This window comes from Heloderma suspectum, chromosome 10 (genome assembly GCF_057233095.1).
Source record: "Heloderma suspectum isolate Gila_16-S chromosome 10, 16-S_ref, whole genome shotgun sequence".
NCBI lineage: Eukaryota > Metazoa > Chordata > Lepidosauria > Squamata > Helodermatidae > Heloderma > Heloderma suspectum.
In genome coordinates, this window is record NC_139467.1 from 32,156,724 (window position 1) to 32,404,085 (window position 247,362).

Sequence of the window (247,362 nt, forward strand, 5' to 3'; positions counted from 1 at the left end):
AAAAGCTTGGGTATCAGTATAGAGGACAAATATTTTAAGGTTTCCACAAGTTTGGAGGCTGCAGAAAGATAAAAAAAATTGTGTCCTTGCTGTAAGTGCAAGGTAAATCTGTGCCTCTCTGCTTTCCTCTTCATGCTTTAATCATTTTGACACCAGGCTGTACAGAAGTAATTTAAAATTAATGTGATTGGCACTCTGTGGATAGCAAGCCTCAACACAGAGCTCCGCCTCCTACACAGGATGGCTCAAGTTGAGCTTTCAATTGGCTACCATGCTTAAGACAGCTGACACAACACCTAGCAAAAACGCAGCAAACAATTAATTTTCTAATTTCGTTTTCTCTTTAATTTGAAAGCAGAAAATTGTCAGCCATCAGGTCAGAAGTGTAGCCATCTAGCATCATGCTTCTGTATGGAATGAGCACTTGCCATATTGGTTAAAGCAGGAGAGTGAAAGCCACAAAAGTCGATAGGGCAATACATTTTTATGAACCAGGTTTTGCTCCTTCAGTATTAAGTATTGAAGCATTGCAAGCAATGGAGAAGAGGGGCCAAAGGTAGTTGAAGACAGAGCATTAGGGATGGAGAGACAAGGGATTTTAACAAGTGAAAGAAAGAGGCAGTACTGCAATAAAGTGGGCCTGATGGAATAGGATGAGATAATGCTCTCATGTTTTACTTTTATCCCACAGCAAAGTATCAGCAATGTGTTTTATTGCAGTGACAAAATCCTTTTACTTTTGGGTGGTGGATAAGGAATGTTCTTAACCTTGGGGGCAATATTGTTCACTGGTGACTTGTCAGGTGATATCCCATAGTGCACTTCCCATTCCCTCTAAAACCAGAGAGAGGAGATATTCTGGTAAGTCTATCCTGCTCTCTGCTAGACTTAGAGGCACTTTAACCACCACATCACACTGACTACACACACAAGTAGACTGCATTGAGATTACTGTACATCTAAGTAGGCTTCATCATCTACAATTACTTCAGAAGAAACTAAGAAGCTGCCTTTTACCAAGTCTGATTTTTGGTCCATCTTGCTCAGTATTTTCTGCACTGACTGGCAGTGGCTCTCCAGGGTTTCAGGCAGAGGTCTTTCCCAGCCTTACCTGGAAATGCCAGAAATTGAACCTAGAACCTTCTGCAGACAAAGCATGTGCTCTACCACTGAGCTATGGCCATTCCAGGTTTGTTGAGGCTAAAGATATGCCATTATAGAGATGGTGTTTAATTTATCTTTTAGATTGTAAAGGATGCTCTCATTTCTTGTCCTTGTGAATGCAGGATAGTTAAGGATAAATCTTGACACACAGTTGATTAGAAATCTACAGGTACTAACTAATCTTGCTTACATTGCTCTATCCTCTCGCTGTTTGAACAGCTAATATTTTCTTTGGGTCTACTGAGGTCCCATCATTAGCAACACATCTACAGAATTCTAGAGAACTTTGATTGAATTTACATTTTCTGTCATTGAGTAATATTTCTCTCAGTTGCTGAAATACTGCTTTTAATCTGCTGTGCACACTGATGTCATCACTAAGATTTTTCACTCCTGGGATTGTTGACAATGATTCACAAATGACTTTTCGAAATACCTCTGCTGCTGATACCCCATAATTGAGTTACTTGTATCTCCTTAGGCCAACATGGGTGGAACATGTAGTAATGAATCTGGAATAGGATTCAGCTCCAGTTGATGGTATCCTGCATTCAGATGATGCTTGAAGAATAATTATCTGGTGTTCTGAACACTTGAGGTCTAGTACTGTGTCATTTATTGTTTGTGTTATAATATCTCTCTCTCATTTATTGGCCATATGCATATCTACACAGAGGTGTATCTTGTTCAAGAAGTACAATGACAAGTAACATCCATGGTTTTGATCCATCAGCCCACTCAGTGAGGTCCAGTGCTTTTTAATCTTCATAGCTCTGCTCCTATTTTTTCACCCTAACACAAAGTATAATATGCATCTATAGGGCTGTATGGCCAGCCATTCTTCACCAATGTAAAAATTAAAGACCACAGCTTTTGCCTTCTCCAGTTCATTGAAATCTGTCTGCACATTCTTTGCATAATTCTTCTGCTGTTTGTTGTTTACTTTGTTGATAGCCTTTGAATAATATAATTAATGGCTGTTTCAAAGCCTAGCAGCAAGTCTGAATAGTTAGAACATTGGTGAACATGTGTTGACTGATGAGGTGAGGTGGAGTGGGGAGGGAGCAGGCTCACATGTAAAAATAGATATAAAATATAGATATAAAAATTCAAGACACACAAGAATACTCACTGAAAAAAGACTGGTGCTTAGATGCATGGTAAGACAATCTAGAAAAAGCTGGAGAAGAGGGGGAAAGGGTTACTACAACAAACACATCAATAGTTACATAGGAAAGGTACTAGTGTACCTGGAATTGAAAATCTCAATAGACTTTGAATATTAAAACAAATGCTTGTTACTTTTCAGTCAGCATAATCTTCCCATGAAAACTATAATTTTCTAATCTGCAAACCAACATAAAACTGATAACATCAGCAGTTTGGATTCCAGTTCTATCAAGGGAGGAGAAAAACCATCCTTGTTCAATAAGGCAGCACTGAATCTCTAATTGACATAATTGAGACAGACCAGTCACTGGATTGATGGGGCAGAGAAAAGGGAGCAGGTGTCCTGATTGAGAAAGAAATGGAAATCCAGTCTCCTGCTTCATTCAATAGCTTTGTAACAATTGTAAATACTGGAAATGTTTGATTTACAATGTATCTTAAAGTGGAGGTAAAACTGGTGAGAGTTTCTGATGCAAGTGTGGTTCAACCCATACCGCTTCCAATGCCTAAAGTGGTCAGAATGTAGTTGAATCATTGGAATAAAACAGCATGCTGGACTGGTGCTGTGTACAAACAATGCTGGGAATTCATCCTGTCATGTCCAAAACACCAGGCGATATCCTGACTATGGTTCATTTGCAACTAAGACAGTGTTTCTTCATTATTAGTTTATATAGCACTTAGCATACAAGGTGCTTTGTATTTGTTCTCTCATTTGTAGCTCCCTAACCACTCTGCAGTATAGACTGGTGAGTGGCCTTTCATTTTTTCAGAACAAGAATCCACCTTTTAACTCTGCCTTACAAGGAAATTCACCAAGTTAACACTAGCCTAGTCTATGTTAAGTCATACGTGGCCTCAAAAAAGTGGCAGGGTGCGGAAGGGAAAAAGAGTATTTCCCCCCCCCCTAAAGCTGCCTTGGTTAGTCACCTCAAAGTGAGAGTTGTTCACCAATGGCAACCGGGTGGCCTATTGCAAAGCTCTGAGTACAAACAATGTGGATGTTTTTAAGATTAAAAAATGATTTTGATCTTTTTTGAATTAATAATACCAGTCAATTAGTGTGTCCAGCCTCCTCACCTGTCTAACTGCCCTGAGCTCAGGGTGTAAGGGAGAACAATTCAAATACTTGTTTAATGTGCAGTGCTATTTACCAGAAAATTCTAGCCATTTTACGTAGAAGTAAGCTCACTTCAGGGTTCAGCCTCACATAGATACAGAGAGACATGGTAGACAGATCCAGGTAGGAGGCCGCTGGAGAAGAGGAAGAGGGCCCCAAATCATGCCCCCTGAAGGCCATTAAAATGCTACCAAAGGGAGACCAGCACCCTCGTGCAATTCAAGCACTGGGGGGATGGGACATTCTCTAAAGTCTACATATGAGGACTCGGAAAAATAAGAACATTGGTCCTCTGTGTCACCTTTGTTTCCAATGACCTCTACCCACAACTTTTCCCATGCACTCCGCCGACACACCCCACTCCCTCCCAGGAAGTGCAGGCAGCCAGGTCCCAGCAAATGTCAGAATGTACCTGACAATCAGAGATTACAAACCACACACTTACTGCTCATCCCCTTTCCTGGCTGAAAGTTTGGCACTTGATCAGACCAATCACAACAGGCCACAGGTTTACAGCACCCTTTGAGGGGCTATTAAAATGGCACCTCCCACCTGCACCAAAAGCATCCAGAGCCTAGATATAGCTGGAGTTTGTCAGGATTGTGGGTACTGGCATCAGCACAATGCCTATACTGCTGCGTGGCTTGACAGAGTTGTAGATCAGACCCTTTATCTGCATTTATGTTGGTGTATTGCCAAGTTCTCATAGAACCATAAGGTTGGGAGTAGGATGTTTGGACTTTGTAAAATCTGCTCTGTCTGCATTTCATGTCTATTCATGAGTAGAACTGGGGGTTTTCTGATTTCCCAAATTTGTGCAAATTCGCACTTGTACAAATGTGCAAATCATCCCTCCAAATGCACATTTACATGCTTTAGCCGATGGGGGAAATGCATATTTTCAGCCGGTATTTTTTATTTTACATATTTTTCAATGACTAAATTTGAGTAAAATTCTGGAAAGTAAAAAAAAAACCCAGACCACAAATCCAAAGGTGACACAGAGGACCAATGTTCTTATTTTGTTGAGTCCTCACTCTGTGCTACTCGGGGAAAGCTGGTCTGCTGCGGAATCCACAGGTCAGATTCACAGAAATCTGAACTCATTTGAATCCTTGGCAGATTTCCCCCAACATCCCTAGTTGGGAGAAATCTCAGAGGTCATCTAGTCCAACCCTGTTCCATGCAGGAAACTTGCAACTACTATAGTATCTGTATGAGATGGCTCTCCATCCTCTTCTTAAATACCTCCAGTGAAGGACAGCCCAACATCTCCTAAGGCAGACAAACAGTTCTTACCATTAGGAAGTTTCTATTAGCATTTAGCCAAATTATACTTCCCTGCAATTTCCACTCATTAGTTCTAATCCTGTTCTTGTATTAACAGAGAACAAGTCTGCTCCATCTTCTGCGTGACAGCCATTCAGATATTTGAAGACTGCTATCATGTCTCCTCTTAATCTCTCCTCCAGGCTAAACATACTCCACTCTTTCAACTCTTCCTCATATGTTTGAAATATCACAGATATTCCAGTAGTAAAACATCCACTACCTTTTCTTCAACATTTTCCCAGTTTGGGGCACCTGGCTTGGTGCTTCTCATCATTCTTTGTATACATACTGGGAACTGCCCCCATAAAGACTTGGATTCCTGCATTGAGCAGGGGGTTGGACTCGATGGCCTTGTAGGCCCCTTCCAACCCTACTATTCTATGATTCTACTATTCTATGAAAGACATCTCCCCCTTGCTATAGATCAATGAATGCATGGCACCTTCAACTAGTAAGGGCTAAATATGATTTAAGTTGTATCCCTTTCTCCCCACCTCCCCAGAAAAAAGCCATTTTGGCTATTCTGTAATATATGCTGAAGACAAGTGTGGAACGATAGGATAGGAGGATAAACTAGCCCAAGAATACCTACATGTATCCAAAAAATTGGCGTTATCAGATAACAGAAACTCAAATATACCAATGATATGAACCCACTGACATTACTGTAGTAAAATAAAAAAGAGGGTTTAAAAAAAGAAATCATGGTGGGTGGGTGGGAATAAGTGGTACTCTGGCCTCCATTTAGCCAAACTTTCCATTAATTGAGAGCCAGTGTGGTATAGTGGCTAGAGTGTTGGATTGGGAGTTAGGAGATCCAGGTTCTAGTCCCCACTCAGCCATGGAAGCTCACTGGGCAACTTTGGCCAGTCACAGACTCTCAGCCTAACCTACCTCACAGGGTTGTTGTTGTGAGAATAAAATGGAGAGGAGGATTATATACGCTGCCTTGGGTTCCTTACAGAGGAAAAAAGGTGGGATATAAATGTAATAAACAAACAAATAATTGTATGTTGGGCAGGACCGTCCTAACATGGTGAAGAGGAGCCTGGGTTTGTTAACTGCTGTTGCTTCAGAACCACTGTATATAAATTAGTCTGACTGCTAGCACTGTTCTGTACCACAACAGGCGGCGATAGGGCTTGGAACTAGTTATAAAACGAGGTGCAGTATTCTGGTATCGTATATTGCACAAGTGGGACCAGAGACAAAACATTACAGTGTATCATAGAATAGTAGGGTTGGAAGGGGCCTACAAGACCATCAAGCCCACCCCCCTGCTCAATGCAGGAATTCACGTCAGAGCATCCCTGACAGATGGCTGTCCAGCCTCATCTTGAATGCCTCCAGTGTGGGAGAGCCCACTACCAAGCAGGCCATTCCACTCTTTCATGCTCCTCTGCTGTTTTTCTTTTCTGACCAATACTCAACATTATATAGTCGCTGAGCATACTCAGTCCTGGGATTTTGATTTGCTTTGGGTGTGTATGCGCTGCATTAGTTTGTTTGTAAATATGTTCTTGTAGTTTTGCAGAACTGTTAATTCTCCTGTGCAGACCAATGCTGCCCTCCTGTTTCTCAGTGGCCCCCTTCTGGCTGCAGTGCTGTTGGCACTCACCATCTGAGTTCACTATTAGAGGGAATTATATATGTGTATAATCCAAGTGCTTGGGAATATAGGAAGATACCTTACCAAAGCAGACAATTGGTCCAACTCCCATAATCTCTGTCCATTGGCTATGCTAGCTGGACAGGCCTACAGCTTTTTCACCCCCAACAACATAGTGAGATTCCCCCACCCCAAGTCCCCCTGGATTTCTACTCAGGTGCAGATGTATGGGGCGTTTATCATCATTAGGAAGCTGCCCTATCCTAAGTCAGACAATATGTCAATCTAGCTCAGTATTATTTACTCTGTCTGGAGGTGGTTTCTCACGCAGGTATCCTTTCCATTACTTGCTACCCGATTCTTTTAACTGGATACACCAGAGATCGAACCTGGGACCTTCTGCATACAAAGCATGTACTCTACCACAGAGCTCCTAATTTAACTGACAACTCAAAAACTTGCCAGTGTCCAGCAACACTTTGGTAACCCAGATTTGAATTTGGCTCACCAAATACTTGCTGACACTGCAGTGCTGGCTCCAGGATTTTGAGGGCCCTTGGGCAAGACACCTTCAATGGGGTCCCTCCCTCGGTGAGTCTACCTTCTAACTGCCATTGCCACCAGCTGCTATTGCTTCTCCTCCACTTTCTCAACATTGCTATCACTTGCTCACTTGACTGGCAGAGAGCCAATAAGCAACTAGGCCGTGGCATCTACTGCTCCTTGTTCTTCTCACCAGCCCCATCGTCTGGGCCAGAATGAGAGGCAGGTGAACAAGCAGGTTGCAGTGGTGAAGAGGAGCAGCAACTCCAGGGGGCTCTTGTCACTGGGCCCCTGCTAGAATGTGGGCCCTCAGCAGGTGCCTGACCATGCGTACCCTTGATGCTAGCCTGGGGTAAGTTATCGCTTAATAAAATGGCTCTCTGTATTCAGCCAAGATAGCAAACTCAGCACTGAACAATTCAGCACGTTGTAGAGACTCTTAAAAGCAGGAACTAAGGTTAGAGATTCCTAGTTGCTGAACTGTTTTATTGTTTAGATTAGCTCTAAGCAGGAACAAGAGAGAGATCCTCCCAGTACTTTCATTTAGAAGGAAGCATCTTGGTTGCCAAGGAAATACTCTGGTCATAGCAGCTGCAGGTTATATGTCAGCATCAGAAGTGAAGGGAAAGCAACAAGTGGGAGCACATGACACCTATTTGACAACAGCTGCACTGGTTTCCAAGTTGATTCTGGGCACAAATCAAGGTGTTTATTGTTTCCCTTAAAGCCCTAAATGGCTCAACCCCCTGCTACCTAAATCACTGTTTTCTCCCATAGGAAAATGCCTGCTCTTTAAGATATGCAGGGGAAGCTCTGCGTTTCATTCCACTGGTTGTGGAGGCACAACTGGTTGGGTCATGGGAAAGGATCTTCTCTGTGATTGCACCTAGGTTTTGGAACTTATCCCCCCGCCCTCCCCCAGCTTTCTACTGCCTAGCCAAAATGTTTATGGTCTGGCAGGTATTTGACCTGCTGGGTTGCAGCATTCTTAAATGGACTAGATCTCTTGTTCTCAAGCTGTTTTTATCTGATGTGCCCATCTCCTGTTTTTATTGTATTGTTAACTTTTAAAATTATTTTATAATTGTTTTTAATTTGCTGGGAGCTGCCCTGAGCATTGTGATCACAACGGAATGGCAGGGTATCTATTTTCTTAAATAACTTTATTAAAAATCCAGTGTTCTTACCCTGTGAAGATAGAATATGAACCTGTATAGTGTCTCTTCCAAACTCTGGTCCATGGTAGTTATTGTGATTCCCCCTACCCCCAAATTAATTAGTTCATAATTTAAAAACCTTAAGATTTATAGAAAGAAATTGAAAATATTCCTAGAAACATGTATCAAAAGTGTTGGAAATTCACTATATGTTAATATATTAAAGACCAACATCCACATTTTGAGAACATGCCCCAAAATGTCACTGAGAAATGAGTTCAATAGTGATAGTGGGAAACCCAGGAAGGAGCCCAGATTACTGAACCCAGAATGAAAATATTGCAGGGAGGAACAGATGCATGGAGAAAGAAAGGTGGGAGGAGGAGAAGTGTATAATAACAGTACAAAGCTATACAGGATCTCTATTTGACTACCAGTTGGGGAAAATGTTTCTTTATCTTGGGGACAAACTGGATGCAATGGGGTCAGCTATATTTGTTACTCATGTATTACCATCCCTGTCCACCTATAAAGTGAGGGGTGGGTTCTAATTTTTATATTAAAATAGTGCACACCAGTGGGGGGGGAACTAACGCACACTCCACTGCAGCAGGCAGTTATACTAGTCCAACTCTGATACTAGAAGTGAGATAGGCTGAAAGAAGTTGGACTAAGCATGGGGAGGTAAGGAAAGACAAACAAGGATTCAGCTCCCCTCTGCTGTGCATTCCTTTTGATGTAACAGATTCCCACTTATGCGTTCTAAATGAATCAGGCAGCCACATGATTTAAAAAAAACACAGCTGCCTCCATGTCTAGTTTGAACTATATTGGGAGGGATCTCTGAGACATGTTCAGCTTTCTATAGAAGAAATTCTAGCATTCAGTAGGTTCTTATACACACGCACACACGCACAGTAATGCATTCTCTAACACATTAAGATTACTGTGATTTGCAAACTACACAGAGGGACAATAAATTGAGATTACAATACTTGTATTTAGGAGTGAGTCAGGTAAACCTATTATCTTCAGATCAAGTGCAACACAGAAGGAGCCCTACAATACAACAACGATGGACAGGGAAGTACAAGGTCAATCGTAAAATAACTTAAACTGCATGATATGTTTTATTTGAAAATTCAGACAGAAACCCTGAGTTACCAGCCACAGAATCAGTTAAATTTAAAAAAAGAAAACGAAAGCAAAGCTGATTTTTTGCACTTTGCATCATGAGGCTCTGGATTGTGCTATTTGACAGAGAGAGTTTTTAAAAACAAAAAAGACAATCCTCACCTAGAAAACCTGACATCATCCCTGTGGGAAAACAGCTTTCTTAGAAGGCCATTGCACATTCAAAAGCTAGATATAATCTCGCAGAGGTCTAAGAGGCAGCTGGATTGAAGAATATAGAAAAAGAGTAGTAATTCCAGCCCTGCAGGTTGGGGTGTCTGATAGCGTGATGTCCAAAGGGGGATTGGGGGGGGGAAGAGAAGAGAGAGTGGTTCAAAATCCTCTTGGATGTCAGCACAGGGCTTGGAAGATGGGGGGGCCATGACACTGAAGAAGCTTGTGCACACAAGAACTCATAGTCTGTACAGAGGGGATCCTAAAAAGAATCCCCTCCATTGGAGTGATCTTGATGAGAGGGAAAGAGAGAATGTTGTTCCAGCTGTACCAGGTTTCGCTTACAGAGGCATCCACTTGTCCAAGGCTTGGCTGCTTGCAGCTGGAGAGACTGGCTGTGTCACAGGCAGCAAGCCATGAACAAGCATGTTCAACTTCTCAGATACACCTAGATAGATCCCTTTACAAATAGTATCTCTGTACACTTAAAACAAAAACAAAACAAAAATAGGAGAACAAGAGCTAGTCTTTCTGAAGGCACTTGGCCCTGATGTGCATTTGAGGAAGTGCCTCAAAATCAACTTCTTGCTGGGATGACATTTACTTGCTCCCCTGGAAGTTCAGGAAAGCTTGTGCAGAGTCAAGGGAAGCAGCACGGGTGGTGGGTGGGGGGCACCCAGCTTTCCCAAGTCACAGTGTGGTAGATGGGAGCTTCTTGACTCGCCTCTGTGCCAGGAAGGAGGACTCGATGGGCTTCAGCTGAGGGCCTGGCTTGGAGTTGTTCAACGCAGAGTACGTGGCAGCCATGGCACCCTAGGAGAGAGAAAAGCCACAGGTGTTTGCCTGGGAGACATACACACATACAGGAGGCAACCCCACCCAAGACCAAACCAAGAACCCGAAAGAAAGCCAAGTCAAGCAAGCAAGAGTCACACCACAAATTGCTTTGCTCCTCTGAAAAAAGCAACATACGAACATAGTCAATATATGTTTGTAGACACATGCATCATATCAGGTATGCTTTTTAGGGAGTCAGAATTGGCTGCAGTTTCCCTGTTTAATGTACTTTTGACAGCAAGCCCATGTAATGTGTGAAACTGCCCTAAAACCCAGGCAATTATCCCATAGGTAATGAGTCCTGCAGCAGTTATCCCATAGGGCCAATTCTTGTGGGCAACATCCTTACAGTGGTCCTCCTTCTGCCTAGATGGCTGTTTCCTGGTAGGAGTGATTGCCAAGAGTATATTAGCCCTGTTGTACAATAGTTGTGCTAGTGTTTCCAGGCCCAGTTCTTAGGTGATGGTTTTAACCTATAAAGCCTTAACTGGTCTGAGTCCAAAGTCTCTCTCTCTCTCTCTCTCTCTCTCTCTCTCTCTCTCTCTCTCTCTCACACACACACACACACACACACACACACAGTTTTGAGATAGTTCCTGCTCAGAGTTCCACCTTTTACAGGCACAAGACAGCATCCACTAGGAGCAGAACCTTCTCACAGTTGCCCCAGTAATATGAAATGCCTTCCCAAGGCATTATTTCTTACAGAATTTGGAGAGAACGAAGGGCTGCCTAACAGAAAGAATAGTGACAGCTGCTGTTTCGGTTGCTGCTGCTTTTAATGTAGTTATGTGTTCAATGGTTTTCATGTTCTTTGCTTTTTATTGTAATTTTGTTAGCCACTGATATGCTTTGAAAAACCCGAAAAAGCCGGAGTGCCAGGTCAGCCCACTTGTCCATCTAGCCCAGTGTGGTGTACTCTGGCATTAGCTGTCCAGGGACTCAGGCAGAGAAGGGTCTTTCAACTGCTACCCAAGATCCTTTTTGAACTGGACATGCCAGGGACTGTACCTAGGGCTTTCTACAAGTAGAGCATGTGCTCTATCACGGAGCTATGGTCCCAAGTATTTTTCTGACTCTCTTCTCACTGATCAAGGGAGATGGAGATTGGGAAAAGGTTAGGGCAGTTAGATGTGGCAAAGAAGAAACACTTTGCTATTGTGTAGGATGCTTTGGGGGTAGGGAAAGAAGAGTCTTAATGGACAAGATCCTCCCTGAACACCTTAGCTATTGCTGGGTTTCTGGAGGGGCAGAGGATGGGGGAAGAGAGCAGATATTTCCATAGCCCATATATTATCTATAATGGGACAGCACTGGAAGCATGCAAACCCCTCCACCCCAATCACAGTTTTGTACCTTTACAAGCTGTACATCCTGGTGACTCAACTGGCTCTGTGGCAACCTGTCCTTCTGGGTTATCCATGGGTGTTGGAGCACTTGTTTGGCAGTCAGGCGCTGATGAGGGTCAACATGGAGCATCTTTGATACTAGGTCCTGCAATAAGCATTCAGAGACTATAGTTGCAGTATGCCTTCTTTTCACATGTGGGTGACTGGGAAAGTCACAGGTTGGACTAAAGACCATGCAGCTTTTTTGAAAGGTCTTGGCTATATTTATTTGAGGCTTGCTCTCAGAATCACTTTGGTTGTTTGGGAGCAATTGTACCTTGATAGCCAAATGTAGATGTAAAGCTTTCCTCTCCAGAGAGTAATTTTTGGTCCTCTCTTAAGATATCACTGTCAATTTTATCATTTGGGGAACCCACTACGGGTGCTTCCAGATGAGGCTTTTACTGTGCAATTCAACCGCCTCATCTACTTAATTTTACAGGAGGTCTAGATGTCATAGTCTTCCATTTGCAGCCCTTCTGTGTTTTCCCACCATTTCTTCTGTCTGTCTTCTTACCAAAAAAAAAAAAAAATGTTAAGGAAAAAAAGACAAAATGGCTACAAAGTGCTTTTGAATGTTAGCACTTGGACTCCTCCGTCTGGAAGCACAGTCCCCCCCCCCGCCCGCAATTCTCTCTTTCCTCCTACCCCTTTCCTTGTAAAAAGTGATCCGTTGGTAGGACGGCTACATAAATCACTGTCACTCCATGGGGGGAATGTTCTGTATTCCAAAAAGACTGAGAGCAACTTCCCAGTCCACTACAGCAGGAGGTGAGGCTGGACTTCCTGGGTTGTATGCTTGCTTTGCCTCCTCTTTCCCAATTGGAGCCCCGGGGTAGCATCAGCACACAGCACCCTTGGGCATATGTTAGGGCTACAGCATTTGTGGGGAGAGTGTTAGTGGGACAAGGCTAGTGCATGCCCTAGAGCCTCTTTTAAATTAAAAAAAAACCTTATTTCTCCTTGCAGTTCAGTATCAAGCAGCTTCCAGTAACCATTTTAGTCCCCCCACCCAACTCCCCCTTTCCTGGAGGTTGAGTCAATCCAGGGTGCTGTGGGAGAAAAAAATACCTGCCACCACAAAAAACCCCCCACATGACCGCTGTCAAAAAACATGGTGATCCCCAGGCCCAATATTTCAAAGAATGTTAGTAGTCTAAACTTCACTTGTGTCCACCCAGTGGGTAAAGGAAAATTCATGCCATTGCCATGGATGGGGCTGGGCGACTGTTCATGCTCTGATCCAAATTAATTAGTTTACGCTGCATGCCAAATTACAATTCACATTTTTTGCAAAGGGCTTGCGAAGTTCTGCAAGCAAGAGTCAACATTAAAAGCCATTTATGTAAGTCTGCCTGTTCTACAAAAGGTGCTCAGTCACATGACACCCTTTTCTGGGACCTGCATGTTGCATTTTTGCAGTTTGGATTTTAGGGCCAGAGGGGAGAGAAGGTGCAGAAACAGAAATGAGGGCAAAAGGGATGACAGCATTGGGGCAACACAAAGGGAAGCCACAGAGGCCACTCAGGGAACAGACTACACAGCCTTGCAAATCCTGCCTGAAAATCTTTCTGTCCACAAGATTTGAAATGAGAAAGAACAAGTAGATACACTAAGGAATCTCAAATTCTGCTCTAGATGGCCCTCCAGATGCTGTTGGACTACAGCTCCCATCATCCCTGACCATTGTCCATGCTGGCTGAGACTGATGGGAGTTGGAGTCCAACAACATCTGCAAGGTTATGAGTTCCCCATCTTTGTTCTAGAGAAGTTCTTTTGCTAATGGCAAAAATGAAGGGTCATCTTTCAGGGAACTGGGGTTCTTTCCTTTGGAAAACACTGTTGGAGCCCAGGAATATACTGAGCCCTGCTCTTTGTCAAATCCTAGCAGAATGACGGTGGAAGAAGGCAGAGTCAACCCCTGGCCTCTGCTTTGAACTGAAAGCCAGTGTGGTGTAGTGGTTACTGTGTTGAACTGGGAGTCGGGAGATCCGGGCTCTAGTCCCCACTGACCATGAAGCTCACTGGGTGACTTTTGGCCAGTCACTGACTCTCAGCCTACCCTACCACACAGGGTTGTTGTGAGGATAAAATGGACAGGAGGAGGGCCATGTAAGTCCCCTTGGGTTCCCTGAAAGAGGAAAAACAGGAAGTTTGTAAATGTAATAATAAATAAACAATAAATAAAATCCTAAACCTTACCTTGGCCGCATCAGAAACTGTGTCCCAGTTTCCCCCTCTGAGGGAAAATTTCCCCCCACCTATCCGAGTAAGGATCTCCTCGGGGGTGTCGTTGGGCCCATTTGCAAATGGAGTGTACCTGCAAGAGGAAATTGGTTTTGGTTTGTTTTTTAAAAATTGCAGTGCTAGATTATTAGATGGAAATGAGGGATGGGAAGCACGGAGCGGTCGGAGGAATGAGGTGAAGGGCATGGAGAGGGTGGGACTGCACCCCACCCCAGGGAAAGAAGAAATTAATCTTTCAGCCCCTACCTCCACCCCACCCCCAGCCAGCAGGGAATCCATGTAATTCCTACCCAGAGACTTCAGCAAACACTACTTTCACTTTCAAGTCTTACTGCACAAGCTATTCTTTAAAAAAACAAAAAGAAACCTTCTACCAATACTGGGATTCTCAGGAGACAGACAGACAGAGACACACACACATGCTCTGCACTAGCAGATTTCATAATTCATTATAATTATGAGCATGCAATAAGTCAGTGCACCCAATTATAAAGCTGAATCATAGGGTCTAGTCTGTTAATGATTGGTTAGGAATTGGAGACTTTGCTGCAGGGCAAAGAGTTGGCCCGAATGACCTTCAGGCTCACTACAGTTTTAGTTATTAATAATAATATGTCTGTTGCAATTTTTACATTTACAAGTGTTTCTTAATCCTTTAAGAAACAGATGATCCTTGGTGGCCCATATCAGTAGTGACCACATGGAAAATCCCTGCTTAGATGGTCTGAAAAGGAGCCAATGGCTCCCAACTCCCCTTTAAAATGGTTTTAAACAGTACTCATCAGCTGAGAACAGAGAGCTGTGTTTTAATGGGGGTGCCTCAAGAAACAGTTGCTGACCTACTCTTTGTCCAGTGCATGAGAGGAGTGGGGCCACGACTCGGTAGAATATGTGCTTTGCTGGTTCAATCCCTGGCGTCTCCAGTTAGCAGGTGATGGAAAAGACCTGTACCAGCCTGATAGCACTCTTGAGGTCATCAGCAGAGGGCGTTTAGGCTGGTAAGTACAAGGGAGAGGGCCTTCTCAGTGGTGACCCCACCCCTCTGGAATCCACTCCCATGTGGGTTCATCAGGCCCCTTCCTTCCAGGTGTTCAGGAAAGCTTGGAAGACCATCTGTTTTCACTGGCTTTTCTGTAGTTCTTGAGCTGGTGGTTTTATGGGAAATTTCTGGTTTCGTTGATTTTTTTATTTGTAATCTGTTTTTATAGAACTTTCACTGAATATGTGTTTATTGAATTTTTATTGTATCTATTTTGTATGGTTTTTATCTTGTATGTGGCCTTGAGAAGGTTCTACCCTTGAAAGCCACCTAAAAATAAATTACAAAATAATAAGATCTCTCTCTGCCTGAGATACTGTAGTGCACCTGCCGGTTAGAGTAGACAATACTAGAATAGATGGAGCAGTGGTATAAGGCAGCTTTCTATGATCCTATGCAATTCAAGATATTAAGTCACCAGACCACCTCTTCCTTCCTCACAAATCACTGCTAAAATTGACAGAAGGCATGTTATGACAATAAGTGCAAAACAACCAATGTAAAAATATACAATCCATATAATAATCATAATAAAAGTACAGCTAAATGATAAATAAGTACCATACCAAATTCAAAGAGACATCAACTAGTATAAAACAGCATTTCAACAACATAATATTTAACAAAATATCTTATATCCTCCCAGCAAAATCATTCTCCATGTTTGCCAAAAGAGCACCACCTACACCACACAAGAGGGTCGTATCAGCCGTTTTGGGGAACCCCAAGGTTTGCAGAAGTACACAAAATATTTAGGGGAAAAACCCTAAAAGCGGGGAGAATACCCAGTCAGCCAATAAGGACTGAGCATGCTCAGTGAGCACGGAATGTTGATTGACTATTTGGGGTGGGGTGGGGATGGAAAACCAGGAAGGGGAGTGGAAGGGAGTATCCTGGAAGGAGGCATGGCTGGCTAACTGGCTGGCACCCTGAACAGAAGCGCTCCACGTGGCAACATTTTGTTCATGCCCCACTTGTCACAGCTCCTTTATGACAAAAGGTTACAATGTCTGGGGCTGTTTAACTTAGAGAAAAGGTGAGTAAGGAGAGACACGATAGAGGTGTACAGAATTATGCATGGTGTGGAGAATGTGGCTAGGGAGACATTTTTCTCCCTCTCTCATAATCTTAGAACCCTAGAACCCAGGGTCATCTGTCAGGACATTTTATCTGTCAGGACAGATAAAAGGAAGTTCTTCACACAGTGCGTATTCCATAGCAAACTATGGAATTCGCTACCACAGGATGTAGTGATGGTCACCAAATTGGATGGCTTTAAAAAACTGCCCCTGGACACAATTAGGAGAGGTGCAGAGAAGGGTCTGAAGGAGGCACCTGATGCAGTGAAGCTACGCGGGCCTAGCCTAGAAAACTACTGCACAGAAGATCGTCTGGGAGCCACACGCAAGCTGCTCAAGCTCTTCTGAGGAAGAACGACCTATAAGTGCCATTAGTAAACATTTAAGCATATTAATTTTTTGTCTGTGGCACCAGAAAGTATCACTTGCCACTGTGACTCTATAGCTCCTTGGCTATATTGCCTCATTTCCCCCAGGCCATAACTGGCCCACTGGAGTCTCCACTGTGCAAGCAGTGCCCGATATTCATAGCTGTGTCCACTTGTGTGTTACACCACCACAGTGCCAGTTGGAGTGGGATGGTTAAGGCATTATCTGGCTGTCCAAGCAGCCTTCCTGGGACTCTGCCTCAGTGGGCGGCCATAATCACAGCATAGGAGTCAGTTGGAGGAAGATGCCCAGATGTAAAAAACATATGGATTTTGGGTGCTAGAGAAAATCATTGAGAGGTGCCCATTTTGTGGTTGCTCCCATGGTGGATCAGAGTGAACTGGCTTGGAGACTGTTAAGCCGCTGCCATGGAGCCCAGCTGTGCTACACCCCTATGCTGCATGCTCAGGTTTTTGTGAGAGATGCCCATTACTGTAAGGAAAACTTGTATTGTGATGTGTGGCCTGAAGACAGACCTTTGATGGTGCAGTTCCATGCCTATGTTCCAGAAGTGTTTGTCTAGGATGCTTTGTTGGCTCAGGACTACTTGCAATGCTACTGACCTGAATTTGAGGTGTTCTCAAATGATTGCAAAGAGAGGTCACTACAGAGTATTCCTGCAGGAGGAGTGGGACCTTTTTCAGAGAATGATCGTGTTGACTAATGAGAAGGTTTCTGTTCCTATCACCGGCAAAATCTGTGTTTTCCAAGCAATTGGCAAGACTGTGAAATATGCCCAGTTGCTGAAGGAGGCTGGTTGTCAGCTCCTGACTATCCATGGTTGCACTGAAGACAAGAAGGGGCCTCTTGCTGATGTGGCCTCCTGGGAGCACATACAGGCTGTGAGAAAGGCTGTAAAATCCCTGGCTTTGCCACTGGAAACATTCAGTACCTCACTGATGTGGAACAATGTATTCAGAAGACAGGAGTTCAAGGTGGCATGAGTGCAGAGGCCAATCTTCATAATCCAGCTTTGTTTGAGGGGGAAAACCTTGTCATCTGGGAGACGGCTGAGAAATACCTGGAAATAGTTCAGCAGTATCCTTGCTCACTGTCCTCTGTCCAGGCTATCTCTTCAAGCTTTGGCTGCAAGTTCACCAATACCTGCATGATGACTTTGGCTAAAGACACAGGAGGGACTTGTGGAAATTATATTGCCAGGAAGAAATAGGCCATTTGAAGGAAGAAGAGAAGGCAAAAGGTGAACTGCCTTTCTTCCATCAGATTTGTCAACCATATCTCAGGCCAGGGCCAAGGAGACATGAAAGGAAAATGGAGCTCGTCGGATGGAAAGAAATACATGGGGGAAATGAGTTCTGGGGGATGAGGAAGATGGGAATGCAGATTCTCTTTCGAAGAACAAACAAAAGAAGAAATTAAGAAATCCTAATAAAAACTTTGATCCATCTATAAAACCCAAATATGCGAAGTGTGAAAACCCAAACGGCAACAAATGTGTGTTTAACCTGTGCCACAGATGCTGTTAGAAAAGGGCTTTTACAGAGACAGAGGACTGTCCAGGATATGGTCTGTTATTGAAAGTCAAATATGAAAAGTCCCTTCTGTGGAAAAGGTGCCAATTCAGTACGGAAAATATGGAAGTGACAGCTCAACAAGGCGAAGTAGAGGAGACTATATTGCTCAAAGAAACTATTGATAGTGTAGCATGAGGCTGGAAAACCTCCACCTGGATCTGTTCAGTGGTCTCTGTCCACTGAACAAAGAAATCTCTGCCTTCAAAACACAGCAGTTGACTCCACAGACCTGTTCTTAAATGATTGGCAAGTCTTATTTAAGGAAAAGTTTCTTTCTCAGGGAAATGTCCTGTAACAGAAACAAAAAGGATGCAATGAAAGCTTTTGATGCCATGTTTGAAAGACTTCACAGGACAGAGCCGGAAGTGCTGCCCTTAACACGCTGCACTGGAGACACCTCTAAAGTTATGGCCTGCCTGTTTTAAACTTTGTGTGTGGTTTTAAAATTGGCAAATAAATATTTTTTAATAAGTGTCCACCTGCTACTATTGGGGGATCCTGCTCTCTCCTTTTAGCGAGCCCTGGCTAAAAGGGTCTTCAAGATTTGCTATTGCTTACCCACTCCCCTCATGTGGTACATCTCCAATCCCACTGCTCTTTGCCTCTTCCTAACTCCAGTAGGACCCCCTTCTGGCCCCATATGGCCCTACATTCTTCCATCTAACAACTGATGCTCCCAAGAAAAATGAGGAGGAATCTCTTCTGCCGATTTAAGGAAAATACTGCCACCTAGTGGTAAGACCAGTTCCGGGCCACCCTGCCTAAGGGTGTGCATGGCATGTGTGGCATCACTTTTACACAGGAGAGGATATACTTCAGTTAGGATATTCTTGGGAATTGCTGGGCTAGAGTCTGAAGGCAGACGATACAGAAACCTTTGTGAAGCTAAGCAGGTCAGAGTAAGGTCAGTGCCCAAAAAGGAGACCACCTGGGAACCCCATGGCTGGTCCAAAATAGGGAAGTAACATGGTTAAACCTGGACAGGCTGATAATATCATATTAAGTCAGTGCTTTGCCATCAGGCACTAGGTTCCAGTCTGTTTCCAGGCCCAATTCAATGTGCTGGTTTTATTTTTTAAGGCCCTAACTGGCCTGGGGCCACATTACCAGCATGAGCATCTCCTCCCACATATACCTGCCCAGACCCTAACGGTTTTTCTACATGAGACTTTTAACCTGCACCTTTCTGCTTCTGGATTCTTTACAGGATTAAGATTAGCTCCTTTACATATGTTTTTTCCCAGGGGTTTTTCTTTTTCTGCCTTTTTCTGTGTTCTGTTTACACAACCACTAGGTGGCACTGTGATATAGCAGAATCGTGCAATTACGGGAGGGTTCTATACCGCCTTTGAGAAAAAATACTAAACTTTCTCTGTTAGGACCCCCCCCCCCCCCGATAATGGTTGGAAAGCACAGGACAGACTCTGGAGGATGACAATGTCACGTAAAGGACCTGCAAACTACCGTGAGTGAGGAAGCACAAATGCACAATTAAAGCCTTGTGTAGAAAGGCTCTTTGATCATCTTCAGAGGCCTTTCTCCAGGTGCCCCTGTCAAATGAGGCGAGGTGGGTGGCTACCAGAGAAAGGGCCTTTTTGGTGATGGCATCCCGATTGTGGAATGCCCTCCCAAGAGGCTCACCTGTCATTTACACTGTGGTCTTTTCACTGCCAGGTGAAGACCTTTTTGTTTTCCCAGCCCTTTCTGTCTTAAAAAACTGTTTAGGTATTTTGCACTATCGTTATGCTCTGTTGCTGGTTTTATTTATACTGCTGCTAGGTTTTTTTCTTATTCTATTTACATGTTGTGTTTGTTTTATTTGTATACTTTATGGCTTTAACTTTTACTCTAAAATCTCCCAGAGACTTTGTTGCTGAGCAGTATACAAATATTGTAAGTAAATAAATACTGAAGAACAGCAGGGTACAAGATGTTAGAAATATATTTATTTTAACATCTGTGCTATTTGTAGCAGACTAGGTCAGTTCAGCAGGCATCCATCTATAGCCAACAAGCAACCATTAACTAGGACAACAACATTTAATGATGAATCAGTTAATTTAACAGCTTAAAAAATTTAACGTTGCATTCCTATGGTCCCTAGAAGGGTATCCTAGGAGCCATAGGATTATTCAGATCTCCCTCTCTGAGAACAGAGAGGGAAAAAAAGGTTCACCCTCACAGAGGGAGGTCTGACCTCATAAGCCTCCTCTGTGAGGCTGCAGAAAGGTCTGCAGCTGGTGCTCCTACAACATCGGGGGGGGGGATTCTGGGGGCATGTTAGGAGACACTGTGGATCCACAGGGTCCAAAGCCCTCCCATTCCCCCGTCACACCACTGGAACAGGGGAAATGTGATACCAGCCCCAGATCTAGCACAGTTTATTTCCCTTCCATTGGAATGAATGGGAAGGGAACAGGTATTTTTTTTAATCCTCCAGAAAAAGGAAAAAAGAAACTAAAAACTCATCCCCCACACCGTTTGCCCTGCCACCACAAGCCTAGCAGGGCACAGGAAAAGGTGGTTCCTCTGCTTTGGATTCTCCTGGCCCACAGACTAGCCCTGCCCATTGTCTAAGTCCCACTGATTAAATTAGGCAGAGCAGTTTTTAAAAAATTATTATTAATACAAGTGCTTATAAAAACTGCAGAGTGCGATAGCCATCTTAAAAAGAGGCATTCTCCTTTTCTCACACACAGGAGGGAATGCCTCTTACTAAGATAAAAATGGCTGCTATGACATATATGCATCATCTAAAACACAATGAAAGTATGCTCTTGCTTGAAAAATATTGTTTTTATTCAGATACAAATTTAAAATCAATAGATCAATCAATCAAATCCAACTAAAACCCATTTGATGGGATGAAAATGTAATAAATAAACAGGACTGAAACTGTTCACCAAACAAAAGGATGATGGCACCTACCCAGCCAACATTGTGTAGAGGAGAATCCCTAAGCTCCAGATATCACAGGCCTCGTCATAGCCTTGACGTTTCAAAACCTAAATGAGAACCAAGATGAGAATCAAGAAAAATAAAAGTGATGGAAGATTAGTATCATCCCCAAGACGAATGGGATAAAATTTGACATGAAATGGAGAAATGCTAAGCTGGTGGTAGCTCTCCTTGCCTCTAAAAAAAGGAAAGCAGTGAAAGTAAGTACATGAGTTTATCTGCTCTTAGAAATTTAACACCACGTACCAAAACAAGATGCTTCAAAACACACAAGAACCCTAATTCAGAGACATTTAGGGATGCGTGTGCTTCACAGTTTAGCCTCAGACAACAATTCACCATTCTATGTAGTTGGATAGAAGGAACAGTTATGCTCCCGCCAGTTTTGGCTGCCAATGGTTCAGTAGAAGGTGTGGCAAAGCCAACACATGGCCACTATAACTGATGCATATGGACTCCACAAGTCCAGACACAGCACACCTGCTGCATTTGCCAAGTAGAGCATACAACCGTCAGGGAGCCTATGAATCAACTGATAATAATTCTGCCCATACTATATATCTTAAACACATGATACAATATAATGTTTTCTAGGCTTAAGATGATTTGGTGAAATTGGCTGTTTACTGGAAAAGCGACTCTGGTTCATTTCCAGGAATCAAACTGTGCGGGAATCTCTTTAGCAAATGACTCAAGCTTTTGACCTTAATTTATTATTTAAGTATGCCATGCTCTGATCATCATTGTATTCCTCTTGGACCTTGCATTTTAGGTTTGGAGTCTTTGACTGCGTTTGGACAATCGTGTCAGGAGAAGAAGCCATTGTGGCTTCTCCCCCAGCCCCTGCGTGTGCTGTGCTCATGCCCACCATTTGCCTAATTCTCTGTGATGCAGCGTGGGTTGGCATGTCAGTGCAGCAGGGCTGGATTCGTACCCACCTTATAACCCATGACTTGCAGTAGGGGTTGTAGGGTGGGTATGAAGCCCGCGCCGGGTTTAGATGACACGCCAACCCGTGCTTCATCGTGGGGACTTATGCAAATAGCAGTCATGCATGCAGCATGCATGATGGCTTCTTTTACCAATGTGATTGTCTGAACACCCCTATAGTCTCTATTAGCTGTTTCCATGAGGCTTGCAGAGAGGGAGGCTGTATAGGCCAAGAGAAGACAGAAGGTAGATCAGGATCTACTGGTACATTTATGGGTGATTTGCAGTAATTCAGAAACGGGTTCTGATTCCCAGTAGTTTCGCAATAGTAAAAAAACCTGAAACTTAAAAAAAAATATCTGCCATGTTGAATTTCTGCTGTTCAGTTATCTGTTAGCCTCAGTGTTCCTCTCCTGTAAAATATGAGTATTAATTGGTTGCCTTTACCCAGGTATTTGTGAACCTCTACTAGCCACCTTGAAAGTTTTGTGTTAGAATTCAGATCTATAGTAACTCAGATGTAGGTTTGTCTTTATATACACCAGGGGTGCAAAACCACTTTGGAAAAGCTGTCAAGGGCTGCATTCTAGGGGGGTAAGGCTGAAGGCCAAAGGGGACAGGGCCCAAAATACCAGCTTCTTTTAGCTTAAAGCTCTCACTGTCTGTAGCTAAGCCTTGGGAGAGGCATTTCAACCTTTTAGAATGGGAGGAAAACTGTACAAAAGCTGGGAAGCCACCAAATGATTGGTGGTTGGGGGAAAGGACGTGGGGCCAGCGGAAGGGGTGTGGCCTTCTGGGGACCCTCCCAGAGGGCTGGATTTGGCCCCTGGGCCTCAGGTTCTGCACCCCTGCCATAGCTCAGTGCTGCATGGGCCTCCTCGCTCCTCATTTTTCAAGGCACACTTCAACCCCACAAAGAATACAGTTTGGGAATCACTGCTTTTAACAACTAGTAGCGGCTTTTCTATCTCATATGGAGACCACTGTGAAAGTGCTAAGGAAGGAGGCCAAACAGAGCACATGAAAGATGACCACAGCTGCTAAAAATCTGCTTGTCCATCACACCCATATGCCAAAATGGGTAAAAGCAAGTAGAATGAGGTTGTTGTATGGACTAATCTGACCACAACGGATTCTTCTAAGCTCACGAGCTACTCACCTCTGGAGCCACAAAGTTGGCAGTATAGCAAGGGGTCATGAGGAGCCCATTGTCCGCCCTGAGTTGCTTGGCAAAGCCAAAGTCGCAAATACGAATAGACTCTGGGTTGACAGACTCATCTACATAGAGGATGTTGCTAGGTTTCAAGTCTCTGTGGACCACCTGTGAAGGCAACAGTGCAAATCACAGGTCATCCCTTTGGTCATAGCCACCTTCCAACTTCTTATTTTGGTTTTACGCCATAGATTTACACTTTTAAAGTGTTATATTATTTTTTATCATACTTTATTTAATGGTTTGACTTGTTGTGATCCGCACAGAGAGCTTCAGCTATTGGACCACATAGAAATGCAATAAATAAATAAATACTTACAGACAATAGTTAACTGCCCTTAGAAGGAAGCCTCTGATCTGAGCTTCTGTGTATCCAATACCCTGCTGGGCTGCTACTGACAGGAAGGGAGGAACGACGGAGGCAATTTTTGCCCCTCAGTCCTCCTTTTAAATGTTTTCCCTATAGACAGTCCCCTGAGCCCACCTAGCAAAGACATGCTGCCAGGGACTGGGCCAGGGCTGGAGAGGCCATAGGATATCTCATATCCCAGCCTTTCTGCTCCCTCCCTGTCCACCAGAACACGCCCCCTTTTCCTCCCCTCTGAGGCCACATTTGCGACCTTGGGAAATGTCCAGGGAGTTCTTTCCATGGCAGCTACAAGGAGGCAGGGGAGAGGGATCAGAACTCAGAGACCCCCTCCCAAGGTTGTAGCAGTGACTAGGGCCTTGGGAGGGGGACTCTAAACTATCATATGGTCCCTGGGATGCTCTCCAGGGACCCTAGGATTGCTCTCTAAACTTCTTTCAGACATTATTGCTATTTATTCATTCATTTTTACCCACTTTTTATTTCAAAACACCCGAAGAAGCTTACAAAAATAAAAGACAAAACTGAAAAACAGTAAAAATTGAAACAGAGCAATCTTTAAAAGCACATATTGTTAAAGATTGAAAAGCTCGTTGACAAAAAGCCTTCGGTGGTCACCTAAAAGCAGAAAGAGATGGAGTTCAGCAGATCTCCACACAGAGGACACTCCAGAGTGTTTTTTGGTGCTGCCACCGAGAAGGCCCTATCTCTTGTTCCTATTTGTCTAATCTCACATGATGATGGGACAGGAGCAAAGTTTCTGACGCTGACCTTAAAATTTGGACAGTAAAACCTAGGTAAACAGTAAGTTGACTCTGGCAAAGTTGGAGCCCACCACCCCATGGCAGGCCTGCATAACTTGTGACCTGCCACAATGCTTACAGCCCCCATTAGCCATGTATTGTGGTCTGAAAATGCTTGAACCCCGCCCTTCTTAGTTGGAGGGTTTCCTTCAGGTACCCCTGCTGAAGGAGGTACAGTGGCTGGCAACTGGGGTGAACCCCTTCTTGGTGGTGGTAACCTTGTCTGTGGAATACTCCCCCCCCCCCGCGAGGGGCTAGCCTGGTACCTAGACAATCCTTCTACGTGGTCAGGTGTTGACCTTTTTATTCCCCCAGGACTTTTAAGAGGATTAGGGTATATGCTGCTTTTACGTAGCTGTTTCAAACTTTCTTCTTATTACATTGTTCTCAAGTGACGTATTTTATTGTATTTATTGTATGTAATCTGCCCTGGTAAATTTTATTTGAAGGGTGGGATAAAAATCCATTAAAACTTGAAACGTGGTCTTAACAGCTTCCAAGGAAGCAGACTAATGTATCTGTACATGCCACATGATGCGATTTTGCTACAGGTAAGTATATTGCACAGGAGCACCTATACCAAGCACAGATAGTGCTGCAGCTAGGTAATTTTATAGCCCAGGCTTAATGGGGAGAAGGGGACGTTTTAGATGTCCAGTTGTGAAGCATACAATTAACATTTCTCTTCTTCCTGTTCTGCTAGAGCAACAACAACAAAACTGTTTGCCAACCCTGATTAAAAAATCAGGGCCTGTGAAATTTCACGTTTCAAACTCACTTAAATCACAGCACTATCATGACTTTCAGGAATAAAATGGAGTTTGCTTCTGCTGCCCTGATGCTCTCATCACTTGCCACTCCTCAGATGGTCATTTGCCTTAGCTGCACCCCTGAGTGCAGAAATGTCACATCCCCTCCCCCCCCCCCGCCAAAAATATGAGTATTGATAGGTTGCCTTTGCCCAGGTATTTGTGCAGCTGTACTAGCCACCTTGAAAGTTTTGTGTTAGAATTCAGATTTATAGTAACTCAGATGTGGGTTTGTCTTTATATACACCAGGGGTGCAGAACCATTTCGGAGAAGCTGTTGGGGGCTCCATTCCAGGGGGGTAAGGCTAAAGGCCAAAGGGGGCAGGGCCAAAATACCAGCATCTTTTAACTTAAAGCTCTCACTGCCAGTAACTAAGCCTTGGGAGAGGCATTTCGACCTCTTAGAACAGGGGAAAATAGTACCAAAGCTGGGAAGCCACCAAATGATTGGTGGTTGGGGGAAAGGAGGTGGGGCCAGTGGAATGGGGTGTGGCCTTCTGGGGACCCTCCCAGAGGGATGGATTTGGCCCCTGGGACTCAGGTTCTGCACCCCTGCCATAGATCAATGCTTCCCCAAGAGTCACACCCACCTCCTTGTAGCCAGAAAAAGGAGGAAAAAGAACCTCCAAGCTCAACACGTTTCTCAGCATCTCCTACTCACCCCTTGGGAGTGAAGGTATTCCGCAGTCTTGCAGATCGTGTGTAGGACAGAGCTGGCTTCCCTTTCAGAGAAACACTTCTGCTTGAGGATCCTATCCAGCAGCTCTCCTCCTCTCATTAACTCAGTCACCAGGTAAACATGCTTGCCATCATCATACACCTGACAAATGGATGTTTGTGAACAGGTTTGAAAGAAGCTACTTAGCTACACTCCTGAGACCACTTACAAGCATATACATTGGCATTTACATCCAAGATACCATCCTCACAGGCAGCCTGCTCAAGGGTAGCAAACTGGGCAAAGTGTGTTCCACAGCATTTTTACACAGCACACTCATACAAAATCTAGTGTTGGGCTCGGCATGTGAAATGGCCAGTTCATGAAACTAACAAGACTGTTGCATTTCTCTCCGGCAACGCTCTGTTGGATCAAAGCTGACAGAGCACTGTAAACAAATCCAGCGCACCGTAGCTAAAGTGCAAACCCTTTTGCAGAAGATGGCTGCTTCCTTACTTCCATACCTTCAGCAACACTCTTCCATTGCAAGGAGAAGCTCTCTACTGATGGAATAAAGGAGGAATTCACAGATGTATCGGAGTGCAATGTCAGAGCGTGCTTGTGTGTGGGTGTGTAAATTCTGTGGATCTTGCAAGGACCTCACTATGCAAAAAGTCAGTAGCAGGGAAGTGGATCTAACTAGGCACTGACAAAGGGAGAGAAGGGAAACTTGTCTACATATTTGTATAGATGAACTACAAATATAGTTCCTGACCTTCCTCCTCCCCATTCAGTGAACAAAGCCCTATGTTTCCACTTCTTTCCCCCACAAACATGGGAGCTGATTAATCCTCTTCTACTATTACACTCACATCCTTCAGTGTGATGATATTTGGGTGCTGTCCGTACCGTAGGAGTATCTCAATCTCCTCCGAGGGATCTCGCTTACTCTTGTCTATGACCTGCAAAAAGTATTATCACTTATTATTATAAAGCAATACCAATTTAGCATTTACATCATGTTTGTTCAAAATGCTGCCTATGAATTCGTCTGGTAATCTTTCTAGCAATCCCAACAAGGTTAGGGCAGTATTATCTTCTTACTGCAGATGGGGACTGAGGTGTGTGAGAGAGAGAGAGAGAGACAGAGAGAGAGACAGAGAGATTGTCAGAGGCTACCTAACAAATGCATGATAGTGGTGAGAACTGAAACGATCAGGTTAAGTCTTTCCTCTATTCCCAGGCATGTGATGGGCTCTTTAATGCATCAGTTGACTTGTTTAGGGTTGTCACCGATGTTTTAGTTATTTTATGGGGTAGTGGCGTTTGAGTGGATAATTGTTTTTCGTTCTTTTAGATTTTTTATGTTTTAATTTCCTATAAGTCGCCTTGAGTGTTTTTTGAGAAAGACATCTAAAGAATATAACTGCCGCCATCGTCGTCATCATTTCTGAGCTTGCTCCACTACAGTGTTGTAGTAGCTCAGGCCCAGGATCCTGTTGTGCAAATGGAAGGCTAGCAAATGCCACTGAGCCTCAGAGGTTCAATGTCACAAGGCTGAGGCATTCCTAAGTGCTGAATGCCAACCTTATCCCCACCCTCTATGAATTGCATCTTCAAATTACAATTCCCTTTAACTAATCAAGTTTGTTTTTTTTAAAGGCACCACTGTGCATGGGTACAGCAAAGGAGAAAGGCTCTGACCTTGACAGCGTATTCCGTGCTTGTTGCCTTGTGAACGCAGCGCTTGCACACCGAGTAGGATCCCACACCAATGGCTTCCTTTACCACATAACCGTCGTTAAACTGGAGATTCTTGCCGTGCAGTTGCTACAAGTTGGGTGAATACAAGCGGAACAGAACAAGGAGAATTTAACCTGCCACAGTGGCCCATGCTATCTATGCATGACGACAGGGGTCCGTGAAGCCATTTCCGTCTCTTTTCAAAGAGCGGCGGCCCCTGTGTATGCACATTTTTCCTGCCAGGACAAACAGCAGCTTTGAGGTGGGGGGTGGGGGGTGGCGGGCTACAGATGACTTCGCTGGATACAAACAGGCATCTTAAAATTTGCAGGAGTCTACATGGAGGATATACAATCAGCTTGGATGGTGTCAGGGTGGACACTGAGCCCACAGAACCTCAGAGCAGTTCTGATTCTGAGGAGGAACAGCCGTCTGTGGGAGAGGAGCGCGCTCATCCCTCCCAGGCCCTGCAGCTGGCAGAGATTCCTCCTGCCAGCATTCCAGATATAGATAGCGGTCCTGGGAGTGAAAGAGCGCAGGAGGAGGGCTGGCTGGATGCTCGACGCAGACGCAAAGAGCGTCGAGCTATGGAGGGCGCGGAAAGGAGGCATAGCGCCCGTTTGGCGCGCAAGCAATGGTCGCGTCCAGAGGACCCAAGAGAAAAGGGGAGGGACTCTCCCTAGCCCATAAGTTCACGGTCTGCAAGTGATTCTCGTTCAAACGGGGACCAACTGTTTCCAACCCGGGGCATAGGTCACTCTGCTGTTCATAGCTTAGTCGCTGGTGATAGAGTTATTAAGTTGTAAAAGGAATAAAGCCTTGAAAAGAATCCTTTGTCTGTGTCTGGAGTTGGCTACTAGAGTAGACTGAAAGAGGCCGGCTAGGGCCCCCTGACAGATGGATTCATACATGGATCGGGACATGCACACCTAGCAACTTAAAGAGACCGCTTGCATCTGCTGAAGCTGCCTCTAGCCCATGAAAAGCTTGTATCTCCTTCAAACCATAAACTACCATTTGATGGCTGTTGCTTGGTTTGGGAATGAGTAAAAATGGGTGGGGGGTGGAGGAGAAGCCAGTTTTAAAGTCTGGGAGACAGCCTCAGTTCAGCCCAGATCTAGCACAAACTGCAGGGGAGGACTGCAGCTTTTGCAATGCTTCTCAGACACTCCGCACTCCTCTTCTTACCTGAACCACGGAATGCAAAGGCATGGGCGTGGATTTGGCCTCCTCGTCCTCTGTCAGCCCAGTGGCCACAAAACTGAATCCTCGGAAGAGCTGATGGGCCCCTGTGCTAGGCGGAATTCCGGGGGAGTCTGGAACGAGAGAGGCAGAAAAGGTGAGAACGAATCCTACGGAAGCAGCAGCTTGTGAGCACTTGACCATCTGCCGTTCCCTTCCCCAAATCAAGGCAGCTCTGTAAAGTGCAAGACAGAGCCAAGGTAAGAACCACCAAGTGAGTACAATTCAGGGGCAGTTGGGCAGGGTTGCGGAAACCGCGGCCCTCCAGACTTTGCTGGACGACAACACCCATCACCTCAGACTGTTGGCCATGCCGGCTGATGGGGATGGGTGTTGAGAGTCCAACAATATCTGGAGGGCCACAGGCCCGCGACCCTTGCAGTAAGGTTTCCTTCAATTCCCCTGACACAAGGCCTTGGAGCAAAAACAAATGATCACAGCACTCACATGGTACAGCTTTTGCTGGGCTGTAACATTTTCAGGCTGTGGAGGGGGGGAAGGGGAAAAAATTGATTGAATGAATGAATGAATGAATGAATGGCTGCCTTCATATAAAGCCTCCCTATACAGACACATTGGGGCAGTTCCTGAAAACAGCCCATGGGTTCTGGGTGGTTTGTTAACCAGGGCAGCAACGCACCCTCGCTAGGTTCAGATGACACGGTAAGCCGTGCCAGCGAGAGTAATTAAGCAAATCGGGCTGGCACGTGACTAGCATGCACAGTGTGGTTAACGAGCCACCGTGGTTGTTAACTGCACTGAAGATCATGCGAACCGGGTCACTGTGTGAGAAGGCTAGGCTAGAACCTTCTTCCTGACATACAGGAAAGCTTTTCATATTGGGAGGGCATACGGGGAACTCCAAATCTGGCAGCTGGGCAAGAAGCACAAAACAAAACTTGTCCATCAAGCCTCCAAGAGAAAATGTGCTCAAGGATCAAGAATGTGTTCACTGCAGGAAACAGTTCCAATTTGACTGGGTATAAATATAATGGTTTTAAAACCAAGGGTCACTGTACGTCCAATAACAGACATGGGCAGATGTCATGGCTGCAGAATCTACTTTGTTTTTTACTAGAAGCCTGAGGCTTCTTGGAGGATGAAGCCAAGTATCTAAAGTATCTCATGAGCCATACACTGGGATAACATGTACTTACACATTTAAATTTACTTCTAAGTTACTGCAGATCAGAGATTCTAAAATCCTAATTTAGGGATTTGGGGAAAGGCTATTGTTGTTAACTGGGAGATCTGCTCTTTACTGCTAGAGAACAGCTAGTACAGGGGTGGGAATCTCTTTCAGCACAAAGGCCTAATTTGATCTGGGGAAGCTCTTGGGGGGCATATTCCAGTGGTGGGCAGGGCCAATGGCAAAGTGGGAGAGGGGTGCGGAGCCAAAAAAAACAAAACAAAAGTACCAGCAAGTTTTAGTAAGAGCTTTCTCTTACTGCCAGTAGCTAAGCCTTAGGAGAGGCATTTCAAGAATGCCCTTTTAGAATGGCGGAAAAACTGCACAAAACCCAGAAAACTGCTCAAAGATCGGTGGTTGGGGGAAAGGGGGTGAGGCCAGGGGGAGTGGCTGTTTGGAGAACCCCCAAAGGTCTGGATTTGGCCCCTGGCCTGGAGGTTCCCCACACCAGTACTAATAGAGGCAGATCTACCTTCTGCCTATCTCTGTCCCATGAACAAGGTGTCCAGACATCAAGGCTAAGCTCAATCACATCAGCAGGGCACTCTAAGGCACTCTTTTATTTATTTCTTTTGCAAAACTCCAAAATCACAAACCTTTAGGTGTGCGGGAGGTAAACTCTTTGTCAAAGTAAAAAGTATCGTCTGGCCGGCCCACAGCGGGCTTGAAAGGTGGCTTGATTTCTCTTCGAAAGAGCTTCTGCAAAGCAAAACAATGATATAGAAGAAAGGGGCAGCTGAGCCCATTTTAACAAATAAGGGAAAACACGCAGAAATATGGAGAAACAGATGCACTAAGAAGGGGAAAGAGCAGAGCAAAATCACAGCCACCGGCCTAGTTCTCCCTGAGGAGGCAAACCTGCGTTTGGACTGTACCACTATGAGTTTCAGGTGGAGGCTCACAGGGTGGGATGTTCCCTCATGCAAAAGCATTTTTAAAAAGTAATTGTCAAGGAGAAATTTTTGAACTCTAGTCTTCTCCCCAATATGCTAGGGCTTTTTTTTCCAATGTGGAGGGATTGTTTATGCACAAGGGAGCATTTCATTTTGTGAGCCCCACCCGCAGTCCAAAGCGTTACAGTCCAGACAAAGGTTTGCCATCTCACGAAGAACTAGGCTAGAGGTTTAATTGGGTCCTACTAACTGGCAGACTTTGCACATTCTGAGATTCTGGTTTGCTGAACCTAAAATTGGCTGGTATGTATTTAGACCACAGCTACGATAGTCATTGGCTGGGTTCAAAAAAAGATCAGATAAAGACCCCGGCTCACACCTCTTCTCCACCCATTTGCAGAACTCTGGGGACTGGTGGTTCCCTCTCCCACAAACAACAACATGCACAGACCTGCTTCCATCACAAGCAAATCAGAAGCTGTGCCTGTACTGTTGCCAGTTATTGATGTAAATTTTAAGATCTTACAGGACTGAAGTGTTAAACAAGGGACAGAGGTTAGCACTCACATTCCAGTCAATGGTGGAATAGAAAGGGTGACGCTTTATTTCTTCAGCACCATCTGGGCCAGACCCTGCAAGACCAGATACACCATTTTGGATCACTTCTACATACAACACAGGATCAAGCCAGTGTGCTCATGGTTACATGTGCTCCACAACTACACACAGGGGAAGAAAACACACACACACGCACACAAATGCAGAATTGTACTAACTGGAGTGCTTGGATTCTCCCTCTTGAGAATCTCAGCTTCATTTTAGAAAATAACAAATACGGAGGTGCATGTACTCTTTCCTAGCCCATATGGTTGCAAGCATAGGCTTTTGAAATCTCTAAAGCAAGGAGAAGGGCTCATTCTCCATAAAAGCAGTTCTGCTGGATCTGAGCAGTCCTGGGTCACATGATACTGCACTGCTAATGTTACGGCACGAGTTATGTGTTGAAGCAGGAACTAGGAAGAGGGAAGCTTCCTTTGTGGATGGGCCCCTTCGACTGCTGTCGTGTTGCTGATGTCACCCTCACCCTCACCCCAAATTCTAAAACAGTTTAACTGCATGTAGGGTTTTAAAACATTTGTCAAACTTTAGCAATGCTATGCTATACAGCAATCCTTACTGAAAACCCAACATGCATCTGAGCACACATCCATGGTGGTGTTTGTGCTGCAGATGTGCCGAGATGCAAAGCAAGCAAGGATATCTTACCTAACCTGTTGGCTGGGTTCCTCTTGAAAAGGGCTCGCAAGAGACTCTGTGCTTCATTGCTCAGAAACTGGGGCATGCCCAGCTTTGCTCTAAACAAAAGGCAAATAAATAAAATAAAACTGTGCAACCAGCCATGAGTCACTGAGAAAGAAGCAAAGGAACTGTAGCATCTCTGGCTCTCCAGTATGTTGTCACCCTCTGTTACTTCGCCTTGCATAGTGCAGTTTCAAGGAAAGAGAGTGCTCCCATGGCACAAAGATGGCAAAGGGACTTAGAACTATGCCTCCACTGGCATGCACACTTCCAAGGAGTGCAGAGTGGACATCAGCGAGTGGCAGGCCCTGGACCAAATTCATACCCCTCGCCTTCAAGTGATCCTATCTGCTCCACTCATTGTCCAGTCCAGCAAAGAAGGTTTATGGAGGCGAAGGCATATTTTATTTATTTATTTATGGTTATACAAACACTGAAATGTCACTCTTCAGCTAACAGTGAGTCAAACCAAACATAAAGTACAATAAAAGTCCAAAGGAAAAAAATTCAATTTAATAAAACCAGACAGATGCAGCAGATAGAACAGAAGCATCTTATAAAAATGTATCTATCCCTGCTCCCTTTCTGAAAACTAGCTGCTGCCCAGAGGTTTAGCACAATGCAAACCCTCTTCAGATCAGTATGTCGATAAGCCCCATGGTCTTACTTAAGAATGAGTGTCATAGTCTCCTTCCGGTCCTTCCCCTGGAATGGCAGGGCCCCTGTCAGCATCTCAAACTGCAAAGAAGAGCAAGCAAGAATATCATATGTATGAATCAGGGAGCAACTCTCAATGAACATATTTTATTCTATCTGCTTTACTTGGTGATTAGGTTGTAAGGCTTTTTTTTGTTTTTGTTTTATAGTGCTAGTACTTTCCTATATTTTATTGTGAACCTCCTTGAGGGCCCTGTTAGATCAAAAGGCAACATATAAGATCTAGAAGTCGCAGTGATGGGAGACCTGGGCTCATAATAATTTGTAATTTGCTCATGGAGCTATGAATCTGAAGTTATAAACTCGGATGAAAATTTTCTCTTATTCTGAGATTTTGAAGTATCTTCGAAGCATGTGTATCAAGTGGATCTTGGGTAGGGATGGACAAACAAGTGATGCTCCAGCTTGCCACGATTCTCTGAATATCAGCACGTCTCTTGCATTTGCACTCACTGTTCATTTTGCGCAAACAGGAAAATTGTGCAAAACAAACAGCTATCGAACAAGAAAGTTGCACAAACAATTCCCAAATTTGTGCTATTTTCCCCTATAGATTAAAGTGTGAATTTCATTCTACTTAATCTGCTTAATCATGCCAACCATACTGACCACACAAACACAGAAAATATGAACTAATTCATAACCCATCTCGGTTTGAATTACAAAAATATTAAAGTTGGTTAGATCAAAGTTGCACATTTGAGAATCACAAAGGTGCTAACTAGGTTCAACTTAAGAACAGACCATTTTCATGTTTCAGCAATGTCAAATACTTAATAGTATTACCCAGAGAGAGAGAGAGAGGGAGAAAGAGAGAAACACATGCATGGCTCCAGCACAGTGGCTCAGTTCATACAGCCTGCCAAACCATATTTAAAGGAAGCTTAACTTTTGGTTTGGAGGAATATCTGAATTAGCAAACTACGGATTGTGATCAGCCAGCAAGCCAAACACCAGAAATTGTGGTTTGAAGTTATTTTGGAAACCATAGCTGTGCCAACGATGATTTGGCACAATATCTGAACTGACAAACTTGTCACTCCTGTAGCTCTACCTCAGAAACCCCTTTACTACCAACAGGGAAGTGTGAAACAGATGCAACACAAAAGCAGACAAGCAGCTCTAACGCACCATCTATATTCGGAAGCTCAGACCATAGTTTCATATGATGTCTGAACTGTGCCAGGATCTGGCACCCTTTTCTAGAATAGGGATTCCCACTGCTGTCCCTCTTTTTAAGTCTGTGTGTGTGTGTGTGTGTGTGTGTGTGTAAGAAATATGCACACTGAAATAGCCTTGCAGTGTTTGACCATTGGTCCATTAGCTCAGTATAGTCCACTGGGACTGGTAGTGATGCTTCAAGGTTTCCGGCGGCGGCTTCTTGCAGCATGTCAAGATCCTTTACTTGATGATACTGGGGAGTAAATCTGGGACCTGATAAGAGAATGTCCTCTAACACTGAGTGGTGTGCTCTCCTCCTACAATAGTGTTGCTGATTCAGAGGCAGCTGCATTTGAACCAGGGTCCACTAGTTTTGTGGTCAAGTGCTCCATTGTTGAGCTATACCCCTCAAGCAAACTTGACAATATTGTCTAGAGAGCCAGTGTGAAACTCGTTGAGTGGATCTTGGGCCAGTTGCTATCTCTCAGCCTAACCAACTTCATAGGGTTGCTGTGAGTAGGGATACAGGAGTCTTCTCGACTTGAAAAAGAACACCCCCCCCCGGCACTCAATGTGCTATTCAAAGAGGCGGATTCTGTTCATTCTGCCTGGCAAGGAAGGGTCTCATTCAGGGGCAAAATCGGAGGGTGGGGGCTGAAAGAGAGCATCTGCCAGGCATAAAATATAGCTTGTAACGTCAACAGTGAAATAACGCAGCATCTTATAAATCTTATAAAACAAAGCTTTATCTACTTTGTGTTTTATCTACACAATGTAGATAAAACGAGCCAACACAAAAAGCAAATCTGGGAGACATCTGATAGGCACAAAAAGTATATCAGCTTCAACAGGGCCTGGCATTACTGGGCAGTTGCTGGGGTCCCAGTTAACCAGAGGGCCCACCAGAACCCAGCCCTGACCCACTGCAAAGGAGCAACAGTGGCAGTCATGACTGCCTGAACATGGGTGGCAGTGAGGATGTGCCTCCTCCTCCCACAGCTACACAGAGAAAGGGGGTGGACGGCAGCACACCAAGGCCAATCGTTTGCCTGCCCAAGTGGGTTAGGGGGCAGTGAAGGTGGCTGCAAGGAACTGCCAGTAGCCACCCAGAGGGCAGGCAGCCATTTCTTGCTGCTATCACCACTTGCCTGAGCAAGCAACCACAAGGAGCAGCTGTAGCTCACCTGCCCTTTTCTTCTGGGTGGTTCGGAGAACTGGGCTTTCTGGGGCATCTCCACTGCTACTCGGAGCAATAGGCAGCTGCTACTTATCATCACTCTCCTGCCTGGGCAGTGATGGCACCAAGGAGCACCAGCCATTGCTGCCTGCCCTCTCACCCTGCCAACTGCAGATAACACAGTGTGCATCTGATAAAGCGGCCTCTCCTCCAGGACAGCTTATGCCAAACAAATCTGTGCCACCAGTCCTTGCCTTGTTGTTTTCAGCCCATGTTGTCCACAGCAAGGCCAGATGGGATTTAAATGTAATTGCCACAAGATGGCGGCACTGATTCACCTAACAACACCTATCGTCACTTCTGTGACAGGTAGCTTTCACCCAGCCAGAGCTGAGTTTCAAAGCACTGCCCAACAGCCTGAGTTGACAGAAGTGGTCCTGGACACGGTGTTGAGGACCCTGAGGAGGATTGTCCTGGGGATTTCAACATCCACACTGAAGCTGCCTAGTTGGGGGCATGTCAGGACTTTATGACCGCCACAGGGCTGTCCCAATATGTCCCTTGCCCAACACACACTGGAGGTCACACTCTGGATCTGGCATTCTCATCAGGGCAGAAGGATGGTGATCTGGTTGTGGGGCATTTCTTTCTGATTCTTTTGTCATGGTCAGACCTACCACCTGCTTGTTCAAGCCTCACCCCTCCTGGCTCATATCATCAAGCAGCAGTGGGTTGACCGGCTAAGTCCAGGGACCTACAGATGCCGCTTTATGGCAGGCAGGTGTCCTGACCACCTTGGAGGAGGAAGTAGTGTGACCACGCCTGTAAAAAACCTCTCTAGACCCCGATGATTTCCCCAACTCTTGGCTAGTCACAGATAGGTGCTATTTGGACCAGGTGCTTGAGCAGGTGCTGCCCATGCAATGACACCGATTATCTGGATCCGTTTCAATCTGGTTTCCAGCCTTGGTTTGCCACCAAAATAGCTTGGTCACCCTGATGGATGCCCTTTCTTGTATGCCACCGCCTTTGGGAATGAGGTGGGTGGGGTTCCAAGCCAGTGGTGACACCCCATCTCTGCAATTCTATCTAAATGGAGGATTGCATGGTGCTGAACATAATATCTACTTGGCAAAAGTAAAAACCTTTTGATTTGCCCAGGCCTTTTTAGATTTGTGGTTTTAACCTGGTGTGACACTGGCTATTTCTATTTCCAGACGGGAAGCCGTGTTAAGTTCGTTGCAGCAAAAACAACACGGAATCTTGTGTCACCTTAAAGACTAACAAATGTATTATGGCATAAGCTGTTTTGGATTACATACCATGCAGTGGGTTGTAGTACACAAAAACGTATGCTGGGGGTCCCCAACCTTTTTGGACCTGTGAGCGCATTTGGGAATTTGAGAAACTGCTGTGGCTGCCATCACAAAATGGCTCACATAGTGGATATGGCTGGTCACATAATGGCTGCTGTGGGGGCTTGACTAGTCAAATGTGAGCTAAAGAAGTGGGGGGGACAGAAATAGTGAAGCTGGAGGCTGGGAGGGAGGGGGAAATAGCAAGGCAAAGGGGAAGAGGGGAGAGAAAGCGCAAGGCAAGAGGCTAGAAAGGGAGAGAAAGAGCAAGGATAGAGGCTAGAAAGGGGGAGAAAGAGCAAGGATAGAGGCTAGAAAGGGAGAGAAAGAGCAAGGATAGAGGCTAGAAAAGGGGAGAAAGGGCAAGGATAGAGGCTAGAAAGGGAGAGAAAGAGCAAGGACAGAGGCTAGAAAAGGGGAGAAAGAGCAAGGATAGAGGCTAGAAAAGGGGAGAAAGGGCAAGGATAGAGGCTAGAAAGGGAGAGAAAGAGCAAGGATAGAGGCTAGAAAAGGGGAGAAAGAGCAAGGATAGAGGAGAAAGAGGACGGCCCTATCATTTTCCAGGGTTTTTTAAACAATTTTTTTGAAAGGGGGCAGGGAGGGGAGAGAGTCATGGACATCTTTGGAGGTCCCTCCAGGCACCATGGTGCCAGCAGGCACAGCACTGGGGACCCCTGGCGTATACAATAATAGAATGGGGCCATGGCTCAGTGGTAGAGCTCTGCATGCAGAAGGTCCCAGGTTCAATGCCCGGCATCTCCAGTTAGAGCTTGAAAAAAATCCTGCCGGAAACTCTGAAGAGTTGCTGCCAGTCAGTGTCAACAATTCGCGTCTAGATGGATCAATGGTCTGAGTCAGTCTAAGGCAGCTTCCCATGTTCCCAACAACTTTGTTGTTTTGGCTATTTCTATTTTATCTTAGAGCTTCCAAACTGGAGAGCAGCATAAACAAACCAACAAAAATTAACTGTACCATTAATACCCCATACGACCACCAGTCAGCACTCTGAGTGTGGCCTTGGCGATTCACCACTTCTGGTGCCATGTACTCCACGGTCCCACAGAAAGAATATGCCTTCTTCTCATGGTCAATGGCTTCTTTGCTCAAACCAAAGTCTACAAAAGGGGCAAGGAGACAGGGAATGAAGAGAACAACAAAAAAGAGAGTATACAATCCATTATCTGCTTAACAAGGACAAGGCAAAGAGACAGGCTTTTGCCAAGTAGTATAGGAAACAACCAACACACCAGCAACTACAACAAACAACCGTCAATAGAGGCCATACCTGTGAGTTTGATATGTCCTTCGTCATCCAGGAGAATGCTGTGAGGAAAAGGGACAGAGAACATAAGGTGCAGAAACTGCTAGAATGAAATAGCTAGAATACCAGCAGAATACACATCAATTAAGGGAGGCTGAACTCTGGCTTGCAAGACAGAATGCAACTGCATTCCTAGAGACAGATCAAGATAGGTAACTTCCCTTGGCCTGATTTTAATTCCATGTCAAAGCCTCATAGGGAAGGGGGCATAACTCAGCAAGAGAGCACGTGGTTTGTAGACCCCAAGTTTGATCACTGGCATCTCCAGTTAAAAGGATCTGGTAGCAAGTGATGCGAAAGACCGTTACCTGAAACCCTGGATTGTTGCTGACAGTCAGCGTAAACAACACTGGACTAGATGGACTAACGATCTTCCTCAGTATAAGGAAGCTTGAGATACGATCAGTATCAGAGGCCTTCCTCTGAATGCCTCCTCCGAGGGAGGTTTGGAAGGTGGCAACAGGAGGGCCTTCTCAGTGGTGGGCCCCTGATTATGGAATGCGCTCTGCGCTCCCCACCAAGGTCTGCCTGGCACCAACACTGTCATCTTTTTGGTACCAGGTTAAGACTGTCCTCTACTCCCAGGCATTTGATGGCATATGAAGGGACATTTATATCAGTTGTTTCTATCAGGTCCAGTATCTTAGTGGAAATGTTTTAGCAGTTTAAAGTATTTTAAATTTTGTAGGTTAGAGATTTTATATTATGTTTTTATTACCTTGCATTGTAGTGTGTATTTTTTGTGAATTGGCAAAAGAGCTTCGGCTATTGGGCGTTACGGAAATGAGATAATAAAAAAATAAAAATGTTGACAGAGTTCTCAGGAAAAGGGAGCTCTGGCAAAACCTTAACCAGCAGGGTACCAAGCAAGAGGGCTTGCCAGTTATTGTGATCTGGTCAGGGATCTTTACAGGGGACAGTGGGGCACAACAGCACGTGAGGTTATGGGCCACCTCAGCGTCCCATATTGTGCATTAGCTAGTATTGTTTCTCCAAACATGCAGGAGGACAGCTAGCGCTTTAAGGCATTTGCAGCAGAACGGAGCATCAATTCACTTCTATCTTCACCTGGCCGGTCCTGTGGCCCAGGAATGCATTTCAGCTGCCTCTTGGCCATACAGGAGACAGAGCACCATGGCAGGCTGCAGCAGGGAGCAAGGCCAAAGAAAGATGTGGCAACGTAGTACATGATTTTGCACCCTATTGTCCCTTCACCCTCCAAGTGTCCCAGGCAGCACTCTGTTAATTTGGAACAGTTAGTGGCCCCTGCAGCCTAATGGGGGGGGGGGGGGCTCACCCCGATCCACGTTACTGGCTCAATTGGCAATTTGCATGTCAGCCCCCTCAGACACCCATAAAGGAGACTGGAACTTTTGGGCTCTGCATACTTCTCTGGTTTAAGGTCCCGGTATACGATTCCCAGACGATGCAAGTGACCAAGACCCAGTGCCAGCTCTGCCAGGTAGAACTTTACATCTTCCTCAGTGAACATTACCTGGGAAGAACAGAGAGTAAGCCAGCTGGGGTCACACTATGCAGAAAGCAATGGCAAGGACTAAACTGTGCATCTGTGAGACTCTTGAGCAAGCAACCTGTTACTCCAGGCCAAATTCTGCAACTTGAAAATCACCTTTTGCCTTTTTTAAAAAGCAAGTTTCTAGACTTTCTCACCGCCCATGCAAAGAAAGGGCTAGAAAATGCATAGATATGCAGAATCTGGGTTACATGGCATTTCTGCAGAACTCTGTCTTATGCCCCAGGAGCCAGTCTCAGCGTGAATGTTTTGAGCACATGCAGATCTCAGATTTTTCCCTATCTTTGTTCCACTTTATTAAACAGAACTAGCCTACTTGCTTGCCTCAGTTCTACAAGCACATTCTAGTAATTGCATCCATTTCAATACAGAGAAGTTGCTAAGCAGCTGGAGGGGTGTGGGGGAGAACCGATTTTGAATCTTCTTTATTAGAAGATTTTCCAGTTGTTGTCCTCCTGATGTCACGTGCTTCCTTGTTCTCATAGCAGTTTCCTGTTACCCCATCAAGGCCTCCCCACACTTCCTGCCAGCCTCTCCCATCACCACACCAGGGTAGCCAATCACTTTGCTCAAGCAGCTATGGTGCAACAGGAGAGAGAGAGAGAGCGCGCGTGAGAGAGAGAGAGCATACTACTGTTTTGCAATCGTTTTGCTCTGTTTGGCAGAGAAAGATAGCTGGTCACAGATAGAACTCTGGGGAGAAAAAAGTAGGCTTCTTATCTCATTCCAAAAGTCCTTTTCCTCGAATGCCGTAACTTTGAATTAAGTCTCAGAATCCAAGAAATGGGATTTTTGAGAAGAATGGATGCGGAAGAAATGGCAAAAAAAAGTTACCACCAAATCAGGTCTTGAACACACAGAATAAATCAAGCTGGAACAATATTGTCAGATCCATGATTACACACCCACCCTCCTGCATTGCTGCAGTTTTTGTGACAAAAGGTCCTGCCACCATCCTCCTATCGGTCTTAAAACATGACAGTCTGTATACAGAAGTGACCTAACCTGCCTGGAAACAGGATTATCTTCACCTCTCCTTTCCCCCTGTAATCTCTCCACTCTGAGTTTAGATTGTAACCTCCTTGGGACAAAGGTCTGCCATTTTTGCTCTGCTGTTCTGTGCATTTTGATGACAACAGATGAATAATAAAGCCCCGCATTTTCAAATATATTTGTTTATAGGATAGTTCTAAAATCTAGAGGCAGCCCTGAAGTTGGCAATCATCACCTCCCGTTCTGTATTTTAGATAGGCGGGCTTTTTTGCCCACCTATCTAAAATGCAGAACAGGAGGTGATGATTGCCACTGCCACACCTCTTGCTCTACATTTGGATGATCTCAAACCTCCAAGTTTGGAGGCTTACAATAATCAAGGGCGGAACTTAGAGGACTGTGCTCTTAATTATCCACTCAGCAAATTAGTCTCCTTATAACAAATTGTTCTCAGCGCGGCTTACATGATGATCTTTGATCGTGTAGAGCTGCCTCAGGGCAGCAAAATGTCTTCTGCCAGTCCTGCATCTTTCAACCTCATCTTTGACACTTTGAGGACTATAAACTTGGGAGCTTTTCCTTATTTAAAAATGAGTGGTGAGATGCGACTTGTCAAATTTTGTGCAGTGTAACAGAGTCTGTGTGTTGCAACTGCAGAGTTGAGGAATTCACGCGGCATCATTGATAGGTCTTAAGCATTTTACAGTGCCAAGGGCACCAGAAGATCTGACGCACCCAATTAGATGACTATTATCCCCCTTATATGGATGGACAGTGCATATAAATGATAGCGGTGGAGACTCTGACGGTCTGCTGAGATAGAATTTTAATCCAGTTCCAAACCTTGTACACTACTAGACAGTGTCTGCTTACTACCAAGACTTCCAGTCCTTCCAGTGCTTCCTGCCTTTCCTCCAAGGAGCATACATGGTTCCTCTACCCCCATTTTAGTCCCACAACAGCCCTTTGATGTAGGCTAGGCTCAGAGGTAGTAACTGGCTGTAGAGGGATTAGAATGAGGATTTCCCCCAGTCAAATCTGTTGCTCTAACCATGACCCCAGGCTGGCTCTCTTCAGAAAGTCAGCGGTACGGGCTGCTGACAACGTTGCACAATAACTGCACTGCACAGTTTAATTCCCTCTGCCAGCATCCAACCTGATGCAACCAGACAGCTTGTGAGCCACATGGCACACATGTGCTCACCTCTTTGGAAAGGCGCATGAAGAGGTCTCCCCCTCTGAGGAAGTCGAGGATGAGGTACAGTTTCCCCTCAGTTTGGAAAGCTGAAATGCAAGACACAAAACAGGAATCAGGAGACCCCTAGCGTGCCAGGGGCAAGGACAGGAACTGGCCAGCCAAACCTGAGCGACATTTAGATGTTCAAGGGAGTCCAAGACACGAAGACACGAAGACAGGCAGCCTAGGGCAGAACTCAAGTCCTATGCCGTCACTAAACCAGTGTTCTGTGTCAGCCTTCCCCAACCTGGTGCCCTCCAGATGTTTTGGACTACAACTCCCAGTATTTCTTATCATTGGCCATGCTAGCTGGGGCTGATGGGAGTTGACGTCCAACACATCTGGGGGGGCTCCAGGTTGGGGAAGGTCGCACTGTGATATTCTCTTGTCCTACCCCTGAAGAGTAAGTGTTCTACTTAAATGCATTTAACAATGCTTCAAAACAGGGGTCTGAAGTGGGGTTCAGATCCTGAGTTAAGGGGAATCCCACCTACTGTCAGTGTCAACTAACAATTTATTTGTTATTTGCTAACAATAAATAACTGAAGGATCGCCTCCTCCCGTATGTGCCTGCCCGGACCTTAAGATCATCATCAGCGGCCCTCCTCCGTGAGCCCCTGCCAAAGGAAGTGAGGCGAGTGGCTATTAGGAGGAGGGCTTTTTCTGCTGTGGCACCCTGGCTCTGGAATGAGCTTCCTAGCGAGGTTCACCTGGCACCTACATTGTATTCCTTTCGGCGCCAGGTGAAGACCTTTTTATTCTCCCAGGCATTTTAGCACTTTAGCATTTTAGCTTTCTGAACTTTTAGCTTTGCTGTTTAAATCTGTATTTTAAACTCCTGCTCTGCTGCTAGGGTTTATTGTGGTTGCATTGTTATATTGTGGCTTTAATGTTCTATATATTTTAAATTGTTTTATTGTGTGCTGTTTGGTTTTAATTTTTGTGAACCGCCCAGAGAGCTTCGGCTATTGGGTGGTATAGAAATGAAATGAAATGAAACAAACAAACAAACAAACAATTTATTTAAAATATTTCTAGGCCACCTTTAAGGCTAGGAACACAGGAAGCTGCTTTACACCAAGTCAGGCCTTTGGTCCATCTAGTCCAGTATTGTCAACAATGAGTGGCAGCAACGGCTCTCCAGGGTTTCAGGCAGGAATTTCCCCAGCCCTACCTGGAGAAGCCGGGGATCGAACCTGGGACCTTCCACATGTGAAGCAGGTGCTCTACCACTGAGCCAAGGCCACCTTTAAGCCCCTCAAAATATTTCTAGGCCACCTTTAACATCCTCCCAAGTAAGCTTACACAATAAAATCCCATATAATGAAATCCTGTAACTATGATAAAACAGCCAACATTAGTAAAATCAACGAGGCCAGTGCAAATTGCTTCACACAGGGAAGGAGAGACTTGCTCCAAATCCCTGAGGCTGGCTCTTGAATTTGTTAACCACATTTAACAAGGCACCACCATTATGTCTGCACTGGCCCTGTAAAGGTACAGAGCTTCTTAGCCATAAATTCTTGGGACTTATTACATTTATATCTCACCTTTCTTCCAAGTAGCTCAAGGTGGTGTACATGGATCTTTCCCCCATTTTATTCTGAAAACAACCCTGGGAGGTAGGCCAGGCCAAGGGATAGTTACTGTCCCAAGGTCACCTAGGGAGCTTCCTCACTGGGTGGGGATTTGAACCTGGGTCTCCCCAACCCTAGACCAATAGTCTAACCACTGCAGCACACTGGCTGGCTGTACTTCAGGATGGAGCTAGGCATTACTATAAATAAGTGGCTGTTGCCAAAAATAGCAGCCTCGTGTCAAGATCTCCCTCTCTGTGATGTGCAGTAGAACTTACACATGTCCTGATATCATGATGATGTCCATTTCCCTCCCTATTCTCTACTTCATTGGCTGCTGCTGGCATGATGTGGCAAGGCTGTCACATGGGTAAGTTTAACTGAGCATCACAAAGAGAGAGGGGGAAGAATTTGACATACGACTACCATTTTCAGCAGCAACCCTGTGTTTATTGTAATGTGCAGCTCTTCCTTCAGTTTCAAGCACACGCTGTTAAATCATGTTTGAAAGTTTGTTGCTTTGCATTGAAGACTTCCTAGCATATAGCCTTCTCATGCCTACATCCGGGAGGCATGACTGTGTATATGTGTAAAATATTGAGACAATTCTTTGGGGAGATGGGCTTCTATGCAAGCAATTATTTCTCAAATATCTAGACCACTTCACAGGAAAAGCTCTCAAAGCAGCTTAGAAGTGGTTGTCTAGCTGAGATCTTGACCTTTCCCCACAAGACTCACAAAAATACATTTTCACACTCACCATAGTGCAGTTTCACAATGAATGGGTGGTTTACTTCCACTAGAATGTCCCTTTCCATTTTTGTCCTTACACGATCACGCACTGTTAACACAGAAGATCCAATTCAGATGGAACACTTCTAAAAAAACAGCCCCAGCTACAGAAATCAACATTCACTCCAAAGCTAATCAATACCTCCCCCAGGGCTTAGATGCCACATCTATCCACCATTCAGGTGGGTGACTAGGCAAGAGGAGACTTGTGTCAAGGATGGGGCATCACTGAACTGTATCCCCCATGCCACAACTTCCCAATTCCTTCAGGTCTCTAGCACCCAGAGCCTTCTCACCTTTCAGGGTTGCTTTCTTCAGGACTTTCATAGCGTAGAGGTGGCCGTTGTCTGGTGGGGTGACTTTTCTTACGAGGAAGACCTGTGCAGAGAAGGGCCAGACCAGGAAAAAAAGACAGTCACGCTTAGCAGAATTTCAATTAAAGGAGAAGCCAAAGTTGGGCCGGGAGATGGAAGGCATGTTCAAGTGTGCCTTATTTTGATCATGACTATCACCTCCAACACTAGAGGAGGCCATGGCATCTTATACAGCTCGGGACCGCAATACCTGACAGAGCTGTGAAGGGCAGCGCTCTTTTCAAAGTTGAACTGTATAAAGAACTGACTCAGGTCACCCATGGGACAGAAGCAACTATCTTCACTTGTACTCCTCTCAATTGAGAATGAGCTTTTGCAAAAAAAAAAAAAATTTGAAGAATTAGTTTGTGATTTTGCTAACAGAAAGTGCTGGAAAGTTAATGTTTAATTTGGAACCTTTCCTTTCCTAAGACATATTATACCTGTATGGGTAAACTGCTTAATCAAACAATAATTTGCTTTAATGGAATCAAATCTTTTTTGTAGGCCGCAAACATTTTCGTTAGGCCCTTGGGAATTTCATAGGCCCTACGCGCTGTGTTTATTGTGCCTAAGGGATAATCCAGTCCTGAGCTAAGTTACATGGTTAAGGGCTGCAATTCTACACACACACACACACATACCCCTGGGAATAATTCCCACTGAATTGAAGAGAACTTACTTCTGAGTAGACATACCTAGAAATGTGCTGAAGACCTTGTGAAGTGAGGCGCTCCCTATAGCAAAGCCAGTTTCAGCGTCATCCTTGTGGCAAATGTTAAGTTGCAGGCCAACTCTGAGACCCCTACTAGTCCCAGTCACTATATTTATTCCAATGTTATACGAAGACCTGACTGTGCTCTGCATATTCATAGGATCTGGATTTGGACGAGGCTAGAAATTAGGGCTGTGCAGGGACCCTCCAGCCCACTCTGGAGGCTGATTCGGAGCTTCCGAATCGGCCCTGACTCCCCTTGGGCCAATCCGGAGTCAGGCCCCCCCACTTCAGCCTCCGGATCCAACACATGAGCTGGACAGACAAAAGTGCCCTGCCCTTCCCTGCCCGCCCCCACTGTACGAGCCCCTGCTCCTCCTTACCTGGACCTGTGGGGAGTGCCCGCAGCCACTGCTGCCTTGGAGGGAGTCAACATTTTCTTTCAAAATGGCTACTTTTCCTCTTCCGGTAAGTAAATGGTGCATAGATTGTGGCCATAAAGGGGCCATCCACACAATATTGGAGGCATAAATGGCTCATTTACGCCAGTAATATTGCATAGATGGCCCCTTTACAACCGCGATCTACGCACCATTTACTTACCAGAAGAAAAGTTGCCATGGCGATTCCCTCCAAGATGGGCACTCCCTATGGGTCTTGGTAAGGAGCAGGGGGCTCACACAGCTGGGCGGGTGGCTGCCTGGATTTGGCTGAAGGGGCCTGAAGCAATTTAGGAGCACTCCAACCTGCTTTGGGCCATTCTCAACTCGCTCCCGAACCGGACTGCTTTGGCCTGAATCATGTTGATTTGCTTTGGGATTTGGGCAGAAGCGGTGCACAGCCCTACTAGAAATCCTAAGCTTCTGGTCCTCATAAAGGCAAAAGATTTGAAGATGGGTGGACAGTATCTACTGACCACATGGAAAGGGGAAAGGGGCCTTAGCCAGGGTTTTCAGTAGATTAAAAAAAAGGGGGCAGGATGTGCATATAAATATGTTCTTGTGATTACCTACACCCAAGTCATTTCTACAGCAAAAACGGCAAACGTTATTCCATTTACACTGCATCATCCACATTAGCAATACTGCAGAGGGCACATCTTTCTGTACACTGAGTTGTGTACTTTTGATGAGAGCTGGCAGTATCGGACAGACCCCTGTTGCACTCTTCCTTGGCTCAGCGAGGGACAAACCTAATCAACATCAAACGGTGAACTCACTTTTCCAAAAGAGCCCTGTCCTAGGACTTTCAGAAGCTCAAACTGCGACGGATCAGCCTTCTCCGACCCCTCTTTCACAAGGTACGTGATGGCATATTCTTGGACAGAGCCTTCATTCTGAATTAAGGGAGAAAAACAGCAATGGGGTGAGCAGGACTTACAGACTTAAAGCAGGATGATAAACCATGACTCCAACTACAACAGAACACCCAGAGACACTGCATTGGCTTCCAGCCCGCGGAAGGCAGGCTCCTGTCAACTTAAGAAGCCACTGAGGTGCTGGTGGCCACACACAAAACTCACCGTTACATGCTTCTGGTGAATTGCCCATGCTGAACAAACCAGTGCATATGGAGTGCTTTGAGCACTTGGGAAAAACACAACGTGAATATGCGATTATAATCAAGGGACGTGCCAAGGCCACATTACAGTTAGAAGATATAGAAGACAGTCAGAAGCAGGAGGTGGCATCTGCAGTGGCAGCAACACACACTCAGCCCTGGTGAGCAGTCATACAACGATGGTTTTTGAAAGAGCGCTGTTTAGCATTTCTCTCGTTCTCCTTCCCTGCAGTTCAGGGACCGGCTGCACATGACTCATGCAAGGTAGGTAACGATAAGGTGCAATTTGACAGCACACAGGTCTGAACAGAGAAATCCGGAGTTTTAAAACAGGCTCAGGGGCCCCTACAGGTCTGTCAGCTCCTGCATTATGTGGGCCCCCCAAAAGGTGCCCATGACAATGAAGGGGAATTAAGGATGCTGCTTCAGGCAGAAGACTGGGCACAAGCTCAAAAATGGTAATGTTAGGACAGCTTTACCATGAAGGATGGTTTAAGGCAGGGATGGGGAACATATGGCTCACTGGATGTTGCTGGACCACAGCTCCCCTCAGCATTGGCTATGCTAGCTAGGACTGATGGGAGTTGCAATCCAACAGCATCTAGAGGGCCACACGTCCCCCATCCCTATTGTAGTATGAAATGAAACAGTTTTGTCTTCTAAATTTGCCTGGAGAACCTGGGCCACCTCTGAGCAGCACTGCATTTGAAATGGTACAGGCATTTTAAGAGGAGCCCTGCCGGATCAGACCCAAGGCCCATCTAGTCTAGCGTCCTGTTTCCCCACAGTGGCCGGCCACATGCCTATGGGAAGCCCACAAGCAGGACGTGAGAGCAATGGGCCTCTCCTGCTGCTGTTCCTGAGAAGCTAGCATTGAGAAGCAATGTTGGTGGTATTACATCTGCAAGATCCACTTTGTGCAAGGGATCGCTTTATGTTGCAGTCATCACATGATATGCATGCAGGTCTGTGAACCACCCAGAGAGCTTTGGCTATCGGGCAGTACAGAAATGTAGTACGTAAATAAAAATAAATTCTCAGCAGAACAGGGGTTTTTTTAGAAGAAGGATCCCTTTTCCATTTGTGCTCCGAATAAAAATGTGGCACATCTACCGCTCACACTGATGGATCTTCTGGCCTCTCTGTTAATAATCCTCCCCATCCCCTCTGCACATGCACGTCTATGTTTTCACATGTATATATATGCCAAACGCGGATATCATTTCATGCATCTGACACAGCAGGGCTCTGGCCCACAAAACTTATGCCACAAGAAATATGTTAGACTAAGGAAGGGCACAAGATTCTCATCTTTGCCCCGGTGACTTGCTCCTGACAGCAGGAAAGCTTTCAAGTCAGCAGCTTGGTGGTTTGCAAACATTTGCTGTTTTCAGCCAATACCATATGTGTGCTCCCCCCGCTCCTCCCCACAATCCTCTTCCTTCACTATCAAGAGCATTTTGTCATCTACTTCCCTTCCTTTTGGGCGGGTGGCAAGGAGTGTGAATGTCTGCGCTGCCAAAATTACCCACCATACCAAGACAAACACCCTGGTTTGTTGCAAAACACAGTTGGTGTGGCTGGCGCATCAAGCAGCAAAGACAACCCCCCCAGCGCCCCCAACCATCTGTTCAGCTTCATGAGCAGTTCTGCAGAAATGGAGTCTCTGTGCCTCCTGGCAGCCTCTGCCCCGCTCCCTCAACCTCTCCTCCTCCCTTCAGGGACAGATTGAGGACCTTTGCATGTGGCCCTGTCTGAAATCGTCTTTATTTAACCAGAGGGAGAAAAAATCAGAATCAAGAAGTCTGAATAAGTACACTCAGAAGTCATATTCACGGATGGGTGCCACCGTTCTGCCTGTGAACAAGACATAGTAGATGCCTTGCTAGTTTCACTTACAAAAAGGAAAAGAAACACATCAAGTGAACCTGAGAAGAGCTTTGCTAGATTGGACCAACGGTGCATCTACATCCACGATCTTGGCTCCCACAGAGACCAACCAGATGTCTCGGGGAAGCCCACAAGTAGGACATGAAAGCAATAGCCCTCTCCCACTGTGGTGTACCAGCAACTGGTATTCAGAAATATACTGGCCCAGATCACAGAGGTTCTGGTTCAGGCCTCAGGATTGGCAGGCACAGACAAGACTTACCCTCCATGAATTTGTCTAATCTCCTTATAAAACCATCTAAAGTGGTGTATAAAGGGTGTCAAACTCTTGGCCCATCTAGACAAATATCGAGCAGTCAGATTGGAAGCGGGTCTCTGAGGTCTCCAACAGAGAACTCTTTCCCAGTCCTGTTCTGAGGTGGTAAAAGTATCAGCATCATTTCAGACTGTAGGTGGTGGTGGTGATGGTGGTGGTAGAAAAGCACATTTTTGAATGCACTCCTAATAGAAAAATCACCCTGGAAGTAGAAAATGGACACCATAGAGAGCAGGCTGGGACAGTGCCTCTCTCCCTGATGTGCTATTTTATTTTGCAGGGGGTATTGCATTAAAACAAAAGTTAGCATCTGTTTTGATCCAAGGCAAAGGTCAAAGTGAAAGAGATGTTCCTGCCACCTGATGTATACATCTCTCTACACAATAGCTAACACAGGCTGAAAGCTCCACTCCAAATCTTTGGGGCATGCTCATGTTAACAGGCCAGCTACCCCAATCAAAACCTTAACCATCCCATTTAGGCACACAACCACTGCAGTCAAGTTGAGAGGCCCAATTTTGTTAAAAATAAGGTAACTAAGGTTGCAGTTCTATATAATAAAATGTTTTGACTTTGGTTATACACAGGTATATGAGAGTAACTACCACCACTTAAATCACCAGAAATTTCTTCCAAGTAAACACGCACAGGAAGAGGCTGCAAGTCAGCTAGGATCCTGTCTATCTGAGCTGGTTCACACATCATTTGCTTCATCTGGGCTTGATGACTCGCAGCTGAACTAACTTTGAGCCAACTTCGAATATGATAAAGTATTGCATGCGAGTCAAGAAGATGCAGAAATTTTACTTGAGACAACCCAGCAATACATCACTTGACATCCAGATGAATGTAACACCTACTTGTTAAAGGGTCTCTTCTGCCCTATTTGAGATTCCTACATTGAAAAAGATTCCAAACCCAGCAGCCAAGAAGCCTGTAGTTGCTTTATATCAAGCAAAACCAGTGGTTCAACTAGCTTGGTATTGTCTATACCAGGGGTAGGCAACTTTTCTGGGGTGGGGGTATGTTTGGCAATTTGAGAAACTGTCCTGGGCACCATCACAAAATGGCTGCCAGGGGAGGCATGGCAAAAGACAAATAACCTACCCCAAAGAGTATAAGGCAGAGGTGGGAACTGAGTCCCAACACACCAAATACCTTTGAACCTACAGTTTTCTATATAAACAGAAAAGTAATTCACAGCAATCCCAGCTGCTGGTGAGAAAATGTGTTAATTAGAAGGAGGAGAAGAAGGACCCAGAATCAAGGATAAGGAACCTTAGTGGGCACCAAGAAAGGTGTTCAGGGGTGCATTGGTGGCCTAAGTCACCACATTGCCTACCGCTGGGTCTTCACCAACTGGCAACACATCTCCAGGATTTCAGAGACATAGGTCTTTTCCAGTTCTACCTGGAGATGCTGGGAGCTAGACATGGGTCCTTTGCGTGCAAAGCATATTCTCAACCATTGCATCCCTTCCCTCAGCCAAACGGTCACATCCTGGTGCCTGGAAGTGACCAAAAGCAGATCCAGTGCTCTTGGGTTTACTCTCCTGGTGGCCTCCCAAAGCTTCCTCTGTACAAGTGGTCCAAACCACCATACTGCTCACCAGCACCCCAGAGGTAATGAAAACAAAACGAGAAGATCCTAGCTTCCAGGAAACCAAGCCAGATTTTCTCACTGTTCCACAGTGTTCTGGCCAGAGGTTTCTGTTTGCGACTTTTGAAATGTTTCATGAATAATTTCCAGGCAGTCTGGCTTAATGTGGTATTTCAGGTACTGAATCTCCACACTCATTTGCAAAAACAACAAAAAGCTTGCCAGTGCAAACTCTAGTAATTTCGCCAAACTGATGCTTAGTTTGCTGATCCATTGTATTTGCACCTCTCCTTTCTCCCACGACACTTGAGGTGGTATACTTTGGCTTCCTGGCAGCCTCTCATCCAGGCCCTGACCAGACAGAGACCGGCTCAGCTCCAGCAAAGTGGCTGCATGATGTGCCTTCAGGTCAGGAGGCCTTTGGACCAACCAAATTATGAGACCACAGGACATTTCCTAGAGATCTGCAATGCAGCTGTGAGTTACTCTGGAGACCTGCCCAAAGAGGGGAAGAACACACCGTTCAGCCATGAAGCTACTTCACTGCTTACAGCAAAGCTACACGAGTGGATGAGCAGAGTGAGAACAGACTGCCTTCCCAGGCTGAAGTACTGACCGGGTTGCTGATGTCGCTGGCAGAAAGCATCGGCAGCCTGCACGGTTCAGTACGGCGTTTCCCATGTAGCCATAGTGCGAGAAAGGCGAAGAGGCGAGGAAGCCGGGGTTCCTTAGCCACATCCATCGTCCCATTCCGGCCAGAGCGGCACATCTCCCACCACCAGATCCCCCTGGGCTCCCTAAGGGAGCATGGCCAGTGGCTGCAGACGTGCTATCAGCCGGAGCAGCCTCTGTTTCACGGAGGACTAGCCACTGGTACAGGTGGCAGAAGCCAAGCCAAATGAAGCGTAGAGGCAGTGCAGCCTTCAGAGCAAAGCAGGTTAAAAACAGAGCTTCCTGCCCTCCTTTGAAGCACAACATTTGCGGTAAGCTAACTTCAAGCACCTCACAGCTTTCACGTCCCAGTTTCACTTTTTCCATTCAAAGGCAAGCTTCTCCCCTAAACTTTACAGGGCCTGGTTTACTGCACTTTTTTTTTTTTTTTTTAAAGAGCAGCTCTATAGGACACACAGCTTATTCTCTTCCACTGGAGTGATATAGAGAAGTTCAGCGTCACAGCAGAGGAGGGCTTCAGTTGTTACAAAAAGCATCATGAAGTGGAAGCTGTGGGCTCTTGCACATGCCATTGCCAAAGGGTTAACATGTGCAAACATCCAGAAGAGCGTTAAGCAGGGGAACAGAAAAAGCAGAAGTGCTTCTTGCAATATCGAAGGTGCTCCTTGAATTTGCTGATCACGTGGCCGATTCCCATTGACTGGGGAAATATGAAATATACCTCACAGGTTTATGCATGTGCACACACGGAGCATTGGGTTTTAAAAGAGCCAGTGTGGTGTAGTGCTGAGTGTGAAACTCAGCTGAGGAGAAGCAGGTTCAAATCCTCATTTCACCATGATGCTCACATATCATGATGCTTTTTGTAACGACTGAAGCCCTCCTCTGCTGTGATGCTGAATGTCTCTGTATCACGTTGGGACACTAACTGGGCCAGTTCGCATGACACGCCGAGTTCACTGTGGGTTATTTAACCCGCAATGAGCTGCAGTGCACGTGGCCGCCATTATGAATATGCAACCCCCAGTGGGGTTGTGATGTGTCATCCGAACCTGGCCACTGTGGGCTATTTGAGGGTTAAACACCCTTGCATAACCCTACTACAAACCAATGTCTCCCTGTTGGTCCTCACTTACTTTATAGTCTCCTGTGCGGGCAACCTGCTGGGGACATCAGCAACCAGAGGGAGGTACATTTACTCTAACCAGGGCAACTAACCTTCCCCCTGCACTCCACCCCTCTGACAATATTTATATTAGTACTTATGCCTATAGGTTGGTCTATTCTCAGGGCTCAGAAAAAGAAAAAGAGTTCCACAAATGCATGTTTTGTCTCATAATGTAAGGTCTATGTCAGTCTTCCACAATCTGATGGACTTCTCCAAAGTGGGATTTGCTCTTGGGCTGAAAGGGACTCTCTGCACCACAGTCATAATACATACCAGGTCAGCTGCTTTAAAAAAAATGAATCAAATCATGGACAATTAATGTCATTTTAAATGACTGATTTAGCATTAGAATGGTGCAGACATAGGTGATCTGCCTCCCTTGGAACTGGGAAGGACTCCTTCACACAGCACATAGTTAAACTATGGAATTCACTACCACAGGAAATAGTGATGGCCACCAATTTGGATGGCTTTAAAAGGGGGTTGGACAAATTCCTGGAGGAGAAGACTATCAAGGGCTACTAGTCCTGATGGCTATGTGCTCACCTCCAGAGGCAGTGAGCCTATGTACACCAGTTGCTGGGGAACATGGGCTGGAAAATGCTGTTGCGCTCATGCCCTGCTTGTGGGTTCCTGGTGGACAGCTCGTTGGCCACTGTGTGAACAGAATGCTGGACTAGATGGACCCTGGGTCTGATCCAGCATGGCTCTTCTTATGTTAGGTGTGGAGAGAGGGGACTGGAAGGAGATAGAGAACTTACATGTCTCTGTCTCTTTCCCCAGTAAAGGCCAGTCAAACCTTTCCCAATATCCTCTCAAGCATTTAAAAAAAATGTTAGCATGCTCTCCTCCTCAACAGACTGAAACCTATTTCATTTCTTTGCCTTAAAGCACTGTTCTCTTCTCTCCAGCAAAGAAAAACCATACTGAGAAAGAGCTGCAATCTGCTAGTTTCCTCCTTGAACTGTGGCACCAAGAGAGCAGCCAGTGCAAGAGCGGAAAGCCACAATTAATACGTCAACGAGCCCAAAGGTAGACTGTCGTGACACACTGAAAGCCAACACAGCTGTTCATCGGGGGATTTAAAAATTATCATGTAGAAGTCGCCTTCAGATCACACACTTGCTCATAATTTTACACATAGCTTAAAAGAAGAAGAAGATAACCACTTTTATCCACTCATGATCAGCCATGATAGCACAGAACACACCAAAACAGCCCATCTTTTTCTGAACCTTAGCGGCTTCCCGGTTTTGTTTCTTACTTTTTGGATCAGAGTGGCCCCTCTTTGGGGGGCACGCGAAATGGGACAAAGTCCTACTAGTTCTGAGCAGTATAGTACTATGATCTTGATGGAAATTATGCACCTACGCTATCTTCCTTAGGTAGGTACCAAAGGCGATTTATGGGGTGGGACATGACAGGGGATTATAGAATGATGCATGTAAGAGAACATGGACAGCAAGAAGTTTTTCTCCCTCTCATATCAGACTAGAACTTGAAAGTCATCCAATGAAACTGATTGACAGGAGATTCAGGACAGGCAAAGAAGGTACTTCTTCACAGTACATATAATTAATTTGTGGGATTTGTTGCCAGAAGATGTGGTTAAAAGCTATCTAAGCTAGTGAATATTTAAAAAAAGTAAGCGGGGTGTTCCACAGCTTCATGGAGAATGACAGCACAATCTTATACATGTCTACTCAGATGCAAGTCCTCCTGAGCTCAATGGGGCTTACTTCTGAGTAGACAGGTATAGGACTGCCATGTGAATCTATCAATGGCTGTTAGTCTTGATGGCTACACGCAGTCTACAGATTTCAGCTGGGATGTACAGATTGTACAACATCCATTCCGTCTGTGATTCATGGATTGTCAGGCGCCGTTCTTTCCATTTTTCGCCCATGGACAGAATCAGATTTTTGTTGTTGCCGACTTCGCACAAATTTGTATTTGTACAAATGTGCATTTGTGCAGATTCACATGTGCAAAAATGCGAAAATTCCCCCAAGATGCGCATTTTCATGCTTTAGCCTATGGGAGAAATGTGCATTTTTGGCCAGGTTTTTTAATTTTGTGTATTTTCCTACCACAAAATTAACACAAGATTCAGCAAAATTAGAAAACCGGTCCGCAAGTCTGCGGAATCTGCCTGACAGCAGAAAAACCAGTCCGCTGCAGAATCCATGGGTTGGACTGATGAAAATCCAAACTCATTCTGTTGTGGATTTCTCCAATATCCCTAGATTTCAGAGCCAGTATTCTAGCCTTCCCCAATCTGGTGCCCCCCAGATGTTTTGGACTACAACTCTTAGCATTCATGACCACTGGCCATGCTAGATAGGGCGGATGGGAGTTGGTCCAAAAGATCTGGAGGGCACCAGGTTGAGGAAGGCTGCAGTATACCAGCTGAATACCAGTCACTGGGGAACAACAGCAAGAGAGGGGTATTTCCCTCATGTCCTTCTTGTGGTCTTCCCAGAGACATCTGGTTAGTCACTGGGGGAAACAGAATGCTGCACCGGATGGACCACTGGCCTGATGCAGCGGGGCCCTTCTTAGGCATGCATCGTAATTCAGATCAATACGTAGCCCAGTTTCATCCTCTCACTCACTGTTCCCAGTGCAGATGTATGTGAGGTTCCGGTAGACACTGGGATGCCAACGCTCCCTGACTATTGGGAGTGTGGCCAGTAGACCTGCTGTTGATCAGCTTCAGGATTTCAAAGAGGGATCACTGTGGCAAGAGAATCAGGAGAAGTATCCTGTTATTCATAAAAGATCATTGCTGCATATAGAGAGCCAGCGTGGTGTAGTGGTTCGAGTGTTGGACTGGGAGCTGGGAGATCCGGGTTCTAGTCCCCACTCAGCCATGGAAGCTCACTGGGCGACTTTGGGCCAGTCACAGACTCTCAGCCCAACCCACCTCACAGGGTTGTTGTTGTGAGGATAAAACGGAAAGGAGGATTATGTACGCTGCCTTGGGTCCTCAGAGGAAAAAAGGCGGGATAGAAATGCAATAAATAAATAAAGCAAGCAGTTTACAGACTAACAAACAGGAGCGAGGTCTGGCCCCAAGGAAAGAGCAGGCAAAGCCAGGGTATGAAGACCTGCTGTTCTCCTAGGGCAGAGATGGGGAACCCGCAACCCTCTGGGATGGTCTTTGACTACAACTCCCATCATGTTTGACCCTGGCCATGTTCGCTGAGGCTGATGGGAGTTGGGTCCAACCGATGCACCACTGCTCTCCTAGGAGTATGTTAAGGGAGACTATACTATGGAAATCCATGTACAGAAGTGTGCAGCAAGGAATGAAGGTGAGTAAGAAGAGAAGATCCATAGCAGCATGTTGGTCAAATTAAAAATCAACACTGAGGCAGAAGAACATCCCCCTTTTAAAAGCAGGAACCTTTAGGCTAATTAGATCAAGTCATTAACCCATAATTCTGGAGCGGATATAATCCCGAGAATCCCAGCTGCTGCTGCTGCTGCTGCTTCAAATGCTTTTCTTTTAAGGTTGCAAAAACGTTTGGAAAATGGATAATTTCTAAATGTACCAAAAGAAGTTAAAAGAACACAAAAACAAATCCCGAGATGAATAGTTTCCTAAAGTCTCAATTCTGGTCCACATTGAGATTTTTCAAGGGCTAAAATCACATCTGAAGGAATTTCAAGACAAAGCTGTAGAAGAGGCACCAGCTGTTGTTTTGAGACTTGCTTCATTTATGAAAACAGAACTGCGAATGGTCAATAACACGCTGCTGAATAATGGATGTTAGCTGCAGTCCTCTAGTCCGCTTGATGCTTAAACAGGCATGTCTTCTACCTTTGCTTTTGTTGTTGTTCAGTCGTTCAGTCATGTTCGACTCTTCGTGACCCCATGGACCATAGCACGCCAGGCCTTCCTGTCCTGCGCTCTCTCCCGGAGTGTGCTCAAGTCCATATTCATTGCATCGGTGATGCTATCTAGCCTCTGCTGTCCCCTTCTCTTTTTGCCTTCAACCTTTCCCAGCATCAGGGTCTTTTCCAGGGAGTTTTCTATTCGCATTAGGTGGCCAAAATATTTGAGCTTCAGCTTCAGTATCTGTCCTTCCAATGAGCACTCAGGGTTGATTTCCTTTAGGATGGACTGATCTGACCTCCTTGCAGTCCAGGGGACTCGTAAAAGTCTTCTCCAGCACCACAGTTGAAAAGCATCAATTCTTCGGCGCTCAGCCTTCCTTATAGTCCAGCTCTCACAGCCATACATTGCTACTGGGAAAACCATAGCTTTGATTATATGAATCTTTGCTGGCAAGGTGATGTCTCTGCTTCTTACTGTGCTGTCTAGGTTTGCCATAGCTTTCCTCCCAAGGAGCAAGTGTCTTTTAATTTCATGGCTACAGTCATCGTCTGCGGTGATCTTGGAGCCCAAGAAAATAAAGTCTGTCACTGCTTCCATTTCTTCCCCTTCTATATGCCAGGAAGTGATGGGGCAGATGCCCCGATCTTAGTTTTTTTAATGTTGAGTTTCAAACCAGCTTTTGCACTCTCCACTTTCACCCTCAACAAGAGGCTCTTTAGATCCCCTTTGCTTTCTGCCATTAGGGTGGTATCGTCTGCGTATCGGAGGTTGTTGATAATTCTCCTGGCAATCTTAATTCCGACCTGTGATTCATCCAACCCGGCGTTTCTCATGATGTACTCTGCATATAAATTAAATAAGCAGGGCGACAATATACAGCCTTGTCATACTCCTTTCCCAATTTTGAACCAATCGGTTGTTCCATGTCCGGTTCTTACTGTTGCTTCTTGACCCTCGTACAGGGTTCTCAGGAGACAGGTAAGGTGGTCTGGTAGTCCCGTCTCTTGAAGAATTTGCCACAGTTTGTTGTGATCCACACAATCAAAGGCTTTAGCGTAGTCAATGAAGCAGAAATAGACATTTTTCTGGAATTCTCTTGCTTTCTCCATAACCCAGCGAATGTTGGCGATTTGATCTCTAGTTCCTCTGCCTCTTCGAAACGCAGCTTGTACTTCTGGTAGTTCTCGGTTCACATACTGCTGAAGCCTAGCTTGTAGGATTTTGAGCATAACCTTGCTGGCATGTGAAATGAGCGCAATTGTACGGGAGTTTGAACACTCTTTGGCATTGCCCTTCTTTGGAATTGGAATGTAAACTGACCTTTTCCAGTCTCGTGGCCACTGTTGAGTGTTCCACATTTGTTGGCATACTGAGTGCAGCACTTTAACAGCATCATCTTTTAGGATCTTAAATAGCTCAGCTGGAATACTGTCATCTCCGCTAGCTTTGTTGTTAGTAATGCTTCCTAAGGCCCACTTGACTTCACTCTCGAGGATGTCTGGCTCAAGTTCATTGACCGCACTATCATGACTATCAGGGACATTAAGATCTTTCCTGTATAGTTCTTCTGTGTATTCTTGCCACCTCTTCTTAATCTCATCTGCTTCTGTTAGGTCCCTGCCTTCTTTGTCCTTTATCATGCCCGTCTTTGCACAAAATGTTCCCTTGAGATCTCCAATTTTCTTGAAGAGATCTCTAGTCTTTCCCATTCTGTTGTTTTCCTCGATTTCTTTGCATTGTTCATTTAAGAAGGCCTTCTTGTCTCTCCTTGCTATTCTCTGGAACTCTGCATTCAGTTGGATATATCTTCCCCTTTCTCCCTTGCTTTTTGCTTCCCTTCTTTCCTCAGCTACCTGTAAAGCCTCCTCAGACAGCCATTTTGCTTTCTCACATTTCTTTTTCTTTGGGATGGATTGAGTTGCTGCCTCCTGAACAATGTTACGGACCTCCGTCCATAGTTCCTCAGGCACTCTGACTATCAGGTCTAATCCCTGAAATCTATTCCTCACCTCCACTGTATATTCATCAGGGATATGATTACCTGAATGGTTTAGTGGTTTTCCCTACGTTCTTCAATTTAAGCCAAAATTTTGCAAGAAGCAGCTCATGATCTGAGCCACAGTCAGCTCCAGGTCTTGTTTTTACTGACTGTATAGAGCTTCTCCATCTTTGGCTGCAAAGGACATAATCAATCTGATTTCGATATTGACCATCTGGTGATGTCCATGTGTAGAGTCGCATCTTGTGCTGTTGGAAAAGAGTGTTTGCTATGATCAGCATGTTCTCTTGGCAAAACTCTGTTAGCCTTTGTCCTGCTTCATTTTGTACACCAAGGCCATGCTTGCCTGTTATCCCAGTGACTTCTTGACTTCCTACTTTAGCATTCCAATCCCCTATGATGAAGAGGACATCTTTTTTTGGTGTTAGCTCTAGAAGGTGTTGTAGGTCTTCATAGAACCAATCAACCTCTGCATCTTCAGCCTCAGTGGTTGGGGCATAGAATTACTGTGATGTTGAATGGCTTGCCTTGGATTCGTACTGAGATCATTCTATCGTTTTTGAGATTGTACCCCAGTACTGCTTTTCCCACCCTTTTGTTGACTATGACTGCTACTCCATTTCTTCTAAGGGATTCTTGCCCACAGTAGTAGATATAATGGTCACCTGAATTAAATTCACCCATGCTTGTCCATTTTAGTTCGCTGATTCCCAAGATGTCGATGTTCAATCTTGCCATCTCATGTTTGACCACCTCCAGCTTACCTTGATTCACAGATCTGACATTCCAGGTTCCTAAACAATATTGTTCTTTACAGCATCGGATTTTCTTTTCACCACCAGACACATCCACAGCTGAGTGTCCTTTCGGCTTTGGCCCAGCCGCTTCACTCTTTCTGGCGCTACTTGGAAATTCCCTCTGCTCTTCCCCAGTAGTATATTGGACACCTTCCGACCTGAGGGGCTCATCTTCCGGCGTCATCTCTTTTAGCCTTGTGATACGTTCCATGGGGTTTTCTTGGCAAGAATACTGGAGTGGGTTGCCATTTCCTTCTCCAGTGGACCACATTTTGTCAGAACTCTCCACCATGACCTGTCCGTCTTGGGTGGCCCTGCACGGCATAGCTTATGGCTTCACTGAATTGAGCAAGCCCCTTCACCACAACAAGGCAGTCATCCATGAAGGGGACCTTTGCTTTTAGGGATAGGCATATTGATGAACTTGTTGGAAAGCAACTAATGCCTCCTTCCAAACTAACCAGCTAATGCAACAGATGTCTGTACTTCTGAGCCTGGGTTCAGACAAAGTTAAGAGCAAGAAGACTGTGTATGACCCCAGAGGGAAAGAATGATATACAGCCTACATTAACTCAACTCAAATCCTGCACAGAAATAAATCACCCCATCCCTCAGCATCCGCTCAAGATATAAAAGGTGAGAATGTGAAAGAAGAAATCTCCCCCAAGCAGGAGTTTTGCAAGTGTGACTCTTACCTTATCTGCAGTGTTCACAGCGTCTCTCTCTATCCAAGCGGGCTCCCGTTTTGCCTGCAGAACAAACAAAAATTAGCGCCTGAGCAGGTGATCTATGGATGCCAAAACAAAACACTCCTGAAACGTTAACCTGAAGCAAGAAGATCATTTGCAGGCAGCACCAAACTGTCAGTGTCAGAAGTACAGCACAGAGTTGTGAATTCCATGTTCTTCAGAATCGGCTGTTTGGCACGGAATGCAATTATCTATTGTGTCTTACTTTTCCATTTTTGGAAATGCAATTTCTAGTTCATATTGATGTAGCCAAGAAGGGGGAAGTGAAGAGGAAGTGAGTTTCTCTCCGCCATTCTTTTCCTTGGAAGAAATGCAGTTTGAATCTGGGAAGCAGAAGGGGTTGAGCAACAGTGGTTAAATATATGCTACAAGCAAGACTGCAGAATTTGGATGCGTTTTGGCACCAGTACCCACAGCCCTGGGAAAGAGGTGCCAGCTAGACATGGCTCCATTTGGATATTCCCTTTTCCCACTAAGCTACTTCTTTCCCACTGCATTTCTACACACACACCCCGCCCATTTCAACATCTGCCCAGGGCTTGCAACAGCCAGGAACTCTTAAGCACCTTTTCAAGAATCCCTGTAGGTTGCAACCAACACTGACTGTTATAAACCTATAAACTGTAAAACTGGGTTAACACAACACAGTAACCCACACTCAAGGTTGAGTATGGGTTGAGTGTAGGTTGTTGTGTTTCTGAACCCAGCTGTGCTAACAAACCATGGTTTGTTAACCACGAACAACCCATGAAGAGAACACATGGTTTGTTGTTGTATTGTGAACTATAGTTTGTTATCGCAGCTGGGTTCAGACAATACAACAACCCATGTTGCAACAACAAACCACGGTTCAACGACAACCCACTCAACCCATAGCCAACCTTGAGTGTGCATTATCATGTTGTGTGAACTCCATCTAAAACTTCTAATAGTTATGAAACAATTAGTTCTCCCCTTGCTGCTGCTCCACCTCGTCAAGGTAGAGTACTATCCAGTTTGAGATTGGTTTAGGGGCTCTAAGCTTTGTGAAGAGACAAATCTCTACATGTGTTTTGAGAGACACTTATATTCAAAAGCACAGGACCGATGCATGATATACATCAACCCAGACAAGACATATTTGGCAGGCCTATTCACTATCCCTGAAAAAAGAGACATTTGCGTTATTCCCACAGTTCCAATTCCATCCGCCCACAACTTACAATAGATGTGTGAATATGCAATATAGAGGTTGTGCAAACTGCTCCTTAAAAAAAAAGTCTAGTCCTCATGACTGCGGGCAGAAGCTTGAAAGTTCAACTACAATACGTGTCACAAGGACCTGCCTGCACAGAATCCCATTCCAGAGATTGAGCCAGAATGGTTATACTCAAGCCTAACAGAAGTTCTGTTTGGCACTCTTCCCACTCCCCCTCAAAATGCTGCTCCAAAATAATCATGAGCACTGGGTCACTTAAGACATGGTGGCAAGTGTGTTTCCTCTGAGTCGATCACACTTTCATGTATCTGCCCTGAATTTCTCACCATTCCGTTTCATTAGATCATCCTGTGTTCTAGTATTAGGACAGCGGGAGAAAAATGTCTCCCACTCCACCACACGATGCATAATCTGATGCACCTCTATCATGTCCCCCTCTTACTAACTCTTTTTCTAAGCAAAAAAAGCCTCTGAATATTGTAACCTTTTTTCATAGGGGAATTGCTCCAGCTAGAAAGCTAATCACAGTTTCCCTTTGCTTGTACTGACTCAATATTCCCCCTCCAAAACGTGAAGTAGGAGGAATACAGATGGTTCAGCCTTTTACCCTACAGAAGAAGCCAGGGGCTAAAGCGGAGAAAGAGTCTTCCATACTGGGGGTTCCTTGGCAAGAGAGTTCATCAAAGGAGAGGCAGGCGTGTGCCAAATTCTTACAAGATCTTGAACTTGGGTTCTCATTTGGCCCTGCCTTGCTAAGGTTTGGGCTTGTTGTGCACACATGACACCTAGGAAATTGTGAGTGGCATTTGTGCTGAAGCTTGCTTATACTACAATATATCCCTGCAACCAATTACCTAGGGAGGTGGTGGGCTCTCCCACACTGGAGGCATTCAAGATGAAGCTGAACAGCCATCTGTCCAGGATGCTCTGACTTGGACTCCTGCACTGAGCAGGGGGTTGGACTCGATGGTCTTGTAGGCTCCTTCCAACCCTACTATTCTATGATTCTATGTGCTGGATGGCATTCCTTCTGAAGCGGATGTAGGTTTATATTAGTCCCACCTTATCCCTCTGCTTTTATCCCAGTGCACCCCTTCCCGTGACCTTCATTCCTCAAGCTCCACCACGCTCCATCATCCAAAGATTTCCTGCTCATCTTTGGCCCCTTATAGCTGGAACTGCCTCCAAAGCATGTCTGTGTGATACCAGCTCATTTCCTTCAAATCCTGCTCAAAACCCACCTTCTCCATAAAACCTTTGGCACAATGCCCTCACTCCCATGGCCCAAGCACATGTAGGGGGGAACAACTGCACATTGCTTCCTCGTTAACTCTGCCTCCCCTTCCCCTGACGTTTCCCCTGTGTTGAATTTTAGATTGTAAGCACCTCGGGGCAGGGATCTGAATTGTTGTACTCTGTGAAGCAGCATGATGGAGCTGTAGAAATGAATGAATGAAGATTATAAGGATAAAAGCTCCATCTCAAAGGCAAGGAGACACTGCACATACATTGCGCAGAGAGCACCGTGCTTACAGAAAGTGGTAGGTTAACATGCTCATGCCTTTAGCCATTGGGAAAATTCAAACTCTGTGTGCATTTAAAGTTACCATATGAAAATGGTGGATGGTCTACTTCCTGGCCCCCGCCCGCCCCGCACCAAGAGAAGAACAAGCCACCAGGAGTGTAGGGGAAATGTAAGTTATGAGCTGTTAATGTATGTGCTATGCCAGCAGAGGTGGGGGGTGGGTTGGGGGGTGGGGAAGAGGTCAGATCTCAATCAATATGACCAACTTCTTTTCTGAGGAAGCAGAGGTAGATAAGCAATCGATGGCATAAACTCCAGCTGTGTCAAATTTCTCAGTATTGGACCTATTTTTAAGCCTCTGAAGCAGCTCTTTTGACAGTGTGGATACGTGCAAAAAATTTCCCCACGGCCTGCAGTTGACCAAATGGAAACATACCACTTGGTCTACCAGCTTCTTGAGAATGTGGGGGACTGGAGCAGAGAAGAGGAGAAAGGATAATCAATACAACTCTGCTTGTAATCTCTAGTGATCCATCTAACTCTTTTGGTATACAAGTTAGGAATTTGTCCCAGGATCCTGTACGAGGAAACGCTAAAATCCACGTCGGAACCCCTTCTCCAAACCCACCTGTTTCTCTCAAGCTCTTTCGGTTGCCCCTTCCTTAGCATGTCCCCTGAACTGAAATTCATCCCCCCAGTATGCTAACTGCATTTGCTCTCATCTCGATCCTTGAATGAGGGGCCATAGCACAGCGGCAGGGCCTTCTGCATGCAAAACAGGTGCTCTAAAATGCAGTCCCTGACATCTCCAGTTAAATGGATCAGGTAGCAGTAACACGAAGAGATTGCTTTCTGCTTGAGACCCTGGAGGACGGAGGGCCAATGCCAGACCAGGGGTGCTCAACCTGCGGCTCTCAGCCTAATTTCAAAAATCCTCTGCACACGATCAGTTCAGCCTCCTGGCAAGAGTGAACTCTCCTGACCCTGGCAACCTGCTGCACGGGAAAGAGAGAAAAGTAGATAGCAGAGAGAGAGAGAGAGAAGGGGTGACCCACCCATGTTTGGCTCAGGCCCTGCTTTACACTGGCTTTGGCCATACTCACTGCCAACATGCAGCCCCGACAGATTACCCATGAGGGACAGGAAAAAATGGAAAAATGGTAGCCCAGCCCTGTAGGAGGTGATACTAACCGGACTAGAAGGGCAAATAGTCTGACCTGGTATAAAGCAGCTTCTTGTGTTGTTGGTGTCGTTTTATTTATTTATTTACTTACTTACTTACTTACTTACAATACCACCCAATAACCCAAACTTTATTTTAAAGTTTACAGAAGATTTACAGAAATGGGCAGTTTACAGAAGATTAAAACCTTAAAAATACAATATAAACCACAATATAAAAACCATTACTGATAAAACAATTAAAAACAATCAACAATTGAGCACTTAGGACCATTTAAAATCTTATCACATACTGTTAAATGCCTGGGAGTAAAGGAAAGTCTTAACCTGGCGCCAAAAAGATGACAATGTTGGTGCCAGGCAGACCTAATTGGGGAGAGCATTCCACAATCAGGGGGCAACCACCAAAAAGGCCCTCCTCCTTGTTATCTATTTCTTTCTCCCCTGCCCCCACCCCTGCCCAATCTGTTGTCTTCAACATTTGAACTGTCATCTTCTTGGGTTGGGGCATCATCTTTTTTTCTGCATTATTACTTACATTTTTATCCCACTCTTTCTCCAAAGAGTCAGGGCAACATTCCACCGCCCCCCCCCCCTCTATTTTACCCTCACAAGAACCCAATCAGGTAAGCTAACAAGGCTGGCCCAAGACGATTTACTGCCTGGGGTAGAGCAGCAAATAATGAGCACCCCCCACCCAAGTCAACGTGCATAGCACCCAAGGCCAGTCAAGTTATTTTGGCACCTGAGGCAGAAAATCCCACAATGCCTCTCCATCATCATCAACCACAACAGCAAACTAAGAATTCGCTGCCTCTTTCGTCACACCCAAAACCAGCTGCTTGAGGCAGGGCTGGTCCTACTCTGGAACAGGCCCAACATCCCTGAGGCACAGCAGAGGATTTGAAACCTGTCTCATCAATCCAGTGTCCCAACCACTGCATCACACTGTCTCAACGTTAGTCTAAAGCACCATACTGGTAGAAGGTATAATATAGTAAAAATAATAATGGTGACTGGATGGTTTATTAATATGTTCAATATTTAAAATCACCGTTGTACTCGCTTGTGGGTTTCCCATAAGTAGCTGGCTGGCCACTGTGTAAACAGAATGCTGGACTAGAAGACCCTTGGTAAGATCCAGCATGGCTCTCCTTATGTGCTTTTGGAGGGGCAGGTAAAGGGCTTTTGCTCCTTGGCATTTACAGTTCCATCTGCACAAATGCTGGAGGATATGCAACTGGCTTTATTTTATTTTAAAGTTAGCTCTTTTCCTGGACACCTGTCCCTCTTCTACAGCCACAACCTATTTATGCACAGAGAGGATCACATCAGAAGGGTAGGTCTTCTGACAAAGGAAAAGAAGACAGGAACCCAAAGCCTATTTTAAAATGTTCAGAGAAAAGGGACACGAGCCAGCTGAAGTTTAAATACACTTAAAAAAAAAAATCCCTTGGTTTTTGGAAATGAATCAAATATATGCTCAAACCGCAAACCTCCTGCAAGGGCTCTTTAAATGCTGGCAGGAGCAGCAGCAGCGAAGGGACCACCTCCTGGGCGAGTTGGCTTCCCCAAATGCAGGCCAAAAAGAGAAGCCAGCAACCTATAGACAAGAAGCATCTGAAAATTTAAAATTAGGACTTTGAAGGGGGGGGAAATGGGTAACACAGAGAAAGTCATCTCGTCTCCTCAAAAATGCATTAGGGAGACTTGAACCCAAATGTTCTTCTTGGCCAGATGTTTTCTTTAGCACAACAGAGCTTGATGCCCTCTCTCTAGGGCAGGGCTAGGCAACCTGGTACTCTCCAAATGTTTTGACATTCAACTCCCATAACCCCTTACCATTGGCCATATTGGCTGGGGCTGATGGGAGCTGTAGTCCAAAACATCTGGAGGGCACCAGGTCGCCTACCCCTGCCATAAATGATAGACTCTGTGTGTGTGTGTGTGTGTGTGTGTGTGTGTGTGTAGCTGTTGGGGGAAGGAGCAGTTGATGCTTGCACTGGTGCTCACACACACCTTTTTTGGCATGGCTATCTCCAGAGGGCAGCCCGGTAGGACTTTTGCCAGGGCCCCATGAGTGGCAAAAGGGGGGTCCACTGCCCCAACAGCAATACTGCCACCCCACCAAGAAGGTTGGCAGCAGCGAAGAGGGAATCCCCAGTCTGCATGCCCTGCCCCTTGCAGCTTAAGGCAGTGGAGGCTGGTGGCTCCGATGTCCGTGGGGCAGTGAATCTGCTCTGGGTTTCAGTCAGAACTCTGAAGGAGCTATCCAAGGTGCAGAGACTTGGATTGAGTTCTGACTGCTTTGCACCTTGGATGGCTCCTTTAGAGTTCTGACTGAAACCTGGAGTGGATTCACAGCCCCACAGACATCGGAGCCACCAGCCCCCACTGCCTTAAGAAGATGCATTGGCCAATGCCCCTCCTCCAAATATTAGAACCAGGATAACAGTAGATGCACGAGAGCCAGTGTGGTGTTATTACTACTGTAGCAGACAGAGCACCGGACTTGGACTGAGGAGGTGCAAATCCCTGCACGGTTATGAAGCTTGCTGGGAAACAGCTGCCACAGGGCTGTAGGGAGAATAAAATGGAGATGGGCTTACAAACCACACCATCATGTATGCCACAGTGAGCTCCTTGGACTACGGGCTGGGATAAAAATGTAATAATTGAAGCATTTGACTTTAAACTGGAAGGGAAGAGCACATTCATTTTCCTTGTCCACCTCTCAAGCTCCTTATCACAAGAATATAGGGATATGAAAGTTGCCGAATGTAAAGCTTTTCCTTAACTGCTAAGACAGCCAGGGGCATGCACTCTTTGTCACTTCTCGGGCATGCTAGTGAACTATTTATTTATTTATTTATTGCATTTATACCCCGCCTTTCTCCCTCTCGCAAGGAACTCAAGGTGGCTTACATTATCCTCCTCCTCACCGTTGTATCCTCACAACAACAACCCTGTGAGGTAGGTTGGGCTGAGAGTCTGTGACTGGCCCAAAGTCACCCAGTGAGCTTCCATGGCCAAGTGGGGACTAGAACTATGGGGATTTTAGTTTGAGAGAGAGAGAGAGAGAGAGAGGCCGCAAGAACAGCCCACTTGTGTCTTAGACAAGACAGAAATGAATGCTATAACCAAAGCTAGACCCACGCATGGCCAGGCAAAGCAAGCAAGTACTGCAAAAATCCAAATTCTGCTGGCCGTCTCCCACACAAAACACACAAATATTTTAACAAGAACTAAGACTGAAAGCAGAAGAGGGAAACAGCTGACTTGTACTCTCAGGGGAAGGCAGGCCACAACAGACTGTTGTAATCAGTTTACTGTGTCAGGCCACAATCCTGTTTTCACAGTGCCGTCCAATGGGTTCAAACTAGAGCTTCCCAGAGATATTGCCTACACATGCCTTCCCTTGCAAAGAAAAAAACCCACCCCTTTTCCCCTGCAGCTTTGATATTTCTGTGTATTTCTATTTCAGGTGGTTTTGGAAACAGGATGTACATCTGTACTGAAGATGAAGAGGAACTAGTTTCTTTTGTGTTTGACTGAATGGCACAGAAACTTGGGAGGGGCATTAAGATGCTTCTTAAAAAGAGCTTGCTGCAGAGCTCCAACCTCCTCCTTTATTGAACAAAAGAGAAAAGGTATAATGTACACTGTATAAAGAAAACTGGGCTGGGGGGAGAGAACGGTTATATACATGTGAGAGCAACACTCCCCAACCTGATGCCCTCTGCAAATCCCAACCTTTCCAGCCAGCATGGCCAATGGCCAGTTGCAGCCCAACCCATGTTCTGGACTTCAACTCCCAGAAGCCCCTGCCAGAATGGCGAATGGTCAGGAATGCTGGGAGTTGAAGTCCAAAACATCTGGAGATCTCCTTTCTGCCCACTCCTGCTTTATGGAGCTCAAACAGTGGGCGAGGACACATGGAGACATCCCAAATAATTTTCACAACTCTCTTCTAAAGGTAGGCCAGGCAGAGGGATTGCAACCTGTTCAATGTTGCCTGTCAAGTTTCCCGGCTGAGCAGGAATTTCGACCCAGGCTTCCCCGAACCCACCACTCTCAACCACTATGATCAACACTAGCTTACATCTGTATCAGCAACCAGGCATGGCATCAACATGTGGCACTGTTCAGTAGCTGCTTGGCTCCAGTGACCTGGCAAGTGACGGGCAAGCCACTAGGCACCTCCCTAGCCCCCCTCCCTTAAAAATAAATCCTCTCAACTCTCTGAATCACCACTGGGGGCGGTGAACGTGAAGCTGCCTTTTTGTTCTCCCACAATGCCCCCAACATAGCCTTGCTCTGGGGAATTGTGTGAAATTAAAATGGCGACCTCCACTAGACTCCAGGCTGCCCAGAGCAAATTCAGAACAATGATGCTGCCACCGCCACCCGTTGATGTTAGGAGGAGTCCTGCCAGAGGTCATTTTGCCAAGTGCCCCCTCAAACCTGGAGCTAATCCTCAGGCTGGAAACCCTGCCAAGAGGCGTTTGTGAACTTGGGAGCACGATACCAAGGATCGCAATGGTTCTCATCACAGAGGTATTTGGGGGAGCTCAGCAATGTTCATAGAGTTCCTGCAGAGCCCCAACAAACACGCTTAGAGCAGCCTTCCCCAACCTTGCACCCAATGGATGTGCTGGGACTACAACTCCCATTGTCCCAGCCAGCTGGGCATTGGCCCTTTTGGCTAGGGATGTTGGGAGTTGTAATCCAACACATCCGGAGGCTGCCAGGCTGTGGAAGGCTGGATTACACAGTGTTATTTGCAGAATTACCCCAGGAGAGGAGGCCGTTTGGCCCAGTGTTGTATTGGCAGCACCTCTGCAAGCTTACTTCCCGTGCATGAACATGCTTGCACCAGTTTCTCTCTCCAAAATAGTATTTGCTAGACTATCTCACGAGCTGTTGGTGCAGTTGGCATCTCATTCCGATTCAGACCTGCACCAATGTATATTTTCCCCTTTTCTTTCTTCAGAGAAACAACCAGCTTCAATAAGCTGCCATCTAGCCAAGTTCAGTCTATAACTGGCAACAGCTCTCTGGGAGGTCCTTCCCAGCCTAGTTCTTTGAGAACCCATTGGCTAGAGATGCCAGGAGTTGAGCCTGGGACCCCCCACATACAAAGCATGAAGCCCCCTTCACGAGTGACTCGTGTGAAGGGGCACTGCATGTTGAAAGGGGCTGCAGGGTTGGGCTTTTAGCCTTGCCCCACACCATCATGCAGCTGCTCCTAGCCTGCCCTTCACCAGCCACACGTTCGCATGGACATCTGCAGTGGAAAACCCACTGCATGTACACCCTCATCTGTGTCCTGGAACCTTAATTGCACAGGGTTATAGGACACAGGGAAGCCTTCATCTGTAGGGGTCTGGTCTATACACAAAGGCTTCCCTGCCTCAGATGTCCATGCCAACACGTGGATGGTGGAGAGAGCTGTGTGACATCAGCGGCAGGGCCACAGGTGTGACCCCACAGCCCCTTTCAACAAATGGCCCCTTAAATGGTCCGAGACCCTGACAGCAGAGGTCACAGATTTGCTACATGGCCCTGTCTTGCAGGAGCTAAGAAACACAATTTTAGCAGGTAATCTGGAGGCCATGGAGGATCACCCAAAAATTGTAGATCAATTGAAACCCCACTTAGTGCACTCAGGCCATTCACAGGCCCCCAGGATGCATAATGCAAGTTGGTACAATGGGGATTGTAGGACTATGAAAAGAAGAATTATCTAGGCTCATTCACAGTGCTAAGGGCTGAATTAGAGGATATAATTAAGACCTGATTGAGAAGCGATCATTATATAAGGCCTTGCTGAAAAGGAAAAAGGATGCATGTATTAGACAAAGGTGGATGGACTTGGGTTTGGCTGTGAGGCAAAAGGATGATGTTCAGTTTTGGAAGACAGTCCATTCAGGTTGACACACTTCCATGCTTCATCTAGAAGCTCAACTCTCCACCCTTAAAGGGCAGCAACATTTCAAGAATATCATCCAAGGCCGCGTGCCTCCTGGGAAGGATTCATCTGGTAAGGACCTTCCTGATTGGATGCCTGTCTCTTCACAAGAGATTAACTGTTTACTTAAATTGGCCCCTTTTGACAGGTTTCACTCTTTCACTCAAGTCACGCATGAAGGGGGCTAGGGTCAATTCTTCTCCAAGTTGTCCTGCAGTATCCGGGCAGACTTTGCAAGGGGTCGTGGAAGCAGTGCTATGCTTTTCTGCACATAACTGTGGTGTCCCGTTTCAACCTCTACTGCCCAGGGAAGACGTTTGACTGCCCAGAGCAGATCCCAGGTCTCGCTGCACCATTCAGACACCAATTCTTGCCTCCCTCTCTCCCCTCTCCCATAGTGCTGCCTGAAGCAGGTCACTTCGCCCTGCTCCTCACTAAGGTCAGCCTTCTGGACCAAACACCTGCATTTTAGCACAGTTTACTTTCAGAAAGAAATGAGAGTGGACCAGCGAACTGAACACCTTCAAAGTAGGCATAGCATTGGCATAGCACAACCTGCCAAGCCAAGGCATGGGTACGTTTTAGGCCAGCACTCCCCGACCTGTTCCTCCCCAGATGTTTTGGGACTGCAACTCCCACCATCCCTGACCATCAGCCATGGTGGCTAAGGCTGATGGGAGCTGTAGTCCAAAACACCATGTTGGGGAAAGCAGGGTTAGACTCATCAGCACCACCCTGCCCTTTAACTCTTCTTACGCTGTCTGTGCAAATATTCAAAACTAGGTTTCAAGGTTTTTAAAAAACATGTTTTAAACCAATCTTGACCTTAGCCATTGTGTGCATGTACAGGAAATGCAAAAAAAACCCAGTAATAATTCAGGAACCAAGCAGAGATTTTAAAAAATTATGCAGCTAACAAGGCACAGCCAACCTTTTGCCTCTAAGCTAGTGCTGGTGTTACTTGGAACTTCCTAGAGGTAAACACAGTGAAATTATGATCACTTTCCAATTACCATCAGGAAAACATAGTGGGCACATATTTACCTCTTTAATAAGACATTTCTATTCTGCCTTTCAAAATACCATCCTCAAGGCAGCTATTTAAATTTACGTGCTAAAAATACACAGCAATACATTAAAACGGCATTTATTTAAGTGAGCACTACTAAAAATAGCAGCAGATAAGCCAGATCTAAAAGCCATTAAAAGCCTGGGGAACAGCAGAAAATGCTTTGGAGAAATAAAGTTTGGCATTAGGTGAACAGGTAGGTGGAGGGAGTTTCAAAGTCAAGGTGCCACCCCTGGAAAGGTCTTCAGTTATAAAGAGGAAACAGGCAACAACCTCTTACTCTGGGTACAAAATCTGTCAACACTTATACATACCCCCAATTCCTCTCTTACATGCACCCCACTAGTACCTCTGTTCTACCAGTGTCTGTCGTCAAGCTGCTACTTCCCCCCCACCTCAAAAAAAATATATTCCCGTTTCTATGGCAAGAAAAACATGCAATTCGTATTGTACTGGACCAGTAAGTCAGCCTGCATAACATATTTTTGTATCCCCCACTCCAAAACTGGCTTTCCCTGGTTCGCGGGGAGGACTATAGCTTGGTAACCAGGTTCAACCCCTGGAATCTCCTGTCAAAAAGGATCCCATAGCAGCCGATGGGAAAATACTCTCCTTGCCCAACAGCCTGGGTAATCACCGCAGCCAGAGTAAGGCAGTACTGATCTGGACAGACAAATAGTTGGAGCTTGTATAAGGCAACTTCCTACAATCCTATGTTTTTACAGGGCCTCACCAAAAAAGCTGTGCCACCAGGTGAGCTTGAGGTATGTCTCTCACTCCCAGTAACTTTCCTTCTCAGCCACCCTGCATAGCTTGGCAACGCTCCTGACTGAAGACTCCCCCTGATTCTCAGCCTACAGGCCCTCCTCACTTCACAGAGAAACTCCAGATGCCCCCCAAAGTTATATTTGTAGGCCCAGCATGTTTCAGAAAACATAACGTGTTGTATACGATGCCTCTGAGGAAAGATTTTCCAAAACACATTGGGCCTACAAAGAATCTTCTTTCAGCACCTGGAGTTTCGCCCTCCTTTCCCCCCGTTTGTGATGCCATCCTCGTTTTTGTCGTCGCTCCTCACTTCACAGCCCACGGCCCCAGTGATCTTTCACGGGCCATACGCTAGGGGGCCAGCCATGTTGTGAACGCCAGCGCCAAGCTAAGCCGAACACAAAGGATCGTTGCACTTGCCTTGGTGCGGAAGAGAAGCCTCATCATCATCTCCACAGCTGCCGGGGAACTGGTCTCCCATCGCCCGCCCACCAGCCACCTTCTACCAAGCATGGACACTGGCGGCCAGATTGCCCTGAGCAGCAGTTCTATGTCATTTGGGCATATTTTGGAACTTTCAGCATAGAGGAAACTGTGTAATTTCCCCACAGATAAACCACAAAGAGTGTTTCCAGCACACAGCCCAGCTGATGAATCAGATAGGTAGTAAAAAAAAGAAAGAAAAGAGGGACACATGGTCTCTGGTGGGATCCTAACACGCCCCATTCAGAGGACACCTGCACAATCTCCCCTGTGTCTTGCCTACAAAGCAAAATGCTCTTCTTGGCCTTGCCTACGAAGCAAGGCGTAAGTCTGCATTTAGGCATGAAAAAGGAAGTGGGATTTGCTGCGAGGTGTTGCGGGGTAATCTGTCCTCCTAGCAGCAATGGTCTTGTTCAGGGTTCTAACCAGCCATTCCCTCCAGACAAGGGATGCTACTCCCTTCCCCAACCCTCCTGGACCTTTCTTCCAACTACATGAAATATTCCACAGCTACTGAGCATGCTCTGTCCTCAGACCTGGGGGGGGGGGATGTCCCCTCTTAGGGTTCTTTAAAAAAAAAAAAAAAGTTCCCCTGAATGTTTTCATTTGTTGTTGTTGTTGTTCAGTCGTGTCCGACTCTTCGTGACCCCATGGACCATAGCACGCCAGGCCTTCCTGTCCTGCGCTCTCTCCCGGAGCGTGCTCAAGTCCATATTCATTGCATCAGTGATGCCTCCCCTTTATTTCTCAGTGAGCCCATTTTGTTTCCATTTCTATCAGCACTCACCACCTAAGTTTGGCTATTACACAAGTGAGCTTCCCCCAAAAGTCCAATTTTCTCCCCTGAGGCAGTGCACAAGATGTGGTGATTCACTGTTTGTGTTTTTTAAAGGACATAAGCTAGTGGGCTAGAATTTTTTTTGTGTGTGCAAAGGATAGGCCCATCAACAGCAACCAGCCATGACTGCTAAATGGAACTGATAAGACAGTATACCCAACTGAGCACAGGATGCTGGAAGAAACCCCCCCCCCCGGGGGGGGTAAGGTGGGATACTACCATCTTGCCCTAGGTCACAGGATACCTTTATGTCAATATGTTATCTTTCTCTTGATATCTAGTATCTTTTGTTAAATGTTTGTTTTGTGATGGTCTGACGACTGTATATTTATTTATTGAAAGTATTTCTTGGCCGCCTTTCAGGGCAGAAGCCCTCCCAAAGCAGCTTGCAACAATAAAATACATAAAAACAGTTAAAATATTAAAAGTGATAAAAACATAAAAACAACCATTAAAACAACAATTAAAACCAACAATAAAACCAACAATGATGTTAACAGCAGCTATAGCAACAGTAGCAGTCATACCAATAGAAGGCCAAGGTAAACTGATACGTTTTCAAGTCCTTCTTAAAAGTCTGCAATGATGGAGCATGGCGGACCTCCAATGGCAGCTTGTTCCAGAGATGTGGGGCCACTGCAGAGAAGGCCCTCTCATGTGTGTTCGCCCACCTGACTGCTCTCATGGGTGGGCAAATGAGAAGGGCCTCTCTTTCTGATCTTAAGGTATGGGCAGGCTGATATGGGTGTATGCGATCCTTCAAGTAATTTGGTCCCAAACCGTTTAAGGCTTTAAAGGTCAAAACCAGCACTTTGAATTGGGCTCGGAAACACACCAGTAACCAGTGCAGCTGGTGCAGTATAGGTATTATATGATCAAATCGCCTCACCCCCACCAATATTCAGGTGGCCGCATTCTGCACAAACTGGAGTTTCTGAACCGTCTCCAAAGGCAGCCCCATGTATAGCGCATTACAGTAGTCCAGCCTGGACATAACTAGTGCATGAATTTATGTACACAAATACATAAATCTGATCTGATCAGTGACTTGAGGTTGAGGGGGGGTAGCTTGTAGAATGTGAGTTTCCCTCATCAAGGGGAGGATTAGTGGGTCGTTTTTAGGCCTTGAGCTCCATATCTTTCTCTTGAGCTCCACACCTCTGTTGAACTCCATACCTTTCTCTAGTAATGGAGAACAGCTTCTCTAGACTTGAAGTAATTTAGTGGGCCTGACTTATCCAGGATAATTACTTCTGGATTCAAGATGGCTGGCTGCCAGTCACCTAGAAATATCCCTTTGGTCAATTATTTTGGTTGATTAACCGCAACAACCTAGCTTGCAGCCCTATGGCAAGCAACTCTGCAACTCCGGGTATCTTACATTTAGAGATGGAGAATAAGCAAGCAAGGGTTGTAGAGAACTCTTTAGGCAATTCAAGATATGATTATATCTGGAGAACAACCCATGAACCTGGCTGGTGTAGCGCTGTGGGTTTCAGACTGCATTCTGGAGAACTCGGCAGTTCCTCAAAAGCTTGTCCGGGGTTCTGTACTTGAGAAGATCATTAGTAAAGGAGCGTCCCTGAAAAAGATGGCTTGCACACCACTACCAATTTCCACATGCAATGTGAGGCCATAGAGAAGGATTTACTGTTGCAGTGTTTAAAATTGTTATATTTTTGTACGTTGGCTTTATATTAGGTTTTTATATTGTATTTTTAGGCTTTGGGTACTGAGCAATACAGAAATGTAATAAATGAAATGAATGAATGATAGACTGTTAACCCCAGGTAAGTTGGGGAATGCTCTGGCTCTCCCAGCAGGATCCTGGAACTGCAGGGAGAAGACAGAGAGAGACAGAGACAGAGAGAAGCAAGTCTGCCGCTCTCCCATATCAAGATCAAATACATCCTGTAGATTAGGTGACTAAAGTAGTATTGCTTACAACCGGAGTGGAGGCACGAATAGGCATTTCATAAACAGGAAGCTGCTGGTGTGATACTGCTAACTCCAAAACGACAGCTGTCGTTACGCTATGGGCTAGAAGCTTCTGGCCTCACTCCGGAGATTGTGTGTGTGTGTGTGTGTGTGTGTGTGTTAAAGAGCCTGCATGTGCTCATCTTGTATATCCATGCACCATTTGGGTCTCACTGTGGTGTTAACCTGAAGGAGCGCCTTCTCCCATGCCAGTCTGCCCACACTCTGAGGTCATCTGCCTTTTTCACCAAGGAATGGAATACTTTTCCCGTTTATGGAATACTCTTCCCCAAGGAGGCTCATCTGGTGCCAACATTACTTTCTTTCTGGAACTAGGCAAAAACATTTCTATCCTCACAGGCATTTTTAATACCGGAAGCAGCCTAATAACAAGCCAGACTCTGTACTAGCTCAGTCAGTGGAGGCTGGTGGCTCCAATGTCCATGGGGTGGTGGATCCATGCAGGGTTTCAGTCAGAACCAGTCAGAACTCTAAAGGGGCTTTGCACCTTAGATAGCTCCTTCAGAGTTCTGACTAGCTCTGAATGAAACCCAGAGTGGATTCACCACCCCACGGACATCAAAGGTGCAGCCTCCACAGGGCTCAGTACTGCCATTACTGACTGGCAGCAGCTCTCCAAGGCTTCAGCAGGAGTCTATACCAGCCCTACCAGGAGAAGGTGGGGACTGAACCTGGCCTTCTGCATTCAAAGCAGGTGCTCTGTCACTGAGCCACAGCCCTTCCACATAAAACACCTGCAAAACCTCTACACATCTACAGGTGAAGAGGTCTTATACCGAGCCAGAACACTGGTCTATTTAGCTCAGTATTATCTACAGCAGGGATGTTGAACCTCTTTCAGTCCAAGGGTCGAATTCAATTTCAGGGAAGCTCTTGGGGGCTGCATTCCAGTGGTGGGAGGGGCCAAATGCAAAAGGGGAGGGCCAAAATACCAGAATATGTTAGCTTCAAGCTCGTACTGCCAGTAAGTAAACCTTAGGAGAGGCATTTCAACCTTTTAGAATGGGGGGAAAACTGCACAAAAGCCAAGGAGCCACCAAAATAACTGGTGTTTGGAGGGAAGGGGTGGAGCCTGGTGAAGGGGGTGTGGCCTTCTGGGGAACCCCGGAGGGTCAGATTCAGCCCCTGATCTATACTGACTGGCAGCGGCTCCATGGGGATTCGGACAAGAGCCTTTCCCAGGCATACCTGGGGATACATGGGGGTTAAACCTGGCGTCTTCTCCGTGCAAAACAGGTGCTTTACTACTGAGATATGGTCCTTCACTGTTTTACAAGTAGTTCAAGGTAGGGATGTGCAAACCCACCCCTGCCTGGGTTCTCTGGGTGCCTCTAGCCCATCCTGAGCTCAGCGAGCAGCCTGCACTCACCCAGGTGGCCTCGTCAAGCTCCACGGTCGCCATTTCCTGAAAAATAAAATGGCGACTGCAAAAATGTACATATTTACGTATGCGCAAAATGCACATTTTTGTGCACATGCAAATATGCACATTCACAAAAATGCACATCTCCACATACGCAAAAATGGGCATTCACAAAAATGCGCATTTTCACGATCACCATTTTATTTTTCAAAAAATGGTGACCGCGGAGCTCAATGAGGCTGCTGGGGTGAGTGGGGGCTGCTCAGTGAGTGCAGGCAGGTGCTCGGCGAGAAGGGTTTTGGGGTGCAGGCAGGGGGGGTTCCACTGAATTCCCGGATGGAACCGGGAGCCTGCACATTTTAGATCTGTTTCTGGATATTTTATCTGCTGGTTTTATTACACAGTTATTGTGATTGCTTACTGTAATTAACTGCTTTTTAAAAACGTAAGTACTCTAAACTACCCTGGAATTATTCTGAATGAAAGGCGGTGTAAAAATATTTCAAAGAGTCAAATCAATCAAATAACACCGCAGTATCACCAGCCATTATGGCAAAGCACCACACACACACTTTGTTGAATCTGCAAGTCTAGTTCCAACAACACAACATGAGGCAAAAAGGTTTAAGTTCAGCACATCCACAAAATATATTCCAAGGTGTCTCCTATAGGAGTAGCCTCCAATCTTTTCAGACCTGGGACCCACTCTTAGCCTAAGCATGTATCTAGTGAGCCACTTACTTGTCATGGTAATTGTAGAGATGCTCTTGTGACCCCCTTTTGGTCTTCAGCTGGTGGACTGGGACCCAATACTGCAGGAGTAGGGAACCTCTTTCAGCCCAAGGGCCAAATTCAAATTCGGAAATGCTCTCGGGGGGGCGGGTATGATTCTAGTGGTGGGCTGGGCCAAAGGAAAAGGTGGTGGGGCCAAAAATGCCAGCATGTCGTAGCTTAACGCTCTTACTGCCAGCAGCAAAGTCTTAGGAGAGGCATTTCAACCTTTTAGAATGGGGAAAAACCTGCATAAGCACTGGGAAACCACCAGATGATTGGGGGAGGGGGTGCGGCTATCTGTGGAACTCTGGGCTGCCAGACTGGGACCCCAGGGAGGCTGGATTAGACCCCTGAGATGAAGTTCCCAATCCCTTCACTGCTGGGTCACAGCCTGACCTCCAAACATACTGGCACTCCCAGAATGGAGCATGCAGGCCTTGCTATGGTATAGTCAGGACTGCATTTCTGCCCGTCTCTACATGCTTTGTTGCTACCACCCCAGGGAATAGGTTGGCAGCTACTGCTACAAAATGTGGCTTTGTCAAACATGCGTGTGTGTGCGTGTGCGTGTGCGCGCGCACAGACATCTGTGCATGAACACACATGTACAGAAACCACAGGGGCCTGTCAAACTTGCTCCGTTACTCTGGCCACACCATGCTGTTCCCTTTTTGTGGCTTGCTGTATGCAAAGTCCACATTCTCCGCTTAGCAGACTGACGTTCTGCAGTTCTTCATGTATACACAAGTTGAATCTAGAGTTCTGGCCATTAGTACATGGGGAGTCAGGAGTTATAAACAAAGGTTTTAACTGTAAACAAACTTACTTTTTAAATATATCATGTTAATTTGTGGGAGGTTGCTAAACCATGAACCCCCTTTTCCATATAACAAAGGCCAATTCACAATTCACACTTTGGGGTAGATGCTGTGTTATGTGTTTTGTAGTGAAGATTGAAAAGCATAAAGGGGAAACCCGCAAACGCAGCACACACACACACACACACCTGGCTCCCTTCTGTGCTTTGACATGTCTCCCTTTCACAGTTTATCATGTACAAATAAGTAGAGTGTGAGTGTGTATACACACCACGTGCCAACACCCTATTTTCTTTTGGCAACTGATGAAGTGTGTTTATGCACAATCAGCGTATTTGGCAGTGTGGTTTTCAAACTTTCAATCTCGGGTGAAGCCTCTTCATATTGCAACACACAGACACTCCTTGGCAGACGAATCAGAAGATGCTAGGAGCATCTAATACTAATTAGACCACCTGCCATTCATTGGCCATGTTGGTCAGGCCTTACTATCCTCAACTGCACATCACTGAGCACATCATAAGAAGAGCCCTGCTGGATCAGACCAAGGGTCCATCTAGTCCAGCATGATGTTCACACAGTGGCCAACCAGCTGCCCACAGGAAACCCACAAGCGGGACATGAATGCAACAGCGCCCTCCCGCCCATGTTCTCCAGCAACTGGTGTACATAGGCATACTGCCTCTGATACTGGAGGTAGCACATAGCCATCAGGACTAGTAGCCATTGATAGCCTTCTTCTCCAGGAATCTGTCCAGTCCGCTTTTAAAGCCACTACGTCTTGTGGTAGCAAATTCCATAGTTTAACTCTGCACTGTGTGAAGAAATGCTTCCTTTTATCTGTCCTGAATCTCCCATCAATCAGCTTCATGGGATGGCCCCATTGGGTTTGAGTATTATGAGAGAGGGAGAAAAATGTCTCCCTATCCACTTTCTCCAGATCATGCAGAATTCTGTACACCTCTATCAAGTCTCCCCTTACTCGCCTCTTTTCTAAGCTAAACAGTCCCAGATGTTGTAACCTTTCCTCATAAGAGAGTTGCTCCACCCCTCCAAAGAAATCTCTGGCATATTCACATTGCATGAGAAGCTCATTAGAGATAAACAAGTTATGATCAAGGGAATTTGCCCACGGTTAATTAACATTTTCATTGAGGAACTGTTGCTAAGCCTCTGAGAAGCCTCAGAATTACGCAGAAAACATTTTCTAAATTATTAGTTTAAAGAAATAATGCTGGGAATGGGTGGGGTGGAGGGGCAGCAGCAGAAGGGAGATGAATACAGTTGGGTAACATATCTTATGGTAAATATGTAGCCAGTGGGGCTCTTTTTCGTTACTAGTGAGCATGAAGGAGCACAAGCTTTTCATCAGAATCTTAGTGCAAAGGGAAGAGGGAGGGAAGGTTTAACTCTTCCCTCCCCAATCATAATCTCCGCAAAAATCAATCACCACCATCCCTGTGCAGCAATTACCCTTGTGGAGGGTGGAGAATATGGTCATTGGCAAGCTTCATTTGTTGAAGGGTCTGAATTTTAAAATTTACCTTATGCACTGGCATTGCGTGCATGTTTCAAAACATTTTATTTGTAGAAGTGAAAGTGTTAGAAGTTGTTGTTGTTGTTCAGTCGTTCAGTCATGTCCGACTCTTCGTGACCCCATGGACCATAGCACGCCAGGCCTTCCTGTCCTGCGCTCTCTCCCGGAGCGTGCTCAAGTTCATATTCATTGCATCGGTGATGCTATCTAGCCATCTCATCCTCTGCCATCCCCTTCTCCTTTTGCCTTCAGTCTTTCCCAGCATCAGGGTCTTTTCCAGGGAGTTTTCTCTTCGCATTAGGTGGCCAAAATATTGGAGCTTCAGCTTCATTATCTGTCCTTCCAATGAGCAGTCAGGGTTGATTTCCTTTAGGATGGACTGATTTGACCTCCTTGCAGTCCAGGGGACTTGTAAGAGTCTTCTCCAGCACCACAGTTCAAAAGCATCAATTCTTCGGCGCTCAGCCTTCCTTATAGTCCAGCTCTCACAGCCATACATTACTACTGGGAAAACCATAGCTTTGATTAGACGGACCTTTGTCGGCAAGGTGATGTCTCTGCTTCTTACTATGCTGTCTAGGTTGGCCATAGCTTTCCTCCCAAGGAGCAAGCGTCTTTTAATTTCATGGCTACAGTCACCGTCTGCGGTGATCTTGGAGCCCAAGAAAGTAAAATCTGTCACTGCTTCCATTTCTTCCCCTTCTATATGCCAGGAAGTGATAGGGCCAGATGACATGATCTTAGTTTTTTTAATGTTGAGTTTCAAACCAGCTTTTGCACTCTCCTCTTTCACCCTCAACAAGAGGCTCTTGAGATCCTCTTCGCTTTCTGCCATTAGGGTGGTATCGTCTGCATATCGGAGGTTGTTGATAATTCTCCCGGCAATCTTAATTCCGACCTCTGATTCATCCAACCCAGCATTTCTCATGATGTACTCTGCATATAAGTTAAAGAAGCAGGGTGACAATATGCAGCCTTGTCGTACTCCTTTCCCAATTTTGAACCAATCGGTTGTTCCATGTCTGGTTCTTACTGTTGCTTCTTGACCCTCATACAGGTTTCTCAGGAGACAGGTAGGGTGATCTGGTACTCCCATCACTTTCAGAATTTGCCACAGTTTGTTGTGATCCACACAATCAAAGGCTTTAGCGTAGTCAATGAAGCAGAAATAGACGTTTTTCTGGAATTCTCTTGCTTTCTCCATGATGCAGCGAATGTTGGCGATTTGATCTCTAGTTCCTCTGCCTCTTTGAAACCCAGCTTGTACTTCCGGTAGTTCTCGGTTCGCATACTGCTGAAGCCTAGCTTGTAGGATTTTGAGCATCACCTTGCTGGCATGTGAAATGAGCGCAATTGTGCGGTAGTTTGAGCACTCTTTGGCGTTGCCCTTCTTTGGAATTGGAATGTAAACTGACCTTTTCCAGTCTTGTGGCCACTGTTGAGTGTTCCAGATTTGCTGGCATATTGAATGCAGCACTTTAACAGCATCATCTTTTAGGATTTTAAATAGCTCGGCTGGAATACTGTCATCTCCGCTAGCTTTGTTGTTACTAATGCTTCCTAAGGCCCACTTGACTTCACTCTCTAGGATGTCCGGCTCAAGTTCAGTGACCGCACTATCATGGCTATCAGGGACATTCAGATCTTTCCTGTATAGTTCTTCTGTGTATTCTTGCCACCTCTTCTTAATCTCATCTGCTTCTGTTAGGTCCCTGCCTTCTTTGTCCTTTATCATGCCCATCTTTGCACAAAACGTTCCCTTGAGATCTCCAATTTTCTTGAAGAGATCTCTAGTCTTTCCCATTCTGTTGTTTTCCTCGATTTCTTTGCATTGTTCATTTAAGAAGGCCTTCTTGTCTCTCCTTGCTATTCTCTGGAACTCTGCATTCAGTTGGGTATATCTTCCCCTTTCTCCTTTGCTTTTCGCTTCCCTTCTTTCGTGAGCTACTTGTAAAGCCTCATCAGACAGCCACTTGGCTTTCTTGCATTTCTTTTTCTTTGGGACGGATTTTGTTGCTGCCTCCTGAACAATGTTACGGACCTCCGTCCATAGTTCCTCAGGCACTCTGTCTATCAGGTCTAATCCCTGAAATCTATTCCTCACCTCCACTGTATATTCATCAGGGATATGATTTAGGTCATACCTGAAAGGTTTAGTGGTTTTCCCTACATTCTTCAATTTAAGCCGAAATTTTGCAAGAAGCAGCTCATGATCTGAGCCACAGTCAGCTCCAGGTCTTGTTTTGACTGACTGTATGGAGCTTCTCCATCTTTGGCTGCAAAGGACATAATCAATCTGATTTCGATATTGACCATCTGGTGACGTCCATGTGTAGAGTCGCCTCTTGTGCTGTTGGAAAAGAGTGTTTGCTATGATCAGCATGTTCTCTTGGCAAAACTCTATTAGCTTTTGTCCTGCTTCTTTTTGTACACCAAGGCCATGCCTGCCTGTTATCCCGGTGATTTCTTGACTTCCTACTTTAGCCTTCCAATCCCCTATGATGAAGAGGACATCTTTTTTTGGTGTTAGTTCTAGAAGGTGTTGTAGGTCTTCATAGAACCGATCAACCTCAGCTTCTTCGGCCTCAGTGGTTGGGGCATAGACTTGAATTACTGTGATGTTGAATGGTTTGCCTTGGATTCGTACTGAGATCATTCTATCATTTTTAAGATTGTACCCCAGTACTGCTTTTCCCACCCTTTTGTTGACTATGAGTGCTACTCCATTTCTTCTAAGGGATTCTTGCCCACAATAGTAGATATGATGGTCACCTGAATTAAATTCGCCCATGCCTGTCCATTTTAGTTCGCTGATTCCCAAGATGTCGATGTTCAATCTTGCCATCTCATGTTTGACCACCTCCAGCTTACCTTGATTGTTAGAAGTACCCCAATTTATTTCTTGTAAAAAAAAGTGAAGGCATGGAAGCAACACTGCTTATTGGGTGGTTTTGCAAGTATATTATTTTGCACTCACACAAACTGAATATAGCAATTGCAGGAGTTCCTGGTAAAACCTCTTTAGCTAACAGCAACAACGGGGGAGAAAAGGTGAAAACCTATTCAGTTTTTTTAAAAAAGGTGAAGTTGAGTCATATTAACATGCTCTCTTCATTCGGGATAAATCTCCCAGGCCAGTTTTGTACTTTGTCCCTGGTTGACCCGCTTTCAAAAACGTTGCCTCCTAAACAGAACTGTCAGCTCCCTCTCCGGAGGATAACCGCCTTGGGTTCCTTGGAGGAAAAAAGGTGGGATATACAAGATCATCCAGATGGGCTTCATGGATCTACCTCACAGAGTTGCTCTGAGGATAAAAAGGAGGAGTATCACGTAAGTTGCCTTGGGTTCCTTGGAGGAAAAAAGGTGGGATATAAATGTAATAACAATTTTTTAATTTTTTTTTTAAAAGAGCTTAAAGCATTCATTATGAATCCAGCAGCCACGGGTGTATATTTTTCTGCAGGTTAGTAGTGAAAACCTGAGCCACATCCCCGCACTAGGTTTGTAAAATACACTCTGCAGTTCAATGAGGTCTGAGTTATACAAATACTTGGGTGGCACGAGTAGATTCAGTGCAGCTCTTTTCCTCATTCTACTCAGGCAATGTGTATACCGAGTGATAAAAAGGAGTGTTGGGTGTGAATCTGTTGGTGTGCAAGTAACTGTGTCAGTTAGCCCTCCTGCAATGGTTCCTCCCCCCCACCCCACCCCTCTCTCTCTCTCACACACACACACACACACACACACACCTGAAGTGTGGGGATCAGGGCTGGCATCAAGGGTAGGTATGGCTGGGCACCTGCCAAGGTCCCACGCCCTAACAGGGGCCCACTGACAAGAGCCCCCTGCAGCTGCTGGTCCTCTACAACACTACAACTTGCTTGTTCACTTTCCTCTCACTCTGGCCACATCAGTGGCAGTAAGGAGGAGGAGCTGGAGATGCCATGGCCTCCTTGCTCCCTGGCTCTCTGCCTGCCAAGCAGGCAAGTGGTAGGAATGATGAGAAAGATAAGGAGCAAGAGCTGGTGACAATGGCAGTGAGAAGACAGACTCACTGAGGGCGTCTTGCCCAATGGCCCGCAAAAAGCTGGAGCCAGCATGGTGAGGATGATGACACTGAAGCAACTCCTAGACCTAGAGCTGATATTAACCTGTCTGGTTAATAATGACGTCTCCATTTTTTCTCTCTCTCCAGCTAATGTGCCTGCTGCAGAGCAGTGTCTAAGCTAATCACTTGCATACTCGTACACCAATCCAGGTTGGCCAACAAGAGAAACAAAATGGGCAAAGGGATCTCTTAAAACCCCAAATCCTTGTTCACATCCTGATCACCCCCCCCCCCCGAGACCACATGTGAGGCCTAAACTCTGGCCCACAGGGAACAGGAAGGTCTGAATGATTCTGCACAGGGTAGCTATTCTGCACGTGTCAGGTCCTCAAGTGAACAAAAGCGGTTATTTATGTTCCAGTCTCTCATTACAAGAAAGATAAAGTTGTCACAGGAAGGAAATCCTCTTCCAGAAGGTGTGAAGTCCAGACCACAAATAGACTATGGCTAAAGAGGATACTGGCAGTGGGGAATTCTCATAAAAACGAGAAACCAGCTCAGCAGTGAAAGTGGCTGATCTGAGGTTAGTATTACCAGGGCTGGACAAAACCAGAGCATTTTCCAAGGAAGTGTACTGGTTCTTTTCCCCCTACCCCCGCCCCCCGGTTAACTGCAAAAGACAGAATTTTAATGCAGACACATTCTAATTATCTGCTTCACCCTCAGTGCTGTGGGGGTGGGGCTTACAAACAAAAATGATGTGGGACGTTGGGGGGGGGAAAACGAGATTTAACACAATGGACCCCCTGAGAGCCAGCGTGGTATATTGCAGGAGTGGTCAGAAGGTTGATTGGGTATTGGTAGATCTCTGGTTGATTTGCAGCAAGGGTTTCTGACTCCCAACCCTTTACTAATTGCAACATCAAAAAGGCTTCCCCAACCCCTCAAAATTGGGCTGCTAGAATCTATGGTCTGCAGCAACCTTCCTCAGCCTGACACCCTCCCGATGTGCCGGAGTGCAACTTCCATCCAGCAGGGGAGGGGCTGTGGCCCAGCGGTAGAGCGCCTGCTTTGCATGCCGAAGGTCCCTGGTTCATTCCCCGGCATCTCCAGGTAGGGCGGGAAAAATTTGTCCCTGAAAGCCGGAGAGCCGCTGCCTGCCAGTGTCGACATTACAAGGCTAGATGGAGCAATGGTCTGGCTCAGTATAAGGCAGCTTCCTATGTTCCTATGAGTTGCACATCCCTCCTACACATCTGGAGGGTACCAGGTTGAGGAAGTTTGATTTGTAGTAACTCAGACACAGATGTGCACTTGTATATACAGGCTGCACCAGTGTAAGGCTCACAGGGCACAGTAAATAATTGGTTCCACCTACTGAGCCACTATTTTGCACCTGGGTGGTGGGCCTCAGAGTTCTAGTAAAAAACAACCACCCATAATTGGATCATGCAAGCCTGAAGTCTGCTTATGCTTGGTGTAGTAGACAGGGTGTTTGACTCTGTGTCAGGGTGGACACTGAGCCCATAGAATCCCAGAGTAGTTCTGATTCTGAGGAAGAGCAGTCGCTCCTGGGAGAGGAGCGCGCTCCTTTTTCCCAGGGCCAACAGCTGACAGAGATTCCTCCCACCAGCATTCCTAGCTTAGATAGCAGTCCTGGGAGTGACAGAGCGTGAGAAGCAGACTTGATGGACGCGCGATGCCGACGCAGAGAGCGGCGCCAAATGGAGGGCGCAGAAAGGAGGCATAGTGCCCGGTTGGCGCGCAAACAACGGCTGCGCCCAGAGGATCCAAGGGAAAAGGGGAGGGACTCTCCCTAGACCTTAAGTTCAGGGGTCTGCCAGTAATTCCCTTTCAAACGGGGACCAACTGTTCCAACTTAGGGCATAGGTACTCTGCTGCTCATATCTAGTTGCTAACGGTAGAGTTGTGAAGTTGTAAAAGAGGAATAAAGCTTTGAAAAGAATCCCTTTGTCTGTGTCTGGACTTGGCTACTGGATTAGATTGAGAGAGGCCTCCAAGGAGCCCTTGACACTCTGACCGGAGGGGCTGGGTTCAATTCCCTACTCGTACAAAGCTCACTTGGTAACCTCTGGATAGTCACTATCTCTCCGCCTAACCTACCTCATAGGGTTGTCGTGAGGATAAAAGGAGGAGAGGGGAAGCCACATCTGCCATTCTGAGCTCCTTGGCGTAAGAGACACAATATTCTTAATTTTCAGTTATTATTTATTGTAGTAGATTACTGAAGTGGTTCGGGATAAAGTACAATGTAACATGTGAGGTGGGATATACATCTGCACAATTTTTCTCTTTTTAAAAAGGCAGGGAGGATTGAATGAATCATGCGTGTAAAGCCAGTGTGAGAGGTGACATTGCAGGTGCAATAAAGGGGACAGTCCCTGTCCCCAATTATACATTTTCTGCCTGATATTAGAAGATTTTCTATTTTTTGTGTGCTATCCACTAGTATACCAGTGATTAAGAGAAAGACTTAAATTGATCAAGAGCAGAGAAGGAGTGCAATGAAGTCACCATCCTTTTAGAACTGCCTCATGGTGAGGTTACAACAGGGTTGATGGGTTCCTCCCTTAGCAGACTAATCCTGTGGAGGAAGGGAAGGTTGCAGCATTTAAAGCCCCAAGGCAGAGTTTCAGGCTAGCACATAACTGTAGCAGGAAATGAGACCGCCATCTACTGAAACCTCACTCTCGCTCTTCTGCTTCATTTTAAGGATTTTAGTAGTTTCACATTCCAGACACCCAACATATTGTAGTGTGCGCAAAAATTCTGCCCAGGTCTACACACGTTGCAGAATAAAGTGGGAGAATGGACTGTACCACTTCAGATTGCAAGGGTGGGGTGATCACATCTTCAAATGCTTCCCTGTAAACTGAAATTCAGCACAGCCACTGGGTTCTGTCTCAGCCCTTTCCCTCCTTGATGTGCTAGTTCTCGATCTGCAGGGAATCTCTCTCTTTTTTTTAAGAAGAGCATGCACAACTCAGGCACACACACCTCAGCTACAGTCTGAAGTGGCGCAGTCCATCCTAACTCCTCAGTCCCACCTCGTTCTCCTGCAGGTACCAACCAGTGCAGCATCTGAACTTGCTTGTGGGATTAAGCAATGTGCTTTGGGGCTTTCCTGTGGAATGTGTTCTCTGTCAAAGTTGTAAAATTCCATGTGCTTCTGAACTGAAAGCTATACAAATAATGCCTTTGTGCTTCCATTTCCTGGGGCTGCTTCTTCCACTAAAAGTTACGAACTCAGAGCACCGGTAGCTCTTCTAAAGGCTTGTGGGAAAAAGGCAGAGTTGACAGGAAGCAGTAACCTGCACAAAGGGCAAAGAGGCTGTGGCCCCTGTGATGCCCTACTTAATCACAGGGGCCATAGCTCAGTGGCAGAGCACTTGCTTTGCATGCAGAAAGTCCTAGGTTCAATCCCTGGCATCTCCAGTTAGAAGGCTCATGTAGCAAGAGATGGGAAATCCCACCCCCCTCTCTGAGACCCTGGAGAGCTGCTACCAGTCAGGGTAGATAATGCTGGGTTAGATGAACAAAATGGTCTGGTATAAGACATTTCTCCTATGTTCCTAAACAATTGTAAGAACATAAGAAAAGCCCCGTTTGACCAGACCAAAGGCCCATCTAGTCCAAATTCTGTTCACACAATGGCCAACCAGATGCCTATAGGAAGCCCACAAGCAGGACATGAGTGCATTAGCAGTCTTCTGCTAGTAGCCATTGATAGCCTTCTCCTCCATGCTCAACCTTGTTAAATGCAGACATGTTCTTATGAGCTACAAGCATGATTTTAAATTTAGATAACCTCCCTTCTAGATGGTTATCTGCAGAGTTTCCCTCCAAGTAATGGAGTTGCTGACTCTGAAAGCAAAGCATGAAAGCAGGTACGCTGTTAAAGCCAGATGACCACATCTCCCACATACTGTGGCATACACAAATCCAGTACACGGAGTAAAGAAGAGATATGATAATTATTGAACAGGTATAAACTGGGGAGAATTTACACCCTCGGACTAATGTATGAAAGGCAGAACCATAAACTATGCACAGGTTTGAATGCCATAGCATGTAGTTTATTTCTATAAACAGGGCCACAACCACAAATATTGTATTGTGAATGAATAGAGCCATATGCAGAACCTACCAGCTTCAGAAACCTGAGACACAGAGAACCTTTGAAGCAGTATTCCCACCCCCAAGTGTGCTGTGTGAAGAAGCAACATCCTACTGCTTTTCCTCAACCCCCACCATTCAACTTCATTGGATGGCCCCGAGTCCTAGTATTATGAGGGCTGTTGCCTCCAGGTCCAGCTTCCCAGATGCTTCTGGTCGGCCACTGTAGGAAACAGCATACTGGATTAGACAATTCCTTTGTCTGATCCCACAGAGCTGTTCTCATGTGCAAGCTTATCTGGTCTCAGTCTCCACACATTGTTATTATTATTTATTCATTTCTATATCACCCCATAGCCAAAGCTCTCTGGGCAGTTTACAAAGATTAAAAACCATTAAAAATACAGTATACAAAGTTTAAAAACCATTTACATAAGAACACACATAGACAGAGCACACAGAGACAACATATATCTAAAAACAACTTTAAGCAATCAACCATAACCATAAGACAAATCCAGGACCTGATAAAAACTCCTAATGGCTGAGAGAAGAGAAAGGTCTTAACCTGGCACTGAAAAGATAACCATGTTAGCCCCAGGAATGCCTCATCAGGGAGATCATTCCATAATTGGGGGGCCACCGCCAAGAAGGCCCTCTCCCTTGTTGCTGTCTTCCGAGCCTTTCTTGGAGAAGGTTCCCAGAGGAGGACCTTAGGTGACGAGCACTGTTCTGCACTAGGTCCCTCAGGCCCTTGCTAGAGGTGGAGATGCAGGAAAAATAACCTGCATTTTGCAAGCAGGATGATATGATCAAAAAAATAAGCAGCAATCAAAATTTAAAATTTCACATTAGGGTTTGTTGGCCGAGATAACACCTCGATCTTACACACACACAGATAGAAAAAAAATCCTTGGAGAGGGCTCTCTCAACTTGGTGTCCTCCAGATGTCTTGGACTACAACTCCAGCAGACCCAGCCAGCATGGCCAATGGCCAGGAATGCTGGGAGCTATAGTCTAAAACATCTGGAGAGCACCAAGTTGGGGAAAGCAACATCACAGTAAGGGACACCTAAGTTCCATTTCCCAGTGTCTCTTCCATACAACGTGTACTAACTGCACTATCCTCAAGGGGGCATGAAAACTCTGTACACCGAAGGAAGATTATTTAGAACATTTCCCCCCAAGGTCAAAATCCCAACAGTCTTCCACTATTCACTGTTTCAAGCAGCCATCAGTCCTTGATGCTGAGAGAACAGAAGTGAGAATCATGCAGGTGAGAAAAAAAGGAATAATCAGAAATGACAGGACACAGAAGAGAAGGAGCAAATTAAGCCAGCTTCAGCAGTTCTGGAAGGCAATGAGGGTGGCAGAGAAAGAGATAGGTCTGATCCATCATGAGCAAAATCCTGCAGAAAATGCTCTGATATAACCAGAGAACTGTTTAGCACTGTCAAGCCACTGGTCTTCTACATACAATATAGTGCTTTATTCTGTATTACAGCCCTACCATGCACATCCTCGGAGCAAAGGAAAAAAGTAAGTGGCACATTAATGCTCCAGCCATACTAACCCCAAGCAAAGGATTTTAAATGCTTCTTGTTGTCAGGGTGGACACTGAGCCCACAGAATCCCAGAGTAGTTCTGATTCTGAGGAAGAGCAGTCGCTCCTGGGAGAGGAGCGCGCTCCTCTTTCCCAGGGCCCACAGCTGACGGAGATTCCTCCCACCAGCATTCCTAGCTTAGATAGCAGTCCAGGGAGTGACAGAGCGCGGGAAGCAGACTTGATGGACGCGCGACGCCGACGCAGAGAGCGGCGCCAAATGGAGGGCACGGAAAGGAGGCGTAGTGCCCGGTTGGCGCGCAAACAACAGCTGCGCCCAGAGGATCCAAGGGAAAAGGGGAGGGACTCTCCCTAGTCCTTAAGTTCAGGGGTCGGCCAGTAATTCCCTTTCAAACAGGGACCAACTGTTCCAACTTAGGGCATAGGTATTCTGCTGCTCATATCTAGTTGCTAACGGTAGAGTTGTTAAGTTGTAAAAGAGGAATAAAGCTTTGAAGAGAATCCATTTGTCTGTGTCTGGACTTGGCTACTGGATCAGACTGAGAGAGGCCTCCAAGGAGCCCTTGACACTTGTTTTACATTTAAAAGACAAATAAATGATTTGCACACTTGCACTTTAGTGCAAGAACTCAGCGTTCATTCAAAAAAAGGCAGAAGGTGGCGGTTGAAAAGTTAGGGTGGGGAGGAGCAGTGTTGTGGGACTTACAATGGCAGAGGTGCACGAAACAGGGGTGATTCTTCTCCCAAACAACTGATCTACTGAATTTTACCCTTTGTGAAAGAGCTCCATGGGTGCTGGACAGGCAAACGGCAGCAGTGCAACCAGGCAGCAAAAAGAGGCGGCTTCAACCACATCACCAACTGCAGCTTGGGCTACCCCTCCATTCCAGGTCAGTCAAGTCCAACCCACATGTAAGAAGGTGGCACTGGGATTGCATTTGAACAAGCATTCTAACAAACCAGGTCAGATGAGATGGGAGGAAAACACACAGGGAACACGGAGGGTACTTTCCAGATGAGCCTCCACACACACACCCCGCAACTGCCCTGCCTCAAACATAGAACATAACGGGGGGTCCAGGTGACGACACCTTCTATTTGTAATCCTCCCATGCTTTCCCACTGCTTCTTCCCTCTTTTTCTTAACAGATATCTTTTTTTCTGGTAAGGAGGAAAAGACGGAATAGGTGCACAACGCCTTTTGACTGGTAGCACTAGGAGCAGTTGGTCCGGAAGCAACAGCGGGGCGGCAATGTTGTCTAGATGTTGTCTGGATTCCCCAGAATTCCAAGTAACCACAGAATGTACATTAGAGAACAGCTAGTGTAGAACACCCAAAGATGTCCCAAGACATGTTGATCCCTGAGGCAGGAAGTCCAAACATTGGTTAAGAAAAAGCAGCTAAATAATTGACCATTTACAGGCCTAATGATACCTCCAAAGCTGTTGCCCGAGGTTGGCTATGTGTGTCAACCCCAATAAAATGAAAGCTACACTCCCCCACCCCCCTGCCCCAAGGGTGTTGCATTTACTCTCTATTCCGGTGAGGTCACTGAAACTGCCATGGTACAATACCCGTTTTAAACAAAGCCCTACCTGCTTTGCCATCAGACAGCAAAAGATTCCTCAACCCAGAGCCAAAACAGCGGCTGGGTTCACACATCACGCTAGCCCATGGTGGGCGGCAAGCTACGCTGGGCAGGTGGCTATGCAAACAACGTACTATCAGACAATCAGGCAAACAAGCTACACAGAGTAGTTTATTTCACCCCCCCCTCACCCTCCTGTAGTCCTCCCACCTAGCCAGACAGGCATCCTAGCTTCCTTTGCAGCAGGAATAGGGATTGCCTGGGAGGGGCAGCGCAGTGGCAGTTTCTGGCCACTCTTGCCAAACAGCTCTGTTGGGGATCTCTGTAACCAACGCTGGTGCGACACACAAAATGTTAACCCACCACAGGTAAAATAACCCTTACTTACGTGGGTTCTCAGGGTGGCTTATTTGAGGAAAATAACCCACTGTGGAGGGGAAAACATCCCACAAACAACACACTAACCCATCACGGGTTGTTCCGGAAAATAGATGCAAGACTAACCCGAAAACTGAAGTTTGCTGTTAGCTGAAGGTATGGCCGAAGGGATGTTTCTAGTTGACAGGCAGCCCTCTTGAATCCAGAAATAATTCTCCTGGATTACTCGGGTCTACTGGATTACTTCAAGTCTAGAGAAACTGTTCTCCATTATTAGAAAAAGGTGTGCAGTTCAAGCAGTGCCAGCTCCAGGTTTTTGAGGGCCCTTGGGCAAAACACCCTCAAAGCCTCCCCCTCCCCAGAAGTCTGCCTTCGCACTGTCACTGGGCCTCTCTGCATGTTACAACAGCCCACCATGGCTTAATTTACCCACAGGGGCTGTCATATGACACTAGGTGCCCGGTTTGCCATGGCTTATCGTGTTGTGTGAACCCAGGCAGCAGGGATTGTTTGAGGGTTAGCCATTGCTCAAATAACCCTAAAACCAGCCATGGGCTATTTGAGAGTTGTCCAACCCTCAAACAACCCCACCTGGGTTTGCATGACATGACAAGCCACGACAAGCTGGGCACCTGCAAGCACCCAGCATGAAACGACAGGCCTCGCAGGTAAGCAAAACCATAGCGGGCTGTCATGTCATACGAACCAGGTCATTGTCAGACACAGAGCCAGTGACAAAGCCGGCAGTGGCATTTACCAGGGCAAGAGGCAGGTGAACAAGCAGGCTGCAATGGTGAAGAGGAGCAGCACCTGCACGGGGCTCTTGTCAGTGGGCCCCTGTTGGGGTGTGAGTCCTTGGCAGGTGCCCAACCATACCAATCCTTGACACCAGCCCTGAGCTCAAGAGAAAAGTGTGGAACTCAGATCCTAAAAAACGACCCACTAATTCTAGATGTATGGGGCAGGCTGCTGCCTCAATGAGGGAAAACTCAGATTCCACAAGCTACTCCCACCCCCACTCAAATCACTGATCAGATCAGATTTGTTTATTAGTAAATAGTTGTCAGACCATCACAAAACAAGCATTTAACAAAAGAGACTGGATATATCAGTACAAAGATATAACGTATTTAAATAAAAGTAAAACAAACCCAGATCATATAGAACAAATGTTAAATTCTGACTCTCTAGCTAAAATAAATTTTACACAAACCTATATAAAATCACTAATCAACATAAAATTCTGGATCTACGTGGCAAGTCACAACATGCTCTTATAGCAATTTTTCCCTAATACCCATGACTGTAGATAGGAAACATGCAGCCTTTGCAGTTCGATATCTTGCCCACAAAGCAGATAGATTACCGTATCATGGACAGACCTCTCCACATGTCTCATCAAATTACTGAAAACCAGATTGTTAGAGCTTAACCCTGGCTTTAAATGAAACACTGGAAAGCAGCATTTGGGTCAGTGGCCTTCATGGCCCAATAGCAGTTTTAGATGAGAACAAAGGCTACCCACAGTCAGCTCCACAAACTGCAGAATAGATCAGCCCCCGCAACAACTTAAGCAAGTTGCTAGCCTTATCGCAGAGGGATGGCCTGAAGGTGAATGTATCATCAGGTTTGCTAAGTAGTTACTTCCAGCCAACAGAAGGCTGGTATTTAGTCTCTTGCTTTGTCTCTACAAAAGATTTGCCCTTAAAGGATGGTACTTCAGTGGTAGAGTACATGCTTTGAATGCAGAAGGTTCCAGGTTCAATCGCTGGCATCTTCATGTAGGCCTGGGAATGACCTTGGGGGGGCCGCTGCTGGTGTGTGTAGACCAGACTTCCCCAATCTGTTGCCCTCGAGATGTTTTGGACTTCACCTTCCATCAGCCCAGCCTCCAGCCATCATGGAAAATGGTCGGGAACCCTAGTGATGCTTCTTCTAACATATGTTTTGGCAATGCCCAGTCGTTGCCTCTTTTGGGGAGGAGGTTACTAAATGGATAAACCTTGTATTGGAACACTCTTTAATATTTATTGATGTGCATATTCCCTTAAATTATCTACCTGCTTCCTTGAAGTTAATGCACAGTCAGTGCAAACGTGTTCTCTGGGCCCTTTTGACAGCTAAAAGACTGATATTTCAACCCTGGAAGGATAAAAACTCACCTCCTATAATGCAATGGATTGAGGACTTTACAACACTTTCAACATTTGAACAGGTATTATATAGACGCTACTTGTGAATGGACAGTTATATAGGTATTTGGTCTGCTTTTGTTGAAGTTTATGTATAACTCTTAGAAAGCTGTATTTTCATAGGGGGGGCATGAAGCGGGACAACAGCAAAGCAATAAGCTCTGGATCCACTATGGAAGCAGTCAGTCTTAAGGTAAAATATATAAAATAGAAAGATTAACGACAAATGAGGCCCACCTGGCAGCCGTATTGCTATCTTTTCGGCGCAAGGTCAAGACTTTTGTCTTTTCGCAGGCATTTGGCAACATGTGACGAGTTTCAATTGATCCTGGATTTGTTTTATGGTTTGACTGATTACTCAAAGTTGTTTTTAGATATATGTTGTCTTTGTGTAGCTGATCTGTTCATGTGTTTTTTATATTTTAAATTTTGCATATTGTACTTTTAATATCTTTACCTTATAAACTGCCCAGAGAGCTTCAGCTATAGAGCGGTATAGAAATGTAATAAACAGAGTATTTTTAAAAATATATTTTGAGCTAAATGTGATACACACACACACTTCATATGCATGCATTGAAACTGATATATTCCAATCTATATACCTACTATTTTTTCTTTTCCTCTTTGTTTTGTTGAATTTTTTTTTATTATATAAAAAAAGAAATCCTGGTAGTTGAAGTCCAAAATATCCAGAGGGCACCAGGTTGGAGAAGACTGGTACAGATGGTGCTGAGCTTGATAAACTAATAGCCTGGCTCGGCATAAGCCAGCTTTCTATGTTCAAATATTCCATCAAGCAAGCTTGTGTGTGTGTGTTTGAAAGAACTTGACATGTTTTGTTTCAGATTGCGACCGCACCAAGGAATAGATCCAATCTAAAAAAAAACATGTCAAGCTCTTCTACAACACATACACACAAGCTGCACATCCCAAATAAAGTGTACAGAGCAATGCTGTGCAAAAGCAGCCAAGGATTCTAGCAGCAAAACTGGGATGTGCAGAAAACTTAAGCGACTGCTGCTGCAGAATTCGAGTGCCATATATAACCATTGGTTAAAGAAGGGCCAGCCTCCTCAATTTATGCTGTCTGTATCGAAAATTTCAAATCAAGAGATCAGGTATCTCTTTCACTTTCTCCACTTTGGGAGTTCCACTGAGGAACTGAGAAGCAGAAATAACAATGATTGTTCCTTTATTTCATTGAAATCCCACCTTTCTTCCCTCATGGAACTCAAGGTGGCTACATGCTGTTCCCAGGTGGTCTCCCCTCCAAGCACTGGCCAGACCCAGACCTGCTTAGCTTCAGCAAGGTAGCTGCCTCGTGTGCCTTCAGGTCATGCCTTGGGACCAATAACAACAAGAATTACCCAGAGTGCCTGTTCATGCACTAGACAAAGAGTGGGTCAACTCTGAGCTTGTGTGTTCTACTTTGTTTTTTAAAGCTACAATCCTTATGGTCCACTGGAATGTTTGCAAAGTTACAAAGCATGAGCTGATACTCAGGATCTTTTAGGAGTAAAGGCATAACCTGTCTGTGTTCAGTGACCCCAAGTATGCACTCTTGCTTAAGGGCATAGTGCTTTGCTAGACCAGACCAGCAAAGCTCCAGTTAGTCCAGAAACCCGCAGCTGCTTGGTGTCTACCTTGCCTACTCAGTCTGCCTTCTGCTCACTCTTGTACTACAGCGGTGATTCTCAAACTGACACGTAGCTGTGCCCGCAAATAGGACTAGAGAACATGTGTGGTGGCTGCAGGAGAATCATATCCCAACTCACAGAAATACAAAAGCACAATCTGGTGCCTTGATGGCTGCCACAAAAGTCCCACATGCATCCCCAAAATGAGAAAATGTGTGCTGAAAGGTTTTTGCATGGTACTTTCAAGGCATGAGTGGGGGACTATGGTCTTCCAGGTATTTTTTAATTAAATTTTTTTTATTAGTTTTCCAAAATAAAATCAACCAAAGCAACAAGAAGAGAAAAAAAGGAAGTAAACAGATAAAGAAATACATTAAGTTTAAATCTAATTATTGACAGAGGGAGTACCTTTAACATTTATTCATATTTTTCCACTTTACTTTACAAACCAAGATACAAGTGGAATCTATAGGCTGCATAAAAGTTTTTGTTATATTTTTTCAATATATCAAGTTATAGTCCCATAATCTGAGGAAAGGCTTTGACAAATATTGCTGTAAATGTCCCTGTTGTTGTTGTTGTTGAGTCGTTAAGTCGTGTCCGACTCTTCGTGACCCCATGGACCATAGCATGCCAGGCCTTCCTGTCCTCTGCTCTCTCCCGGAGTGTGCTGAAGTTCATAAATGTCCCTGACCAGTATATAAAATAAAATCCTGCCATTTTTATAAAAGTCAGATATTCTGACTTTGCCTTCAGTTGGTATGTCATTTTTTCTGCCATGGCTATTTGCCATAATTCTACATACCATGATTTCAATGTTAAAAGTTCTGTGGTTTTCCAACTTTTAGCAATGACTCTTCGGGCTGCCATCAGCATGAACTCAGTTACATCCTTAGATGTTACTTTAGCATTTTGTTCTTTCCATATTGTTAATAAGGCCAATGCTGGTGTCAGATGTATGGTTTGATGAAAATTATGGTGTTCCAAAACTGTGACACAACCACATATGAATATATAAACCTTGCTAACTGCAGTTTCTCCAACATTTTGCATTATTTGTGTTGGCTATTCTTGCCAGACACACTGACATAATATACCATCTGCGTAGCAATTTCAACATATTCTCCCTGACAGTTATTGAAACAGTTTTCTTTGTGTCACCCATACTTTCTCCCATACCTTTTCCTCTATTGGTATCCAGGTATTGCTGAAGTTCAATTCCCATAATCCCTGACCAGTTGCCAATACTGGCTAGGGCTGAGGTGGGAGTTGAACGCCAACAAAACCTAGTGGCCCACAGATTCCCCAGCCCTGTCCTAAGATCTGAACCTACAAGCTCCTATCTCAGCAACTCCATGCAGTTGCACATGTCCAGGAAGGCATATAGTGAGCCCAGTGAATGGAAAGCTTTACACATGAAGGAAAAACTAGGACCAACAGCAGCTTCTCCCCAAGGACCGCATCCTATTCTTCTTTATAGTAGCTAGAATGAAGGTAACTAGACCATGGGAAAACACCTCTGGATATTCCATCCAGAACTGGGTCAAGAAGCAACAGTAAGAACCAGACATGGAACAACCGATTGGTTCAAAATTGGGAAAGGAGTACGACAAGGCTGTATATTGTCGCCCTGCTTATTTAATTTATACGCAGAGTACATCATGAGAAATGCCGGGTTGGATGAATCACAGGTCAGAATTCAGATTGCCAGGAGTATTATCAACAACCTCAGATACGCAGACGATACCACCCTAATGGCAGAAAGTGAAGAGGATCTAAAGAGCCTCTTGTTGAGGGTGAAAGTGGAGAGTGCAAAAGCTGGTTTGAAACTCAACATTAAAAAAACTAAGATCATGGCATCTGGCCCCATCACTTCCTGGCATATAGAAGGGGAAGAAATGGAAACAGTGACAGATTTTACTTTCTTGGGCTCCAAGATCACTGCAGACGGTGACTGTAGCCATGAAATTAAAAGATGCTTGCTCCTTGGGAGGAAAGCTATGGCACACCTAGACAGCATAGTAAGAAGCAGAGACATCACCTTGCTGACAAAGGTTCATATAATCAAAGCTATGGTTTTCCCAGTAGCAGTGTATGGCTGTGAGAGCTGGACTACAAGGAAGGCTGAGCGCTGAAGAATCGATGCTTTCGAACTGTGGTGCTGGAGAAGACTCTTATGAGTCCCCTGGTCTGCAAGGAGGTCAAATCAGTCAATCCTAAAGGAAATCAACCCTGAGTGCTCCTTAGAAGGACAGATACTGAAGCTGAAGCGCAAATATTTTGGCCACCTAATGCGAATAGAAAACTCCCTGGAAAAGACCCTGATGCTGGGAAAGATTGAAGGCAAAAGGAGAAGGGGACAGCAGAGGATGAGATGGCTAGATAGCATCACCGATGCAATGAACATGAACTTGAGCACACTCCGGGAGAGAGCAGAGGACAGGAAGGCCTGGCGTGCTATGGTCCATGGGGTCACGAAGAGTTGGACATGACTGAACGACTGAACAACAACAACAATAAAGTAGAGACTGGCAAGAGGTGCAGCTAAATAAATGTACTTCCTTGAAACATGGTTCCCCTTCATCTCCTACATCAGAGGTGGGCTGAAGGTAGATTGGAATTTCCTGGTTGATCTGCAATAGATCAGCAAAGATTTCTGACTTTCAACTGTCTAACAATAGCAACGACAAAAAGACTCCCCACCACTGAGGACCTAAATTAGGCTGCTGAGAGAGAAATGCATTGACTTCATTGAACCATGCAGGAAGGAGTCACCTTTCCAAGCAAGAATATCCTTTCAGCAGATGTAAAGAACCTTTAACACACAATACAGGCAGGCACATAAAAATGCAGTGCAAAAAAGCAAAACAAACAAAGGTCAAGTCTGTTGTCCAACCACCACCCTGTTTACCCAGCCAGAGTGGCTCAGGATAAAGCAATTCCTCCAAGGCAGCCGCATTTGCTTCTGTCAAGATCTATCAATATTATCACCTTTGACAGATGACTAAACCCTGGGGCAGGCGCCGGGGGGGATTTACAGCTTATTCCGGGATAGAAGTACATTTCCCTTTTACATAAAGTTAGAAAAAAAGATTCAAGGTGCAATCCTAGGCCTGTCTACTTGGAAGTAAATTCTTGTGTTTTCAGTGGGGCTTACTCTCTAGTAAGTGTGTTTAGGGCTGCAGCCTTACCAAGAAGGGAGCCAGAAAGGTGACAGTGGTTGCTCACCAAAAAACACATGACAATTATACTAACCTACATTATGTGTAAAACACACAAATAAGAAAGCCACAATCCAGTGCAATTGGGTGGGGTGGGGTGGGATGGATTTCCCCAGCAGCAATATATTGTTGTGAGCTATTCCTGTTGAAATCGAAGTATTTTGGGATGGCTTGGTCTTGAAATTTAGATTTCATCAAAGTCTGCAGGCTGCAGCATGTCCACCGATGCCAATTTGTGGCCAGAATCTTTTGCACAGCACAGTTATAATCTGTGGAACTTACAGCCACAAGATCCATGGTTGTGGTTAACACTACAACTGTAAAACTTAAAACCCTATAATTAGAAACAGATTTTCTGAAAACAAGAAGTATCAGCTGCTCCTAAGCCAGGGTACATATTTTTCTCATGCTCAGGATATTCCTGAATTTGAAAAGGCCGAGAATACATGACAGGAAACAGTGTGTTTCCAATATTACCCTGCAATACGGCAAGGGTATATCCATTGGTCAACATGCACCGTGATGTGATAACTGCTAAAACGTTTGGGTGGGAGTGTGCCAACCTCAGGCAGGCGATGTAGCCTGCCTCCAATATCAGCTATTCTCAGGCAAATAGCGAAGCATGTATTAACCAGCCACGAAGCATCCATGAAGCACTAAGCAACTGTGGGAGACCAGGTTCTTCACTGGATGGACCATCAGCCAGAATCAGTATGGATGTTGCATCATTAAACAGAGGCACTTAAAAAAAAAATGAGCGCAGTGCCGGCTCCAGGTTTTTGAGGGCCAGGTTTATGAGGATCCAGCCTCAATGGGCCCCTCCTTCAGCGAGGCTCCCTTCTCACTGCCATTGTCACCAGCTGCTCTCGCTCCTCCTCCTCTCTCTCATCATTTCTGCCGCTTGCTTGCTTGACAGGCAAAGAGGCAGTGGGCAAGGAGGCCGCGGCATCTGCTGCTGCTCCTCCTCACCACCTCCGTCGTCTGGGCCAGAGCGAGAGGCAGGTGAACAAGCGGGATGCAGTGGCGAAGAGGGGGAGCAAGTCCAGGGGGCTCCTTGGCAGGTGCCCAGCCGTGCCCGCCCCGGATGCCGGCCTTGAATGAGCATATAGGAGGGCAAAGCTAAACTACATATTTACAGAGCAGCATCCACTGTGGCACTTTAGAGAAGCAATTCTGAAAAAAAAAAAAAAAAAAACACTCACGCCACCACTTCGCCATATTCTTTATAAAAACACTCGTTCAGCCTCAAGTAGGTAACTGAACAATGTCTTGCATATCAGGATCCTTGTCCCAGATGCAGTTAAACTTTTGCTGAAGTCCAACTAAAATCAATGGGGCATAAGTTAATCATGATTAGCTTGTCCCGTTAACACTTTTCAGACAACAGGAAGGGTAGAATGAATGTGTGTGCTGTGCAGGGGTTGCCCGAGGGGCGGGGAGGGGAGGAGTAGAGAAGTAGGATCGTTGTGTCGGCCTTGTATCTGACCAACACATGTTCATTTGAAGGTCTGCATAGACTAGAGCAGCCTCGCCCAACCTGGCTGGCTGGGGGATGGTGGGAGTTGTAGTCTAACACATCTGGGGGGTGCCAGGTTGGGCGAGGCTGGCCTAGAGCCTATGCACATACAACAGAATGCATCTATGGGTCCCTCTGCTCAAACACAGAACCCAGGACTGTACACGTTTCTATTCTATGCAGATCTGTGAATGAATCCATGCAAGTTTGCTGGGTGGGCAGCTGCTACTACTGCAATTTGCTTTCTCTCTCTCTCTCTCTCCCCACCCCCCACACACTCGTTCATTCTATCCTCCATCATCATCTGAAAATTGTTACTGATTTCATTGGGGCTTAATTCAGGAGGAATGTCAGCCAGATCAGGGCCAAGATTCTTTTTTATTTTCACATAGCATCTCTCTCAAATCCAAATTAGATCATACAATTGGAAATTGGAAATGCTGTCTCAGAGCATCAAGATCTTATCTGTAAGCATTCAAACCAAGGTAGTTCCTATTTCCCCATTTCGTGCATGATCTTTTAATATGGAGATATCAGATTGCTCTGCAATCGATATTTATATGGGCATTGCTAGTTCTCTGCAATATAAATGTATCTGAGTCTCTATGTTGGTTCAAATCCAAGTCATATTATTGCTGCTAGAGGAAATTTGGATGGGCTTAGGCCCTTCACTTATTCCATATTCTTAACCAATTACTAATTATAAGATTGTTTTATTTCAATTGTAAATTACCTTCGATCCAAGAGCAGGAATTGTAACTTGGGAATACTATCTTTGTTCTATAAATATTAAGTTTTCCCCGCAATTAAAGCCAGAATTTAGAGACCTGGTTTTAGCCATGGTTGCAAATTCTGGTTGCAGCTAACCATGGCTAGAGCTCTGAAAACAGAAGGGGGGATCCTTCATGGCCAATGTAACACCAAATTTCAAAAAGGGATCCGGGGGGGGGGGGAATCTGGGAAATTACAGACCGGTTAGCTTAACATCTCTTCTGGGTAAGTTGGTTGAAGGCATTATTAAAGATAGGACAAGCCCTGCTGAAAAAGAATCAACACTGCTTCCACAAAGGTAAGTCCCATCTCACTAACCTTTTAGAGTACTTTGAGAGTGTCAGTAAACATGTAGACAGGGCTGTACACATTGTCAAAAGCCTTTTGGAAGTCCAAGTAAACAAAGTCCCTCACCAAAGACTCCTGAGCAAACTTAGCCATCATGGAATACAAGGACAAGTCCTCTTATGGATCAGTAACTAGTTAAAGAACAGAAAGCAGAGAGTAGGAACAAATGGTAAATTCTCCCAGTGGAGGAAACTAAATAGTGGAGCCCCACAGGGATCTGTACTAGAACCAATGCTTTACAACCTGTCATAAATGATCTGAAATTAGGAGTGAGCAGTGAAGTGGTCAAATTTGCCAATGACACCAAATTATTTAGAGTAGTTAAAACAAAAAGGGATTGTGAAGAGCTCCAAAATAATCTCTCCAAACTGGGAAAATGGGCATCCAAATGGCAAATGCGGTTCAGTGTAAGCAAGTGTAAAGTAATGCAAGTTGGGGCAAATAATCCCAACTTCAAGTATAGCTAGCAGTAACCAACCAAGAAAGAGATCTTGGGGTTGTGGTGGACAGCTCAATGAAGATGTCAACCCAGCATGTGGCTGCTGTGAAAAAAAAAAAAAAAGGCAATCCCCATGTTAGGCATAATTAGAAAAGAAATTGAGAATAAAACTGCCAATATCATACTGCCCCTATACAAATCTATGGTGTGACCGCAGTTCGAATACCAAATACAGTTCTGGTCACCACACCTAAAAAAAGATATTGTAGAGCTGGAAAAAGTGCAGAAAAGGGCAACTCAAATGATCAAGGGGCTGGAGCATCTCCCCTATGAGAGAAATAAATTTATTTATTTATTTATTTATTCATTTATTCATTCATTCATTCATTCATTCCATTTCTATACCGCCCAATAGCCAAAGCTCTCTGGGTGGTTCACAAAAGGAAGGTGACCAGAGCTGGGATTGTTTAGCTTGGAAAAAAGGAGGGTAAGGGGAGACATGATAGAGGTGCACAAAATTATGTGTGGTGTGGAGAATGTGGATGGTGTGGAGAATGTGGATAGGGAGACATTTTTCTCCCTCACTCAAAATACTAGAACCCAGAGGGGTCATTCCATGAAGCTGATTGGTGGGAGATTCAGGACAGATAAAAGGAAGGACTTCTTCACACAGCGCAGAGTTAAACTATGGAATTTGCTACCACAGGATGTAGTGATGGCCACGAATTTGGATGGCTTTAAAGGGGGGTTGGACAAATTCCTGGAGAAAAAGGCTATCAGTGGCTACTAGTCCTGATGGCTATGTGCTCCAGTACCAGAGGCAATGAGCCTATGTACACCAATTGCTGGGGAACATGGGTGGGAGGGTGCTGTTGCGCTCATGCCCTGCTTCTGGGGTCCTGGTCGACAGCTGGGTGGCCACTGTGTGAACAGAATGCTGGACTAGATGAACCCTTGATCTGATCCAGCTCTTCTTATACTCATATGATGGGGGGGAAAGGAGTGGGCAGGAGCTCACAGGGTAATCCTGACCTTATCCTCTAACCACGGTTAGGAGACTAGTAGTGCTACATATGTCCTGGGCCTCTGAAAACAGATCATTTGCTTGCAGTCTAAAATAATCTTTTTTCCTATATTTCACCCAAACATTTCTGACCTCTCTCTCCAAAAGATCTTTAGATGTTGTCACGGATGAGACCAATCATCAACTGAGGAAATATATCTCAGCTTTGTTCCTAAATTTTACAGGCAGTGTTTCAGAGTTTTGGGGACACAAGAACCTGGGAAAGTTTTTTATCAGAATGCGTAATTACAAAAAGCGAGGCAAGAGGTTTGGGGTACTTACAAAACAGCCATAAGCTATGCCAGTTGTGCAACTAAGCAATTTCTGCAGGGCTAGAAAAAAAAGCTAGCTGGTTATGAGGAATGCAGCGCTGTGAAAGCAGATCCTTATTCAATTATTAATTAGAGCCTACCGCTCAAAGAGAGCAGGATTGAGATATCTGTTTAATGGCACAAAGGAGTTTGCCATTATCAGGGGCCCATTCTTGGCATGGGACGGTAAAGAGTTCTGGGAGGAACAGATGCATGTGTCTAAGAGCACAGCAACGTTAAAAGGAAGCAGCTACTTTAGTACATGCACACTGCTGAAGCAAAGGCCAGATTTTAAATGTTTTGACTCTTCTGTAGCACTTTTAACCTGAATGATCCTTCGTAGTCTCATTTCTGCCCCACTGCCATCCCGCAAGACAGGCTGGGGGTGAATGATGGTGTGCTATGAAGTTTCCAAGGGTGTTGTGTACTCAAGATAACAAGATGACTCTTAACTCTCTGTAACCTTATTTAGCCTTATTTAGTTGGAGAAATCATGTGACTCTGGGTCAACCACAGCTCAATGGGGAAGCACATGCTTTACACAGAAAGGTCCAAAGTTCAAGCCCCGGTATCTCAAGTTAAAAAGAAACTTGGGGTGGCAGGGCTTGGAACAACCTCTGCCAGAGACCTTGGAGAGGGGCTTCTGGTCGAAATAGAACAGCAGATTTCCAAATGGTGTGCTGCCAGAGGGGCTGAATCGTGCCTTGAAACATAAAGGCAGAATTAAGGCAGAAATGATCAAGGGGCTGCAGCAACTCCCCTATGAGGAAAGTTTACAACAGCTGGGATTGATTGTTCAGTTTAGAAAAAGGGCGAGTCGGGGAGACTCTATAGAGGGGTTCAAAGTTATGCATGGTGTGGAGAAAGTAGATAGGGAGGCATTTTTCTCCCTCTTTCATAATCCTGGAACCTGGGGTCATCCCGTGAAGCTGATTGGTGAAAGAGTCTGGATAGATAAAAGGAAGGACACAGTGCATCATCAAAGTATGGAATTTGCTACCACGAGACATAATGATGGCCACCAGTTTGGATGGCTTTAAAAGGGGATTGGACAAATTCCTGGAGGAGAAGGCTGTTAATAGTCCTGATGACTATGTCCTGATGACTATGTGCTACCTTCAGTATTGGAGGCAGTATGGGTGGGAGGGAGCTGTTGCACTCATGTCCTCTTGTGGGTTTCCCCAAGGGCAGCTAGTTGGCCAGTGTGTGAACAGAACGCTGGACTAGATGGACCTCTGGCTTGATCCAGAACGGCTCTTCTTATGTTCTTAATGTTGGATGTATCCACTGTTCTATGGAGTGTGATGGCTCCACGCAGCATGAATTTCTCCCCCATCCCCATGCCAGCATATTGGATATATACACTGGATGAGATATGACATCACGCTCAACAACTAGTCCCTGACACAGCCTATATCGGGGGTGGGCCACTTGTGTCCCTTCAGAGGTTTTGGCCTACAACTCTCATGATCTCTCACCATTGGCCATGCTGGCTAGGGTTGAGGGGAGTTGCAGGCCAAAACATCTGGAGGGCCACAAGCTGCCCACCCCCGGCCCATATGCTGTGCATGGGAACTTGCACCAGCATCAGCACTGCCTTGATATCATGGCCTCGTCTCCAAGCCCCAACTGGCAAGCTGGAGGCACGATGCAGGTGGACAGACAATGCTCAGCCGCCCATTAATAGAGCCAGTCATCAGGACATACTGGGGGTACTTCCCAAACAAACATGCCAGAGACTTTCAAGCATTGGTTTTTGAGCTGTGCTCCAGGGAACCCTGACGCTCCCAAAAAGCTTAACAGAAGTTCCTCAGTACCAAGGTCAGAAATAAGCAGACAGTTATTGCCCAGTAGGGTAGCTTACCCACCACCACTCAACTTTTTTCTGTACGATGTGCAGGTCAGTGTATTCTAGGGTGCACTCATGCAGGGCAGTCATGATGCCCTATGGGCTTGATCAACACCCCAGCTGTATGTACACATCCATGCACACACCCCGGAACACTTCCCAGCATCTTCAGCAATATCCACACAGTAGTCCGAGCACACATGTCAATGCAGAAAGGGTTCCCTGAAAGTTGAACGCTGGAAACCACAGCATTAAATATATATATGACATTTTCTCCCCCCACCCTTCCCCTAAGGAGCTCAAGGGAACATACATGGTTGTCCCAGTGCCAGTTTTTTAGCTTCACAACACCTCTGTAAGGTAGGTGAGGTAGGCTGAGAGATGGTTATTAGCTCCAGGCATATCCAGTGAGCTTCACCAAGGTCCCTCCCCTTTGCCCACTGGGGCTTGGAGACGGGGCCATGCTACCTAAGTAACGCTGATGTCCAACATTAAATCTGGCCACTGCATCCTAACAACTCTCTAGGACTGAATACTGTCACATATGGAGTAACCCAGGGAGAGCAACCGCTTTTGGTCCAGGGGGCAGATTACACCCCTGGACCAAGCCAATAGGCCAGAGGACATCAAGGGGGCAGAGGCCCACCTTGAAGCCCCTCCCGTGACATCATCCACCCCACCCACTTCCCCTCCTTCAAGATGTGCCGTTCCTTCCCATGCTACTCGTATTCCAAGCGGCAGGGGAAGGGACTGGGGCTTCGGTAGTGTGGGGGAATCCCCAGCTTATCTTTCTGATTGGAGATCAGGGATTCCCCTTTGCGTCACTCGCCCTCTGATGCAGATTTCTCTCCCCACCCAAGGGGTGGGGCCCACAGAGGGTGCTTAGCCCTCCGCCGGCTTGACTCGGCTGCTTGAAGCTCCCCTACCCCGGAGTAGGTATGCCAATGCCAAACAGACCAGCGCCCCCTACAGGTGTAGGGATAGAGCAGCTCCCTTCATCCACACTGGGCTCCTGCTTTGCAAATGCAAATGGCAGCTCTCCACTGGGAACCAAAGGTCCAGGGCTCTGCATAACTGGTGTTTTCTTCACTCTATGGGAAGAACAAAGAGGAGTGCTTAGCAGCAGTGCAGCTTAGCCTAGAAATCCCATCCTTCTAGGGAAGCCACTTTCTAGCAGCGATGCAAGACTGGGGAATAGGCTTGGATAAGATCAGGCCTACATATGTTAGTGCTGCTGTTTTAAAGCGGTTTGTTATCTACCCTGAACCTGAGGAACAGGGTGGGCTGGGCTTTTTTTTTTTTTTTTAAGGGGAAGCAAAAGGGGAAGAGCTGGAGTGAGGGTCACAAGAGAGAACAACAGAAGCCTCAACAGCAAGCCACTCATATTTGGCTATCAATAGCACTGATGACTAATCACACTGCTACCACAAAGCCCAAAGTTCCAATCGGGATGTGAGGAAACCAGGTTACCTAGAACACAACCCCTCTCTTCCATTTCATGGAGGACATTGCAGGAGCAAGATCTAACCAGCTGTTTTGAGGAGGTAACTTTCTGACCAACTTTATAAACCTTTTATTTTTAAGCAGCCAAGATTAGAGCATCCATCAAGATTAGCACAAGGGATCAGGCTGCTGGGAGCCCCTTGTCCTTCTGCCAGCAGGATTTACACTTTGGCTGCAATTACAGAGAGGCACAAGCACCTTTTCCCAGTGAAAAGCAAGTCTGGATGTAAATGGCCCTATCTGGTCTGACTAGCGGACACAGGAAGCTGCTTTGGACCACACTGACCAGCTCAGTACTGTGTCCTCCGACTAGCGGCAGCTCTCCAAAGTCTCAGGAAAATGGCTTTCCTGTCACCTGCTTCCTGATCCTTTTTAAATGCCAGAGATGCTGGGAAACGCCAGAGATGCTGGGGACTGAACCTGGGATCTTCTACATGCCAAACCTGTGGTCTCCACCACTGAGCCACTATCCCTGAGCCCAGCACCATAAAGCACAAGACCTGCAGAGGCAGCCCTGCCCTAAGGCAAGAGAGGTGAGCTGTCTGTGCTGGTAGATCCGGGAAATCATTCAGGACAGCTGAGCGGGAGGCAAACAGACCTCACCCATGGAGCCCAATTCAATGGGAAGCTCTGTGGGGTATGTCCTGTCGAAATTAGCAGCAGTATTTAGTTCTTGCTCATTTTATTGGCAGTTGCACAGGAAGATAACCTCCCAGGATATTGCACCCCTTTTTAATTAGCAGGAGAAGGCTTGGATTTTGAAAGGAGATGCTTTTTCCATATTAAAGCAACACCAGGCAGCACCTGGGCAGAGCTCACTGGCACCAATGCCTGCCCTGCATCCCCTGCATTGCACAGCTGGCTTGCAAGCTGCCATTTAAAATTTCCCACAATGCTCCTGATACAGCATCACTCCAGGATATAGTGGGAGATTTTCTTTAGAAAAGAGATTGGGAACTGAGTTGCTAAAACTCTCAGTTTTCCAGTAGTGTTTGAACCACAACTCCCATCATCCCCAGACAGCATGGCCTTATGGGCTGAGGTGATAGGAGTTGTAGTCCAAACACATCTGGAAGGCAGCAGGTTGGGGGGAGCCTGAGCTACTGAATCACTGGCTTACCCTAGAGAACCAGGTCTCTGCTAATAGAGAGATACATGAAAAGAATTCTCGGAAAACTGGACTAACAGAGATTCTGCTTTTTCATGTGTTACGGCAGTCTTCTCCACCCTCGCATCATCAGGACTAAATCCTGCTAAATCAGGATTAGCAGGACTAAAACTCCCATCAGCCCCAGCCAGCATGTTGAATGGTCAGAGATTATGGGAGTTGTAGTAATTTTTTTTTAATTATTTCTATTTATTTATTACATTTATATCTCACCTTTCCTCCATCATGGAACTCAAGGTGGTTCCCAGGTGGTCTCCCCTCCAAGCACTGGCCAGACTCAGACCTGCTTAGCTTCAGCAAGGTGGCTGCCTCATGTGCCTTCAGGCTATGCCCTGGGACCAGATTGGGGAAAGCTGCTATAGGGTTTTTGTAGTCCATCCCCCGCATTAATGCTTTTCCAAAAGATCATGTTTCAGTACATGATTAAGGGCGTCATAAATAATACTAGGCAGTTGGGGGTGGGGTTGTAGCCCTGGAGTAATTTTCTAGAGATCTTTTGGTACTGCAAACTATGAGGTTATCCCAAGCCTGCTGCTACTTTTCTCTTGTGCCATGGCTGGTGCCATTTTGGCGACTTAAGAACCCATAGTTAGTGTATGTGTTTGTGATAGGATTGCTTCCCTACACCGCAACTTAATCTTGAATAAATGCAAGAGTGAACTTTTAAACCATGCTGTGAATCTTGACCAATCTCCCACATCAAAACTGAAATGTCTTTACAGCTTCCTGGCCGCCACCCCATAAGCCCCCCGGTGGGTGCGGTTGTTTCCCACTTGCAGCACACAGTCCAGAAACCTCCCCCAGAAGGTTGTGTTTCTCTTGCAAGGACAGGGGCTTATCCCCAGTGGCAGCTGTCTTAGGAAGCCCACCAGCCTCTGTGGAGTGAAGTCACCTTATATTGAAAAGGTCAAGGCTACTTGATCGAAAGGGTTTGTTCTCATCCTTAGCGTGGGCCAGGTAAGTGAGGGGAATGGGGATGGAGAAGACCACCAGGCGGTTTTAAAAAAAAACCCTGCTGCGAAAGAAGGCCAGGGAATACCACCTCTGACAACACACTTTTTTAGGAGGGGGTGGGAGAAACAGGGTGTGCAAGACATCAGCACAATTGATTGTTCAATGCTCCTCCCACAAAAAATAAAGTCGCACAGCCTTCCTGGTGCCTTCCAGATGTTTTAGACTACAATTCCCATCATTCCTGACCACCAACCATGCTGGCTGGAGGCTGATGGGAGTTTTAGTCCTGCCAGAAAAACAAATTAGAAGCACAGAGCAATTATATACAATAGGAAAAATGGTGTAATTAAGATCAGGAAAAAAAATACACATTTGGAGTCTTACTTTTGACAGAGTTTCTTTTCTTTCTTCTGGAGCAGCTTGTCCATTCTGCAAAGCAAAAGAGCCAAACATCCCATTAGCAATATGTCCAGCATTGCCATCTCTCATGAAAAAAAATGGCAATGACTTAAGCATTGCTTGATGTATAAAATTTCATTGGCCCCAAAGCTATTAAAAGCGTCAACAGCCTTTTGTCAGAAGCAAGGTGCTCCTTCGCTAAGGTGTACACCGGCTGCGTTCACACATAAGGTTAAGCTAAAGGTTCTGTCTTATTAAATTACAATGTGAACGAGAATCGCACTGGTGCATGCAGCCCATTCACTCCCACTTTGCGCCTCTCTTCGTGTCAGCAGCTAAACAAACCAGGCAGGGATAGCTTAGTGTGACCTCCAAACACATTACTACCGTTTATTGCACTCATATAATCAAACAATCAAACAAGCCAGGATTCGTAAGCAGACAACAGATCATGGTTTAAAGTTGTCTTATGAATCCTGTCTTGTTTGGGAATAAACTATAATCCCAGCTTTGGACATCATGCTAGGCTATCCCTGCTTGGTTTGTTTATCCACTCATATGAGGTGGGACCAAACAGGGCCATATGTACCACTGTAAATCTGGCCACTGTGTTTGAAAAGGCAGATCCCTCACATGCAGATATTCTAAAACATAATGCCATTGCACACTGGTGTGCCATGAGAACTTAGGTAAGAGAGATAATTAGGTGGCTGCTCTGGGCTCACAGAGTATCTTGCCCACTAGACCTCTGTGTGAGTCACTGCTCTGGGCATGCCCTGACTCACACAGCAGGATGGGGCCTAGGGATGCCGGAGAAATTCGAGATGGACTAAAATGAGCTTGGATTTCTAAGAATCCAACCTGTGGAATCTGCTACGGAGCAATCCTGTCAGGTCGCGCGGAGTCTGTGGACTTTCAGATCTTTTTTTACACTTCCCTGAAATTTACACATATTTATTCATAGGAAAATATGCAAGTTTCTGCTGAGACTGGCAAATACACGTGGGGAAAGTTGAATGGAATGGGCACAATATGCTGAATGTCACGTACTAAGGTAAATTACGTAAATTGTTGCAAGCCCTCTTATGGAATTATTTGCATATTTTCCACATAACAAATTTTTTTTCTGAATCCATCTGTGAACAGGCAATGGAGCAAAAGATGCTTGACAATCCGTGAAACACAGACGGAGTGGATTTCATACCTATACATGAACCTGTACATCCCTAGATGGGCCCATCTGAAAGCAAGTGATCTTATTTTTATCCTATAGAGTAATAGCAAACTTATTCTCCAATGCAGTTCCTTATGGAGCCAAAATGGCACCATCCACACATAAGAGGGAAGTATCAGAAAGCTTAGGAGAACCTCAAGGTTTGAGGAAGTATGAAGAGGCTTTGGAAATGAAAAAATAAAATCCTAGTGGAGGCTGGGGAACAAACACAGACGAAGGAGGAGTGTGCAAGCTCAACGGGCATGAAATGCCAACGGGCACTTGGGAGAACCTGCCCCCCCCCAAATGGGGGGAACGGGAGATGAATGGAATGGAATCAGACTATCTGACATTTGAGGAAGACCCTGATCTTGTGATGCAAAGATGCACTGAGCCCTTTTCCTAACGCTGAACTTGCCTTTTTCACCAATAGTGTGGAGTGGTGGGGGGAGAAGCATAATGGGCCTCCCTAAGCCAGGGGACAGGACTGCCCCCCCCTCTCAGAACAAATCCAGGGGGCCAGATGACATCAGGAGGCAGGCCCTACTACTGAAGCCCTTCCTCCACCCCTAAGCGCCACCCACCAGCAACATCCAGCTCATTCTGCCTTTCAGTGTGCAGGGAAGCAGACAGCTGCCTACCCCTCTCTGTGTGGAGAACTGCCCGTGGCCCGTGCTTGGAGGAGTGCCTCGTCCAGGCGCCAGCCAAGTCATATGCCAGTTTTGCCCGGTGCCCAACATCCCGATCCGAGGGGGAGCGAAGCCAACTGAGCCACAGCTGACTAGCTCTCTTGCCCCCATACCCTTCTAAGGGGATGAGGCCTCACCTGAGGCCTTGCAGGCAGGTGAGACAGGTTGAATTTGGCCCATGGGCAGGAGGTTCCCGATCCCTGCCCTATGTAATAGGTGATGCACTGTTGTGCCCTATCTTCTCCCTAAGCAACCGCTCAGAGTGCTTCAGCTATTGGGCAGTATAGGAATGAAGGAAGGAAGGAATGAGCAAGAGGGTATCCAGAAAAATACTTGGGTCGGAGAGCAGGGACAGGAAGCTGGGCAGAGATTATTTCACTCCCCCAACCCAATGCAATTCTGTCATCTTCCTGCTGCTACAGGAGAATACTACTGCTGTTGGTGAAGGAGACATTGGGGCCTACAAAGTGGTGTATGGGGGGGGTGCCTTTATGTATTGCCCTAACTCAAAACAGAGACGGAGAAGATTACATTTACACCCCACCTTTCCCTCCAAGGAACACAGGGCAGCTTACATGGCTCTCACCTCCATTTTATCCTCTGAACGACCCTGTGGGGTAGATTAGGCTGAGAAGTAGTAACTGGTCCAAGGTCACCTGATGAGCTTCATGGCTAAGTGGGGATTTGAAACTGGGTCTCCCAAGTCTTAGTTTGATAGCCTAACCACAGCTGCAGCACAACATGCCCCCTCCGTACAACCATTGCTTGCACCGCCCAGGACCGTATAATGAAATGCGCCAACAAGGAACCACACCAGGTTTTAAATACCAAGTGATGTTGCATTAGAGCGGTGCATTAAGACACCAGCTCAATGTACTGAGCAAGTTTGTAAGCAAATGTAAAGTGATGCACATTGGGGCAAAAAAAATTGCAACTTCAAGTATAACCTGATGGGATCTGAGCTAGCAGTGACCAACCAAGAATGAGATCTTGGAGTTGTGGTGGACAGCTCAATGAAAGTATCATCCCAGTGTGTGGCCGCTGTAAAAAAGGCAAACTCCATATTAGGCCTAATTAGAAAAGGAACTGAGAATAAACCTGCCAATATCATACTGCCCCTATACAAATCTATGGTGTGACCACAGTTCGAATACTGCATACAGTTCTGTTCACCACACCTAAAAAAAAAGATATTGTAGAGCTGGAAATGGTGCAGAAAAGGGCAACTCAAATGATCAAGGGGCTGGAGCATCTCCCCTATGAGAGAAGGTGACAACAGCTGGGATTGTTTAGCTTGGAAAAAAGGAGGGTAAGGGGAGACATGATAGAGGTGCACAAAATTATGTGTGGTGTGGAGAATGTGGATAGGGAGGCATTTTTCTCCCTCTCTCATAATACTAAAACTCCAGGTCATCCCATGAAGCTGATTGGCGGGAGATTCAGCTGGTTGATTGGTGGGAGATTGACAGCTGGTTGGCCTATGTGTGAACAGATGGACCCTTGGTCTGATCCAGCATGGCTGTTCTTATGTACCTTGCTGTTTAGAAACACAGGAAGCTGCCTTATACTGAGTCAGACCCTTGGTTCATCGAGCCCAGTATCAACACTGACTGGCAGTATCTCTCCAGGGTTTCAGGCAGGAGATGCCCTACCTGGAGATGCTGGAGACTGAACCTGGGACTTTCTGCCTGCGAAGTATGTGCTCTACCTTGGCGCTACAGCCCCTCCCTGTAGAAAGGGTTAAATATACCACATTGTCCCACGGATGACTCAGCAAGGCGTGCTCTTGGCGGGTGTGCCACAGGTAGATGAGCTGGCAGCTGCAGGAAGCCCTTTATGAGGCAGAATTTTATCACCTGGATCCTTGCCCTGCTATATACAGGTACAAAGTCAACCAAGGAGAACAGATACTGGCAAAGTGGGCTGCATTTTTTTTTTTGAAAAACCTTGTTCTTAAGCGAGTTCTTGCACACATATTCATTCTACCCCAGAGACTCCTCGCAAATCCCAACTTCGAACCTTACTGTTGGGATCAAGGGTTATAAATACTAAATAAAACCAATCTAAACAATTATAATCCTTGATCCCAACAGGAGTTATGAATCAAATACCCTCATCAGCTAGAGTGCCAACAACATAACCAAGGAGGCCAACTTGCTGATTTGACCGTACAATCCCCCTCCCTTGAGGCCTGATAAAACTGGTTTTAGAGCAATATATTAATTGCTTCTTTCTGTAAGTAGTCTGCCTACACTTGGAGTCGGTAACCTGGTGTCCTCCAGATGTTTTGGGCTACAACTCCCATAATCCTTGACCATTGGCCATGCTGGCTGGAGCTTATATGAGTTGTAATCCAAAACATCTGGAGGGCACTAGGTTGCTTACCCCTGGCCTTCACACCAGCCATACTAGGTAGCTAGCTACGGCAAAACAGTTCAAGTGGCAGGTGACCTGACGCTCATGAGCTAAGGGTCGGTCCAAAATATTTTAGTGCCTGAGCCTGCTGTTGTAAAAAACAACAACTTACTAGGGAGTAAACCCCGTTGAACACAGTGAAACTTGCGTCTGAGTAAACACACCTAGGATTGCACTAAAAAAAGTTTGCATTACGTAGCAAAAGATTGCACTGCATAGGCGACAACTGAATACGGTATTAAAAAAAATTAAATAGTGGAACAGAATCCTTGTTGTGCAAGTTGTCACAAGTAAAAGGGTCACATACACATTAATATGGGGTGCATGGCTGCCCCAATATGCTTTTCTGTCTGCCCTGAGGTGAAGCACCCCCCATCCAAGTCAAGGTGCATAGTACCATAAGCCAGTCAAGTTATTTTTGGCATCACAAGCAGAAAATCTCACAAGGATCTCTCCCCTTTCGGGCAGCAAAAATACAATCATATTAATTAAACAGCTAAGCATTTCCTGCCCTTTCCTGACACTGAAAATCTGCTGCCTGAGGTGGCCACCTCACTCTGCCTAACAGTAGAACCAGCCCTGATGGGAGCAACCTACAAGGAAGTTCTCCTGCACATACACCACAGTGGTGCCACAGTTTCCATTTATTTATTTACACTTGTATCCCACCCCTTCCTCCAGGAAGCTCAGGGCAGCATCCATAGGTCTCCCTCCCTCATTTTACCCTCACAACAACCCTATAAGGTAGGCTGGGAGATGATGACTGGCCCAAGGTCACCAAATGAGCTTCAAGACTGAGTGGGGATTTGAACCTGCATCTCCCAAATTGGAGCCCAATGCTCTAACCACTACACTCTCATTTACACCCCATTCATTTCAATAGTTCACATGCAGGGTAACTTCCCAGTGGACTGAGCCTCATAGGTCATATCTGCCTATCTGCCATTCACCCCCAAATCCACAGGGATGGGCCACAGCTCTGCAGAAGAGGGCATGGTTTGCATGCAGAGGTTCCCAGCTTCCTTCCCTGGAATCTCCAGCTCGAGCTGGGAAAGACTCCCGTCTGAAACCCTGGAGAACCTGTATGTATGTATGTATTTCATTTCTATACCACCCAATAGCCAAAGCAATCTGGGCAGTCCAAAAGTGCAACCAGAATAAAACCTAGCAGCAATGCAGAGATTTAAAATACAGATTTAAAACAGCAGAGCTAAAAGATCAGAATGTTAAAATGCTGGGAAAATGAAAAGGTCTTCACCTGGCACCAGAAGGAATACAGCGTAGGCACCAGAAGGAATACAGCGTAGGCACCAGGAAAACCTCTCTAGAGAGCTCATTCCACAGCCGGGGTGCCACAGCAGAAAAGGCCCTCTTCCTGGTAGCCAGCAAACAGCACCAACCACAATACATTGTCAGGCAAGTCAGTATCATTATCCCCCAAATTGGGGGTGGGTGAGGAGGAGACACTGAGGCGGATTGTGAGTGGCTTGCCTACAGCCACGTAGTGAGTTCATAGCAGAGGCAAGGTTTGAACCAGGGACTTCCTGGCGCTCTTCACCACCACGCTTAAGTTTCAGCTGCAGCTTATTCTGGCTAATTTAGAGCTTTAAGAAAGCAGCTTGGCCAAGAAAGATTTCCATGCCATACTTGTCAAGTGTTAATCCCCACAAAAATTGGTCTTTTCCCACCCACCCACCCCCTCCTCTCCTCAAATCCAGTATACATTTTCAATTACCAAAGCAAGCCTTGTAGGCAGTTGCATCAGGAGGCGGCATTCTGGGGACAACTTGCTCGTCAAAGCCCTCTGATCCCACATAATTCTCCGTGCAAAAGCATTCTGCAGAACTGGACCATAGAAGCCAAGGGAAGTTCTAAAGCCTTGCAGCTTCGATCGCAGGAAACATGAAACCAGACTGCTGCCACCATTAAGAACTGCAGATGCATCTGCCCTTCAGTACTAGCTGAGCCTCAGACAGGCCAGAGATTCACTGGTGTGTGGGGAGGAGAGAAAACTAAAAGGGAGCATAATAGTCATAGGAGACCAACTGTGAGGTGAGATGCTGCAGATGGAGAGAAAATCTTTCTCCCAATCATGGGGCATTACTATTATTATTTATTACATTTCTATACCGCCCAATAGCCAAAGCTTTCTGGGAGGTTCACAAAGATTAAAAACATTAAAAATACAGTATACAGAGCTTAAAAGCAATTTACATAAAAAACACACAAGCAGACAATATACACACTAGAACATATATCTAAAACAACTTCAAACAAGCAATCTCAAGCAAGTAACCATAAGACAATCCAGGATCAGTTAAAACTTATCATATGTTGCCGGATGCCTGGGAGAAGAGAAAGGTCTTAACCTGGCACCAAAAAGATAACAATGTTGGCGCCAGGAAGGCCTCATTGGGGAGATCATTCCATAATTGGAGGCCGCCACCAAGAAGGCCCTCTCCCTTGTTGCTGTCTTCTGAGCTTCCCTCAGAGCAGACAGCCAGGGGAGGACCTTAGATAATTTACCAGTGGGAGGGGCCTTTGTAGGCCATCTGGTCAACCTCCTGCTTGATGTAGAAATACAGAGATAGAGCATTTCTCCCCCACACTCACCTATGACAGATGGATGGCCGACTACCTCTGCTTGAAGACTTCCAGTGAGGGAAAGCCCACCACCCCTCTAGGCAACTGGTTTCACTGTAGAGCGCCTCTTACCATCCAGACGTTTCTAATGTTCAGCCAAAATCTATTCTCCTGTACCTTAAATCCATTAGATCAGGGGTCCCCAACTTTTGTGGACCTGTGGGAACATTTGGGAATGTGAGAAACTGCTGTAGGCACCACCACAAAATGGCTCCCACGGAGGATGTGGCTACTCACATAATGGCTGCTGTGGGGGCCCGGTTAGTCAAAAATTATGGCTAAAAATGGCTAAAGAGGTGTGTGTGGGGGGAAGAGAAATAGTGAGGCTAGAGGCTGGGAGAGAAACAGCAAGGCAAAAGGGTAGAGAAAGAGCAAGACTAGAAAAGGAGAGAAAAAAGACTGCCCTAACATTTTCCAAAGTTTTTATTAAACTTTTTTGGTGACAGGAGCAGGGAGTGAAGAGTGTTGCGGGTGCCACTGGAAGTCTCTGTGGGTTCCATGGTGTCTACGGGCACCACATTGGGGACCCCTGCATTAGATGTAGAGCCTACCCTCAGCAGAGAAGAAGTCTTTGCTCTTTTCTATGCGACTTCTCCTACACAAGCCTCATTCAAGAGAATGGGAGCTCCTGATCAGTTCAGTTCCAGAGGAGTAGTTGTTACAGCAGCCTTCTTTAACCTGGTGCCCTTCAGATGTTTTGGACTACAGCTCCCAGCATTCCTGACCATTGGCCATGCTGGCTGGGTGCACTGATGTGAGCTGATTTTCCCTTCAGGCACCAAAATATTCTGGGCTGACCCCATTTACAAGGTGCAAGGTAGTGGTTAGTTTTAAAACTCATACAAGTTTCTCTGCTGGCGGTGACGAGGGAGAAATCAAGTTCCTCATTAACACACATACACACAGAGCTTTGCAACTTCAAAATGTTGACTATTTATTGCGTCCCTCCCACCCTCCTTTGAAGTGGGCCATAAGAGTCCCTGAGCGTGGGTTAACCTGCAAAATTACCTAGACAAAATAAAAATTAAAATGCAGTGTTCTGTCATAAGAGAGGCAATGCATCTGAATAAGCCATTTAGTACCGGAGAGATTTAAGAAGTTTTTAAACAGAGAAGTGCAAGGACTGTGTATTTCATGAAAAGCAAATTAATTCCAACTCGAAAACGCCTTGGGTTGGTTGTGTTAACCTTTACAGTAGCTACACTGCTGTTATATTAACATAATAAAGTGTCAGCACAGCTTGAATGCTGTTTAGCAGATTTGAGGACAAACTCATTCCATTCCTTTTCCTACTGCTTCCCAGTCATCTTTATCAATACCTAAAAATCAAGCATTCAGATTCACTGTACAATGACACAATGGGAAATACACAAGACTCAGTAAACCCCCCAACTAAGCATCGTTTCCTTGTAGAAAATTAGACTTCCAGGGGTACACCCCTCTGAACTTCTTAGAAAGCAGTGCTGTACTTCAGCACACAAGTTCACTGTGGTTCACCATGCCATATTTTGCCAGTGGTGTACTCCTGCTGTGGCCAATAGTGGGTCCCACGCCCCTATACGCCTCTTAGTGTTAAAGTCAGGGTTTAAAGTCATTAGGACTGGAAAATCTAGCACAGCAGGTTGGAGAGCCTGCAAAGGGAAAGACAACGCAAGTGGGGATGATTCCTGGTTCCAAAGTGAATAATTTTGAGCTCTCAAATGCAAGAGTTGCCTTGCCAGGTGAGACCAAAACTCCATCTAGACCAGGTTTGGACAACACCGTTATTTAGCCCATGACATGCCACAGCACCAGCAGGCACCCAGTTGTATATGCAACCCTGCTTGGAGGTTGTCATGTCATGTGAACCATGTGAACCTGGCGAGCATGGGCTATGCGAGGGTTAAATAACCCTCACTTAATCCTAAAATAGACCATGGATGAAATGAGGGTTGCTTAACCTTCACATAACCCACGCTCACTGGGTTCATACAACATGACAACGCCTGAGCAAGGGTTGCATATTCAAAATGGCGGCTACACACATCCCGCACTTGCTGCAGCCCCACTGTGGGTTATTGAACCCATGGCTGTCAGCTTGTGCAAGCAGCCCCATTGCTGACCACAGCCATCCATACAACTTCATAATGCTGATCGCTATCCCATTTGTTTCTAACATCCGGTACTCTAGCGTGTACACTCCTTAAATAGGGAGGTTTCATTTTTGGCTGTCTCACGGAATAGCCACTGACAGATCTACCCGCCACAAATCTAGTAAGAAATCCTCACATTAATATTCCAGACCATGTATAATCAAACAGCTGGACAGCAAACCAAAACATATGATCAGAAGAATCACGATGTGCAGTTCCTGGTGGGCTGTGCCATTTGGAATGGAGGTGGGCAAGGGAATCACCTCTTTGAACCTTCACCATTTTTAAAAAATACTGAGCACACAAAACCAGAATGACAGGTTGGAGTCTAGCCTAGCCTTCTCTCCGAAATGTGACGGGCTTCCTGTGTGCACTGTTGTTGTTTTTAATATAGGGAGAGCATTCAGACTTGCAATCCCACCCCCTTGAAGTGCGGTCTGAATGGCACAGCCCGGCAAGGGCCACCCGACCCGATTCTCCTGATGGTGTATTTTTCAGCTCTCTGTACGCTTGCCTTGGAGGAAGCCCACTGAACATGGCGAGGCTTGCGTCTGAGCAAACGTGAAGAACACGGGGCTGCACCACGCGCACCTTTGGGCTGTACCACGTGCACCTTTTGACAGCAGCACCCTCCACAGCCTCAGTAGCAGCAGTTCATATTTCTAGGGGAACAAACGGGAGCAGGGATTCCAGCACAGGAGCCCCGGTATGCCCGAAGACCTGCAGACCAACCAGCTGGGAGAGGCGGCAGCCGAGGAACGGAGGTGCAGGTGGGGGCATAGAAACTGACCCTCCCCCTGACCAACCTCCAGTGTGTTTGATGGGGAGACAGGGACTAGCTGAGGGGCTAGTTGAACATGACCAATATACAGCTGGCATGTAGCCAGGGATACTTAGGAATTTACAGCTGCAAGGGGAAGCTACATAAGAAAGGGCATTTGCTAGGCAGGTGTGGACAATGACCATGAAAACATATTATTATTATTATTATTATTATTATTATTATTATTATTATTTCCTGTCCTTCTTCCAAGGATCTCAGGATGGTGCAAAAGGCTCTCCCGCTATTTTATCCTTACAGCAACCCTGTAAGGTAGGTTAGGCTGAGAGAGTGCTTTACCTCAGGTTACCCGGTGCATGTCATTGCTAAAAGGGGATTGGAACCTGGGTCTCCTTAGTCCTAATCTGACACTCTAACCCAGCCTTCCCCAACCTAGTGCTCTCCAGATGTATTGGACCACAATTCCCATCATTTCATGGTGGCTGGGAACAATGGGAGTTGCAGTCTAACACATTCGGAGGATACCAAGTTAGGGAAGGTTGCTGTAACCATTACACCACACTGTTTACCACTGTCTAAAGGGTGAAGGCTACATTTTGAGTGCCACCTATCAGCTGTTTGGCACAACCCTGACCATCTGATGGGGTAAATGGGACTTGGCATGGTTTTATAGCATACCTTTTGCTGTGCATAGTGGAGGCTGGTGGCTCTGACATCAGCGTGGCAGTGAATCTGCTCCAGGTTTCAGTCAGAACTCTAAAGATGCTCTCCAAGACTGGTTCTGACTGAAACCCAGAGCAGATTTACTGCCCTGCTGACATCAGAGCCACCAGCCTCCGCTGGCTGTTCATATGCCCTTGCTCACTAAATAAGACTCATGGACAGTCAGCCCCAACAAATAGTAGGGGAAGGTTGAACTATTCACAAACCAGAAGTAATTTTAGCATGCAGCGGGAGGGGAGACAATAGGTGAAATAAAAATAAAAGCTTTCTGTGGTTTTTGCTGCAACGTTGTTATCTGGATCTCAACCCTGCAAGTAGAACCAGGAGCTATAACCCTTGGGGCGGGACACACACACGTATGCGACTAGTCTCCAGAATTAAGGTCCTACCACTTGCATAGTTTGGGAAATGCAAATATCACTCATCCCAGCCCGCAACACAACTGCGGTAACACCCCTTCCCTGCGATTCAGACACCCACAAGTTTGAGAAAACCTTTTTGAGACCTTCATGGCAAGGATCCCAGCGTAATTTACACAACTGACATTCCAGTATAGGGTTGCTACCTTTTTTCCTGGCTGAGCTCCTGTTGCATTATAGGCAGAAATTCAACAGGTCACCTAGCCTGGAATGCAGTAATCAGGAATGCTGCACCCATCGTATTTCTGCCTGTCATGCAGAGGTTAAGTACAGGAGCTCTACCAGAGTAAAAGAGAGAAAAAAAAAACACGTTCCACAGAAGACAAGCACAATAGAAACATTAATTTAATTAACTGGGATACTAACGCATGGCAAGGGCTTCTTCATTTACTCCACAGTCAAACAATTATCTGTAAGAGCTTACACCCTAAATGCTTTGAAGAGCTTTGGACCCAGTTGGTAGTTTGTGAACAAGATGCATAGTGCATTTAGGATTAGAGTACCAGCCCTTGTAAGAGGTCAATGCTTCCTGGAACCACAGTTTACAAACAACTTCAGTAATTGCTCACTTGGTCACCTGCAGCAAGAAGAATCATCTCCAGGTGATCACGTGGAGCTGTTTTTGCAAAAGTATGGTAGGCAGGGAGACAGGCAAGTAACAGTAGTAGCATAAAACAAGTAGCTGTGTGCAAAACAGCTTTACAAATAAGTCAACAAAAGTAGTCCCTTTTGCGGACTTGTTTGCAAAACTGTTTTATGCACAACTATTTGCTAGAATACAACTACCTAAATCCCCAAACTTGTATTAATGTCTTGGTAATCTCCTTGGACAGTTTAAGCTCTGCTTTTCAGCAGCTCTACATATGAACGGCACCTCCCAGTGTTATGCCAACTCCCACACCTTCTTGTATCAACCTGAAAGTTTATTTTTCTAAAATATCAATAAATACAAGTTGCCTCAGGGCAAGTGAACAGTTCCATGCATAGGGCAATCCCAGGATTTTATGTCTGGAAGGGATCAGAAGGTCATTAACCCACTCTAAAGCAGGATTATCCATCTATCAACCCTGCCCACACAAACCAAGTTAACTCCCCTAATCCAGATCAAAACATACCACATACAGAGAGCCAGAGGGAAGAAATTATAGTCAAATACCTGCTGTGACTTGGTGATAGGTTAGTTCAGTATTATTGTCATGCACAGAGCATGACAGCTCTTTGTTAAGTGGCTTGAGGGTTTTGTTCCAGTTCATGCAAAGGGCATACCTACAACCCAGGAAAATTCATTCCCTCTGCCCAAGGAATTGTGGGCACTGCTGTTAAAAAAAATGGGAGGGGAGGCTAGGGATCTGTAATAAGAGAATTTTCAACACCCTCAAACAGCAATTGGATCCTCGGCGAGAACCTACGACAGTTGCAGCAATATGAAACAGATAAGACTGTAAAATAAATATGCATCAAGGTCTAAAGTGTGTGTGTGTGCTCATGCGTGCCATAAAAGGGGAAATGGAGAAGGGAGAGGGATAAAGAAAGCCAAGCGTATCTTATCCAGGTTCCTTGAAGCAAAAAGCATTCTGGGAAAGGAATCTGCTGTACTACTTCATGACACTTTGAAAAAGTTTCACTTCTGATATACTATTTTCTTGAAGACTGCAAAAGATGGAGGCATGGACATGAAATACTATGTTAGGGCATAATTAGCATCTCCAAAGCTGTAGTAGGAGATGACTGGGCCACCTGTCAGTCATTCACCAAGAGAGTACCATTGGATAGATTCACTTTGATACAACACCGCCCCCCGCCCCCCCAAAAAAGAATCCCAATGGGATAAAACAACAAGGCACAGGCCAGGCCAGCAATCAGCAGCATTTGCATACTTCAAACACCCACTTTTCCCTCTCTGATGAATGAAATTATAACTACCATCAACCAAATTTTACTAAGCTGACACAAACTTAACATGTTCCCCGCAAAGGAAAAAACGAACAACCCTCTACTTTACACAGGAAACCATCATTATCTGCATCTCAAATGTGCAACATAAATAAGTCTGCTGTCCAGTCATTCATACACCCCCCAAAAAACCCATCCCAACAATTTCTTAAACCCTTCCAGCTTTGATAGGAGTCCACATATCAGGAGAAAGAGGACAACCTGTTATTTCCTACTTGCTTTTTGGCATTGATAGGAATTCTGCATTCCTGTGACTAAAAAGGAGCAGGCTTCATACAGCTTCTATGCCAAACCAGTGCAACAAATATATATAACGTCCCTCAAATGCAACCTCCAGGAGGCCTCTGCAACCCCCCCCCCCCCGAAGTCTACAAGGGGCAGAGCAATTCCAGATAACTAGAGTAAAACAAAGCCTTAGCATTGGAAGAAGAAAGCAAACCACACACTCAGCTCCAGAGGTATTGCAAGAGTTCCCTGACCGCAGGAGAGATGATTTATCCAGGTTGCTCACTATCAGCAACTCCAGCCTTCCCCAAGGGGCCACCCTCCAGATGGGTTGGACCACAACTTCCATCATCCCCAAATAGATGGCTGGGGATGATGGGAGGCACATATGGAGAAGGCTGTTCTATTCCATCCGGCAATGGATCTCCAAGCTCTTAGGTCTTTACCCTCAGCCAATACTCGATCCCTTTTAACCAGAGGTGTCATGGGCTGGACCCGGGGCCTTCTGCATGCAAAAAAGGTGCTCTACCACTGACCCTGATGCTGGAAAAGACTGAAGGCAAAAGGAGAAGGGGACGGCAGAGGATGAGATGGCTAGATAGCATCACTGATGCAATGAATATGGACTTGAGCATGCTCCGGGAGAGAGCGCAGGACAGGAAGGCCTGGCGTGCTATGGTCCATGGGGTCACGAAGAGTCGGACACGACTGCACGACTGAACAACAACAACAACAACAGCTGAGCTACAGTCCCTCCCACAAAAGAGCGTCCCTTTCCTCTTCTTTTGATCTGTAACACCTTTATCAGACCAAGGAAGGCACAAAGTCATTTCCTCCCTTCTTGGGAGCGCTCCACCCAATTGGATGTGAACAATAGGAGAGCAGTCTCTTTGCAACTGCTCATTGCCCCTCCGCCCCGAAGTTGTTACTTGATGCCCTGGCCTTTCCAGAGAGCCTGAGCGGCATGCGGGGAATGTGGGCTAGAGCCGAACACAAAGCCAAACGTAATACAAGGGAAGGCAATTAAGCAACTGGAGTAACACTCCGAAATGAGACGAGAATGGAGACAGAAAGGGCTAGGGGGGGGGAATAGATACATTTCAGCTTCCTAATTGTTTGGGCAGCCAAGCCAAGGCTGCATTTGCTAGCCTTACATGGTAGAGATGTATAAACTTTTAAGTAGCTGGAAAACCCACATACATGCCCACAGGGCAAAAGGAAGAGCTCATTGCTATTTTAGCCTGCCTAGAAAGGTTTCCAGAACATTTTGTGGCACTAGTTGCACTGAATTACGCAAGAGGAGAGCTGCATGGGGTGGGTGGTGGAGCCCTATTATGGCTTCACTATGACCTAGTTTGCATGTAACAAGAAGCCACTGTGGGGCTTTTTGTTGTGGCGGCCACAAAGGGTTCTCGGTGGCTTATCAGCCACCCCAATTATCCACTCTCACTGGGTTTGCACATAATGAGAAGCAAAGGCGCACCCCCAATGCCTCTGGAAAATTCAAAATGGCGGCCACTGCAGGGAAATTCACCCACAGTGGCTCATCGTTACATGCGAACTGGGCCTATGGGGCTGTTCACACAACACGCTAACCTACACTCAGTTGTTGAGTGTGGGTTGTTGTTGAACCATGGGTTAGTGTGTTGTCTGTACCCAGGACATTTTCCGCAGGGTGGCTTGTTAACCATACAGTGTGGCTTGTTTTTCTTGAACAAGCCACCTTGACAACCCACAGTTTGTTGTTGGGTTGGTTTACAAGCCACCCTGCAGAAAATGTCCTGGGCTCATGCAACATGCTAACCCACAGTCCAACAAACATCGCACGGCTCAACAACAACCCACAATCAACCACTCCATGTGGACTAGCATGTTGAGCAAACAGCCCCTTTTATGCCAGCTATACCATACACTCCAACCCAGTGATGCAGTGGAGGGGGAAATACAGGGGAATGTGGCTCCAGGACATTTTCCAGAGCAGGAGCAATCTAATGAAGCACCAGGGTAACTGGTGGACCTTCCTTGCTCTGACAAATGAAACAGGTGATGACGAGGCTTTCAAGTTTTACTATTGTTTCTGTCAAAGATTAGCACAGAGGAAATCAGCGAATGAGGAAAATGATGAATTCGCATGATCATGGAGGGGAAATAAGCCATGGTAGCTTATTCCCCACTCCTACCCCACATGTGCCGGTCACAAGCCACTGGGAGAATTAGCATAATTACCCTCAGCAGTGCAGCTTGTCATGTGAACCTGGCCAAGGTGGCTTGTTGCTGTGGGTAACAAGCCACCCAGAACCCTACAAGAGCCGATGGGTTCCTACAACAAGCTACCCTGGCTGGGTCTGCACGACATCACAAGCTGTGCTACCAAAGGTAACTATGCTAATCCCCCGGCATGTGCGCCAGGGGGAATAAGCCACTGTGGCTTATTTCCTCTCGGTGATTATGAGAACCCTGTCAATGGATACTTGTATCCTTTTCTTTGATGGGGTTCCTACTTTACACCAGCAGTTTAAATGGTAAGGCTTCTTTGTAGGATTGTTTACATTTCTAATTAAAACAAGGTAAGAGTTGCATTTCGGCTGGGTGAAGATCTTTTGTTAAAGCTCAATGTATTTTACAAGTTGAACCTATGCATTCAGAAAGAAGTACCACTGTGTTCAATGGAGATTACTCCCAGTTAACTATGCAGAAGACTGCAGTCATCCCCTGCAAAATTAATTGTGAGATTTTATTAGTGGTTAGTTTGGAATATGTGTTTCATGATGGAGTTTTTAACCAAAGTGTTAACTCCTTTGAGTATAAAAAACGGAAAAGCAGGATGGAAAATGAATTTCTCTTTCACCTGAGGGTGTGGCTATGGATTCTCCACAGAATTGTGGCTTTGAGGTCTGTCATGTTGAGTTCCTGCATGTCAAAATTAAGCACAACTGCTCCAATCTAGGGTCTGAACAGTTAAGCAGTATCATATGCTGTGAGCACAATACCAACTATGCTGTTCTACTATGGCCAGTTTCTATGATCATCACCAGAATTAAGTGGGACTGTACCATTTCTTGCTGCAGATGTGTGGGGGGGCATTGCATGTTTGAACGTCCACACATACACACACAGAGACAAATTCATCTCTGCTCACAAAGAAATACCACATCTGAGAGAAAATTCGATCGGGCCCTGTCCCCTGACATGCTAGCCTTCTATGTGCAAGAACAGTTGTGCGTGCAGGAGCAAACAAGGCAATCCTGTGCTTACTACCTGAGCAGCTCTTACTTCCAAGAGCACCTTTAGTGCTTGGTTCTGGTGACTGTGTAAAGCACGGCCAAGGAACCGGTTCTGGACTATAAATCCTACAATCCCTGACTGTTGGCTATTTTGTTTGAGGCTTATGGGAGCTGTAGCCCAAGACATCTGGAGGGCACTAGGTTGCCTACCCCTGTGTAAAGTAGCCCCTAGTTACACAGAATGGGGTAGAGATTCCAGGTAGAACTAAAAGAGGTATCCTTCTTGGGCTGTACCACTTCAGAATGCAGGTGGAGGGTCGCATTTTTGAACTGTCCCCCATGTTAAAAACTCCTTGCATATAGCAGACTAGCATAGCCTTCTTCTCAGTGTGCTAGTTTATTACGCGCAGGGAGCATAAAAAAAAAAGGTGCTCACCACTTGCAGTCCGAAGTGGCACAATCCAGAATTCAACTACCTCCTGCACAATGCCTTGAACTGGCTCTCATGGGCAAACATCTTTTTACTGCCCTGCTAATCCTATACCTGCTATCTGCCACACTACAGAGAACATAATCATGTTCTCTTCTCATCTTCATTTCACGCCAGGCAGGCTGCCTGAGTTGTTGTCAGCCTCTCCCTAACTGGGAATATAGCTACATTCCCCTGTGAAGTGGAGAGGAAACAAACACCTTTATCTGATCAGAGGACCCTAGGTTTGGAGTAAGGAAGTCCCACTCTGTTCAGAGAAGTGTTTTCAGAATATCACTACAACATAGTTAACCCAAGGGTTAATCCAGCCTTTCGGGCTACTGTTTTTTAAAATGTTAAAAAAATACAGAGCAACAAAGACTCCTAGCCTAGACATAAATTTGACAGAGTTGGAAGGGACTGAATTATTTCCTTAAATACCGCAACATTATTCTTTTGAAGCAAAGCAAAGAATCAGAGGAAACCCATGGGGAGAAGGAACTTTTGAGAAAAACAAAGGGAGGGAGAACCTGTTTTCTTCTTGTCCCCTTTATCTAATGGGAAACTTAACCACTTCTTCGGTTACTGCATTGAGTCAATAAATAATAATGCACACAGAGAAAGTAGTAAAGCCATTAAATAGATCAATGGCTGTTCCTGGTGTGTGTGCATGTATATATAGATGCAGTACTATACAACTTCAGTCCACCTCAAAAGAAATTATATATTTTGTACAACAAAAGTCTGCAGAAACATCCACAAAGGAACTGAAATTCACCCCCTCCACAACAGAACTACTGGCATAGATACACCAACCAGGTACTCAGAGTTAACACACTGGGGTACAATGCGGCATTTCCCCCCTCCGTGCATCCTTTTGATATGACAAACCATCAAGTAAAAAAGCTCACATCTATGAGTGAACCATCCCACGCTTGTGCTTCCATGCTGTGAGAACAGTGAAAACACAGTGCTACCCAACTGTGGATATTACACTCCAGTGGTATTATGCACACAAATCAACATTTTCACCTCTAAACGGCTCTGCAGCATAGTTACCCTAAGAGTTAATCCGGCCCTTGGGGCTGCTGTGTTAAACATGTATAAAATAATAAACTGCAAAGGCTGACAGCCTTGTGTTCTAGTGAGCCAATTCCTCTGTCCTCACTGGGTGTCCTACTTAACCAATTGGAGCACCACTTCCAGCAGGGCTGGGGACCTCCGACACCCATTAGCCCTGGCCTTCATGGCTACTGGTAGAGGGGACCGGGGTTGTCATCCCAGAACACCTGGCAGGGGGCTAGGTTTTCCACCTGTGGTTTAGCGCTTCTAATTCTTAACATTTAAAGATGCAGGGCTCTCAAGCTAGCCCAGACAGCTGGCAGAAGCCAGCTTGGGCCATACAAACAAGGGCAGCTGGCCTTCTCCAGCCCTCCCAGGAATACCACAGGGAAGCCTTCCCCCTAGCATCCTCAGGATGAGTTGTCCTGCAGCTCCCATAATTCTCAGCCAGCGTTGTCAATGGGGAAGGCTCCCAAAGGGAGAAGGTCCCCATGTTTTCTTTCCAGGCAGCCCGCCCACGCTCCTAGTCGTGCCCATCAAGAGCTTAGGTGCTGCCACTTGGATACTGCCTAGATCCCCAGACACCACTTCTGCCAGGCCTCTCACTGAGCCCCCTGAAGTTGTCTCAGCCATTCTAACCATGCGCCTTCCCTCACTACACCACCCACACAAATCACTGCTCCTTATCAAGGTTTGCCGGCTCTCCACATTTGCCCTGCAGCACAAGATGGTGAGCTTCCCAGGCAGGCCCTGTGCCACCCTCTCCCAAACTCCATGCAGCACCTAGTACACTGCAGTTGAGAAAAGCAGTGCGCTTAAAGGAGCAAAGCGGTGCTCCTACGCCACTGTTGCGCTATGCCCTTGCTAAACATTAGCCAATTAATCCTCTCCGATATATATTTATATGTAGAGTGTGACTGTATTGTGTATACTGTAGTGATGAAATACCCTTTGCCAAACATTAGCCAATTAATCAGTCTCCCCGCGTGCCTTCCAGATGTTTCAAATGTCAATTCCCATCAGCCCCAGCCAACATAACTAATGGTCAAGAATTCTGGGAACTGCTGTCCAAAATATCTGGAGTGCACCAGGCTGCGGAAGACTGCTCTATATATACACATACACACAGAAAGGGCACCCAATCCTGAACATGTTTGACTTGTAAGCAAGGCTCACTTTGTCCAAGGAGGCTTACACCAAAGGAAATGTATACTGAATTACAGCTGTGCAGTGCAGTCCTATACGTGTCTACTCAGAAGGAAGTGCTGACTTCAGTGGGGCTTACTCCCAGGCAAGTGTGTTTAGGATTGCAGCCTTAGTCTTCTTAAACAGCACTTTCTCACCTCAAGTGCTCACCCCGCTTTAAATAATCTCGGTCATCTTTACCAATCTGGATTTTTCTGCCCCCTTTTCCACCCGCTTTGCACGTTTACACCAGATCTTATAACCAAGTGAAGCTGTTTCAGGTATTTAAAAAACCTCTAGCCTGGTCCCAATTATCCATATGTTTAGTGCAAGACTGGAGCTTGTCCTTAGATAAATTTGATCCTGAAGTTTGGGCCTGGACCTCTCAAGGCACAGCAGCCCAGATGCAAACCCACAAGGTCCCAGATGCAAATCCCACTCCTCCAGGGCAGAGTTATAACAACCCTGGCATGGCAAGACAAGATCAATGCGTTGCATTAATGCCTCAGCCGCAGGGCAGAATGAATAAACCCCTTGCCGCATTACTAACTTACGCCCTTTTTTCAAGCTTTGCTTGAGAGAGAATAACTTACATCGTGTCAGAACAGCTGGAAGTCAGCTTGTGGGCATGTTCTGCCGACGATCAGGAAAAGCAATCCTCTCTCTCAACCCCCACGCCTCTCTCCCAAATCAAGGTTTCTCAACTCCCATCCGAACACGGGAGGGAAGGAAGGAAGGAAGGAAGGAAGGCCAAAACCATTACCAAGGACTAGAGCTCCCATGGAGTCCCCTACAGCTGCACATTGATCGGCTCAATGATGAGGTTGCGATTACTTTAATTAGCAGGAAAAGCCCTCTCTAGATGGGTCGCTTTAATAGCTTCCAGGAGAAAGAACCGGCCGCTTTCTTTGGGCCAAAAGACGAAGACGATTATTATAATAAAAAGCAGCAGAAATCCGAACCCTTCTTCTCTGTCGGCAGGATCCGGGGAAACGGTACCATCCCAGGTGGGGGCTGCCTTTACAGGAAAGGCGAATGGGGGCAGGGAAGGAGGGGAGAAGGCTGCCACCTCCCCCCCCCCTCCGCCTTTCCAACTCACAGTTGCCCCACGACCCCGTTCCAAGCTAGCCTGGGAAAAAGGCTGGGGCGCGCGCCCTCCTCCCCACCACCTCTCGCCATACGCGCGCAACGGGGCGAAGGGCGCACACGCGCCTCCCCTCTGCAGGCAGCCCGGAAAAGTAACCGGGGAGGCCACCTTCGCCCGCTTGCAGGGCTCCCCCGAGGGCAGGAAAGGGAGGCGCCGCGCCGCGGTCCCCTCGCACCCTCTCCGCCGCCTCCGCGCCCCGCCAGCCGGCGCCTCGCTGCGGCTCACCTCCGCCCCGTCCAGTTCCATATCCACCAGCTCCGGGTCGGGCCAAGGATCCGCTCCCAGCTGGGCAAGCGGCATCGCGGCTGCTTCCTCGAAGCCCCGCGAGCCCCTGCGCAGGCGATCCGCGCCGTGCCCTCGCTCGCCCCTCTGCTCCGGCGGCGGCCGCGCTCGGCGAGACGCTGCGTCCCGCCGCTGCCCTGCGCTTCTTCTGCGCCCCGAGACTCCCCGTGCGGCGCGTTCCCCACCAGCGCCGCCGCCAGCAGCAGCAGCAGCGTCGGGCACCGAGCTCCCGCTGGAAGCGGGCGGAGCAGGAGCCGCCGAACGCCGGCCCCTGGCGCCCGATTGGCTGCTCGGCCTCGCGGGGAAGGAGAGGCTGGCTCCGCCTCGCCTGCGCTCCGCGGCGGGCTTGCTTCGAGGGAAGGGCGGCGGGGAGAGGAGGGGGAGCCCCGCCGCCGCCGCCGCTCCAGGGCCGGTTCTGTGCCTTGCAGCCCCTCCTCCCGCGAAACGAGCCTCTCCTTCGTAATTCCGGAGTCAGGGCCGCCGCTCCGGCTTCTTTACCGGCCGTCCCTATAATGCGCATTTTCGCAGCCCGCTCCGAGGTGAAACGGGTTTGCTCGGAATCGAGCTCTGTTGACTTCAGCGAGGGCAGGACTCCCCCCCCCCCCGCCCCAAGGCACTGATCGCAGCGGAAAGGAGTGGGCTGAAGTCCAATGTTAGTCGGAATGGGTCCCGGGTCTACTCTGCGTAGGACCAACGTTGAGTTTGGCACCGCGAAGAACCCGGCGTGGGCCTTTGGGCCGCGTGCGCGCGTGCCAGCCTTTGTCCTCCGCTGTTAAGTGATCCGGAAATAAACGCTACTCCGTTTCTGCTACTAGCGTGGCTAGTTAGAATGCAGTTCTGTGCCTGGGGCTCAGGGGAGTAGCTCAGCCCGAACTCGGTGGAACGGGCTTTCGAACCGACGTGCACAGGATTGCATTGTTCGTGGAGGGCGACCGAGGTTCAAATAGCGCCTTCCATTAAGGCCACGGGGCGACTGGGCCATTTACTCTGCGGGAGGGGGGGTTGAGCCTTGTAGCCAGACAGCTGGGTAATTTTAGACTCTGGGGCAGGGGAAGCTGGTGGCTCCGATGTCAGTGGGGCAGTGAATCTGCCCCGGGTTTCAGTCAGAACTCTACAGGAGCTATCCATGGTTGGATAGCTCCGTTCGAGTTCCGACTGAAACCCAGAGTGGAGCCACCAGCCTCCACTGCTCTGGACTTAATGGTCCTACTTCACTTATTTCAAAATGTGGTAAGCCAGCCAGACGCTATGTTTGGGAGACCCTCCTGCTCATTCTACTGAGTGGGGCCCCAGACCTCTGCCCCCAAGTCCTGTTCTAATGGCACCACTAGAGTCATGGATGCCACCCCTTCCCTGGATGCATCCATTATACCTTCTTGAAGCCCAAACTTTCATAAGAACATAAGAGCCCTGCTGGATCAGACCAAGGCCCATCTAGTCCAGGATTCTGTTCACACAGTGGCCAGCCAGCTGCCTACAGGAAACCCACAAGCAGGACATGAGTGCAACAGCACCCTCACACCCATGTTCCCCAGCAACTGGTGTACATAGGGATACTGCCTCTGATACTGTAGGCAGCATAGAGGCATCAGGACTAGTAGCCACTGATAGCCATGAAATGGATTCTTGCATTGAGCAGGGGCTTGGACACGATGGTCTTACAGGCCCCTTCCAACCCTATGATTCTATGAAATTCCCAGCCATCCCTAGTAGAGAGCCCTTTCAAGGCCCAGACCACGAGGGAGGTGAACAAAACTCTTGTTTGGTTGTTTTAACTGCTGGGAAATCTCTGACCCCATAGGTCAAGTTTGTTGATGGTACACAGGGGGAATGTGTTAAAAATAAAAGAGTTTCCTTTTTATTTACTCCAAAGTCACCAGGCAGGTAGTACAGTAACCACTTCATTGTCAAGGTCGCACGTGGAGCAGGAAGTTAATGCCCAAGGTCCACAGGATTTGTGCGTGCAACGCGGCAAAGCAGGCGCCAGCACAGCTCGTGAGTGAACAGAGGAACTCTGCCTCTGCCGTTCCCTCTCCACCCCCTCATTAACAGACCTGATTATCTCAAGCATTACGTCTCGAGGAAATCAGCACGTTGACAGTGTACCTGATGGAGATAATGGGGAGTTAAAAGTATTGCAGGCTGAATTTAAATCAGAAGTGCAATCATAATCCACTTGCTCTGCTACATCAGAACAGTGATAAACGCAGACTAGCAAGACTTCTCCAACCTGGTGCCTTCCAGATGTGTTGGACTACAAGCCCCATCATCCCGAACTAGACCTGCCATGCTGGTTGGGAATGAACCAAGTCGTGGTCCAACACATCTGGAGGGTTACCAGGGGTGTGTTTTCACACTATCTGCTTCACCTGGCTTGCAACTTTGTTGCCATATTTCCCCAATTGCATCTGCTCTTTTTCCAGTTCCCAGTGCTTAAAATCCCAGCTTATCATCACTGTAGCCTGGGGTTCTGTGCTGTTTCCACTGAGCTAATAGAATTATTTTCTTGATGGCTGGGTGGAGTCAGATTACCTCATCCGTGTTCCCACCTCCTCCTCTTGCTGAGTCCCCCCTCCCTCTCCCTCTTCACTGACAGAAACATACCTCTGGGTGGGGGGATTGAAAGTGGTCATCATCAGACTGGCAGGGGCTGCTGAACCAATCAGAGATTGGTTCAGCTCCCCCTTCCAGGCTCTACTGCCCTTAATGGCAACCCTGGGAACAAGCCTCATTGACCACAACGGGAGTTACTTCTGAGTAGACTTCCCAGATGTATGCCTGATTCCTCCCATTTTTTCCTTTCCCTCTAAATAGCAGGCTACTGCATTAGCATGCACACGCTAAGTCGCCATCTCATTATCACACTATTGCGCAAGTCTTCCATCAATACATATACCCTCCGTGTCAGTATGTTGCTAGGACTCTATCACTCAATCATGAAATAGCACTAACATGCATTTACACTATTGTGCGATAGTGCTTTACTCTATGGGTGCCTCCTGACTCCTGTTGAGGTCAAGGGGGCTTGTTCTGGAAAATGCACTATTGCGTGATAGCACAAATGCATGTTAGTGCTATTTTGTGATTGAGTGGCAGAGTCATAGGAAGATACTGACATAGAGCGTGTGCGTATTGATCGAAGACCTACACAGAAGTGTGATAATGAGATCGTAACTCAGTGCGTAATATGAAAACTTGCGATGCTTGCGGCATCGTTTCCCTGGTCCAAACAACACAAAGGAATATTAGCCATGGATGCCCCCCATGCGTAGTTCTGGGGAAGTGACCTGAGATAAACATGATTTTCAGGCTGTAATGGGAGCACTTGCTTGCCCGCGATAGCAGGCTTATACCCACTAGTGTTCTAGTGCTTATTTTCAATGGTGTTTTAAAAGTTGGTCCCTCAGCATCCTGCTCTAAAACGGCAATGAAACTTCCAGAAAATGGAGGGAAAGGGTTGGGTCACTGAGGTCATGAGTGACACACCCACAAAGGTCAGGCTACATGCCCCATGAATCCAATGCGCTTGTGGAAACAGGTCAGTAACGGAGCCAAAGCAAGCTGAAAAAGTTGAACTATAACCAGTCTCAGAAGAAGCGGTTTTTCCGTGATAAAATGCAGGGCTGGTGCTGAATGGCCACGACATCATGGAAATGCAGAGAACCTCACCGCACAGCCAGGTTGGAGTAAATCGCTGGTGGAAACGCACCCCGGGCTGGGGAAGGCTGAAATCTAGTATGCTTGGTATTCTGTGGCCAAGTTCAGACTGGCTCTGACTGAAACCTGGAGCGGATTCTCTGCCCCGCTGACATTAGCGCCACCAGCCTCCACTGCATAATTCCCAGGGAGCGTGGGGGAAGCTGCCTTCAGGGGTCCCCCCCCAGCTGTTTCTGTACTTATGCATACATTTGGGATTGTCCCAGAGCTGCTGATACCTCCTTCTTGCGGCCCTCTTAATGGTTTTGGATTCCAACTTCCATTAGCCCCAGCCAGCATGGCCAGTGGACTTGTACAAAGGGAACTGTAGTTCCTCAACATCTGGGGGGCCATCCCTACTACACAGGATTGTTGCAGGCTATACCGCTTGCCTTTTATAGCCATGTGGCCCCATTGCTTATCATAAGGGTGGCTCTCCAGATGTGGGACCACAGTTCCATCATCCCTGATCATGCCAGCTGGGGTTGATGGGAGTTGGAGTTCAACTGGGTGGCTGGGTGACCAGTCAGAGTGGCTGGGTGACCAGTCAGATGGGCGATTAATAAATTTAATAAATAAATAAAATAAATAAACTACATCTGGATAACCACCGGTTCCCCACCCATGCTTTACAATTTCCCCCTCTATACCCATGTGCACATCTTTCTGTCTACCTAGCTGCTAACAGATAACATTTCATCCACTGGACAAAGTTGGCTCTAGTCCATTAAAAGCTTCTGCTGCAAAGAATCTGTTAATCTTTAAAGGTGCCACATGATTCTTTGTTGTGTTTGCTTGTAACAGACTAACAGAGCCTCTTTCAAAGCAATCTGTTAGTGTGAGCTTAAAGATTTATGTTTTTGCAAGTTATAAATGTTTACTCGAGTTTAAATTGTTACTGGTGAATGTATAAAAGACTTATTTCAGTACAGAAATGCCAGTTAGGATAGCTACAGAATGACACGTAGAAAGAAAATGAATAATGTTGCCAATTGTCAAGGGTGCCTTCGATAGTTCCTTCCCTGTAATAAAATGATGATATGCAACAAGCTTTCTGTAGAGTGTGTCTTTGCTTCCCTGTGCAGCCTAACATGAACGGACTGCAATAATAACAAAGACACAGAGAAAGAGAGAGAGAACACCACAGGAACATGACTGCCACTCACAGCCTCATCTGCTCCTTTGATGTGAACAGAGAAAAGAGAGAAAAGCATTGGGAGACATCAATGAAAGCAAATTTAAAAAAACTTAAGTGACATTGCTGGCTGCTTCGGGAGCAGACATTCTAGGATGTGAAGCAAAAATGCAAGAATGAAGGGTCAATCAGTGTAAATCAGTTTGCTTGGCAATGCCTCGTGAGTTGCTGGTGTAAAAATGACGCGTGATAAACTCATGGTGGAGGGTTAACAGAACGAGTCCCTCAACTCCTCCTTCAGTGTGTTCTTCCAACTTCCACTCGTCCCATGCCTTATGCTGAGCCAGGCCATTGCTCCAGTGTTCTTATCTACTTCAACTATTGGTGGCTCTTCACTCCAGCATCATTCACTTCACCTGCTATCTGACGCTTTAAGTTGGGGTGGGAAGTCGCTATGAACCTGCCTGAGTATTAAGATCTGCAGGAGGGGGCGGGGGGGCATTACCTGCAGAGGCCCATTTGTCAGGCACTCATGAAAGGGCATTCTCCTGTATTGCTCCCAAAGGATGGAATGCACTCCCTGAAGCCTCTTGGCTTTTAGAAAGGGTATGAACATACATCTTTTCAATTCAGCCTTTTAAGACTGTAGCTTATGGTTTTTACCATTTTTACCATTCTTGCTTTTAACGTTTTACTGTTTTAAATTGTTGTACGCTGCCTTGATGGTTTTGCAGCATGTAAGATGGTATATACATGCCAATAATAAATAAATAAACCTCTTTCAGTCTGAGGGCCAGATTCAGTTTTGGAGAAGCTCTTGGACAGGGCTGAATTCTAGTGGTGGGCAGGGCCAAAGGTAAAACAGGTAGCACCAAAATGCCAGCATAGTTTAGCTTAAAGCTCTTCCTGCCAGGAACTAAGAATAGGCATTCCACATCCCCTTTCTTCTTTACACTGTTTCACCCTTTAAAATGGCTTGGGAATCCCATCGAGAAGGGAAATCAGAGGCCTGCAGGGGTCATAGAACACACAAAGAGCCCTGATGGATCAGACCAAGGGTCCATCTAGTCCAGCATTCTGAGCACACAGTGGCCAACCCGCTGTCGACCAGGAACCCACAAGCAGGACACGAGCGCAACAGCGCCCTCCCCCCACGTTCCTCAGCAACTGGTGCACACAGGCATACTGCCTCTGATACTGCAGGAAGCATCTAGCCATCAGGAGTAGTAGCCATTGGTAGCCTTCTCCTCCAGGAATGTGTCTACCCCTCTTTTAAAGCCATCCAAATTGGTGGCTGTCACTATGTCCAATGATAGCAAATTCCATAGTTTAACTATGCAATGCGTGAGAAAATGCTTGACTAAAAAGGCACCACTAATTAAGTGAGCAGCACAAGAACACTAGAACATAAAGAGAACTCTGCTGGACCAGACCAAAGGCCTGCCTAGTCCAGCATTCTTTCCCTCAGTGGTCAGTCAGTTGCCTCTTGGAAGCCCACAAATAAGACATGAGCCCAGTAGCGCCCTCCCACCCATGTTCCCCAGCAACTGGTGTACATAGGCTCACTGCCTCTGGTACTGGAGGTAGCAACACAGCCATCAAGACTAGTAGCCATTGAAAGCCTTCTCCTTCAGGAATTTGTCCAACCCCCTTTTACAGCCATCCATATTGGTGGCCATCACTACATCCTATGGTAGCAAATTCCACAGTTTAATGATGTGCTGTGTGAAGAAGGACTTCCTTTTCCCTGAATCTCCTACCAATCATCTTCATGGGATGACCCCACTGGTTTCTAGCATTTATGTGAGAGGGAGAAAAATGTCTCCCTATCCACATTCTCCACACCATGCATAATTTTGTAGACCTCTTATGTCTCCCTTTATCCTCCTTTCTAGGCTAAACAATCCCAGCTGTTGTAACCTTATCTCATAGGGGAGATGCTCCAGCCCCTTGATCATTTGAGTTGCCCTTTTCTGCACTTTTTCCAGCCATATTTGTTATCAATGGAGGATGTGACTGAAATTTACTGTGAACTGCCCAGAGAGGTTCGGCTCCTGGGTGGTATAGAAATGTAATCAATAAATAAAATTTCAACCTTTTAGAATGGGGACTGTTTGCCCAGTTGTGGACTGACCTGGGAACAGCAGCTGAGTCTGGGAAACTGCCCATTCTCATTTTCACTTTGAAATGGTGGGAAGCACCTTTCTGAGGAACAGAGCAGGTGATAGTGCCTGGTCCTTGACAGCTGCTGAAATAAAAACAACAACAATGCAGTGAGGGACTCCCTCCTGCTGCTAGTTAAGTGTAGTTTCGTCCTCCTTCTACCTCATGATGGGGCTTGCCCTGATCTTGGAATGCGTACTGGAGGGGCTGTAATATATTAAGAAGCAGTTCTGACAAACCCTCTGATACTATTCCTGGAGAGAAGGGGTGACGGGAGCATTGTAGCTGCATTTCACCTTGCATAGGAGAACGTGGATGAGGTACATAATAAATTGGGTTGCCAACTTTTGAACTGGCCCTTGTCACTGTCTCCCTAATGACAGTTTGATTGGCAGTAGTGAGCATGTGAGCCTCTTCGGCGCCACACTATGAAAAAGCTCCACCTGCTGATTTCTGCAGCTCCACCTGTTGAATTGGGCAGCTCCACCATCTGTTAAACGGACTGCAGCAGGCCAGGTATTGTTGGTTTCTTTCCCCACCTGTGGGTTAGCAACCTTCATGATAAAGGGGAGAAGGGTGTTCATTGGATCAAAGTCCATTTTAGGAATGCAGTGGGAAGCGCCTTTGGGCAAGCAGACCTCTACTAGTTAACTGTCTCTAGACCTGCCTTCCCTCAACCTGATGCCGTCGAGATGGGTTGGACTGCAACGGCACTCTATATTAGGGGCAAATGGGGAGGTGACCCTCTGCCTCTCCTTGACCCACTCGTGGCAGAGGGATCCCCCCCAGGATCAGGTACATTTGCTCCAAGGCACAGTATGCAGATGCCGATTGCCATGCATGATCTTCTTCTGCTCTCCTCTGCCAATTTCAGTAGAGTATTGAGTATCTGCTCTGCCCTCTGCCCCACCAGCCCCAATGAGCACCAAATGTTGTTGTTGTTGTTGTTCAGTCGTTCAGTCATGTCCGACTCTTCGTGACCCCATGGACCATAGCACACCAGGCCTTCCTGTCCTGCGCTCTCTCCCGGAGCATGCTCAAGTCCATATTCATTGCATCAGTGATGCTATCTAGCCATCTCATCCTCTGCCGTCCCCTTCTCCTTTTGCCTTCAGTCTTTCCCAGCATCAGGGTCTTTTCCAGAGAGTTTTCGCATTAGGTGGCCAAAATATTTGAGCTTCAGCTTCAGTATCTGTCCTTCCAATGAGCACTCAGGGTTGATTTCCTAGCACCAACTACCACTGCTGCAACTCCCATAATTCCCAGCCTGCATGGCCATGCTGGCTGGGAATTATGGGAGTTGCAGTCCAACACATCTGGAAGGCACAAAGCTGGGGGACGGTGCCTCTAATCCATTGTCTTAAGCTAAATAATTTAGGGTGCAATCCTATGCAGGTTTAAATGGAAAAAAAGTCCTACAATTCCCAGCATTCTCCAGCCAGCCATGCTGGCTGGGGAATGCTGGGAGTTGTAGGACTTTTTTCTGTCCAAATATGCATTGGATTATGCCTTTATCCATGAAAATAAAGATGCTGAAGCCAGACGTTTCTCTCATGCGAATATCATGTTCACATTGGGTGACACGATATCAACAGCTCACAAATCAACCCGGGACAATTCTGCCAGCTTACTTACTATTTAATATCCTTCCTTGCTGTGTGCGTGTGTGGAAACACACCTATAAATTCACACCAAGGCACAACCTAGCTGTCTAACACTTGTTTGGGTGGGCGAGGGGTGTGTGCAATGCCCCACAGGCATGGCCAGCCCTACCATTAGGAAGAATGGGGCAGCTGCCTCAGGTGGCAGATGCTGGCTGGTGTGGATGGGGTGGTGGCAGCAGCAGCCCCCTGGCTGTTCCCCTCTGTTGGAGAACAGAGCAATGTGTTCCAGGCAGCCTACTCTGCACCCCCTAAGGCAGCCTGCTGCCTTCAGGTGTGGTGTAGGAGGTTGTCCCATCATCAGTGTCAAAGTACGATTTACCTGCCAGTCCAGTTGGCTTCTATAAGTGGAATGGAGGGGATGCTATCTTGTCCATCTCAGGCAGCAAAATGTCTTGGGCTGGCCCTGCCCATGGGTGAGATCTCTCTTATTCCATCTCCATTTTTATTTTAAGATGTTTCCCTGTATGTTGCAGTGACGATGTGTGGTTGTAAAAGATTGAAGGAAGCTGTCTGATAGATTTGTACATATTCCACCATTTGAAAATCCTGAATGAGGCAGGTTTAAGGATAGGCTTAATACCTTTTTTCCTGTTAACATACAATTTATTAATTGTTTTTAACAATAAAAATTAAGAAAAGATAACATGGTGGTTATGTGAGCATCAGAAGCTTTTTCTGTGATTACATTATTGGCAGTAAAAGAGAATGTAATATAAATATAGGATTAACTAAAAGAAGTGAAGTTGACAGATCTGGTACCACAAATAACAAATTTGATATCAAGATAACAAATTGAGCTTCTAACATTGTTGTTTGAATAATATGACTCCTCTTCAACACCCTTCTGCATTCTACTTGTGGTTTAATGCTAAATTAAAACATGCTTAAACTCTCCCTTTTTCTTCCTCCTGTACATGTCCTGAGTGTAAAAAGCTAAGCTAAAGAATTATTAAGTTCCTCTAGGCATATGAAGAATTAAACATTTCTTAAATATAGAAGCTAGAGTGAAAAAAAAAGAAAAGGCAAAGTCTTGGAAATAATTCCAAGTTCCACTGAAAATATTCTAAAATCTAACTTTAGAAAAGAAAGTGTTAAAAAAATTTGTTAGCGCTAAAGTCTAAGAGTCTAAAAGGATACACATTTATCAAAATTCTTGGGTCTGGTAATCCTATAAAAGTCAAAGCTAAAGCAGCTACAGAGTGAGGAGAAGGAGGAGACCAAGACCACAGAGCCCTTACTACCTGTGCTTTTATATACTTGTTCTGGCCAGAGATGGAGCCCCCAGTCAGTGATGAGACAACTACCTTCCAATCAAAAATAAGCTGCATGGGTGATTAAGCCACCCATTCACCAACTAGAAACAAGTTCTCCCCTGTTTATTCCCCAGCAACTGGTATTCAGTGTAAAGCAGCCAACCCCAACCTGGTGTCCTCCAGATGTTTTGGATCACAACTCTCAGAATTCCTTGCTGGCTGGGGCTGGACGGAGTAGAAGTCTAAAACATCTGGAGGGCACCAGGTTGGGGAAGGTTGGCCTTCATGGAAACCCATACTAAGAATTCAAAGAAGAGGTGCTTCCTGATTGTCTCAGGGAGCTGATAAGTCTATACATGCCCAACTGTGGCTTTCAGGCAGAGCAGTCCAGCCAGACGCCCTGCCAGAATGCCTGTCTTCTCCTGGGGGACCATCTCTAGCCATGTGTGATGGTTGGGTAAGTACAGATAGTCCAGCCATCCAGCTAGCACAGAGGTGGCTGCTAGGGAAAAGCGAGACCAACACAGAATGGGAAGTGTGCCACACTGGCATGCACACTGCCATTTTGTACTCACTCTAACATGCAACTTGGTCTTGGGAGTGAGTAAAAAACAATTTTTTAAAATTGCATTTATATCCTGCCTTTTTTCTTCTCGCAAGGAACCTAAGGCAGCTTACATTATCCTCCTCTCCATTTTATCCTCACAACAACGACCCTGTGGGGTAGGTTGGGCTGAGAGTCTGTGACTGGCCCAAAGTCACCCAGTGAGCTTCCATGGCCAAGTGGGGACTAGAACCCGGATCTCTCACTCTCCAGCATGCAAAACTGTAAGAGGAACACTGGTGGTGGTGGTGAAATCTCTTTCACGGGGGCACTGCCCTCCCCGAACGTACAGTGAAACTGCCTCCGGGCTGGTGTAAAGGTTCTCAGCATCGCCTCTCAACATAGATGTTCTATTTAGCCATTGTGTCTCAGTCCCACTGATGGACTTCCAATGCAATCCTACACGTATCTACTCAGAAGTAAGTCCAATTGCATTCAATGTGGCTTATTTCTGGGTAAGCATGTATAGGATTGCAACCTTATCTTCCATGAATTTGTCTAATCCCCCTTTCAAAGCCATCTAAACTAGTGACCATCATCTGGCAATGAATTCCATAATTATTAATCGTGACGTGTGTTTCAACAGCTACATGGCACAAGACATTCAGCTTAGCACAGTGCTCCAGAAAGCTAGACTTTTACAAGTTTTATACTGGCATGGAACTGTTAAACATACAGACCATCAGCCAGAGAAGAAGAAGCAGAAATGTGGTGAATATCATTTAACTCTCCCCCTTAAACTTGATTTTCTGCTTCTACATACACGGATAGTAAAGCAAATAAAGGTCTTTCAGATTTTCTAGTATTTGGATTCAGGTAACATTCTTGGAAGCATGCTTTAAAAATAAAATGCATAGCACCATCCTTTTTAGACTTGAGAAAAAGACTGCGGTCTTTACTCTGTCCTGCACCTCTTGTAGATCTCAGTAAAGCTTATCTTGCTTGTATTCACTGGTTTATGTTAAAATGATCCATCAACAGCTCCAATCCAACAGCTAAGCTTTTGCCAATACTACTGGTTAAAACAGGGATGGTTAGACAATAATTTATGGCCCACTGCTGGACCTCCAGCACCAGCCCATTTCTGGGGTACCATCTAGTGCCTGCTGGTTACTGGGATTCTTGCTAAGAACCCTGGATTTAGGTGGACTTTGATGTAATCCAGCAAACGTTTCTTACATCCTTTATCAAGAATGCAATCCTGTGTTAGGCTTGATTGACACAGATTAGTTACACTTTAAGTAATCCTGAATTCCTGCTCTCATTTTGTAAGTTTAAAACAGTTCAGTAGACTATGAGGATTGTAGTAAAATATATTTTTTAAGAAGTAGGCCACACAAGATGGAAACCAGCACACTCCTAGCTTTGAAATAGCAAAACTAAACTCATTTAGAGTTTCCAAAAAGACAGTTCATAAGTGAAGAGGCATGTTGGCAGTTCTGGTTCCTAGGGCGAGAAGATCAGAAGGAGTGAAAACTCAATCAATAATTTGGGGTGGGGGATGGGGTGTGTCTTTTGATTTAAACAGGAAAAGTCTCCTTTTCTGGAAAGATTGGGGGCAGTTTTACAGCTCACCTTCCAGCCCTGTTTGTCAGTGCTAAATTCATTTGAAAGATTAAAAAATGGCATTTCCGTTGTCATCAGCAATTTAAAAAGTCATGCCGTTGACACTTCCAACAAGATGTGCATTTTTAATGCCTGAAGAATGGCATCCCAATTTGTACGCTCTTCTTAACACTTCGCAAAACTGAAAATAAGCACACCAGTTTGACAAGTGAAGAAGGTGCTTCCATAGGCAGAATCATGCTGTTTTGAAGCATTTCTTTTACAACATTATAATATACAACCATGAAAGCACATATTTATATTTGGATGCTTAGGTATGTGGGCCATTTGTATGAAAGAGCGAATACAGACGATTACCATTATTTGGATGTAGGATGTGCTCAATCCACAAAGGCTGTATTCTTGGGGAAATGTAATAAGCCCCAAGTAAAACATGTTTTCATTTCCAATACAATGCAAATCTTCTTCAAAAGCCTCCCAAATGGACTTCCCCATGCAATTTAAATTAGGTGGATGGGAGAACAGGAACGTATGGGATAGAATCCAGCTGTTGAGTGTAGAATCTGGGGACATACATTTTATCTTTTGGCTTCCCATTTTGAGCTGGGGGACGGGGGGAGAAAAAAACAAGTTGCAAGACCTCATGGTTGTTGAACCAGGCTTGGAAACATGCAGGTCCAAGAACTGAGAAAACTCAGGAGGTCTGGGTGAACATGTAAAGCTGCCTTTTAGTGAATCATACCAGTGGTCTATCAAGACCAGCATTGTCTCCTTTGACTGGTAACATCTTTCCAGGATCTCAGGCAGAAATTTCTCAGACAGCCCCTCTACCCAAGATCCTTCCAACTATAGGTCAGGGATGGGCAACTTGTGGCCCTCCAGATGTTCTGGCCTAAAACTCCATGCTCCATCACCATTGGCTACACTGATTAGGGCTCATGGGAGTTGTAAGCCAAAACATCTGGAGGGCCACAAGTCACCCATCCCTACTGTAGATGCTGGAGTTTAATTTGGGACTTCCTGCATACATACTACATACTGTATCTTTTACTGTTCAATCCTGTACACATATACTCAGAATTAAGTCCCACTGGGTTCAATGGGAATTACTTTCAGGTAAGTGTGTATAGGATTGCCGCCTTAATCTCCCAGTAGTTGAGGTGGTGGGTGGATTTAAAATTTCTGTACTTTGCAGACTTTTTCCACCTGCATCTAATCTTGGAGAACTGGAAAGGTGGCTCAATACTGTGTGACATTTTGGTTGGTCCTAATATAGCAGAGATGGGGAACTTTTTCCCCGTTTTTTGCCGATATTCTTTGGGGCAATCTGTCGGGGTCATCACACCTGGCCAAAAGACAGCAGTGGGAGGGGCCACCCCCACATCTCTTTCTGATACTTCCTTCTCTGTATCTCTAGCTCTCTCCTTCCTCCTTCCTCTCCAGCAAGCTGCTGCGGAAGGAGCAGACCACTGTTGCCAGAGATCTGAACTGATCACTTGTGGAGGTGTTTAATTATGGCCACATGAAATTCAGCTGATGGCTACATGCAGCCACAGGCTGCCCACCTCTGTAATAAGGGAATTATCCAACTATGGAATTTGGAATACTCTATTGGCATCCCATATATTTGTCCCTGCCCCAAAATAATCCTGTGTGAAAACACAAGTTTTACTAAATTAGAGAAATCACAGCTCTGTGCAGATCTTCTTGGTTTGGGCCCATATTTCCCCCTCTTTGCAGAATCTGGGTTGTCAGGTTGCAGAGTTGGACATACTTGGTGTAGGAACACACACACACACACACACACACACACTCACCTGTTTACAAATAACTGGTTCTCTTTCCTTTTCCGGTTCTAAAGCACAGGCATGACCGGGCAATGACTACACATGTACTAAAATTGCTAACATGAATCACAAAGTTCATCGAATGTATAAATCCCATGCAAAGAATAAACTGTATATTCTCATCAGCAAAAACCCTTCAAGGAAGTGGTTATCCCTATTTTAAAAAGGAAAGGGAAAGAGAAACCCCAGTGGTATTTCCAGCTTAAGCTGGAGGGTGCAGATTTAAAAGAACAGCAATGTATTTCTTGACTTGGCCGAAGATTTCTCCGGTGCAGCTTTCTGCAGAAATTAATTTATTATTGCACCAGGAGCTGTTGCAACGTGTCTATTTTATTTGCGTGTGTTGATCTCCCCTTAGTTTAAATCCATTATTGAATCTCTTAAGGCAGGGGTGTAGAACCTTTCAATCAGAGGGCCAAAGCTGGGAAACCACCAAACAATCAGTGGCTGGGGGGAAAGTGGGTGGGGCCAGGGAAAGAGGACAAGGCCCTCTGATGAATCCCAGGGGTGGGGGAAAATTGGGACACCAGGAGGGCCAAATTTGGGCCCCAGGCCTAAGTTTCTACACCCCTGTCATAAGGCATAATCAAGCACAGTGGGGCAGAACCTGTGAGGGGTGTTTGCAGGGCTGGCCAAAGACATGACACTTGAAACGGACTAACAAATTATCCCCCCCCCCCCCGTGCAAATTAGGCTGCTGTCCCTAGACCTTGGCCTGGCATTGCTTCTCACCTCATCCCCATTTTTCCGAAGCTAAATAACCCCAATTTCTGCTTGTTCCCCACTTTGCTGCCAGCTCCTTCAAGCAATTCCCTAATTTGGTGTGGGTGGGAACTTATGTCCCCTGCTCAAGATGTTTGGGCCTGCAAGTCTTATCATATAGTAATAAAACAATTGGGGCAGGCAAACTGTTAAAGATAAAACATATGCAGAAATATCTGATAATATTATTTTATCTATGCAGACTAAAAACATACATTAAGTGGGCAATCCTATGCATGTTCACACAGAAAAGCTTCCTACAACACCCAGCATTCCCCAGTCAGCATAGCTGCAGAAGAGTTGTAGGACTCTTTTCTGTCTAAACATGCATAGGAGTGCACTCTGAAATAAGAGGAAATGGGAGGAAAATACAGTGCTGTTGCGCTGCAGTACCAGGAGTAATCAGTACCAAGCAAAGCCAAATGCGTTTCGACCTACATTCGCCAGTGGGCTAGTACATAAAAATGGTATTTAAGAAGATAAAAGGGCTCATTATATACACACACATTTTACAATCCAAGTTCCTCACAACTATAAACAGTAGTGTCTCCACCTGTGAATATAACAACAATGTTATTTTTTTATTTTTTTATTGGAAAAAACCTTCCTAAATATATGAAAACATACGAACGTATTATGTGTTTTTAAAAAACCACCCATTCATGGTCCTTGCCAAACCTAACCTGTTATATGCACATGCCAGGGCATGTGCAAATCAGAAAACTGAAAAGGGGCCATAGGCTCCACTATAAATATCTAGTTCTGGGACAGGCAAAGAACTGCAGTGGTCCTGAAAACAAATGCACAGAAAAAAAAGTATATAAATTTCAAGCACATTAAAATACAGAATTTTCCATGTGTAAAAACTATATACTCACATATATCAAAAGGTTAACCTGAAAGCAAATCACTCTAGAGGCTTCCCTTGCAGGAACCGTCAAAAAAAGCGGAGAAAATCTGGATCCCTCTTTGAATGCTATGCTGCACATCACAGGCGTGCAAGGTGGAGCCCTATGGAACTGCAATTAGGTCCTTAAAGGACACACACCCAAGAGAAACTGTTATAAGAAAGTTATTCTATGAACCAGATTACTGGGTTGTCTTTGCCTGGTTTATACTTCATGGTAAAGATATAGGACTGGGTCCAGTGCTAGTTGCATTGGATCTGACAGAGAGAGAGAGGTTGGTGTAAAGCAGCACAACCGCAAAACAACAAGGAGGCCCTGGATCCACTGTGGATCTATCTATCTTTCATATATATATATATATATATATATATGTGTGTGTGTGTGTGTGTGTGTGTGTGTATTTCACAGGTGGAGACAGTGCAGTGTCCTATATTGTGTATAGTTGTGAGGAACTCTGGCAGGGCAGTTGTAGGCCTTTAATCCTCAGTAACTGTGAATCTGGATTACTGGAACATAGTATTTAGCGATCACTGCTTAGGGTAAACCTGCTGCCACATTTTTTTATTGCATAATCATCCCATCTTTCCTCAGAAGAGCTTGGGGCAGATACATGCCCACAATTTGTTCCTCACAACAACATTATGAAATAGGTCAGGCTGAGAGATACCCAGGGAACTTCATGGCTGAGTGGGGGTTTGATCCCAGGGCTCCCCCCATCCTAGTACGACAATCTAACAGCTACACCACATCTACATGGAAGTGTTCTCACCCCTCACACCAGAGCTCCTCTTTCTGTTTGCAAGTATTATTCATTTATTTGTTACAGAATGTATTTGTTACGTTTATATTATTCTCCCTCCAAGAAACCCAAGGTGGCTTATATGATCCTCCTCCTCTCCATTTTATCCTCACAATAACCCTGTGAGGTAGGTTAGGCTGAGAGTCAATGACTGGCCCGAAGTCACCCAGTGAGCTTCATCGCCAAGTGGGGAATAGAACCCGGGTCTCCCAAGTCCCAGTCTAGCACTCGAAGCACCACACCACACTGGCTCACTGGCTATGCTGGACTGATGGGAGTTGTAGGCCAAAACTCCTGCCCTGATTCCTTCGCTCTACTAGTATCTCTACACCTCCTTGCTTTGGCTAACTTTTGGAACTCACCACAGGTTGCTTTCTGACCTATGTTTTTCTCTCGGCCCTGGGTCAGACAAGTTGGCTGCACCATCTTGCTGGAAGATGCCTGACCCTGCAAAGACTGAGGTCCCTTCTCTTGAGAGGCCATGAGTGACAGCCAGAACCCCTCCAGAATGGGACACGTTTGACCAAATCGAAAGCAAAGTTGACATGGTCCAAGGGCTGGATTTGAAAGCAGTAGAGGAGAGAGAGGTAAAACCGTCCTTAAAATAGACGATCTACCTCATGGGGGATGGCAGGGATGGGTTTGGCAGGTCTCCAGTACCGAGAGGCCACAGCAGCCTTCCCAGTCTGTGATTAACATGCATATTTGGAGTCCCACATAGCTGGAATTTCAAACTCACTGGCCACCTTCCACCCCACTGTGTCTGAGCAAGGAAGAGGCAGGCGGCCTCTAACCAGAGGATTTATCTTCCTGTTTGGGATGTCAAGGACTCTGCAATGTTTGAATGTTTGGAAAGAAGTCGAGACCCTCACTACTCATTTCTTTCCATTCAGGAAACCGGAAATCTGTGGTATGGGGAGGTGAGGGAAGGATGATGGAGAGATTGTAGCCATGGCAACGAGCAGACATGGCCTCTACTGCCCAGGCGCCTCTCCTTTGATTGGCTGAAGCTCCCCACAGAAGTGGGTCCCTTTCTGCTCTGTGGGTATCTATTTACCTCTGGCTATGCTCAGGAAACAAATTTCCAAATAAATTTTAGGAGCTGCAAACTCAGTTAACATACTTTTGCAAGTAGCTATGACAAATGACAAATGAACCCCCTTTTTTTGCCAGGTTTATGGGGTTTAAAGTGTATTGCACCCAATAAAGGAAGATCAGATAGGATGTGGTTGGAGAGAATGTTGGTTCTTGGGCCTTGTTATTACTATAATAGTTATTTTATGACTGTACCACTTGCTTCTGCTTTGAACTTATGAACACTTCAAAGGGGCATCCGTTTTAAGTAATTTTCCACTCTGTGTGCCAGGCGAATGTATGAGTATTGCCAAGGGGTGCAAATTAATCAAGACAGGAACATGTGGCATCTAATTTGATGTTTCATAGAAACCACGAGATATCATCAAGGGTATTTAGATTCTACACAAGCACTGAATTTTATCTGTCTTGTTTATTTAATTTTTTTACAGTTTTTAAAAAATATTAGAATAAATAGTATATATTTACCAATAAACAATAAGCACACACAATAGAGATTGTGCTGCGTTCTTTCTTCAGGCCATTTCATGAAAGGTATCTTGTCTTTATAATATACATTGAATATCTACAACTCTCAGAGGTGTGTCACTGTAGAGAGACCTGTGATATGGAGGGTTAAATTGGGTCATTCCTTTGTTACAGGAGCAGGCAAGCTTTCTGGGCCCGTGAGCACATTTAGCAATTTGAGAAACTGTCCTGGGCACCACCACAAAATGGGCACGCTGCAGGTGAAACCACCACCCTGCAGCCATCTGCCATCTTAATCTCTGTTGCCCAAAGGCATTCATGGGAAAAGGAGATGGGAATAGCTAGAGGCCCCCACTTTGTTTTGAAGTGACCCCAGCTGCTAATAAGCAAATATAAGTTATTTGGTTATTTAAATAACAATAACAATAATATAAAAAGTGGGAGGGGTAGGATACCTTGGTGGGTGCCAAAAAAAGGTGTCCAAAGGCACCACATTGCCTACCCCTGCTTTATTAGATGTCACTGAAGAATGGAAACCATGTTTCCAGGAAATTGCCTTGTTTAGTGTATCACCCCTTGGCAATCTGCTGTAATGAATCAGTTTCCCTGCTAGTGAAAACCATCCCTGGATAATGTTACCCGGCTTTCCCCAACCTGGTGCCCTTGGCTGTTTTGTAGTTACAACTACCACCTACTGCAGAGCACCTTGGATAGCTCCTTTAGAGTTCTGACTGGTTCTTACTGAAACCCAGAGCAGATTCACCGCCCGACTGAAATTGGAGCCACCAGCCTCCACTGCAGTCCCAGCATTCCTGACCACTGGGCATGCTGGCTGGAAGTCCAAAACATCCAGAGGACACCAGGTTGCTGAAGGCTGGCATATCCATTCAAGGTTTGTTATTTCCATTCTGGCAGCAGCCAACAGGAGAAGCACGACCTCCCTGGGGAAAAGTTGGTCATGAGGATTTTGAAGTACTGATACTAGGTCCAATGGGGGATCTGGCGGGATCAGTTGCTGCAGTACATTTGAGAGAATCGAAATACCTGTGACCAAAACATTGCTACTTTAGGGCATGACCACACTACGAGCCCTCCATCCTGGCTTCTTCTCCAGCGCAATGGGGACAAACTTCTGTTAATATTATGCAAGCAAATCACAGTGTAGAGCCACCTTTGGATCACCCCGGAGGAGGACTCCTGAATCACAGCTTCAAGGGTTGTTTATTGTAGATGGAGTTCCATCTCTCCTCATCTCTGAGATGGGCATTCCCACATCTGCCTCCCAGCCAGCTTTCAACCCCACGCCAGTCCCACGTAGGTCTCTGATAGCCATAAATAGTAGACAGCAGCTGCTAATCCTCTCGTTTCTGGATGCTGTTTTGGTGCAAAGAGCTTCAAATAGCATCAATGATATATTAAGACACAGAATGTGATCTCTAGCTATGCCTTATTGACAGAGCAAACCGAGTCTTCTGGATTAAGCCTATCTATTTGACACTGAGTGTTGCCAGACAAGGCTTTTATCATGCAATACCATTGCCTTGTTCACGGAATATTACGGCTCAGTCCAGACATGGCTGTTTTCCATTTGTAGCCCTCCAGAATTTTCCCACCACTTCTGCCATCTTTTTTCATACCAGAAAAGAAAATCAGTTAAGGAAGAAAAGATGGAATAGCTACACCATGACTGGGTTCAGACAACATTCCGTGGGGCCGTGGCACTCATGGGCTCCATTTTGAACCTGCAACCTCTGCTCGGGGGTTGTCATGTCATGTGAACCCAATGACCATGGGTTATGTAAAATTAAACAACCCTCGCATAACCCATGCTCACTGGGTTTGCACAACACGACAACCCCTGAGTGGGGACTGCATATTCAAAATGGCCACCACATGCACCCTGCACGCACTGCAGCCTCACCTGGTGAACAGCCCCAATGCCTTTGGCTTGTTAGTGCTAGGAGCCCTCTGTCTGGAAGCACCCTTTCTCTTTAATACCTCTGTTGAATATTGAGATATCAAATGACATTTGGTTCACATGTTCAGGACACAAATCTGTCATTCTAGCTTGGATAATACCTCAACACACTCATCCTGCTCTTTTAAAGAGTGATGGGAAAAATATACGGCACACTGTAATGTCGTATCTCACCGAGATAGCAATGAAATGTAGAATGTATGTTTACAATAGTTTTGAGGTTCAAGCACCATCTTGTCCTCGGCATGTATTTTTTGGGAGGTGGCAGAGTGGAGTGGGTGGGACATGCATAATCCATTGTTGTTACATTAAAAAAAAAGATATAACGGGATATCTGCCTTAATTATTGAGATATCGGAATTAAAGTTGGCTTTCATGTTCAGGATACAATTCTATGCTTCAAGTTCAAATACCTTCCCAAGCCCCAAACCCACATTCAAGGGGGCTAGGAAAGAGGGAACAAATGTACTAAGGTACATGATACTGAGGCCAAACATTGTGCTTTACTGGATTATCGATAGAAACAGATTATGCCGCTCTCTTTCTGATTTTTATGATACCCAGCCATGCTTATTGAGGTTGACAGGAATTGTAGTCTAACAGATCTGGGGAACACCAGACTGGGGAAATCTTCTCTACAGGACAAAGTAGACATGACTGAGGAGAATATGAAAAGGTTTGCCTGCAGTTTTCCCCCTAAAGCGTTAGCAGCAGTTGTGGTGGGCCTGATTCAGCCCAGGACCATGGTGCTGGGGGAAGGAGCTAACTCCTTCCTTCAGTGCAATTTTCCCAATTGAAAAACACCCACCTAGAGTTGCTACTTACTCCATATACCTTCCCCAACGCAGCCTTTCCCAACTTGGTTCCCTCCAGATCTTTTGGACTACAAACCCCATCAGCCCCAGCCATTGTGGCCAATCATCGGGGATGATGGGAATAATAGTACCAAACACCTAGAGGGCACGAGGTTGAGAAAGGCTGCTGTAATGTTTTGGCCCATGAGGCAAAGAGCTTTTCCATTGCAAAAAAGGCATGGGGGTAAGGGTTCACACACACCCAGTGCCATACCCAGTGCCGTGGTCCCAGTCCAAACCAGTGGCCCCATGGCTGCAGTGAAGAGGTTCTAAGAGCTGCAGGCAGTCCTCTTCATGGCCAGTGGAGGCTGGTGGCTCTGATGTCAGTGGGGCGGTGGATCTGCTCCGGGTTTCAGTCAGAACCAGTCAGGACTCTAAAGGAGCTATCCAAGGTGTGGAGCTCCTTTAGAGTTCTTAATGGTTCTGACTGAAACCCGGAGCAGATCCACCATCCCACTGGCATCGGAGCCACCAGCCTCCACTGCTCATGGCTCTCCTGTGCCACCGTGCTGCCTACCATGTGTCAATCTCCCCCCGGAGCACCTCCATTTCTGGCCAACGTGCTAATTCTATACCAGTGGTGCAGTGAGTGGAGCCAGGGTTCGCAGGGTTGAAGCACCAAGCTGTTTTGATTAGCAGGAATTATGATGTCCACTCCAACCCGCCCCACTGCTCAGGCTTCCCTATTCCTTCTGAGCTGAGCAGGAATCCCCACAGAAGCTGCTGCTGCTGGTGGTGAGGGAATGGATTTTTCCAGCAACAATATATTTTGGGGTGGCCTGGTCTTGAATGGGCAATTTACAAAAGACATATATAATACAAGGAGAGAGATTGATCTCATCACAATTGCCTGCATTTTTGGCCTTTCTTTGGGGGCGTGACTATGGGGACTGTCATGATGTCCAAGGGAGGTTTGGAAGGCAGCTACAAGGGAGAGGGCCTTCTCAGTGGAGGTCCCCCATTTCTGGAATAATCTCCCTGACAAGGCCCACCTGGTGTCAACATAATATTTTCGGTACCATGTTAAAACTGCCCTCTTGCCTCAGGCATTTCGCAGCACATAAGTCGTCTCTTTTATTGTCCCTGGCTGATTGTTCTAAATTTTTAGATATATGTTGTTGCTCTGTGTCCTATTTGTTCTATGTTATTACGTGAATGGTTTTATACTTTATATAATGTATTTTAATGGCTTTGTAATTTTTGTGAACTGCCCAGAGAGCTTCAGCTATGGTGTGGTATAGAGATATAATAAATGAATGAAATGCATGAATGATGTGCGCCTGCAGTTCAGAATTTACCACTACACCACTGTTCTACACAGTAAATGACAGGGCCGGTCCTATTCTTAGACAGACTGAGGCAGCAGAAGCTGGGGTATACCGGTTACAACTCCCAAGCTACTAAGCACTGGTTAGGCCTCATCTTGAGTACTGTGTCCAGTTCTGGGCACTACACTTTAAGAAGGATGCAGACAAACTGGAGAGGGTTCAGAGGAGGGCAACGAAGATGATCAAGGGACTGGAAACAAAGCCCTATGAAAAGAGACTGAAAGAACTGGGCATGTTTAGCTTTGAGAAGAGAAGACTGAGGGGAGATAGGATAGTACTCTTCAAGTACATGAAAGGTTGTCACCATATAAATCAATATCAGCCCGAACTAGAGAGATGTCACTGAAAATAGTCCATGGGTGTTATCTGACTCCAAGGCATCTCTCACTTATGACACACTCAACTTCTCCTCAATGTTGGAGGGGGTGCCAGGAGCCAGGAACGTACCAGCACATCTGGTGGGATTGTGCAGAAGCCCAACTATTCTGGCGGGCAGTGGCAGCAGAGATTGGCCATATTACAAACCAAAATATCCCACATATGCCAAGTTTAGCAGTATTAAATTTGTTTACAGGGGAAGCCAGTGATTTAAACAGTAAGGAGCTGATTACTCATTTACTTGTAGCTGCCAGATCCATGATAGCTAGGTTTTGGAAGGGAATCACCTTCCAGGGATTAGATTATTGGTATGCCATGGTCTGGCAAATGGCCATAATGGAAAAAATATCGCACAAGTTGAAGGTGGCCAGGGGTCAAAGCAAACACGATTCATTCCAGGCAATATGGTTTTACTTTATCGCACCTACGAACAGAACAGAACAGCAAAATTTGATTCCCTCGCACTATACAACCCTATGGCTTTTATAAGGAACAGATGAAGAATAATTCTGAGTCCGTCTGATGAAATATCTAGTAGCACTGACAAGAATTACCTGTGACCTCAGTACACCCATTAAGATATAACTGTATGGTAAGAAGATGTAATCCTGATGGAATTTATTTTAGTCTCCATTTTGGTTTGGTTTGGTTTTTATTTTGCTTTGTTAATATTACTGAAATTCAATCAAAATTTGCATTAAAAAAAAAGTACTTGAAAGGTTGTCACAGAAAGGAAGGCCAGGATCTCTTCTCAATCATCCCAGAGTGCCAGACACGGAATCATGGGCTCAAGTGACAGGAAGCCAGAGTCTGGCTGAACATCAGGAAAAACGTCCTGACTGTTAGAGCAATACGAAAGTGGAACCAATTCCCTCGGGAGGTGGTGGGCTCTCCCACACTGGAGGCATTCAAGATGAGGCTGGACAGCCACCTGTCAGGGATGCTCTGACTTGCATTCCTGCACTGAGGAGGGGTTGGACTCGATGGTCTTATAGGCCCCTTCCAACCCTACTGTTCTATGATTCTAAGCCATTCTCCTCTCTGGAAGGACAGAGTTGTGTGTGCCACAACACCAGTCCTGCAGCCTCTAAGCTAGCCTGCTGCCTCAGGTGTGGCAGAGTATGCCCCCACCCCCATGGCCAGTGTTGAAGGAAGATTAAACTGCCAGTCCAGTTGGCTTCCATACGAGGAATGGAGGAGGGCGCCATCTTGTCCTTTGCCTCAGGCAGCAAAACGTCTAATGCTGGCCCTGCTAAATGAAGATTGGAAACAATTAAGGGTAGAATCCTATGCATGTTTAGGCAGAAAAAAACTCCTACAGCCAGCCGTTGCCTGGCTGGGGAATGCTGGGAGTTGTAGGACTTCTTTTCTACCAAAACATGCATAGGGTTGCGCCTTAAATGGATTAATGTATTAGCTGTCTATGCCAAAGGCACAAGCTCCTTTGCTTAAAAAAAAATGTGGGGGCGAGGGGACTGTTTGGCCTGTATTGATAACACTGCTTTAGTTTTGATGATGAGATATATAAAGCAGCTATAATAAATGCTCATAAAATCAAATGCGTTTCTTTCACCTTGGTTATAAACAGATGAGAGTGGAGCTTTAAAACTTGCTGAGAAGATTTGTTCTCCCACCCCCAACATGCACATTGGAAATAATTTCCCCATCCTGCTGAAACCTTTTAGGCATTTTCCCAAACGGCATTGAATTTAACGGTCACCTGATCATTTAGGAGAAGTGCAAGACTCATTCTGTATCAGATGCTGGCAGGCAATGCTACAGTGTTTTGGTCTGTCAGGAGACCCCAGAAGCATTTTACCACCCATGATGCAGCCTTATCTTCTGGGGGAAATGAAGATCCACTTCCTCCTCTTCCCCCCTCCTGGCATTAGTTTTGCAGGCTGACTGTTCTTGGGAAAGACTTCCCAAACTGTGGTTGCCTCGGAAGGCTCTGGAGTTTCAGGCCGCTGTGGTTCCATGCAGTAGCAAATTACACACACACACACACACACACACACACAGAGAGAGAGAGAGAGAGAGAGAGAGAGAAAGTTAGACAGAGAGTTAGAAAGAAATCCATCACAAAAGGAAAAATATATAAGTGTGACGTTCAAGGGGTGCTGCCAAAATATCTCACATTTGGAGCTTCTGTTCTCTCTCAAAGTATGACGTTAGCACCCAGCAAAGGAAACATAAACTAAAAATGGAGACGTGCAACCCAAACAAGGTCATGCATCATCTCAACTGCATGCAAAAGAAGACAGGAAGACGGATTTTGTTCTCAGGGGCTATCCACACTACAGATTAAAGCCAGCATATTTATTTTTTAACTTTCATATCCAAGGATCTGAAGGCAGGATACATGCATCCCCTGTGTTAATCCTCACAACAATCCTGTGGGGTAGGCCAGGGTGAGAGATAGTGACTGGCCAAACGTCACCCACTGAGCTTCATTCAGGGCTGAGTGGGGAGTTGAACTTGGGCCTCCCCAGTCCTAGTCTGACTCTCTAACCACTACACTCCATGGCATCTAACAGCCATTCCTTTTCCCAGGGAAATCTGGGACCTATAGTTCTGTGAAGGAGGCTTGGGGATCAGCACCCTTAGGAAAGCCACAGTCCCCTAGAATTCTTTTCAGGAACCTACAACAGCACAAAACCTATAGAGCCACCTTTGGCACGTTCTAGTAGAAAGACAGGGTATACCTAGAATCATAGAATAGTAGAACAGTAGGGTTGGAAGGGGCCTACAAGGCCATCGAGCCTACCCCCCTACTCAGTGCAGGAATCCAAGTCAGAGCATCCCTGACAGGTGGCTGTCCAGCCTCGTCTTGAATGCCTCCAGCATGGGGGAACCCTCCACCTCCCTAGGTAATTGGTTGCATTGTCATTTAGTAAATGTAATAAATAAAAATAAATATAAGATTGTGGTATAGAAAGACCATGAGAATGAATTAATACACCCTCCGATGCTGGTCCATGCAGAAGACAGTCACTTCTAGCATAATGTTATGTGTTGGACTACAATTCCTATCATGGTGAGCTGGGTATGACAGGAGTTGTAGTCCAACACATCTGGAGGGCACCAGGCTGGGGAAGGCTCCTCTCCATGGAAATGCATTGCAGAACTTCCTAGATGTATTTGTGAGTAAGCTTCTAGATTTCCATCAGATCCTGTTCACAGATGCAGCTCCAAAAAATCTTGCAAGAATAAAGTAATCCGTACTGACTGTTGATTGATTTTTACAATTTTGCTTTAGTTTTGGAAACATGCCCCTGCCATGAGCTCACTAGGTAGCCTTAGGTGAGCTGCCACTCTTTCAGCCCCAGCACCAGCCGCAGTATGGGACAATAATACGGACCTACCTTGGAGGGGTATTGTCAGGATTACAACACAATCAGACAATGTGGAAGTGCTTCGCTTAGGCCAATAGTCCCAGACTAGGCATGGAGGGGGTACTGTTTGGTGAGTTGTCCGTCCTCCTGGGTGAATGAGTGGATGGCGTGGCACCCCCTTCCCCCAAGGAAAAGGTTCCCTGCCTGGGAGTGCTCCTTGATCCAGCTTCATTCCTAGAGTTGCGGGTTCACAGGGAGCCAAATCACAGGTCTAATAGGCTCATGTCGCCCAGTCCAAGTCAGCAGTCTAGCAGCCATGTTCCAACCTTACTGCAGCTTCTTCAGAGGCAGCCCCATGTATCACAGTAGTCTAGCCTGGGAGTCACCAAACTGGTGACTATAAATGAGGCCAGGCTACCTCTGTCCTGGAAGGGTGGCAGCTGTGGCACACAACCAACCAGACGGTTCTGCACAGAAACGCTGCCGAAAAGCAGATGGGGAGCGTGCCGATTCTCCGGCAATTCTATGCGCAGCTATTATCATCTTGTCATTTTGAAAATACTCACATCCTCACAGGATCGCAATCCGAGACACAAACGTCCACATTCAATCGTTCCACATCCACTACTTACATAAAATCTCTTAAAATCTTTATCTGTGATTATTGTTTCCATGTTACAGGTGGGGATCCAAGGTTGAAAGAGAGAGGATTTCCTGATAGCTGAAGTCTTGTTCAAAATCTCGCCTCTCCCATGAGCTCACTAGGTGGTCTTAGGCAAGCTGCTGTCTCTCAGCCTCAGTCTCCCCAGCTGCAATATTGGGATAGTAATACTGACTCACCTTACAGGGTTGTTGTAAGGATCACACCTAGATAATGCATGTAAAGCACTTTGAGCAGTTGAAAGGGCCATACAGATATTACGATGACGATGACAATGATGATTTTATAGATTAGGGAACTGAGGCTGAGGAATAGGATTTACCCAACTTCACCCCTCTTGCATGAGGTGCAGTTTGAATCCAGGATTAAGTATGAAACTTGATATATTGTACCATCTGGGCTGCTATAAGGAAACACGATCCATAATCACATTTTTTAGAGCTGTTCTGATTATTCCCATTGCCATGGAGTCATCCATATTCCTGTATTGTTGGATATGCTCATCTTCATAAATCAGGTTTTGGACTATTTTCTTCTCAGCAAATTTTCATGGTCTTTCACCCATCACCAGAAAGCTAAAGAGAGGCCCAGTGCACTCGTTTCTAAAAATGTGTCTTTCCGTTTTCTTGTCCTTTTGGTTCTGCGGGGCCCTCTGTTTCTCCCTCTGCCCTCATCCTGAAAGCATTGTAGTGGAAGTGGTAGGAAAAAGGTCCAAGCTGATCAAATCCTGACCTTTGTAACAACTGGGGGTTGAGTCAGGAGGCAAGGTTTAGGCGCCAGTTTATTTTTCATGTGATAAAAATGTGCCTTCAGGCAATCCTCTTTTTGAAATCTATTCAGTTTCAGGAAAAGGCAGCACTGAGTGCTGAACTGGTTGTTTGGGGAGAGAGCACATACTTTGTGAAGAGAAGGACCAGGTTCCATGTATTTATTTGTTTACAATTCTAAAGCATCCTTCATCCAAATGAATTCCAGGGCAGAATACAGAACATAACAATTCAAACTTACCAGTACAGTGCTGTAGCATTTGTATGTACATAATGTACTTCTACTGATGGTACTTAGAGACGGGCCTTATCTGAAGGTCTTAATGCCTGGGCAAATGGGTATGGGAGAAGGCACTCTTCCGGGTGTTGGGTCCCAAGCCATTTAGGGCTCTAAAGCAGGTATGGGCAACTTTTCACCTGTCAGGGGCCACAGATCACCCACAATTTCCCTCGTGGGTAATCTGTTGGGGGCCACGTATTGGCAATGAGTGCAGCTGAAGCCAGTGGAGAACAGGGCTAGAGCCAAACGTGGGTCACCCCTTTTCTCTTTAGCACAGAATAGTAGGGTTGGAAAGGGGCCTACAAGACCATCGAGTCCAACCCCCTGCTCAATGCAGGAGTCCAAGTCAAAGCATCCCTGACAGATGGCTGTCCAGCCTCGTCTTGAATGCCTCCAGTGTGGAAGAGCCCACCACCTCCCGAGGTCATTGGTTCCATTGTCGTATTGCTCTAACAGTCAGAACGTTTTTCCTGATGTGCAGCCGGAATCTGGCTTCCTGTCACTTGAGCCCATTATTCCGTGTCCTGCACTCTGGGATGATCGAGAAGAGATGCTGCCCTTTCTCTCTGTGACAACCTTTCAAGTACTTGAAGAGTGCTATCATATCTCCCCTCAGTCTTCTCTTCTCAAGGCTAAGCATGCCCAGTTCTTTCAGTCTCTCCTCATAGGGCTTTGTTTCCAGTCCCCTGATCATCTTCGTTGCCCTCGTCTGAACCCTCTCCAGTTTGTCTGCATCCTTCTTAAAGTGTGGTGCCCAAAACTGGACACAGTCCTCCAGATGAGGCCTAACCAGTGCTGAGTAGAGGGGAACTAGTACTTCCCGGGATTTGGAAGCGATGCTTCTATGAATGCAGCCCAAAATAGCATTTGCCTTTTTTGCAGCCACATCACATTGTTGCCTCATATTCAGCTTGTGATCTACAACAATTCCAAGATCCTTCTCCCTTGTAGTAGTGTTTAGCCAAGAATCCCTCATCTTTTAACTGTGCATTTGGCTTCTTTTTCCTAGGTGCAGAACTTGGCATTTATCCCTATTAAATGTCATTCTGTTGTTTTCAGCCCAGCACTCCAGACTTTATATTTCCCTAATGTCCTTTTATCTCTCTCTCCCTCTTCCTTCCCACACCCCAGGCTGCGTGGGAAGGGACCAATCACTCTTCCCAGGGGTCTGAACTGATCAGATGCAGAGGGCTTTTGAAATCAGGCTGGGAGCCACATGAAGTTATGCCAAGGGCCGCATGAGGTCTTAGGGCTGTAGGTTGTCTTCCCCTGCATAGCAGCACCTTGAATTGGGCTCAGAAGCAAATAGGCAGCCAATGTAATTCTTACAGAATTAGCCATAACAAAGGCAGCTGCCTGGCACTCATCAGAGTGCTAGGAAAGGGGATCCAGTACTGATGGGCCCTTAGCAACTGCCCAAGCGTGGTGCCTGCTAGTCCTGGGACTGGTAGGGAGGGGCGTGTACGCGTGTATGTGGAGGATCAATGAGTCATGCTGTCTGCAGAATGGTACCAGCTTGACCACTTCATCCGCTGTTTGTGAGAGCTCCATCTCATTCTTGAGTGTGTGCGTGTGTGGGGGGGAAATTGCCCAATTGGACCAATGCAGCCAATCACTCAGGACCAAACTAGAAGTGATGGGCAGCCATGCTTGTTTATTCTTGTTGGACGGTCCTCTATTTGAAGGGCTGCCAGGGGACTGTCCTTTGTTTGTTTGTTTGTTACATTTATATCCCAGTTTTTTCCCTCTGGCAGGAAACCCAAGGTGGCATACATGATCCTCCTCCTCTCAATTTTATCCTCACAACAGCCCTGTGAGGTAGGTTAGGTTGACAGTCAGGGACTGGCCCAAAGTCATCCAATGAGCTTCATGGCCGAGCGAGGACTAGAACCTGGGCCTCCTGAGTCCCAGTCCAGCACTCTAACCGTTACACCACACTGGCTCTCGAGGGCTGTCCTGTCCAAGTGATGGGCCCAAGGTCACCCAGTAAGCTGAGCAGGGATTTGAACCTTGGTCTATTACCCAGTTCTAGTCCAAAACTTGTAACCACTACATTGCATTCTTTTTGCGGGGGGGGGGGGGTCCACTTTTGAGCCCAAAGCATCCAGTTTATTGGGGGAAGTGGCCACACTTGTGCTGTAATTGCATAACTGCAGGATTATTTTAGTGGCTGGCGGGCGGGCAGGGGAGGGGGATCCTAAAGTTGACACCCACAATTTCTTTCAGACAGCGTCTGCTTCCAAATCATTTATCATGCGTCCTACTGTCTATGCCTCGTCATTCCTTCCCACCTATTTTGAAAAGCTGCAAGCGTCAATCGCGACAAAGGCTTAGTTTTGGTTCTTCAGCTGTGAAATGACAGCAAAAATGAGGTCAGTGTAGTGGAAAGAGATATTTAAAAGTTGCTTTAAGGGAGGATCAAGTTGCATGCTTGCACAGGACAATCTGAGTAGTCTGGAAACAATCCCATCCATAAAGGTGTCTCAACACCTCTGGAACTGGCAAACTACCCCCATCCATATAATAAAAGTTTAAATAAACTTTTAAATTTATATATACACACACACACACACACACACACACACACATATACTGGCTTTGAGCATACCTCCAGTTTAGGGACATAAGAAGGAAAGTACCAGTGTGGTGCAGTGGTGAGAGTGTTGGACTGGGAGCTGGGAGATCCGGGTTCTAGTCCCCACTCGGCCATGGAAGCTCACTGGGTGACTTTGGGCCTGTCATAGACTCTCAGCCCAACCCACAGGATAAAATGGAAAGGAGGAGGATCATGTATGCCGCCTTGGGTTCCTTACAAGAGGAAAAAAAATATTTATTTTGCAATACATAAATAAATTTGCCTGCGCTGCAGCCTTCTCCAACCTGGATGCTGGCTATGGATGATGGGAGTTGTATTCCAGCACATCTAGAGAGCACCATATTGGGGAAGGCTGCATTAAAACATGCAGAGGGCGAATGGTGGATCTCTTGCTCCAAGCATGGAATTGTTCTTCACCCTTCCTTGCTTCGTTCCCCATTATATCTATGCTTGTGATTTCTGTTCTTCCAGCTCTACCATGGTCAGCTGCTCTAAATTCTGCTGCTTTCTTAAAGGACTCCAGCCATAAGGACATAAGAAGAGCCCTGCTGGCTCAGACCAAGGGTTCATCTAGCTCAGCATTTTGTCTACACAGTGGCCAACCAGCTGCCCACAGGAAACCCACAAGTGGAACACGAGTGCAACAGCACCCTCCTGCCCAAGTACCCCAGCAACTGGTGTATACTGGCATCCTGCCTCTGATACTGGAGGCAGCATAGCGGCATCAGGACTAGTAGCCATCGGTAGATCTCTCCTCCAGGAATTTATCCAACCCCCTTTTAAAGCCATCCAAATTCGTGGCCATTGCTACGCCTTGTGGTGGCGAATTCCATAGTTTGACTCTGTGCTGTGTGAAGAAGTCCTTCCTTTTACCTGTCCTGAATCCCCACCAATCATCTCCATGGGATGACCCCACATTCTAGGATTATGAGAGAGGGAGAAAAATGCCTCTCTATCCACGTTCCCCACGCCACGCATAATGTTGTACACCTCTGTCATGTCTCCCCTTACCCTCCTTTTTTCCAAGCTAAACAATCCCAGCGGTTGTCACCTTCCCTCATAGGGGAGATGCGCCAGCCCCTTGATCATTTTACTTGCCTTTTTCTGCATTTTTCCAGCTCTACAATATCCTTTCTTAGGTGTGGTGGTGACCAGAACTGTACACAGTATTCCAAGTGTGGTTGCACCATAGATTTATATAAGGGCAGTATGATATTGGCAGTTTTATTCCCAATTCCTTTTCTAATTATGCCTAACATAGAGTTTGCCTTTTTTACAGCAGTGGCACACTGGGGTGACATTTTCATCGAGCCGTCCACCACAACCCCAAGATCCCTTTCTTGGTCAGTCACCTCTATCTGATCCCATCAGGCTATAGTTGAAGTTGGGATTTTTTGCCCCAACGTGCATCACTTTAGATTTGCTTACATTTGCCATTTGGATGCTCATTCTCCCAGTTTGAAGAGATCCTTTTGGAGCTCCTCACAGACCCTTGTTGTTTTAACCACCCTGAATAATTTGGTGCTGTTGGCAAACTTGGCCACTTCACTCTCAGTCCTAATTCCAGATGATTTATGAACAGGTTGAAAAGCATTGGTCCCAGTACAGCTCCCTGTGGGACCTCACTGCTTACATCCCTCCATGGGGAGAATTTACCATTTATTCCTTCTCTCTGCTTTCTGTTCTTTAACCAGTTACTGATCCATAAGAGGACCTCTCCTCTTATTCCATGACTGCTCAGTTTGCTCCTTCTCTCTAGCTGCCCATGATGCCTGGCTTTCCCGCCCAGAACACCTAAGGGGGGTGCCACTGGATGCACCTTCCCCATCCTACCGTGATGCATGTAGCCCTTCTTTCCTATCTGTCAATGCTTAATTCTTTTCTTTGTTGACTTTTCCTTGTTGAATTCTATTCCTGCTTGCTCCGGTTTGCTACTGTTACTTTGAATGTTGAGCCCATCCTCTAGAACATTTGCAGTCCCCTTGAATTTTGTATCATCTGTTTATTGAATAACTGAACAATTTATTTCTCTAGCTGAGTAACTGAAGATCAGTGCCATCTTCCTCAACGACGGCTGAGGAACACTGCGGAATATCTATCTGCTGCCATTACAATGATAACCCACTGCATATGCTTTGTAACATTAGTTTCTTGCAGGACACTTTATTTATTTATTGCATTTATATCCCAACCTTTTTCCTCTTGCAAAGAACCCAAGGCGGCTTACATTATCCTCCTCCTCTCCATTTTATCCTCACAACATCCCTGTGAGGTAGGTTGGGCTGAGAGTCTGTGACTATAAGAAAGTAGTGTGCTCCTAGGCCAGTTCAGTCCTCCCCTTGACCTCCCAAATCCAACAAGCTTAGAGCCATACTAGCTGCTTTTCTGTTCACGAAACCAGTTGCTCCTCCAGCTCTCTCTCACATCTAAGAAAACTATGATTTTCAACAGCCCCAGCCACTCAGAACAGGAAGAATGTACCTAACCAACTGTTTCTCCAGCTCTCTCTCCTGTCTATGATTTTCAACAGCCCAGACAATTCAAAACAGGAAGAATGTAACTAAGGCCGCCTTTGTTCACTTAATGACCATTTTATTATCTTGAATTGCCCCACCCTGGCAGTAATTGAATTAGGGTGGGGTAACAGTAACACCTTTCCCCAGGCACAAGCTGTTGTACAGGAGTGCAGAATTTGTTCTCAAAAGGTTGGGTAATATATTTATGATTTTTTAAAATAAATGTAATGCTTTTATTTTCACCTTGAAATAATTGAACATGTTTGCTAGGTGGTAGATGAGATGAGAAGCCAGGTATCCACTTGCTAGGAGGCATAGTCAGGGCAGCAGGTGAGGCAGTTGCATGCAGCTTAAAGCATATTCATGCAGCATATTAAATTCTAGGAGTAATCCTTGATTTTCATACATTTGACCTCTTTACTTAGTGCATATATGATCTTTTGGAAGGTAGGATGGTTCTTTAAAATGTGTGGTGCCAGGGTTTAGAGCAAATAATTTCTTTCCCAGGCTTAAAATGGACTAGTTACATCACTGGATCAACATATCTCCAGAACAGGACTGGTTTCAGGTTTGAGGGTGCCCTCCTATGTCAGTGGGCCCCCAACCACCCAAGGATGCTGAGTGGGTGCTGATGTCAGGCATGCTCCAGAAAGAAGGCACTGCCTTACAACTATTAATTTAGCTTTCACAATATTCATTGTTTACCATCACCCATATAGGACAGCTGCTTTCCTCTGAAAACATTCTAATCTTGCACAAGGGTTTCTCCGTGGGTTGGGTTTTCATCAGAACGTAGTCAGCGCTTAAAACTATACAAATTGTTGAAGGTTGTTTCAAAAATACAGCTCGCTCCAAATTGCACTCATACATTAGGGTGGATGTGGAAGGGGAAAGCACAAGAGAGGATCTAATCCTCATCGTGTTATTTTTAAATTTATTGATAATTTTTAAACAGATGACTTTACAAAACAAATCAGTGCAAACACTAAGGCGTTACTATTCTTTAGTCATTTAACACATCAAAACCTAATACAAACATTAAACAGTAAAACCCGTCCAAGACTTTATAACAATAAGACATCTAGACATTAATCACCTTTGAACACGGAGACACTACAGTAAAGGAAATGGGTCACCACTTGCCACCCCTTGCCTATCATTCCCAAACCTCCTAACTGGCTCATATTCCTATTCAAATTGATTTATCCTATATATTTCCCACTTAACCCAAAGAACCCATAGAATTTTGCTTAGGATTGCCAAATCCCACATTTTAATATACTACTCTTTTAGGGTGCAGTCCTATGCATGTTTAGACAGAAAAAAAGTCCTGCAATTCCCAGCATGCCCCAGCCAGCTATGCTGGCTGGGGCATACTGGGAATTGTAATACTGTTTTCTGTCTAAATATGCATAGGACTGCACCCTTAGTGGGGGATTTTCCAGTATTTGGCATAAAAAAGACATGCTGCTAATATCATATAATAGAGTCATTTCTGCTTTGTTCTTTGGTGCTGCATCTTTCAGATAAGTCAGTAAGCAAATTCTAGGAACTGAAGGTATAATGTATTGCAGAATATTGCCCATATGAAAAGTAATTTCTTGCAAGAACCTCCTTGCCTCAGAACAATTCCGCCAACAATGCATAAAGTCTGCTCTTCCTTTTCCACACTCATCATCATGTTCTTTTTAAGGCCCTTCAGTCTCCTTAACATCTGAGTAATTTCATTGTATGTGACTTTTAAGGGACAGGGCTGTCATGTTATCATGTTAGCCACAGCGTGTAGCTTGAAGGTCTTTCCTGATGCCATGGAGCCAAAGGAATGGAGCTCTACCATACAGGATGAGTCTTGTGCACCTGCTAAATGCAGTTTGGGCCATTTAGCCATTGCATTTTGAGAGAATGGAAAACATTTTGATAGGCTGACTTTTGCGGACCATCACTAGCCAGGCTGGTTGTTTTCTGAACAACATCTTTGTTAACCTTCCTTGCTTACTCTCTGGTGACCTTTCCAACCTCGGTAACTCTGCACAATAGAGCCCTGGTTGGCCGCTAGTTTTAGAAGGGTGTATTACAACGTTGCCTGTATTTTATTCCCCATACAGAGCTAATAGAAGCTTATATATACACTCCCCCCCCCCCACAGTGCTACTGCTGGTATCAAAATTCTGTGTCCCCTGCACCTCGTTTGTTTCATTCATTCCTTCTTCTGGTGCCATCTCCTGTCAGAGGAGAGCTATCATTACAGCTATTTTTGTTTTTGATGCTGCTGCTTTGAACAATTGTACAGAAGTACAGCTAAACTATTCCCTCAAATTCTTTAACCATTATGTTCATCTTCTTCCCATTGATCTTTTCCCTTCAATTTTCCCTTGCATAATAAGTTGGAGTATGGTATATTTTTCACCTTGGATAATATGACCAAGGTATTGTCATTTTCTCCTCTTGATGGTATTTATTAGTTCTGACTGTTTGCTTACTCTACATAATACGTTCCCATTTCTTATTCCATCGGTCCACGGTATCTTCAACATGCGTTGGTATATCCACATTTTGAAGGATTCAGTTTTTCTCAGATTGTTCTTCTTAAGTGTCCAAGCCTCCACCCCATAAAATAATATTGAAAACGCATAACATCTTACCATCCAAATCCTTAATGGAAGATTAAGGGCCCAATTACATTACGATTGTTTCATTTTAACAAGTGCTGTTCTTGCCATCTCAGTTCTTGTGTTTATCTCTTGTGTGTTGTTCATTAATGTATTTATATTTAGTAAATATTTATTTATTTCCACCAAGATGGTGCTCAAGGTGGCTAACAATAATTAAACACATATTAAAAACAAAGTTTTCATTAAAACATAACCTAAAAATGCATTAAAAACACTACAATACAAGAAATAGAGAGCTTCCAACCAGTTAATCCCCACCCCTCAGCAACAGACCAGCTTACATGCCAAAGGCCTTTGTCATGCTCTAGATGGAGTATTGGGTATTTGCAAGCAAGGACAGGGAGTGATGCAATAGAGTAGACAAGTTGGGGAGCAAAGGGTCAAGCACACAGGTTTCAGTCCAAGGAGGTTTAAGCTAAGGCAGGAGCGGTCAAAATCCAGGCAGAGGTCAGAACACAGGCAGGCAGGCAGGCAGGCAGGCAACAAGGATCAGGCAGCAGCAGGGGTAGTCAAGATAACGGGCAAGAGGTCAAACACACTAAACCAGTCAGGTACCTTATGCAGTCCAGAAGCAGGGTCGTTGAGCAGTCCAAGAGGTCAGAAACCAGAGCATCAGTCACAGGGCACAATTCAAGAGACGAGGCACACAGCCCAGGCTAGAAGGACCAAGTTGTTCCCATGCTGGCTGCGTTTCCAGTGTAGGCTTTTAAGCCCAAAGCCAGACAGACCCATCCAGAGCTCACCTGCAGCAATCACAGCTCCCTTTCCGGAGCCTACTCCTGAGAAGTCCCTTTCTCCTGAGGAGACCTCTTCTGGAGGCGAGCACTCCTTCGCACAGGAGCCCTGCTAGCCTGTCGCTTGAGGTGACGACGCTCCCAGGGATGCAGGGGTGGCTCAGCCTCTGCCTCAGAGGCAGAGTCCCTCTCTCCTCTGCCACCACTTCCCCCAAGGGTCCAGGCTCCTGTGGGTCTGGTGGCAGTCCCTGGTCTGGGGTACACTGGGCTTTGGGGGCCTCCTCAGAGGAGGACTCCTGCAGTCAGGGCATGACAGCCTCCGGGAATAAATACGTCTCTGCCTGCCGGCGGAAGGACCACAGAGAGGGCTCCAACCTGGCCTCCCATGACAGGGAGTTCCAAAGCACGGGAGTAGCCAGCAAGAAGACACCCTCTGGCGACCTCGCCAAATGTGCCTCCGATGGTGGTGGGACGGAGAGAAGGGCCTCTCCTAAAGGTCTTTAAACGTGGGCAGGCTTGCATGGGAGAATGCAGTCTTGTCGTTTTTAAAGTCAGGAGATCCGATCATAGATTCCCCACGCAGTGCAGGCTGTTCGAGGGCCCTTGGGCAAGATTCCCCTGAGTGATTCTGCCTTCTCTCTTGCTCCTCCTCCCTTTCCTCATCATTGCTACCTCTTGTTTGCTTGACAGGCAGAGACTCAGTGAACAAGTAGACAGTGGCATCTGGTGCGCCTCCTTCCCGCCAACGCCGTCGTCTGGGCCAGAGCAAGAGGCAGGTGAGCAAGCCGGTTGCAGCGGTGAAGAGGAGGAGCAGGTCCTCATGTAGGTGGGGCTCTTGTAGGTGGGTCCCTAATGGGGTGTGGGCCTGCAACAGGTGTCCAACCAGGCCTCCCCTTGACGCTGGCCCTGCTCCCATGTCAGCCGTGGCTTGGCCCTTGCTCCCGTGCAAGGAGAGATGCAGGCAATGGGATCTTTCACCTCCGCCCTTCCACTGGGTACAGCAACAGAGCTTTTGGCAGAGCTCTCCCCTTATTCTACATGTCAGCTGCTTCTTCCAGGTCACAGGCAAAGTAGGGCTCATAGGGGCAAGCTACACAGGAGCCTTGTGTAAAGACACCCTGGCAGCCCCTTCTCAATTGCAAAGGGGCTTCAGTAAGGGGCGACTGGCAGCGGAAGGAAGGAAGTGCTTAACTCATCCAGGGCGGCCCTACCATTAGACAGAGAATGGCAGACACCTGAGGTGGGAGATGTTGGGGGAAGGGGCATAGGAAGCTGCCTTATACTAAGTCAGTCCATTGGGCCATCTAGCCCAGTATTGTCGAAACTGACTGGCAGTGGCTCTCCAGGGTTTCAGGCAGGAATCTTCCCTCACCCTACCTGGAGAAGCTGGGGATCAAACCTGGGACCCTCTGCATGCAAAGCTGGTGCTCTGTCACACTGAGCTATGGCCCTCTTGATGTTGGAAGGCAGAGCTGTGTGCCCCCTGCATAGCCTGTCTTGCTCTCTAAGCTAGCCTGCTGCCTTCAGTTGCAGTGGATGCTGCTGCCTGGTTTACAGTGCTGGAGTAAGATTCTGTATTTGGAGGGGTGGGAGCAGGGAGGGGGAATCTTGTCCTTTGCCTTAGAGAGCAAAATGTCTTCGGCCGGCCCTGAACTCTTGACAAAGAGAAAACTGCTGCATTGACAGGTCTTCGTTCACAAAGTGTGTTGGGGTGTGTGTGTGTGTGATCCTCCTCCATTTGTTGGTATGCTCCTTTTCCATAAGATTGTACCCAAAGCGGATCACATCAAATGAACTGCAATAAATATAACCATTTAAAAAACCACAATTACAAATAACCATAGGGAAATACAGAACAGAAATATCAATCCATGCAGTATTGAATACAACAAAACAAATAAACTGGCCTACTCCAAGAGCTCAGCACTAAACAGGAGCAAGAAAAAAGTCCAACACAGAAAATAAATGCAGAAATAGACACAGAAAAGGGTTCTCCACAATTAACCTACAAACATTAGGTGGCAGACACACACCTGTCACCTGTGGCAGCCTTCCTCCCAGCCCTTGCCTAGGATTCCTCTCTCAGCCCCTTCCCCATCTCTCACATGGGGAGATAATGATTGCCAGTCTTCCTTTAAGCACCACATAAACGTACAGTTTTGACATTACTTTTGACTCTGTCCCCCAAACACCCCTTCCCAGCATTGTCCTCAGGAAGCAGGCATTACTGGGTTGCCGTGGTGGTGGGTTGGGGTTAGGGATGTGTGAATCAGCCAAACCTGAGCTTACCAAAGTCTACCAAATTCCATCTCAAAGCTTGTTCTGTCTTGAATTTTGTTTTTTTCTTTTTGCATGAAAATTCATGCATATTTTCATGTGTGTTTTCATGCATATTTTCCCAAATGTAGTGCATCAACTGTGCACATCTTTGAAATGTGCGCATTCGTCTCCCATTGATTAAAGTACATTTGTGTGCATTTTTCAAAATTACAATTTTTTCATGTGCGTTTTTCAAATGAACATGTGCTGTTGCACACATTTTGTTTGTTTGTTCTGTGAATCACATTGCAAGTTTGGAAATGTGTGGACTTTGACCGCAGATTGCATCCAAGTTTGTGTTAGATCTGGAAGGTGTGACCTGAGTAAAATCCTGATAAAAAAACCAACTGAAATGAATTTCTTATACATCCCTAGGTGGGGTGAGTCAGGTAGAAATGCTCAAGCCTTTGACATTAGTCTTTATCTTTATCAAGGCGGCAGGGGTGTGTGTGTTCTTATCTCTACTCTTGAGTAAGAACTATTTCCCGAAGGGAGCAATCCTATGGCCACTGGACATTGTCTAGAGAGCCATAGGACGTCTTGGTTTCTGGGAAATGAGGTTGGAGCCAGGGCTCCGACCATGGAGCCCAGAAACTGTGCTCCCCACCCTTCCCCCTCATAGTCAGAAATGGAGTGCAGAGATGGGGAAAAGGGAGGGAGTCTGAGGGCCAGGGAGGGGAGGAAACCACAGAAGCTACGTCACACAGCTTCCTATGTGCTGCATGGCCTCCTTTCCTCCTGCTCTGAAGCTCACTGGCTAGACAGGCAAAATCTCCTCTCTAGCCAAAACTGCAGAGGATTGCCTCTGTGCGCTGGCCGCCCTGCATTGGATAGTCATCAGCATCTGAGTTTGGAGGCTTACAACTCTCTCCATAGGATTGTGCCCTAAAGTGCTTGTGGGCACCACAGGCTGAACAGGAGGGGGGCTTGAGAAAGTGCTGAGCTAATAGGAAGAGTTGGTGCTGAGGGCATCTGAGACAATGACTAGGAGCAGGGAGAGCCTGTTCCCACAGAGTGACACAGAGACAGGTGGAGTGGGGGCCTTCTTGGTGAATTTTGGGCAAGGAGCACAGGCGTCCACAATCTGTTCTACATCCTAGCAGAAAAGCGGTCATGGCCAACCATTGTCAGCAGTTTGCTGCTGCACCCTTGGAACGTCATGAAAAAGGGCCCCTGTGCCGTAAGGTGCCTGGCAACGGGCACAGAGAAAAGCAATGAAAACTGAAAATGCAAAACAGATGGAAGAAGAACGAAAGTCTAGTTACTAAACAAAGAAACAAAGGAAGAGCGAGGAAAACAGCGGAAAAGAAGCACGGGCCTGGCTCCCTGGGCTGTATGCCAAGACAACATCCTTCATGATGTGGCAGTCAAAGAATTGAACAGGAAGATGTGTGTTTATGTACTGGACCTGGGGGTGTACCCTGCTACCACACACACAAAAGTCTAGGTACAACTTCCAGCTCCACAAAGTTCTAAATGATGTGCTGCCAGAACACAGATTTCCAATACGTGTGCTTGCAGAAAGACCGTGAAGAAGAACCAAAAATTCCCTTCATGGCTAAAGATTAATATGCTATCACAGACTTCTGCAAAGCAGGTTGAATAATTGTGTGATCACTTGTGACCTGAGTCTAAGTGTAAGCCTCACACGACTACTTCATTATGGGAGAAATTCAGCCACAAAGGTAGTCCAGGCTAGGGGTAGAGGTGAGTAGCCAGGATCTGTTCTATCTACACTACAGGTTTGTATCAGGTGTTGACTGTCATGGCTTCCTCAAAGAATTCTGGGAATGGTAGCTGAGAATTCTGGGAATTGTACTGAGAATTGTTAGGGATCCCTCCCCGATCACAGAACTACTATTATTTGGGAAGAGGGAATAACTATTAATAGCGCATTCCTATGCATGTTTAGACAGAAAAAACCCCTACAACTTCCAGCATTCCCAGCCATCATGGCTGGCTGGGGAATGCTGGGAGTTGTGGGACTTTTTTCTGTCTAAACATACATAGGATTGCACCCTAAATCACTTGGTTGTGAAGATATCCTGCTTAATACATGCTGCTCTGTAGCCATTATGGTTACAGCAGCTGGGATTGTTTAGCTTTGGAAAAAAGGCAAATAAGGCAGGACATGACAAAGGTGTACAAAATTATGCATGATGTGGAGAATGTGGATAGCGAGGCATTTTTCTCCCTCTTCATAATCCTAGGACCTGGGGTCATCCCATGAAGCTGATTGATGGGAGATTCAGGACAGATAAAAGGAAGGACTTCTTCACACAGCACATCATTAAAGTATGGAATTCAGTTACACAAGATGTGGTGTTGGCCACCCATTTGGATGGCTTTAAAAGGGGATTGGACAAATTCCTGGAGGATAAGGCCATCAGTGGCTACTAGTCCTGATGGCTATAGGCTACCTCTAGTATCAGAGGCAGTATGCCTATGTACACCAGTTGGTGGTGAACATGGGTGGAACCCCCTTCATGGATCACTGCCTTGTTGTGGCGAAGGGGCTTGCGTAACTCAGTGAAGCCATAAGCTATGCCGTGCAGGGCCACCCAAGACGGAGAGGTCATGGCAGAGAGTTCTGACAAAATGTGGTCCACTGGAGAAGGAAATGGCAACCCACTCCAGTATTCTTGCCAAGAAAACCCCATGGAACATATCACAAGGCTAAAAGAGATGACGCCGGAAGATGAGCCCCTCAGGTCGGAAGGTGTCCAATATACTACTGGGGAAGAGCAGAGGGTATTTCCAAGTAGCGCCAGAAAGAGTGAAGGGGCTGGGCCAAAGCCGAAAGGACACTCAGCTGTGGATGTGTCTGGTGGTGAAAAGAAAATCCGATGCTGTAAAGAACAATATTGTTTAGGAACCTGGAATGTCAGATCAATGAATCAAGGTAAGCTGGAGATGGTCAAACATGAGATGGCAAGATTGAACATCGACATCTTGGGAAGCAGCAAACTAAAATGGACAGGAATGGGCGAATTTAATTCAGGTGACCATCATATCTACTATTGAGGGCAAGAATCCCTTAGAAGAAATGGAGTAGCACTCATCGTCAACAAAAGGGTGGGAAAAGCAGTACTGGGGTACAATCTTAAAAATGATAGAATGATCTCAGTATGAATCCAAGGCAAACCATTCAACATCACAGTAATTCAAGTCTATGCCCCAACCACTGAGGCCGAAGAAGCTGAGGTTGATCGGTTCTATGAAGACCTCCAACACCTTCTAGAACTAACACCAAAAAAAGATGTCCTCTTCATCATAGGGGACTGGAATGCTAAAGTAGGAAGTCAAGAAATCACTGGGATAACAGGCAGGCATGGCCTTGGTGTACAAAATGAAGCAGGACAAAAGCTAATAGAGTTTTGCCAAGATAACATGCTGATCATAGCAAACACTCTTTTCCAACAGCACAAGAGATGACTCTACACATGGACATCACCAGATGGTCAATATCGAAATCAGATTGATTATGTCCTTTGCAGCCAAAGATGGAGAAGCTCCATACAGTCAGTCAAAACAAGACCTGGAGCTGACTGTGGCTCAGATCATGAGCTGCTTCTTGCAAAATTTCGGCTGAAATTGAAGAACGTAGGGAAAACCACTAAACCATTCAGGTATGACCTAAATCATATCCCTTCTGAATATACAGTGGAGGTGAGAAAAAGATTTCAGGGATTAGACCTGATAGACAGAGTGCCTGAGGAACTATGGACGGAGGTCTGTAACATTGTTCAGGAGGCAGCAACGAAATCCATCCCAAAGAAAAAGAAATGCAAGAAAGCAAAGTGGCTGTCTGATGAGGCTTTACAAGTAGCTGAGGAAAGAAGGGAAGCAAAAAGCAAGGGAGAAAGGGGAAGATATATCCAACTGAATGCAGAGTTCCAGAGAATAGCAAGGAGAGACAAGAAGGCCTTCTTAAATGAACAATGCAAGGAAATCGAGGAAAACAACAGAATGGGGAAGACTAGAGATCTCTTCAAGAAAATTGGAGATCTCAAGGGAACGTTTTGTGCAAAGACGGGCATGATAAAGGACAAAGAAGGCAGGGACCTCACAGAAGCAGATGAGATTAAGAAGAGGTGGAAAGAATACACAGAAGAACTATACAGGAAAGATCTTAATGTCCTTGATAGCCATGATAGTAATGTCCTTGATAGCCATGATAGTGCGGTCACTGAACTTGAGCCGGACATCCTCGAGAGTGAAGTCAAGTGGGCCTTAGGAAGCATTAGTAACAACAAAGCTAGTGGAGATGACAGTATTCCAGCTGAGCTATTTAAAATCCTAAAAGATGATGCTGTTAAAGTGCTGCATTCAATGTGCCAACAAATTTGAAACACTCAGCAATGGCCGCAAGACTGGAAAAGGTCAGTTTACATTCCAATTCCAAAGAAGGGCAACGCCAAAGAGTGCTCAAACTACCGCACAATTGCGCTCATTTCACATGCCAGCAAGGTGATGCTCAAAATCCTACAAGCTAGGCTTCAGCAGTATGCGAACTGAGAACTACCGGAAGTACAAGCTGGGTTTCGAAGAGGCAGAGGAACTAGAGATCAAATCGCCAACATTCGCTGCATCATGGAGAAAGCAAGAGAATTCCAGAAAAACGTCTATTTCTGCTTCATTGACTACGCTAAAGCCTTTGATTGTGTGGATCACAACAAACTGTGGCAAATTCTTAAAGTGATGGGAATACCAGACCACCTTACCTGTCTCCTGAGAAACCTGTACGAGGGTCAAGAAGCAACAGTAAGAACCGGACATGGAACAACCGAGTGGTTCAAAATTGGGAAAGGAGTACGACAAGGCTGCATATTGTCACCCTGCTTATTTAACTTATATGCAGAGTACATCATGAGAAATTCCGGCTTGGATGAATCAGAGGTCGGAATTAAGATTGCTGGGAGAATTATCAACAACCTCCGATATGCAGACGATACCACCCTAATGGCAGAAAGTGAAGAGGATCTAAAGAGCCTCTTGTTGAGGGTGAACGTGGAGAGTGCAAAAGCTGGTTTGAAACTCAACATTAAAAAAACTAAGATCATGGCATCTGGCCCTATCACTTCCTGGCATATAGAAGGGGAAGAAATGGAAGCAGTGACAGATTTTACTTTCTTGGGCTCCAAGATCACCGCAGACGGTGACTGTAGCCATGAAATTAAAAGATGCTTGCTCCTTGGGAGGAAAGCTATGGCACACCTAGACAGCATAGTAAGAAGCAGAGACATCACCTTGCCAACAAAGGTCCGTCTAATCAAAGCTATGGTTTTCCCAGTAGTAATGTATGGCTGTGAGAGCTGGACTATAAGGAAGGCTGAGCGCCGAGGAATTTATGCTTTCGAACTGTGGTGCTGGAGAAGACTCTTACGAGTCCCCTGGACAGCAAGGAGGTCCAATCAGTCAATCCTAAAGGAAATCAACCCTGAGTGCTCATTGGAAGGACAGATACTGAAGCTGAAGCTCCAATATTTTGGCCACCTAATGCGAAGAGAAAACTCCCTGGAAAAGACCCTGATGCTGGGAAAGACTGAAGGCAAAAGGAGAAGGGGACGGCAGAGGATGAGATGGCTAGATAGCATCACCGATGCAATGAACATGAACTTGAGCACACTCCGGGAGAGAGCGGAGGACAGGAAGGCCTGGCGTGCTATGGTCCATGGGGTCACGAAGAGTCGGACACGACTGAATGACTGAACAACAACAACATGGGTGGAACAGTGCTGTTGCACTCATGTCCTGCTTGTGGGTTTCCTGTGGGCAGCTGGTTGGCTGCTGTGTGCACAGAATGCTGGACTAGATGGACCCTTGGTCTGATCCAGCATGGCTCTCTTATGCTCTTATGTTCATAGAATCATAGAATAGTAGGGTTGGAAGGGGCCTATAAGACCATTGAGTCCAACCCCCTGCTTAATGCAGGATTCCATGTTCTTATTATTGAACATGCTCAGTGGGCAAAGAATATTGTGTTGGTGGGGTGGAGGGGCTGGCAAACTAGGGGAGGGGGAAGGGAAACGAGTAATCTGCTAAAGGTCATGGCCGGCTGGCACTCTGATCAGGAGTACTCAACACCACAATATGTTGCTGGAAGTCCCAGTTGGGCCCTTTAATGCCAACCCACAGAATCCTACCAGATTTGTTTTGCCCAGTGGTTTCATTGTTTGCTGGCGCCACCATGTGACAGAAAAGGGTTATGGACACATGCAAAAAATATGGTTAGACTAGGAGCATTTTCACGTGAGGTTTAACTTACCTGGAAGCACACTCTAGCTCTGTTAATCTCTAACCATTGTTCATGCAGAAGAGAAAGTGGAGGAGTGGCATCTGTGATGCAAATTAGTATTCTGGTCAATTAAGGTTTTACATTTGCATTACAAACCTTACTGAATCACACACATTAAGTGTGTGAAATGCCCACAGGCCAGAGTAAATCAACATCAAACCTTACAGTGGAGCTGCCTCCTCGCCTCTCCTCGCCTCGCCTCTCCTCGCCCCCTCCCTGCTGCCTGCACCTGCACAATGCCTCAGAAGTCTTGTTGAAAAATAAAGATGTTTCAAAAGCGTAGGAACATCGGAAGCTGCCTGATACCGAGTCAGACCATTGGTACGTCTAAGCCCAGTATTGTCAACACTGACTGGCTCTCCAGGGTTTCAGGCAGGGTTCCTTCCTAGTCCTAGTTGGAGATTGAACCTGAGACCTTCTGCATACAAAACAGGGGGTCTGCCACTGAGCTACAGCAGTCATTCAGTTGCGAAGCTCTGAAATTATTTAAGATGCCAAAAAGCCAAACGAGCTGGGAAGAGTTCCAAAAGTCTTTCCCCAAACTGGATGAATTGGTAACAACATGGCAAATGATTTAATGGAAGTGAGAGTGATGCACATTTGGTGGGGTGGGGAAAGGAATCCTAAACGTACATACACTGATGGGCGACCAAGTTGGCAGTGATCAAGTAGGGAAAAGTTGTTGGGGTCATGATGGATAGCTCAATGAAAACATCAACCCAGAGTATGGCAGTTGTGCAAAAGGCAATTTGGTGCTAAGGGTCCTTAGGAAAGGGACTGATAATAAAGTGGCCAGTGTACTAATGCCCTCATACAAATCTGCAGTGTGGCAACATTTGGAATACTATGTATTGTGGCCATCTCATCTTAAAAAGAACATTATAGAGCTGGAAAAGGGTACAGAAAAAGGCAACCAAAACCGTTAAGAGGTTGGGTTGCTGTGCAAGGGAAAGACTAAAATGTCTGATGTTCTTTGGTTTAGAAATAAAATATTACCAAGGGGTGTGTGTGTGTGTGGGGGGGGGGGGACATGATAGAGGCATATATGGGCTTGTGTGGTGTGGAGAAAATGGATAGGGAGGACTTTTTCTTCCTCCCCCATAATGCTAGAATTTGGGATTAGCTAATGAAATTGACTAGTGGAAGATTCAGGACAGACAGAAGTTGCCTTCGTATTAGAGGAAACAATAGTGAAATGGAATTTGCATGCTCAGAAGCAGTGTGCTACTGAATGCAAGCTACTCAAGAGCAACAGCAGAGGAAAGCCATCATCTTCATGCCCCGCTTGTAGGCTTCCCAAAGGCTCCTAGCTAGTCACTGCAGGAATCAAGATGCTAGACTGCATGGGTCTTTGGTCTGATCTAGCAGGGTTCTTCTTACATGGCTTCTTATACCACCCTCCACATTCTGGTGCAATCACAGGCGGTCCTTACTACAGGATTCTTTTGAAATTTTGTTTCCTGACTTGGGAAGCTTCCTAAAACAAAGGTTGAGTATCTCCTTTACTATAGTTCCTTGCACGCTTCGTTCTTCCTTGGGAGTCCATCAGAATGATTCGAATTTGAAGGCTGGGAGACCATAAACCTGATTCCTGAAGTGTAGGTATGCAGAATGCTTGTCCATGTGGCTGATAGGGAAGCATGTGATTCATTTCCGGCATCGTAATGGTGGTATGAGAGCAAGACGAAAAGTACCCAGGGCACTCTTCATGTTCCTAAACATGTACGCTCCTATGGCAGGAATGCAAGGGGTTGCCATCTAGAAAACTGTACTGAATGGTTATCTTGCACTATGCTCCAGCCTGGGTTTTTCTGTCTCAAACCTATCCTGTGCCTGAGACTTTGATGCCATTCATTCTCCATTGTTATTTATACAGAACAAATAAGCTTTTTTGTATGTCCCCTACTGACAAGAAATGAAAATGATATCTCTAGTTTGGAGGTACCTATCTTCCATTCTTGCTTATACACTACCTCCTTGTCCAGGAGAGTTCCAACTCACCAGAGTAAAAAAAACCTGGACAGACCTACCAAGAACTTTGTGAGAAATGTGAAAAGGTGCTATGAAAAAACCAGTGAAGTGCCACAACCTTTTCAGTTTTGTTGCAGAAATCTAGTTCAAATGGTGATTTAGCCTATGGACATTCTGGATCAAATCCAGGTTGTTCTGTGTTTACAGTAGACCATACTTTGTGACGAATTGTTCGACAGGTTGTCTTGCCTTAAACTTCACAAGCAGCCGTTGCCATGCAAGACACCATTCCAGCCAAATAGATTACATCACTGTGGATGTTAACCTATTTTCTCCCTTTTGACATACAAACCAATCCCCAAACACTCTTGGGATCCCAACTTGGAGATCCCAAGAGGATGATGGTCAAGCAGTCTTTTTCTCTATTTCTTATGGAAACAAACCACATTTTCTATGAAAATATACTTCTAGCAGTCCAAGGTAGGTACATGACAGCAAATATGGATGAACAAATGATCAATTTCGGTTTCTCTCAGTTTCCCAGTCTTAAATTCAGTTCGTCCCATTTCCACATCAGTTTGAGATTTTCAAAAAGGAAGTTTGAATGAAAATTCATATGTATTTTTATTTATTCTTATTTATTATTTACTTATTTGTTAGATTTATATCCCACCTTTTCCTCCAAGGAGCCCAGTACACCCATTTTTGTTCACAGTTATGCCTAATGTATGCATTTTTGCAAGCAATCTTCCCTAGTATAATGCATTTTTGAACATTATTTTCAGTAATATACACATTTTTGTATGCACTTTCCCCTAATATATGCATTTTTGTATGCTTTTAATTGGAGAACTCCATCACAAAGTTTGGAGAAGTGCAAATTTTGAAGGATAATTGAATTTCAGCTTCAGTATAGCTTTGAAAAAGAGAAATTAGGTACGTTTACATTAAAACCAGACCGCATGCATTTCTCCCCCATCCTTAACAGCAAGCTGTCCATTTTTCAGCCTTCAGTGTTGTTAGTTAATGGGCTGCTTCAGACATAACGCTAAAATATGGTTTAGTGTTATGAGAACAAGTTGAGGCTCCTCACCAGGTTCCCCTCTCCTCAGCAGGGCTGCAACTGCGGATGTTTCCACTTCCCATTAACTGCAGCTTGCCATGTCATCTGAACCTGGACAAATTGTAGGTTACCTTAACTATGGGTAGTGGAAACAAGCCAACTTTAAGCCACAATTTATGAATCTGGTGTATTTTCACTAACTGTGGGGGCAGGGAGAAGCACATGAGCACAGGGACAAGCTAGGTTCATTCTCATAATGCTAAACCATGGTTTAGCATTAAGTCCAAATGCCACCACTGGATTCTACTGTTGCAGCAAGTCACAGTGGAGTATCTACACCCTGCAAGGCTCCCAGGTAACCCATCTCAAGTTTCCTTTTTTGTTCAAGAAAACTGTTAGAGGCCCTACACACTTTATATAACAATAGTATTTGTTGTGGAATAATGAGAAGACAGGATACCCTGGAGAAGATGCTGATGCTAGGGAAAGTGGAAGGCAAAAGGAAGAGGGGCCGACCAAGGGCAAGATGGATGGATGATATTCTGGAGGTGACGGACTCGACCCTGGGGGAGGTGGGGGTGGTGACGGCCAGCAGGAAGCTCTGGCGTGGGCTGGTCCATGAAGTCACAAAGAGTCGGAAGCGACTGACCGAATAAATAACAAAATTTGCTGTGGCAGTATTTGCTGCAGTAAACATGTGAAGTCTGAGAGGAAGATGCACATTTCCAAACTCACGGTGGACATACTTCAAGAAGCAACAGTCACTTAGGGTGCAATCCTATGGGATTAAAGCCTCTGAACTTTACACTAGATGGCCGTTTTCACCCCTTTGGGGAGGGGGAAAGAAGGAGGCTGGGGTGGCCATAGGATTTGTTGTATGGCTGCCACCCCAATCTCCTCCCCTCCGCTGGGAATGCCCCCGTTCACCCCCTCTGAATTCACGTTTGCGAGCTCGTGGCAGCAGCCAGAGTGGCTCTCTCTGCACCAGCTAATGGCGGCTGGGGGGACAGGGGATGCAGTTTTCTGCCTCCAAGCTCAGAGCCCTGTCTCTGAGCTCAGATGCAGGAAAACAAAATATCCTATGGCCTCCAGTTGCTGTCTAGGGGACGTAGGATTGCTCCCTCCATATATTATTTGTGGCAGCTGTGTATCTCCTGTTTGTTGACATGTGCCTTTCTTACATGTACACTCTGCAGCAAACACTGGTGTTAACACTAGCACACTACTTCAGCTGTGCCAAGCATGTTTGTTTCATAAAGCATGAAACGGCTGTTAATCCTGCAACACTGATGCAGAAAGAGGACTGGGTTACTCTACTAAGTGTGGTAGGTGCACTTAAAGCATGTTCATATGGTAACACAGAGCTGAAGATCATCATATTTTAAAAGTTAGTGCAATGGCTATAACAAAGTATTCTGTACTGCTTTGGCCTTTGGAATAAATGTTGTTAATGGATACCTTATTCATTTTCTTCATTCTTTTTCATACATGCATTTTTAAGGGTTTACCTTAGGGACTTCTGCTATTCCAGGTAGTATATTTTAAGTAATTGCAATTAAAGATACAAACATACAAACCAATTACAGTCCCCATGAGAGCTGCAATTTGAACTCATGGAGTCAAAAACAGACTCTTAATTTGAGATAGGATCGAGTGGGACTTTATTGGGGCTCTTGTTCCCATGTTGGTCTTAGGAATAAAACACATTGATCAGGCAGTATCCCATTTATTGGACCAAGATGTTTATGTTTTCAAACTTCTCAGTTCAAGATCATTTGAGAAGAGGCTCAAGTAGCCCATGCCAGATGCCCTGGTATGTAATATTCCAGTATAATTAATAGGCTTGTAATATTAACTTAGTTTGCACTACTCCAAGAGAGAAGGAAGGGAAATAGTTTCCCTGATGGGAAATGAAATACAGCATTGCAATGTTATGATGATTGTCAACAAAGCGCTCCAAAAACAGTTTTGAAAAAATATGGAAAGTTTAAAAGCAATGTGCTTGTCTGTTTCCAGTTTGCATAAATCCGCTAATGATCAGATAGGAGAGGATTTCCAAAGAGACATTCCGATTTGCTTGTTATCTACAAAAGCTCTTAAAACAGTCTTCTTGGGAGACATCTAAAATGCAAAGTACTGGGATATAACCAAATATTGCATGTGTAGTGAAATCGCTCACTGCACTGATAAACAGACATACTGAAACATTTTAGCCCCCAAAGGACAGCCTGTGACAGCCAGACCTTGTATTTTGCATCTATAGTAAGAACCTGCACTAGGGATTTTCTTATTCACCAGTCAGACTAGAGACCAGTAAGCTCTGAGGTATATCTTCATCTGGATCAAATGTCTACTGAGGTTTGCCATCAACTTGGAAAAATTGTGTAACCTGTTTTCCATGTTCCATACCTCAAAAGGTAGATAAGAAATTTATTTAGAAAGTAATAACTACAGTGGACATCTATGTATAGGCTTGATTTTTAGGCTTTGTTCAGAATGTGCAGGGGAAGAAGAGTTACAGTAGTATTTTGGGATGTCTAAATTGGACTATTTAAATACATAAGTTGTTTGTTAATAAGCATCTCTGAACTTTACCCATAATTATAATCCTGATGTCTAATAATTTCATCTGGCCTCAGAATTGTGTTTTTTAATCAGATGTAGTAAAAAGTGTGTCTAGTTTGACTTGTAAGGGAAAGGGGCAGGGGGAAATTCAAGTTAATAATCTCCGCTTTACATGCAAGTTTTGAAAAAGGTGTAACTGATGTCCGTCCACCAAGGCCTCAGCACACATTCTCCAGTGTTATGAATTCCTTATTGATGAACAGCACCAATTTTATTATAGAGTCTGATGAGCCAATCAGTGCATTTATATGGCAAAATACACTTTTGGTCCCCACACAAAAAGGATGGGGTATAGTGATGTAAAAACTTTAAAAGTTGGCCATTTAGGTAGACAGCAGGCTGTATCTGTAGCTTCTGTTTGAACACATAAAAGTCAGATCGTTGGTCCATCTAACCCATTATTGTCTATTCTGACTGGTAGCTGCTCTCCAGGGCCTCAGGTAGAGATTTTTCCTGCCACCTGCTCCTTTTGTAACCAGAGGAATTGAAGCTGGGACCTTCTGCATGAAAAGGTGCTCTGTCACTGAGCTGTGGCCCTTTTTACTACACTGCTGTAGTAGGTACTACACTCAGACTTCGTGCACAATTTTGTTTTAATTTAGACTTCCTATTAGCCAAAAATAGAGACACTTATTCACCTGTATTTTTAGAAGAAAATGACGGAAAATCTAGTGAAGTTAAGCTATGCAATGTACAGCCACTTTAAAAAAAAATTCAGGAACAAGGAGTATGGGATGTATCCAATGTTAGTCTATCTCATGTCCCATTTTATTAGATCAACATCAAGTAGGGCTAACATCGGGATACAATCCAATGTATTTTTCATTAATCCTGCTGATTTTTACACTCATGAACTGTGTTGTCATGAAATTTTAATACAGCAATTGGTGCTTTCCAATTTGAAAGGCACTAGTAATCTATTACTTGAATATAACCAACCTATGCTTGTCTGAACATGCAGTGTATAGGATTACAATTAGTGTACTTTTTCAAACTGGTTTATTCTGAGTTCAGTAGTGTTTTTGGAAACTGGATGCTTCCCCTCCACAGAGTGATATGGGGTTAATACAGCTCTTCTTCATTTATCCTCCTTTGAGGAAGTATGTTATGTGACAACAGGGGAGTCTTTTCTGTGGTGGCATAGTCTTTATGGAATACCATCCCCATACAAATACAACTGATGCCAGCACTATCTTTTTGACACCTGGTCAAAACTTTTTATTTGCCAAGGCATTTTAAATTTGGTTATGTGATACACAGTACAATCCTAGACATGTCTACTCAGAATTAAGCTGCATTAAGCTCAATGGGGCTTATTCTCTATAGGATTGCAGCCCAAGTCTACTGCTAGTATTTTAGCAACCTCTGAATAGTTTTATTATGTTATTGGTCAAGTGTATTTTACCCTGGTATTAGTTTTAGTCACATCCTTTGTATAGTGCCCTGGTATCCACAAGGATGAGAGACAATTTAAAAATGCTTTTAATGAAGAAGTATGTGCCCATGGAAAAGTGACTGGAGGGCTGAAGAAATGCAGGTGGACACTGTCATTCAGGAACCAGAAAATTTAATGCTGGCATCTTTTCCAGGCACATTCTAAGAGTTATTTAGCTACTGTTCCTTTAAAAGGGGTGTAAAACAAAAGCGCAATTCACCCAAGGCAAAACATACATTACCCCCATTCATTTTTGGTAGATTGAACTCCCACGACTCTTTGAAGTGCCACTAAATATTAACTAGGAGCATATTATTGGTAACTAGAAAAGTCGTATCGCTACAAGTAGTCTGTTAGAACTGTCCAGTTCAAATTAACTGGACCAGAGAAAGTGTGCTGAACACAATTTATTTAGTCTGGATCCAACTCATTGTTAGATAGCTGCATTAACGAAGTGTGGGCACAAGTTGAGCTTATGCTTAAGACTGTATCCTCATGTAAATTACCACAGAGCTGGGAAAAGATATAGCATGAAAAGAACTAGGAGCAGTGTGTTTGTGTGAGGGACAGCATGAACATGTTCTGATGGAGCAGGGGCATGCAGGATAACTATCTATTAGACATACAACAGCATTCATTCTATGTCATCACAAGATCCAATTATGTAAATTTACACATCACAATATTTGGAAGGTTTAGCAAAGTCTTAGCACTATTTTTTGTGTGTGACAGATTGTGGAAGTTACTAGAACACATGGATCTGGTTTGCATGATCAACACATGCCACGGTGACTTATTTAAGCTTGCTTAAATTGGCATGTGTGGGCTGCCATTAACCTACCAACCAGCATGGGAATAGCCTGTCATGTCATCCAAACCCAGGTGGCATGCCTTGTCTGAAGGGGAAACAACCCTCAAAAACCACACAGCTTGTTGTAGGATGATGGGAGAATTGCTTCCCCTCAAGCAAGCCATACTGCCTGGGTTTGGATGACACAAGCTGCATCTAGGTGGGTAATTAGGCTAATAGCACCAAGCATGTGCTGATTTAAGCCACAGTAGCTTGTTGGATCATGCAAGCCAGACCATATAAAAGTTTAAGGAAGGAGGATAGGTTTAAGGTGCAATCCTATGCATTTTAGACAGAAGTCTTACAGCTCCCAGGATCCCACAGCAAATGTGGCTGGCTCGAGCATGCTGGGAGTTGTTATCTATTTAATTGTTATCTATTTAATTTATTAATTTTTACAGCCCTTGTTATTTTGGCACCCGAGGCAGAAAATCTCACCAGTCTTGGCTGGCCTTAGGTACGACTCACCTTGATTGGGGGTGAGTGGCATTGTCTTGGGCTTCCCCCTGTAGAGAGCTGTAGACTGGGCTGGTTCATTATTAAGCGTGGAATATCAAGGCTATATGGCGTTCCAGTGTCTTTGAATGTTCAATATATAGTTACATCTTTTACACTGCTGTGACCTCTAAAGAACCATTTATATCATCACTATTTCTGCAAAATGACTAAATACTATGGTTTGCTTAACAAGATTTGTCTTCTAGAACCTTAAACATTCAGAAGAAAGTACAGTACAACCCAGTACTATATCTCTTCAGAAGACAGGTTTGGGGAAAGCACATCATTGAATACTCAAAAGCGACTTGTCAGGGGAAAAGAACTAGTCTACAGCCCTTCTCCAAGCTTTCCATGGAAAAGTATTCAGTCATGTGATTCCTTCACCGGCATTATTAATTGGATAATTCCCAGGAGAACTGTACCATGTGCTTTTGGTTTTTTGGAACATATAGATCAGAGCTGTATGTGTATATATTAATATAAAATTTATGCTTAAGCTTGCCAATATAACCCTGAAAGGATAGGGGACTAGGAAGCAAACAGAACACTGGTACAGAACAGTCCAAGCCAAACAATATCCAGCTTTATTAAAGGTACTTTTCATAAAACGATCAATCAATGGTATTCAGGCAGGACATGGGCTACAATCTGCAATGTTTTACAACAAGTTCCAACTCCCCTTCTCCTTGGACTACCAAAATGTAAAGTTACTATATAAAACCCAATGGAGAATCTTCAATTCATACTTGGAACAGGGAAAGTTTAGAGTGAGGGTGGACACTTTCACATTTAGTATGTTGTTTAACAACTTTTCACAAGCCTACCCTGACTTTTAGAGGAAAACAAAACTGCAGAATTTTTAATCTGAAGATTCACACTATAAAAAGAAATGTGGCTCATCGGCGAGCCATCCTCACTCCCTCAGTATTTGACACCAGAAGTTTGAATTGTCTGACACTGTGAGAATGCATTTGATTTATGGAAGCATACAATAAAAAAAACCCTATGCCATTCTCAAGAGGAGTGATAAATGCAATGTAAATGACAACATGAAAGAACAAACATAGGAAGTACAGTTTTAAATTTATCTTCTCCTCAAGACACAGGCATTTTGGGAATTTCAATGTTCACGCAACCACTTCAGAGATCAATACAGATGAACAGTATCAGGAAATCCTCCTTCCTCGTGTCTATGAAGACCCCCTCTTGCAAAATTGAAGGGGGACTTTTAAAAGCCCAGGTTCTAAGTAACAGAGTCAGTGACAATTGTCCCCTCTCCTCCCCCTAAAACACAACAACAAAGCGTTCTGTGTGCTAACAACATAGCTTTAAAAAAAAAAAGTAAAACAAAATTCTGCATTGTTATAAAACTTGATAAAAAATAGTATTTCAAACTGTACAGTCACCAGAAGTACACAGTTATCAAAAATTCACACAATTCACTTGGCATCCCCAGCACCTTCAGCTTTCTGTGCCTGAAAGACAAAGACAGTCCCATCAGAGAGCGCTTTATGTTGATGTAAGCTTACTACTCACATGCCCAATATTTGCATGAAACAGGCACAGACTTAGTAGCAATATACAAGCTATTACACAACCTTGATGGGAAAGGCAGAGTTGAGCAGAAAAATCAAAATAAATATTTCTTAATCACCTTTAAAATGTTATCTCATACATCACCAGAATTGTACTACTACAATGCCAGTTTAATTCACAAAAAAACAGCAAGAGACTTTACAGGACATATGCTGGTCCACATTACTTATCTTAGCTCAAACTCCATTCATATCTGCCTCTACCCAATATTAATGAATGGTCTGCTTACCAAATTAAAGAAACCTACGATACTGCTATTATACCTGGTCTGTTTTGGCATCTCCATTTTCTGCAGGATTGTTTCCATCCTTGCCTGCGTCAGCTTTCCCCTTCTTTCCCTTGGGTACTTTCTCACCCTTCTGCCAATCAAGGGAAATAGGTTAGCAGTTATTAATTCATAAATCCACAAATAGCTGTTGAGATAAAGAACTTCTAAACAAATGTTTTTAAATGCTTTGAAGTATCCCAGACTAGGAAGCCAAATTGCACTAAAGCAAATTTATATAAAATGATGATGTTACCTTTGGAGCTGCCTTTTTAGGTTTGGGTTCCGGCTTTGGAGGAGCAGGTTTCTAGAAGGGAAAATGCCATTTATGAGTAGTTTTGAAATATGATTGTCCACACACAAAATAGTTCACTTTGGTGTGTGATGTCATGCTTAGATGCCAACTAAGGGTACAATCCTGTACATGTTTAGATAGAAAAAACATTTTACAACTCCCACCATGCCCCAGCCATTCATGTAGGGCCAGGGCATGCTGGGAGTTGTAGGACTTTTTTCTGTATAAATATGCACAAGATTGCACTTGTGCCAGTGTGGTGTAGTGGCAAGAGTGTTGGACTGGGAGCTGGGAGATCCGGGTTCTAGTCCCCACTCGGCCATGGAAGCTCACTGGGTGACTTTGGGCCAGTCACAGACTCTCAGCCCAACCCACCTCACAGGGTTGTTGTTGTGAGGATAAAATGGAGAGGAGGAGGATAATGTAAGCCGCCTTAGGTTCCTTGCAAGAGGAAAAAAGGCGGGATATAAATGCAATAATAAATAAATAAATAAATAAATGTGTCAGATGTAATGCATGCTGCTACTAACAGCCATTTTTAAACTCACAAGCGTGAGCTGCTCACCTAGCCCTGCAAAAAGCATTCTATCACACAACATACTTACAGCAGATAACCTTGCTGATCTCCGCTGTGGCTGTTTTTAAAAAGAGAAAAGGTAATCATTAGAGCAGTTAGAACCAGTATGTCTCCCCTCATGGCTTATTAGGACAATCAGAAGTAACAGCAACAAACTCAAATTGAACAGCAACAAACTCAAATTGAAACATTTTGCACTACATTCCTCTGACAAGTCAGGTTAAAATAAGACCAATGTAGTAGCAAAACTACACACACACACACACGTGTTTGGATTGGATCCAGACTGTCATACTTACCATGACTAATTTAAGCCCCATTGATTTCAATGGATCTACTCTAAGTCTGGATCCAACCCATCACAAATTAGGGTCTATAACATAAAAACAATTAATATTCTTACCTCATCCTTTACTTTGGCCTTGTCACCCTTGGTATCTCCTTCAGCCTACAAGAAATTTAAAAAGTAAAACAGCTGAAGAAACCAGACACCAGAATTCTACAGTCTAATTTCTTTTGGGGGTTTAAAAACCAAATACACCAGGAACTTTAATTGATGTATTGCAAAGCTGGCATTTCAATTTCTTGCTTGATTCTTTTTCCCCTCAAAATTAAATTTACACATAATCTCACAACTACTTAGATTACTTGTCTTCCACTCATGCAATAAAATCACAAAGTATCGGCACTGGACATTCTTAAGCTTGGTAAGTTGAAAGACCTTGCAAAAATCACACAGACTCTCTCTGGTTACATAAAGCGGGAAACCAGCCCCCCCAAATACTTATCGGGTGGCAAGTGGGTAGAGTAGGGGTTCCCTGGGGCCTTATTGAGCTAACAGAGCCATCCAATTTCACAAGATGCAAATTTCTGAAGAACTGAACCTTCCTTCAGAACAAAATGTTATTGAATACAGTCAGTTCTCATGTTTGTGACAATTATGACCTCAATAAAGTATATGTAATCAACATTAGATGCGGCATCTCTTCATTTTCTTTCATGGATACACGCACTTTTGTATTTCTGGAGACCCTATGTCCTCTCAAAGAGAGATGTGTTTGTTTGAAAGTTGTGCGGGTAATAGCATTGCCAGATGCCCCTTATTTCGATGCATTATTCTTTATTCCCTAACATTGCAGCTTTAGGCAACATAATAGCTTCTTTTATTTCAGAACACTATGACCTCTATTGAGTCCATGTAACAGACCCAAGATCTCCCTTATTTCTGGAATTCTGATCTTGCAAATTGAAGCTGTTCTGCCTACTCCTAGCACCCCTACAGATCTATAAAACTATGCCCTATACCACATTTAGGGCCATGCTGTGCTGACCCTTTCTTGATGTAAGGGAATATCCCTCGATTCAGAGCTCAGGCAATTTCCCTAGTGCCAATACCACTCCCACACAAGACATAACTAGAAAACCGAATTCAGAATGCCTCTTGCGGGTGAAATGGGGATCTGGTAACCCAAAGTATCCATGGAACCACGCAGGCCACATGTGTGTGTGGCAACTGGTGTTTGCAGGGGGATGGCGGGCGCGGGGGGGGGGGGAAGCTCGCAGTTTTGCATTTCAGACAGTTTCAGCCTATGTTTCCTTCGCCACGAAAGAGCAAAGATGGTCACTTTCACCCTTGGGCAGAAGCAAGGGGGCGGGAAAGACTTGCAGAGAAGCGCATTTAGGGCAAAAGGCGGGGCCTCCTACACATCTTCGCTGACCGGGGGGGGGGGGGAGGGCGAATACAACTGACAAGACTCCTGTCAGGGCTCCGCAGGGCTAACACCTCCCCTGGGGCGTTCAAAGCAAGCGCTTTTTGGGGCGGTAACTCTTAAACCTTCCCGCCCTTTTTGAAAAGTACTTGTGTAAGAACACAGCGCAGCCCTACTTAAGGGGGGGGGGGAGGAAAGAAGAGAACGAAAAATGGAGCGCGCGCCTGTTTTCCACTCGTCCCCCCCCCGCGCGCGCGCGCACACACACACACACACACACACGCGCGCGCGCGTCTCGTCCCGCCAGCTGCGCACGTGCGTCCCGCCAGCCAGCCAGCCTCCCGCCAAACACCCCCCCCCCACACACACTGGATCGGACCGGGTTCGCTTTCTCTCCCCCCACCCCCACCGCGAGCAAGTGGGCGCGTGCCCTCTCCTTATTGGTGGGGAAAGCGCGCGCGCGCGCGCGCACACACACGGGGGGGGGCGGCGGCGAGGTTGAGGGACAACCAATAATTAACGGTCTCGCGCTAGTCCGCGCTCTCTCTCTCCCTATCTCCCCCCCCTTCCTTGCAGAGCTTTGCAGCCCCCTCCTCCACACCCCCCCCCCGCTTCCCTCATAGGCCACCAAGAATGCGCGGCGGTTAACGGTCGCTCTTGTTCTGCTCCGCCCACTCCTCCTCCTCCTCCTCGTCTCCACTTTTAAGTCCTGGCGACGACCGTTGAGCCTCACGCGCACGCGCTTCCCCCTGCCTCATAGCCGTTAATCGCCCGAAGGGGGAGGGAAAGGGGGGGAGGGAGCGAGAACCAAAACCAAAAAAAAAACCCAAAACGGGAGTGCGGGAGGTGGGTCGGTGGCAGAAGAGAAAGGAAAGAAAATGGCGGCTGATCCGACTCTCACCCCCGCATAAGCATCACTCCCTTCAACTACCATCTCTTCCCTTTCCTTCCCCCTCGCCCGTCTCGCGCCCGGGCCCTCAGGTTCCCTCGCCGCAGCCACGTACCTTTCTCTTGGGCATGTCGGCGGCGCGTGACAGCGAGAGAGAGAAAGAGAGAGAGAGAGAAGGAGGCTCGGTTGGAAATAGAAAAAGCAAGGTCTCTAGAAGAGGAGGAGGAAGAAAACCGGCCGCTTATGAGGGAAAGCCGCGCAGGCAGGGCGGAAAAAAGAGGGGGGGGACTCCGTTTGTTGGGCTCGCTCGTGTCGCTCGCGACCCCACTAATTTGAATCGGGTGTTTATAAAGTTTTATATAGACCCGGACGCGGCCCAACCGGTTCCAGCCGGATCCCCACCGCCCCGACCGCCCATTGGACAGAGCGCGTCACGTGGCGAGGGCCGGCCGGGGCGGGCGCTGCGAGGGGAGGCGAAGGGCGCGCGCGCGCAACTAGTCTTGCCTGCCACCTTCCTCGCAGCAAAAGCTGTTGCTTGGTCCTGGGAGTAGGGCGCAGCGTGGTGTTTTTTGTTTTATAAATACCAATGCAGAGTTGTAATTATTTGTTAAAGCCCTTTCGGCCTCCGACGTGCAGAAAGATTTTAAAGGGGGTGGGGGAAACACCCATTATGTACGCAGGTGCTGTTCTCCTTTACGTATATCCGTAGCGAAGCGGGGGAAATGCACATAGTATAGGTTCTCACGCCTCTCTTACTGCATCCCCCCCCCCAATAAAATCTCCCCGCCCGCCGCGGTCTGAACATGCATTGCGAGAGTATTCGCTTGGCTCGCGGGGCGGTCTTCTTCGCTCCTCTAGCGGGGTCACTGGGGCTTGAGCCCAGGTGAGCGGGCGTCAGCTTGCAGCCTTTGGCGGCTGGTGACAAGGCAGCGCGATGTCCCTTTCTGCAGGAGGGCTAAAAGCGGACCTGGCTCAGTCGCGGCGCGCGCGTTTTTCCTAAAGGCGCAGGGCAAGAAAAAGCGAATGCACAAAGGGGCTTTTTCCCGCCCGCTTCTTCCAGACACCATAAGCCCCCGAAAAAGAAATGTGGGTGCAAGCTCAGGGAGAAGATGGCCTCTTCGCGCAGCTCGAGAGGAAGGTGCGGTCACTGCCTAGCCGAGGACGGCAGAACCTAACCCACAGCGCCCCCTTCCTTCTCAACCTTGACGGCGAGCTGGCGGGGTCTCCTCCAAGAGCAGGAAGCCTCGGGCCTCAGGTGCGGCCGCCGCAGCTGCCTCGGTGCTCGCCCGCTACAGGAGGGAGACAGGGAGGGCGGCTGGGTGGCGCGGCTTTCACCCGAGGCGCTTCCTTGGCGGGGGCCAGGTGGGGAGCTGTCCTCTTCAGCACCACGCGCCCCTGCTGGGACAATCCCCAGCGGCCCCAAGGTCAGAACCACCGCCGTAGGAAGTAGGCGCGAGGAGATGTGAAACCCTGCAAGGCATAACTATAAGCCCCCCCACCCCCCGGTTTCACCAGCCGTCAGAAATAGCCATTGCCTCCACATTCGCTGCAAGAGACAACTGGCAAAGAACGTTTAATGCTGGACAGCCTACCTGGCTTATGTTCAGAGAGAGCACGCCTTTGCATACGGGATACTGAGGGCCACGCCAGGAAGGGATAGTACCATCAAGCTTTGCTAGTGGGTTTTCTGGCGGCAACTGGTTGGCCACTGTGGGAAGCCATCACAGTGGCCAACTAGCTGCTTCCAGAAAGCCTACAAGCAAGGTTCCTAATCCAGCAGAACTCAGTGTTTTTATGACAGTCTTCTACACCACATTTCACCGCTTACACCCCATTATGGTTGCAACATCTTTTCCCATAAAACACATGAAGAGCCAGTCATTTCTCTTAGAACATGGAAATTTTTCATTGTAACACAGGAAGCTGCTTTATACCAAGTCAAAATGTTGGTCCATCAAGCTCAGCATTGTTTACATCTGGGGAGCACAACCTGCAGCCCTCCAAGACCTTAACTCTGCCCCCCCCTTTTCCTGTTGATTGTACTATTGCTACCAGCTGAACAGATCACTCTTTCCAGCAAGAGAAGAGTGATCTGTATGAGGATCTCTGGGGTGGGGGTAGAGAGAAGGCTCTCCACTCCCTCCCCCAGGGATCTTCATACTGTTATCGCACTGGAAAGAGCAAGCTGTATCAGGATCACTGGGATGTGTACACAGACACATATATATGTGCCCCTATGCACATGTATATGGACCTTGACACAGCATGTGGCCTTTGGGGCCAAAAAAGTTGTGCACCCCTGGTCTATACTGACTGGAGCATCTCTCCCAGCCCTACCTGGAAATGCCAGGGATTAGACCTGGGACCTGCTTATGCAAAGCATGTGCTCTACCATCGAGCCATAGCCCTTCCCTTACATCAAAGAAGTACTATAAATCAGGGGTCCCCTACCCTCGGGCCGCGGACCAGTACCGGTCCATGGCCTGTTAGGAACTGGGCCGTGGGGGTGTGTGAAACCCCCTTACCTTGGGTCCGTGGGGGGGAGGCAATCCGTCCCTCCTCCCTGGAATCCTTGCCAGCCCTGGCCGGCTCTGCTCTGAGTCATTTGCATCCCAGCAGCCAGAAGTCCGCCAACAAAACCATCCCCCCCCTCAGTCCATGGAAAAATTGTCTTCCACGAAACTGGTCCCTGGTGCCAAAAAGGTTGGGGACTGCTGCTATAAATAACAGAAAGGACTAGGGTCTTTAAAGGGTCAGTTCCATAACTGAGGGCACGAGAGCAGCAGAAGAGACACCATTCCAGTTGAAAGAGCTCAAAATCTTAGTTTGAATCTTCCCCCAAAAGAGATTAAAAGAGTTGGATTTCCCTCTCGCCCCAGATGCTCACCTCCAGGTGTGAAAGCAACCCCTTTTCTTAGGTGTTACAGCCAGCAGTGGGGAGAAGCCTCATCCTTTAAAAAGGGCTGGAAGAGATACTGGTAGCAATACCAGGCAGACTGCTGACTGGAGCTGGTTGCAGGGAGCATGCGACTCCCCTTTTTACAACATCTTCACTGGCTACCGGTCTGTTCCTGGGGACAATTCAGAGTGCTGGTTATGACCGATAAAGCCCTATACGACTTGGTGGTCTTTCAGATAGCCTGGTCCCATCTCCCAAACGAACCTGCATGGATTGTAAGATCTGTGGGGGAGGCCATTTTCTTGCCCCTACCATCATCTGAATAATGTAGGTTAGCTCCCTCTCTGTTGTCCTTCCACTCGCAGGCAAAGACATTTTACTCAGATAGGTCTTTGGCAGTTCAGCTGGTCTGTTGCTGTTGAAGAGGGGTTTAAGCAGTTGGGTGTTGTTGCTATTTATTGATTTTTTAGTCCATTTTTATGTTTTAATTGTATTTGTTTTTATTTAAATTTTACCGTTTTGAGTGCCATTTTTTGGCCAAAAGGCGAGCTATATATTTAATAAGCAAATAAATTTAAGCTTCAATTTTTAAAGTGCCAATTGCCAAAACCAGCCACTACCAAATATCTGCTGTTATTCTCTCTGGATTCTACACAATCCAGTTTATTTCACTCTGAATACAGCTACCTGAGAAAGAATTACAGTATAGCTTAAAACCTTGCAAACTTAAAAGAACTCAAGTTGGCCTAGTGCTGTCATTTCCAGGAACAATGCTAACAGTTAACAGTAGGTGCAATGAACCATGTATAACCACAACACAGCCACCATTCATTCCTATTGTTCTCTCAGTATGATCCATACAAATCATTTAAATAGGCAAGCATGTCCTATTAGCCTGTTTAGTCCCATTAAAGTTACTGACATTAAACAGCCAGCTCTAAGCACATAAAAGGCAGCTCTGCTGAAAATCGACAGGATTATTTGAAGGGGGATGGGTGGTATGGCTTTTTACTCAAGTATAAATATAAAGCCACCTTCCTAGTTTATAAATTGAACCATTCAAGGCTGCTAAAAAATAAAATAAGAGAAAACCATATATCTCAAACAACATACTAAAATGCAAAATAGTTAAAATTACAACAAAAACCAGAAGTTGAAGGGAACCAGCAAAATTATCCAACATTCAGGATGAAGGCATGCCTGACTGAACTTAGAAACCAGTCTCATGTGTTCCCACCAGCTGCCCTGTCCAGCTGTGGCCCTGTCCAGGTGATGTTTGTGGCTGGGCACGATCATATGGGCAGAGACACTGCGTTACTTCCCAAGCTGGTTAGGGCTATAAAAAGGGTAAAAGACCTTTTGAATTGCACCAGGACCAGCAGCCAGCGAAACTGATGTCAGTCTAGCTGCTGCATCCTGTACTAGCTGCTGTTTCCAGAGGCAGCCCCATCTAAAGCATATTACAATATGGAAGGCACCAGGTGGTGATCTACACGATAAAGTTGGTTTAACAGGCTAATATGTTGTTACTTTAAGCATGACCAAGTCCTCCCCCAATCAAGCCCAGACAAAAGCTTTGCTCAGCTTACACTTGGAAATCCAGGAGCAAGGTAGAGTCAGGGAGTGCTCCCAAGCTAAGAACCTGCTGTTTCACTGAGAGTGCAACCCATCCAAAACAGGCTGAAATCTGTACTCCTAGATCTCATCTAGAAAAATCAGCATAATCCAGAAATGCCTGGAGTTAGGTTGCTACCATGCATCTCAGCCTGCTTAACTAGTTTGTGGATAAAGACCTTTATGATGGATGTTCTTTGTTATAAATACCCCACCTTTTAGCCAAAGTGGACATTTGGGGTGAAAAGTACATTGGACTGCCATTATATAGTGATTTGTAAGAGGACAGCCCAGGTTCATCCAGAGAACCTCTGGGTGACAGTGTAATCCTTTCTATAAACTGTGACTCAAAACCGAACATTCCATGTACCACCTCTTCCCATCTCCAAAGTATTCTAGAATGGGGCAAGATTTTATCTCATGGCCATGAGAGCTAGGTAGTATTTGAGATTTTTTGGCACAGAGCAGTATGTAGGGCATGTTGTACCATACACAAGGTACTGTTTCAAGAAGCCATTTAAGAATTCTATTCAGTTTATGAATAAAAAGCTGTTTGTCAACCAAGTAGGTAACTGGTCACATAAACACAGCCTGGAGTGTAGTTGTAATGCTGAACAGCCATCAGCATTTGGTAGGGACCGTAGGTGAGTGACACAGCAGATACTTTACATGCTGAAGGTCTCAGTTTCAATCTCCTAGGAACTAATGATCAATGAAGTAACTTCAGGTAGCATACTTGCCAAATAAGGATACCACAGCAGCTCCATTGGTGCAAGCTGCTCTGTATACACTTACTTGAAAGGACTGGTGTGCCCAACATCTACTTTAAAACCATATTGAACATACTGAGACTTTCCTTCAAGATGTTTGAACATAAGAAGAGCCATGCTTAGACCAAAGGCCTACCTAGTCCAGCACTGTTTGCACAGATGTCTATGGGAAGCCCATAACAGGACACGAATGCAATAGCCCCCTCCTGCTTGTGTTCCCCAGCAACTCGAATACTGAGGCATACTTCCCACAGAACATCCCATTTACATTTTTCAACATGTTATCCTGCTTGTTTTTAATGCAGCAGTAACTTTTACGAATATATTCTTTTCCATCTCTAACAGATACTGCATGACTGGGGTGTTCTTCTGCATGTACACCATACAAGAAACAGGAAAGACCTTCCCTTTAAGAATTTGAGATCATACTTAAAGAGCCATTTCCAGGCATCACAAAGATACGAAGATGCAGCTCACCACAGCAGTAAAACTACCGCTTGAGAATAAAGTTCCCATAATTTATTTATCACCAAGTATTTGTGTATGTAGCCTTAGTCACTTGTATCAAAAAGGATGCAACTTTTAAGCAGTTTGTTGAATTACATCATCAGTCCTCTGACACTTGGTTCATCCTTGCCATTTCAGAATGAAATGCTGACAGAAGGTTAAGCTACACGCCCTTCTTCTTTGGATTCACTCAGGCTTAAAACGGCAACTTTTAATAACCAGTAATTTGTCTTTAAAAGATGTCTGTCGCAAAAAATGGTTTATTCATGGCTTGATGATTTAATCATCTTCACAGCTGTATCCAGTATGCAGAATTTGTTTTTTGTTTAGATTTAGAGAGGATATTTTGTAGTGCCATCCAAATGTAAAACAACACCTTAAAAAACCCAGCAAAGTATGCTGCATTAGATACACCGTGAACAGGTTGGATTGTGGCCAGCTGCCCAAAGCTCTGAAGAACCTATGGAGCCAAGCAGGAGGAACATTGTCTCAGAGTACTGAAGCCAGTGGGACAATGCATGCCCTTGTGGAGCTTCATAGATACTGGTCCTCCAAATTGGGGCAATGCTCTAGTTTCTGGCCATACAAAGAAAATAGAGATGAAAAAATATAAATTGGGATACAGCCAGTCTCCCAAACAGGGGCCAAACAAGCTCCTCTAGAATGCATTGGCCTCATTCCAGACACCCATTTGTTTGAGTGAATGCAACAGGGCTCCTCTTTAAGATTCCCAACTGCAGCTTCCTTGCACTCCACTGTAAGCAACTTTTTAGAATTCTGGGACGTTTTAGAAGCCTCTTGAGTTGTAGCACAGAAATGCTGCCATTTGGGAAGATGGAAAGAAAGCCCTGCTGTATGCACAAATCTTCCCGCGTAAGCCTCTTTAGTGTTGTCCTTTATTAAATTCCACAGCAAAACACCTTTTGTTCTGTGCTTTTGAAACCATATGAAATTTGAGGAAGCCATAAATTCATTTCAGACACCGTGTTCCCAACCACAGCTTGGATAACCAGAACTATAATGGAGGTAAAGTAGGGATGGGGAACCAGTGGCCCTCCAGATGTTGTCAGGGTCTAATTCTAATCAGGTCACATGCCCAAGTCAGGGATGATGGGGGTTGTAGTCCATCAACATCTGGAGGGCCACCGGTTCCCCAGCCTTGAGGCAAAGACTTGTGTATGTCTACTGAAAACACACAGACACACAAAAACATAGGTTCCCATTATCAAGTGAATCCCTCTGGGCAGCAGCTGGACTATTTGTAACTTGGCTCACATTTTCCCCTCTTCCCCCTGCCCACCTACACCCACTCCCAGCCCTGCAATGTCCTTCTCATCATGCAGATACCATCATCAGTTTTTCTAGGAAGTCCATTCTTTTGTTTTCCAAGGCCTGCAAAAAACCCTGGATTCTCTCTTCCCGTTTAGCCCTGAGTTCCTGCAAGAGTGTCCGCCGCCTCTGAGCATCCCCACAGGATCCGGAGTCTTCCTCTTTCAGCTTCTCCAACACGATTGCCTTGTCGCTTTCCATCTGCTGCCACTTCCTTTCTTCCATGTATAGATCCCTGGCTTTCTGAAAAGAAAAAGTAATGACATATTAGCTTTTAAAACCGCATTATAGTGTAGATTGGCCTTTCCCCAGCCTGGTGCCCTCCAGATGTGTTTGACTACATCCCTAGCCAACTTCTTCCCTAGCCAACAATGTCACTGGGTGTGCTGGCTGGAGATGGAGGGAATTGTAGTCCAACACCAGACTGGAGAAAGGCTGGAGAAGATACACAACACAAAGTCCGTCAGAAATTGGCATTCATTTGGCTCCCAAACTCCTTTTCTGATTCCCTCCATTCTGCAACAACCCAATAGGTCAGCATTCCTCACACTTTGACCTCAGCCTCTCCCCTTCTGAACTGATTTTGCTTTCTCCTTACCCACCCCCCAGCAACCACTTCTCTTCCCCCGCACACACACTTAGTGTTTCACAGCACTAAAGATGTGTTCCACTTCTGTTCTAATAAAAGTTAGTGGTAAACCACAGAATACATTTCTGACACACATGATAGGAAATCATTAGAATCAAGTTGCAGCTCATCCCAGATCAGGTTGGGATGATGGGGCAAATGGGGGCACAATCTGCCTCCCCCATATCTCCAACATAAGTTGTCAAGAACCCCATTTTCTTTTTGTGCTCTAACTCAGCACTCTCCAAACGTTTTTGATCATGCACCCCTATCCGTACAAATTTGATCATGCACTCCCTATATATATATATTTATTTATAAATTATATACATGTACTACTGTATATTATGTACATTATAAAACATACACAAAAATAGAAATTAATCAAAATTTTAAAAGGATGAGATAAAGATAAAAAAATTTTAAAAAAATTTCTGACGGTACAAAACCCCTTTTTGCTCTCACTAAAAACATTATTATGATTAATATTTTTAGTGAGAGGCATGTGATTGAATATGCTTCATTATTTTTGAAAATCTTGGTTTAAGACTTTGTGATATAGCAATTCGAAGGTCTGGTTCTAAGTTCAGTTTATTTCGATACTTGGTTTTAATGGCTGACGTAGCTGACACAGCATGCACTTTCTTCTCGGCTTCATTCTGCCAAAGGGGAGTGGGAAGGGTTAATCTCGTTCCTGCTCTCCTTTGGCAGAATGGCAGCTGCTCTGGTGCCACGGCTTCCTCTGCTGTGCTCAGCAGAGATTGGCGCAGTTGCTCTTGGTGGCCACAGCAGAGGCAGGATAGGACTGGAGCCAAGAGATAAAGGCCATGAACTTTCCTCTGGCTCCCGTCCCATCCTGCTACCGCCGCCGCTGCCCCATCACTGCACACAATGGCAGTTCATCAGGGCAGTGGGAGGCTGCACAATTATCAGGTGGCTTGCGCACCCCAATGGATCATCTTGTGCACCCCCTGGGGTGCGTGAACCCCACTTTGGAGCCCACTGCTCTAACTGTCTGTAAGACTCCATTTGGCCAGGCTGAAGTTGCATGTAGTGATGCAACCACCTGTGTGCGTGTGTGTTATCTTGAGATGTCTCTAGCTCCAAGGTCAGAGTAAGACTCAGCTATTTGGACTGAATTATCTCAGCTGCATTTGTGTGGGGACTTTTACTCCTCCCCTGCCCCACCCAGGGTTGGGGAACTCTGTTCCACCCAGCCTGTGATTGGCTAATAGAGATCTCCTTAGTGTTGTCAGGAGCTTGAGCATAAAAAGAGGGGTCTGTAGCCGCCTGTTGTTTTCGTCTTTGGTTTTACTTTTGGTTTGTGACTTTCAGCATCATCTTTTGGGGCCATGTCCTATTGAAGACCCATGCCTTGGCACGTAGAAGACAGGTGCAGGTAACTTTTTGTTATTTTTGCCTGAAGTATTGTTTCCAAATGATTCTTGCATGACTTCTTATTCCCATTTCCCCCTTTTCTCTTTGTAAATAAACTGAACACCTATTGTACCGCAAGAGTTGTGTGTGCTTCCTTCTAAGTAAGTCTTGGTACTAAATCCAGAGCTTTCCTCTTGGTTATTGCTACTGTTTAAAGTTTCAGGTTTGAGGCTTGGAGATAGGGTGTGGCAGTTTGAACCCCTGTCCTGTAAGTTTCAAGGGTGTCCTGCAAGGTCTGAGAGTCCCCTGGCTCAGGCTGAGGTGGACATTAAGGGGTGGTGGCAGCCTACTCAGCTGGGTTGGTGTTCAACCCGAGCAACCTTTTGTCCCTGCCTACAGTGCTGGGAGTTAGGGCAACCCCCTTCCTCCCTTCACATACATAAACAGGCATCCTTTGCTAGAATGCATTCAACCCATCCATGTTGTGAGTGAGTGAAGGAGGGCTCCAGATTTCTCTGGAGCCTACTCTGTCCTTCCTTTGAACTTTGCATTCACACATGCCCACACACACCTTTTCGGAGTCATACACTCCTCAAGAGAGGTTTCTTCACCATTTAATAATTACTTCCTCTGGTGAATCCCCTTGTTCTTCCTACATATTTTTTTCTTTAAAATTTTGAGGTATAGGGTAGGTAACAAGGTGGATAGTGGGGCGGGAGGGAGGCAAGAAGTGACCGTATTAAATTATCTACATCATGGATGAAATGTATTTGCAAAAGAGACCTCAAAATAATGTCAAAATAGCCAAAGCAAAAGACACTCTGGAATCCTTGGGATTTCTTGATGCCTGGCAGGCGCTGTACTTAAAGACCACACTCAACTTCATATAAAGCAAAGGCCAGCAATGAAAGGCTCAGAGGGCATGTGTAGCCATCAAGGGATGAGACAGTCCCTTTGCCAGAATCCCTGAGAATTTTGCTTTAAGAAATTATTATGTTTCTAGACCTCATGGTTTCCACTGCAGAGCAAGCTTGAAAAACATGGTGGTGAATGTTCAAGCTTCTAAGGACTTTTATTTAAAGCCATGTCCTACTGATTTCCAGTGTGATTTTCTTCCAAATAAATGTGCTAGGAACACAAATTATCCTAGAACACCCAAAGCAGAGAAGTAAAGATGAGCCAAAGTTCATGACATTTTTCAGCTCTTGTTCTTTCAAAATCTACTTAATAAGATAACTCCATCTCCCCCAGATTTGCAGCAATATGTTCGGAATCTGATATGATACTATCCATCAATTGTACTTTGGCATCAAAAGATTTGCCTGAAAAAAGTCATGTTTTATTTGTGCTTTAATTGTCCTTGTATCTTCTTTTTATTTACACTGTGCTGAGATTTTTTTTTAATTGAAGGACAGTATAAAATACCTTAAATAAATAAAAAATATTAGTTATATTAGATGCAATGCATATTTGCACAGATTTGCAAGTGAGCTGGTGGTGGGAAATGTGTGATTTTTAGCAGTAAGCTGATTTTTTAAAAGGCTATATGATTCCCAGTCTCATAAGACTTGGGGACAGGCAGGCAATTATTTAAAATATGTCCTTGGAGAGTTTGGGGCATGCTCTTTTGCCTCAACCTCTTAATTTTCTTGGGTTCCTACCTGCAAAGCATTGTAGTTCATCTGGAACCGCAGGATAGCTTCCCATAAATTCCAGAAGGAGTAGTCTGGCCACAGCACAGATTGGAACACCAGGCACGCATGGGACGTCTGCAGAAAGAAAGACAGGGAGCTTAATGCATGGCCTGCAGAGGAAAGAGCACCTAGAACAGCCTTCCTCAACCTGGTTCCCCCGGACATGTTGGACTACAACCCCCAGCATCCCCAGCCAGCATGGCTGGCTGAGACATGCTGGGAGTTGTAGTCCAATGTATCCAGAGGGCATGAGGTTGAGGAAGAGTGACCTAGAAGAACCAGTGCCGGGGTTTGCTTTTTCCTCCTCCCTCTCATTCCTGTTTGTTTCATGTCTTTGAGACTGTAAACCTGAGGATAGAGGCTGTCTTATCTTCGTAAGCCTCTCTGGGAGACTTTTTTTTTTTAAGTTGAGCAGAATAAAAAATGCTTTAAGTAGATAATAAATAAATACAATAATTCATTGCATAGGTATTTGTAGATGCTCTGGAGCATGTGTCGGAATTCAGTAACCTCAACTTCTGCAATAAGAATGCTCAAGAGGGGGACCTGCGAGACACTCAAAGGGTTTTAACTCCCCAACGCAGTCTTTGTGGCGGTGAAGAACAATGTCCCCATTGCTGCTGAAAGGGTTAGGATGGGTGGGGTGGAGGGGAAGGGCTGGGATTCCAAGGACACATGCCAGAAGGTGCATAGCCCGCAAGACCACCTCAAATTCCACCTCAAGATCAGCTCTTGTTTCCGCACCAAAAAGATGTCTGGGGGAGCGGGGAGGGGACGAGGAAGCATACAAATGTAATAGATAAATGTTATTTACTATTACATTTTACCCTGCCCTTTCCCCAAGGAGCTTGGGGAAGCACACACAGTCTCTTTCCCCTCCTCATTTTACACCCACAACAACCCTGTGAGGCAGGTTAGGCAAAGTGTCACTGGCCCAAAGCCACCCAGACAGCTTCATGGTCAATTGGAAGTCTGAATTTGGGTCTATGCACATTTACTCGGCAGTAAGCCCAACTGGGTTAAATGGGATTTACTCCCTAGTAAGAGTGTTTAGGCCAGGGGTGGGGAACCTTAGGCCCCAGGCTAAATCCACCTCGCCCCCCAGGGTTCTCCAGATGGCCCTACTCCCCTGGGTCTTAACCCCTTTCCCCAACCACCAATTGTTTGGTGGTTTCCTGGATTTTGCACAGTTTCCCCTCCATTCTAAAAGGCTGAAATGCCTCTCCCAAGGCTTAGTGACTGGCAGTAAAAGCTGTAAGCTACAGTATGATGGCATTTTTGGCCCCACCCCTTTTGCCTTCAGCTGTGCCCGACACGGGGAAGTGGCCCCAGAGAGCTTTTCCAAAATTGAATTTGTTCCTTGGGCTGAAAGAGGTTCCCCAGCCCTGGTTTAGGCTTACAGCTCTAGTCCAGTCCTCTATCTACTACACTGGCCTTCCCAAACCTGGTGTGTTGGACCACAATTCCCATCAATCCCAGCCAGCATGGCTACATTACACTACGCTGGCCCTCAACATATAGCCCTTATCCAGCAGCTCCTTTGTCCATACCAGAGCATCAGTGCATGCTGGGCTACACCCATTGATCTCTCTTGGGAAGTATTTTATTAGAATGGCTTGGTGGAAGAGAGATTCAGAGAAGGGTTTCCCCGACCACTAAATGCAAGATCCCCAGCAGAACAAGGACAGAAGATCTTGCTATTCAGCAGAGAGGTTGTTGGAGCTCCGTGTTACCTGCCAGAGCATGAAATCACTAAGCCGGACCTCTCCAGAAGTTCTTATCAGGATGTCTGGGTGCGGAGATTTGGAGGTATAGAGACATTTGTCGATTAGCGATTCTGACACATCACTAAAGGAGAGAAGGATGAGAATTTGCACTAGGGGGGCTATTATTATTTATCTACAAGCAAAATGCCCATTACGATGACAATGGGTGGACCACAAGAGCAATCCCACTGGATCAGACTAGGTCCAACTAGTCTGGCATCCTGTTTCACACATAGCAGCCAACCAGAGGCGTCTGGAGAGCCCACTGAAGCTTGCGGCCACTGCTACATCTTGTGGCAGCAAATGCCGCAGGTTAACTATGCGGTGCGCAAAGTAGGGCTGTGCAGGGACCCCCTGATCCGACTCGGACGCCGCTTCGTGGCGGGTCTGATTCGGGGGCACCCCGACCCGACTCAGCCCTGAACTCAAAGTGGGATTCGGCCATCTGAATCCTGCTTCGGGGGCCCCCTGACGCCCCCATGCAAACCCCCAGCTCCTTTCCTGGGCTGCTGCCTCCTCCTCCTCCTCCTCCGCCACCACCACCGCCTCCTCCTCTTCTGCCGCTGTCGTCATTGCTGCCCACCACCGCCAGCTCCTGAGCCCTGGGGCATGCCGGCTCTTGTTGCAGCGAGTCGCCATTTTAAAAATGGTGGCTCCCACCTAAAAGAGCTGATGCGCGTCCAGGGCTCAGGAGCTGGTGATGGCGGGCGGTGATGATGGCAGCGGTGGCAACACCTCTGAGTCACCTCAGGTAAGGAGTTGGAGGCTCCAGCACAGCTGGGCTGGGGTGCCAAAACTCCCAAGTGCGAGCGTTTCGGAGAGCCCCCGACCCACTTCAGGTCGCTTCATGCCCCCTCTGCTTTGCCTCGGAAGGGGCGTGAAATGGCCCAAAGCGGCCCACTTCAACTCAGGGTTCGGGTCTTGGGCCGAAGCAGTGCACAGCCCTAGCGCGAAGTAGAGCTTCCTTTGGTCTGGCCTGAATCACATGCCATTCTGTTTCATTGGGCGACGCCAGCGCACTGAGACAGGAAGGAAAACGTCTCTTGCTCCACTTCTTCCACACCATGTATACATTTGATATACCTATATTACGTCCCCTCTCTTTCTTTGCTACACCAAAAAGCCCCAAATGCTCTAGCTTTCCCCAAAGGAGGGTGTTCAAATCACACGAGCATTTTGGTTACCCCTTTCTACACCTTCTCCAGCATTATGAATATCCTTAGTGTGAATTATTACACTGGAGGGATGCCCGTGTTGATGTGGTGCAATGCATCTATTTATTTATTTGTTACATTTATATCCTGCCTTTCCTCCAAGGAGTTCAAGGTGGTGTACACAGTTCTCCTCATTCCTTTTTATCCTCCCAACAACCCTGTGAGTATGTTAGGCTGAAAGTCTGTGACTGGCCCAAAGACACTCAGGGAGCTTCATGGCAAAGTGGGGGCTAGAACCTAGGTCTCCCCAGTCCCAAGCCAACATTCTAACCACTACACCACACTGGCTCTCTTTGCAGGGAGATGCACTGCAACTCCTGCAATTGCAGACTGCTGATGGGAGGCCATCAGCAAAGGTTCTTCCCCCCACCCCTGTCGCCCCCTGAAATGCAGCACTTTATTTTTCTTTCCAGTTTTCTGCAGCTCAGCCACCTGAATGTTACTCTTCTTAGTTTAACCACCACATTCTAGATCATCTGTTTCCTGCCTCCCAGCTGAGCAGAGCAAGCTGCTCCAGGGACTACAGAAGCAAGCAAGCTCCCAGAGAGCGAGCGACCAAGGCGAGCAGACAGGGGAGCAAACAGGAGTTGGCCAGGGGAGTTCGGCAGGGGAGGTGAAGGGGGAGGCCCCTAACATTTTCTTTACTTTTTAACAAACATTTTTTTTCATTTGTCTTGTAACACACAGTTCCACACCAGTGGGACTCTGCTTTGAACCTCTACTGAGTAGAGGAGAAGGCACAGGCTAGTCTAAAACAATCACAAAGCTAGACACAAAGAGGCTATGGAAGGACAAGACTCTCCAGTGGTGGTGACCTGCAAGGTGTGTGCAATGTTTGTTTTCTTGCCTGAGAACAACATGGCCTACACCTGCAACAAGTGCAAGTTGATCATGCTGCTGGAAGAAAAAGTAAGTGGACTGGAGTGGCGACTATCGACCCTCCGGGGAATAAGAGAACACGAAGAGTTCTTGGACAGAATGGGGGAACTACAGCAGCAAAGTGAAGACCAGAAGCTTGAAGAGCAATAGCAAGCTGAGGCAGAAGTGGGAAATGCTGAGGTGACGAAAAATGGAGTAGAGGATACTCCTTGGAAAAGGCTGACAGTTACGAGAAGTAGAACTAGACGCCACTCTGCACCCGTGGAGCTATGGAACCGTTTCCAGGTACTTGCGGATGAGACTGGAGGACAGCCTGCAGAGGAAGAATTACAGGGGAACCTACATGAGAGTGAGCAAGAGACTGAAGGTCAGTCAAGCAGAGGCAATGAAACCCAGGCTTACAACAACAAGAAGAGAAGAGTAGTAGTAGTGGGAGACTCCTTGCCGCGTGGGATTGAAACCCAAGTATGTCACGAAGACCCATGGACTCGCCAGGTACGTTGTTTCCCAGGAGGACGGATTAGAGACGTGACTGAAAAGTTGCCTGCACTCATAAAGCCCACTGACAGGTATCCCTTCCTTCTCATCCATGTGGGAACAAATGATACCGCCAAGCGGAGCTACAAAGAAATCACATCACACTTTGAAGCTTTGGGAAGGAAACTCAAGAACTTTGGGACCCAGATAGTTTTCTCATTCATCCTTCCAGTAGTTAGAAGAGGGATAGAAAGGGAACAAAAAATACTCTGGGTGAATGACTGGCTACGAAAGTGGTGCCGACAAGAGAGATTTGGATTCTGGGACCACGGGCTATACTTCCTGGAAGATGGGCTGTTGACAAGGGACGGGTTGTACCTCACAAAGGATGGGAAGAATGTGTTTGGCCACAGCATGAAGAACTTCATCAGGAGGTCTTTAAACTGAATGCTACGGGGAAGGGAGACATAAAGTTGGGGGTAACAGGGGACGAAGGCTCATGCGCCGCAATGGAGAGAACAGCTCTAATAGTGCCCAATAATAGTCTTCAGACACATATAGGAAGAAAGCCAGACTATGAAGCACATGGTCTTCGATGTCTATATACTAATGCCCAGAGTATGGGAAACAAACAGAACGAACTTGAACTCTTAATACAAGAGGGAAATTATTACTTGATAGGTATAACTGAGACTTGGTGGGATGACTCTCATGACTGGAATACAGCAATTGAAGGATATAACTTGCTCAAAAAGAACAGGAGGAACAGAAAGGGAGGTGGGGTTGCACTGTATGTGAAAAATACATATCTCTGCACAGAAATACAGGAGGATGAGCTTGGTCGCCTCATCGAGGGCATCTGGATCAAAATAAATGGCGCAAAGAATAAAAGGAACCTGGTGGTCGGAGTCTACTACCGGCCACTCAATCAAGGAGAAGACGAGGATGAAACTTTTGAAAAGCAAATAGCCAATGTTTCAAGGAAGCATGATGTAGTAGTAATGGGGGACTTCAATTTCCCCGATATTTGTTGGGAGACAAATTCTGCAAAATGTGGCCCCTCCAGGAAATTCCTGACTTGTGTGGCGGATAACTTCCTCCTGCAGAAAGTAGACAAGGAACTAGAGGATTGGCTATCCTTGACTTGATCCTAACCAACAGAGATGACTTAGTGGATCAAGTAGCAGTTACAGGAACTCTGGGGGATAGTGACCATGTTGTACTTCAGTTCTTGGTTCTAAAGGAAGCAAAAGCCGAGTGTAGTCAAATGCGTACCCTGGATTTTAGGAAAGCCGATTTTAATAAACTCAGAACAACGATCAGTAAGGTCCCATGGCAAGCGACGCTAACGAGAAAAGGAGTCCAAGATGGGTGGGAGTTTTTAAAAAAGGAAATTCTCAAGGCACAATTACAAACAATTCCAACAAGAAACGGTGGAAGACAACAGAAGAAGCCAATGTGGCTTCACAAAAAGCTTAGAGATGACCTGAAAACAAAAAAGGACACATATAGGAAGTGGAAAGAAGGCCAAGCAACAAAGGAAGAGTACAGGCAGGTAGCACAGAATTGCAGGGATGGCGTCAGGAAGGCTAAAGCTGAGAACGAGCTGAGGTTAGTGAGGGATGCTAAAAGCAACAAAAAGGCTTTCTTCAGCTACGTGCACAGTAAAAGACAGAGAAATGGTTGTTTGGCTATTAAATAAGGATGGCAAAACGATAACAGATGACAAAGAAAAGGCAGACGTGCTCAATTCCTACTTTGGCTCAGTCTTCTCCCAAAAGAGGGTCTAGTCACCCCTGGGAAAGACGAAGTACAGGCTGAAGGGGCAGGATTGCAGCTTGAGATTGATAGGCATATGGTCAAGGAACACCTAATTACTTTGAATGAGTTCAATTCTCCAGGGCCAGATGAACTGCATCCTAGAGTAATAAAGGAAATGACAGAAGAACTCTCAGAACCGCTGTCTATTCTCTTTGAGAAATCATGGAGGACAGGTGAAGTGCCAGATGCCTGGAGGAGGGCTAATGTTGTCCCTATCTTCAAAAAGGGTAAAAAGGAGGAACCTGGGAACTACAGACCAGTCAGTCTGACATCAATCCCTGGGAAAATTCTGGAGCAGATTATAAAGCAATCCATCTGTAAGCACCTTGAAAACAATGCAGTGATTACTCAAAGCCAACATGGATTTGTGAAGAACAAATCCTGCCAGACGAATCCGATCTCATTTTTTGATCAAGTAACCTCCCTTGTGGACTGTGGGAATGCTGTAGACATAATATACCTTGACTTCAGCAAAGCTTTCGACAAAGTGCCCCATGATCTCCTGATGAGCAAACTAGCTCATAGTGGGCTAGATGAAACAAAGATCCGGTGGATCCGCAGTTGGCTACAGAATCGGACTCAAAGAGTGCTTATCAATGGGACCTTCTCAAACTGGGGAGAAGTAATGAGTGGGGCACCGCAGGGCTCAGTCCTGGGCCCAGTGCTCTTCAACATTTTTATTAATGACTTGGAGGAGGAGGTGCAAGGAATGCTGATCAAATTTGCAGATGACACAAAATTGGGCAGGATAGCTAATACTTTGGAAGACAGAAACAAAATTCAAAGTGATCTGGATAGACTGGAGCGCTGGGCAGAAAACAACAGAATGACATTTAATAGGGATAAATGCCAAGTTCTGCACCTAGGAAAAAGAAACCAAGTGCACAGTTACAAGATGGGGGATACGTGGCTCAGCAACACTACAAGTGAGAAGGATCTTGCAGTTGTTGTCGATCACAAGCTGAATATGAGCCAACAATGTGATGTGGCTGCAAAAAAGGCCAATGCCATTTTAGGCTGCATTAATAGGAGCATAGCTTCCAAATCCTGGGAAGTACTAGTTTCCCTCTACTCAGCCCTGGTTAGGCCTCACCTGGAGTACTGTGTCCAGTTCTGGTCACCACACTTTAAGAAGGATGCAGACAAACTGAGAGGGTCCAGAGGAGGGCAAGAAAGATGATCAGGGAACTGGAAACAAAGCCCTATGAAGAGAGACTGAAAGAACTGGGCATGTTTAGCCTTGAGAAAAGACAGCTGAGGGGAGATATGATAGCGCTCTTCAAGTACTTGAAAGGTTGTCACAGAGAGGAAGGCCAAGATCTCTTCTTGATCATGCCAGAGTGCAGGACACGGAATAATGGGCTCAAGTTACAGGAAGCCAGATTCCGGCTGAACATCAGGAAAAACCTCCTGACAGTTAGAGCAATACGACAATGGAACCAATTCTGTAGGGAGGTGGTGGGCTCTCCCACACTGGAGGCATTCAAGGCGAGGCTAGACAGCCATCTGTCAGGGATGCTCTGTCCTGGATTCCTGCATTGAGCAGGGGGTTGGACTCGATGACCTTGTAGGCCCCTTCCAACCCTACTATTCTATGATTCTATGATCTATTAGAGCTCATCCAGTTCAAGGCAGGGCCAGCTTCAGGCTTGTGGGACCTACTTTGTGTTTTTACTAGAACTCTGAGGTCTACCAACTGGAGCTATGAACAAAATAGCGGCTCTGCGCAGGAAGACCTAAGTGAAAGCAGGGATAGGCAACCTCTTTGGGCCCATGGGCACATTTGGCTATTTGAGAAACTGCCCTAGGCACCACCCCAGAATGGTGAGGAGTATGTATGTGTGCAGTGGAGACTGGTGGCTCCGATGTCAGTGGAGCAGTGAATCCTCTCCGAGTTTCAGTCAGAACCAGTCAGGACTCTAAAGGAGCTAGACAAGGGGCTTTGTGTTCACCACCCCACTGACATCAGAGCTACCAGCCTCCACTGTGTGTGTGTGCCGGAGGTGCATCAGGGGGAGAAGGATGTGGCTTTGCAATTGGGATGAGGGCCAGGCAAGCTAGCACGGTGCAGATCTGGCTTCTGCAACAAGCCAAAGAGAACAGATTTCTCCTCTGAGTTCTATCAGGGTGAAGGCGGTAAGTGTGTTCAAGGTGCTTCAAGTTCACACTTCCACAGCAGTTCTAATTCTGAAATCATGTATGTACTCAAACACACACACAAGGTCACCTGGGTTGAAGCAGCCCTTCTTCGACACCCCAAGCCAGCTCTTTCACTGCATTGCTGATCTCTTGTCTTGAAGTGTATGCAAAGCCAATGTTCAAAAAACACCTTTCAAAATAAAAATAAAAATAAAGAGAGATTATGCAGGGTGTGCAGAAAGCAGAGAGAAATATTTATCCCTCTCTCAATTTGCTTCCCTGGAAGAGCATCAGGGCAAGGGGGAGATCAATCTGGCCCCATACATTGGTCAGAGAAGAAGCAGCTGTAGGGAGCCCCTCCCTGCCAGAAATAACACGTGGAAGAACTTTATAAGTAAAAACTAGTGTCCACCTTTGCTTTTTTCCTCCCCCTGCCAACCCCCTTTCCTTTTGAGCTGTGTCTTTTAGACCATAAGGCTGACTGTTTTATTACTGAACTTGGTAAGCCACTCTGAGAGCCTTTTTCTGCTGAAGAGCAGGGTAAAATGTTTTAAAACAATAGTAACAACAATATCATCATCAACAACAACCTAGAACCTGGGGCCATCCAATGAAATTGACTGGCGGGAGATTCTGGATGGACAAAAGGAAGTACTTCGTCACAAAGTGCATAGTTAAAACGATGGAATGTGGTAATGGCAGCTATCTCAGATGGCTTTAAAAAGGGATTAGACAAATTTATGAAAGAGGCAAGGTCTGTCTGCAGCTATTCACCATGATACCTCCACCCTCCGTGTTCAGAGTCAGGATGCCTCCAGATAGCAGTGGTGGAAAAGGGCTGATGCCCTCATGCCTTGCTTGCGGGCTTCCCATTGGGGCATCTGATTGGCGACTGGGGGAAACAGGACACTGGATAGACAGGCCTTTGGTCTGATCCAGCAGGGCTCTTTGTAGGTTTTTAAGGGAGAGGAAGTAATCTGCTGAAGGTTGCTGCAGGAGACAGCGGAAACGCTGTTTGCAGCGGAGGCTGGGGCTCCGATGTCAGGCTGGTGGCTTCGCACTTGGAGAGGATTCACTGCCCCACTGACATAGGAGCCACCAGCCTCCACTGGCTGTGTGGGATGCTATATGGAGAATAGGAGGGTGGGAGAGTATATCACTCCATGGCAAGGGTGTGAAATATCAGGCCTGTGGGCCAAGTCCAGAACACCTGGGGTCCCAGTCCAGCTCACCAGGGTTCCGCAGATGGCCCTGCCCCCTTCCTCTGGCCCCCCTCCCCCCCCCAGGCTGATCTTTTGACAGTTCCCTGGGTTCGGAGCAATTTTTCTCCCCCATTGAAATGCCTCCTCTAAGGCTTAGTTACTGGCAGTAAAAGCTTTACGCTAACATATGCTGGTATTTTTGGCCCCGCCCCTTTTGCTTTCGGCCCCACCCACCACTGGAGCGCGGCCCCCGAGAACTTCTCTGAAATCGGGTTTGGCTCTCGCGCAGAAAGAGGTCTGACACCCCTGCTCTATGGGAAAGAGTTTGAAAAATGGCAACAGGACTCACGTATTGAAGTGCTTTGTTGCCAGCACAACTTTGGCAATTAGTTCCTGGATGTCTCGTGGCAGGAGGGACAGGTCCCCGACAATGCGGACGCACACGCCATGTTTCTCCAAGTTCTCCCTAAAAAGGGTGAAGAGGGAAGAGAATGGCTGAATTCTCCAAACACAACAGGCAAGCCAGATGTTAGTAATGCCAACATAGACCTGGTGTTCATAGGACCAAATTAACTGATGGTTGGTTGGTTCTTTATTTATTTATCTGAAGTTTTTTTATGCTGCTCCTCAGGCAAAAAGACTTCCAGAGCAGCTTACATATAACCCATTAAACAAGACAGTCCCTGTCCACAGACTTACAATCTAACAAAGACACGACACGACACACAAGGAAAAAGGAATGGGGAAGGAAAAGGGAGGGAAATGAATTCTTTCAGCAGGGCTGGTGGAATGTCCCTGCTCCTGCTCTGCTCAGCCTACTGGAATGGCTGGTGGTGGTAACAGTTGAGGGAGGAGGGGTCTTCATGAGGCTCCAGAGATAATGCTTCCAGCAGACTCTGCTTGAAACAGGAGACATTTGGGGGTGAGGGCCGGGGGAAGGAAAGAGAGAACATACATCACAAGGGTTGTCCCACAGGGAAGAGGTGGGGTCTCATGAAACATGATAAGGCAGCAACAGATTTCAGACCTCCCTGCCAAGATCTCCAGAGCCATTTGATATATATATGTCCTGACAAACATGACTTCACTCAGAGTGCATTAAAGTTAATTGAACTACAACAAAGTGAATTATGTGGTGGTTGGTTTTTATATGTTTTTTTCTTGTCTTTTTTAATGAATGCACAAGGAGGCATTTATTAACACTGTGGTTAACTGAATGGCAACCCTAACTAATTTTGTAAGTTGCTGCAGAAAGAGGGAATCTGACCACGCACACAGTTTTTCTTTAATTCAGCCTAAGCTGGAACACAGAAGTGCCCCATGCTGCCGTTTTCCAGGCTCCACTGGCCAAGAAAGCTTCAACAGAAATTCCTGTCCTAGGGGGATGAACCTGCTCATCCATCGTTCTCTGGAACAATCTGAGAAAAATTACATGACCAGCTTTATACAACAATCAGGAAGGAGGCTGTTCTCAGGCCAGGCACTTAATTATGTCTGCCCTAAACAGCAACACCAGAATTTCCGCAGCTTTCATCATCCCTAATATTGGAATAGTTCCCCCAAATTCTAGACAATTTAAGGGGAATATGTACTATACATGGTGTGGAGAAAGTGGATAAGGAGATATCTTCTCCCTCTCTCATAATACTAGAACCCGGGGTCATCCCATGAAGATGACTGGTGGGAGATTCAGGACAGATAAAAGGAAGGGCTTCTTCACACAGCGCATAGTTAAACTATGGAATTTGCTACCACAGTATGTAGTGATGGTCACCAATTTGGATGGCTTTAAAAGGGGGTTAGACAAATTCATGGAAGAGAAGGTTATAGATGGCTACCAGTCTGGATGGCTATATGCTACCTCCAGTATCAGCGGTAGTATGCCTATGTACACCAGTTGTTGGGGAATATGGGCAGGAGGGTGCTGTTGCACTCATGTCCTATTTGTGGGTTTCCCGTGGGCAGCTGGTTGGCCACTGTGTGAACAGAATGCTGGACTAAATGGACCCTTGGTCCGATCCAGCATGGTTCTTATCATAAGAAGCGCAGATTAATTTTATTATTAACAAAAATAGCTAGAATGGAGTTTTTTTTAGCATGATACTGGAAAACAAAAATAGGGTACACTGTGAATGGTTGCTAAAAATCTGGGAAGCGGCCCTTACTGAAAAACTAACACAACATAGTCAACTGATCAGAGGGATGATCAAGCCAGAGTCATTCTTAGAAACGTAGTTTCCTTTCATTGCATACATTAATGCAGAGTTGACAGACCAACATCCTCCAAATGCACAGCCCTGCTTTAGGAAGGGTATAGTAACCACTAAGGCTTATAGCTGAAAACAAATCATTTTGTGGTTGGATTAGAGATCAACACTATGCTATATACACTTTTACAACCACAAAATGATTTGTTTTCAGCTATAAGCCTTAGTGGTTACTATACCCTTCCTAAAGCAGGGCTGTGCATCAACACTATGACCAACACTATGCTGTAGTGATCATAGTGATCAACACTATGCTATATACACTTCCCCTTCATGGATCACTGCCTTGTTGTGGCGAAGGGGCTTGTGTAACTCAGTGAAGCCATAAGCTATGCCGTGCAGGGCCACCCAAGACGGACAGGTCATGGCAGAGAGTTCTGACAAAATGTGGTCCACTGGAGAAGGAAATGGCAACCCACTCCAGTATCCTTGCCAAGAAAACCCCATGGAACATATCACAAGGCTAAAAGAGATGACGCCGGAAGATGAGCCCCTCAGGTCGGAAGGTGTCCAATATACTACTGGGGAAGAGCAGAGGGTATTTCCAAGTAGCGCCAGAAAGAGTGAAGCGGCTGGGCCAAAGCCGAAAGGACACTCAGCTGTGGATGTGTCTGGTGGTGAAAAGAAAATCCAACGCTGTAAAGAACAATATTGTTTAGGAACCTGGAATGTCAGATCAATGAATCAAGGTAAGCTGGAGATGGTCAAACATGAGATGGCAAGATTGAACATCGACATCTTGGGAATCAGCGAACCCAAATGGACAGGCATGGGTGAATTTAATTCAGGTGACCATCATATCTACTACTGTGGGCAAGAATCCCTTAGAAGAAATGGAGTAGCACTCATAGTCAACAAAAGGGTGGGAAAAGCAGTACTGGGGTACAATCTTAAAAACGATAGAATGATCTCAGTATGAATCCAAGGCAAACCATTCAACATCACAGTAATTCAAGTCTATGCCCCAACCACTGATGCCGAAGAAGCTGAGGTTGATCGGTTCTATGAAGACCTACAACACCTTCTAGAACTAACACATAAAAAAGATGTCCTCTTCATCATAGGGGATTGGAATGCTAAAGTCGGAAGTCAAGAAATCACTGGGATAACAGGCAGGCATGGCCTTGGTGCACAAAATGAAGCAGGACAAAAGCTAATAGAGTTTTGCCAAGAGAACACGTTGATCATAGCAAACACTCTTTTCCAACAGCACAAGAGGCGACTCTACACATGGACATCACCAGATGGTCAATATCGAAATCAGATTGATTATGTCCTTTGCAGCCAAAGATGGAGAAGCTCTATACAGTCAGTCAAAACAAGACCTGGAGCTGACTGTGGCTCAGATCATGAGCTTCTTGTTGCAAAATTTCGGCTGAAATTGAAGAACGTAGGGAAAACCACTAAACCATTCAGGTATGACCTAAATCATATCCCTTATGAATATACAGTGGAGGTGAGGAATAGATTTCAGGGATTAGACCTGATAGACAGAGTGCCTGAGGAACTATGGATGGAGGTCCGTAACATTGTTCAGGAGGCAGCAACAAAATCCATCCCAAAGAAAAAGAAATGCAAGAAAGCCAAGTGGCTGTCTGAGGAGGCTTTACAAGTAGCTGAGGAAAGAAGGGAAGCAAAAAGCAAGGGAGAAAGGGGAAGATATATCCAACTGAATGCAGAGTTCCAGAGAACAGCAAGGAGAGACAAGAAGGCCTTCTTAAATGAACAATGCAAAGAAATCGAGGAAAACAACAGAATGGGAAAGACTAGAGATCTCTTCAAGAAAATTGGAGATTTCAAGGGAACGTTTTGTGCAAAGACGGACATGATAAAGGACAAAGAAGGCAGGGACCTCACAGAAGCAGATGAGATTAAGAAGAGGTGGCAAGAATACACAGAAGAACTATACAGGAAAGATTTTAATGTCCCTGACAGCCATGATAGTGTGGCCACTGAACTTGTGCCGGACATCCTCGAGAGTGAAGTCAAGTGGGCCTTAGGAAGCATTAGTAACAACAAAGCTAGCGGAGATGACAGTATTCCAGCTGAGCTATTTAAAATCCTAAAAGATGATGCTGTTAAAGTGCTGCACTCAATATGCCAACAAATTTGGAACACTCAACAATGGCCGCAAGACTGGAAAAGGTCAGTTTACATTCCAATTCCAAAGAAGGGCAATGCCAAAGAGTGTTGAAACTACCATACAATTGCGCTCATTTCACATGCCAGCAAGGTGATGCTCAAATTCCTACAAGCTAGGCTTCAGCAGTATGCGAACTGAGAACTACCGGAAGTACAAGCTGGGTTTCGAAGAGGCAGAGGAACTAGAGATCAAATCGCCAACATTCGCTGGATCATGGAAAAAGCAAGAGAATTCCAGAAAAACGTCTATTTCTGCTTCATTGACTACGCTAAAGCCTTTGATTGTGTGGATCACAACAAACTGTGGCAAATTCTTAAAGTGATGGGAGTACCAGACCACCTTACCTGTCTCCTGAGAAACCTGTACGAGGGTCAAGAAGCAACGGTAAGAACCAGACATGGAACAACCGAGTGGTTCAAAATTGGGAAAGGAGTACGACAAGGCTGCATATTGTCACCCTGCTTATTTAACTTATATGCAGAGTACATCATGAGAAACGCCAAGTTGGATGAATCACAGGTCGGAATTAAGATTGCTGGGAGAATTATCAACAACCTCCGATATGCAGACGATACCACCCTAATGGCAGAAAGTGAAGAGGATCTCAAGAGCCTCTTGTTGAGGGTGAAAGAGGAGAGTGCAAAAGCTGGTTTGAAACTCAACATTAAAAAAACGAAGATCATGGCATCTGGCCCCATCACTTCCTGGCATATAGAAGGGGAAGAAATGGAAGCAGTGACAGATTTTACTTTCTTGGGCTCCAAGATCACCGCAGACGGTGACTGTAGCCATGAAATTAAAAGACGCTTGCTCCTTGGGAGGAAAGCTATGGCAAACCTAGACAGCATAGTCAGAAGCAGAGACATCACCTTGCCGACAGAGGTCCGTCTAATCAAAGCTATGGTTTTCCCAGTAGTAATGTATGGCTGTGAGAGCTGGACTGTAAGGAAGGCTGAGCGCCGAAGAATTGATGCTTTTGAACTGTGGTGCTGGAGAAGACTCTTAGGAGTCCCCTGGACTGCAAGGAGGTCAAATCAGTCCATCCTAAAGGAAATCAACCCTGAGTGCTCATTGGAAGGACAGATACTGAAGCTGAAGCTCAAATATTTTGGCCACCTAATGCGAAGAGAAAACTCTCTGGAAAAGACCCTGATGCTGGGAAAGACTGAAGGCAAAAGGAGAAGGGGACGGCAGAGGATGAGATGGCTAGATAGCATCACCGATGCAATGAATATGAACTTGAGCACACTCCGGGAGACAGCGCAGGACAGGAAGGCCTGGCGTGCTATGGTCCTTTCTTAAAACATGGTTACGAAGAGTCGGACACAACTGAACGACTGAACAACAACAACAATATACACTTACCTAGGAATACGCCCCATTGAACTCAGTGGGGTTTATTTCCAAGTAAACATGCGGATTGCACCGTAAAAACCTAAACAACCCGTGGATGTTCAGGAATAACAATTCTAAAATATGCATTGAACCTGTGATGAATAATGTAAAACAGGCTGCAATTGTTGTACATGGCTGATGTTTTTGCTTTTATATTATTTACATGGTATTTCTAAAATAAAAATACTGGTGTTTTCTTTTTTTAAAACTGCAAATTAAGCATCATACTTATTTTATTCTTTTTTAGAGAAGGACATAGTCTGAATCTCCAACAGCAGCATTTGGATCCCCATTTTTACAAGTTATTTTATCCAGTGACTATCCCTCTTTTATCAATTTGGTTGTATTTTGAAAAAAGTATATCTGTTTTTGATTTTGTAAATGTTTTTATATTGTAAGCCAGCCTGAGTGTTATGACGGTAGTGGAAGGGAAGGGTATAAAATCTACCTAACGATTAAGTTCTGTTTACACCAGTATCTAATTTGAGAATACAAAACTCCCAACACCATTATATATGTGCTAGTTAGAGGCCCGCAGCCATTTTGGCTCATAAATTCCAACAGGCATAACCTTCCCGCCCCCAGCTGGCCACCAAGTTAGCCGGCCAAGGGAATTTGGTCTTACACACGTGCCCACAGCTTCTCTCTCCCCGCCGCACCTCCTCACCGAGGCATGCACTGTTTGTAGAGAGGCTTCAATGCCACAAGCACAATACAAGATGCAATTCAGTAATGCAACTAAATAATTATATAGTAATAATGACTGATGTTATACTTCGCATATCCAGTTTCTTATGTGTGAAATATATAATAGTTTTAATTATAGTATGTTCCCTTATAATCACAACACCTTTCCTGAGTGCACAAAGCTCTCCACATATAATTTTGTATGTAATCCTTGTAACACTCTTGTAAGGTTGGCCACTATTATTAAATTCATATTATAGAATGGTGGCAAGATCAAAAGCTGAGAAAGAGCAGCTTGCCTAAAGTCACCCAGTGAGTTAAGAGCTGAGCTGAGATTTGGCCTGGAGATTTCTTAGCTCACAGCTCATTCCCTTAACTACTACGCTACCCTGGGCTTTTTGATAAAGGATTTGTTTAGACAAACACTTTTGTTTTAAGAAAGAAGATTTGATGTGATCTCTACGAATTCTTTCTAATAGCAGCTTTGATCTAGATCAGGGACGGGGAACATCCAGCCTTTTAAATGTTGTTGAACTGCAACTCCCATCATCCCTCACCATTGGCTATGTTGGCTGGGGCTAATGGAAGCTGCAGTCCACCAACATCTGGAGGGACACACATTCCCCACCACTGATGTAGATACTAGCAAGAAACAAACCACAAGAATCTAGAATAAGTTTTCCCAACTCTCCACAGGCCAGTACAGAACTAAAAGGACGCTGTAAATACCCTCTACTCTGGTACCTTTCTGCTGCTCTGCAAATCTCATTTCATTTATTATATTTCTTTACCGCCCAATTGCCAAAGCTCTCTGAGCAGTTTACAAAGATGAAAAACCTCAACAATGCAATATTATACATAATATATAAAAGGGTTACATACAGACATATAAACAGACAGCACACATGGACACACACACAGGCACACACACACACACAATTTTAAACTATCAACAATAAGAAAATCCAGGACCTGATTAAAACCTGTCAATTTGCATTAATATACCATTTTACCCATACAATCCAGGATGTGACAACTGCTGTCGATCCATCCTGACACTGTGAACTGTTGCAAAATGGCCAAACAGCAGAGATTTACAGGAAGACCTATATAAAAACTCTGAGTTTTCTTAGTTTTATTTTATATTCAAAAACATATCAAAATACTAGAAATAAAATATCATAGTAATTCACATAGATCAGCCTTCCTGAACCTGGGGCTCTCCAGATGGGTTGGACTACAACTCCCATCACCCCCAGCGAGCATACCCAATTGGCATGTTAGCTGGGGGTTATTGGGGTTGTAAGAACATAAGAATCAGACCAAGCGACCAACTCGTCCAGCTTTCTGTTCACACAGTGGCCAACCAGCTGCCCACAGGAGACCCACAAGCAGGACATGAGTGCAACAGCACCCTCCTGCCCATGTTCCCCAGCAACTGGTGTACATAGACGTATTGCCTCCGATACTGGAGGTAGCATACAGTCATCAGGACTACTAGCCATCGATAGCCTTATGCCTCAGGAATTTGTCCAATCCCCTTTTAAAGCCATCCAAATTGGTGGCGATCACTACGTCTTGTGGAAGTGAATTCTGCAGTTTAACCACACACTGTCTGAAGTCCTTCCTTTTATCTGTTTCCTGTGTTCAACCCATCTGGAAAGTACAAGTTTATGGAAGGCTGACATAGATCATAAGAAATACTCCTGTTATCTATAAAAGATATACAGTGTATTTGATCAAATTAAGCTAAGGAAGCTAGGAGGTCTATTTATATTTATTTACGATACTTATTTTACATAGGTTTAAGCTTCAACATAGTTGTCATTATCTCTAGTTTTGCATTTTCTTTTTTCTCTTACCTCACTGCTTACAATTGTTCCCCTCTACAACTACATGCATATATCTGGCAAATGAGAATAACTGTTCTCGCATCTGATGAAGTGGGCTTTAGTCCCCGAAAGTCAATACCATAATAAATCTGGTAACACAGCTCTTCCCTCTGGAAATTATTATACATTTGTTACTTACAATAGTGAAAACAAAATGAACAGATGGAAACTCAGAAATCTATTGTTCCCTTGGAAATCAGTTTTGTTCCCGAATAAGTTCCTGGGCAGAACAATCCTACGATCCCAGGGAGAGAATCCCAAGAACCTTAGGAAAGTTTGGGTTCCTACACTCCTACGACCTCGGGAGGGGGAATCTGACATCGGATCCCTTCCCGCCCTCGCAGAAAGAACCATGCTGACTGCTTTCTGATGACTTCATAAGGTCAAAAGGGGGGCGCTCCAGTGGGTAGAGAAAGGAGGGGAAAGGTCAGGACCCACAGAATCCTATGGCCTCTCTGTCACCTGTCCCCACACATCGCAGGTAAGTGAGCGAGCTTTTTTGAGGAGGAATGGGAGGCAAAATCGCCTCTGCCCTCCCCCCGTCCTGCCAGCTACTGCCTGGCAGGGCATAGGCTTTTCAGAAGCTGAGAGGCTTCCGTCTAAAAGGCACCAGTCCCATAGGATTGTGATCTAAGTAATAAGTTAGTTTAAACATCTTAACAACGTCCCATATAACCTCAGCTACTAATCTGTCACTTAAATAAGCCTCATTTTTTTCTGCAACAGAATGATACATAAATGTTAGCAACTGTAAGGACCCTGATAACCAGTTCTAGATCTTTCATGTGCACCTACTTGGACTTTGAGATCTTTGACTGAGGTCTTTCTCCAAGTGTCCCCAGCAGGTGAGTTGTGGTGGGTAGCCACTGGAGATGGGGCCTTCTCAGTGGTGGCACCCCAATTATGGAACACCCTTCCCAGACAGACTTACTTGGCACCTAACTTGATGCCCTTTTGGCACCAGCTGAAGATCTTTTAAAACTTTTTAAAAATCGCTTAGGGATTTTATTCTATCTAGCGGTATATAAATATCACAAATAAATAAATAAAATTTGCCCAGGCCTTTTAATCTGTTTTAGCTTCTAAACTGACTTCTGTTCACGAAATGATTTAACTCTTATTGTTTTTATTCTATGCTGTATTGTAAAATATTTTAACTGTTTATTTAAGCCACCGCAGGAATTTTGTTGAAGAGCAGGCTATAAATGCTTGTTGTTGTTGTTCAGTCGTGTCCGACTCTTCGTGACCCCATGGACCATAGCACGCCAGGCCTTCCTGTTCTGCGCACTCTCCCGGAGTGTGCTCAGACAAACAAACAAACCTGCTTCCAGCATTATATTTTTGAGATAATGTAGTGAAACTACTTTAAAATCTAGGGGTAGTAAATATACTGTAATTTCCTCTATCAGAGCAATAACTGTATTCTGACACAGGCTTAATTCATGTTTCCTGCTGGACAGAGTCACCACTTACATCATGGTTTCCAACTTTTAATGCATATAGAAAAATGCATATCACATTCTTTAGAAAGGCAGACATAAGGACTTGGAGGGGTAGGACTGGAAATTCTTACTGTTCTTCTAGAAGACGGGTAAATTTTTGCCTTGCTAATTCCATCAGGCCTTCCACTTCTTCTAGGGGTCGTTTGAAGTTCTCAATACTAAACGCATAAACGGTGACTTCCCGGATACCCAGACTCAAGCACCACTGCAGTGTCTGTAGAGAGAGGGAGAGCGTTACCCAGGACCAAACTCAACAATAAGGGTGCAATCCTATGCATGTTTGGACAGAAACAAGTCCTACAACTCCCAGCATGCCCCAGCCATGCTGGCTGGGGCATGTTGGGAGTTGTAGGACTTGTTTCTGTCCAAACATGCATAGGATTGCGCCCTATGTTAGTTTCTGGAAGTGCGATGAACCCTGGCTAGAGCAGGGATGGACAGTAGGTAAACTGCTGAAGACTTGCAGTAGAGCGCAAGGATCTTTGGCTTTAATGATAGCAACCAAAAGGCTCTCCCTCCCCTAAATCAGGGTGTTAAGAGTTGCTCTCCTGTAGCAACAGAGATGCATATTTGTATCCTAGAGCACAGGTACAGCAGGCCATTGACTCCCCCACCGCCACCCTGGACGCTATTTTGCAGCTCCCTCTGTTGGCGGAACTTGGGATTCTAGTAAGAACAAAGTCGATGATGCTCGCTGACCCTTCTTTTTACACCACGTCAGAATGGTAACAGGACCTTTATGGTTGTGGCCCTCAAGCTCTGGAACCTTTTTTCTGAACAGCTTAAGAAGTCTTATCTCCTTCTCAGGATTTCAAAAAAGCTGATCATACCTTTGTTTTTCAGGTGGCATTTGGCTGATCTGGGCCTTTCTGTGGCTATTCTAAAACGTGTAGCTTACTTCATCCTTGTTGTTTTATTTGCCTATTTATTTATTATTACATTTAGACCCCTCCTTTTCCCGAGGGCCCTAAGATGGCCACGCCCCTACCCCTTGGCCCCACCCCCTTTCCACCAGCACCAATCGTTTGGTCGTTTCCCAGCTTTTGTGCAGCTCTCTGCCATTCTAAAAGGTTGAAATGTCTCTCTAAAGTCTTGGTTACTGGCAGTAAGACCTTTAAGCTAAAATATATTTGTGGGTGTTTTTGGGGGTATTTTGACTCCACCCCCTTTGTCTTCGGCCGTGCCCACCACTGGAATAGAATCATAGGGTTGGAAGGGGCCTAAAAGACCATCGAGTCCAACCCCCTGCTCAATGCAGGAAGCCTGATTCCCAAGCAGTCTCCCATCCAAGTACTAACCAGGGCTGACCCTGCTTAGCTTCCAAGATCAGACGAGATCGGAATGCAGCCCCCGAGATTTTCTCCAAAACTGAATTTGGCCCCTGGCTCAAAGAGGTTCCCCACCTCTGCTCCAGGGACACCAGGTGTCCACCCCTGTTCTAAGGGGGTGGCGGTGGAGGGGAGGTAGACCCGCACATTTGCACCTAAGGGTGACAGACACAGAATACAACTGCAAACCACAAGTCAGGTTTTGCATCCTAAAAAGCCAAGCACTCAGAAAAGAGACTCTCCCACCTGTGCCAGTTTTGCAAATCCCTGTGAATGTCCTTCCAGCTTCCTTACTTTATGCTTTTGAGCATAGCGACGGTTACCATCCATGATGAACGCGATGTGTTTGGGCATTGGCCCCGCCTGGATGCAAAGAAGGAGAGAGAGAGAGAGACAGAGAGAGAGAGAGAAAGAAAGAAAGAGAGAAAGAAAGAAAGAAAGAAAGAAAGAAAGAAAGAAGACTGAGAGTCAGCTTAATTTCACACTGAACCTGTACCGAGAGCTTTCGTCTGTAGTCCAAACCATCTGGAGGGTGCCAGTTAGGGAAGGCTACTCTGCATCGATGACTGTGAGCAGGGGAGGATGTGGGCAGGAAAGAGGCAGACAGAGTCAGCAATACACCTCTGTTCCCCTTTAAAAACACACCCACCCAGCTTTTAGATCAGGGGTGGAGGTTGCAGTCTAGATGCTGTTGGGATTGGTACCCCCATCCTCCTTCACCATTGGCTATGTGGCTAGGGCTGATGGGAGTTGCGGCCCTACAACATCTCGAGGGCCACAAGTTGCCCACCCCTGATTTAGATCATCATTGCTTAGTTTGGAACAAAACTGCACAGGAAACGAAGGTGGGCCAGAGCCTCACCCAGCCAGACCAAAAGGCGCGGTGGAGTTGCAAACTGTGCATTCAGCACTCTGGCTCACTGGTGTGACCATTTTGGTCAGACTCATCCAGGGGCACCTGCATGAAATATGATGCAACAGGCATCAAGATATGTGGGGATTTCTTGCTGTTTAGCCAAAAGGCAAGTAGCAGGGGCGGCAGATCAGCCCAGAGCACACAGTCTGCATAGCAGTATCCATTCCTTATTTTTAAATGTGCATCTCACCTTTCTTTCCAAAGAAAAGCAAGGCAGAGAACCAAAGTCAAGGATTATAAACAATAGAACCATAACCCAAAACTAGCAGGGAAAGCCCTATGAGTTTCAAGAATGAACCATTCAAAGCCTCCCGCCCCCTTCCTCTGAAGTGGAACAGTGTCAACCACTGCTGGGCTTCCCTGGGGAGGGAGTTCCAGGCAGTTGGGGCCACAGTACTGAGGCCCCGCTCTGTGTACCTCCTCGTTTAAGACAGCAAAATGCAGTGGCTCCAATGTCAGTGGGACAGTGAATCCGCTCCGGGTTTCAAAAGCACCTTGGATAGCTCCATTAGAGTTCTGACTGAAACCTGGAGCAGATTCACCATTCCACTGACGTCAGAGCCACCAGCCTCCACTGGCCAAATGACAGCACAAGGAGAGTGGCACTAATGTGCAGTTCTGGCCAGGGATGGGCAGTGGAAAGAGGGAAAAGCATTCCTCAAGGTACTCATTTGTCTACTTCCTGCATTTCTGGTTTACTTGTAAAGAAGTCCCCTTGCAAGTAAATTCAGAAGACCTGCCTCTCCAGATCTGACCAAGGTCCATTTAGTTTGGTACTCTGTTGCCAGCTACTCCCAGCCAGACCCCTCTCTGAGCTCACAAGCAGGGATATCAAGGGATGCCCCACCTGTTTGTCCCCAGCATCTGGTACTAACAGCTATATTGTTTCTGCACCTGCAGGCTCCTTTTACTCATCATGGCTAATTAATGGCTGTTGACAGGTTTATCTTCTAGGGCAGAAGGGAGTGTGAGGCTGAACCGCTCCCCACCAGTCCCTCTGTGACCACTGATGCCATCACCTCCCGCCTCCCACCCAGTTTGCCTTTCTCCGTACTGACTAAAGGGCTTGGCCAGGGCTCAGAGGAACAGCTGGCTGAGTCCCTGGGTCTGCGCAGCGTGTGTTGTCCCTCTGGGGGTGCCAGACAAGTCCCTGGGTTTGCACAGCATGTGCCATCCCTGTCCGGGCACAGCGTGGAGTCACCTGGCCCATGCTGGGAAGAGCAGCCAGCTTCTCTCAGTGCCGGCTGAGTCCCACTCAGATGAGAGATAAGAGTGGGGATTCCTCTAGGGGGCGGGGCTTGGAGGCTCCCATGGAGGACCCCAAGGAGGCTCGGCAGAATGGAGGTAGAACTTCTGTGGGCCAGATTTGGCCCACGGGCTGGGGGTTCCGCATCCATGCTCCAGGGCAGCATTTTCCAACCTGGGTCCCTCCAGATGTTTTGGATTACAGCTCCTATGACCAAGAGGGCTAGGGGTTATGGGAGTTGTAGGCCAAAAACACCTGGAGGGTTGCAGAAAGTTCCTCCAGGGCCAGGGCTTACAGAAGTGTTCCCCCACAGCAGGGCCAGCCTTAGGGGTGGGAGAGCTGGGCGGATGCCTGGGGCACTGAGCTAAGGGGGTGTATGTGCCAAGCTGAGCTGAGGGAGGTGCAAAACTGAGCTGGGCGCCAGGTGCGGCTATGTTTTTGGAATGAACTGTCTGCAGTGAGCTAGAGTGGCAAAAAGCAAGTGTCTGTAATCTTTCTTTCAAGGTTCTACAGGCTGTTTGGGTACTAACTACAAAAATGATCTTCCTTCAGTTAGCCTTAAAGCATGTTTCTTTTTCAATTTCCACTTCAATGTCGTTTGTGCTAGGTAAAAATCAGCAGAACATAGCTTTATTTTGAGGCAACATTACCAAGCACTTAGCACTTCAAATACTGTAAACACTATAAGCGCTGTATAAATAATAATAAAGCCGTAAGCTGTAAGAGATCAGCTGGATTACCTTTTTTATCTATAACTTTTATTATTTTAAAAGATAAAAACAGATATTCTAAAATAACGATAATGGATATTCTAATACCTTCTACAAAACAAAAAAATATTATAAGTAAAACCTGTGATAGTTCTGCTGTGTTGCATAATGCACTACCTCTGCTCAGAACGGGGCTTTTTCGGACTTTGGCTGGTGCAAACTGTAGCACAGTGGCTGAGAAATCAAGGTTTTGAGCAATGTCGCTCTTGATGGACATCACACCTGCACCAGGCCCCATAAATCCTCTGGGTGGCTCTGCAAAATTGACTACGGGGGTGGGGCGCCAAAGACAGTCCTTACTCAGAGTGCTATTTATCCTAGGGCTGGCCCTGCCCCACAGCTAGGCATGTATGAGAAATTGATTTCAGTTTGTTCTTGATCAGGATTTTACCCAGTTCGCACCTTCTGAACCAAACACAAACCTGGATGCAATCTTTGATCAAAGTCTGTACATGTCTGAGTTAAAAATGTGATTTGCAGACCCCCAAAATGCATTCGACAGCATGTGTACATGCGCACATGAAAAAAAAATTACTTTTGAAAAACAATTGATGCATACATTGGGAAAAATATGCATGAAAATACACACAGATTTTTATGCAAAAAGAAAACAAAGCTCACAATCTGATACGGATTCAAGTCGGAACGAGTTTCGAGATGGAATTCAGAGGACTTTGGCGAGCTTGAGTTTTGCTGATTCGCACATCCCTACCCAGAGCACTACAAATGTCCCCATCTGTTCTAACATCCACATGCAATCGCCAAACTCAAATACTTTATAAGATAGCACCCGTTTAACGCTTACCTTTATCACACTAGAACAGAATTTCTCTAAGAGGGACAGTTCTCCTTCTCTTATCCATGACATCGTGTTCTCTGGTCAAGTACACTCTTTTAAGAGGAAGAGAAGAGGGAGCCTGAAGTTATCCAAAAAGAAAACAAGGGAACAAAGAGTCAGATCTCGAGGTAGAGGAATTCTGAAGTACAAGGGGCTTCCAAACAGATGGCTCCCAGCACTATGAATCAAGAGGCATTGTGCAACTATTCTGTTTTTACCTCCTCTGTGGATTTTTATGGCGTGGGGTGGGGGAAGGACAGAAGAAATGGTGGAAAAACTCAGGAGGGTAACAAATGGAAGATGCTAACAACATCTGAACCCTCTGTGAAATTATGTGTTATTGCATGATAAAAGCCTTGTCTGGAAGCACCCACAGGATCATCAATGTATAAGTGCAAATCACATGGATTCCTTACACTGAAATTTTTATAGGAATAGATGTAAATTATCCCTCCCTGTCCACCCTCCTGCTAGAACCACTGTTCTTTTGGAATGTGGATTTTGTGCATGAAAAACAGCAGAACCAAAAAAATACTCACAATTTAAGTAGCCTACCCACTGCGGGCTGCTTACTCGTGGCTAGAACTACTTGGTAGAAAGGCTCCAACCTCTTAGAACAGAACTCTCTCTCACTGGCAGACTTGCAAGGATTGTAACAGATCCGGGAGAGCTCCATTTCAAGCAAGAGACTGGAGCCCTCCCAGTCAGCAGATATGATATTCCACACAGGGGCTGTTCAGACATTGTGCAGAACCTTGCAACAGAAGGTTTCACTTTAAAAGGGAACTTATCTTCCCCTCTACATGCACCTCGAAAGTAGAACCCTGATCAGTGACTCTAGTCCAGATCTACCAGCATGAGAAAGAACTGAACCTCTGTCCTGCAGTTATTGTTGGACTACAACTCCCACCAACCCGGACCATTGGCCATGCTGGCTGGGGCTGATGGGAGTTGAAATCCCAACAACATCTAGAAAGCCACAGGTTTCCCATTCGTATTCTAGAATAAGGTTATTTAGAACTGTTTTACCTATTTTAAAGGCTATTTCCTTTTTCTCCCACTCCTCATCTTTTAATCAACGTTTAGATGAATGAATCTCAAGAGACACTAGTGTCACTACGTTCTAAGACATGTACAAGACTCACAGGCCTCTGTACTATATACAAGGCCTTGTCTACCTTCTATGTGAAAATAAATAAGAAATCACTCTCGCTAGAGCAGCAGTAACTTCAGCAGCAAGGTAGCCATTCCTCCTGTGGCCAGCAAGGCTCAGCCAAGAGAAAGGAAGAATGTGCCAAGTGGCTGGAGAGATGATGACTTTCCTTGGCGTTATTGTTGCTGTGCAAAAGAGCATTTCAGGGTGCAATCCTACAAAATAGGGGCAAGTGAACTGAGGCCCTCCAGATGTTCTTGAACTCCAAGTCCCATTAGCCCCAGCCAGCACAGCCAATAATTAGGGATGATGGGAGCTGAAGTTCAACAACATCTGGAGGGCCACAGATTATACATACTTACCTGGGAGTAAGCCCCATGAAACTCAATGGTGCTTATTATTTCTGAGCAGACGTGTATAGAGTTACATTGTCAGTTACGTATCTCCTTTCTCTGCAGTAGCAACACCTACAGCAGCATAGGGGGCAGGGGGGTCGGCCTTCCTCCCTACTGATTTCTCTAGGAAGACTCCAGCCTGCTTCTCTCCTCTTGACAGTGCTGTAGGGCAGGGGTCCCCAACGCAGCCCCTGCGGGCACCTCCAGTGGTGCCTATGAAGGCCTGCAGGCCACAGGAAATTATTGATTATTTTATCCCTTTTTTAATATACATTAATGGATTTTTATATATCCATAGCAATGAATACATATGAAACACATACAACTTTCTAGTAATTATACATAGGCTTCAACAAAAGCAGACCTAAAATCCAAATAAGTATCCATTTGAAGGTGGCATGTATGTGCCACCCATTCAAATGTTGAAAGTGTTGTAAGGTCCTCAATCCATTGCATTGCAGGAGGTGAGTCTTTATCCTTCCAGTGTTGTAATATCAGTCTTTTAGCTATGAAAAGGGTGCGGAGAATCCATTTACACTGACCATTTGTCTATTTCCATGAAGCAGGTAAATAATTTAAAAACACGTCTAAGGTAAAGGTAAAGGTGTCCCCAACCAGTCGTGTCCGTACATCAGTATAATTAAAGACTGTTCCAGTACAAAATGTATCTGTGTAAGAATCTCTTCCCCAAAAGAAGCAACTACTGGATATCGCCAAGACATATGTTTAAAAGATGCATTAGCTCTCTTATACCATCAGCAATTAGCAGAATTAGACAATCCCTTATTAAAGAGACATTGCAGTGTCCAATAGACATGAAACAAAACAAAAAATCCTGAATAAGATGTAGCATTAGATTCACAGACATGACAGGTAGATGCCAAAGCAGTGATCCACTGATTAGGCATTTTGTGGTGGTGCCCACGGCAGTTTTTCAAATTCCCAAATGTGGCCATGGGTCCAAAAAGGTTGTGGACCCCTGCTGTAGGGGCAGTAGAATGAAACAGAAAAGTGGGGGGGGGTTGCAAGAAAGCAGAGAACAAGGGAACATTACATCCCTTTAAACTTGCGCCTAGATCTCACTGTGGTGGTAAGCCTGTGTCTGTACCACTTCAGATCACATGGTGGGGGCTCATACGACTGAATGTTCCTCCATGGGAAAAAAGGACATAAATCTTTGCACACAGAAATCTCTGTAGCAAGCTGCCTAGCCTTCTCCCAAAACTGAGCTTTCTATATGCAGGGAAACTTCAGAGGAATGTGACCACCTTCTGCTCCAAGGCCCTTCCCCGAGGCAGAGTGGCTTATGGCACTACTGAGATAGAAAGCAAAGGGGTGCAGGAGGATGATACAGTTCGAATTCCTCTCCCTACTCCTTGTACGAGACTTCTGAACAAACCCAGAAAATTCTGGGATGATCCCAATGGATAATCTGGAAATGTGGAAAAGGAAGTGGGAGAAGAGTCTCTAAGGAGACTAGTAAACTCCTCTGCTCTTTTTCTAATTGCCTGTGCAGAGGGATTTCACCAGAAGAGAGATAATTATCCCCACCTTTCCCACACAGAGAGGAGGAGGAGGAGGCACCCTGCCTTTAAGAAACACCAATGCACAACAAGTCAACATCACGTGCATTCATTGATATGTCTCCTCTCAGGTTGGAGTAGTTCCACTTCCCCAAAGAAATAGAAATCTTACCCTACCGGCACTTTCCTAGTGAATGGTGTGTGTATGCATGCGTATGGGGAAAACACACACAATCTCCAAAGAGTGAGTTAATTTTAATTTGTCATCAAGATTTATATGTTTTTAAAAATAAAATATCCAAGGCAGCCTTAACAGTGCTATCCTATGCATGTCTACTCAGAAGTAATCCCCAATGAAATAAAAATGTGACTTACTTCCAGTTCAGCATGCATCAGATTCAGGATGCAATACTCACCAGGAGTTCCCATGGCTCAATGGGGCTTATTTCTGAGTAGGCATGCATAGGGTTGCATTGTTATTCTGACGTGGCCTTTTGCATGCGTTCTGGCTGCTCCTTTTGAGATGATTTTTTTGCAGGAAGCAGGCTACTATTCTATACCCTCTTCTCTTGGAGTAAAACCCACTGAACTTAATCAAACTTATTTCTGTAGGGGGCATATTACAGGATTACACTGTTAACTATCCATGGCAAACCATACGAGAGAGCAAACTTTTCCCTTTTAACTAATTACAAAACGTATTTATTTAACACTCTTTATGAATCCCTTACATTAAGAAAAGTATCTGAGCAGTGACCTAAAACGCAGTGTAAGATCATAATTAAATACTGAATATGTATTTTGTATCTATGCATATTATTACCGTATACAGAAATAAAATAACAACTTCCTGGGAAGGCTTGGCGGATGCTGTTCAACACGCAAAATGTATGTCACACACAAAAACACAACACACAAACCTTCAAGGAAGGGCTGCCCGCCCTCAAAAGGGGTACACACGGACCCCCACCTCTCTTCTCCCCTCCGATCTGGGGAGCAAGAAGGACCCCTCCAAGAAGATGGCAACATTTGCTCCCCCCCGCCGGCACAACGGGCAGAAATAGTCCTGTATCACTACCGCTCTTCTACTCCCGTGTGTACGTGTGCGCCGTTCACTCACCTGTCCGTGCGCACCTTGCACCTTCTTCCCCCGCCGCCCTCCTCCTGCTAGCACCGGTGTTCTGCAAGCGGGTGTGACGTGCAGTTCCGTATATGTCGCTGCGACCCGACCCGACCCGCCTTCCACATCGCGTCACCGCGGAAGTAGGCTGTGCGCGTGCGGGAGGAAGGGGAAGGGAGAGGGGAGGGGAGGACAAGCGGGGAGCCTCATGTCTGCCCGGTTCGCAGGGCGCGCCGTTGCGGCAGCAGCCAATGTTAGCCCTACTCAGAGTAGACCCATTGAAATGAATAGGATTTAACTTCGTAGAATCATAGAACAGTAGGGTTGGAAGGGGGCCTACAAGGCCATCGTCGTGACTAACCTGCCCCGCTCATTTCAATGGGTCTACTCTGAGTAGGATCAACATTGGCGACTACCCTTGGAACCCGGACCAGGTGGATCTGGGTCGCGCGTCGCCAGCGCAGCGCTGGCCGCCGCCTTTCGAATTCCGCTCGCTGGCCCGGCCCGGCGCCCCCTGGGTTTCTTGGTCGTCGTTCTCCCGGGGAGGTGCAGCCCCAGTCGTGGGCACATTTACTCTGAAGCTAGTCCCACGGAGTCTTTAAATGTGATTTACAGCGCAATTCTGGACAAGTCCTTTTGAGTTCGGTAGGGCAGTTTACCCGGGTAAGTGGGTATAGGATTGCAGCCTTACTCCGGGGTGTAAATGTGCTTAAGATTGTGGGTTGGGTCCAGATTTACAGTGCAATCCTATACTCAGGAGTAAGTCCCGTAGAATTTTGTGGGGCTTACTCCAAGGTTAGTGGGTATAGGATTGTAGCCTTACTCCAAGGTGTAAATGTGCATAGGTTTTGTGGGTTGTGCAATCCTACACATGTCTGCTTAGGAGTAAGTCCCATAGAAGTCGGTTGGACTTACTCCAAGGTAAGTGGGTATAAGATTGCAGCCTTAGTCATACTTGGAGTAAAGCTGTTGAAATCAATGGGACTTCACATAGTAGTAGTAGGTATTATTTACTATAACATACTCTGCCTTTTAGGATAACTCCTTACAAGGCTACAGGCAACATTCAAAGCAATAAAAACTTGTGATCGGTAAAAACAGTAAGGTCACAACATAGCAAAATGACATAAAACAGTGCCATTAAAAAGTCTTCCTAAAAATCACACCAGCACATCTAGATTAAAACTAATCATAAAGGTCCCTCATAAATTAATTGAGGTACTACAAAGCAACTGCCCCATACCCACGTCCAGAAAAGGGGAAAAAAGCAATGGTGTGTTTTATATTTTTCTTGTCTCCCTACTGATATTATTGACATTCCTCCAGGGAGCTGAGGGTGGCGCACTATGTGTTTCTCTGCCCTCCCATTTATCCTCACAACAGCTCTGTGAGGTAGATTAGACTTCTTTCTATAGAAGTCAAAGAAAAGAAAAGATGGTGCCCTTCATAAATAGGCACTTAGTTCTTAGACTGATTATGTAACTATGAAAAATTAGTGCCTAGATTTGCTTGCTTTCCTGTTATTTTGGTATCCACTTTTCCATCTGTATTGTGTTTATTAGAGATAATAAATCCATGGGCAGTGACTGAGTTATTTTCTTAATATTTGTACAGCGCCTAGAAAATGTCAGGCGCTTTAAAAATAATAATCATGATTTCTTACAAACATCTACTTCTTGTCAGAAGGCACTCTGCACGTGCTTAGGTTAATATGATAGGTCTTATGTGTCATTTGAAAGAAATAGTAATAACAGGAGCTGGCTCCTGCCTTGTAGGGAATAGGCAACTTGATGCCCACCAGATGTTTTAGTTTCCAACTCTCATTAGCTCCAGGCAGCATGGCCAATGATCAGGGATTATGGGAATTGCAATCCAAAGCATCTGGAGGGCACCGGGTTGCATATTCGTACTGTATTGTGTTTAAGTACAGTGAATTAACTGTGCACGGTCCCCTAGAGCAGTGGCTGTCAATGTTTTGCATCTTATGGCCCACCAATCACTCTATCAAAGAACCTGGGTCCTACCACGACAGAAACAAAAAGCCCACTTTTTCCCAAGAAGGACATTTAAGGGAGCAATCCTATCAGGATAGGCAGCTGCCTCCGAACTCGGAGGTGACTGCCTATCCAATGCAAGGCAGGCAGAGCATGGAGGGGATCTCACTCTGGCCGCCCTGCATTTCGATGGTCCAACCCCCTGCTCAATGCAGGAATCCAAGTCAGAGCATCCCTGACAGATGGCTGCCCAGCCTCATCTTGAACGCCTCCAGTGTGGGAGAGTTCACCACCTCCCCAGGTAATTGGTTCCATTGTTGTATTGCTCTAACAGTCAGGAAGTTTTTCCTGATGTTCAGCCGGAATCTGGCTTCCTGTAACTTGAGCCTGTTATTCTGTGTCCTGCACTCTGGGATGATCGAGGAGAGATCCTGGCCTTCCTCTCTGTGACAACCTTTCAAGTACTTGAAGAGCGCTATCATATCTCCCCTCAGTCTTCTCAAGGCTAAACATGCCCAGTTCTTTCAGTCTCTCTTCATAGGGCTTTGTTTCCAGTTCCCTGATCATCTTTGTTGCCCTCCTCTGAACCCTCTCCAGTCTGTCTTCATCCTTCTTAAAAGTGTGGTGCCCAGAACTGGACACAGTACTCCAGATGAGGCCTAACCAGTGCAAGTGGAGTTGCCGGAGTTTTTCCTGTCCTATGTATAGGATTGTAACCTAAGAGAGCAATCCTACGATCCCTGAGCAGGCGTCCCCGGGACTATAGGATTGTTCGGAAATCCCCCCTGCCTGACCTTGCAACGGGGAGTTGGAAATCCGCTCTCCCTCGCCCCCTCCCAGCCAATGCAGAGGGAACCACACCAGTGGCCTCTCTAAGGTTGGAAGCACAACCTTGGAGAGGGGGAAAAGGGAGCATTCTGGTGAGTAAGGAAGGGAGGAGACCAGAGAGGCCAGGATACAATTTATTCTGAGCCTTCCTCCAACCTCTTTCCCTCCCCCTCCAAAGTGTCCTTGCTAGATGGGCTGAAAAGCCCGGCTAGCGAAACGTCAAAGAATAGAGGGCAGGGAGGCGAAGATTATTTCTGCTGCTCTGGCAGGGCATAGGAATCTTGGAAGCCTTTGGGTTTGCGGGCTTCTGAGCAGTGAGGGCGCAATCGATAGGATTCCGTTCATAGTAGTTAAAAAAAGTTACTACTAGCATGCCAAAAGGTCATAGATGGAGAATCAGTTGCAGACAGGCTCTGCAGGAGATGGCATGTCACACTTGCAGGTGGACATGGGGACTGAAAGAGTGAATTCCCAGTAATTGTTATGAAACCCCACGTCCCACCTAGGCTACTTCTGTGTCCCACCACTACCCTAGAAAATCACTGCCTTAGAGCACAACCTAATTACTAGATGCCCCCTTCTCTCTCTTCTCTTGTCTAGAAGAATCGCTGCCACAGGCCTATATTGGGAGCCCTGCCATGGAGCTGTATAGTAGCCTGTTAATCCATTTGTTTAGCCTGCAATCCTATGGACACTTGTTTGGGAGTAAGTACCATTTTTAGTGGTTAAGACGCTGAACTGCAGACTGGAAGGTCGGCAGGACAGCAGTTTGAGACCCGAGTGCCGCGTGACGGAGTGAGCTCCCATCTTCAGTCCCAGCTCCTGCCAACCTAGCAGTTCGAAAGCAAGAAATTGCAAGTAGATAAATAGGTACCGCTTCGGCGGGAAAGGTAACAGTGTTCTGTGCACCTCGGTGTTCAGTCATGCCGGCCACATGACCACGGAAGCGTCTTCGGACAGCGCTGGCTCTTCGGCTTAGAAATGGAGATGAGCACCACACCCTAATGTTGGACACGACTTTACCTTTTTTTACCATTGAACCTAGTGGGGCTTACTTTTGAATGGACACATATAGGATTGTACTTTTAGTTTCCAACTTCTGTATGGAAACGGCATGCTGTAGTTTCCTTCCAAAAGAGAAGGCAGACTTGAACATGAATATGTTTTGCACTTAGATCCATAAAAATATAATAATACTGTTGCCACTTTTGGTCCCGATGAGGCTGAGAGCGTTCAACTAGAGACGCTGAGGCATTCAACTAGAGACGTTACAGCATTTTTGAACACAAAATGTGACAACTATAGGAGCTGAGTGTTGTGGGAGCAGGAGACTGTTTTTCTTTTAGTAAGACAACATGTAAAATGCTGGTTTTACCTGCCCTTTCTGAAAATGCCACTTCGGTAATCTCTCTGAGAGAATACAGCAGATCTCTAGAACAGCCTTCTGGCAGAGGGATTATGGGAGTTATAGTGTAATGCATCGGGGGGGGGGGACTACGTTGAGGAAGGCTGCTTTGGAAGACAATCAAGCTTCACATTTTAGACTCCTGGCCAGTAGAGTTTTCTTTTTCTCTCTCTTTTTCCTGCAAGGATCCTGTGCTGTAAACACCTGCCGGTCAAGAAGAAATTCAGCAGGTGAAGCTTCTTCCCAGTGTGCGGAGGCAGCAACAGGATTGGCATCATCTGCTGAAGTCTGCCTGTCATGCAGTTGCTTAAAGCACCTGGAGCCTTGCTGGAAAAACATGTGTCAACCCTTGCTATTTTTATTAAAATCAGCATCTCATATTACTGATTCCTGTTTCTCACCCTGGCTTGTTAAGATTAAAAGGAATCATCCTAGGGCAAATTAGTTTTGAACAATGACTCGTTCTCAGATATATGGGGCTTTTTACTGAACTAATGTTTCAGATGATGTCCTCTGCCTAATTTGGGTGTACCACGGTCAGAACAGTTTTGGCTGTGGATAGGTTGAGGATCTGACAGATTACATGCTGTTTGGTCCTCTAGAGGTCAAACCAAGGGGGGAAATTTATTTCATATATCATCTCGCAGTGCCTCAGTAAGTCACCTCAGGATATCATAGTGCAGTCTCCTCTAACTTAAGAAGAGCCATGCTGGAGCAGACCAAGGGTCCATCTGGTCCAGCATTCTGTTCACACAGTGGTCAACCAGCTGTTGACCAGGAATGCACAAGCAGGGCATGAGCGCAACAGCACCCTCCTGCCCATGTTCCCCAGTGACTAGCTCACTAACTCTGGTACTGGAGGTAGCACATAGCCATCAAGACCAGTAGCCGTTGACAGCCTTCTCCAGGAATTTGTCCAACCCCCTTTTAAAGCCATCCAAACTGGTGGCCATTGCTAAGTCTTGTGGTAGCGAGTTCCATAGTTTAACTATGCACTGTGTGAAGAAGTCCTTCCTTTTATCGGTCCTGAATCTCCCACCAACTTGGCTCCTTCCAGATGTGTTGAACTACAACTTCCAGCATCCCCCAGCCAGTGGGGGATGCTGGGAGTTGTAGCCCAATACATTTGGAGGGTGCCAGGTTGGGGAAGACTCACAGTGGATGTCCTGTATAAGAACTTTTGATTCTTACATAGTAGGCCTGTTTGCTATGGTCCCAAGGAAATTACACAGCTGCTTTGTGAAGAATAAGTGTAGCCTAACTTGTTTCACTTATTTTGTTTTATTGTGGTTTTATTATAATGGCCTATGACTGAATACACACACAAAAACCCTATTACAAGCATCTATTATCTGAAGATTTCCTAGACGTTCCTTTGCATTCTGAAGTAGACTGCAATTGCTCTTTACAGTTTGGGCTATTTTCCTGTTTTTACCCTTTCTTCCAGTAGCAAGACAATAGGGACAAATTCTGGAATAGCAACCATGGTATCCGTCTTATAATCGAAACAACAAAGAGAGCTGGGGTACAATGAAGGACCTCCTCTACTACTAGTAATGAATTGGGAGTGCCTTTTTCATCAGTTAAATGTGTTTTGCTTGATTGAGTTAACCAATAAATCAATTAACACTGATGGGCACCAGCAGACTTCAAAAGTAGTTCAACTACTATCTAAAAAGTAGTTTTAATTACTAGTTAATTACATTATAGTAGTAAAAGTCATTTTTGTACTTTTATCCATATGGACACCATGTAATTTCTGTCCCTGTATTTTGCTAATCTTTTGTAAAGTGCTTTGGGCCTTGTAAGGTAAGACAGAAGTATTTGAATTCAATAAATATAATAAACTACTTTGAAGTAATTTGAAGCACTTTTTAAGGATTCCCTCCCTAGTTTTAAAATTAAAATATGTTTAAAAATTGTTAAGTAGGCATCAAATAAAATATTTACTGGAATTTAGGGACTTTAGATACATTATTCAAATAACATGTGCAAATTGTTCTGTACAAATTGAAGTGTAAAGAAAAAATATGTGAAGTAAAAACAACAAATGAAACAAGATCTGATTCAGGCTGAGGGTTTTTTTTACTTTTTATTATTATTCACTATTATTTAGGGTGCAATCCTATCCTGGGAGTTGTAGGACTTTCTTTTTCTGTCTGACCATGGATAGGATTGCACGCTTAGAGTATCGCAGATACAAAGTGTTCTAGGAAGTGAATGTATGGCAGTGAATTTAAAGTGGATGTGTAAACGTTCTCAGAGTAAGAGAATATTCTCAGAATAATTATTTCTTTCAAACAACTTCTCTGAAATCTTACACATTTTTGGGATGAGAATTTGTCATCAGTCCCTCTAATAGTGAACTCAGATGGTGAGTGCCAATGTGATTGGAGCCAAAACTGAGGAACAAGAGGGAGGTAGGAGAATGTCAAGGGGTCCTTGAGGTTTGCAGAAGTACAGAACAACATTAAAAAAAACTAAGGGGGCACCCCCCCAACACACAGACACACACACCAAAAAGAATAGCCCAATGAGGACGTAGAATGCTCAGTAGCTACAGAATGTTGTGTGTCAACTGGAAAGAACAATGGGATGAGAGGAGAATAGAACGTCTTGCTTCATAGAATGGCTGGCTGGAATCTTGAATAGCAGCACTTCTGGTTTGTTAGGAGGGAAGATACACCGCAATATTTTGTTGCAGGCTCCGCTTGTATGAACCTGAATAGTCATCTGTCAAGCTGCTCCACAACTTGGCCCACACTGGAACTTGAAGAATTGCTCTTTACGCTTGAGCATCAATCTAAACATAATCATCATCCTTTTAGAAATGCTGGGTTGGCAACCTTTTTTCTGTCAAGGACTGCATTCCTTCTAGGGTAGTCTGCTGGGACCACATATCAGTGGTAGGTGGTCCAAAGCCACTGAAGGGTGGGGCCAGAAGCAAAAGTGGGCACTCTTGTCTTTTTCTGCCATCCCCTGCTCTCTCTCCCTCCTTCCTTCCCTCCATGCCCAAAGGGCTGCCAAGGGAGGGACAGATCAACCTTGCAGAGGGCTTCTGCAATTAGGCCGAGGACCACAGGTTGCCAAGCTACACACTAAGTATACTCCTGGCAAGCTACTTGTAGGAATGGGGGGGGGGCTTTTCGGCCATGTCCCCCAGTGGTGGAACATTCTCCCTAGAGAGGCTTGCTTGGTGCCCACTTAAGGGCACAATCCTAGCCATATTTAGACAGAAATAAGTCCTGCAATTCCCAGCATTCCTCAGCCAGCATGGGAGTTGTAAGACCTTTTTCTGTCTTACATGCATAGGATTCCGACCTAAATAACTTTAAAGCATCAGGCAAACCCCTTTTTATTCTCCCAGTCCTTCTAAAATCATTTAAAATTATTAACATCTTCGACTCTGCATTTCATGACGGTGTTAGAACACGTTTCTAGCTCTACAAGGGTGGTTTTGTGGCTCTCATTTCTTACTAGGTTACATAATTATGGCTGAAATAATCTTAAACACTGCTCTGATATTAATTGTTTTTGTTTTATAGGGCATTGTGCTGTTAATTTGTTGTTTTATTGAATCTGTGATTATAAGTTGTTTTAAATTGTTCATTGCCCAGAGAGTCTTGGTTATAGGGTGACTAATAATAATGAATAAAATAAATAATTGCAGACATGGCCTGCATTCTTAATGACTAATTTCATATTTCTACTCTTACTTCTGTGTTTTCGTCATGATAATAAATAATGAGTTATCTAAATAAGAGGTCTTTCCCTAATGGATGAAAGTAATTAATAGTTGATTTATAGTAGTTAACTACTAACAAAAGTTGTTTAACTTCTCTGAATTACTTTTCATAGAGTAGTTATAATTACCATTCTGTCACCTAGCTGACAGCCATCCTAAGAGGCTGAATTGCTGAGGAAGAAAAGAGAAGCAGGGCTATTCCATCACTTCTGCTGAGAGACCGGCTGCCTTTGGCTCTCCTCCATTTTTCACCAGTTTCATCAGGCTACCTGAACTGTTTCCATCCCAGTTTCCATCCTGGATGGAACTGGTGCCTGAGCTTGCTTTTTTCCTCCTCCCTCCCCTTTCCCTTTTCCTTGTGTGGTCATGTCTTTTAGATTGTAAGCCAGAGGGCAAGGGCTGTCTTATTGCTGATACTTGTTTTTGGCTAAAGAGCCAGCCAAAAATGCTTTAAAGAAATAATCGAAATGAGACACGTGCTATATCTACTTTTAAAGTAACTAGTGTCCATCGATTTTGAAGCCCAAATAATGTGACATACATCTTACAATTACCAGCTGGAATAGTCACTATGGGAGGAAGTCCTGGAAAGGGAGGAGCAAAATGGCACTCTGTGCCAGCTGAGCTGATGGAGTGGGCCTCGCTTTCTCTCCTCTTCCGGTGTGATCAAGAAACACAGACTGATTCCCAGTTCAGAGGGGACTTAATTTCCTTGCTCCAGAACAGGGGTGCCCCTGCTCTGAGTGTTGCTTGCAGCATAGCTGGCGGGACCTCGCACACTTTTCCCTGCAGACCAGCTGATCAGCTGAAGTACGGGGGAGGGAAATGTTCCGGCACTGCTGTCAGCAATACCGGGACAGTAATCTTGCTGGGGATCAGTGGTTGATAGGAGGGGTGAAAGCCTCACCTGCCCCCTGCGCCTCCATTTCTGAGACTGGGGTTTTCACGCTGCTAGTAGCGATGGAGAAACAGTGATTTTGGTGGATCGCTGGGGGTTGGGAGTGCCTTTGGCCTCTCCCAGCCCCCAGTGATCCCTAGATCTCAGCAGGTGGGGAGGGACGGTTTAAACCTCCCCATCCCTGTGCGCTGTGTGTGTCTATATGTGTGTGCATGCAAGTACGCACATGTGTGCACCCCAGCCCCCTCCAGCACTGTGTGTGGCCCTCGGGGCCGAAAAGGTTGCACCCTAGTAACAGATCACCGACAGGCAACAAATAGCTCCCCCCGCCCCCTGCGTAGGGTCCCTTTCTCTTCCATAATTGAATGGTTGTCATTCATTCCTATGAGGGGGGAGCACTTGCAGTTCACATGAAGCTACCCTAGAGTGAATCCATATTATTCAGCTTTCCCCAAATTGGTGGTCTCCAAATGTGTTGGACAACAACTCTCATCATCCATGCTGGCTGTGGATGATTGGAGTTGTAGACCAGCCTTCCCCAACCTGGTGCCCTCCAGATGCTTTGGACTACAGCTCCCACCACCCCTGACCATTGGCTACACTTGCTAAGAGTGATGGGAGTTGAAGTCCCATGAGAGTTGAAGTTTTGATCTGGAAGGCACCACAAAAGTCTTAATGTTAATGGAACCCATTCCCGAGGGAGGTGGCGGGCTCTCCCACACTGGAGGCGTTCAAGACGAGGCTGGACAGCCATCTGTCAGGGATGCTCTGGCTTGGATTCCTGCCTTGAGCAGGGGGGTGGGCTCGATGGCCTTGTAGGCCCCTTCCAGCCCTACTGTTCTATGATTCTTTCCCATCACCTGCTACTTGTTTCTCTTTAACTGGAAATGCTAGGAATCAAGCAAAGGACTTTCTGCATGCAAAGTATGTGCTCCGCCTGACCTCCGTCTCCAGTACAGAGATGCCCAGCTTCCAAGGACAGGGAGTCTCTAGGGAGGATGCTGTATGTCTACTGTGTGCAGAGTGAAGACAAGCAACACGCTCCTCACAAGTCCTTCAGAGTATCGATGGCAGCCTTTCCCCACCTGATGCTCTCCAGATGAGTTGCAGTCCGATACACCTAGAGACATAGGAAGCTGCCTTTGACTAAGTCAGACCATTGGCCCATCTAGACCAGTATTGCCAACTCTGACTGGCAGCAGCTGTCCAGGGTTAATTCAGGCAGGATTCTTTCCTAGCCCCACATGGAGATGCTGAGGATTGACCTTCTGCATGCAAAGCAGGTACTGTACCACTGAGCTACGGCCCCTGTGGAGGGCACCAGGTAGATGAAGGCTGATCTAAGGCTTCTCTCCACATGCACATCCACACCCATCATTTCAAAGAGCATTTGGCTAGTTAATCACAGATTTTGAAACCGCTCCATTTCCCAATATCTGTCATCTTCGATCTTATCATCATACTTTGGAACATGTCACAATCTTAAAGATCTAGTTCTGCCCAGTTTCACTTCATGCTCAGGCTTTCATAGATCTGCATCTAATCTCAGTTAGGAAAGCTGGCCAGCCAGCTCATGGCTGGTCTCTTATTTCCTGACTTAAAGTGACGCTTTTCTGAGTCAAACTCTGATTCCACTTGTCTCAGCTTAACCTCTTTCTTAGTCCTTTGTCACTTTCAAATTAGCCACAAGAAGGCAATAGGTAACTGTGCTTTTAATCCAGCTACTTTTGCTTTTGTTATCAGCTGTGCAATTGGCCTGATGACTTGATGCATTCCTGGGAGTCAGTGTTACACAGAATTAAAGGTAAAGGTGTCCCCAACCAGTCGTGTCCGACTCTAGGGTGCGGTGCTCATCCCCGTTTCTAAGCCGAAGAGCCAGTGCTGTCCGAAGATGCTTCCGTGGTCATGTGGCTGGCATGACTGAACACCGAGGTGCACGGAACGCTGTTGCCTTTCCCGCCGAGGTGGTACCTATTTATCTACTTGCAATTTCTTGCTTTCGAACTGCTAGGTTGGCAGGAGCTGGGACTGAAGACAGGAGCTCACTCGGTCACGCAGCACTTGGGTCTCGAACTGCTGTCCTGCCGACCTACCAGTCTGCAGTTCAGCGTCTTAAGATATAAAATTTCCAGAGATGGGGCGGGGTTTGGGGGGAAACATGGCACTATTTTTTCTTGGATGATGCTGATGAGTTATTAATTTTGGGAAAAAACCCGGAAGTTCTGTGGAAAATTGGAAAATTTGCAATACTCTTTTTTTTAGTGCTATTACAGATCTAAAGTCACTTTGTTGCTTTAGGACAGCCTTACCCAACCTGGTGCCCTTCAAATGTTTTGGACTTCAACTCCCAACTGCCACAGCCAGCACGGTCAATGGTTAGGAATGCTGAAAGTTGTAATCCAAAACCTATGGAGGGCACCCGCTCAGGGAAGGCTACTTTAGGAACATAAAATATATTATGTATAGCTTAATTTGCTCATAAAAGTATCATTAAAATTAAAAATGTTTAAAAGTAAACTCAGTAAATTTGTAATTGTCTGAATAAACTATACTTTAAAATTTATTATACCAAACATGATACTTTTATGAGTTTAAATATTATGAGCATACATAATATATTTAGGTTCCTCTCTTATGTCTGAGGGAACTTCAGCAAGTAGTTGCTAGAACATCTGAATCATCCTAGCAGGCCAAAGAAGCAGGAAGAACTGGAGGCAGAGGAAGACTGGTTTACAGCATCTCTTCATGTTTGTATGAAAGTTTAGGGAAATTCCTAAACCTGTTCCTGTTTGTGGGGTGGAGTTTAGGAAAATCTGGTCTGAAGGAAAAGCTATTGAGATTTTATTTAGCAGGGAAAGACTCTCACCTATTAGGAATGGTAAGTAACCATATTTAATTTAAGAACCTTTAAGCAATCTCAACCTATTCTTTGAAGAGTGACACTTCATTCCCAATTGTAAATAATTTCCATTAATAAACATCTTATTTTTTGTTCATTTTGAAAGGCTGTCTCTAGTGGTGTTGTCAATCCCATGCCTATGCTATAGGAACAGGCTACTTAGTTTCATTTACATAGAGAGGGTTTCTTCTAGTGGTAGCAGTTAAAGATTTTATAGCTAAGGCAGCATTTCCTAGTGGTGACATCTAATTGGAAACTTAATAAAACTGTGGCAGTGAGTTCCATAGACCCAAGCCTCAAAGCTAATTTTTTTAAAGGAAACATTAGTGGGATAACCCACATCCTTTTCTGTTGCATCTGGTGGTAGTGGTGGGATAACCTATAGTGTTTCTTTCACATGTAGGTTTTAGATTAGAACTACATTAGTGGACTGTTACAGCAGCTAAAAGAACAAGCCTAGAAACACAGGACTCTATAGAACACAACCCAAATTGTCAAGAGAATTAGAGAGATTTTAAAAAAGCATTTTCCCCCATGGCTTCATTATTTCCAGATATTTACACCTCTAGTCTTTCTGTAAGTTTTATTAATGAATTTTAGAAATCATTGGCGGGGGGCAGGGGGGGAATAAAGGATGCTTAGCAATATATAAATACCTTGTCTTAATATTTTATTCATCAATCTAAAATACTATAATTCATAATCCAAACCTGTTCAATTTTTTTTTGGGGGGGGGGAACAAAAACAGTCCTGGGAAAAAAGGACCTCCCCAATTTCCCCTCACCAATTTTCCCCATTTTTTTCTGGGCCTTCACATTCTACACAGGACTGGAGGTTCATGTGACATGTGCCCAGGTGTCTTAGGGAGCAATCCTATGGCTGCTAGTCAGCAGCTAGATGGCCATCCCCCCATCCCACACTGCCTCTCAGGCAGTTCTGAGTGGCCCCGTACTCTGTGCTTGGAAGAGGAGTGCGGAGTGGCAAAAACGGGGTGTTCCTGGGGGTGTTCTGGGGCGGGGAAGGTGGAAATGCCAGTATGACACATCATATGTGTCATCCAGCAGCCGCCTCCTGAGCTCTGCCTTCCTGCAGCTAGACAGCTGAAACTGGCTGTCTAGCTGCAAATGCAGGGCGGCTGAAGCACGGAGGGGACAATCCCCTCCACGCTTCTCCTGCCCTGCATTGGATAGGCAGTCGCCTCCAAGTTAGGAGGCGGCCGCCTATCCCAATAGGATTGTGCCCTCCATGCACCGCTAGCAGGTAGCCTGGCAGTTTAGCAGGAGTGCAGGAGAAAATGCTTCCCAGCCCACTGTATTTATATAGGTGCTGAAGAGCACCTGGAATTCTTGATGTCATGTTACGTTATATGGCGCATGGAACGGGTGGGGGCTAGTTCACAGGCAAGGGATGTATTACTGGTGGCTACATTTTGTGGAATCAATGTTGTGGGATCAGTTTCAGTTGCTGTGGCCTGACAACGTGGGCAAGGCACTTGCAGCAATGTGACTGGCCACATGCCCTGTCAGTCCTTGCCCCTCCTGGCTAATAAAAGCTGAGGGGATATGACCAGGTGGGTCCAGGGAGTGGTAAATGCATCTTTGCGTGAAGGGATGGTTCCTGCTATCCTTAACAAGGCAGTAGTGCAACCACCCTTGAAGAAACCTACTCTGGACCCAATGGTGTTTGACAACAACTGCCCAGTCGCAAATACCCCTTTCTTAGGGAAGGTACATGACAGGGTCATGGTGGAGCAACTGCAGGTCCTCTGATACTATTTATCTAGACGCATTTCAGCTTGAGTTTCAACCTGGTTACAGGACCAAATCAGCCTTGGTCGCCCTGATGAATGACCTCTATTGAGAGAGGGACGGGGGAGGGCAACGCTGTTAATTCTGCTCGATCTCTTATCGGCTGTTGATACTATCAACCATGGCATCCTCCTGGATTGACTCTGTGGGCTGGGCATTGGAGGCACTGTGTTACAGTGCTTCTGGTCTTACCCACGGGGTTGATCTCAGAGAGTAACATTTGGTGACTATTCCTCAGTCCCATGGCAATAGAGCTATGGGGTTCTGCAGGGTACAACCTTGTCACCAGTGTTATTCAACATCTATATGGAGCCCCTGGGAGATGTCATTAGGGGATTTGGAGCCAAGTGCCATCAGTATGCTGATGACACACAGCTCTGTGTTCCTGTGACATCTGAATCAGGTAAGGCTGTGCAAGTCCCAGATCAGTGCCTAAACTCAGTGATGGGTAGATGAGGGCCAATAAACTGAATCCTGGCAAGGTGGAAGCCCTGGGACTGAGTGGTTCCTGAGTCTGGAAGATAGGCTCATTGTCTGTTCTGGATGGGGTTGCACTCCCTTTGAAAGATCAGGTTCATAGTCTGGGGGTACTCCTAAATCCATCACTGTCGCTGGAGGCCCAAGTGGCCATATTGGCTCGGTGTGCCCTTTATCAGCTTCAGCTGGTTTGCCAGCTACAGCTTCTCCTGGACAGGGATAGCTTGGCCACAGTGGTGCAGGCGTTAATAACCTCAAGACTGGATTACTGCAGTGCAGTTTATGTGGGACTGCCCTTAAGGCTGGTCTGGAAGCTGGAGCTAGCACAGAATGCAACAGTTGTCAGGAGCTGCGGCTTTTCAGCATGCAACTCCTTTGCTGAGGGAACTGCACTGGCTGCCTATTCACTGCTGGGCCAGGCTTAAGGTTTTAGTACTAGTGTACAAAGCCCTAAACAACTTGGGACCAGGATACCTGAGACAGCGCCTTCTCCCTTATCAACCTGCCTGGTCACTGAGGTCATCAGATGGCGTGCTCCTGATGGTTCTGCGTGGACCTATGGCCTGAATGGAGTCCACCTGGAGAAGAGCCTTCAGTGTGGTGGCCCCCTTTCTGTAGAACTCCCTGCCTCTGGAGGTCAGGCAGGCACCAGCATTGTGTTGTTTTCGGCACCTACTGAAAACATCTTTATTCCAAGAAGCCTTCTTTGAATGACCAGCCTCAGTTTTTTATTGGTATTCTGTTTTTAAAAACAAAAAAATTAATATGTGTTTTATCTTGTATTGTTCACAGTTCTGGAATCTGTTTAGATATGAAGCAGTATAGAAATGTTGTAAATAAATAAATACATGGGGGCTATTCTGGCTGCAGCTTCTTAAAAGGGATAGCTGTCGGTAATGCAACTAGAGTTGGATGTCAGGACAAATGCCCAGGGCTCCACAGCCCAGGGCCCCCCAAATGACCACCCAGAGAGTGAGAGGTGATGGGGACAGTGGCATACAGGCCTGGCACCTGGGCCAGCATAGGGCTTTTCTACATGCGGCTTTTAACCTGCCACTTTACTGAGGCTTCTGCTTCCAGATTCTTTGTGGGAGTAAGATTGGATCCTTTACACACATTTTTTTTTTGGAGGTTTTTCTTTCTCTGCCTTTCTATATGTTCTATTACACAACCACTAAGTGGCACTGTGGTATAGCAGAATTGAGCAAATACACCAGGATTTCATGCTGCCATTCACAGAAATGCCAGACTTTCCTCTTTAGAAACACCCCCCCCCCCATCCCAATGGTTGCAAAGCATGGGAGAGGCCCTGGAGAATGACGATGCAGCACCCACAAACTACCGTGAGTGAGGAATCATGAGTGCACAATAAATGCCTCATGTAGAAAGGCTCATAGGCATACCAGGGTAAACTGGGACTGACACTGCCCACCATAGCCACCCTCCTTATTTTTTAAAAAACATTTTATAGTTGGGGGAGGCCAGCCAGGCATGTACATGATTACAGATGCTTCCTTTTCTACAACAAAGTGTTGCTTAATCACAACTGAATGTGTTTAGTATCAGGACAGCAGAAGCAAGCTATTTTACTCCTTTTCTTACAGTGGTGCTATGATTTAAGTGAGTTTAAAATGTAAAACTGCACACGCTCAAGAGTATTTCTATTCTATCTATCTATCTATCCTTCTATCTTTCTATCTCAGGTCTGGAAAACAGTTGTTTGCTTATTTGCTCTAACAATCTAGAACCAGTTGTACAACATGGCACAGTGGCTGCAGAGAAGCAGAGACATGTTAGTGGTGTTCACATGGCCACTAAAATCCACCCCACCCCCTCATAAGACCACGTCCAGGGTCTAAACTGCCTAGCTGCACCATGGGATAATCTAGAGCTGGGAAAGGTGCATAAAAGAGCCAACAAAGTGATCAGGACTGGAGGAACTCTCCTATGAGGTTACAATGTTTGGGGCTTTTTAGTTCAGAAAAAAGTGAGGAAAGGGGGACGTGATGATCAACGCTTATAACATGGTGTTGAGAAACCTCTCTCATAATACTAAAACCTGGGATCGGCCAATAAAGCTGAGCAGTAAGAGCTTCAGGAGAGATTGAAGAGAGTACTTCTTCACACAGCATATCATGAAATGGTGTTGCTTTTATTGTATTTTATTTTAAGGTGCCTTGCAAGAATAAAGCTGGAAGGTGAGTTTTTAATAGATAAATAATACAATGCTTTTTGTTACATCTCTTAACGGTTCAGCAGCCCTACTGGAAAAGAGGCTGAGAACTCTAGATGGTGACAGAAAACGACTAAGAGACTGGTGGCACCTTAAAAGACAAACAAACTCATTGTTGTGTAGATGTGACACAGGAGATTCTGTGGCTTTAAAATATGTTAATAGCAATTGCAGGGGGACCCAATTCAGATCAGTAGTGTGGCATTGAAGAAGGGTTTTTTTAACTCATGTCTGCTCCATTTTCCTAACTGAAATTGCCCCCAGGGACCTACCTGTCCAATGCCTGTAACTTTTCTCCTGTAAGGCAAGGAGCAGCTTTGGGACAGGGACAAGTAGAGTATGGAAAATGGTACAGAAAGCAAGGATATAAAGGAAACCTTCTTCCAGTATTGCTGTCCCAAACGGATTTCCCTCCCACTGCCACCACCTGCAGCTACTGTTATTTTTCTTAAGTATGGGAGATCCGATCATGAATCTCTCCTAGCATGATGTCCAGTTTGATCCATGAGCTTTTGTGCACCAAAGAGACCGCTTTGTCAGATACATGAAGTGGTGATCTTAATGGCCTGGTGCATATATAGAGAGAAGAAGTAGGGCAGGGTGTTGTTGTTGTTGTTTTACAAAGTGAGGCCAAAAGGTGAAGTAATGTGAGAGAGAAGCGTGGGCCATTAGGATACAGGACACTTACAAACTCAAGAATCAAAGATCCAATCAGTCTGGGTGTGCCACACTCCCAACCAGTAATTAATGTCAGAAAGTAGTATGTAAATGCATAGAGAGAGAGAGAATTATTTTGTATAAGAGCTAGCCACTCCTCAAGTGTATTGCATTAGGTATGAGGATAAGGAGGTTCAAATCCTTGCTCAACAATGAAACCCATTGGGTGGCTATCTCTCAGATTATGTTGTATTTTGGGGTTGTAATTTTTGTGGCCCCTTCATGGATCACTGCCTTGTTGTGGCGAAGGGGCCATAACTCAGTGAAGCCATAAGCTATGCCGTGCAGGGCCACCCAAGACGGACAGGTCATGGTGGAGAGTTCTGACAAAATGTGGTCCACTGGAGAAGGAAATGGCAACCCACTCCAGTATTCTTGCCAAGAAAACCCCATGGAACATATCACAAGGCTAAAAGATATGACGCTGGAAGATGAGCCCCTCAGGTCGGAAGGTGTCCAATATACTACTGGGGAAGAGCAGAGGGAATTTCCAAGTAGCGCCAGAAAGAGTGAAGTGGCTGGGCCAAAGCCAAAAGGACACTCAGCTGTGGATGTGTCTGGTGGTGAAAAGAAAGTCCGATGCTGTAAAGAACAATATTGTTTAGGAACCTGGAATGTAAGATCAATGAACCAAGGTAAGCTGGAGGTGGTCAAACATGAGATGGCAAGATTGAACATTGACATCTTGGGAATCAGTGGACTAAAATGGACAAGCATGGGCGAATTTAATTCAGGTGACCATTATATCTACTACTGTGGGCAAGAATCCTTTAGAAGAAATGGAGTAGCACTCATAGTCAACAAAAGGGTGGGAAAAGCAGTACTGGGGTACAATCTCAAAAATGATAGAATGATCTCAGTACGAATCCAAGGCAAACTATTCAACATCACAGTAATTCAAGTCTATGCCCCAACCACTGATACCAAAGAAGCTGAGGTTGATCAGTTCTATGAAGACCTACAACATCTTCTAGAACGAACACCAAAAAAAGATGTCCTCTTCATCATAGGGGATTGGAATGCTAAAGTAGGAAGTCAAGAAATCACCGGGATAACAGGCAAGCATGGCCTTGGTGTACAAAATGAAGCAGGACAAAGGCTAATAGAGTTTTGCCAGGACAACACGCTGATCATTGCAAACACTCTTTTCCAACAGCACAAGAGGCGACTCTACACATGGACATCACCAGATGGTGAATATCGAAATCAGATTGATTATGTCCTTTGCAGCCAAAGATGGAGCAGCTCTATACAGTCAGTAAAAACAAGACCTGGAGCTGACTGTGGCTCAGATCATGAGCTGCTTCTTGCAAAATTTTGGCTTAAATTGAAGAACGTAGGGAAAATCACTAAACCATTCAGGTATGACCTAAATCATATCCCTTATGAATATAAAGTGGAGGTGAGGAATAGATTTCAGGGATTAGACCTGATAGACAGAGTGCCTGAGGAACTATGGATGGAGGTCCGTAACATTGTTCAGGAGGCAGCAACTCAATCCATCCCAAAGAAAAAGAAATGCAAGAAAGCAAAGTGGCTGTCTGATGAGGCTTTACAAGTAGCTGAGGAAAGAAGGGAAGCGAAAAGCAAGAGAGAAAGGAAATCCCAACTGAATGCAGAGTTCCAGAGAATAGCAAGGAGAGACAAGAAGGCCTTCTTAAATGAACAATGCAAAGAAATCGAGGAAAACAACAGAATGGGAAAGACTAGAGATCTTTCAAGAAAATCGGAGAGCTCAAGGGAACGTTTTGTGCAAAGACGGGCATGATAAAGGTCATAGAAGGCAGGGACGTAACAGAAGCAGATGAGATTAAGAAAAGGTGGAAAGAATATAAAGAAGAACTATACAGGAAAGATCTGAATGTCCCTGATAGCCATGACAGTGCGGTCACTGAACTTGAGCCGGACATCCTCGAGAGTGAAGTCAAGTGGGCCTTAGGAAGCATTACTAACAACAAAGCTAGCGGAGATGACAGTATTTCAGCTGAGCTATTTAAGATCCTAAAAGATGATGCTGTTAAAGTGCTGCACTCAATATGCCAACAAATTTGGAACACTCAACAATGGCCACAAGACTGGAAAAGGTCAGTTTACATTCCAATTCCAAAGAAGGGCAATGCCAAAGAGTGTTCAAACTACCATACAATTGCGCTCATTTCACATGCCAGCAAGGTGATGCTCAAAATCCTACAAGCTAGGCTTCAGCAGTATGCGAACCGAGAACTACCGGAAGTACAAGCTGGGTTTCGAAGAGGCAGAGGAACTAGAGATCAAATCGCCAACATTCGCTGGATCATGGAAAAAGCAAGAGAATTCCAGAAAAACGTCTATTTCTGCTTCATTGACTACGCTAAAGCCTTTGATTTTGTGGATCACAACAAACTGTGGCAAATTCTTAAAGAGATGGGAGTACCAGACCACCTTACCTGTCTCCTGAGAAACCTGTACAAGGGACAAGAAGCAACAGTAAGAACTGGACATGGAACAACCGATTGGTTCAAAATTGGGAAAGGAGTACGACAAGGCTGCATATTGTCGCCCTGCTTATTTAATTTATATGCAGAGTACATCATGAGAAACGCCAAGTTGGATGAATCACAGGTCGGAATTAAGATTGCCGGGAGAATTATCAACAACCTCCGATACGCAGACGATACCACCCTAATGGCAGAAAGCGAAGAGGATCTCAAGAGCCTCTTGTTGAGGGTGAAAGAGGAGAGTGCAAAAGCTGGTTTGAAACTCAACATTAAAAAAACTAAGTTCATGGCATCTGGCCCCATCACGTCCTGGCATATAGAAGGGGAAGAAATGGAAGCAGTGACAGATTTTATTTTCTTGGGCTCCAAGATCGCTGCAGACGGTGACTGTAGCCATGAAATTAAAAGACGCTTGCTCCTTGGGAGGAAAGCTATGGCAAACCTAGACAGCATAGTAAGAAGCAGAGACATCACCTTGCCGACAAAGGTCCATCTAATCAAAGCTATGGTTTTTCCAGTAGTAACGTATGGCTGTGAGAGCTGGACTATAAGGAAGGCTGAGCGCCGAAGAATTGATGCTTTCGAACTGTGGTGCTGGAGAAGACTCTTAGGAGTCCCCTGGACTGCAAGGAGGTCAAATCAGTCCATCCTAAAGGAAATCAACCCTGAGTGCTCATTGGAAGGACAGATACTGAAGCTGAAGCTCAAATATTCTGGCCACCTAATGCGAAGAGAAAACTCCCTGGAAAAGACCCTGATGCTGGGAAAGACTGAAGGCAAAAGGAGAAGGGGACGACAGAGGATGAGATGGCTAGATAGCATCACCGATGCAATGAATATGAACTTGAGCACACTCCGGGAGAGAGCGCAGGACAGGAAAGCCTGGCGTGCTATGGTCCATGGGGTCACGAAAAGTCGGACATGACTGAACGACTGAACAACAACAACAACAATTTTTGTGAACCACCCAGAGAGCTTTGGCTATCAGGTGGTATAAAAATTAAATAAATGAAATGAAATTTCCACTTGGGATTGTGGTGGGGGCAAAGGGTCATGCCACAGATCTTATCCAACTTGGGGCCATGTGCCAATAATTACTTTTTTATTGGTTTATTACTTTAAAAGATTTATAATTCCCC

The 247,362-nt window shown here is 45.7% G+C and overlaps 3 protein-coding genes and 1 pseudogene across 6 annotated transcripts; 1 reads left to right on the forward strand and 3 right to left on the reverse strand.

Annotated features, from left to right (window-relative positions):
• Positions 1 to 8,035: 8,035 nt before the first annotated feature.
• Positions 8,036 to 129,003, reverse strand: RPS6KA1 (ribosomal protein S6 kinase A1). Of its 3 annotated transcripts, XM_084815796.1 has the most exons (24): positions 128,746 to 129,003; positions 108,226 to 108,270; positions 59,565 to 59,626; positions 51,014 to 51,077; positions 46,252 to 46,368; positions 44,261 to 44,342; positions 43,933 to 44,013; positions 41,563 to 41,642; positions 39,220 to 39,326; positions 37,796 to 37,833; positions 37,483 to 37,625; positions 32,768 to 32,838; positions 32,068 to 32,156; positions 31,369 to 31,433; positions 30,505 to 30,607; positions 28,666 to 28,793; positions 27,439 to 27,564; positions 26,607 to 26,696; positions 25,738 to 25,896; positions 23,044 to 23,205; positions 20,925 to 21,001; positions 13,870 to 13,987; positions 11,636 to 11,773; positions 8,036 to 10,255 (listed from the first exon to the last, which is right to left on the reverse strand). In XM_084815796.1, the coding sequence occupies exons 1-24, from the start codon at positions 128,818 to 128,820 to the stop codon at positions 10,133 to 10,135; spliced, it is 2,343 nt and encodes a 780-aa protein (XP_084671922.1). In that variant the 5' UTR covers positions 128,821 to 129,003; the 3' UTR covers positions 8,036 to 10,132. The 3 variants fall into 3 exon arrangements, with proteins under 3 accessions (XP_084671922.1, XP_084671919.1, XP_084671921.1); XM_084815793.1 differs by lacking the exon at positions 51,014 to 51,077 and having other exon boundaries at positions 59,573 to 59,626; XM_084815795.1 differs by lacking the exons at positions 51,014 to 51,077; positions 108,226 to 108,270; positions 128,746 to 129,003 and adding an exon at positions 71,760 to 71,890 and having other exon boundaries at positions 59,573 to 59,626.
• On the forward strand, positions 16,611 to 18,131 carry LOC146338063 (tRNA-dihydrouridine(16/17) synthase [NAD(P)(+)]-like pseudogene; annotated as a pseudogene).
• Positions 129,004 to 182,481: 53,478 nt separating the features above from the next.
• HMGN2 (high mobility group nucleosomal binding domain 2) lies at positions 182,482 to 187,580 on the reverse strand. The gene is made up of 6 exons (XM_084815797.1): positions 187,367 to 187,580; positions 185,057 to 185,101; positions 184,682 to 184,711; positions 184,038 to 184,088; positions 183,780 to 183,875; positions 182,482 to 183,395 (listed from the first exon to the last, which is right to left on the reverse strand). The coding sequence occupies exons 1-6, from the start codon at positions 187,379 to 187,381 to the stop codon at positions 183,360 to 183,362; spliced, it is 273 nt and encodes a 90-aa protein (XP_084671923.1). The 5' UTR covers positions 187,382 to 187,580; the 3' UTR covers positions 182,482 to 183,359.
• A 5,228-nt stretch (positions 187,581 to 192,808) lies between these two features.
• DHDDS (dehydrodolichyl diphosphate synthase subunit) lies at positions 192,809 to 226,807 on the reverse strand. 2 transcript variants are annotated; one of them, XR_014785152.1, is made up of 10 exons: positions 226,743 to 226,807; positions 222,519 to 222,630; positions 219,028 to 219,144; positions 217,525 to 217,667; positions 207,917 to 208,033; positions 206,454 to 206,555; positions 199,803 to 199,917; positions 198,037 to 198,144; positions 194,208 to 194,613; positions 193,028 to 194,095 (listed from the first exon to the last, which is right to left on the reverse strand). XR_014785152.1 is itself a non-coding variant. In XM_084815798.1 (9 exons), exons 2-9 carry the CDS (start codon positions 222,579 to 222,581, stop codon positions 194,377 to 194,379), a joined length of 1,002 nt encoding a protein of 333 aa, XP_084671924.1. In that variant the 5' UTR covers positions 222,582 to 222,630; positions 226,743 to 226,807; the 3' UTR covers positions 192,809 to 194,376. The 2 variants fall into 2 exon arrangements, 1 of the variants encoding a protein (XP_084671924.1); XM_084815798.1 differs by having other exon boundaries at positions 192,809 to 194,613.
• Positions 226,808 to 247,362: the final 20,555 nt, after the last annotated feature.

Excerpts from the sequence above, each read along its gene's own strand:
- RPS6KA1 (XM_084815796.1), bottom strand. The coding sequence starts at position 128,820 with ATGCCGCTTGCCCAGCTGGGAGCGGATCCTTGGCCCGACCCGGAGCTG. Across the intron at positions 51,078-59,564 it reads ACTGCAGATAAGGTAAGAGT|TGGGAAACGCCGTACTGAAC; the intron begins CACACTTGCAAA and ends ACTATGGCTACA. Across the intron at positions 32,839-37,482 it reads GGTCGTATGGGGTATTAATG|TTTGAGATGCTGACAGGGGC; the intron begins GTACAGTTAATT and ends TCTTCTTTGCAG.
- HMGN2 (XM_084815797.1), bottom strand. Across the intron at positions 184,712-185,056 it reads AGGCCAAAGTAAAGGATGAG|CCACAGCGGAGATCAGCAAG; the intron begins GTAAGAATATTA and ends TTTTAAAAACAG. Across the intron at positions 183,396-183,779 it reads GAGATGCCAAAACAGACCAG|GCACAGAAAGCTGAAGGTGC; the intron begins GTATAATAGCAG and ends TTTGTCTTTCAG.
- DHDDS (XM_084815798.1), bottom strand. The coding sequence starts at position 222,581 with ATGTCATGGATAAGAGAAGGAGAACTGTCCCTCTTAGAGAAATTCTGT. Across the intron at positions 219,145-222,518 it reads TCTGTTCTAGTGTGATAAAG|GCGGGGCCAATGCCCAAACA; the intron begins GTAAGCGTTAAA and ends CTTTGCATCCAG. Across the intron at positions 217,668-219,027 it reads GATTTGCAAAACTGGCACAG|ACACTGCAGTGGTGCTTGAG; the intron begins GTGGGAGAGTCT and ends CTCTCTCTACAG.